Source organism: Martes martes (genome assembly GCF_963455335.1).
Source record: "Martes martes genome assembly, chromosome: X".
Lineage (NCBI taxonomy): Eukaryota > Metazoa > Chordata > Mammalia > Carnivora > Mustelidae > Martes > Martes martes.
In genome coordinates this window covers 12060458-12348815 of record NC_137897.1, presented here as the reverse complement: position 1 = coordinate 12348815, position 288358 = coordinate 12060458, and the positions used below count along the sequence as shown (strand labels likewise).

At 41.3% G+C, this 288358-nt stretch overlaps 1 protein-coding gene across 4 annotated transcripts; it reads right to left on the bottom strand.

The window, feature by feature from the left end:
* Positions 1 to 50881: 50881 nt before the first annotated feature.
* Positions 50882 to 272509, bottom strand: REPS2 (RALBP1 associated Eps domain containing 2; the record flags this gene model as incomplete). Of its 4 annotated transcripts, none has more annotated exons than XM_080794989.1 (18): positions 50882 to 51747; positions 69502 to 69607; positions 80004 to 80149; positions 81264 to 81347; positions 108124 to 108185; positions 137178 to 137314; positions 140475 to 140520; positions 145387 to 145461; positions 147385 to 147454; positions 153707 to 153801; positions 160331 to 160473; positions 163177 to 163240; positions 170679 to 170817; positions 192111 to 192208; positions 197665 to 197791; positions 200407 to 200555; positions 210781 to 210904; positions 272131 to 272509. In XM_080794989.1, the coding sequence occupies 18 exons, from the start codon at positions 272362 to 272364 to the stop codon at positions 51679 to 51681; spliced, it is 1968 nt and encodes a 655-aa protein (XP_080651115.1). In that variant the 3' UTR covers positions 50882 to 51678. The 4 variants fall into 4 exon arrangements, with proteins under 4 accessions (XP_080651115.1, XP_080651116.1, XP_080651117.1 ...); XM_080794990.1 differs by having other exon boundaries at positions 197665 to 197788; positions 272131 to 272364; XM_080794991.1 differs by lacking the exons at positions 137178 to 137314; positions 140475 to 140520 and having other exon boundaries at positions 272131 to 272508.
* Between the last annotated feature and the right edge of the window lie 15849 nt (positions 272510 to 288358).

The window sequence follows — 288358 nt, the reverse complement described above, 5'->3', positions numbered from 1 at the left end:
CAGATGTCTAGTGCCTGGTCTGGGAACACCCAAATGGCTGGGGGTTGAATAGCTGGGGCTCCTTAGGCCTCTCTCTCTCTGTGTGGTCTCTCCCTGTGGCTTCTCCAACATGGCAGCCACCAGGTAGCCAGACTTCTTAAACATGTGGGACTGGGAATGTTATGCCCATTTTTGGTAATATGCTCTGCCACCGATGGAAAGAGCATCAGTCAAAGCACGGCTTGTGCTGGCCAAGGAGATGATGTCCACAAGGAACAAAAAGCCATAGGTCCGGGACGCCTGGGTGGCTCAGTTGGTTAAGCGGCTGCCTTCGGCTCAGGTCATGATCCCAGCGTCCTGGGATCGAGTCCCACATCGGGCTCCTTGCTCGGCGGGGAGCCTGATTCTCCCTCTGCCTCTGCCTGCCACTCTGTCTGCCTGTGCTCGCTCGCTCGCTCTCTCTCTCTCTCTGACAAATAAATAAAAAATAAAAAATAAAAAATAAAAAAAGCCATAGGTCCACTTGAGCTGGCTAAATTTGTAGCTTTACCTGAACGGCCCTACCTGTATCAGGTTAAGAGAGAGAGCAATTATGGAGATAGGAGGGAGGTGAAGAAGGAGACTCATGTTTACTGAGCACCAATTATACCCTGAATGTTTCACACATTGCCAACGGTCAATCAGCAACCATTCAGCTCATGATTCTACGGGATAGCAATTTGAACTGCATTCAGCTAGCCAGGTTTCTTTTTGCTCTGTGCCAGCCTCAGCTGATTGCTGGGCTTGCTCGTGCATCATCAGCCAGCTGCCAGGTCAGCTGGAGGCTGGCCGATGTCAGGGGAGGCACCTTGGTTCTTCCCAACACGGTCCCTCACCCTCCAGGAGGCTAGCCCAGGCCTGTTCATACAGTGGAAAGAGCAGCAAGCCCCATTACACAGGCACTTTGAAAGTCTCTTCTATGTCACCATGTCCCATGGACCGAATCAAGTCACATGGCCAGACAAGATCCACAAATACTACAAGAGTGCAGACATAGGAAAGGGGAAAAGCGTGTGGCCATCTTAGCAAGTTACCACAGCATGAGATGTAAAAGTTTGTTCACCAGGGGAAATGGACATTGGGGAGGGTGTGGGCTATGATGAGTGCTGTGAAATGTGTAAACCTAGCGATTCACAGACCTGTACCCCTGGGGATAAAAATACATTATATGTTTATTAAAATAAAAAATTTTAAAAAAAAAGTTTGTTCACCAACTTCTTTACAACAATTTCTCACAGAAAAGAGTCCTAGTGACAGAAGCAACCTACCAGAGACTCCTTATGCTTCTCCCTAGGAGAGCAAGGGTGGACAAGGAGCAAAGAGTCTCCAGGACTTCTGGTCACACGAGAGCAGCCACATGAGGTCCGTGAGTAGGGACCACATCCAGGCTGGAATGAAGGCGGCATACTTGGAGACAAGCAAGAACTGAATGGGAGAAGAGGGAGAGGAAACCTCCTTCCAGAAGATAACAGTCTAGCACTGTTGCTCCCATTCGTCATGGCCCACCTATCCCTGAAGGGAGCTATTATTCAACCTCAATACATTCATATTATCATCAGCAAAAAAAGTAAGAAGCAACTCAGTTCTACTTTTTGTTCTATGTTTTTCTTCTTTTTACATTTTTGTTTTGACAGACTAGAGCAGAGGACTAGAAGAACAAAAGGTCAGCTGGGGCAGGAAAGCTACCTACCACATAAACGGACAAGGTTACCTGGTCAGAATGGTCAGACAAAGCCCCCAAGGTAAGTGTGCTTTTGTGTCAAGTGAGGTCATAAGTGCATCTTAGAATATTAAATTATTTTTTTAAATTGTCCTTGGGCCTTTGGCCTTCTTTATTTCTTCCACTTGCATGCCTCACTTATTTACCCAGAACAAAAACTATGGCCTTCCTCTGTGGCTACAACAATGGGAGGGGGCAGTTAGTATTTAACTAAGCAAGAAATAATTTATCTACAAGGAACAATCCCCATCCCTACCTTCCATCCTCCTACCCTGCCCCACCATACCCCCACAGCTTGGCAGTTAAGTGCTTAATGGAGTTCCAAAATGTCTGTTCTTCTTTCATTCAGGAGGACCAGGCCTGTAGAACTAAGACCAGACCCTGACAGCAGACGCATTCACGACCAAGCTCTTGGGCAACTTCTCCCTCATTCCTGATACCCTTTCAGAGTCATATGAGCTATAGGTAGGACACTACTTGATTCCAGGATGCTCGCTACTCGTTTCCTAAATTCAGACGCCTGATGGCACAGGAATAATGCCCCCCTCCCTCAGATGTTGCATTACTTTGCTAGGGCTGTGAAGGAGAATCTGTTCTGGGCCTCTTCTAGCTTCCTATGGTTTGCCAGCAATCTTTAGTGTTCCTTGGCTTGTAGATGCATCACCCAGTCTCTGCCTTTGTGCTTGCATGGGATTCTCTCTGTGGATGTCTCTGTGCCCAAATGTCTCCTTTTTTTAAAAAAAGATTTTATTTATTTATTTGACAGAGATCACAAGCAGGCAGAGAGGCAGGCGGGGGCAGGGGGAGCAGGCTCCCTGCTGAGCAGAGAGCCCGATGCAGGGCTCGATCCCAGGACCCTGGGATCATGACCTGAGCCGAAGGCAGAGGCTTTAACCCACTGAGCCACCCAGGTACCCCTAAATGTCTCCTTTTTTGCAAGGACATGGCCATATCAGATCAGTGCCCACCCTAAATTAAGACCTCATCTTAATTTGATCATCTGTGAAGACCCTATTTCCAAATCAGGTCAAATTCACAGGCACTGGAGGTTAAGACTTCAAAACCCTTTGGGGAGAACACATTTCAACCCACAACAGATGTCTACACACTCATCCCTAGAACCTGTCAATGTTTTACCTTACATGGAAAAAGGGAATTTGCAGATGTGATTCAGGTTACTCGAAGGAGAGATGGAGAGATTATCTTGGCTTATCCCAGTGAGCTCAACATAATCACGAGTCCTTAAAAGTGGAAAAGCTTCTCGCCCCATAAAGAAAGGCATTTGTGAGGATGAAAGAGTGGTCAGAGAGATGCAGTCCTGGGGAGGGTGTTAGGGGGCCACAAGCCAAGGAAGCCTCTAGAAGCTGCAAAGGGTAAGGAAATGGATTCTTTCTTAGAGCTTCCAGAAAAGAACATGGCCCTGCCAACACCTTGATTTCAGCCCAGGGAGACCCACATCAGACTTCTGCCTACAAAACTATAAGATACTAAAATTGTACTATTTAAGCCACCAAGTTTGTTGTAATTTTTCAAGCAGTGATAGAGAATGAATACAGCTGAGATTAGGCCACCAGAGCTGAGGCCACTCTGAGACGGCCCCAGAGGAGAAGAGGACTGCCCTGCTTCTCCACAGCAGGGAGGCAGCCCCCAAGTAGAACTGCGCTCGGGCCTGGGCCTCAGCTTGTGGGACCGAGTTGGTGTGCCAAGCCAAAGGTCTTCCTCCGTGCTGCACCCTCATACCTGGGTCCCCCAGCTCTTCCTGCTCCTCTACCCCCACTCCCACCCCCATCCGGGGCTTTGGACTTCTCGGGCTCATCAGTGCCTCTGTCCCCAGAGGGAGGGTATAGGAGAGGAAGCTGGCCTGTTCTGGTAGTGCTCAGGGAAGGCTTGGTGGAGAGAAGGGGAAGAGTCCTGCTGGGTCACCAGGAGGTGTGAAGACGCCTGGTGAGTTCTACTGGCGCACCTGAAGCCACACTGAACTCAGCATTCTCAGAACATGCGGGCTCTTTTCCGCATGACTGTGGCTTCATTTGCTTTTGCTCTCACCTCAGCTGCTTTTCTTCAAGGGCATGGTTGCTCCCTCAAGCCCCACTCGAATGGAACCTCCTCCAGGAAGAAATTTCTGACCACGCCAGGAAGACATGGCTCCTTCCGCCAGGCTACATGGCAGCCTTGCGGCCAATACAGGATTACTCTTGTAACCCTGGTGTGCTGGTGCCTCACCTGTTCAACTAAACTGCCCAAACTCGGAGGCTGCCTCAGTGTCGACCCTGTGCCCCAGGGCCTGGCACGCTGAAGACACTGAACATTCCTGCAGTCCTTTCGTCTCCTTTTTAGTCATGCCCTCTATTTGTCTTCTAGCTTCACGCCCTCGATTTGTCCCCCTGGCAAGCCTTCAGTTCTCCTGCAGGAGTCACTCGTGCAGCCAGTATTTCCGAAGCACCTGCCCTCGGCCCTGGCACGGAGCTGAAGCCTGGAGGTGGACAATGTAAGACATGGGCTCCGTCCTCAAGGAGCCGAGCTGCTGATCGAGACAGTCGTAGGAACAAATCATTGTTAAATAATGTGGCTCTGGCAACCAGAGAAGTGCGCGCAAGGCATCACCGGAGTGCTGAGGAGAGGCACTTGCGGGGCTTAGGTCCGAGAGGCCGATGGGTCTGCAGATGGGGCCGGGTGGAGAGGAGTGTCAGCCTAGACACCATCCACACGGACGACTGACACCCGCACACATGGATTCCTGCCCCCAGAGTGCCGGCCAAGCTGAATGCAGACTGTGACAGGTCAGATCTGAAATCACAGTCCTTTTCCCACAGTGAAAAGAACGGGCAATGAATTAGTTTCTAACGGCCTGGCTCCACACGCCAAGCCACCGTTCTCCCCTGCGTTCAGTTTCTATAGGGCGAGCCCTGGCCTAGAGAGAGGTGACTGGAAGCCCCGCACCTACAACACAGAGTCTCCCCTGCCCAGGCCATCCCTGGGAGTTACAGGGTCCAGACCAAACTCACTTTGAGCCACTGAGATGAAGTTGATATTAAGGGCTGATCCCAAAGAGGAAGGAAGCCTCCAGCTCGGCACCAAGTCAGGCACCATCCATAATCCACCCAGATCCCGTCGGAGCCATTCCCCATGGTGGCATGTGGTGTCCAGCGGGCTTTCCCGCCCGTCCACCAGCGCCCGCAGCTCGGTCAGTGGGCTGCTGGAGGCTGCCGGGGCCTGCTGTGTTGTTGGGAGGGAACAATGAGCTGTGCAGGGACGGTGCCTTGGGGACAGACCAGTAGGCACTGGGTGTAAACGAGCCTGGTAAAGAACATCCCTGCAAAGTAGAGTCAGTTATCTCTGTGGCCTTTGCTGCCTGCCTCACCCCTACTTTGCCTCCTTCCCTCCCCAGCCCACTTCCACTCCCGTCCTGCTCTTTAATATAGCACTGTCCCCAGAAGGCTCAGGCCGGAGTTTGCTTCCAGGGAACACAGCCTTAAGACTGGGGGGTGGGAGGGTCTGTGCTCCCCACGGGCTTGATTTGGGTAAGGAGCACGGTGGGGGTGAGCCTCAGGATCTTGGTTTACCACCTAGTGACAGGCACCTGGGCCAGCCCGACTCCTTCTCCAGGCTACAAGTCCCAGTGTGACCGGGCCTGTCTCACCTCAGTGCCTGCCCCATCTCCCCGCAATCTGGGTGAGGCACTGTGTGATCAGTGACACTTCTGGACCAAGGCCTTCTCTGCTAAAATGCTAAGAGGTCTCCTGTAAGCCCCTGAAAGTAGCTTCCGACGTTAACTTTGCTTGGCTTAGCCCTAGTGCTTCCGCCAAGTGTCATGAAAAAAGGCCCATAGGTTTGAGTCCTGACCACTCATCCGGGGCTTACACTGGGGAAAGGCGTGGGAGCACGTTCACGTGGAGAGGGGAGAGAACAAAAGAATTCTCAGTCGACATTGACTGAGCTTTTCCTTGCCAGCTTGCTCTGAAAGAAATTCTGTTCTAACTGTCCTTGACCACTGAAGATCATGAAAATACTAAGGGAACATTTTCAGGCTTAATGTAGCGCCTCTAAATCATGTATCTTGGCAGCACAGATCCTGCTGACTCGGGATGTCAGAATTGGCAGGTGTGAAAAATCCCTACCGTCCATCACCGTAAAACTCATCTTCTCCCTGGGGTCTGAAGCTAGCAGAGCTGAGGAAAAGGAAAACACATCGAGGAGGAGACGCTGCAGGAAAAACAGCCAGGGCTTTCAGACTCAGAGACAGGGACATTCATCATCATTAGCCAAATGAAGAGTTAAGCCAAAGGTCGGCAACCTCTCCATTATCGGCTCCCTCCTCTGAAGGGCTGGCAGAAGGCGGGCCAGATAGTTTCTGAGAGGCCCACGGTTTGCGGCACAGGTGTCACTTGGGCGTGAGGTGGCCTCATGAAGACCTTCAGCAAAGGCATGGCCAAGTACACCCTTGGTCTGTGTACTCTGGGCAGAAATCTGGTGGCAGGTGATTGTCACTCAGAGGACAGCTGACATGAAGGACAAGAGGAGGTTCTGGAGAGGGCATAAATAAGGTCAAGAGGGAGAGGCTTCGGGAATGAAGAGACTTCAGGGGCATCTCCAGCTGTGGCCAGGATTGCTATACATTCACGAAAATCCACTTCCTGTCTTCACGGGCACACAGCTACATACATTGCTCAGCCTTCTTCGTGTTAGGCATCGACGTGTGACTGTTCTGGGTAGTGGAACATGGACAGGAATGTGGTGTACCTGTCCTCACTATGGGCCATAGAACCTCCTACAAGATAGCCCCCACTCCCTTCTCGCCCCTGCCTTCCAGGGGCGGAGGATGGAGGGGGTGACACCAAAGCCCTAGAGGAGAGCAGAGGGGCTGGAGGAAGGCATCCGGGCCCCTGCATGCTTGCGGGGAGCAAAACCCCCAGCCGCACTGGTCAGCCAGACTTTGTGCGGGCAAGAAGTAAATGTGTGCTGTGCTAAGCCCCCGAGGTTCAGGGCTTAACCTGTGGGAGCAGCTAATATTACCTAAATTAATTCAGCAGGGAAGCAGAACCATGACAAAAGCAACCTGGGGTGTTTCACAGTTGAGCCAAGAATGGGCACTGCTGACAAGAATACTAATGAGAAACAAACCAACGAAATATGAGTTACCTGGGTCGAAAGTTTCCTTCCTCAGTCCGGGAAGCAGTGTCCAAAGAGCAAGTGTTGTGCAGGCTGACAGGCTTAGAAGTGAATTCTTCTTGTGGGACCTCACAATGACGCTTCTCCTCTAAGGCTCCATTGCCTCACCTTAGAAATAGAGACAGCCACGTCGCATTCCTGGGGTTGTCATAAGGCTCAGGTTCAATGAGATTACGTATCTAGTGTGAACATCATGTCTGACGCATAGTAGACCCACGTTAAATATGAGCTTTCCATTTTCTTCCTTGTCTTTTTCCAGAAACTTCTCCACCCTCGCATTTTTTCCCCATCGTCACTGGGTAGTGCCTGACCTCAGTGAAATGGCAGACACCTAGACGTCTCACAATTTATCAGATGCAGGAGAAAGACAGGGGCCGGCGCTGGCCTTCTCCGTCACGCTGGGACAACTTGACCAAGGCTTTCATTCCCCTGATTGATCATGTTCATTTTGAGCTGCATTTGGCTTGGAAAAATTCGTCCCCAGCCCTCACGGTGAGCTGGAAGGCTGGCCTGGCCCCAAAGATACCTCAGCAAATCTGCTACCCAGCTCCAGTGGCGGGCAGCCAGGTGTCTGGTCCCCCGGCCGCAGCCGTGCAGCTGTGACTGACAGGCAGCAGGGAGCTGAAGCTCTGATGGGAGGGGATCTGCGATGGCTTCTAGAAAACTAGCACGAGCGGCAGCAGGCTCCACTGGAAAGCAGCCCTGCCAGCACGGCTGACGCTGACAGCCCACCGCCCGGGGACCCACACCAGAGGGTAAAACAGCAGGTAATTGATGGCTTCCCAAACTAACTTAGCAGACCAAGTTGACTCGAGAGTTGAAGACAGAGGTTTGATTCCAGCCGGACCCTAGTGGGCCATTTCCTGACAGCTGGGAGCAGAGAGTCAGAACTGGATGTTGCTTCCTCAGCTCTATACAGAAACAGTCCTTGCAAGTGTGGGCAGCTCCAGCGGCTGAAAGACCCCCGATGCCCAGGCCGTGACCCAGACCCATCCTGTCAGAATTTCCGGGCCGGGACCAGGCATCTGGAGGTTTCCAAGCTTCCCCAGGTGATTCCGCCGCGGAGCTCAGGACGAGCTCAAGTACTCGCCCTGGCATTAGCTCCCTGGATGGAGGACTCCTGGCCCCATTTGACAGAGAAGACAATAAACTCAGACAGGAAAAATAAGTTACTTAAAGTCCCATGCTTGATAGGTCAAGGAGCTAAGATGTGGCCTCATTCTTTTGGTATTTAATTCAATAATCTTTCTCCTTAACCCTTCTGGCCTCTTCTTCCTCTTCTAGAAAATGAGCATCCCATTAACCTACCTCACAGGGCTGTTGTAAGGATGAAACTACTACTGTTTAATTTATTTTGCTCAATATCTACATATGGTCTTTCAGTTTGCCCAGCGTTCTTGAAGCACTTGACCAACATTAACCCAGCTTAGTTCTCTGAAATAGCCTCCTGCACCCTCCTACACCACTGAGGGGAATTACTCTGGGGAGTGATTTTAGCAACACAAGCAATTGCCTTTAAAATGTGTGAACTTTGTGACCCAGCAAAATCTTAAAAGCCATGAAAGGAAATAATTAAGGGTATATGAAAAAATTTAACCACAAGGGTGATCACTGCCGTTTTTATAATGGCAAAAAAATGGAAACACTAATTTTCAGATATAAAGGATTCATTAAATAAATTATAGCACAGCAAAAAGCCAAACTAGCATGGCTCGGTTTTAAATGGTGCATGGCACACCCTTCCATGTTATCTGCCTCTGATTCTGGGGGAGCTATTTTACCATTCTGCAAGCTATATCACTCATAGCAACGTAAAGTCGCTCCTGCTTAGAGACATGCAAATCTCACCCTGTCCTGTCCTGTAGAAGTTCAAGGGGCTGCCCTCCCTGCACTGTGGAAGAGTGGTTTTGCCTCCATTTGCAACCTCCTTGCGATATTCTGGATCTATGAATGTGTCCATTCTTTGGATTTTCTTTCTTTTTTTTTTTTTTTTTTTTAAGATTTACTTCTTTATTTTAGAGGCGGCAAGGGGCGGGGGGGGGGGGGAGAGAGAGAGAAAGAGAGAGTCCCAAGCAGGCTCCACGCCCAGCACAAGCCCCACTGGGGGCTCCATCTCACAAACCTGAGATCATGACCTGAGCTGAAATCAAGAGTCAGACGCTTAACCGACTGAGCCACCCTGGTGTCACTTTGGATTTTCTTTCGAGCCATCTGCCTGGTTCCCTCATATTTTTAATGAGTTAAATAAAACCTTTAACAAGTGTAAGATGAAATGAAATAAACATATGATATGTGGCAAACAGATGCCAAGGCAGTTATGTTCACACCAGGCGTGCAGGTGGGCCCTGCAGCTTGCTTCTAACAAACGGAATATGGCAACGGGGATGAGACGTCATTCCTCATTCCACTGGAATAAGATGTCATTGCAAACCACTCCTACATTATAATGTAGATATAAACAGGTATAGACAGATAGATACAGACATAGATACAATGCTTATCTTGCTCGCACACACTAGAGAGCCTCTCTGGCCGGCTTTGAATAACAACTGCCATATTGCGAGCTGCTAGGACCTAACCCTCTAGGACCTCAGGGCAGCCTCTAGCCAACAACCGGGAAGAAGCGGAGCCCTCAGACATGTAGCCTCAAGAGAATGAATTCTGCCAAGGACCAAAATGAGCTCAAATGTGGACTTTTCCCTAGTCGAGCCTCCAGATGAGAAAGCAGCTTGGCCTACCTCATGTTTGTAGCCTCACGACCTTGAGCTGAGGCTCAAGCTAAGCCAGGCCTGGACTCTTGACCGATGGAAACTGCAAGATAAAAAATGGTGTTGTTTTGGGGCGCCTGGGTGGCTCAGTAGGTTAAAGCTTCTGCCTTCGGCTCAGGTCACGCTCCCAGGGTCCTGGGATCGAGCTCCACGTCGGGCTCTCTGCTCAGCGGGGAGCCTGCTTCCCCCTCTCTCTCTGTCTGCCTCTCTGCCTACTTGTGATCTCTGTCTGTCAAATAAATAAATTTTTTTTTAAATGGTGGTGTTTTAAGCTCCTGGATGTGTGGTAATTTGTTACACTGAAATAGAAACTAATAGGGGTGTCATGAAAGACTATTCTTTTACATAAAAGACATCTACAAAATACTATTCAATGACAAGCTCAGATTATAAAGCAATATGATCCAACTTTCTCTCTCACACACACACATACAACACACAACACACACAGAATCTAGAAAGCTAATAATATAGTAGAACTTGGGATGGCTTGTATTTTTTTTTATTCTCTGTACCTTCTGAAATTAGTTGTGTTTTTAATATAATATTAGAAAACACTGAAAGTAAAAATACCAAATAGAATATTCAAGTGTTAACAGTGGTTCTGTCAGGATGGTGAAATCATGGTTGAATTTTATATTTCAGAATTCATAAAGTTATTTTAATTTTTCCACTTTGAAGAGCTGGCACTCACTGGTATAATTAAACAGAATAAATAAATAACTCCCAATTATTTTTTTCAGTTACTGAAGAAAAATCCCACCATCATTGTTCTCAGATATAATCAGGAGGGAAAAAACCATCCCTGTGCGGTCTGTCTGCCACACATAGAGACACAGGATAACACAGAGTTAAGAGCACGAACTCTAGAGCCTTATGACCTGGATTCCAAGTTTGGTTATTCAGTGGTATTTTCTGGGCAAATTATTTAGTCTCATCTATAAAATGGGAGAATAATAATATCTACCTTGTAGGGTAAGGATAGCATGGGGATTCACTAAGACAGTGTATATAATTTATTTTAAAATGACCCTGGTATATAATAGATGCTTAGTAAATATTGGTTAATGTTACCATCATCATCATCATTACTGTTATTATCAACCAACTTCTTGTTGCAGGAGCAGCCAATATTTCTGTCCTGATGTTATTCTTAGGTTCATTAAAATGAGAACAAATAAAAACATAAGAATTATAACTATGGAATATTAATTCAGATATTTAAAAGAATATCACATGCCTTGAAAGACCTCAAGTGGATGCTATGGGGTGCTGAAGACATATTTTGCCCACTTCAATGCTAGAAGGAGTTTCTTAGTATAATTTGCACTATGCTTCTGCTGGGGTGACATGCGGTGGTTGGAACTGGCCCTTTAAGAATTTGAGTCAAGCTGCTTTGAGGTTTACTGCATGCTATAATAAACTGGTTCGTTATGGTATGAGGTGAGCCAGGTCTGGGTCAAAACTCTCTAAGCATTCCAGGGACCTCTGGGCACTGGGTGGGAGATGGAAGCACTCCAAGGCCACCATGAAGCACAGCTGAAGAGTTACAGCTGCCCTTGGGACAGTGTCAAAATCTGGGCCTGGTTGGGGCAGGCCAGGCCAAGGAGACTTGACAAACAGGCTGGAGCAGGAGAGGGGCCAACATCAGGGGACCAGCAGGCTGGGTGTCTGGTGATGTGGCCACAGGCAATAGGCAAATGGCCAACCAGACAGGCAGATGGAGTCAGGGATGTTCTACAAACTTTTCATTGCCTGAGACAGACCTGGCCTTGGAAGTCTGGTAGGGAGTGGTTGGCAGAGACTAGGCCAAGCCACTGATGGCACAAGGGAGCCAAGCTACTGGTAGCAGTGCCACTGTTATAAGATGCTAAGGATGGCTTGTTGTCCCAAGGAGCAATTCTAAGGGATGAGCCTCTCTTAGAAGCATGTGGCTCCAAACACTTCCAGAGACAGACATGCAATTGCTCCCAAGATGAACAGGGTAAAAAATGAAATCCATCTAAATCTTCCCCAAGAAAACTCCAAAAGGAAACTCGTGTTTCCTCGGGAGGACCTGTCTCCACACTCACAAAGACCAAGCAGCAAAATAATCGCATCCATTTTGTTTAGATTAGGAGCACAGCAGTGCATGGTGAGGACAGAACGATGTATCCCCAGACTCAGAGAAGGAACAGTGCCTCACTGGTGGGACAGGCTTCACTATGATTAAGATTATGATTATGATTATAATTACCATCCTTTAAAAGAACCTTCAGACGTGTTTACTTTAAATAACTGGCCTTTTAAGATTCCATTCCTAAAATGTCAAGACCAGTTTCCTAACTCACAACTAAAAAGGTAGAGAGCAATTTAGACATAAAGATTTTCCTGCAATGCGGAATTGTCCACAATTTAACTAGTTTCCTCCCCTGGAAGGAAAAGATGTCTAACTTGAAAGGATTGACTACTTTGGTGCTTTCCTTTGTCTTCTCATGGCCAAATGATATCAGGGCATTGTCTCCTTAGACACAGAACAGTACAGGAGCCTTTTTACCCTGCAACCGTCTGCTAAAGCCAGCATATCCAAATCACTGCTTTGAGGGGTATAATACCCCACTCAAAAGCCTATGATGGTGCCTACATTTAGTCAGGATAAGTAATGCCAGAAGCTCTAACAAACAGCCTAAAAATCTCAATGACTTACCATGATAAATGTTTCATTCTTGTTCATGCACAAGTCCACTCTGCTGAATGTTTCTTCTGTAAGGGGAGACTCAGGAATCTCGTTTGTATCAGTCTTGAGGTTCTATCATCCTCTGTGTTCAAGGCTGAGCTTGTATCATCCAGCTACCATGTGGGGCAGAGGGAGAGCATGGAGGATCCTGTACTTACTACCTAGCCATCTTAGCCTGGAGTTTACACACACTCCTAGCACTCACATCCCATTGGAGGGAACAAGTCATGTGCAAGGAGAACTGGGGAAACAGTCTCTGGCTGGACAGCCAGCTCCCAGCAATAGCTCTAACTATAGAATGGGAAACCCAATATTTGGTGGTCAGCCAACCATCTATTCCAACAGAATCTCCTCACCCACTTTACTACTTCCAAACTTTTTAGGATGGTATTCAAAACCTACCCCAACTTACCCCAATCCAAGTCATGATGGTCATCTTCTAACCAACCAGGATAGTTCCCCCCCAACCCCAAACATATCAATCAGCTTTGGTTGCATAGCAAACTATTCTAAAACTTAGTGTCTTAAAACAATAACCATTTATTCAGTTCACCATTTTTCAGATTGGCAATTTGGGTTGAGCTCAATTTAGAGATTCTTCTGGTCCAGCTCTGCTCCCTCATGGTCAGCTGCCAGACTAGCTAGGGGCTTTGGGTCGAGAGGGTGCCTCAGCTGGGACAGCTTGCTTTTGCTTCATGTGGTCTCTCATCCTCCACGAGGGTACTCCTGGCTTGTAAACCCAGCAGCAGCAGGCTTATGAGAATGAGAGTGGAATTGTGCAGAGCCCCATGAGGCCCAAGCTCCGAACTCCCTCACTTCTGCAGCATTTTAATAAACAAAGCCAGTCACAAGTCCAGTTCAGATTCAAGGCGTGGAGAACAGATTCTACCTCTTGATAGAAGGAGGCCTGAAACTACTACTCCAGATATGTACTGTGCTCTTCATGCCTTCCTCCCACTGTGTCATCTACCCAAATCCTCTCCCTCCTCCTTGTCTTGGTCTGTGGACGACTCCAGTTCAAATGCCTCCTGTTCCACAGTGACCCTCCCGAAAACAGAGCCTGAGACAAAAACTTATATGGAGATACTCAGTGAAAAAGTAAAAAGAGTAAAGCAGAGATGGAAGAAAAGCCAAAATGGGGGGTACTTAACTGAGATCACTACTTGGGGGGGAGGGCAATGAGAGGTTGATTCCACAGGAGTCTCTAAGAAGCTATGGGATACCTCTCAGAAGTATCCAGGATTCAAAGAACTGGGGCCTGGAGCCTTTCTCTGCCAGCTCCTATCTTTTATTGGTTCAGGGTTACCGTGAAGAACAGTATCTTCCACAAACTTCTGGGCTGCTCTTGCACATGGACCAAGCCAACTCCTACAGGATCAGAGGACAGCCTTGAAGCAGAAAGACCCATGGGCAAGTTTGAAGTGGGATGCTGTCAGCATGACCCTGAGCTGCGCTGGAACTATCCTCTACAGCTGTGTCTGAAATCAGAGACCAGGGGATGTTTTTTGAGATACCAAAAATGTCAGATATAATTTCCCTGATGTCTTGCTGGAGAGGAATACTCCCTCTTCAGGGATCCTATGCTCTTAAGTCTCCATTATTCCTATGGCACCTATTACATACTGTTTTTAATTATAGACATTCATATATGTGTATAAGCTCCCTTCTGGGCTAGAAGCTACTGGAGGACAGTGGCCACATCAGATAGAACTTTTAGACCCCTAAGTTGGCCCCTAGCGCAAAGTCCTATCAGTTGTGCTGGCTGAGTAAGGACATCACATCGGTGTGCACACTGACATGGTAAGCTTTCACTCCAACACTGCAACAGATAACTGCAGGCATCCACAACGTGCGGCACGAGGGGGGTTGTAGGAAACAGACAGAAAGAAGCAGAAGACTCACACTCCCCAAACTCGGGAATTTGAAAATCTTTTGGGGTATATAACCCCCCCACACACACACACACACATCATAAAGTCTAATAGAGAACACACTGAAGGTTAGCGGAGGGGATGTGGGGATGTGGTGGGGGGATGGGTGAGATAGGTGATGGGGATGAAGGAAGGCACTTGTGATGAGCACCACGTGTTGTACGGAAGGTGTAATCACTATAGTACACACGGGGAACCCACAGTTAAACCCATAGTTAACACTGTATGTTAACTAACTGGAATTTAAATAAAAACTGTTTTTAAAAGTAAACATGTCTAAGGCAATGCCATGGAGTAATCTGGGGGGACAATGGTTATGCCGGGAAGACCAAAGGTGCTGTTGGATTAGTCTGGCTGCCATAGTGGAGACCTAGCTAAAGAAGGAGATAATGCAATAAGAACGAGGTTAGAAGGAGACATTTTTACGATGCCTTCCTGATCATAAATATGATACATGTGCATTATAGAAGAGTTGGAAGATGCCAAAAAGAACAGAGTTCATAATCCTACCACCCAAATGTAACCACTGAAAACACTTTGGCATAGTTCCTACTTTCCTCCTTCATATACATTTATGTTATGTGGTTGAAGTCATATTAGATATTGATTCCTAGTTTATTTAGCATGAGAGCTAGAAGAGACAGAGAAAATTGAGCCCAACTTCCTCATTATATAAATGAGAAATGGAAAGCCCAAAGAAATCAAGGGACATATGAAGCCCTAGAGCTAAGACCAGAATAGAGGTCTTCCGATCCCAATCCGGTGTTCTTTCTATGATATGATGCTGCCTCTATTTACCTCTTCTTCCTTCCCACATAATTATGAATACAGACAAGAAACTTACGTTTGTGGCTTGAGATTTCCCAAATCAGTATGTGCATTTAAAATTATTTGCCCACATAAACACACGTTGTTGTGGAAAGAGGTAATGTGACCAACAGAGCCACTCGGAGAGTTCGAGGAGACAACACACACGAGAAAGCACCCGAGCATGCAGCAGGGACTCCATAAGTGTGACTGGGGTGTTCGTGTGGCTGGGGCGTATGGAGAGATGCAGAGCAGAACTCAGCTCCATTTTTTCCACATGTCCTCAAGTATAAGCTCACAATGTTCTGTTGCCCATGCTGGAATATAAAATAAACTTCTCAGCCAGAAAGGTGGTTCTGCCAGGTCTCCTCTGTGTCTGGGTGGATTCGTTTTTCTATAAACGTTATGGTCCTCTGCAAAAAATGACTACAAGGGCTGCAGATGTTGCGGGCTCCTGCGAGCAGATGTTCATAACCGTAAAATCTCGGGGAAATTATACCTCAGCTTTTTCAGTCAATGAGCTAAAACCCAACATAACATTCTGGGCTCGTTTATTATTCCCCCCACCCTTAGAGCAGGCTGTGGATTAGTAGCCACAAAACAAATACATTTCCTGGGCAGTAACCCATGGTCACTGGAGTCAGAGATAAGCCCAAACCTCTCTGTGTCTTAGCCACGATGATTATCTTTCTTCTGGTCTTAACTGACAGCAAAACCCCTCTGGTTTCAGAGGAGAAATATATTCAGGGATTCTGTGGGTGGCAAAGAAAGCAACACCTCCCCCATACCACCAACCCCCCACCTCCGGAAGCGACTTCTGGCCCCTCCACTGCCACTGTCATCCATGCCAGGGGTGAGAGAATCAGAGCGTCAAAAGAGAGCTTTGCAGTGATTTAACCTTCCTCCCGTTCTGGAGCTCAGTACAGTCTTACAAAAAATCATGCACAATAATCAGGAAAGCTTAAAGGAATTTTTATAAATAGAGCATTAGAAGAAGTTACAGCTTGCTTGCTTGCTTTTAGTAAATGCAAGAACATCTCTTTTGTTCACATATACCTCAGTATCTAAGCACCTTTTTGTGGGGAGGGATCAGGTTCCCTCTGTGAAGCTATGCATCATTTCTGTTCAAGAATAAGGACAGGGCATAACATTCTCACCGCCATGAACAAACAAGCACACAGGCTGTTCTCTTTCTTCCTCTCCACCAACCCTCTCCTCCCTTCTTACTACCCCTTCTACCCAAGCATGGAAGTCAATGAGTGATGAATAGCAATTTCCCAAGCATGAGTGAACATTAGGCCAGAGCACTGCAGGAAGCAGACTCCAAGTAACTTTCAAAAGGAGAATCTGTTCAAAGACACGCTCTGTTCCTCCCCCAGACAACTAAACGGGGTACAGACTGGTTCACAACCGGAATCCCCGCAGATAGGAATATGGAGAGAGTGACAGAATTGAGGGGCAGATCACATGAAAATATTGCACTTACTTTAAATGGCCAAGGGGAGAACAAGATCTCTAGGGGCTGAGAACAATTTGCAATCAGCAAACAAATAGGTACTTCATTGCTGAGCCCCTGTCAACCAACACCGCTAGGGTTCCAATCAGGTTTAGCTGGTGGCAGTGGGCAGAAGTCCAGATTGCCTTCGTTTATCCAAACTGGTTTGTCCATTTCTTGCTTTAATGTGCAGAGTTTGTTTTTCAAAGTCATTGCCAACAGCTTTTCTCACAGTCTGACTGACTCACAAAATCTGTATCTGGTGGAGTAAACCAGGGCTATTTAGTAAGTCTGGTGTTAGAAGTTGTAGAAGTCCCCGTCTGATAATTTCTATTTTCTCTCTGCAAATGAAGACGGGTTTGTTTCCTATAAATTCTATGCAGGCAGTGTGTGAGAGTGGGTGTGTGTGTTTCTGTTGGCAGAGGGCGGTGCTGAAGAAAATGAGGAAGAGGAAAATGGGAGAAACAGAGCTAAGGGCATAGAGAACGATCGTGTAACAGTGTCAAGGCCTCAGCTAACTTGGACTAGCCATCTCTGTATGTGCCACCATCTGGTCTGTTTCCCATGAGCCTGGGTACAGATTGACCAAATCTGAGAGCTAGACTGACCCAGAGGTAGGGTTTTGTCCAGTGAGGGCAAATAAAGGCGAGGGAGGCCATGGAGTTAAGGATATTTTCAAGAATGTGAAGAGTACCTGGAAGGAAGATGACAGAGAAGAACACCCAGAGCTCATATGAGGCAGGATATAGTCCCTGTCCCCACCGACCAGCATGGAAAGCCTTGTAAGTCATGGGGGTTTGGGGGAGTACTCAGAAGTGTTTCACCTCAATCATAGGATACAATGAGCCCTAAACTAAACGTTGCTCTGGTCCTGCCTAGTAAGTCCCAGAAGCAAGACCCAAAAGAATCACACTGCTTTCTAAGTCATTAACCACATCCCTGGAAAAAGGGGAAAAATTTATTTAGAGGAGTGCAAAAATATCCAACAGCCAATAAGGTAAAATTCAAAATGTCTGGAATCCAAAAAAAATATACCAAGAAAGCCAAGAAGCAAGAAAATCAATCCACTGAAACTGACATAGAGGGACGCCTGAGTGGCTCAGCCGGTTGAGCCTCTGCCTTCAGCTCAGGTCATGATCCCAGGGTCCTGGGATCGAGTCCTGCATTGGGCTCCTTGCTCAGCAGGGAGCCCACTTCTCCCTCTGTCTCTGCCTATGTTCTCTCTCTCTGACAATAAATAAAGTCTTAAAAAAAAAGAAACTGACATAGAATGACAGAAATGATTGAATTAGTAAGCAAAGTCATTAAGACAGTTATTGTAACTATTCCATATGTTCTAGAAGCTATAGGAAAGAGCACAAGCTAACTAGAGAAAGAAACGGTAAAAATATGGTAAATTATAGCTCTTTAAAGCATGTGTGAAGGTTGAAAGCAAAATATAGAACACCATGTGATGGGGTTGATGTAAGACTACTACAGCATGAAGATGGGAGGGTAAAGAGATCTACATGGCAGTAAGATTTCTACATTTTCATCGAAGTAGGAAAATATTGACTCTAAATAGACTGTGAAAAGATAAGTTTGCATTTTGCAATCCCTAAAGCAACTACTAAAAGATAATCAGCTGGTTAAAACACACCACAAACTGGCCCAACAGGGAATCCTACTTCTGTTGCCATAAAAAAATTAATAAACGATCAGAAAACCATCACCTCCACAATTACTGCCTAGGACAGGGGGGTCAACAAACTATGGCCCATGGGCCAAATTTTTATAAATCAAGTTTTCTTGGAAAACAGTCATGTTCATTTATTTACACATCATATATGCCTGTTTTCATGCTACAATGGTAGAGCTGAGTACTTGCGATGCAGACGATATGGCCCGCAAAGCCAAAAATATGTACTATCTGGCCTTTTCCAGCAAGTTTGTGGACTCCTGCTCAAGTACGTTACAGCCTCAGCCCAGGCCATATCAACAAAAATGAAAGCCCTATGATCTGCTTCTCAATCCGCATTAACTTAAAGCTCCATACAGGGACCACTGTAACTGCTGCTAGAGAAACAAAACTCTGCAAATGTGAGTGCTATGAGAAGCATGGCATCCACCTCATTTCTACTTTGCAAATCTCTCAGGAAGGTATCTTCAGGGCAAAACCTGGGACACATATGGAATCCAAGCTGTAAGAGAAAACAGCAAATGAATTTAGCTTTCCAGTCCCCAGCATGCAGTAAGGCATGCTACAGAGGGCTGGAATGGAACTCAGTGGGCCAATGTGTACTACCTGCCAAACCATCCACCTTAACGGTCATTCCAAATAAGAAATCCATGATCGAACCAACAGGATGGAAACCAGGAAAAGGTTTAAGGAGGACAAAAGAAGGCACTTTACTTTTATTATTTAAATTTTGAGATACACTTCATATACCATAAAATTCACCATTTTAAAGTATATGATTTAGTGGTTTTTAGTATGTTCAAAAAGTTGTAACACCATCATTACTATCTAATTCCAGAACATCCACCATCCCAAAGACAGCCCACATCCATTAGCAGTCACTCCCTATTTACCCCTCCTCCCAGCCCCTGGCAACAGCTAATACGCTATCTGTCTCCATGGACTTGCCTGTTGAGTACCTTTCATATAAATAGATTCATGTGCAATTTTGTGCTTGACTTCTTTTACTTAGCACGATGTTGAAAGTTCCATCCATGTTGTAGCATGTGTCCACACTTCATTCCTTTTTTGGATATGTGTGGATACACCATATTTTGTTTTTCCATTCATTGGCTGATGGATATTTGGGATGGTTCCACTTTTGGCTGTTTTAAATAACGCTGCTATGAATATTTGTGTCCAAGTTTTTGTGTGGACATGTATTTTCAACTCTCTTGGCTAAACGGGTAGCAGTAGAATTGCTAGGTCACATAGTAACTCAATGTTTAACTTTTTCAGGAACTGCCAAATTGTTTTTCAAAGCAGCTGCACCATTTTACAATCTTAACAGCATTGTAGAAGAGTTCCAATCTCTCCACATCATGTTGTTATTTTCTGTTTCTTTAAATATTATCATCCTAATGTATATGAAGCAGTATCTTATGGTTTTGACTTATACTTCCCTAATGACTAATGGTGTGAGGAATTTTTTCATGTGTTTGTTGACCATTCGTATACCTTCTTTAGAGAAAAATATATTCAAAGACTTCACCAATTTGAAAATTTGGGTTATTTGATTTTTATTATTGAGTTGCAAGAGCTCTTTGCATATTCTGGATACCAATTATCAGATATACATCTGATTTGTAAATATTTTGTCTGATTCTGTGAGTTGTTTCATCTTTCTTTTTTAAAAATATTTTATTTACTTGAGAGAGAGAGAGAAAAACAGAGAGAGAGCACAAGCAGGGGCAGATGCAGAGGGAGAGGGATAAGCAGTCTCCCTGCCAAGCAGGGAGCCCAATGCAAGGCTCAATCCCAGGGCCTCGGGACCATGACCTGAGCCAAAGGCAGACGCTTAACTGACTGAGCCACCCAGGCACCCCTGTCTTTTCATTTTCTTGATATCATCCTTTGAAGCACCAACGTTTTTGGTTTGATGAAATCCAATTTATCTATTTTTTTCTTTCACCATTTGTGTTTTTGCTACCATGTTAAGTAACTATTGCCTAATTCAAGGATACAAAGATTTGTGTACTTTCTTCTGAGAGTTTTGTAGTTTTAGCTTTGCATCTAGGTCTTTGGTCCATTTTTTTTAAAAAGAGTCATGTATTTATTTGAGAGAGAGAGAGAATGTGGGGGTGGGGGTACAAGGGGTGGGGGAAGGAGAATAAGAGAGAGTCTTAAGCACACTCCATGCTGAGCATGGAGCATGATGCAGGGCTCCATTTCATGACCCTGAGATCATGATCTGAGCTGACACCAAGAGTCATACATTTAACTGACTACACCAGAGGCCCCCGGGTCTTTGATCCATTTTTTTTCAATTTTTAAATTTTTTTATTATGTTATGTTCATCACTATACAGTACATGATTAGTTTTTGATGTAGTGTTCCATGATTCATTGTTTGTGTATAACACCCAGTGCTCCTTGCAATACAGGCCCTCCTTAATACTCATCGCTGGGCTCACCCATCCCCCACCTCTCTCCCCTCTAAAACCCTCAGTTTGTTTCCCAGAGTCCACAGTCTCTCATGGTTTGTCTCCCACTCCAATTTCTCACCCTTCATTTTTCCCTTTCTTCTCCTAATGTCCTCCATGCTGTTTCTCATGTTCCACAAATAAGTGAAAATGTATGATAATTGACTCTGTTTGACTTTTTAATTTTTAATTTTTTTTTAAGATTTTATTTATTTATTTATTTGTCAGAGAGAGTGAGCACAGGCAGACAGAGTGGCAGGCAGAGGCAGAGGGAGAAGCAGGCTCCCTGCTGAGCAAGGAGCCCGATGCGGAACTCGATCCCAGGACGCTGGAATCAAGACCTGAGCCGAAGGCAGCCGCTTAACCAACTGAGCCACCCAGGCGTCCCTAATTTTTAATTTTTTGAGGAAACTTCACACGGTTTTCCAAAGTGGCTGCACCAACTTGCAATCCCACCAATAGTGTGAGAGGGTTCCCCTCTCTCCACAACTTCACCAACATTTGTTTTTTCTTGCCTTGTAGATTTTGGCCATTCTAACTGATGTAAGGTGGTACCTCAATGTGGTTTTGATTTGAATCTCCCTGATGGCTAATGATGATGAACACTTTTTCATGTGTCTGTTAGCCATTTGTATGTCTTCTTTGGAGAAGTGTTTGCTCATGTCGTCTGCCCATTTTTTGACTTAATTATTGTTTTTTGGGTGTTGAGTTTGAGAAGTTCTTTATAGATCTTGGATATTAGCCCTTTGTCTGCAGTGTCCTTTGCAAATATCTTCTCCCATTCTGTGGGTTGCCTCTTTGTTTTGTTGACAGTTTCCTTTGCTGTGCAGAAGCTTTTTATCTTGATGAAGTATCAAAAGTTCATTTTCGCTTTTGTTTCCCTTGCTTTTGAAGAGGTGTCTTGAAAGAAGTTGCTGTGGCCATTGTCGAGGAGGTTACTGCCTATTGTGTATGGTGTAAGAGAATGGTCAAGTGTCATTCTTCTGTATATAGCTGTCCAATTTTCCGAGCACCATTTATTGAAGAGACTTCTTTCCATTGCATATTTTTCCTGCTTTGTCAAAGATTAGTTGACCATAGAGTTGAGAGTCCATATCTGGGCTCTGTATTCTGTTCCACTGGTCTATGTGTCTGTTTTTGTGCCAGTACCATGTAGTATTGGTGATCACAGTTTTGTAATATAGCTTGAAATCAGGCAACATGATGCCCCCAGTTTTGTTTTTCTTTTTCAACATTTCCTTAGTGATTCAGGGTCTTTTCTGGTTCCATATAAATTTTAGGATTGTTTGTTCCAGCACTTTGAAAAATGCTGTTGGTATTTTGATTGGGATGGCACTGAAAGTATAGATTGCTCTGGGCAGCATAGACATTTTAACAATGTTTATTCTTCTGATCCATGAGCATGGAATGTTTTTCCATCTTTTTGTGTCTCCTTCAGTTTCTTTCATGAGTGTTTTGTAGTTCCTAGAATATAGATCCTTTACCTCTTTGGTTAGGTTTATTCCAAGGTATCTTATGGTTTTTGGTGCTATTGTGAATGGAATCACTTCTCTAATTTCTCTTTCCACACTTTTATTGTTAGTGTATAAGAAAGCAACTGATTTCTGTGCATTGATTTTGTATACTGCTACGTTACTGAATTGCTGTGCAAGTTCTAGTAACTTGGGAATGGAGTTTTTTGGGTTTTCCACATAGAGTGTCATGTCATTTGATCCATTTATTAAGGTAAATTTTGTATATGATATGAGGTAGTGGTCCAACTTCATTCTTTTGCATTTGGATATCTAGTTGTTCCAGCACCATGTACTGGAAAGAATATATTCATGCCATATTGAATTGTCCTGGTATCCTTGTAGAAAATAAAAGCGCCATAAATGTAAGGTTTTCTTTTTGGAATCTCAGTTCTAGTCTATTGATCTATATGTCTAGTCTTATGCCTGTACCACATTGTATTGATTACTATTACTTTGTGGTAAGTTTGGAATTGGAAAGTGTAAGTCTTCCAAATTTGTTTTTCTTTTTCAACATTGTTTTAGCTCTTCTCGGTTTTTTGAGTTTCCATTTGAATTTTAAGAAAAGCTTATCAATTTATACAAAAAAGGCTTTTGATAGGATTTTGATCGGGTTAGGATTTTGATAGAGATTACATGTGGGGAGTTTTGTCAATTTGACATTATTAAGTCTTTCCGTTCATGAATATGGGGTACCTTTCCATTTATTTAGGTCTTCTTTAATTCCTTTCAATGATGTTTTATAATTTTCAGGGTATAAGTCTTGAAGATCTTTTGTTCAATTTATTCCTAAGCATTTTATGCTTTATGTTTCTTTTGTAAATTGAATTGTAAATTAATTTCATTTTTAGAGTCTTCATTGCTATTGTATAGAAATACAATTGTTCTTTTAAAGATTTATTTATTTTTATTTATGTATTTGTCAGGGAGAGAAAGCGCAGAAGCATTGGTGAGGGGAGGCAGAGGGAGAAGCAGGCTCCTCACTGAGCAGGAAGCCCAATGTGGGGCTCCATCCCAGGACCCTGAGATCATGACCTGAACCAAAGGTAGCAGCTTAACCAACTGAGGCACCCAGGTGTTCCTAGAAATATAATTGATTTTTTTAAGATTTTATTTGAGAGAGAGAGAGAGAGAGAGAGCACACATGAGTGGGGAGGGGGCAGAGGGAGAGAGAGAAGCAGACTCCCCGCTGAGCAGGAAGCACGGACTACATGGGGCTCGATCCGAGGACCTTGAGATCATGACCTGAGCCAAAGGCAGACACCTAAGCTACTGAGCCACCCAGACACCCCTACAATTGATTTTTTAATATTGATCCTGTGTCCTACTACCTTGCTGAACTTGTTGGTTAGCTCTAATTTTCTCTCTTCCTCCCCCACCTCCTGTGTGTATATGTGTGTGTGTGTGTGTGTGTATTCTCTAGGATTTTCTATATACAAGATCATGTCATCTGCAAATAGAGGTCGTTTTTATTTCTTCCTTTCTAATCTGGATACATTTTATTTTATTTACTTGCCTAACTTGATCTAGCCCTGGCTAGATCATCCAGTTAAATGTTCAATAGAATTACCAAGAAAGGGACACCCTTATCTTGTTCTTGGGAGGAAAGTTTTCAGTGCTAAGTATGATGTTAGCTGTGGGTTTTTCACTGATGCCCTTTACAAAGTTAAGGAAGTTCCCTTCTATTCCTAGCTTGTTGAGTGTTTTCATCATGAAAAGATGCTGGATTTTGTCAAATGCTTTTTCTTTGTCTATTGAGGTAATCGTGGGGGTTTTATATTTTATTAATATGACGTATTTCATTGATTTTCACACACTGAAATAATCCCGCATACATTAAATAAATATCACTTGATGATAGTGTATAATCCTGTTTATATGTGCATTTGATTTGCCAGTGTTTTGGTAAGGATTTATGCATCTATAATCATAATGAATATTGGTCTGTAGTTTTCTTTTGTTGTAACATCTTTGTCTGGTTTTGGTGTCAGGGTAATGCTGGTTACATGGAGTGAGTTGAGAAGTAGTCCCTCCTCCCTATTTTTTGCAAGAGTTTCTGAAGGCTTGGTGTTAATTCTTCCTTAAACATTTGGTAGAATTCACCAGTGAAGTCATCTGGCCCTGAGATTTACTCTGTGAAAAGTTTTTTGATTACTGATTTAATCAGTGTCTTACCTTCAGATCTTCTGGTTCTGCTTGAGTCAGTTTCAGTACTTGTGTCTTTCTGGGAATTTGTCCTTATCATCTAGGCTATCCAATTTGTTGACATAAAATTGTTCAAATTATTCCCTTTTAATTACTGCCATTTCTATAAGGTCGGTAGGAATGTCCCCACATTCATTACTCACTTTATTAAAATGAGTATTCTTTTTCTTGTTCAGTCTACTTATAGGTTGGTCAATTTCATTGCTCCTTTCAGAGACCCAGCTATTGGTTTCACTGATACATCTTGGTTGTTTTTTCTATTTTCTATTTAATTAATTTCCACTCTAATCTTTGTCATTTCCTTCTTTCTGCTTGCCTTGAGTCTCCTTCCCTCTTTTTTTTTTCTGGATTCTTAAGGTAGAAAGTTATTGGTTGCAGATCTTTCCTTTTTTATATGTAGGCATTTACACCTATAAATTTCTCTATAAGGACTGCTTGAGCTGCATTCCATAATTTTTTTTTAATTTCTCCTTTCAGTTTTGTCAGTTTCTGTTTCATGTATTTTGGAACTCTATTGTTAGGTGTACATATGTTTATAATTGTTCTCTCTTGCTGATTAATTGACCCTTGATCATTATAAAGCATCCTTTTTTGTCTCTAGTAACAATTTTTTTCTTAAAGTCTAGTTTATCTGACATTAGCATAGGCACTCTAATTCTTTTGGTTACATTTGCATGATATCTCTTTCTATCCTTTTACTTTCAAGCCATTTGAGTCTTTGAATCTAAGATGTCCCTTGTAGGCAGCCCACTGTGGATCATTTTTAAAATATCCATTATGCCAATCTCTGCCTTTTGTCTATTTAACCCATTTATATTTAATAATATAGGGCCTACACCTACCATTTTGTTATTTGTTTTCTATATGAATTGTCTCTTTTATTCATATGTTCCTCCATTACTGCCTTCCTTTGTGTTTAATAGATGTATTTAGTGTAACATTTTAATTCTTTTTACTTCTTTTATTATATTTTTGAGTTATTTTCTTAGGAATTGCCCTGGGGATAATAATTAAAAATGTTAACTTATAACAATCTAGCTTGGATTAATACCAAATTAACTTCAACAGTTTATAAAAACTTTGCTTCTATATAGCTCCTTGGATTGCTGTAAGCTTTTGGCCAATTTTCAGAGTTCTGAAAAAATTGACTCTGACCATTTTCACTAGTATTCTTGTAGCTTTTATGGAGGAGCATATTTCTGGAGGCCTTTGCTGTGACATCTCCAGTGACATTACTCCCAAGCAGTTCACTTTTAAAGGGTGCCTACAATCTTGGGAAGGAGTGAAATGGAGTAGCTAAAGGTATAAAAGTACGGATGGCTGTTGTTGCTTCTCAGTAGGTGTATAGCTGTGGAGGATGGCATTGTTGTTTCCAACTATCTACCCGTCTCTCTATCCATGCCCTCTGTCTGCCCTGTGACTTTGCAGTGCTTCCATCTAGAGGTGGAATATATTTCTCCGATCCACTGATGATGTTGCTTAGCTATATAGCTTTCTTTGGCCAAGTGGAATGTGGACAGAAGTGAGGGTGCCAGTTCTGAGCTTAGATCATAAAGTAGCTGATGTTTCCACTCATCCTTTTTGTGCTGCTGCCATCACCATGAGAAGAACATGTGCAGCTAGTCTGCTGGTCCAAGAAAGAAAAGAGATACAGGAAGCCAACCTGGACTCAACCTAGAACTTGGAGCCAAGTTCAGCCAAGCTTGGCCTATATCATTGAAATGTTAGCCAACCCACAGGTGTGTGAACAAGAAGAAATGATTTAAGCCAGTGAGTTTTGAGCTGCTTTATTATACAGCCCTGTTGTGGCAAGAGCTGGCTGATACATGTTGTTTTGATCATACCCCTGTAAGACCTGGACCTCAAATATATCTACTAGTAATTTTCCTTCTCTCCCTCTTATCAAATGGAAGAGTTTGCTCTACCTTCTCTGGGCTAAGGAGCCATTTTAGATTTTTGTCAGTTATGAAATGAGTATCTGGTATGAAAGGCAACAACTACGTTAGATCAAGCACACCCAAGGCAGCCTGCGTCTCTCAAGGAAACAGCCAGAAAATCACTCCTCAGAGAGCAGAAACTCAAGGTCAAAAAGACAGGTCTTTTTTTCAAAAGAGAAATGATCAATTCTTCCCTAAGGGTAAGAGTCTGCAGTATGGAAAGCAGTAATGGAAACTCCAGTTTTCATTCCAAGGATTTTCTTCCAGAAAACTGGTTATTTTCTTCAGAGCAGTTGCGATCACACACTCTGACTAGATGACATCATTTGTGGGGGTGAGGAATGTCTCTGTCTCAGTATCTTTCTGGTGAAAATTTGTTTAACAGCCCATAGGCTCTTGGTCCTGAAAAAGGAACGTGAAGAATATATATGGGGAAATGGGTGTAAAGGTACTTGGTAAACTTTATAGGTGTTTTTAAAAAGTTGTTGGCAATTTTCTGTTGGCTACTATACATTGTTCATTTTAAATTTTTACTCTTTAACAGGTAAACTCTAGCTTGCTGGAAATGTTAATTATGTTAACATATGTAAATCATTATGTTAATGATGACCATTAGAATAATATTAAAGAATGAAGTAAGTATAGAAGAATTGGTTAATTCTTTTCTGCATATAGGAAAGTGTGTGTTCTGCAAGTTGGTAAATGAATGTACAATGTACATGTATGAAAGGTTAACCTAACAGTTCACTGATGTTTCTGCCCTTGATCTTTTTTTTTTTGAAAGATTTCATTTATTTATTTGACAGAGAGAGACACAGTGAGAGAGGGAACACAAGCAGGGGGAGTGGGAGAGGGAGAAGTTTTCCCTCCAAGCAGGGAGCCCAGTGCAGGGTTCCATCCCAGGACCCTGGGATCAAGACCTGAGCCAAAGGCAGACAGTTAACAACTGAGCCAGCCATGTGTCCCCTCTGCCCTCAATCTTAAGGACATGGTTTATTTATGTAACCCCCTTCAAGTGGAGCTTATGTACATCAAGGAGGTGTTGGGGTTGTTTTAATGAAAGAGAAACACATTTTCTGGAGAACCCAAGAGTAAACTAAGTACAACTGCTTGCTTGGGGACTGGCAATTTATGGCAGATTTACAATTGTCATGAGCCTGTGACAGCCACTGTAGTTTGCCTATCAGAGCTCTCATCATAGTCTTTTTAGTAATACAACCCCAATTTTATTTAATATAACCATGGTCTTGCTTAAAGATTACATTTCCCCAGCCTCTCTTGCAATTAGATAGAGCCAAGTGACTAAGTATCGGCCAGTGAAATGTAAAAGGATATATGTATGGCTTATAGGAACTATCTTTAAAAGAACTGCAATTCCCTTAATTACTTCTTTCTTGTTCCTACTGCCTGAATATGGGTGTAATGACTGGAGATCCATATTGGACCATAAATGACCTTAAAAAAGAAAGCCACATGCTAAGAATTATAAAACAGCATGATATTCACCAGGCTTCCTGTGACAACATGAAGCTACTATAGTAGCCCTGGTCTATTAACTCCTGGCCTACTATCTTCTTTTACCTGAGAGAAAAATAAAATTCATTTCTTTAAGGCCAGGTCTATTATATAATATGTAGTAAAATTCACTCTTTTTTTTTAAAATTCACTCTTTTTAAGTGCCAAGTTCAATGAGTGTTAACAAATTTATACAGTGGTGTTACCACCACCACATTCAAGATGTAGACCAGTTCCATCCCACCTAAAGAAGTTCCCTCATGTTCCTCTGTAACTCCTTCACCCATCTCCAGCCACTAGAGATCATTGATCTGATTTGTGTCCCAATAATTTACCTTAACCTGAATGTCATATAATTGGAACCATACAGTAAGCAGCAACTTATGTTTGGCTTTTCTTGCTTAGCATAATGCTTTTGAGATTCATCAATGCCACTGCACGTATCAGTAGTTTGTCCCTTTTTGTGGCTCAGGTACAACAATTTATTAATTCATTCACCACCTGAATGGGTATTTGGAGTGTGTCCAGTGTTGGTAATTATAAATATAACTACTATAACTATTTGTGTACAAGTTCTGTATGGACATAGTTCATTTCTCCTGAGTGGTACTGATGGGCGATATGACAAGTTTACATTTAATATTATAAGAATCTGCTAAGCCCATTTTTACCCAGCAGCAAAGTATAAGAGTTCCAATTGTTCTGCATCCTTGTCAGCATTTGATCGTGACAGAAATTTTCATTTTACCCATTCTAATAGGTGTGCAGTAGTATTACATTGTGGTTTTAATTTATGTTTCTCTAATGACTAATAACATTGAGCATCTTTTCCTGTCCTTATGTCATCTGTGTATCTCTTTTGTGAAGTGTATGTTCAAATCTTTTGCACATATTTTTAGTTGTCTTCTTAGTATTGAGTTGTATTTAAAATATAAGTCCTTTATGAGATATGTGCTTTCTAAATATTTTCTCCTAAAGTACAATTTGTCATTTTCTCAACGGTGTCTTTAAAAAAACAGTAGTGTTTACTTTTGATGAAGTTCAATTTAGCAAATTTTTCTTTTGTGGTTTGACCATTTTGTGTCCTATTTAAGAATATGTTGCCTGCCCCAAAGATTTTCTCTTATGTTTCCTTTTAGAATTTTTATGGTTTTAACACTTACATTTGGATTTATGATATATTTCCAATTTATTTTTATGTATGGTGCAAAGTAAAGGTTGAAGTTCACTTTTTTTGCCTCTGTTTTTTTTTTTCAGCACCATTTACTGAAAGACTATCCTCCTTCCACATTGAATTACTTTGGCACCACTGTTAAAAATTAATTGACCATATATACAGGATACTATTTCTGGACTCTATATTTTGTTCTGCTGATCTATGCATCTATTTTTATGCCAATGACATGCTGTCTTGATTACTGTAGCTGTATAATAAATCTTCTAATCAATAATAAGAGTCCTCACCTTGGACCTTTTTGTTTTCAAAACTGTTTTGGCTGTTTTATTTTCCATGTAAATTTTAGAGTTAGCTCGTCAGTTTCTACAAATAAGAATTGAAGGATTTTGACAGGGATTGCTTTGAATCTATAGATAATTTGAGAAGCATTGACAACCTAACAATTTTGATCCTCTGATCCATGAACATAGCATACCAAGAGAAAAATCTCATTTAAGACACTGTTACTTACAGTTTGTTCTTACATTCAGCCAAGCCTAATGCCAATCAATACAGAGGCACTCACAACTTGTTATGAATGCATCAGACCTCAATTAAAAGAAATAGAGGTGGGGCGCCTGGGTGGCTCAGTGGGTTAAGCCTCTGCCTTCGGCTCAGGTCATGATCTCAGGGTCCTGGGATCGAGCCCCACGTCCGGCTCTCTGCTTAGCGGGGAGCCTGCTTCCTCCTCTCTCTGCCTGCCTCTCTGTGTACTTCTGATCTCTCTTTCTCTCTCTCGCTCTCTCTGTCAAATAAATAAATAAAATCAAAAAAAAAAAAAAGAAAGAAATAGAGGTGCTAAAAAAGAAAAAAAGGATGTAAAAGGACACTGGAGTCAATCTGAAAGAGCTTCAAATAGCCAAAACCAAAACAATTTGAACCAAATAAATACTGATTGTACTGAACTATAACCCAAAGAAGAAAACAAATATCCATGAATTCATACTGATATAAATACATCATTGAATAAATGGGGAAGAAGAAACAAATATTCCTTCCATTAGAATTTCAACTAACATATATAGAAAGAATGAGAAAAACAGGAAATCCCCCTTAGCACACCACAGCAATAACTGGTGCAGGCAAGAGTCATTGATGAGTACACATTCATCGAATTCTTTAAACTTTATACTTTACATGCAGTTTGTTGTGTAACAATTTTACCTTAGTAATACTGGAAAATTAATCTCACTGTGTTTTATTCTCCAATGAAAAGTTAACAATGTGGTGCTTCATTCGAGTACAGGAGGAGAACTTTCTGTGGGCAGAAGAACTGCTCTAATACCAAAGTTCAGGTATCAGAGTATATTCAAGGAAATAAGGCCAGGTTCTGTGGGTAATCTGCTCTTACGCCCTCACCATTACGGTGTCAGGTGCTGGTCCAACTTCCAACAGCCAGTGCCCACATTTGCCTGCTGGACTGCTCTGGCTGCTGAAGCCTACTTTGCCTGCCCATCTGTCAGGCCGGAAGTGCCAGGGATGCCCCCAGAGGAACTGTCCTCAACCTGTGACTTCTGAGAATTGATTGGTGTATAAATGACCCAGCTTTCTCACCTCTTGGGGGTAGTAACTCTGAAACACATGTTCTATACTGTTCCCCAGAGGTCCAGAACAAGATTAAGCTCTCCTATTGCCTACAGAGCTAACTGGTTTGATAATGTACCCTGCCTTCCCATGCTTGTGTTATTTCCCCTATTTCTCTACTGGCATTTCCTTTACTTCCAAATAAACTACTTACTCTTGAATCTTTGTCTCAGGGCTGGCTTCTGGGGGAACCCAAACTTAAGACTAAGATGTAGTGGGCACCTTTAGTGAATACATGAGCATCTGCAAGAAAAATGGCTAAGAAACATACTCCCCTTGAATAGAAAAACTACCAAGAATTTCAGGAACCTAAAACTTTTTCAGCCTATGAATACTTTAGAATTACTGTCTACAAAAACCAGTACAATTAAAAATAAGCAATATTCTCTCCCTCTCAAAAGCATTAATTAATTAATTAATTAAGTAGGGGGGTCCTGGTGGCTCAGTTGGCTAAGCCTCTGACTCTTGACTTTGGCTCAGGTCATGACCTCAGGGTTGTGAGGTCGAGCTCCGTGTCAGGTTCTGGGCTGGGCATGGAGCCTGCTTAATATTCTCTCTCTCTCTCTGCCTCTGCCCCTCCCCCATCTCTTCCTCTCTAGGAAGGAAGGTAGGAAGGAAGGAAGGGAGGGAGGGAGGGAGGGAGGGAAGCAATAATATACACAACTAGCTTAGAGCTGATCTGCTTCTCACCATTTCTGATGGATAACTCAGCCATCACCCAGTTCTCAGTCTAACAGTATATATTTATTTGTCAAATGTTCAGCAACTCTTCACCACTAGGGTTTTTGTTTTTGATATCCCTTAGTTGTTTGTTCTCATAAGATATCTGAGAAGAAAAGAGGAGGGCAAGCTCATTAAACAAAGCTTCAGCTTTATAAAGCAATTACTTATCCTAATGAGAGGGGGTGCTGAGCTCAAGGCTTGAATACAATGGGTTGACAATGCACAATTTGCTTCATGTATTGACACGGCAGTTAAAAGCCATGAGAAATCTTATACTGGAAATGAAGTGGTTCTAGAAATAGCAACAGCTGACATAGTTATTTATCACCTCTTAGGAGTATTGGTAATTATGATAGATTGCAAAAATTGCCCCAATTCTTAACTTTTCCATGTACCTACAACACCCCTTTGCCATGTAACTTTGCAGTGCTCTTGTGCTGTATGTGGGGGTTCAGCTATGCAGCTTCCTTTTGGACAAATATAGGAGAATATGACACAAGTAGAGGTTTGAAAAGAGCCTCCATGACTGGACTGGCTCACTCTTGCCTTCTGTTATCACCATAAGAACATACTCGGGATCGCCTGCTGGTAGATAAGAGACACATGGTAGGCATGAGGAGCACAGCCAAGTCGCCTCACTCATTTTAGCTAAGGCCATCTCGGACCAGCTGACAGTTAGCTAATTGCCAGAAATGCAAGTAAACCTGGGCAAGACCAGATACATTTCCCAGTTGAGCCATCACCAACCCAGAGACACATTAACTTTGTACATAATATTTTGAGCCACTGAATTTTGTAGTGGCTTGTTACATAGCATTTGGATGGAGATAAATAATACAATAAGGCTGGGGATTGAGGAGTATAACCTTTCTTGGGGCAATGGGGCCCAAAACTCACATAAAAATGGATACATTCAGCAAGCCATCTGAATATCATAAATATCTAGGTAAGTGATGGCTTCTAAAACACCCATTCCAGAGATTGTAAACTGGTGGCCCACCATCCATATCTGGAGATGTGTTCCTATGGAATAGTGAAAGCATGATTTCTTGTCTTCTTTTCAGTCAGAAATAAGTGAATCCTATATATTAGAGAGCTTACCTCTATTGGCTTAAACTTCTTTCTCTACTACCAATTGGATATATAATCTAAAGGTAGACCTTGGGGTCAATAAAACTTGACTCTGTATCAAATAGGGTTCACTCAGAAAAACAGAACCATGAGAAATAATGTAGAATAAGAATTTGTCATGAACAGTCTCTTCAATAAATAGTGCTGGAAAAATTGGACAGCTATGTATAGAAGAATGAAACTCGACCATTCTCTTATACCATACACAAAGATAAACTCGAAATGGATGAAAGACCTCAACGTGAGACAGGAATCCATCAGAATCATAGAGGAGAACATAGGCAGTAACCTCTTTGACATTGGCCACAGCAACTTCTTTCAACATATGTCTCCAGGGTGCCTGGGTGGCTCAGTTGGTTAAGCGGCCGCCTTTGGCTCAGATCATGATTCTAGGGTTCTGGGATCAAGTCCCACATCGGCTCCTTGCTCAGTGGGGAGCCTGTTTCTCCCTCTGCCTGCCACTCTGCCTGCTTGTGTTCTCTCTCTCTCTCTCTCTGACAAATAAATAAATAAATAAAAATTTTAAAAGAGTACACTTATTAAAAAAAAAAAAAAAGACTTGTCTCCAAAGGCAAAGGAAACAAAAGCGAAAATGAACTTTTGGGACTTCATCAAGATCAAAAGCTTCTGCACAGCAAAGGAAACCATCAACAAAACAAAGAGGCAATCCACAGAATGGGAGAAGATATTTACAAATGACAGTACAGACAAAAGGCTGATATCCAGGATCTATAAAGAACTTCTCAACCTCAACACACACAAAACAGATAACCATGTCAAAAAATGGGCAGAGGACATGAAGAGACACTTCTCCAAAGAAGACATACAAATGGCTAACAGACCCATGAAAAAATGTTCATCATCATTAGCTATCAGGGAGATTCAAATCAAAACCACTTTGAGATACCACCTTACACCAGTTAGAATGGCCAAAATTAACAAGATAGTAAACAACATGTGTTGGAGAGGATGTGGAGAAAGGGGAACTCTCTTACACTGTTGGTGGGAATGCAAGTTGGTGCAGCCACTTTGGAAAACAGTGTGGAGATTCCTCAAAAAAATAAAAATAGAGCTACCCTATGACCCTGCCATTGCACTACTGGATATTTACCCCAAAGATACAGATGTAGTGAAAAGAAAGGCCATATGTACTCCAATGTTCATAGCAGCAATGGCCACAATCACCAAACTATGGAAAGAGCCAAGATGCCCTTCAACAGAAAAATGGATAAAGAAGATATGGTCCATATATACAATGGAAATTATGCAGCCATCAGAAAGGATGAATACCCAACTTTTGTATCAATATGGACAGGAGTGGAGATTATGCTGAGTGAAATAAGTCAAGAAGAGAAAGTCAATTATCATATGGCTTCACTTACCTGTGGATCATAAAGAATAACATGGAGGACATTAGGAGAAGGAAAGGAAAAGTGAATTGGGGGAAATCGGAGGGGAGATGAAACGTGAGAGACTGTGGACTCTGAGAAACAAACTGAGGGTTTTGGAGGGGGGGGGGATGGATGAGATTGGTGATGGTACTAAGGAGGGCACATACTGCATGGAGCACTGGGAGTGGTACATAAACAATGAATACTGGAACACTGAAAAAATAAAATTAAATTTTAAAAGAAGAGTAACATAAAAAAAGAATTTGTCATAGGAATTTGACCTTAAGCAATTATGGGAACTGGTAAATTGGTCTCCATTTGGTTGTTTCTTCTGCATGTGGTGCAGAGCCTGAAGTCAAGTAGGCATGAGGTAGGCAAGGACAGGGCAATTGAAACCTGTAAGGAAGAAGCTGGAACTTGCTCTGGCCCTTCCCCATCTCCAAGCCTCCAACCTTGCTACCTTAGGTAACCTGTAGAAGTTGGTGTTCTTGCCATGAAGCCACCCTGCCACCTGGCCTGGGGTTTGGAGGAGTTAAGGGAGAAGAGTCTACAATAACTACAAGTGCAAGGCCAGCTGTTGCCGCAGATACAAGGTGCCCCAGCAGACCCGTGAAAATGTGCTCAAGCTGTAACACGGCCTCACCCACGCTGACCTCCTGAGAACAAACACAGCCCCTGATTCCCTTCCACCTTCCAGAAAGCCTGCAGACTTCTGGCTAGCTCCAACTAGAAACATACAGGGAGGGGAACTCTAGGAACTGTGGTACCCACTTAGCCAGCTTGACACATTCTAAAGCCACAACATCTTGGCACTTATTTGAACAAGTGAAAACTTAAAGGGAAATCAAAAGGCCAGTTATTATATCCTAAGTTTTAAATTTCTGGATGAAAACTAGAGGGAGAAGAGGCATGCAGTTCATGCTGTGTCTCTCGGGAAGCTTCTGACTCTAAGTGAGTCAGACTGGTTTAAATGCAGGGAGATTTCTTGCCTCATATAGTAAGTTCAAAGCTAGTGTGGTTTAAGAGGAGGCTCATTAATGGCTCCATGACTCCATCTAAGATCCACATTCTTTCCATGTTTTTGCTCACCATCCTTAGCATGCTGGGTTTGTCCTCAGGCTTGTCTGTTCCCGGGCACAAGGTGGCTGAAGCAGTTCCAAACATCACATCCCCACATGCTAACATCCCAAAGTGTCTATTTTTGATGTGTGAGGAAGCTTTTCCCACTAGTCTCCTAAGCAGAACTCTCCTGACATCCCATCGGCCAGAACTGGTCCTATGTCTACTCTAGGCCAATCAATGGCAAAGAAAATATGATGACAAAAATTTGGGGTGCCTGGGTGGCTCAGTTGGTTAAGCGGCTGCCTTCGGCTCGGGTCATGATTCCAGGGTCCTGGGATGGAGCCCTGCATCGGGCTCCCTGCTTAGCAGAGAGCCTGCTTCTCTCTCTCCCTCTGCCTACTGCTCTGCTTACTTGTGCTCTCTGTCTCTCTTTCAAATAAATAAATAAAATCTTAAAAAAAAAAGATTACAAAAATTTCTCTTCCTAGGCTATGATTATGTCCATACAAATTTTTCTCTCATTTTGGTTATTTGCTTATGCCTTTTTCACCAAAGTACAATTGTGAAGTCTAAAGGCATACTACTACTTTATTTTTTTAATGTAAAGCTAAAGCAGCCCTGTTATAGACATCATTTTTTTCCTCCCTGAGTTCATCACTGGAGTGTATATACCGAGCCAAACGGTGTCTGGATAGTTCAGGCTCCATTACCTAGATCAAACTGGGTTTCTCTTAGCAAAGAATATTAGGAGAGATGGGTGGGCAGTGGCTTTGTGTCTCTTCATTCACTTGGCATTTACTTTATACCTGTAACCACATCAGGAGCATCAGATATGAAAGTTCCACCAGCAACACATAGGAAAAGAGAATTTCTCCATGGCTCAGAGAAATAAGGTATGACCATCTTGTAAGTTCTAGAGGGAAACTTAAAAATAGACACATGAAATGGCCAAGAAGCACATAAAAGGATGCTCTACATAATTAGTCATTAGGGAAATGCTAATCAAAACCACAATGAGATACAACATCATACCCACTGAGATTTTCCAAAAACTGGGGAAGTAAGTGTTGGTGAGGATGTGGAGAAACTGAAACCCTCAGACGCAGCTGGTAGGAATCTAAAATGGTACAGCACTAAAGAAAACTGTGTGGCAGGTCCTCAAAAGGTTAAACAGAATTATTGTGACCCGGCAATTCTACTTCTAATATCCATTCCCCGCAAAGATAAGCATTTACCCACACAAAAAAAGTTGTATGTGAATATTCATATCAGCATTATTCATAATAGTTCCAAACATGAAACCCAAGCATCCATGAATGAATAAATGGATAAAGAAGTTATGGTCTATCCACACAATGGACTAGCATTCAGCTATAAAAGGGAATGAAATACTGGTACACGCTACCATGTAGATGAACCTTGAAAACATTATGCGAAGTGAGAGAAATCGGACATACATTGTATGATTCTGTTACCTGAAATGTTCAGAACAGGCAAATTCATGGAGCGAGAAAGCAGATTACTGATTGCCTGGGACTGGAGGAGAGGGAATGGGCAATGCTTGCTCATTTAAATGCCATTTAACATATGGGGTTTCCTTTTGGGGGATGAAGATGTTCTGTAACTAGACAGAAGTGGGGATTGTACAACACTATGACTGTACCACCACAGAACTGGTCAGTTTAAAATGGTTAATTTCATGATATGTAAATTTTATTTCATTATTTCATTTCATTTTTTTAAAAAAAAGACACAAGAGAAAATAGCTTTTTCTACCTTATTGTTAAGAATAAAGTGGTTAGATGGGACGCCTGGGTGGCTCAGTCAGTTAAATGGCTGCCTTTGGCTCAGGTCATGATCCCAGTGTTCTGGGATCAAGCCCCACATCAGGCTCCTTGTTCGGCGGGGAGCCTGCTTCTCCCTCTGCCTCTGCCTGCCACTCTGCCTGCCTGTGCACTCACTCTCTTTCTCTCTCTCTCTCTCTCTCTGAAAAATAAATAAATGAAATCTTATTTTTTTAAAAAAAAGAATAAAGTGGTTAGAACTGCCCGAGCCACCCTTGGGCAGGCAACTCTGACAAATAAAAATCTTCCAAAGACGGCAGAGCAAAAAGATGGTAGGAACCCAGGTTTGGATGGGTTCTCAAGTTGTTTAATTGATCTGCCACAAACCACTCTTCCTTAAGACTTTTTATTTTGTGAGATAATTAATTCCCCTATTAAGAAGTCTTAGGAATGGGATGCTTGCCAAATGCTTTTATTTTCTCTTCTTTATTTATATTTGCTGTCTGGAAGCTGGCCGGCTTCTGGAAATTTCCCTAAATGATTCCAGATATTCCCATAATTCTTTTCAGACACTACAGCTTTTGAAAACTCTCCACTTTACTTACCTGTAGAAACCAGACAAGCACCATTCCTGCTGTATAAAAGCCAAGTGCTGTGAGCCTAACCACTTTTAGAACGTAACCATTCCAGACCTCCCAGAAACAGACTGGAGCAGGAGAGAACACAGGTACATTCTGTCCAGATCTTATGTGCAGTTCATGGGCACTTGAAATTCCATAATCCGAAGGAACCCGACTTTCAACAAAATGGATTTCTTTTTAGTCTCAATCTCACCTCAATTAATTTTAGTGTTTCTGTATATGCTAATGGGGCTTCTTCTCGTCCCCACTGCTAGATGGGCACATATATGCACACACTTCACAGCATGTTCCTGCAGAAATGTCTTTACTTTAAAAATTAGTCAGAAATAGGGGCACCTGGGTAGCGCAGTTGGTTGAGTGTCTGGCTCTTGATTTTGGCTCTGGTCATGATCTTGGGGTCATGGGATCAAGCCCCCTGTCACCCCTGAGGACTCTGTGGTCAGTGCAGGGTTTGCTTGTCCCTCTCCCTCTGCTCCTTCCCCTGCTCACATGCTCTAATAGGTGAATAAATGTAATCTTTTTTTAAAAATTACTCAGAAATCACAATGCCACAGATCCCTCAATGTAACTCTATCTTGTCCTACCCCCGCCCACGTCCCAAGAAAACCGCCTTACGTGGAAGCAAAACGAGGAGGTAGGAAGGCAGCTTGCCACTTCCTGCCCTTCCCTACATTGGAGCCACGAAGTGGGGCCATGAGGTGGAAATCCTCAGGGCTACCTGAGCTGTGCTTGTGGGGGTCCCACGTTGCCAGCCCCATCATTTGGTAGGAGCCAAAGCAGGGTTTCCTCTGTATTAGTCAAGATATTTCATATGAAGAACTCAAATGACATCTGTTGATTTAAGCTTTGTGTCAGGTATAACTTATCCCAACTACGACTCACGTAGCTGCAGAATGTTCCCACAGACATCACACTATTTAACTGGGGCTACAGTTCCTCAGAAGAGGTCATCTTCATGTCCCCGCTTTATGACAGGAAGTCAAGAAGTGAGGAGCCATGAATTGCACACAGAGCCAGCCTGCACATGGCCTCCAGCCCAGGCCTCCTGATTTTGGGTCTCATGCTCTTTCTCTCTGTGTTTGCTGTATTCTGGGGCTCAGCTGCCAGTCCTTGGCACTCAGGGTCCTCCTTGGAAGGACTTGGGAGTCTCCAGGGACTCCTCTAACTCAGACCCCAGAGCCCAGGCCGTCTGATGTTCCCTTTGCTGACTCTCGACTGTTGCAGCCGCTACCTGTAACTGAGCTGAGAAATGCTGCTTTCATGGCCAGGCTCACGAACTGGGAAGTAAATCGTAACCCAGCAGGACTGAAGGAGGTAAGGACAGAATTTCCTTTAGAAACCCACTAGAAGCACCCATCATACCTCTATGACCTTTTCCTCATTTTTCTTTTATTTTTTAAAGATTTTATTTATTTGATAGAGAGAGAGTGTGCACACAGGCACAAGCAGGGGGAGTGGGAGAAGGAGAAGCAGGCTCCTGCTGAGCAGGGAGACTGATGTGAGGCTCGATCCCAGGACCCCGAGATCATGACCCGAGCCAAAGGCAGATGCCCAACTGACTGAGCCACTCAGGTGCTCCCCCTTTTTTCATTTTTCAAAAGAAAGTTTTTCATTAAAAACATGAATGCTCATAGAGGTCAGAAAGAGCCTTCTATCTTTTGGTCTCTCCCCCATCCCTACTTACCCCATCCCCAGGAAATTGCTGGTAGACACCATAACGTTGGAAGTCAAAAAAGAAAGTTGTTGGCACAATTCAGTGCTTTGGGATGACAGCACTGAGGTCCTTGTTTCCTTGTTGTGTTCCTCATCACACCGCCCCTCCACCTGCAAGCCCTTCCCATGCTTCACAACTCTGCCTTCCTCTTTTGCTTTTAAAAGGACTTATGCGATCACATGAGGTCTATTAGAAAACCCAGAATAATTTTCCTGTTTTAAAGTCAGCTGATTAGCAAATGTAATTACATCTGCAAAATCCCCTTTGCCAGGTAACACAGCATGACCACGGGAATAACACTAGAACACCAGAGGGTGAAAATAGGGGGGCTCCAAATTCTGCTTAGCACATCCACCCTCTGGTGGCCCCCATGATCCCCATCCATTGCACATTGCCTTCAAGTTCAGTTTCCTACTAAGTCTCCCTATGGTATTTAAGCTTTCTTTATGGTGATTAGGATTTCTCTAGAATTGTCCTTAATCTTTCTGAGCCCTGACCAACAGTATTTAATACCCACATTTCTACGAACAGTCTATTTAAGACAATCTAGGCTTTTTTCTATCATGCTCCCACATCCTAGGCAAGTTACTTCACTTCTCAGGATTAAAAATTTCTTCATTTGCATGAATAATACTAGTTTTAAATTTTAGAGAATACTCCATGCAATGATCTTAATTATCTCCTGAATGACTTTGGATTTCAGCCATTACCAAGCTCCGCAAGAAGGATGTCATCAAAACTGGGGTGCTGGATCGATCAGTTGGTTAAGTGTCTGACTCTTGATTTCAGCTCAGGTCATGATCTCAGGGTCATGAGTTCGATCCCCACATCAGGTTCCATGACAGGCATGGAGCCTGCTTGAGAGTCTCTCTCTTTCCTTCTCCCTTTGCCCCTCCCCCTCTCCTTCTCGAAGAAGAGAAGAAGAAAAAGAAGAAGAAGAAGAAGAAGAAGGAGAAGAGGGAGGAAGGAGAAGAGGGAGGGGAGGGAGGAGGGAGGAAGAAGGAGGGAAGAGGGAGGAGGGAGAAGAAGAAGAAGAAAAGGAGGAGGAGGAGGAGGAGGAGGAATGTCATCAAACTATCTGCTGGTCCATTTTCGGCCAGCTCAAAAAAGGGGGTGCAGTCTGGTCAAGCTGTCTGCCTGTCCTGAGATCAGCCACAGGCTGGTGGTCTCTGAGATGATCTCTGAGATGATCCTGAGACAGAGGAACCTGTTTCTATTTCCCAATGCTGGACATAATGCCAAGGCCTGACAACAACAAATCATCAATTTTTAATTTAACGAACACATCTAGCATTTTGCTTACTAGGCACTGTTCTAAGTTCTTTACATTAACATACGGGCACTATCAATGGTAAGTTATGGATGAGGATGTGATGCACAGAGAAGGAAGAAACTTGCCGAAGACCACATAGCTATTAAGGGATGAGCGTCTGAATACAGGCAGTCAGACTCGCAATCTCATGTTTTAACCACTTTGCTATACGGCTGGAGTGCCATCCTCCAGGCCACCCCTTCTTACTCATCCCAACAGTGGGGTTAGAAGACCTGACAAGAGGAAATTATCCCCCCACCCCACTCTACTTCCTCCACTGGGCCATCAGAGAACTAAGGAAGAGAGGTGCTTGGGAGAAGAAAATGAGGTGACCAAAACCAGAGTTAGGGAAGGAGGTAGAAAGTACGCAAGTTGGACATAAATGGGCTCAAAATGTTCAAAGTTTAAGTCTGTCTGTGTCTCCATGTCTTCTGCTCGTGGCAGCTTAAAGCTGACTTCCAGAAATGCTGAGAAATTCTAGCCAGAGAGCAGAGTGAAAAGAGAATCAGCTATGGTCTTCAGAGAGCAGGCTGAATACACAGTGGGAGCCAATTAAGAAAAAAAACTGATTAAATTATATTTTAAACTATTTTAATTATTGTGTCTATCAGAGGGAGGAAAGTACTATTTAAAACCTAAAATCACTATAACCAGCCAGGCTGCCATCTGAGAGAAAAATCCTTATTATTAAGAAATATATGTCTACATTGTTTCTTCCCCTTACAGAGACTGGCAAGAAAAGAATGAGAAAATACAGAAATGTTAAAGCTTCTATCATTCTTCTAACGCTGTGAAAGGTGAGGTTGCACCCTGGCAATGCGTAGGCCCAAGCTGGCTCACAGACATGTTTTGTTTGGCCTGCATAATGTTAGCCTGCACAGTCGGTTTTCCTCCCTCGGTGTTTTAAATTGAAAATAGTTGCCAACATATAAAAAAAAAAAATAGGCAAGAACTCTTTGACAGATGTATTGCAAATAAGTTCTACCGTGCCGCAGCCTGCCAAAACTCTCTTCGTTGTGAATTCTGATAAACAGAAGTTTCTAATCTTAATGAAATCCAATTTATCAATCTTTTCCTTTATGGTTAGTTCTCTGTATGCCTTGTTTAAAAAAACTCTTTATGAAATTCATGAAGATATTACCCTATGCTTTATTCTAGAAGCCTTATTGTTTTTACCTTTCACATTTAGATCTGTGGCCCATATTGAATTAATTTTTGTGCATGGTACGGATTCAGGCTCATTTTCTTCTGCATGGATATATAATTGTTCCAGCATCATTTATTGAAAAGATCATCTTTTTCACCCACTGAATTATGGTAACATCGTTACTGCAAATCCAGGGATTATATATGTCTGAGTGTGTTTCTGGGATCTCTATTCTGCACTATTAATCTGTTTGCCGAACAGCTGCAACAATCCCATGCTCTTAATTACTGTGGCTTCATAGCTACTCTTGAAATCTAGTAATGTAAGTCCTCCAACTCTGTTCTTCTTCAACATTATCCTGACTATTCATTGGGATGAAGACTTAAAGTTGGTACATGTATGTTATATCTCAATTAAAAAGTAGGTAACACAAAACAGACGTCCTGGAGGGTAAGGGAGAGGAAATACTGAGCCTCTCTCAAGGAATCAGAAATTGAGCAACATAGGAGCCTGTATGGCAATAATCTAGACCTGCCCTCATAGGTGGGGTATGCAAGCTCTGATCCGTCGCAGTCCCCATCTATGGCTCCCTACCACTGTGATGGACGGGCCAGCGCCCCTTCTCATTTTACTCTGACTCACTTCACTAATTCACACTGCTGTTCTGACCCTGGGAGTATTTAAATTAATGGACTAACTTAGCAGAACCTGTTCATGTAGGTTCTGTTCTGTTCTGACCGTGTGAAGGGCTGTCCCTGGCAGGGACGGGAAGGCTACATTGCTCTGAATAATTCAGGGGACATGAAGCCTCAGGGGCTCCCCTAGAGCATGTTTCATAACACGGTCACTATTAACACGTGGGGCCAGATCATTTTCTGTGGTGGGGGTTATGTGGCACACCGTAGGACATTCAGCAGCATCCCTGTCTTCTACCCACCAGAAGCCCTCCCAAGGTGTGACAACCAAAAGCGTTTCTGGATATTGCCAAAGGTTCCCTGGGGGGCAGAGGCAGAAGTGCACCCAGTTGAGACCTACGGGCCCAGACCTAGCGGAGAAACAGGAAGGGGAGAAAAGATCTGTAGTGGGGGTCTGGGCACTGAGTTAGAACGGAAACACTGGCAGGACCTCCCCAGTTCCCACCTGCCACCTTCCCTCTGCCAGCAGAAGCAAAATGACACATCCATGAAGAGGGACAGGAACACTCAGGGAGTGCACCGTGCAGCTCAGAGCTGTGAGCGGGTCGGCTGCAGCACAACCGGCAAAGGGCACCTTTCACACAGAACTCAATGTGAACAACGTCCCCTGGATATGGACTATAGTCCATAAATTCTGCCCTTTGCCCACTCCACCCCATCTCCCATACACAGACACACAAACACCTCGTGTTAATGATATTCTGCAGGGAAAGAGATGGTGCACCTATCAAACTAATTCCTAGGAAACATATCTGAGCCAGAGGTGACAAGGATAAAAACATCAGTTCCTCTACCATTACCTCTGCCTCTCACAACCTCCAGAAGGACTGAGAAGCAGGCTCTCACCACACATGGGTTGAGGTTCAAGCCAATTTTATCTGCATTTCAAAGGTCCTACATCACAATTCTCTGTATCTGTATTTAATTTTCTTTGCTTTCCTTTATTTCATTCCCCAAACATTATCTTTCTTCCCCTTGGCTTTCCTTCAGCTTTGTTGCTTTGAGTAAGTCTAATCCAGGGGTGGAGGCATGCACTCTGTTCCACAGTGGTCTATCTAGGGCACGAGTGGTCCACCCCAAGTCCAAGAAACTGGGGTGCATTCTCTGTAAAAAGTTTAAAAAAAAACCCAAAACAGTAACAAAACTGACCACAAGTCAGTCTTTTATTTTCACCATGTGCTAGTGGTTCTAAATTTGTTTAGACACTGGCCAATGCTAAAATGCACCCTCCCAAATATTCTGTTGGCCTATGTTCAAAACAATTACTGTGGTTTTGTTTTAAATATATATATTTACTTATATAAATATTAAATATATATATTTATATATACATATTTACTCTATGATTGAAAGACAAATGCAGTAAGAAAATCACTTAGGCCTGCCAACACCAATGCCTGCATTTCCAAAACACCTATTTGAAAAACAATATGGCAGTACTCTTTGAAGTTGGAGTATGCCACAGATATATATATATATATATATATATATATATATATATATATATATATTTGAGAGCATTTCTCCCCCAAACTCAGGGATTTTCAGAATTATTAAATAAATTATTATTATTAAATAAATAAATTATTAAATAAATTATTATTATTAAATAAATAAATTCTAACGAGAACTCATGTTCCAAACAGATCGGTATTTCAGCTATCTCCAAAGTCTTCATTTCTGCACTTCGTTAAGCCTTCTTGCAAAAAAAAAAAAAAAAAAAGAAAGAAAGAAAGAAAGAAAAAAGGAACAGAAGATCCCTGCACCTCTTGGTCATCTGAGCACCCGTTATCTCCCCCAAAAAGAAAGAACTGTGGATGGAAAATGCCTCCCATCATCCAACAGAGCTCCTGCCGAGCAGGGTTTAGTCCCTTGTGTTCTGGGCTTTGGCCCTTTGTCCAAACACATGCCAGAAGATGGGTAACAAATCAAATTAACAGATTTGGTTCATGTCACAAACACTGGTTTACAGTCTTCCAGTGAAGCATTTCCTTTCGAGGGGGTAGATAAAAATCGAGAGAACACAAGTACCTCCTTGAATATTAGTGAAGTGACTTCATGCATTTGTGCTTAAATCTTGAAAGAGGCTAGAATTTCAGGAGGCTTTATGTCTTCTCATGACATGCCTTCCCATCCAGCCCCCCGTACCCACTCTTGCCACTTGCTCCCCTCCACGCTCCACTGGCTCCTCCTTCTAGAGAAGCTTTCGCAGTTGCCAGAATACACCATGTTCTTATACCGCCTTGCCTTAACGTACGCAGCTCCCTCTGCCCAGAACACCCTCTTTTTCTTAGTTAACACCTATCCCTTTTTTTATGACTCTTCCATGAAGCTCTCCTGAGCCCGCACAGTCCCAATCAGAAGTCCCACCCGCACAGCCTGCGTTCTCCAAGCACCCTGGCCCAGCACCTCCTGGTGGACAATGTGCTCACTACAACTTTTCCCGCCTGAGCAGACAGCTGGACCACATTTCCCAGTCTCCGTCACAGTCCCGTGTTGTCACTGAGCTCTGGGAATGAAGTATGCAAAGAAGTGATGTGCGGTATTTCTGTGAAGAGAAATTGTATCTTTCCCATAGTATCTTTTTTTTTCTCCACACATGGGCTAAAAAGAGAAAACTCTCTAGCCCTAGAGGAAGATGAAAGCACACATGAAAGGAGTCTGGATCCGCACATAACCACAAAGAAAATGGTGCAACTAAGAACATCCACTCTGTACTGTAGTGAGAAATACGTGTGCACTGGGTCAAACCACTCTACTCCTGGGGTTCTTTCTTACAGCAGTCAGCCTACCCTCATACATCTTAGTCACTGTCCCACACTGCACTGCAGTTCCCACGTAGGGGTCTGTGAGCAACTCGAGGGAAGGGATCCTGTATTGTGGGTCTCACCTCGAGCTCCTGACACAGTGCTTGACACACAGCAGAAGCACGGCAGGTATCTGTGGAGGGAGGCTCAGGAGAGGGAACGAACTCATGACTGGCCACTGGACAATGTCTGCCCTGGGAACCTTTTGATCCTTTGCTGTCAATTAACTGATCGCGACCTAGATGAGTCCATGTTGCCTCTCTGCACCACGGCTTCTTTGGCTGTAAAATGAAGTTAGATAGAGCAGTAGTTCAGTATTAGTGGACATCAGTATCCCGTGGAGGGGTTGTCATCCTGAACGCTGCCAGGCCCACTCCCAGAGTCCCGGATTCAATTGTTCTCCAGTGATAAGTTCCTCAATGATGCTGACACTGCTGGTCCAGGGTACCACTGGCCTAGAGGATCTCAGGTTTCTTGTATCTCCAAAGTGACGGGCACAGTGATCCTCACCAGTGCTTGGGAAAGATCAGGGCCAGGCGATCTCCAGAGCCCAAGCTTATGAGCCAGACCGCAGACGATTTTTTCCAGAGTTCACTTGGTATTCAGAACTACTAGGTCACTAGAAATATCCCATGTGTAGCCCACCATATGCATTCACCATACAGAATAAAACCCCCTTATGATAGGAGACTGGTGGACTCCTAAAAGTATTCAAATTTTAAAAGTAAGAAACTCCAGCTGACAGGTCAGATTACCTGGCTGGGCTCTCATGCCCACTCTTCCTGATCCCTCCCCCTTCATCCCTACACTCCAACTAAGGATATGATGATGGGAATGTTTTTGAACAAAAAGAATACTGACAAGATGAAGCAAATTACCTGGACCCCACATTAAGTCAAGTTTTCAATTCAGTGGATCTTTAAAATGCACTATGAGTTAGGCATGATCTCCCATGATCGCCCAGTGTTTACCACATACAGATGTTCAAGGGCCCACCTCAGATCACTAGGAGGTAAAAATAATCAAACCTCAGACTTTGATTTAATTGGGAAGACCTTCAACTCTTTTCCACGGCACCTCCACGAAATACACAAGGCCAAATGCAGGCCGCAGCATATCAACACCAAGACTCCAAACGAGCCACACTCATTATCATACATTTATTTTTAACATAGCACCCCAGTTTCACATCATGTACATTTCCCAAAGTAGGAGACTTTTAACCTATGTTCTTCATAGACTTTCCAACAAATGTGAAAAAGAGGCAGTAAAGGTTAGAGTCTACAAGTTAAATCCAAATACAGGTTACCCTATATTTATTTATGTTGAAGATCAATATACATAATGTTCCCAAGGCCTAGCAAATGAGTAAGACTCTAAGTAAACTATTAACACAACTTGTCAGCACATTATGAAAAGACAGAAGGCATCAAATATATACTTTGTTGTTATTCATTTTACTGTTCAATGTACCTGTAGTGAAAAAATATACACGTTTACTCTCAAGGTTAAACTAGGCCATCAGCTCATTCTCTCTTCTGGCCCACTGCAATAAAGACTATAATGGCCCTTCTTTTCTCTGGCTTTCTTGAACATCGTATTTGCACTGAAGACAAAAAGAATGGCAGTGCTAAAGAAAAAGGTACACCCGGTTCCCAAGATAGGTACAGGTGAAGTCCTCATACAAGTTGCCTTAAGACAAAACAAAAACAACAAATCTCAGCCGATTCAATTGCCGTATGATGGGGTGCTTGCATCAACTGCACCATTCTGAGGGGGAGCTTTGTGAAGGACATTTAGGACCCAGTCCTGTCGTCCAACAGTACTTACGTAGGTCAGAACTGGTCCCTGATTTTCCCTAGTGTAGCCCTCAAATTCCAATACAAGCCCCCTTGAAAGTCCCTTGTCCTCTGGTCTTCAGAGTCTCAAACCCATTTTCTCCAACTTCCCACAGCCATGAACTTAGCTTAGAGCAAGACAAGAGAACTCACAGAACACACAAAAAAATAAAGGTTTTCCCATTGTTAAGAATGGAGCAAGGCTTCTGTAACTAGGACGAGTCCTCTCAGTTGAAACCCTGACTTTATCGTCATGTAGGTTAGCAAATGTAGACAATTAACTACCTAAGCCTAAAAGCCATTGTGTACTTGGCATCTCTTGTTCACATCAACAGACTGGCTGTTTCAGGGAACACCTGTAAGGCAACCTCTGAACGCCTGTTGCTGAGGGAGACCGCAGCTCTTAGGCTCTGTGCTGCTTTTCAAGTCTGGTCCTCCATGCCTGGTCTTACAGTTCCTCTTGGGAGGGTCACAAAATCAGATGCACTTCTCATTGCAAACAAGCAAAGTGGGTGGCTCGCAGAGTAAGACTCACATGCCAGCTGCCATCAGTGACCGAGCTGTTGGCATTGGTGGGCAGTAGCCTTCGGCCCATGCCGAAAGAGGAGGTGCCCCCTCAGAACTCCAGAAACCCAAATCCCCACTTCTCCTAGTAATTTGAACCACACTAAGTCATGGATGCAAAAAAAGAACATAACAAAACACCCATCACTAAAGTGTAAATTCAAGAGATCCTTCGAAATCAAGAGTTTTCAAAGAATGCAACAGACTAAGCCAGTTGGAAAGAGAAACTGAAGTTGCTGGTGTTCTATTTACTTAATGAGAGGAGAAAAAGACCTTCCTTCTTCAAACTGATATTATATTTTGTTCAAAATGTTTAAACCATGAACTACTAAGTCTTAGTCAATAATACGGGAATATCTGGTTGCTATGATATTTATTATACTTTCAAAATTACATTCCTTTGGTGAGGTCTAGTTAGGAGGTGTGATTGTAGTTTGTGATGAACAAATTCTTTTAGCTGTAAGGTGTTATACTGTAACTGAGATCTTTCCAACTACTGCTTAGAAGAAGATATTTGCAAATGCCTGTCTTAATTGCAAGAAAAACATCCATTCCAGATGATTTTCTTATTGATCTTTCAAGTACACCTCTATTATTACCATGGTTGAGAGATCATTTAAGAAATAGACAAATTATCATTTATAAAGAGACTATAGAATCAAGTCACATATGAAGAGAAGAATGCTTTATGACAGTTCAGACACTGGTAGGAAATCAAAGAAAAATGCACGTTTTTTATTACTCCCCCTAAAATATGCTGAAATCGAACATTTGCAACCCACATAACTAAAGACATATCGAAGAAAACTGTAACTTACTACATATTGAGTTCATTTCCATCGCAGTAGTCTATTTTAAAAACAAACTCCCATAAGGAATACAGGAATGGAATCCATTCAAAGCAACAGCTGTCAAAAGTTCTGCCAAAAAACTCGGAGTAATTTATTGCATCATGAAAGGTGAGGTGTTTAGAAGAACAAACAGTTCAATCATATTCTTCCCTTCAGATTTTATTTTTTGCTTCAATCCAAGAGAAATATCTAGATCTAAAACTCACTGAAACATGTTTTCATACTTGAAGACTTACTAAGTAAATAAATTTCAACATGGTAAATAGAAGGAACCCTTCTTGTCTATTTTTAGTATTGCTAGAGGCTGGAGGATGGGACTTAGAATCTGTAGCATTAGCTGGCATTCCAACTCTGCCACTAGTTATCTTTCTACAGACTCCTGGGCTAGAAAATGTAGTGTCTGACGGCCTTGGTTTCCCCACAAGCAAACTGCAGAAGACAGGTACAAGTCCTCTCAGCTCTGACATCCTATTCTCCAAGGAGAGTAAAATGGGCCTAGCTTCCAGCTAAGATGTCTCCCCTCCCAATCAGGCCCAAAGCACTTCTCCAACATTCATGAAGTGGTTAGATCTTTCCAACTAAAGCAAGTCCAAGTATCTGCCTTGATTACAACACCTCCAATCCAAATATCTACCTCTTGGTTTTACTTCATGTCTGCTGGACAAGGAGAGGGCAAAAGCAATACACCACTTAAAAGAGACACTGAGGCACCCTATCAGCCCACTATCAATTCCTACTGTGCTTTCATCCTTGGGACGACAGGACCCCTCTGGAGGAAGACCACTGAACAACAAGCTTATTAAACCCCCACGGATGGGGGCAACATCGACATTGTGTCCATTGAATTCTGCCCAACAAGCAGATCTAATTTTGGAGAAGTTTTGTAGAAGAGGTATAATGGTGATTTCAATAACACAGCCTTCCTATACACCACAGCGAAGGCTCACAGAAACATTAACAGGAGTTATAATCCTAAATGAAAAGTGCACATTCTGAGAAAACAGAGACATGGAAGAAGCGCACTGGTCAGATAATAATAATAGTGTGCATTTGTTTGTTTGTTTTTAATCCACTTCTAAGCAACTAGTACACTGTGGTCACCGCTAAGTGCAGTCAGAAAGCTGGGTATAGACATTGATGTATGCTTTAATGCAATGCTCATCTTAAAATATTGGTGAGACTATGCAACTCACGGGACTTGAATTGTCCAATGTGAGTTTGTTCCTTTAGCAAAAACCAAGCCGGCTAAACAAAACCCCACCTCCTAATTTCTCTCACTCTGGCACTGATTTGATGGGGGAAAAACACAGCACTATTTTTTAAATGTATAGTTAAGACTAACATTCCTGAGTTCGTATGCCTCCTTACTGGACACACAGTGCTATCTTGAGGGAGCGCATAGGTAAGGAAAACGAGGAGATAGAGTGCACACGATCTTTCCCGAGTGGAATGTAACAAAAGCTAAGCATGCTATGGAATGTCTGCAGCAAGGACACTGTTGATAAAAATAGCTTTAGCCCCTAGATCTCAGGACACGGGAAAAGAGGTTACCTCGAAAGTCTGCACTGCCCATTCATAATCTTAGGAAGCATTTAAAATGACTCCAAACCCCTCCCAAGGGATAGAAAAAATAACCAAAAGGGGAGGAAAGGGGGACAAGAGAAACGGTTCAAACTCTGGGATTTTCAAAATCAAATCAATTCAAAATCTTTTCATATGCACAGAAGAGAACCAACAATTTGTTTTTCTTTGGGAAAACAACATCTGCTTGAGCCTTTCTCTTCTACCATTAAGCTATTGATAAAGCTTGCAAATAAAATAAGGGAGCATTAAATAAACACCTCCTTATTCTAAAAGCTGTCAACTCTATGGCAACCAAAGGCTTAATCCCTTATCCTAAACCACCTCAAAAAGGACCCCAGGCACACCCCACACCTCTACTCTGAGAATGGGTAAATTAGCAAAACGCACAAGAGAGAGCATTTCTTGTAATCAGTCTCTCAAAGTGATGTGAGAGTGGGCATGCCCTGATCCCTGTGGGGTCACTCACTTCCCACTTTCACCTTGGGCTTTCAGGAGGAGCGGATGACCAAAACTTCTACAGCATACTGGCTTCTGCAATTTGAGCTCACGGTCTTACATCACATACACTGGAGACAGCTGGGCTCCGCTAGTCGGTGCATAAACCAATCACTTCCCAAGGTACATTTCACAGAGAACAAACAGTTGTATATCCAGAGTGAAGATCAGTTTTCTTTCATTATTCCTTCATACTCAATACAATCACAATCTGCGTTAAAATAACAAAGACAAAAATAACTACCAGAGTTGTTGGATTGCTGGTAACCACAATTTCCCCTTCTTCTCCAGGGTGGGTACCTGGGTTCAAGCAACAAATATTGATGAGTCCAAACAGTCTCTTCAGCCTTTCACATCTGATGTGTGGTCTCCAAATTCATGCATTCACAGACATGGTATCCCATGCAGGATAAAAGTAGAGATCTGACAACTATTTATTTAATTTGATCAGGTGAGGCGGTTAAAGCAGACTGCTCTTGCCCAAAAATTGACATGAAAGGACTGAGTTCTATGAGTTGATGGCCTAGCTGGGCCAAGGTAAATAGATCTTTGACAAAACTTCCACTTTACAGAGGTGCAAAGACCCAATAAATCTCTGCCATTCAACAGAAAACAATAGTTATGTATTATTTATAGCTAGATACAATGTCAAAATGGCACTAGAGAAGCAATTTTTGGCATATGGTGGCAGAGGGCACAGTGCCTGTCTAAATCTGATGTTCTTGTTTTAGTTTTCACTTTTATTATCATCATGCCAAAGACTATCCAGTTGGAATCCCAATTATTCAGGAAACCAACCTACTGTATTTGATATACATACAAAAATAAAACAAGCATCCTGAAGGTACTAGGTATTGATGTTTTATACAAATCATAAATTCTTTAAATAAATAATGCTCTACTTGTTTTTAATTGCTAGAAGATTGGTTTTTGGTAAGGAGCAACATCTAACAACTTGAGGAAGTACTTAAGAATGGGAGATAAATTCCACTGAAATTACAGTTTCAAGTGTGATAATCAGTTGTATTTTTTCCACCAGAGTAAAACATATAAGTGAAGTACAAGAGAAAAGGAAATATGGATTATATTCCACGGCTTGCAGTTTTTCACACAGTCTTGGACATCTCTATGACAAGTAGTTGGGTTGAAATATTCAAAGGAAAGATCTTGGCAGAAAAAGTCACCCACTGTTACTTGAATCTTGGGGTTTACAACACAGTGACTGGACGAAGTTGTTCCAACTGATTTTCCAATGCAATCCGTTCTTGATGAACCTCCTGATTTGTACAAAACAGAGAGAAGAAAACAAAAAAGCAAAGGGGTCATTTCCTGGGTTCATCCCTAATTCATCAGATATTAAAAAGACACTTGTAGGTGGACCCACAAACACTGAAGTACTACATGACTCTAGGACAAGCTGACTAGAAGGCATCATATTTACAACTGGTGACTAGACAGAGGCGGCTTCACAATTTGTCATCTCGCAGCTCCTCTCTGAAGATGAGGAAATGAAACTCACTGACACCACCCCGGCCTCAATCTCACTGGCGGTTTTAACAGGATCACTGGCTGGCAGAAGCTGATGTAAAAAATCAAAAGACAGACACTGGGAGAGAGCAGAAAAGCAAAAGCAGAATGCTAATAGTGAGAGGTGAGCCAGCAGGGCTCAATTTCTAGCTGCGATCTCTCATTTCTAGTCCAGTACCTCACCCTGGCGGGTCTGAGGGATGAGCAAATGCACTGGCCATTCCTCCGCCAAAATACCACCTTGGCTCCTGCACAAAATACAGCCGAAGGTGTGACTGCATGGCTAAAGGCAGGGAGACAGAAAAACAGGATCAGCCATCTGCTCCTTGGGAATTCAAACTTTCGGCCCTGAAAGAAACTTACTGGCAGGAAGACAGGGGGACAGTTAAAGACATTCATAAGTAGAATCAGTTAAGATGGGAACGAACTCTAGGAAGGCTCGATTCTGAGATGCCCAGGAAGAATCAGCTTGCTAACCGTCCAAACAGAATTCAAAAGGCATTTATTCACCCTCCCCTCCTACCCAGCCGTCCAAGAGTCTTTGATTAACTGTCTGCTATGAGCCAGATTCTGCTCTAGGTGTGATGGTACCAGCAAAGAACAAGACCAATCAGACCAATGCCCTCATAGGCTTTATACTCAAATGGCTAGAGAAAGACAATAAAGAACAAGATACTTTCAAAAGGAAATCAATAAGATGAGGTAATAGAGGAATCTGGAAGACAGGTGGAGCAGCTAGTCAGGGAAGGCTTCTCAGAGGTGATGCTATCTGAGCAGAGATTTGAATGAATGGAGGGGTGAGCCATATGAAGACATGGGGGAAGGATATTCAGGGAGACAAAACGGCAACTACAAAAGCTCCAAGGGAGGGAACCAGCTTGGTGTGTTTGATACCAGAAAGGCCGGTGTCACCAGAGAAGGAGCCAGGAAGACACTGGTAGGAGCTGAAGTCTGAGTTAGGCAAGGACCTTATGGAAACAATCAGGAATGTGGACGCCATTCACAGTACAGGAGGAGAGCTTTGTGGATTTTGAATCAGGGAATATATGTGGCTTAATTTAGAATTCAAAATGTTTCACTCAGCATAATCTCCTCCAGTCCCGTCCATGTAGATGCAAAAGTTGGGTATCTATCCTTTCTGATGGAGGCATAATATTCCATTGTATATATGGGCCACATCTTCTTTATCCATGCATCTGTTGAAGGACATCTTGGCTCCTTCCACAGTTTGGCGACTGTGGCCATTGCTGCTATTCAATTATCATATGGTTTCACTTGTGGAACATAAGGAATAAAATGGAGGACATTAGGAAAAGTAAAGGAAAAGTGAATTGGGACAAATTGGAGGGGGGGACAAACCATGAGAGACTGCAGACTCTGAGAAACAGACTGAGGGTTTTAGAGGGGAGGAGGGTGGAGGGTTGGGTGAGCCCAGTGATGGGTATTAAGGAGGGCATGGATTGCATGGAGCACTGGGTGTTGTACATAAACAATGAATCTTGGAACACTGCATCAAAACCTAATGATGTATTTTATGGTGACTAACACAATAAAAAATTTTTTTAATTAAAAATGTTCACTCTGGCTACTGTGTAGACAGCCGATTGTAGAGCAGGGCAAGAGTGCAGGCAGGGAGGAGTTGCAGGGTTACTGCATGGACCCAGGTGAGAAATGAAAATGACTTTGATCAGGGTAGCAGCCATAAAGATGGAGAGAACTGGATGAATTCTGGATATATTTTGAATTTAGAACGGACAGGACCTGCTGACGAAGTTGATGTAGGAAAGAAAGAAGGAGATTTGGGATCCACACAAGTGGGTGGTTAGTAAGTGGTCCCTAGAACAAGAATAGATGAGAAATAGGCATTTCAAAGAGACAGTTGGGAATGAAATGTCTGAGGTGTGTATTAGATATATTAAGAGGAAATGGCAAGTAAGCAGTTATAATTGCATGTCCAAAGATCAGAGGTAAGAGAAGTAGGGTTTGAGACAGAAATTAAGGATCACCAGGCTATGGATGATCTTCTAAGCGCTGAGACTGTGTATCATCTAGCAAAAGAATATAGACAGAAGTTGCAGGTGAAAGCTAGAACTGAACACACACGGCATACTCAGTCCCTACTAGAACTCCACTAAAACAACAGAAAAAAAAAGTTTGTTGTTTTTTTTTTAAGTCACAAACACACAAGAATAAGACAAACACAAGGGAAGGAGTGATACCAATACAATTTGCAAGCAGGAAGGCAAACTGATGACTTAAGTAAATGACTCAGCAAATCCAAGCAAAATAAATGTGGGCATTCTACCAGTTGTTACAATGCTGCATGGTGGAGTCTGTCCATAAAGTGACCCAAATACTCCTTTGTTCAAGGGTCCTGCATCACTCGAGCTAGAACATTTTCACTCATACAGATCAAGTATAGAAAACTAAACCTCAGCTAAGCTTGGGGACAAAACAAGAACCCACCTGATTTTACAGAGAAGAGTCTCTGAAAGAGTCAAGCTGGCAGCGCCAGATACCTACGTAAGCGGAAGTGGAAGAGGGGAGGAGGATGGCTAGAGTGTGTTGGCTGAAAGTTAGCTTCAGAAGCAATTAGTTGCCCAGCTTCTTCCTGCTACTAGGGCAGAATACTGAAGAGTCATTCCTTGAAAAGGTAAAACACAGGGCCTCTTGATTAGCAGTACAGAGATATAGTTGAGGACAAGACACTGGACTGGAACTAAGGAGATTAAATAAATATTCTAGATACTGAGACCCACAGCCCTCTCTCTCCAATGAACCAGGTCTTTCCCTCCATGTAGGAGATCAAAAAAAATCTCTCTGGAAATTCTATCAGATTAAAAAGAAAGCACCAATGATACTGCCTTGGAAGGATCCCCAACTATACAGCCCAACCAGACTGTTGGAGGCCGAAGCTCAAGGCTGACAAGCCCCATAACACGCTATGCACGCCCAGTGAGCACCTGCATCCTTCTCCTAAACATAAGCAAAGGACCATCAGATATTGAAGGAAAGCATCTAATAAGAAATACATAACAGGAAAATAGAAAAGTTTTCAGGAAGAAGAAAAATACTACCAGTAATAAAAGATATTACAACAAAGAAATGAGAATAGGATACCTTGAAAAAGAAACAATCAGAGAAGAAAAAATGCACTCTTGGTTATTAAACAACAGTTTGAAAACTTAAAATTAACTAAGTCTTCAGAAATGGACAAAAAGACAAAAATAAAGAAGGACAGAAAACGGGAGAGAAAATATGAAAAAATTAGAGAACCAACAAGCTGAGAGTTTCAATGTCTGAAAAATATCAGCAAGCGAGAACATAGAAAATGGGCAGGGGAGTAGAGGTGGGTGGGTGAGGAAGAAACACGGAGAAAATACAACAATAATAAAAACCAAGAAAACCCTCAGAACTGAAGAATATGGGTTTCCAAATTAAAAGGGCTTACCAAAAAGAGAGAACAATATATGAAAATTATCTATACCAAAGGAAAGTAAGAGGGGAGAAAAACAAGAAATAAAACACAAAACAAAAACAAGTTCACCTACAAAGATTCATAAAACAGAATGAAGTTTGACATTTTAAAAAATCATCTTTTTATTATATGGTAAGACTGACTTGTTTAGTGTACAGTTCTATAAATGTCAACACATGTATGCATTTGTGTAACTGCCACCACAAAGAGGGGACATTACAGTTCCTACAACCAAAAAGCTCCCTGGTACAACTCACTGATCTACAAACCTTCACCTTCATGCACAACCTCTGGCAACTACCAGTCTGTTTCCCAGGACTATAGTTTTCTCTTTTTAAGAATGTCAAATAAAAGGGATCAAAAAGTATAAAACCATTCAACCCTGGCTTGCCTCACTCAGTGTAACATCTTTGAGTTTCATCCAAGTTATGTGTATCACTGCTTTTACTGCTGAGTGCTATTTCATTATGTGCATGTACCACACTTGACCTATTCATCCTTTGAAGTACATCTGGGCTGTTTCCAGGTTTTGGCCATCACATAAAACTGTTACGAACATTCATGTACGGATTTTTGACTGAATGCAAGGTTTCATTTCACTGATGGATACCCAGGAGTAGGACTACTGGGTCATATGGTCAGTGTATATACAACTTCCTAAGAAACTGCCTAATGATTTTTCAGAGTGGGGTACCATTTTGCAGTCCCATCAGTGCATGAGAGTCCCAGTTGCCAGCACTTGGTGTTGTCATTATTTTCTGTCTTAGCAATTCTAATGTGTGTGTAGTGGTACATGATCACAGTTTTAATTTGCATTTCCCTATGGCTAATGATGCTGAGTATCTTCTCACATGTTTATCTGCCATCCTTATATCCTCTTTGGTGAAGTGTCTGTTCAAGTCCCTTGCCCATTTTTAAGTTGAGTTTTTAGAGTTTTGAGAGTTCTTGAGTTTGGAGAGTTCTTTATATAACCTGGATACAAGTCCTTTGTGAAATATGTGAGTTGCAAATATTTTTTCCCATTCTGTAGCTTGTCTCTTAATTCTCCTGACAGTATTTAAGGCAGAGCAAAAATTTTTTAATTTTGATGAAGTACAATTTAATTTTTCTGTTCTAGGTTATGCTTCTGGCATCATTTCTAACACCAGGTCATGCACATTTCTTCCAATCTTTTCTTCCAAAAGTTTTATACCTTTATGTTTTATGTTTGCATCTTTGACCCACTTCAAGTTAATCTTTGTATAAGACTGAGGTTTTGATCAAGGTTCATTTTTTTTCACATATGGAAGACCCATTCTTAAAAAACAGTGGTTGAATGAATTGATGTTGCACCTTTATCAAAGACAGGATGGCTATACTCATGCACTCTCCTTCACAACCCTCTATCCTACTCCACTGATCTATACATCAATCCCTCCCCCCAAGCCCATACTGTTTTGATTACTGAAGCCTGATACTAAAGTGATTCCTCCAACTTGGTTCTTCTTTTCCAAATGTTTTAACTATCCAAATTCTTTGGCCCTTACACAAAAATTGTAAGATTAGCTGATCTATACCTACAAGTCCTGCTGGCACTGAGAAATTGGCATTGTAGTGAATCTATAGATCACTTTAGAGAAAAATAACACCACTACAATGTTAAATATTTCAATCCACAAAAACTGAATGTGTCTCTCCATTTATTTAGGTCTTGGATTTCTTTTAGCAGCACTTTATAGTTGTTTTCAATATGCACAACCTATGTGTTTGGATGAATTTATACCTAAGTACTTCATCTGGAGGAAGAGGGTGGCAAGATACTGAAATGGCAGTGTTTTTCATATTTCTGTTACCTATTGTTCATTACTTACATAAAGAATATGATTGGTTTTTATGTGTTGACCTTATATTCTGTAACCTTCACCAACTCAATGAGACAATGAAAATTTAAAAACCAATTCAATTTGCAATGGTGTCACGAAAAATTAGGAATAAATTTAGCAAGACACATGTAATACATGTATACTCGGACTAGTAAGAGAAATCTCACAAGATATAAATAATCAGAAAGATGTACTCTACTAGCAGACTGGGAGACGCAACATAGTTGAGATTTTCATCCTCCTTAATATGATCTGTAGATTCAAACAAATCCAATCATAATCCTAGCAGGCTATTTTGCAGCAAATGACACATTGATTCTAAAATTTATATGAAGCAAAGGCCCCAGAATATCCAAAGGAATCTTGAAAAAGAGCATGTTGAAAAATTTATACCACCTGATTTTCTTACTATAAAGTAACAGTAATCAAGATTGTGTGGTACTGGGGTAAGAATCAGCAAATAGATTAATGGAACAGAGTAAGAACCCAGGGGTGCTTGGGTGGCTCAGTCGGTTAAGCAACTGACTCTTTGTTTTCGGCTCAGGTCATGATTTTGGGATTGTAAGATTGAGCCCCATGTCCAGTTTCATGCTCATTGTGGAGTCTGCTTGAGATTCTCTCTCTTCTTCTTCCTCTGCCCCTCCCACCACTGGCGTGTTTGCTCTCTCTCAAAAAAACAAAAAAAAATCAGAAATAAATCTACACTTTTATGGTCATTAGACTTTTGACAAGGGGACCAAAGTAATCCAAGGAGGAAAAGAAACTCTTTTCAACAAATGGTGCTAGATTAGATATCGATGTAAGGAAAAAATAAGCCTTGACCCTAATCTCAAACCATACACAAAACTTAATTTGAGGTGGATCATAGACATTGGTGTAGCCATTATGGAAAACACTATGAAAGTTCATCAAAAAATGACAAAATTACCAGGAGTGACATCAGCATCTTGGCTGTATAAGACATCTCTTGTCCATGTCCCCCTGCCAACAACAATGTCAAAAAAAAAAAATCTGGCTTTCGTTCATGGGCAAAATGCCTTTGTGGGAACTGTGGGATACAGCACCATACATACACCAAGAGATCCAGGAGGAGTCTCACCCAGCCATGTATTGGGTAATAGGCACACAGATCTCAGTCCCAACTCTGGACCCTGCACTGCCCTCTCTGAACCAGCTCTAAGCCACTATCTGGGAGTCGATGGAAAACACTGTTTAAGACAATCACCCATGAATGACAGAGCCTTGGTGGAAATCTAAATTTCCACCAGAGAAGTTCTAGCACGATGCTAGAGAAAAAAAAATAGTAGTCTGGATGCACTGGAGGAGATAAGAGCAACTGTAACATTCTACTCACATCACATGTAGCACAGCTTAGGGCCAAGAGAGATCTTCTCAGCCCATGATTTCCCCCACAGGGGAAACAAGAGTGTGTGAGTACACACCCAGCTTCCCCAGCTGTATGGGACACTGCCAAGGAGGCTCAATTCTCTCTTGCTCCGTCCAGAGTACTGAATTACGAACTGCATGACCGAGAGACAGAAAGTAGCTAGGAGAGCAGCAGATAGGACCCTCAAAAGATATTAAAGGAAACATGGTTCCTACCAAATGTGTTACAGCACTCATCAAGAAGCCTGCTCACGAGCTTCTGGGGATCTTTCCACTGCCCACAGGGTACTTCCCAGCACACCTCTAGCCTTACTCACTTTCTCTCTCACACACACACACCCCGATCCTGTACCAGATACCTGTTCACACTCCCTAGGCAGCAAACTTTGGCAGGTGGTTGGTGAGGACATGCAGAAAGGCTGTGCTGGCTCTGATTGGTGGGTCATGAAGAGACAACAAAATTGAGCTTTAGTGCCACCTTGGTGAAAACAATAGAGAGGCTGCTAGCACTTAGCCTAGTGTTTTGCAGGATCAGGAGAAGGTGTATAAGCGTAATAATTCTGCCACAAGAGGGAGCAAGAAATGTCAAGCAGGTACATTCATAAAAGGTCTGAGAAAGCTTCAGAGTCCCTAGCAGGACTGATGAAACGTACTTGTCTCCTGAAGGCAGTTAATAAGACTGCAGAAAGTGGCCGCTATTTCAAATATGAAGACAGCAATGCAAAATCTCAAGGAACATGAAAAATTAAGGAAACATGACACCAACAAAATACTGCAGTAATGTCCAGTAAACAACCCCAAAGACATGGTGATCTGTGATATACCTGCTAAAGAATCTAAAATAGCTATTTTAAGAAAACTCACTGAGCTACAAGAGAACACAAAAAGACAAAATCAGGAAAACCACATTAACAAACAAAATGAGAGGTCTACCAAAGAGACAGAAGTCATAAAAAAGAACCAAAGAGAAATTCTGGAGCTGAAGAATGAATGAAAAAAAAAAATTACAGCAGAGAGCAAAACCATCAAAATGGTTCAAACAGAAGAAAGAATCTATGAGACAGAAGACAGAACTTTAAAATTATACAGTCAGAAGAGAACAACAACAAAAAAGAACCAAAAAGAGTGAAGGAAGGCTACATTATCTATGGGGTAATATTCAAAGAAATAATATGTGATTTGCTGGACTTCCAGAAGTTGAAAAGAGACAGGGGCAGAAAACTTATTTAAATAAATATTGGCTGAGAACTTCCCAAAACTGGGGAGAGATATAGATCCAAGTTCATAAGGCTCATAAGGATAACCAAACTCAAAGAGACCCTCTTCAAGATTCATTATAGTAAAACTGCCAAAAATCAAAGACAGATCATCTTAAAGCGTCAAGAGAAAAGAAGTCTGTAACTTACAAGTGAACCCCTAAAGGGCTCTCAGCAGATTTCTCAGCAAGCACCTTAGAGACAGGCCAGGATAGAGTGGGATAATATATTCAAAGTGCTAAAAGAAAAAAAAGTGCCAACCAAGAACACTCTATTTGGCAAAGCAGTCCTTCAGAAATGAAGAAGGATTAAACACTTTCCCAGAAAAACACAAGCTGAGTGGGTTCATCAACATTAGACCAGCCTTGCCAAGAAAGGTGGAAAGGAGTTCTTTAAGCTGAAATGAAAGGATGTTAATCAGCAACTTGAAAAAATAAAAAAATATAACATATTGGTAAATATAATTATGTAGTAAGATTCAGAATACTCTAATACTGTAATATGTTGGGGTGTTAATCACTTAACTCTATTAAAAGGTAAAAGGACAAGAGAATTAAAAATACCTATAGCTATCTGCAAATCAATCAATGTGATACATCACACATTATCAAGAGGAAGGATAAAAACCCTATGACTATCTCAAAAGATGCAAAAACCACATCTGACAAAGTACAACATTTATTCATAATAAAGACTCTCAACAAAGTGGGTTTAGAGGTAATATACCTCAACATAATAAAGGCCATCTAATGAAAAACCCACAGCTAACATCATACTGAATGGTGAAACACCAAAAGCATTACCTCTAAGATCAGGAATAAGTTGAGGATGTATACTCTTCTCTCACTACTTTTATTCAACGTAGTACTGGAAATCCTAGTGGCAGCAATCAGACAAGAAAAAGAAATAAAAGGCATCTAAACCAGTAAAAATAAAGTAAAACTACCACTATTTGCAGATGAGGGCACTAGACACAGAAGACCCTAAAGACGGCACCAACAAAACATTAGAATAAGTGAATTAAGTGAAGTTGCAGAATACAAACTTAATATACAGAAACCTCTTCCATTTCTAAATACTAATAATGAAGTAGCAGAAAGAATAATTAAGAAAACAATCCCACTGACATTTGCATTAGAAAGAATATGTAAGAATAAAATTAACCAAGGAGGTGAAAGACCTATACGCTAAACACCGTTAAGACACTGATGAAAGAAACTGAAGATGACAAAAACAAATGGAAAAATATTCCATGCTCATGGATTGGGGGAACAAACATTGTTAAAATGTCCATACTACCCAAAGCAATCTACAGATTCAAGGCAATCACTATCAAAACACCAACAGGATTTTTCATAGAACTAGAACAAATAATCCTAAATTTCACATGGAACCACAGAAGACCTCAAATAGCCAAAGCAAACTTGGGAAAGAAGAACAAAGCTGGAGGTATCACAATCCCAAATTTCAAGATACACTACAAAACTGTAGTAATCAAAACAGTATGATACTGGCACAAAAAGAGACACATAAATCAACAGAACAGAAGAGAGCCTAGAAATAAACCCACAGTTATAAGGTTAATTAATGGGGTGCCTGGGTGTCTCAGTGGGTTAAAGCCTCTGCCTTCAGCTCAGGTCATGATCCCATGGTCCTGGGATCGAGCCCCGCATCGGGCTCTCTGCTCAACGGGGAGACTGCTTCCTCTTCATTCTCTCTGCCTGCCTCTCTGCCTACTTGTGATCTCTGTCAGTCAAATAAATAAATAAAATCTTTTAAAAAAATAAGGTTAATTAATTTATGACAAAGGAGGCAAGACTATCCAATGGGAAAACGACAGTCTCCTCAATAAATGGTGTTGGGAAAATTGGACAGCTACATGCCAAAGAATGAAATTGGACTACTTTCTTACACTATACACAAAAATAAATTCAAAGTGGATTAAGACTAAATGTGAGACCTGAAACCATAAAACTTCTAAAAGAAAACAAAGGCAGTAATCTCTTAGATACTAGCCTTAGCAACATTTATGGATATGTCTCCTCAGGAAAGAGAAAAAATACAAGAATAAACTAATAGGACTATACCAAAATAAAAAGCTTTTGCACAGCAAAGAAAACCATCAACAAAAAGGCAACCTACTCAATAAGGGAAGATATTCACAAATGATTTATCTGATGAGGGATTAATATTCAAAATATATAAAGAACTTATACAACTCAACACCAAAACAAAACAAAACCCAATCAATTAAAAAATGGGCAGAGAACCTAAATAGGCATTTCAAGATTCATTATAATAATGAAGACATACGAAGAAGACATACAAATGATCACCAGACACATGAAAAGATGTTCAACATCACTAGTTATTGGAGTCAAAACCACAATGAGATATCACCTTACACCTGTCAAAACAGCTATTATCAAAAAGATAAGAAATAACAAGTGCTGGTGAGGATATGAAGAAAAGGAACCCTCACGCACTGTTAGTGGGAATGTAAACTGGTGCAGCCACTATAGAAAACAGTATAAAGGTTCCTCAAAAAAAGGAAAAAATAAAACCACCATATGATTCAGTAATTTTAATACTCAGTGTTTATCCAAAGAAAATAAAAAACACTAATTTGAAAAGATTTAGGCACCCCTATGTTTACTGCAGCATTATTTAAAACAGCCAAGATACAGAAGCAACCCATACAGAAGCAACCCAAGTTTCTATCAATAGATGAATGGGTAAAAAAATGTGATACACACACACACACACACACACACACACACACACACACACACACAAATAGGAATATTACTCAGCCATAAAAAAGAATGAAATCCTACCATTTGCAACAAAATGGATGGACCTAGAAGGCACGATGCTAAGTGAAATATGTTGATAGAGAATGACAAATACCATATGATTTCACTTATACGTGGAATTTGAAAAATAAAACAAATGAACAAACAAAAAAAACCAGACTCTTAAATACAAAGAACAAACTGGTGGATGCCAGAGAGGAGTTGAGAGGAAGGATGGGCAAAATAGGTGAAGTGGATTAAGAGGTACATATTTCCAGTTATAAAATAAGTAAGTCATGGAGATGAAAAGCACAGCATAGGGAATATAATTGATAATATTATAATAACACCGTATGGTGACAGATGATGACTACACTTGTGTTAGTGAGCACTGAGTAATCTATAGAATCACAGAATCACTATTTTATACACCTGAAACTAATATAACATTGTATGTCAACTATACTTCAATAAAAAATAAATAAATAAAAAGCAAATCAGTACCAGATGGGAAAGCAGAGTGCCAAAGGTGCTGGAGACTTGGTATTACTTCCCCTCTGCTCTGTCACATGGTAGCTAAGTGACCATGGGCCAGTCACACAGATTTCAAGGGCCTTGCTATGCCCGTCTGTTGAAGGAGGGTTTCTAAGTTCCCTTAAAGCTCTGAAATTTTATGACTTAGAATCCTAAAAACCAAGAACATAAAACATTAATAGGCACAACACTGGAGTGACTAGCATCCAGTTAATACCTTGAAGGAAAAAAGTGAGATAGTAACTTTTAAAGGATTATTAAATTGTATTAAAGGAATTAATACAATTAAGGCAATAAAATTATTTTACAAAAGCAGTTACAACTACAATAATTTGCTAATGGATACACAATATAAAAAGGTAAAATGTGACATCAAAAACAAAAATGGGGGGAGTAAAAGGGTAGGGTTATTATATGCAATCAAAGTTAAGTTACCAGCATAAAACAGACAGTTATAGCTATGTTTTATATAAACCTCACAATAACCACAAAGCAAAAACCTACAGTAAATTCACAAAAGATAAAGAGAAGACAATCAAAGCAAACCACTACAGAAAACTGATTCACAAAAGAAGGCAGTAAGTGAGGAAGAAAGGAACAAAGGAACTACAAAACAGCCAGAAAACAGTAAGATGGCCTTAGTAAGTCCTCACCTATCAATAATTACTTTAAATGTAACGAATTATATTCTCCAACCAAAAAGGCATAAAGTGGCTAAAAACAAGACACAACTATATGTTGTCTACAAGAGGCTCACTTCAGCTTCAGAGTCACACACATGGCTCAAAGTGAAGGGATGAAAAAGGGTAATTCATGCAAATGAAAACCAAGAGAGCAGGGTAGCTATATTTAACTCAGAAAAAACAGACATTCAGCCAGAAACTGTAACAAGAGGCAAAGAAGGTCATTATATAGTGTTAAAATAGTTAATTCATCAAGAAAATATAACAGCTGTAAATATGTATGTAACCAACATCAGAGCACCAAAATACATTAAGCAAATAACAGATCTGAAGGGAGAAATCAATGAATATATCATCCAGACAGAAAATCAATAAGGAAATGTTGAACTTGCGCTATACTTTAGACCAAATGGACCTAAGAGACAGAAAGAACATTCCATCCAACAGCAGCAGAATATATATTCTTGACTACACATGGAACACTCTCCAGGACATATCACAATAGGTCACAAAACAAGCCCTAAAAAACTTAAAAAGATTGAAATCATACCAAGTATCTTTTCCAAACATAGTGTTACGAAAGTAGAGATCAACTAATACGAAGAAAGCTGAAAAATTCACAAATACGTAGAAATTAACACACTCCTAAAGAACCAATAGGTCAAAGAAGAAATCAAAAACTATCTTGAAACAAATGAAAATGGAAACACAACATATGACCAACAGGTATGTAAAAAGATGCCCAATCTCCAAGGAAATGTAATCACCGAAATGTAAATCAAAACCACAATGAGGGGCACCTGGCTGGCTCAGGGGGGAGAGCATGCAACTTTTGATCTCAGGGCTGTGAGTTTAAGCCCCACATTGGGTGTGACGCCTACTTTAAAAAAAAAAAAAAAAGCTACGATGCGGTATCACTTCATACCTGGCTATTATCAAAAAGGTAAGAGGTAAGTGTTGCCAAAAATGTGGAGAAAAGGGAATCCTTGTGCGCTGTTGGTAGGAAGGGAAGTTGGTGCAGCTGCCATGGAAAATAGCATGGAGTAAAAAAAAAAACAAAACTACCAAATGATCCACCAATCCCACTTCTGGGTATCCAAATGAAATAAAAATCAGCATCTCAAAGGGATATCTGCACTTCCGCGTTCACTACAGCATTATTTACAACAGCCAAGCCAAGGCAACATTAGTATCTGTCTACAGATGAATGAATAAAGATGTAGTACATACATACAATGGTGTACTATTCAGCCATAAGGAAGAAGGAAATCAGAAATCCTGTCATTTGTGACATGGATAGACCTTGTGGGAACTATGCCAAGGGAAATAAGTCAGACAAAGAAAGGCAAATACTGCATGATATCACCTGTGTGTGGAAGTAAAAAAGCCAAATTCACAGAAACAGAAAGTAGAATGGAAGTTGCCAGGGGCTGGAGGGGAAATGGAGAGATATTAACCAAGGGTGCAAAGTTCCAGTTATAAGATGATTAACTTCCAGCGATCTAATGTACAACATGGTGACTATAGTTAGCAACACTGTATGACATACCTGAAAGTTGCCAAGAGAGTAAATCTTAAATGTTCTCACTACATAAAAGAATTGGTAATTATGTGAGGTGACAAGGTATTAACAATACTTTGACAATCATATTGCAATATGTAAATGTATCAAATCAACATGTTGTGTAACTATACACAGTGTTATATGTCAATTATATCTCAATAACACTGAAAAAAAATAGAACTACAAAATATGTTCCAGCTTCTGGGTATATCTCCAAAGGAATTAAAATCAGTATCTTAAAGAGATATCTGTACTCTCGTGTTCACTGTAGCATTATTCACAATAGCCAAGATATGGAAGGAACCTAAATGTCTACCAATAGACAAATTGATAAAGAAAATGTATTCCATACATACAATGGAATATTATTCAACCTTTAAAAAGAAAGAAATTCAGCCATTTGCAACAACAAAGATAAAACTTGGAGGACATAAATAAGCCAGACACAGAAGGACAAATGCTAAGCGACACCACTCATATGAGGAATCTACAATAGTCAAACTCATAGAAGGAGAGTATAGAATGGTGATTGTCAGGGGCTGGGGGAAATGCGGAAGTACTATTCAAACGGTACAAAGTTTCAGTTATACAGAATGAGTAAGGCCTAGAGATCTACTATACCGCATAGTTCCAATTAATTTTACTATAGTGTATAATTAAAAAGTTTCCAAGAGGGTGGATCTTATGTTAAGTGTTCTTGTCACATACACAAAAGAATAATAATGAAATAATAAGAATAAGAATAAGAATAAATAAAGAGAGGAAAGGAAACTTTTAGATGTGAATACTTTTATGGCATAACTTGTGGTGATGGGTCCATGGATATGTAATTATCTTCCAACTGTATGTATCACACTGCATACATTAAATATGCATTGGCTTTTGTGTGTCAGTTATACCTCAATGAAGTGGTTTAAAAAAGCAATTTAAGACCTAAATTCAAAAGCTAAAACAGTAACACCTTTGAAAGAAAACATAGGAGACTATCTTCATAATTTAGATGTAGGCAGTTTCCTTATATAGGAAGAAAATAGGAACCATAAGAGGAAAAATTCCCGATAAATTAGACTTTACAAAAATTTTTAAAAGTCTGTGCTTGAAAAGATATAGTTACGAAAATGAAAGACTGGAAGAAAACATTTATAAAACAGATCTCTGACAAAGGACTAGTAACCAAGATAATATAAAAAGCATCTACTTACAATGCCACAAAAAAAGACTAAAAAAAATTTTTAAATGGCCAGATATCTTGAATAGACACTTCATAAAATAAAATATATGAAAGGAAAATAATTGTAATAAAAAATGCTGACCAAAATTAAGCATCAAGTAGATGCAAAATAAAAAGTAAATTACCACAGGATCAACTAAAATTATAAAAGACCACCACCAAATGGAGGCCAGGATGTGGAACTACAGGAACTCTCACAGTCTAGTGGGAGGAGTACAAAATGCTACAACCACTTTGGGAAAAGCTCTAGCAATTTCCTTTCTTTTTTTTTTAAAAGATTTTATTTATTTATTTGATGGGGGGTGGGGAGAGAGAGTGAGAGAGAGAGAAAGCACATGCACAAATTGGGGGTGCAGCAGAGGGAGAAGGAAAAGCAGGCTCTCCGCTAAGCTCGATCCCAGGACCCTGGGGATCATGGCCTGAGCCAAAGGCAGTCGCTTAATCAACTGAGCCATCCAGGCACCCCAAGCTCTAGCAGTTTCTAACAAAACTAATCACATATGTTCACCACATTACCTACTAATCCGAACCTTGGATACTTCCCCAAGAGAAATGAGGACATATTTCCACACGAAGACTTATTCAAAAACGTGGTTTTCTTCAAAATAGCCAAAAACTGGCAATAGCTCCAGTGTGTATTAATGTGTATTAATAGAAGTGTGTATTAATAGAAGAACTGATCATGAAATTGTGACAAACTCACTCAATGGAATACTATCCAGCAGTAAAAAGGAATGGATTACTGACACATGCTGTATCAATGAATTTCAAAAATGTAATACTAAGTGAAATAAGCTTTACATAAAAGTTTATGTTACAGAACACCATTTATAGAGAGTTACAGAATAAATAAATCTATGGCATAACAAAGTAAGAACAGTGGTTGCCTCCGTGCATGTGGGGGCAGGAATTGACAAGCAAGGAGCATGAGGCAGCCTTGGAGGGTGGTGGTAGTGTTCTTTATCTCAATAATAGGGGTTTGGGTTCCATAAGTACATGCATTTGTAAAAACTCAGCAAATGGCACACTTAAGATCTGTGCATTCACTGTATGTAAAACATAACATCATTAGAAAAATCTGTAAATATACTGAACACTACTTAATGATCCACATGTTGCAACATCTAGGGGATGCATACAAACGTCTGCAATTTACTGAAAAACATGTTAAAAATAAGGTAGACTGATGAACAGAGGAGTAGATATGTGATAAAACAAGCATAGTAAAATGTTAAAAGAGGTGGCTATAAAAGTATTTACCGTAGGATTCTTTTACCTTTCTTGTATGCTTGAAAATGTTCCTAATAAAATATCAGGGCAAAGGGAGAATAATAAAAGAGAAATCGAAGAAGGAAGAAATAGCACTGAACTCGAAGGGAGAGGCACCAGGAAGGAAGGGAAGGAGGGAGAGAGGGAGGTAGTGAAAGGAATACAGAAAAAATATAGTCGTCCAAATCCAGTGAGAAAGGCCATTTCAGAGGAGGCAATGGCCAATTGTGTAGAATTCTCCTGAAAAGTCAAGTAACACCAAAATAGGCCCGTTGGATTTGGTTGCAGGAGGGGTGTGAACGGAGGAGAGTGAAGCCACACTAAAGTGGAGAGAGAGAAAGCTGTTGGTGAGGAAAGAGAGTACATGAAAGCTGCTAAGCAACCTAGCCATGAAAGAGAAAAGAGAGAGGGGGCTGCAGTTGAAGAAGGATGTGAGGTCAAGATCAGAGACAGTACTGGAGCACGTTTATGTGGATGGGAATGACGCAGGAGAGAATCAGTGGATGGTGGGAAGAACTGTGTCCCCCAATATGATACACTTAAGTCCTAACCCTCAGCACCTGTAAATATGACCTCATAGAGAAATAGGACCTTTGTGGATGTAATTAAAATGAGGTTACACTAAATTTGGGGAGGCCTTGATTCAATGACTGGTGTCCCTATAAGAAGAGGACACAATAAGAAAAGGAATTTGGACACAGACACAGAGAGACCCAGAGAGAACACCATGTGACAGTGGAGACAGATATTGGAATGACACATCTGGAAGCCGAGGAACGTCTGGGATTGCCAGCCACTACCAGAAGCTGGGAAGAAAAGAAGAAGGATTCTCCCCCTAGAACCTTCAGACAGAGCACATGGCTCTGCTGACACCTTGATTTTGGACTTCTAGTCTCCAGAGTTGTGAGAAGTGATTTCTGGTACTTTCAGCCACCAAGGCTGTAGTACTTCATTATGGCAGTCCTGGAAAACTAACACGGGGGAGAGAGATAGGGAAGAGAAAGAGGTGGTAGGAAGAGGGGTGATGTTCTTGCGAAGGTGACATGGAACCATTTGCCTGCAGGAGGGGGTGGGTCTTTGACAGTATCAGGGCTACCCTCTTCTACCTAAGTAAGTAGACCATCATTCAGAGAGGACCTAAACAATCAAAGGCTTATCCGGAAGCTTTTGGCAATGAAGAATGCTTCAGACAGCCTTTGTGACAGACTCTCTGTCCTAATCACTAATACACAATATGTAGGTGCACATTCAAGTTACTAGTCTTCCCCTAAACATACAAGAACCAATCCAAGAAACTGAAGTGTAGCAATTCTCTGCCTTCCAAAAGAGGTTTGCCAACCAAGACGCCAGTCTTACCAATAGGAATGGAACCAGGTGCTCGGCCAATGGTCCAAACAAAACCACCAGAAGAAAAGCCTGGTAATCCAATTTTGGGAAGCTCCTTACCTTGAGCTGCTGCTGGAGTTCACTGTTCAGCCGGGCCAGCACTGCATTTGCCTCTTTATTTTTGCGAATAGCAGTCTGAATCGCCTTCTTCTGTTTGGAAGACTGTCTATAAAAAAAGTACAAACAGTTCACCGAAATAGAACTCAGAGGTCTGGACCCTTGCGGGTCAGAACACCCCAACTCATGAGAAGTGCTCAATGAGGGACTAATGCCACAGGCTCCAAAAAGAAAATCGTATATTCACAGGCAGGCAGGCAGGCACACACCAAACGAAACACATTTGTCGGGATGAATTATTTACACCTGAAGTAGTTCCCATTTTATAACTTGAGAGAAAAGCTGTGAATTGGACCTTTTCAAACTTCGCATTCCATTTATTCCAAGACATTTTAATAAGTATTTCTTCCTGACAAACCACATTAACTAGAATGCCCTTTTCGTGTAAGCCTTAATGGCATTTAAAAGACCTGCAGGTGGCCCCTGTGGACAAGTCTGAAGGAAATGAATAGAAGAACATTCTCGTTAGGAAAAATCCTACAAAACTTGGCCGTCCTATATAACTCTCCTTCATTTCTTTATTATTAGGCATGACTGCTTGAGATGTGTGTGTGTGTGTGTCTGTGTGTGTGTGTGTGTGTGTGTGTACACGCTCATGCATGTGCATACACCAGCATACATCTGTGGCACCTGAGAAAATGTTTTAATAACATTATTCCCAAATTAAGTCAATAGTAAATTCACAGAACACGTATAACTAGGGTGACCGCCTGCTCCACTTTGCCCATTACAGTCTCTGCTTACACTGCCTGACTGGCCCGAATTATTCTTAGAACCCTCTTTCTCCCCCAAAGCTGTCTACAGTTGGGATGGTAAATCAACGTGACGGTATAACCTACAGTCTCATATCCCACAGCAAAAAAGACTGAATTTTCAGAGCAAAAGGGCAATTTAAGTTCCCCTAGGAAAACAGACATATGTGCAATCAGTGAGAGGTAGCTTCTACGGCAGGGCAACTTAACCGGAATGTCCAGTGACCACTGCGGAGATCCGATTAATATTCACTGAGCACGTACACGACGCTACCCAGCTACCCACTCTGCTAATCTACAGAAGGCATACTCCCTTCCCCAAGAAGTTGAGAGATTAATTTCTTCACCCATAAAGAGGCAGGGAATAGGCTTTAAAATCTACTTTTAGAAAGATAAGGATTGGATTTCCAGTCTCAGGACAATGTGAAGTAGACATACTTCTCTCTACCCCACCAAGTAAAGTTAAAATCCTGGACGTAATACATAAGACAAACATAACATTACTCCAAAAACTGGCGTGAGGAAGGCAAACCAGCCAGGGAACTCAGTACCCAGGGAAACAGACAGCAGTGAATTCTCTGGGTTTTCTTTTTTGCTTCATATATCCCAGACTGGACGGTGGAAAAGTCAGCAATCCATAAACATCAATAAGGGCAGACAATAAAAAGTCTCCCCCTAGCTAAATCCTGCTCTCTCTAGCCAAATGACTTGGAAAAGGGCAGCCGAGAAAGACATAAATTAGACATAATAACCCTCCGGGACACAGAGGCAAAATCTTTAACAAAATATTAGCAAATAGAATTTAGCAATGTATTAAAAACTTATACACCATGACCAAGAGAGCTTTATTCCAGAGATGCAAAGCTGATTCAATAATCAAAAGTCAATCAGTGTAATCTACCATCCTAACAGGTAAAAGAAAAAAAATCACATAACTATATCAACTGATATAGAAAAATCACCTGATGAAACTCAATACCCATTCATGATAAAAAGAAAAAAAATTCTCAGAAAACTATGAATAGAGGCCCACTTGTTCAACTTGATGAAGAACTTCTACAAAAAAAAAAAAAAAACTACAGCTGACATCATACATAATGAAAAACTGAATGCTTTCCCTCTGAGACGAGGAACAAAGCAAGGAATTCTACTTTCATTACTGTTTTCAACACAGTGCTAGAAGTCCTAGCCAACACAGTATTGCAAGAAAAGGAAATAAAAGGCACACATATTGAAAAGAACGAAACTGTCCCCATCTGCAGATGACATGATGGCCTACAAAGGAAACTCCAAGGAATCTATAAAAAAAATTCTCTGAACTAATAAATGATTTCAGCAAGAATAGGAAGGAGTTTGGAGGAGAGAAGATTAACGTACAAAAATGAAAAGAATGGGGGTGCCTAGGTGACTCAGTCAGTTAAGCATCTGACTCTTGATTTCAGCTCAGGTTATGATCTCTGGGTTGTGGGATCGAGCCCTGCGTCAGGCTCTGCACTCAGCGTAGAGTCTGCTTGTCCCTCTTCCTCTGCTCCTCTCTCTCAAATAAATTAAAAAAAAAATCAATACGGGCACCTGGGTGGCTCACTGGGTTAAAGCCTCTGCCTTCAGCTCAGGTCATGATCCCAGGGTCCTGGGATCGAGCCCTGTATCAGACTCCCTGCTCAGCAGGGAGCCTGCTTCCTCCTCCTCTCTCTCTCTGCCTGCCTCTCTGCCTACCTGTGATTTCTGTCTGTCAAATAAATAAATAAAATCTTCAAAAAAAAAAACAAGTATTTTTTAAAAATCAATAGAATTTTGATACACTAACATTGAATACTTGGGGGAAAAAATCAAAAATACAGTATCATTTACAAAGCTTCAAACTGAAGTTCTTAGATATATCAAAACATACACAAGATTTACATGCTGAAAACTATACAACAGTAATGAAAAAGAGTCAGAATAAATATTTATCATGTTCATGGATCGAATGACTCAACATAGTAAAGATGTCAACTCTCCTCAGATTGACATAAAGGTTTAACACAATTCTTTTTTTCTAATTTTTAAAGATTATTTATTTATTTGAGAGAGAAAGAGACATGCAAGAGAGTACAAGCCGGGGTGGGGTGCAGAGGGAGAGGGAGAAGCAGGCTCCCCACGGAGCAGGGAGCCGGATGCGGGACTCGTTCCCAGGACCCTGGCATCATGACCTGAGCTGAAAGCAGACGATTAACCGACTAAGCCACCCAGGTGCCCCAAAAGTTTAGCAAAACTTGTATCAATATCTCAGCAAGATTTTTTTGTAGATCAAGACAAAACTGTTCTAAAATTTATATGGAAAGTCAGAGGAATTAGAATATCTAAAACAATTCTGAAAAATCATAATAAAAGTGGGAGAGATAGAAGACCTTTTATTATATAGCTATAGTAATCAAGTAATTAAGTAATGAAGGCAGTAATCAAGACTGGGTGGTATTGGCAGAGGGAAAAACACATCAATCAGTGGAACAGAATAGAGAACCCAGAAACATACTCACACTAGTACAGACAACTCACTTTTGACAGAGGTGCAAAAGCAAGTCAATGGAGGAAGAATAGCTTTTTCTTTTAGATTTATTTATTTATTTTTAGAAAGACAGCATGCCTGACTGGGGGAGGGGCAGAGGGAGAGAATCTTTCAAGCAGCCCTAGCCCCACCGCTGAGCACAGAGTGGGGAGCCTGATGCAGGGCTCAATCCCACAGCTCATGAGATCATGATCTGAGCCAAAACCAAGAGTCGGACATCCAACCAAGCCACCCAGGTGCCCCAAGAATAACCTTTTCAAACAAAAGCACTGAAGCAATTCAATATCCATAGGCCAAGAACACTGATGCAAATCTATCTTACATAAAACGATACAAAATGAATCAAGCAACTTGAATATAAAATGCAAAATTATAAAACTTTTAGGAGAAAACATAAGAGAAAATCTTCAGGACCTAGGGCTTGTTCATGAAGAGTTTTTAGATGTAACAACAAAAGCACAATCCATAAAAGATTAAAAAAATCAGTAAGTTGGACTTCTTCAAAATTTTAAAAACTTTTGTATTGCAAACAAGTGTTAAGAGGATGAAATGACAGGCTCCAGACTAAGAAAATATTTGCAAACCACATTCCTGACAATTGATAGGCATTTAAAATATATAAAAAGAACTCTCAAATCTCAACAGCAAAAAACCAATTCAATTAGAAAATGGGCAAAGGACATGAAGAGACATGTTACCAAAGAGGAGACGTGATGGCAAATACACACACGAAAGGACACTCAACGTCATTAGCCATTAGGGAAATGCAAATTAAGACCACAAAAGGATAGAACTACCCACCTATTTGAACAGCTAAAATAAAAAAACCAGTGACAATACCAAATGCTGGTGGGATGTGGAGAAACTACACCTCTCACACATTGCTGGTGGAAATGTAAAATGGTGCAGCCATTTTGGAAAACAACTTGGCAGGGATTTTTTTTTTGGCATTTATTTTTAAACTAAACATACACTTGGGGCACTAGGTGGCTCGGTCAGTTGGGCGTCTGCCTTCGGCTAGGGTCATGATCCCAGGGTCGTGGGATCAAGCCCTACATGGGCTCCCTGGGCAGCGGGGAGTCTGCTTCTCCCTCTCCCTCTCCCACTACCCCTACCCCCAACTTACGTACTTGCTCATTCTCTCTCTCTTTCAATTAAATAAATAAAAATCTTAAAACAAAACCAAAAACTAAACATACACTCAGCACACAACTCAGCAATCATACCCTTGACCATTTTTTTTTCTACTTCTAAGGCTTTTATTAGAATGCCTTACAAACTTTACATTTTTACTAACATCACATCAAGTGAAAAAGATAATTTAATTAATACTGTATCTTTTTATTTTCTATAATTTGATTATAAGTAACACACAATGTTACATTAGTTTTAGGTGTACAGTATAGTGATTCAACATCTCTATAACTTGGCCATTTATACCAGAGAAATGAAAATTTGTGCACACACAAGAACCTACACACAAGATGCTCACAGTAACTTTGCTTATGATGCCCAGCAACTAGGCACAACCAAAATGTCTCTCAACAAGCGAATGGCTCAAGAGACTGCGGCACAACCATTCCACAGAACAGTGCTTAGCAGTGCTCACTGAGATACGTAACTTAGATGTCAAGAGACTGTGCCAAGTGAAAAAAGCTAAACTCAGAAGGGCACATGCTGTGTGATTTTATTTATATAACATTCTCAAAATGAAAAAATTCTAGAGATGGGAAACAGACCAGTGGAGGCCAGGAGTAAGGAATGGTGAGGAGGACAGGGTAGGTCTGATTTCTGTACCTTGAGTACAGTGGCAGTTACAAGACTCTACACATGTGATTAAATGGCAAGGAACTATGCATAAGCTGCCCCAATGTCAGTTTCCTGGTTTTGATATTGTTTGAGAGTTAGGTAAAATGTAATCATTAGGAGAAACTAGGTAAAAGAGCCACAGGACTGCTCTGTACTGTTTTTGTAATTTCCTGTGAATCTATAGTTGTACCAAAATAAAGAGTTTTTAAACAGATGTTGATCAGAACTTGATGCCCCTCCTTACGCTACTACCACACTATGTGTGTCCAGCTCCTAATGGTTTCCCCCTCCTTTGGGAACTGGCTCCATCTCCCTCCACCTCCTCCACAAGGAGGAGCCCCTGGCAGGCAGTTCTTTTTGTCTCGAGAAATCCTTGCCCTCAATTTTGACACTTGAATGGATGCTGCCCATGCTGAGCTGACCAGACTCTCCCTCCAAAGGACCTGAGTTATGGCTAATAGTTTAGTTCAGCCTGGGCCCACACAGTGAGAATGGGATCTCTGGAGCTGAAGGTGAGGAGTCTTTACAGATAAAAATGTCAAAAACACCTTAAGAAAACTGAGAGGCATCAAAATGAGCCCCAGAAGGTTTGCAATGTTCTCTTCTGACCCACTCCTGCCACTGATTTCCCTGAGTCACACCTATACCCTTATAATAAAGAGTATCTTTTGCTACCTCGAGTTGCCTTTTATTATTTGCTACCAAAGGAGCCCTAAATAACACAAAGATAGGATCAAGCCCTGAATACCTCTGAAGGGGTCAGCAGAGCATTTAACCTGCCTCACCCTCCTAACAGTTGCTTCCACAGTCTCTTCAGGTTCTCTTAATATTTTTACTCACTCTTCCAGGCTTCTCCGGAACTTCTCTGGTTTCCAGGGAGGAAAATGAAGGAGTAACACTTAAGCAGACATTTATTTTGTCTGGTTCTATTGTGTGTCACGCTATTTATCAATCCAGAACAGCAGCATCGTGAGGCACTGTCCACTCAAGGTTTTGTGGCAGATTATCCTCCAAAACCTATTCCTCTGCCTTCGTATCTGCAGTAGCCTATCATTCTCGGTTTGAGTGAGGCACATGGCCTTCCAACTAGAAACTACATTTCCCAGTCTCTCTTGTAGGTAGGTAAGGCCGAATGACTACGTTTGAGCCAATTGGGATCAGAGATGTCACTTCTGAGTCATACCCTTCAAAGTAGTCTGTTTTCTCTCCATTTGTTCCTTCCCCTTCTCTGGGGCCTGAAATGTGAACATGTTAGGCAGCCATCTTCAACCACAGGGATAAAGGCAACCCCCATGGGGATCTAGAATAAGAATATGGGGGGCACCTGGGTGGCTCAGTGGGTTAAGCCTCTGCCTTCGGCTCAGGTCATGATCTCAGGGTCCTGGGATCGAGCCCTACATCGGGCTCTCTGCTCGGCGGGGAGCCTGCCTCCCCCTCTCTCTCTGCCTGCTCTCTGACTACTTGTGATCTCTCTCTGTCAAATAAATAAATAAGATCTTAAAAAAAATAGAATAAGAATATGGGAAGGCAGCTGGGTTCCCGCACAGAGCTACTGTATGCTTCGGGACCACTCACCAACTCAGACATTTAGACAAGAAAGAAGTCAATTTCTATGTTATCTGAGTGCCTGTTAACTGGGTTTCATTCAAACAGCTAAACCAATATTTGAAAGAATATAAGCTGGGGTCTCTAGATGAGAAAAATCTTCTTAGCCTTCAAACTGAGCCCTGATTTCTCCCAAGGAATTATGAGCACAGCTTCTAAGAACTTGTATTGCCTTTTGTCTACTTGGAAATGGCAGGTTTTCATTAGGGATGCCACTCATCGACCCCATGGGCATGCCAGGACGGCCAACCATGAAGCAGAATCATGAGGGAAAACAGAATCCCAACCACACTGAGAATGTCATGCAGGCAAGAAGACACTGCCACACCAGCTGCTGCGCATGCCCTGGGGTGGTCCAGGACACTTCCAGAGGTTACAGAGAAGAGCAAAGCCATGGAGGCGGGCACAGTTTCACAGTACTGTTATACAATATCCTCTCTCTCCAAACTCTTCAAACCGTTTTATTTTCCTAAAGTCCATCTTTACTAGATGCACAAGATGTGAGAGAAAACCAAGTAAGCCAAATTATTTCTTTAAAAAAAAACCACTTTTGTCCTTACAAGCAGCTCAGTAATTTTGACACAATCCAAGAGTTGTTTATTAGTCATATCTGGACTCAGCAGCTCACTTGGAGAGACTATTTCATTTTTCCTTTGCCCTAAATGAAATAGACAATGATATTATCTGCAGGAGAATTTGCTTCTTACAACAGGTCAATTCTGACATTCATTTCCCAAAGAGGTGATGACCATTTTACAACTAGTTTATTTTTTTGGCCTTTCTTAACCAGTGTTCTGTTAGACAATTAAGAAAATTATTTGCGACTCTTTTCCCAATTTTCCCCAAAACCATACACAGTAAAGACCACTCTACATGCATAGGAGAGAGCTTAAGTTCCTACAGACAATGGATGTCTAAGGGCATCAGAGTTTCATTCTTTCCCAGAAGCCTGGTTGAGAAAGAACTATACAGACTAACCATCATGGGTCTGGCTGTTTCTCTATCCAGGGCTTTAAAAAAAGATGAATGTTAAGCTGCTTCTTACTACCCCAAAATAAACTAGTCTAGCAAAACAAGCTATACGGAATTCCCTGACCCAAAGCTTACATCCTTGACATTTACAGCACTGCCTGGGTTGCTGTGGTAGCTAGCCTCTCTCAGTCTGACACCATGTGCTCACCTAACCAGTGAGAGAGCATCACAATGAGGGACTGTCACTAGCCAGGCAGATCAAAGAAAGTATCTCCTTTCAACAAATGATGCAGGGACAAATGTATATCTATATGCAAAAGAATGAAGTTGGGCCCCTTCCTCACACTATACACAAACATGAACTCAAAATTAACCATGGGTTTCAATGTAAGAGCTAAAACTATAAAAACCTATAGAAGCAAATGCAGGAAAAAAGTCTTTAATATGCTGCGAATGACAGCATCAAGAAAGTTAAACAACAACATATAGAATGGGAGAAAATACTTGCAAATCATACATCTGGGAAGGGACTTGCATCCAGCATAGGTCAAGAACTCATAACTCAAAATAAAAAGATAAATAATCCAAGCAGAAAAGGGCAAAGGATCTGAGCAGACATTTCCCCAAAGAAGATAGACAAATGGCCAATAAGCACATGAAAAGATACTCAATATCATTAGCCATTAGGGAAATGCAAATCAAAAACACAGTGAAATACCACTTCACATCCGCTAGGATGGCTGTAATAATTTTTTTTTAAAGGTAACAAGTGTTGGGGAAAAAAAAAAAAACAGGAGAAATTGGAACTCTTGTATGTTACTGATAGGACAGTAAAATGCTGCAGCCACTGTGGAAAAAGAGTTTGGCAAGTCCTCAAAATATTAAATACAGAGTGACCATATGACCTAGCAATTCCACTCCTAGGTACATACTCAAGACAAATGAAAACACAAGTCCACACTAAAACTTGTCCACCCATAGTATATCAGCATTATTCTCTACAGCTTCAAAGTGGAACCAACCCAAATGTCCATCAAGTGATGAGCGGGTAAATAAAATGTGGTATAGCTACACAATAGGACATTATTTAGCAATAAAAAGAACCAAGTACTGATTTTAGCAAAAACATGGATAAACCTTGAACACATTATGTGAACTGAAAAAAAGTCAGCCACAGAAGACCGCATGTTGCATGGTTCCATCTACATAAAATGGCCGGAACAGGCAAACCTATAAAGACAGAAAGTAGATTAGTGGTTGCCTGGGACATGGGACAGGAAATGGAAAGTGACTCCTAATCAGCATGGAATTTCTTTGGGGGCAATAAAAAAGTTCTAAAATTAGTTTGTGGCAACAGTTTTACAACTTTGTAGATACACTAAAAACCACTGAACTGTACATGTAAAAAGGTGAAATGTATGCTATGTGAATTATATCTCAATAAAACTGTTTTTTAAAACCCCACAGACAAAGGAAAGAAACTGAAAAAGACCTCTGGGTGAGCTCCGCCAGCTGCCCTCCATTCAACGTGGGGGGTGCTGGAGCTGCCACGGACTGACCAGCAGTACTGTGAAGCAGGGATTACACTGCAAAGCCAGGGTGGCTCATGGAAACAAGTTTAGCCATCTTTGTCCCTGACAGGGATCCAGCCCCCAGGCTTGACAGTGGCTGAAAGATGGTCCAAGCTCTCAGGGGCCATTAAGGACAAAACCGATTTCCTTTATGCACTGATACCACCAGGGAACTGTCTATTTGGAAAAACAGACACAAACACCATCATCTGAAGAGTGCCGCACAGATTCCCCATGGGGTTTTGGCTTCTGAGGTGAGCTGCACCCACAGAATCTTGCTCTGGGATCGACAAGGCCCCAAGAGCAGTGTCAGGGCTTATCTTGAGCATGGACGTTAGGAACCAGTCGAGTTCACTTGTGAAGTGATGCACAGCAGCGGGTTTCTGCCCTCAACACCTAGCTCAATTTCACTACAGGGAAACTGAGGCAAGTGACAGCCTTTCTTAAAGCCAAAGCCTCTGGAGAAAAAACGGTCTGTCCAGAGCACTGTTCTCTCGGTTCCTGGCCTTGTCCACAGGTACCAGCACCCCCCCCCCCACCCACGCCACCTCCTCCAATGTCTGTTACAGCCAGTCAGACAGAGATTCTGGAAGCTCCACATGTGACCATTCTGTGCTGACATGATCAACAACAGAAAATTTTCATGGGGCATGAAAAGAAATCACAAGTCACATCTACTCAAAGTTGGGGCTGAGGGTCAGGAAGCTAGCCATTTGCCCTGGTGGGTGGGGGGGAGCATAAGACAGGCAAAGAGGGAGCTTTGCACGGTGGCAGTATCGTAGCCAATGAGATTTATCCGAGGTGCAATTACTGCTAATTGAAGACAGGCAAAGAGGGGAAACCACCACTTTTGTCACTGTCTTCTTCCTAGGAACATGTAGGCCGGCACAAGGAAGAGGGGTGGGAAGGAGAGGAAGAGGAGGAAGGAAGGGAAGGAAATCAAACCAAACCAAAACGCCGCAGCTTTGTGCTCACTTGCCCCTTGGCTCAGGTTAAGTCCTGTAGCTTAGAAGGTCTCTTTAGGTGACGGGGAGCCTGTAGTACCAGCAGAGACAGGAGTAAGACAAAACTGCAGCCATAAAATCACACCATTCCATGGCCATTAGAGTATATGTAAACAGATTTACATGTACACGCATACAAAGATTGAAAAGGTGGTTGCTGACCTCCCTGATCTGATGTACTTACTTCTGGACTGCTGTGTGGGGTTTCCCGGTCGCTGCGGACGCTGGCCCTCCAACGGTGCTAGAAGGCTCTTGGTTTTCTGTAGCTGAGTTTTCAGGTCGGAATTTCCTTCGGATGGGCTTTGATGGAGGCTGAGAATATGGTATGTCCTGAGGATTAAATACATAACAATAAAACCCAAAAGTTAAAGACTGAAACATTCTCCACCACGCCAATGTCCTCATGTTCCTCCTCGGCCTATTCCCAGGTCAGGCGCACACTCTGTTCAAACCCCACACCTGATGACAGAAGGTGGATTCAAGGCTTCACAAGAACGGGGTGGGGACACAGACATCAGATATTAGGGGCCTTTCTTTTTTTCCTTTTTTTTCTTTCCTTGCTTGCAGTCTATTACCACTTTTTGCACCTGAAAGGACACAGGAATGAGATTCCAGTGGCCCACCTGTCCACCCTCCCTTTTTTCAATGCTGTGTGCCTCTCACAGCATGAGGCCTTTACTGACTGCAGACAAAGCTCACTTTGTGAGCGTACTTGTCTCACTTTGGGGCTTGTGGGAATATGTTGTGAGTTTTGAAGTTTGTGAAGGTCTCCTCATTCCTCCATTCCAATTCATATACGAAGGCAAGCTCAAGGGCCACAGTATCTTCTGGAAGGAGACAGTCAGCCTGCTCTCTGGGAGGCCCCTCCTCACCCGTGCTCCCCAGCCCAGGGCCCATGCTCTGAGCAGAGGAGGGCCTTAGAAAAATGGAGAGCAGCAAGGAGAGGGTAACAAGGTGGAGAGAGAGCATGACAACTGAGTAGCGCCTCCCGAGTAAGTGACCTGGGACTCAGTGACACTGGGGGGTTAAGGTGAGGATGCCAGGATGCAAGGACGGACTATGGCACGCAGAGGAAGAAGGGCAGACTACCCCGCCCCCCACCACAGGCCCTCCTAGAGGCTCAGCAGTGCACAGAGTTTTGCTAAAGGCACTTGGCCCTCCCTACCGCACCTCCTGAACTTGTTAAAAACAAGGCCTCCATGTTTAGCTGGAGGCTGAAGAGGAAGTGCAAACTGTCAGTGACATCAAGGGCAGGCCCAAGAACCATCAGCACCCTAATGTTCACAAAGAACCCAAATTCTAGGAAAGCGGGATCATTAACATTCAGGTCAGGACACTGAAATCAAAGTAAAACAGATTTGCAAAGAGAGCCAAGAAGCCCGGGAAGGGGGGGGGGGCAGGGGCTTACAATGCTATCACAGAGGCACCTTCCCACAGGCCTTACCTTCTTTGTTGGACTACTGTCTGCAGCTTGAGAGGGGGCTCTGTTCAGCTGGGGGTGTATTTCGGCCTCAGACGCTTGTTCAGACTGTAGCAAAATATCATACAGAAGATAAAAATGCAAAAACATAACCACCTGAATATATAATGGAGAGCACCTAGGAAATGTCACTAAGTGGAAGCCAATTCAGACCACTTTGCTGCCAAGCATGGTCAAGTCTTTGGATCCTTGAGAAAACTGTCCCTAGACCCTGCTACTCCCTCTCATGCCCCTTCCATCATTGTTCAATCTTAGGAAAAGGGGTCACGGTAATGTTGTCCATAACTACACGTAGGTATTGCTAAAAATGAATGTTTTACAAGCTCAAACTAAAATAGACAAACAAATAAATAAGGCTTATCAGAAAAAAAAGGGGGCTGGGAAAGAAATGAATTAAAATTTTAACCCAAGCACTAACAAAAACAGTAACCATGACAACAACAAAAACATAACAATGAAACTTGAAAAAATATTAAATACCTAAGAAAAACACTCTAAGAGATAGGACTCTTCACCTTAAAAAATGTAGGGGGGCGGAGAGCATGATGGAAGGGGTAAGCAGAAGGGTTGAGGCTACCAAGTGGCATGGAATCAGTGAAAAAACGCACGAAGATTGGCGAGGACTGCCCCCAAAGCCCTTCAAGACGTAGCACGTGCCACAAAACCAAGCAGGAGAGCACCGGGACACCAGGCACCATGTGCTGCTCCCTGTCTCCAGGAGGCCTGCTACACTCAGCTGCTATTAGCCAGCAATGCAAAGTATTAACATGCAAAGAAAAAACCCTCCGTATGAACTAACGTGACTTCCTCATTATAGTAACATCAGACCTCTACCCACAAAGTACTACACATCTGCAGCACAACAATCATCCTTGGTGTGTTCATTCTGTCCCCAACCTGGCCTTCTCTAAGTCCTCACAGAGCCTGGCTTCGTCCTTCCTCTGCCTCTACTGAAACACACAAGGGCACTAATGCTCCCCCATCTACTGGATTCTTGCTGCCTCTTCTAGATTTCTCCCAAGACTTCTGCCCAGCACAGCACCCCTGACTATCTTTTTAAAACTCCTGTCCCTGGCATCTGATGCATTGCAGTCTCCTACTGGTAATCATTCTCTCTCTTTCCTGTTTTGACTCCTCTTATCCGTGAGAGGTAGGATTTCTCAAGGTTCTGTCTTTGGTTCTCCTGTTTCTCCTACCGCCATTCATCCTTTTCCAGAGTAATCCTATCTGCTCTTCCGCCTGCATTGCCCTAGCTAGAAACCTCGGTTCCCAACCACCTCTCCACCTCTCCAAACCCTTTATGCAGGCACTCCACGTGCCTGACTTCTCATTTGAAGTTTTGCTTATGGCTTCCTCCTTTCCACTGAGGATCACTGCACTGCTGCTGTTGTCAACAGCTATCTGAAACACCAAACACTGTGTCCTACAGTTCTCCAGGTGTTCTGCATGAATGAAAGCATTTCATCGTCACCACCCTAGGAAACAGTTATTACCCCCATCTTATTGGTGAAGAAACTGAGGATCAAGAAGCTGAGGAACTCCCCCAAGGTCACGCAAACAGCAGGGTCCAAACCCAGGCCTCAGGTTCCAACGGTGGGCTTGTGACCACTAAGCTACACAGCCTTAGGCACTCTTCTTGGGCCCAAGTGGTACTCGTTCAAGAAATATTTACTGACCAGCTACAGCAGGCAGGCGCCGTGTTAGAGCTGGTATTCAAGATAAATAATACTTAGACCTTTCTTACCAGAAGATTGAAGTCTAGTGGAAAAGGCAAAGAAATGACGGGGCAAACATGCTTTGGTAGAATTCAGACCTTGATGAGAAAGTATGGGGGCTCCAGGAACACCCAGGCCGTGCGGGTCAGCAAAGACTTGGGCGAAGGTGATGTCACAGCTAAGACCTCAGTGATAAGCAGAGAGCGGCCAGCGAGAGGGGCAGTGCATAAGGATGGTGAAAAAGGAAGCTCCAGTTAGGACACTACCCCCATGCAGAGGCCTAGCCCAAGACAGGAACCAGGAGAGAAGTAGATGTAAGGGGAGCTCACTTTCAGGCACACTGAGTTTTGAAACGCCCGGGCAATAGCCATGCAAAGCTATCTGGGAGCCATTCCTGGTCAAGAGTAAGAGGAATATAAGAGTTCAGGCACTTCTCCTGGGGGTTCTGACAAATGGGGTCATATTTCAAGACCACAGGCCCAGGTGCTCCTGAGGGGCACCGTCAGTTAAGTGCCCCACTCTTGATTTTGGCTCAGCTCATAATCCTAGGGTCCTGAGATCAAGCCCAGTGACCAGCTCCTCACTGGGCATGGCGCATGCCTGGGATTCTCTCTCTCTCCCCCTCAAAAAAAAAAAAAAAAAAGAAAGAAAGAAAGAAAGAAAAGGAAAAAGGAAAAAAAGATCCACAGGCCCAATGTCAGCTTTATTAATGGCTAACAACCTCCCAAATGCAGGGATTCCCCTGACCTGAGCAGAAGAACACAACTTGGACCTGATGCCCCTTCTTGCCTTCCATCCGCAAATCTGTTGCTTGGAACACCAGTGTTCTGGCCTCAAGTCTATACATGCAGGCCTCTGCAGGACCACAGGTATGCAATGACACATCCTGCCAGCCAGCCAGAGAGAAAAGGAGTGATGGATCAGTCTCCCCCCCTTTCACCTGTTCAGCTCCCCTCCATCATCAGGCAGAGAGATGTTTGCCCTCATGTTCCCTTTCCTGAGGAGATGAGCAGTCTCCCTCTTGTGGAAATACTGAGGGAAACAATAAATCAGACCCTTTTTTCAACAAAAATAAGGATTCTGAGCACAGCAAAAGTAGGACGTGGCCACTGTCATTGTCTCTGCTTTCTCTGACACAGCTCTAAAAACCCAAAGAACAATAGAGTGGGAGTTGGGAAGGATGAAAAAGCAGTTGTGAAAAATGTCTGACAATTTTTTTCCATTTATAGACCTACCTTCCTGAAATCACATCCAAAGGCCTAGGTTTTCTCGCTCTACCACCGAGAACAAACAGCTCCTTGGTTCTGCTAGGTGGAATCTAACCACCAACCGCACAGGGAGGAACATGAAGATCTCCCCTCCCCACCCCATGGCTGACTCTCAATGGGTCCATCTACTGACCATTCAGAGGAGTGAAATCTCCTGAGGCCTGGAGCACGGGAGTCTCGAAGATCCCAGAAAGGCAGAGCTTCACCAGAGCCAGACATTACCCCAGGAAAACAGATGAGGAAAGAAAACAACTTTGTGGTTAAAAAAAAAAAAAGCAACAACTAAAGATGAGATTTAGAGCTACAAAAGCCCCTCTTTGCAAGAAACTATTTCACTTTCCCTCAGGACAATAGTGTAAGGTTTAGCACTTGGAAAGCAGAACAAACCGGGGAGATTTCTTTGCTATTTCTGCAGACTTTTCTAAGGTAACAACTTGGACAGAATGATAACCCATGAAACAGGAGAGCCTCAGTAACTCTCTTTTCCCTCCATATATTCAAGCAGGGAACAACTCTATCAATATGGACAAGTCTTGTTTGAAAGTTCTGATTGTCTGAACTGAAATCCCATGCCTGAATCCCAGGGATTACAATTACTAGAACAAATGGCAGTCCTTCCATCATGGCTCACCATGTAACAGGTACCCAACCAGGATGTGGCAAGGCAAGAAAAATGTACTTTTAGCCAAGAGCTCACTGAAACTCCAGTAAGGTTCCTTTCAAAAATATATATCTCATATTTTAATATCAATAATCCCCTATCCACAAATAAGAAATATAGTTTCATCCTAATTTTGCAAGGAAAAAGCCTGTATGAGTTACATGGACTTAGAAGGTGTTGCCACTCCAAATGTAGAGATCTGATCTGGGATTCCGCCCATTCCCATGGCTGATGGGACAATATGGTCCCTGCCCAGCTAGCTCCCCCAGAAATGGACACAGGCCCCGGAAGGCTAAGCATCTGGATTCTGCACCAGAAAGAAGGGTTTGTTCAGTTATTCAATTATACAGATATTTATTTCGCATATCTCTTGTATCACTTTCCAAAAATCCTCATCTCATGTTCTGCTTCTGGGGAACCAGACCTGAGGCACCAGGCAAACTGCTCCCAGAACAAGGGAGTTAAAGCACTCTAGTAGTCTCCTCCTTGGTCTCTCTCTAGGATTACTTGCTCTGGAAAAAGCTGCCATCCTGTGAGGACACTCAATCAGTCCTAACAAGCGGCCCATGTAGCAAGGAATTAAGGCATCCCACCACCAGGCTTGTGGGGGAGCCATCTTAGAGGGGATCCTCCAGCTCCAATCAAGCCTTTAGACGACTGAAGCCCAATGAGAGACCCTGAGTGGAAACCACCAGATTAGTTTCTCCTAAATCGCTAAGCCAAAGAAACTATGAGACAGGAAATGTCAGTTGTTTAAGGCCTCTAAGAACACACACTCTAACAGGTCTGAAATTTGGGGTCTAGTAGGGCGGAATAAGGGTGAACAGTAGAGAAGAATAAGACAGCCAAAGCTGGAGAAAGGCAGTGGAGTGGATCCCACATGGTCCTAGAGATCACTGTCCCAGAGGGTCTATTCACCACTCAACACCATTCCCCATTTCCAGGCTCTTACCTATGTTGCAGGGGGTAAAAGCCTGGGAAGAACATTTATACAATCTCCTTTTAATAATGTTCCTTGTTGACTCTGAAAGTCACTGACATGAAACCAAGAAGGCGAGAGAAACAAGCTGTGATACTGCTGCTCGGGCAGTGATGGGAAGAAAAGCATGGAATTCAGCGGTCAGAAGATGTTAGAGTGGCCTCAGGCATTTCCCCACAAATCATTACTCAGATGCTGCAGGCAGCCTGATGTCCTCTAGCTGTTTCCTTTAGTACTTGCAATGTGTTAACATTCAGAAAATTGTGGCAAACCTGACTGGTGGCCTTCCCTCGTCTTTGCTCCCCTAGCACAGCTAATTCTTTAAGTACCTAATCCCTTAAATGAAATCTCTTCCAGTGTGAAATACCTAGAGTAGTTTCTGTTTTCCCAACCAGATCTCGGATGATTATGTCCATGTTGAGGATCTGGAGCTTATCCTGATAGCCACGAGGTGTGACGGGCACTGCAAGATTTTAGGTAGGGAAGTGAAAGGACGAGATTTGCATTTTAGAAAGACTATTCTGAACCCAATGAGTAAAATGTATTAGAAGCAACCCATAGTGGGTGAAGGCAATTCACTTAAAAGACTGAAAATAAACAAGACAAGAGGTGATGGTCACTTGAACCAGTCTGGTGGGAGTGGGGATAGGCAGATTTGAGAGCTACGTGGCTTGAGATTGGATACATCCTTGTGACTGATGATATGTGATAAATGAAAGGAAAGAACGATGACACACGGGAGCCAGATATTGACCTCCAACAATGGATAAATGGCTGAGAGGAAAGAGTTTAAAGCAAGAGGAAAAGAAATATGGCAGCATAAAAGCTGAACAAAATTAAGTACATTCATCACAAGCAGTGCTAGAACAACAACTATCTTCTTACAGCAGTATCTCTCAAATAGGGGTTCCAGGGAACACCAGTTCTATGAATTGCCTTGACAGGGATAGGTAAACTTTGCCTGTAAAGAGCCAGATAGTAAATATTTTTAGGTGTACAGGCCATTTGGACTCTGTGTCTCCAATGCAAACATGAAACTCTGCTACTGACTCTTAAAGCAGGCAAAGAAGACAACACTATGAATGGGCGTGACTGTGTTCCAATAAACTTTATTTGCGAAAACACGATGGTGGGACAGATTTGGCCTGTGGGCCATAGTTTGTCACCCCCTCACCTAGAGTAAAGAGAATCTCCAGATAAGCTTAGGGAACACAGCATAGTCTATCTCCCTCCTAGAAATTCACGGGGTAATAGCATGTCACACACACTCTGAAACCCTGTGAGGTGAAGGAAGCCACTGCCTTTGTTTAACCCAACAGTTCCCAAACTGATTTGGCTTCGACTTCTTATTCTCATGTAACTCCTATTAACATCCAGCAGAACTAATGTTCTGGGGAACACACTTTGGAGAACACTGACCTACAGACTGGGTTTTAAAGGAACAAAGGAAAAATATTCCATTGACTCGAATGCCAAATGGCCACATTCCACACCTAATCCTTGGAGAGGGGCATTCTGCAGAGTGGTTGGCAGATCCAGCTCCGGGGAACCTCTGCTAGACCCCCTTCCCCAAGAGTGCAGAGGCAGAGTAAGGAAGGATAGGGTTGCTGCCTGGCCAGAAAGGCCTCCCTTCGTTTCTCTCTTCCTCCCTCCTTCCTTGCAAGAGCAGTGGTTGCTGCTGCCAACACTTCTCTGCATGAATTTATTTACTGGGCTTCCTTTAAAAGCTCCTGGACCCAAACACAATAAAATCATTCATTATAATATTTAAGGCAAATGAACTCAACACTGACAAATTATGGATTTTTAAAAGCAGCTTAAAACAACGTGTCCCAAATTTCAGACCCACCCAGGCAGGCTAGCTTTGCAAAGGTCCCATCTAAGTCCATGTGCTCATTATACCTCCTACCTGGGCTACTGCAAAAGCTGCCAGGGGTCTTTTTCGAGCCTTCAGTTTTTTCCCCAGTCCAATCCACCCTGCACTGCACACATTGAGGAAATAATTTTGTAAAGCACCTTCTCTCATCACAACACTTTTCCCTCAAATCCCTTCAATTGGTCCCTAAGGCCTATGGCATAGCACCACAGGCCTTAGGGACACTCAGCCAGTTAAAGATCTTCTATCATCTGGCTCCAATTTGCCTCTGCTTCATAACTACATTAGTTTGCCCATATGGATCCCACTCCAGGCACATAAGTATTACCTGAATCTTCAAACAGACCAGAAATTCCTTCTCAAGTTAATTCTGTTTGTTCTAGACCTTCTAAGCCTAGTGGTTCCCAAATATAGCTGCACAGGAGAATTATCCAGGGAATTTTTATAAATTACAGACTTTTGGATACTATTCCAGACTTCTCTAATTAGAATCTCCTAGGGGTGGAGCATTAGAAACTTCTATTTTAACAAGTTCCCTGGGTAATTTTTACATAGCCAGTCCAGACCAACTGGGAACCATCGATGGCTCAGACTCTTCCTTTAAGAGATGAGAAAACCAAGTCTCCAAGGTCCTGCTCTGAAAAAGGCCACAGGTGCTGCACTAAAAACTAACTAGGCTTCTTAACTGTTTTCATGTCCATTTACCATGGAGGGAATAGGGGTGTCTGCCATATGGTTTTATAAAATTTTTGAAGCTGGGCAAAATCTTCAGAAGTAAGATTTTTTTTTAAAGAAATTTGCAGGGTGCCTGGCTGGCACAGGAGTGGGGCGTGCAACTCTTGATTTCAGGGTTGTAAGTTCAAGTCCCATATTTGGTGTAGAGATTACTTTAAAAAAAACAAAATCTTGGGGCACATGGGTGGCTCGGGTGGTTAAGCATCTGCCTTCGGCTCAGGTCACAATCCCAGGGTCCTGGAATTGAGCCCTGCATCAGGCTCCCTGCTCAGAGGGGAGCCTGTTTCTCCCTCTCCCTCTACTGCTCCCCCTGCCTGTGCTCTCTTGCTCTGTCAAATAAGTAAATAAAATCTTCTAAAAAAATAAAATCTTAAAAGTAAATAAATAAATAAACATCAAATGTGCAACAAAAAAAGAATCAGTGCAGAGGGGAAAATCGAGGAAGGTGGTCAAGACATACAAACTTCCATTTATAAGATAAATAAGTAGTAGAGACATAGCGCACAGCATGGCGACCATAGATAACCCTGGGGCATAATATAGAGGGAAGTTATTAAGAGAGTAAACCCTAAGAGTTCTCATGACAAAAAGAAAACTTTTTCTTCTTTTTTTTTTTTTTTGGAGAGGGAAGGGGAGGGGCAAAGGGAGATGGAGAGAGAGAATCCCAAGCAGGCTCCACACCCAGCCCAGAACCCAACATGGGGTTTGATCTCATGACCCTGAGGTCATGACCTGAGCGGAAATCAAGAGTCAAATGCTCAACTGACAGAGCCACCCAGGGGCCCCTGCTTCCTTTTTATTTTATCTATATGAGAAGATGGATGTTAGCGGAACCTATTGTGGTCATCTTTCACAATATACATAAATCAAACCATCATGCTCTGTACCTTAAACTTACAAAGAGAGGTATATTATTTCTCAATAAAACTGGGGAAAAAAGATCAAATCTCTTTTTTAAAGGCAGTCTAGGGGTGCCTGGGTGGCTCAATCAGTTAAGCATCCAACTCTTGATTTCCACTCAGATCATGATCTCAGGGTCATGGGGTCGAGCCCCATGTCAGGCTCTGCGCTCGGGAGGGAACCTACTTAAGATTCTCTCTCTCCCTCTTCTTCTCCGTCTGCCTCTGCCCCTCACCCCGCTCATGCACATTCCCCCCCTCAAATAAATAAATCTTTTTTTTTAAGTAAGTAGTCTAATTATAGAACTAATTGCTAAGATGTGGATAATTGGTGAATTTATTTTATAAACTTTTTAATACTCATGCTGACAGATTAGAAAAAGAAACTCAAGTTTCATTTATCACCCAAGAATTCAGGCAGATCCCAAGACTGGGAATCACAAAGGCAACAGTTAAATTCTAGGCAGATGAGCAGATGATTGTGCTATGGCCTCTAGGGAATCTCTAGCATCCCACTGGTATTCTTTTTTTTTTTTTCTAAAATTTTATTTTTTTATTTGACAGACAGAGATCACAAGTAGGTAGAGAGGCAGGCAGAGAGAGAGGAGGAAGCAGGCTCCCTGTCGAGCAGAGAGGCCGATGCGGGGCTCGATCCCAGGACCCTGGGATCATGACCTGAGCTGAAGGCAGAGGCTTTAACCCATTGAGCCACCCAGGCGCCCCCATCCCACTGGTATTCTAAACGTCATTTGGTGCCTACGTTTCACCCGGCCTCCAGCTCTGCTAGGTAAGGGCACATGAGAAAAAGCCGCATGGTCATATCCAGGCGCAGAAGATGCAGAACCAACGCCCTGAAGCACAATGGCCACAGCAAAGCCCATCATGCCACAATCAGTTTCAGAGACAGGGTCCAAAACACTGACTTTCTCTGCAAGAACAATTGCCAAAATCCATGACCCAAGTCACCTATGAGAGACAGAAATGGAGCTGATGTGTAAGCACTTGGAGGGCACGATCTGTGTTTTGCTTCACTGTCCTTTCCCCGGTGCCTAAGCTGAATGGCGGCACACAGCAAGTACTGGAATCAGTGTGTGGAATGAGCTAATAATGTACCTAACACTGTTTTGTCCCACTGGACAAGTCAGGAATTCATCCGACAGTTAACTGGAGCCACAGGGCGCATCAGTTACAGGGCAGAGGCTCTGGAATCTATCCAGGGTTTGTACTTGTTTGGTATACCACCAGGGCATGTGCTAACCTCTCTGGGACACAGTTTCTTCATCTGCACAAGGAGATAATTCACCTAAATCCTAGCATTTGTGAAGATTAAGCAAAACAGCTGTCCGCAGTGCTAAGCACAATAACACAGTAGCCACTCAATAATGGCAGCTACTATCATAATTAAGAGTAAATATACAGGGGCGCCTGGGTGGGGCAGTCAGGTAAGCATTCAACTCTTCGTTTTGGCTCAGGTCATGATCTCAGGGTGCTCAGATCAGGCCCCATGTCGGGCTCCAAGTTTCATGGGGAGTCTGCTTGAGAATTCTCTCTCCCCCTCTTCCTCTGCCCCTCCCCCCGCACACCCTCTCTCTGTCTCTAAAATAAATAAATAAATCTTTAAAGAAAAAAGAGTAAATATTCAATTGGCTTCCCAGGCATAGATTCTGCAACTGCAAAGAACAGCCAGTTCAACACGAAGGACTCTTTCTCTCTTGCTGAAAGATGAAAACCGAGACTGAGAAAGTGCTGACTCCAGTTCAGAGTACGCACAGATCCCAGAAAGCAGGCTATCCACAAACCGAACCTGCGCCACTGGATATTGCTGCTATCAATATTGGAGGGAAGAAGCTTTTAAAAATAAAAGCCCTTTCAGATTTCATGGCTGCCTCAGCACAGACATCTCAGGCAGCTTACACAAAATACCTCTGGTGGCCCCTTAGAGCTGGCCAGTCCAACTCCGGCGACACCCAGGGTAATGCTAACAGAGGAGCTCAGCGACAACTGCGACAGAAGCGGATAATCAGTAATCATAATGGGCAACTAGTCCCAGGATACAGAAGCCACATAGCATAATCTCTTGTGGATTTCTGGAAGCCACTGGATTATGGACAATATCCATGAAACAGACTTACTGTGACAATTAAGGACTATGGGTGCTTTGTTTTGGTCTAAAAGATAAATACTTTGACTATAACTGGGGTTTTGTTCTTCTATTTCCAATTTCTACTAATAGAACAGCAATCTGAGTCAAGTCTGAGCCCCACCCTCTATTCATCACACACCTAAAACCCACATGATAATGCTCTCTGCAGAGTCAACAAAGTAGACTTCATAGCTACGGTGATCTATGACAGGATTCTCCTGAGATTCATGTTTCCCACTGAATAAGGCCAAAGAAAGATGCCATATGCATGCCTCTTGTCATAGCAAACAGACGCTCCCTAAACAGGCAGCCACCACCATCATAATTCAAAGACATCTGGATATGAGGCCTTTAGAAATCTCTTTTGCTGGTCCCCCCGACCCTGACATATACAGGCCTGGTAATAATAGCAAAAGTATATAGAAATTTCAAAGTGCCTCAAAGTCCTAGCCCTAGCCTCACTCGGTATTTTACTACACTTACAATTTTCAGTTCTATTCCCAGTTCTGTTGTTCTATATTAATGATGGAAATATTTGAATAACATGTTTTCTAACTAGTGATAGCTGATAATTAGACTGTGATTAATGTCAGCTTTTGAGTTGACACAGCCCTTCCTGCTTGAGCTATGTCCATCACGAGAAGGTGGCTTCTAAAAATTTCCATTAGAAATAGGTGGCTACAGAGGGAACTACAAAAATTACTTAAGTTAGGAGCCAGTCACAAAACAAATCCAGTATTGATGAGGATTTAAGAACTGGAGCAGGAGGGCTGCCTGGGTGGCTCAGTGGGTAAAGGCCTCTGCCTTCAGCTCAGGTCATGATCCCAGGGTCCTGGGATCGAGCCCCGCATCGGGCTCTCTGCTCTGCAGAGAACCTGCTTCCTCCTCTCTCTCTGCCTGCCTCTCGGCCTACTTGTGATCTCTGTCTGTCAAATAAATAAATAAAATCTTAAAAAAAAAAAAAGAACTGGAGCAGGAGCACTGCTGAAAGACTATAAATCAGTACATACACTTTATAAAACTGTTTGGCAGTACCTACTGAGGCTGAACCAATGCCTATCCTATGACCCAACAATCCTACTGCAGGCATGCACCCAAGAGAAATGAAAACATCCATCCACTCAACAACTTGAACATGAGCATGCAGAGCAACAGGATTCATAATTGCCAAACTCCAAAAACTACCCAAATGTCCAATAGTGGAAAACAGTGATCTTTGTGCATACAATGGAATACTATACAGCAATGACCTACAATTATACACAATAATATGGATGAATCACACAATATCATGTAAGCAAAAGAAGCCAGACACAAGAGGATACACTGCATGGTTCCACTTAAATATAAGGTAGAAAACAGGTAAAACTGATCTACGCTGTTAGAAGTCAGAATAGTGGTAACCCTAAGAAGGGATAGGAACTGGAAAACAGCATAAGACGGACTTTCTGGGGGTGTTAGTAATATTTTGTTTCATTTTGAGTGCTGATTATACACGTGTTCAGCTTGTGAAAATTCATTCAGTTGCACACTCAATGTGCACTTTTCAATATGCATGTTACACTTCGATAAGAAGTTAAATAAATTCAGTAGAGCCGATTTCCTGTAACGTCCTTAAAGTGCCACCTAGTGGCACAAGTTAAATGTAAACAAGAGGGAAGTTTGATCTCTAGCGACTTATAAAAATACTGTCCCATTTCTAAGAGCACATTCTGGGACTGGGCTGCAACAGTGCCCTAGACCAAAAACACACAAACAAATCAAAAGTTCCCTTGTGCCACAGAGAAGCCCTGATAGAAGGATTCCGCAGCAAGGAAACTGTCTACTACAGAGCACACCAGCACCAACAAGCTGATGAAACACATCACCTCCCAAGCCCACCTGCCATCAGCCATCGTGGGGCTGCTTCACACAGACATCAGGGAAGGCTACAGAATGAGGCTTTTTCTTTTTCCAGAGGGAATGTTTACCAACACACCAGGAAGTGATACGTACAGAATTTGCTGAACAGAACAAGGCATTCAAGAGGAGTTGGGAAGAAAGAAATCCTTCACCCTATTTCTCCTGGATGGGTTTCTTTCCCTCTTTCTCACCTTAAAGGCAAGGCCTTAGTCTGGTTTCTTGTGATTTTGCCTAAGAAACACAAAGCTAGGAAGGCCTGCCCACAGCAAGCTTTTGAAGCTGTCAAATGAATAAAGAATATTCACTCAAGGTTTTGCTAGTGGACTGTGAAAGACAGAGCATCTTGATCAGATAAAGGTCCTCAATGCAAAGCTGAAACTATAAATAGAGGTATCATGATCCTTGAGTTAGGAGATGGTGGGTTAAAAGGCTGATGAGGAGGCTTACCCGTCTTTCCGTGGATTCTCCTCCTTCATGTTTGCATTATTTACACGAAAATGCAAAGAAGTGGATTTGGAGCTACAGGCTGGAGTTTGCTGACCCCTGACGTAGGCAGAGGCCTAGCCCATGTAAGGTCACAAAGTCGGGAAAGAATGCCATTCTACTACAAGTGGTTTAGTAAGCCAGTCCAGCACTCATTCTGGGCTTAGGACCGGCCACTAATTTCTGGTTATCCGGAGTCCGCTGCTCCACGTTTGCCAGCTAGAACCTGCTTCTGTTTTGCTGGGCCTGGAGTGATAATAATTCTAACAGCTACTTTGCACTGAGGCCTGACTATATGCAAGGCACCATTCTAAGTGCTTTATGGATACTAACTCATTTAATCATTATAACAACCCTATAAAAATAGACACTACCATTAACCCCACTTTATACGTGATGAAACTGAGACACAGAGGGAATAAATAACTTGGCCAAAGATACACACAGCCAGCAAGAGGAAGAGATAAAATTTGAACCCCGAGCTCATGTTCTTAACTATTCTGTCAAGGTGCCTCCCTGGGTCTGACTCCTAGCTGTCCTCCATTGTCCTTTCCCATGAACACCACAGCACATTTGGACACCCTTCCCGTCCTGCCCCACTTCCATACTTGCTCCTTCCCTGACACACAGGAGTACTTCTTGGTTTTTGTCACTGTGTGGTGAGGGGGACAGAGAAGAGAAATAAGGATTCCACTGTTTAGGAACCTAGGAATCAACCATAACTGACGGAGGTAAAGACGGAGGGCAAAGACGGAGGTAGCTGGTCAGTTATCGGAAACACGGCATCCAGATACTGCTTACCACCCTGGACAACATAGTATGAGAAAATGGATTAAAGTCAGATACGTATGCACACCAGGGGACACTATCAAATGGATGGTGTTAGGCAGGAGCATACCACAACCTCTGTGCCATCATAGTTCTTGGCAAAGTATGGACCAGCTGTAAGCATACGCCATCAACGGGATGAACTTATGGCAACTTCCAGAGGAATGATGCCAGCAAAGTCAGCTTTACACAATAATACCATGAACGTAGTACAGTAAGAGCGGGAAACTAGGAAAGGACACAAGTTACTAGTAGTGGAATAAAGCTAATTCATTAAGAGGTTTCATAACATAAAGTGTATCCTTGATAAAGACCATTGTCAACAACTGAGTTAACAACTCAACTGTGAACTCAGTTGTTAAGGAGAGAGAGGTTAAGGGGCACCTGGCTGGCCCAGTGAGAAGAGCATGCAGCTCTCGATTTCAGGATCATTGAGTTCAAGTTCATGCTGGGTGCAGAAATTACCAAAAGAAACTAATTCTGGGACATGGTTGGATCGCATAGCATAATAGAAGGAATTGGCACTCTGAGGCTAGATACCCAGGATTAGAATCGTGGCATTAATTCTTACTTGCTGTGGGTGACCTTGAGGAAATTCCTGAAGTTTCTGTGCCTTGGTTTACTTATCTGCAAAACGAGAATAATAATAGGACCTATCCTATATGGTCATTACGAAGATTAAGTGGTATTCATTAAGCACTTAAAAGACCATCTGACATATAAGCACTATATATAACTATTTATTATGCAAAATTTCTGCCTTTTTGTTTCCTTTTTGCTACACCAAATATGGTCCACTGACCAAAGTGTGAAGGCTATTTTTAGCCAAGATAAATGCAAGTCTGTACTGAGAAAAGCACTTCAGGGGGCGCCTGGGTGGCTCAGTGGGTTAAGCGTCTGCCTTCGGCTCGGGTCATGATCTCGGGGTCCTGGGATTGAGCCCCACATTGGGCTCTCTGCTCAGTGGGGAGCCTGCTTCCCCCTCTCCCTCTGCCTGCCTCTCCGCCTACTTGTGATCTTTCTCTCTCTTTGTCAAATAAATAAATAAATTCTTTAAAAAAAAAAACAAGAAAAGCACTTCAGCATTTTCGCTTAATGTGTGGAAACACCTTTTGTTTAGAAAATTATTGGTGGGCACAAAGACTGGGAAATTCTTGCTAACTTTTGCTTAGGAAATCTATAGTTTATTTTTGTGCTGTGCAATGAGTGATTCCTCTCTAAATGTTTATCATTAAATTTCTAGCACCTCCTCAGAAACCTTTCCCAGCTCTCCTCTTTACAAGAGCTAGCTAGCTCTGTCACTCATTAGCTGAGAGGCTCCAAGGAACTCACTTTCACTTTCCGAACCTCAACTTGACCCACTGTAAAATAATATGCAAGGACAGATGTGAGAGCATGAGCACAAAAAGTGTTAAAATTTAAAAAGATTCAGACACACTCAGAAGCCAGCTCAACATCCCTGCAGGGCCAAATCACAAAGTGGTTGGCCGGGCTGAGGGTTCAAAAGCAGGCAGAGAGGCAGCTGAGAGCACATACACCGCAGAGTAACACGTATTTAAATGCCCCAGATGAGGCAGGGGACCTGAAGCCAGAAGCTAAATGTGGTACTTCACTACCTGTAAAGCTGCAAAACCAGGAGCAAGCCTGGGAAGGTGCTCAGGATTGGCCACTTAGGGAAGGAAACCAAAGCAGATAGAGCACTGCAGCCGGGTCTTGGGTTAAGCCACCATCTGGTGTCATCTGCACCATCTCTGACATGGGCACCAGACAGAAGGGCCGAATGTCAAGTATAAGAACTAGCCCTACACAGGCAGCCCATGGGTGCAGGGCTACAGGGTGTGCTTGGCAGACACAGCATGAACTGCTGGACAGGGAGGAGCTCCAAGAACTGAGAATAAAATTTAAACTCCAATTCAAAATAAGACTGCTATACAAATTTCCAGAAGCATGAAGAAAAAACTCAATACTAACAAGAACACCAGAGAGAAAGAGAGAGAGAGAGAGAAGATGAATTTACTTCTGATAAAAAGGAAAATTGAAATTGACTTCAAAATAATTAAGTTTAAATCCTCTCCCAGTTGAAAGTAGAAAATGTATCCTTTAAAAAAAAAAGAGACAAGTATGAAACAGAAATTGGGAAAAGTGAAACAAGAACAGATTGATAGAAACAAGAATGGACTATAAAACCTGGAATCATACACAGCTACACAAAAGAATGATTAATTTGGAAGATGAAGGTTTCATCAGGGCTGGGAGAGATCACAGCATAAAAAGATTGAAAGAGCCATCACTAGAAATAAAAGGTGTATTGACAGACACAGAAACATAGCTAATTGGACTTTGAAAAGAAAACAGAGTAAGTAGAGAATCAAAACCTGCAGAGATATGACTAAGAATGTTCCAAATTAGAAGACATGGTTTTCCAGATGGAAAATGCACACCAAGCATCATCTGGAGTAAATAAATTTAAATCTATGCTTAGACACATCGCAATGAAATTAAAATAGAACATCAAAAATAACATTTTAAAAGCTACCCTAAAGAAAAAATAGTCGATCCAAAGGAACCAAAAAGAGAATTCTCAGCAACAACAATAAACACCAGAAGACAAGGAGATAGTACATTCACAACGCCAAAGGGAAATAACCTTCTATCTGGAATTCTGCACGATGCAAAATTACCATTTAGGAGAAAGGGCAGTAAGAGTTTACTATCCAGACAACATGGATGGAAAAAAAACTGGTAGATGGGGAAAAAAAGAGAAAAATCACTACACGACAGATTTCAGTAAACAGTGTATTTGAACCTCGTAATTGCCGTAGTTATCCTAACTATATGATTATGCGATCTGACATATAAGTTCTGAGAGCATGGTGTCTAAAAGTAGCTTCCTAAGAGTAAATTTATTCTGATGCAGCTTTGAGTGACTTTTTTTTTAAGATTTTATTTATTTATTTGACAGAGAGAGAGAGATCACAAGTAGGCAGAGAGGCAGGCAGAGAGAGAGGGGGGAAGCAGGCCCCCTGGTGAGCAGAGAGCCTGATGCGGGGCTCGATCCCAGGACCCCGGGATCACGACCTGAGCCGAAGGCAGAGGCCTTAACCCACTGAGCCACCCAGGTGCCCCATGAGTGACTTTTTAAAATTCTAACTGTCTTATCAGAGAGCATTTTTCCCCTTTTTCCTAAACGTTAATTGGAAAAGGAACTCTTTTAAAGGAAAAACTACATAATTTTTCCACCAAAAAGAGCTATCTAAACTATTACCAATTACTTAGCAGTTTACCTCCAAATGCCTGACAGCAGACACTTGACATTTTGGACTGAAATATTTGGAGACCTTTGCGGAGACCCCAAATCACATACATACCATTCATATAATCTCCCCGAAAGAGAGAATGTACTTATAACAAACAAGTTATAAGATAACATAGGTAAGTTATAAATGAATTAAGTGGCCCCTTGAGACCCCTAAAAAGAGTTAGTGGAAATTCACGGAGGAGTTAAAAACCTCAAAAGCCCACTGGAAAGGGAACACAGGCTAATAATGCTGAGAAAGGAATTCAAAATCCGACCACGGCAAAGGGGCCAATCACTGTGTTCCACAGACGTTCCAGATTACCCTGAGAAGGCAGAACACCTTACTGCCAAAGGTCTACTAAATATTTTTATGTGGTACAATCAGGAAACATTTCCGTATTCAGCTGTTATCCTTCTTTTCCACTACTTTCCATATCACCATTTTAATAGATGTCTGATACCCTATTAGGCAGATAGACAATACCCTTAACCAGGGGCACCTTCTTGGACATCTGTCTGTATTGATTTTATTTTTATTAATAATACTAAAATAATATGTCATCATAAAACTTTCCTTTCTTTTCAACAGTTCTTTGGACACATTCTACAGCATTTGCTGATAGCTGGCCAAACTACACATGCTCTTTGAAACAGCAGGGATTCATCCTTAAACTTCCCTCCACTATTACAATGCCAGTATTTCCTCACTATATCTCTGTCTTCTCCCTGAACTTACCACTACGGCACTTTTCTCTGCCTTTTTAATTTCTCATTCAATGCCAACTGTTTGAGAACAGCTTTCAAGTTCCTTTAATAAATCCTTATGTGAGAGGACTCAGAACTCTCAAGATTCAATCAGCAGAGGCTGGTCTAAACCATACCTGTCTTCATGTTACACAAACCTGGAGCTCGGAGGAGCAATGTGAGTCATCTATGAGCCAATCCTACACCTAGGGAATGCACAGGAAAAAGTACTGCCAAAACCAACACAGGGGGAAAAATCATATACAAAATAGACTTATTCTACTGCAATATCTGACCTTGATAAATGCAAAACAACATTATGTACAGGGAGAGAGAAATTTATCAGAATCTGATTTCAGTTTAAAATAGAGCCTTTTATTTTTAATCAGAGGATACAAAAACCAATTTTTAGTTTCAATGATTTTGCTATTGTTTTCCTACTCACTGTACTCATTCATCTCAAGGCACTTTCTAATTTCATTTGTAATTTCTTCTTTGACCCACTAGTTTTTAAAGAGTATGCTGCCTAATTTCCACATGTTAGTGAATCTTCCTGCGTTATATCCATTATGGATTTGTAGTGTCATTCCACTGTGGTCACTTTGTAGAATTTCAATCTTTTTAAACTTATTGAGACTTGTTTTGTGGCCTAACATGTGGTCTGACCTGTCAATGTTCCATGTGCACAAGAGAAGACTTGAGTGTTCTACGGATGTCGCCCAGGTCTAGGGGATTTAGAGTGTTCTATTCATTCACATCTTCTATTTCCTTACTGCTCTCCTGTCCAGTTGTTCGATCCATTACTAAAAGTGAGTTATTGTAGAACTGTCTGCTACTTCAATTCTATTGGTTTTTACTTCATACATCGTGAAGCTCTGTTGATAGGTGTGTATATTTTTATAAATTTTTACCATCTTAATGGAATAACCCTTTTATCAATATATAATGCCCTTCTTTGTCTTGTAACAACTTTTGTCTTTAAGTCTATTTAGTCTGATGTGACTAAAGCTACCCGGGCTCTCTTTTGGTTACTATTTGTGTGAAATATCTTTTTCCATGCTTCCATTTTCAACCTATTTTTAACACTGGAACAAAAGGGAGTCTCTTGTAGACAAGCATATAGTTGGATTATTTTTTAAATCCATCTGTTTCTGTCAGTTCATTGAAGATATTTATCCATTTAAAGTAATTACATATAAGGAAAGATTTACTTCTGCCATTTGCTCTTTGTTTTCTATGTCTTATACTTGTTCAGTTCCTCAGTCTTCCCATCACTTCTCTTTTTGATTAACAGATTTTTTTCTAGTATACCATTTTTGTTACCTTCTCATTTTCATATTCTTTATATTTTTTAGGTTTTTTTTCTTAGTAGTTACTCTAAGGATTGGTTAACATCTTAACTTTATAACAATCAAATTTGAATTAATACCAACTTAGTGTCAAGAGTATACAAAAACCCTACTCCTTTATAGCCCTGCTGCCCTTTATATTATTATTGTCACAAATTATATCCTCACATATGTGTGCTCATTAATATAGATTTGTGATTATTATAAGTATTTTCCTTTTAGGTCATATAGAAAAGAGAAGAGTCACAAATCAACACTATTGGCTTTGAGATTGACCAACGTGGCTACCTTCACCATTTTTCATGGCTTCAAGCTACTGCCTAGTGTCCCTTCATTTCAGTCTAGAGAACTCCCTTTAGTATTTGTTATGGGGCAGGTCTACCAGTGACAAACTCCTTGAGTATTTGCTTATTGGGAAATGTCTGTCTCCAGTGATACTGTCTGTCGGGGTATAAAGTGTATCCCCAGGCCACCTGTTGCCACCAGATCAGGGTTAGGAGAACCCTTTGGTCTCTGCTAAAACCACGTTTGCCAGCTAGGAAAGTGCCACCCCAGGCTGTCTGCTGCCACCAGGTGAGGGACAAGAGACCAACTCCCAGACTGCCCTCTGATGACACTAGAGGGAGAGACATCCGTAGTATTTGGCTGGGGTAGGACGGGTATTGTCAAAAAGGCTTCTGTCTAACTTGTCTACCCTTTTCCCAGTCCTCTGGCTAGAGAGTAGACTTTTGTCAAGGGCTTTTTTTTTGGTCTATATCTGTTGGCAGTTCCAGGTTGCAGGCTCCTCCAGCACTCAGTCCAGGATATATGGGAGTTTTGGGTTTTTTTTTTCCAACTCAAGGAATTCACTGCCATGCCATTACTCAAGTCCTAAGGACTTAGCCAGTCCACTTTCCTGTTTACATCTTTCAGAGTCCTCTTTCTGTTTATTACATCCAGGGCTTTTGGTTGTACTTAGCAGTGGGGGGAAACAGGGAGAAATTAGTCTAAATCATCTTGTCCTCAATTGTGTTTTATGATGTTTCAACTATATTTGCAAGAGAATTTTTCTTGGACAGAGGAATACAACACAGAATCAGAGACCTTAGGTAGTAGGAGGATCTATCTAATCTTGACATTTTATAGAAGAGGCAGTAGGCCCCTGGGGGTAAAAATACATTATATGTTTATTAAAATAAAAAAAATTAAAAAATTAAAAAAAAAGAAGAGGCAGTAGGTCTGTGAGACTAATCTCCTTACTTCCCACAAAGCTACAGAGTAGTAGAGCTAAGAACAAGAGCACAGACACTTTCATATCGTGCTCTGCAGCTTTCAGTAGTATGTTCTTTCATCATCACTGTTGAAGACAGATCCTGGGCCTGGATCTTCTTTCCTTAATTACAGAAATACTCATTAACATACTGTTATTTTCAGCTAATCTACAGCATGCGCTGTAAGACAGAACAGGGTAACACTCTGGAGGAAAGCGAAGGTGGCATCATAGGTGATAGGTTTGTAAATTCTCTTCAGAATAATTACAAAGTTTCAAATACACAGAAAAATACCTTTTGACATACATACTGATGAATGAAAATTAGGATGTTGTACATAGCTTTGAAAGTTCAAAAATATGCCTTATCTACACAGCCAATATATTAAGGTGATTCGATGACTAATGTACATGAGATCATCTGCATATATTATAGCAAAAGATCTCATAATATCTGATGTATGCCCACTGAGTTTTAATTTGATCAAGAGAAAAGCCATGAAATGTAAAAAGCGGTGACATTTCCATATTGTTTATACTTAAAGAATGTTTTCTTAGGGCGCCTGGGTGGCTCAGTGGGTTAAAGCCTCTGCCTTCGGCTCAGGTCATGATCCCAGGGTTCTGGGATCGAGCCCCACATCGGGCTCTCTGCTCAGCAGGGAGCCTGCTTCCCCCTCTCTCTCTGCCTGCCTCTCTGCCCATTTGTGATCTCTGTCTGTCAAATAAATAAATAAAATATTTTTTAAAAAAAAGAATGTTTTCTTATAGATATTTAAAGTTGCCAGTGAGATAGTTCTTCATTTTACTCTACTAAAATGATTTAATATGTGTTTAAAATGGATTGGGTATGCATGTTAAACTTTAATCAATTTACATTTTAAAAATCTATTAACCCTGTGAGAAACTTACACAATCACCAGTAATGGCCCCCCACAAAGACCAAGAGAAAAAGAACAAGTATGTATGAGCTCTAAACTCTTAATGTCTCCCAGGAGAATTTATGATTTTGTATCGCCAACTACACATTAACTTACCGAAAGAATACCTGAAATGACAGGATATTAATTTATAAGAACATTTTCTAGGAAAGCATAGTGTCAAGTATTTTATAAGTAGTTCAGGGCCTACAAACTGCCATTTGAGTTGAAGTGAGCCTGTCATCCCTTCCAAACGACAAGAGGGTAGGATCTTATTTAAAAAGCTGTGTCTAAGAAATTTGGCTTTGAAATGAACAGCAAGCCCAGGATGTTCCTACTGGGTTCAGTAGTGCCTCAGGAACCTCATTCTAGCCAGATAACAAAGTTAGATGAAAGACTCGCTGAGTTGCTGAAACAAGTAATACCTTATATATTAATTTGTTTAAAAAGGAAATTTAAAAATTTTAAATTTAAAATTTTAATTTAAAAAAGGATTAATTTTTTTAAAAAAGGAAAGAAAGACTTGCTCCATGGACTATGATATCCTCTCAAGGTCATCTTGGGTTCCTGGCTCATCCTTCAAAATAGTACATACAGGACTATGTATGTATGTACATACACTGTGTGTATGTACCACAGTGGCTAGTCCTTCCAGGAAGACCATCCCATCAAGCCCTCTAACCCTGCTGGAGCCAGCCATCCCAAGAAGACTGAGACTCCCAAGACCATTCATCAGGATTAGGGTTCTCGTCCCCACAGCATATGGGTATGTCCCCTCACCTGACTTTATGCCTCCCACCCTCACCGACTCAACAAAGACTTCTCTGCGCACTTAAAGAACTCAGGGCATGGGGCACCTGGGTGGATCAGTCGTTAAGCGCCTGCCTTCGGCTGAGGTCATGATCCCAGGGTCCTGGGATCAAGCCCTGCATTGGGCTCCCTGCTCAGTGGGGAGCCTGCTTCTCTCTCTTCCTCTGCCCCCTCCCCCTGCCTGTGTTCTGTCTCTCCCCTCTCCCTCTCAAATAAAAAAAATCTTAAAAAAAAAAAAAAACTCAGGGCATACCATTAACAAATCCCGTAGGTTCTCAACTTCATCTCTGAACTTTCCTTCTCTTGCCTTAATTCAGTGTTACTCAATCCCAGATACACTTCAGAATCATGTGGGGAGCTTCTTAAAACTCCCAATGTCTGGGCCTCCCACCACACCAAAATCTCTGGGGGTGGGACCCACACCTCAGTAGGTTTAAAGCTCCCCCCAGATGATTCCTGCAGGTACAACGTGAGTACCAATGGGCTAACTGACGCTCTGTGCTCTCCCGCCGGGGCCTGCTCCCCGGACAGAACTCTCCTATCAAGGGGCCCTTCCTCTCCCAAGGCTCTGGCACCACTGGGCCTCAAGGGGCCTCAAGCGGGCAGGCCACTGGCTCTTCACTGCCACATCCAAACACTAAATCCCTCTCCCCTAAAATCCATCTTTCTAAATTTCAGACAGTGCCTTGAACACATGGGGATCTCTTGCATGCCTGCCTCCTTGCATTTGCTTTTTCTCTACGGTAATGCTCTGAACCCCTCAGCCAACTGAAAAGAAAAATTCTCTTGTTTAAAACTCATTTCACTGGTCACCTTAGCCCTTCCATGAAGCCCTCTTGGTCTAAGCTTAAAAGTACTGATCAAATGCTTCCTCCACAGTACTTTCATCCTACAGTGCTATTTTAGTACACACTGCGCTGCCAGTGAGAAGCACTTGCTGTTATAAGGTAACCAATTAGTGGAATAAATAGGAAAATCCTGAGCACATTAGTCTACAGGGAGCCCCAATCATCAAATGTGGTGCTAATGTAAAACTGAAAAAATTATCCTTTGTACCAAAAAACTTTTTAAAATAAAGATTATCGCCATAAGAAATTTGGCATGAGATCAATGCTATTAAAGAGATTTAATTATTGGAGAAGCAAACAGGCCCTTAGAGAACTGACATACAGGACGAGCACCAGCTCTGCAGATGGCATTTTCCTCAGTTTATACGCATACCAACAGTGAGCTACTAGGTTAACTCTCATGTTAACACTGCTCCATATAAAACAGTTAACTCTAACTGTTTTTTAGTCATTTGTGTTATAAATTAGTCTTTTTTAAAAAATTAATAAATAAATGTGTCACTTCTCCGGAGCTGAGCCAAAATACCATGCCCTGGTCCCTAGCCTGTCCTCAGGAAAACAAGGAACATAAACCATTTGATTCTTTATATATTCACTTGGTCCCTCTTGATTTTCCCTACCGTATGAAAAATAAAAAGATCTGCTTCTTTGAATTTATTCCTTTTCCTAACTCCAGGGCCCCATCTGTATAATTTACTCCAGATGTTCGTAACATACTAGTGCTTAGTATTAAGGGCCAGCTAAACTGCATTTTATGCTGAACACCTATACTTCATCTCTCTCACTTGATAAAAGTAGAGATATACTTCCAGCGTATGTAGAAATGAGCTCTGTATACCTTTGTGGACACATCTGCAAATGTACAAGTGCTTTTCTCTTACATACTTAAAACCTCGAAGGACATTTTTTAAATAGTTGTTCCTTTTTAGGGAACAGAATGTTTTCTTGTTTATTATAATCTAGTCTTAACCATTTATCCATTTATCAAATTAAATAATATGAAAATTTTAAATCCAGGGGTACCTGGGTGGCTCAGTCAGTTAAGTGTCTGCCTTTGGCTCAGGTCATGATTCCCAGGATTCTGGGACTGAGATCTGCATCAGGCTCCCTGCTCAGTGGGGAGTCTGCCTTTCCCTCCATGCTTGAGCTCTCTCTCTCTCTCTCAAATAAATAAATAAAATATTTTTTTAAAAAAGGAAAATTTAAATCCAAAGCCTTTTTATCTTAATCTCTTCTCACAGCTACTGACAAATTTAAGATTTAAATTATACCAAGCTTCCTTGTTTCTCCCCTAGGTACTATAGTTTAAGCCTCATTTGGGTGTATATATTTTTTTCCAAAGGCAGATCGATTGCCCATATATAACAAGGAACTCTCAAGAAAATGTTTAACAGAGCAAAAGAAGAACTCAAAGTGCTTAAGTATGCTGTAATAAAGCTTGCTGTGTGAAGTTGTAAAAATGACCTCATGAGAGAGTAAGCCAGAAGGAAAAGAAAAGCAAATTAAAAAAAAAAAAAAAAGAAAACATGACAACTAGAAATCCGAAGCTAACGTGTGGTAAACTTCCTTTTTCAGTTTCAAGTCTTTTAGGGAAAACTACTGGCCTAAGATACAAAAATTTAACTTTAATCACATAAATAGAGAGGAGGTAACAGATGAAAGCAGTTTGGAAACGTTCTTACCAATATTTTAAAGCTGGTGAGAATAACATTCCCTAACCACCAAGCCCTCGGGGGATTGTTAAGTCTTGTATAAAGAAAGAAAGAGGTGAATGGTCATACACACAACGAAATTGCAAGCTTTACCAAAACTGACCAGGTTTCTTTACTGTAGGACTTCAAATCCTTTAATGAGCCCGTACACACTGTGACTCTCCACAAGCGGGTGCTGAGGTGGCAGCCTGCGAATTTGTCTTACCACAGAACCCTGTTCATATCTCCCAGAAGACTGCTTTATCACAAGCGGTTTGAGAAAGACTAGAATACACAGGTGCCCCGCCCACATGGTTAGGCGAGCCCCTCCCAGGGCCATCAGGAATTGGACATGGCACAACGACTAAATACAGTCACCTATTCAGCTCCCAGGATTTCCTCTGTTGAATGTGTGTGTCCCACTTACAGTGGAGGAAAAGAGAGTAAGGGAAGGGAAGTGACGAAGGGGTTTTCTGCTGCATTTCTTACACACCTGTTTCTGTAGTCTGAAATCTCCAAAGTTAGGCAGCTGAGGTGGAGGCTTGGGCTGAGCACTCCGCTCGCCGTTTACATTATGATGGGAAATCTGGCAGACGAAGAAGCAGTCTCATTCATTAACAGTGACTTGAGAATTCCCAGCCCCCCATCAGATCCTCGGTCACTAAGACCCCAAGCAGGCAGGAAGGCCACCTCAAGCAGGTCGGATGAGGACTGCTGATGGCAGCAAGGCATTTCACAAGCAGGAAGTCACTCCTGTTACTCGTACAGGAGAAGATAAGGAGGTTGATCACAAAAGCCCTTTCTGACGGGTCTTCATGCATTCATCCAGGTGGCTCCCAAGCCCCAGTTTAAAACCAGTAGCTAGTAGATGACTGCCTCCGGAATGCCCACAATTTTGTTGTGACAAAGCCCAGGTCTGCTGTTGGTGCCAATCGGGAGTTTGGTCTCATCTAGGTCCTCCACAGGCGGCACGTGGTGAAAGCCTCCGCTGCCAGAGCAGCAGAGCACTGTCTTACTGTGCGCACAGACACTGCAGCTCCAGGCACGGGGAGGGCCGCGACCTTTAGGAGACGGACCTCATCTGGGGAGCTGGCTCTACCTATTTACTAGCCATGTCACCTTGGCTGACTTGTTTAACCCCTGTATGCTTCAATTTCCTCACCTGTAAGAAAATAAAGGATATTAACACCTACTTCATAGGATTTTTGCGGAGATTAAATAATGCATTGAGAGCACTTAGCACAACACCTGGTCTACCGCAGATGTTCAAGAAACAGAGCTAGTAATGTCAATGAGCAGAAGTTATAACCGGGGAGAAGCTTAGGATGGAACTAAAGCTTGCCATTAGATAAACAGCAGGGACTCAATAAATACTTGTTGACGGATTAATCAACAACTTTTAAAGCCAATCCTGGAGTGTTAGAAGAGGGGCGTTCACTGGCTTACCCGTGAGTCAGGAAGAACGGGCTTTTCCTTGCCCCTCAGAGGACAAAAAGCAGTACTGAACCCACTGTCTCTGCGCCTCAAGGCCGAGTGAACGCTAAAGATGATCTAATTCTCTAAAAGAAGGACAAGCAAATGCCCAAAATGGTTTCAGTGACTCAGCAAGTCCTAAGATGTGCCAGATGGAAAAGTATGTTCTGAAGCATCGAGACCAATAAGGTAGAAACTAGGACTGTTAACAGAGAAATTTCCCAACATTTTCTGCTGAAAGTTAGAGGGCCTTTAAAGACAGAAAGTCTCTTCAACAGCAATTAATGAAAGGAAGGCTCTGTAGTGCCCTTTACCACACTCTGCAGATTTGCAGCTTGCTTCTCATTTCCAACTCTACAAGGAGTGTTGATGAATAAGACCATAGTAGCACATATAAATGAGGCAGAATTAATTCACAAGTGAAACAGATTTTGGTGACACATTCTCCCAAGTCCTGCTGTTTCAGCTTATTGTTCCAAAGAAAATACCATCCTAAAGATAAAGAAAGCACTGTAGGCCCAAACCACAGCACGAACACCATGGAGACGACCATTAATTATGGAGAATTAACACAGCTCCTAAAATAGTGATGACAATATACACACCCAAACTGTACATACTATATAGAAAAACCATGTCCCCCACCCCCCCAACTGAAGAGACACCCATTCTTCTTCTTTCTCTATCTGAAAACAACATGCAACCCTTGATGGCCAAAGGGGAACCGGTATGCGTTGGTTTGGTTGCTTATTGAAGAAACTTTCCCTTTTCCACGTGAGGTTTGGGGAATGGACAGATAAGAAGAAATTCAGCTACTCTCTATACTCTCTGTCCAGACATCATCTTGGGAATGTGACCGGCCAGTTCTGTGGCTATCAACCCTTGCAAAGGAAGCACAGTGGTAGGACAACTTTGCTATACCCAACAGTTCACAGAAATCAACTTCTGTTTCCTACCTGTGATGGACAAGGTCTTGGAGGGAGCGCAGGTGGTGGAGGTAACAATCCTGACTTAGTAGCTGAAAAGAAAAACACATACTGTTAAGAATTACCAAAAACACATTGGGTGCTGCACTCAGGGTGGAGTCTGCTTGAGATGGTCTCTCCCCCTCTCCCTTTACCCCTCCCCACCTCTCAAATAAGTAAATATTTTTTTAAAAAAAGAGAGCTACCAAGAACAAAACAAAATACCCTTTCCACTTTTTAACTAGGAATACCAATTGCCCTTAACATTTAACTAGGAATACCAATTGCAGTTAACATGTTTAGGTTATTAAAATCCATCTGAAGGCTTAATTTAAAAAAAAAAGGAGTACATGATATTTCTAATCACTTTTTCATTTTCATCCTACCTACCCCAAATCCAATTATTTATATAGGCTGTTTTGATTAAGACAGTAAAAAACAGTACGGAAAAGATACCCTCTGATCAAAGGACTGGAACCCAGCATGGGAAAGGCAGTCAATCCCTCATTATTCTGATGTTACTTGTTTAGTTTCAAATAATCTAGGCCCTTTGGTTTCTCTAATATGTCTCCCTCTCTCTTGGCCATTACACTACTCATTAGTTCAGCAAGTGGGCTACAGAAACGAAGGGAGCCAGAGTCCCCACAGTCAGCTCTGCTGCCCTGTAAGCTACTGGGTCTGACAACAGCAGGGAGGCTGAAAGAGATGGGACTAAATGATGTTGAAGAACACTTCAAAGATCTCAATTTCCTTTTCTCTCCCTGATCCTTATTAGCAGAAATAAAATCTGTTCCTATATTCATCTGGCCCCATTTAAAGGATATTTTGAACAAAAGTCTCAGTCTAATTTTTTTTAATTTTGTGAGATACAGAGAAAATTTGAATTAAGCCAAAAATGTCTGAGTTGTAACTAAATGAAAATAAACATCTGCTAGTGAATTATAAATAAAGCTCATGATCACGCACAAGAAATAAGTTTATTATCACACACTGGCAAGTTAAACCATATTCTTTACAAACTCCTTAAAAAGCACACCATGCTCTATATAACCATACCTAGTTTACCGGCAATTCTGTAATATGTGTGCTAATATTTGGACAATTTTCTGTGACTTAAAAGTAAGTCATAGCAATGTGCCAAGAACATGAAAGCTTTTGCAAATCACTTTTGAACTGACCTAGCTAGATCAGACGAGCCAGAAGATGGAGTCTGGGGCTTTCCACAAAGGTAACTGAAGAGTAATTTCATAGAGATTTGCATTCTGAGCCAGTGCATGGATCTGGTACAACCATGTGGGCCCATCAGTGATTTCTCTCAATCTGTCTTTCATTAAAATTTATGAAACACATCAGTGGGTCAAAACTCCAGAAGTGGTGAGACCTTAACAGCCTTCGATAACAAAGCATATAGCAGCAGAAAAACAAAAGCCTCAGAAATTATCCATTTCAGGGCCATTCTGTACTCCAAAGGTCCTCAGGATTGGGCCTTTAAATCACCGGTTTCTTTAAAAACAAAATTTTAAAAAAACTATGCATGCTTTTAAAGCAAAGGCCTTGCACCAGAACAAAGTGTGTTTTTAACAAAAGAGGACTTATTGAAAAAAGAGGACTAAGAATTGATAAGCCATTTAATTAACCAAACTTCTGCTTCTAGCAAGAGGGAATAACAAAGATGAGATTTACCCTCCTATTTGAAACAGCCGAAAACAAACACGGTTTTTATATGAAATCACAGTTTTTAGACATGAGACCAAAATGTATAAAACAACAGTTTTCAAGACTAGGAAATCTGGCAACAAAATACAGTGATCCCTGAGAGACAGGAAACCAACCAGTTGAGTCATATGTCTCACTCTCCCTGCCTAGTGTGCTCAGATAGAGGATCTGCCACCAGATGCATGTCTGATTCATTTCATTATTACTATTTTTTTAATTTAAAAAATGCCTTATTTTTGTACAAGATGATATGAGGGTATTTCTGAATATACTTTTGGATAAAATCCTATCACCTATGAATATTCACAGCCATTTGGTTTCTTCTTTTCAGTACCTTTATCTATTTTTGTTTTTTATCTTACTTACCTGGCTAGAAAATCTACTGTAAAGTTGACTTATAATAATCATATGGGCATTGTTATTGTCTCTTGATCTCAAAGGGAAGGCTCTCCTTATTTCAACATTAACAATGATATTTGCTATAGATTAGTATAGAAACCCTTTAAGGGATTATGAAAATTTCCACCTACTATTATTTTGAGATTTTTTTTTTTATAACCTGTTGAGGCATTTTAACCAAAACTGCATGTCCACCCACTGAGATGATAGTATTTGCCCCTTACAATTAGTTAAAATGATAAGTTAAATTATAAATTCTTAAGTATTAAAACACCCTTGCTAACCTAGGATAATTCCAACCTGGTCAGGTTTTTATACCTGCTAGATTTAGTTGGCTAATACCCTGTTTAGGATTTTTGCCAACTATATTCATAAGTGAGACTGATAAGTGGGTTTCCTTTCACATATGGTTATCTGGTAGGTTTGATTCGGCTGGAGAGTGTTCCCCATCTATACTCTGGAACAGGTGGCTGCTGTTGAATGTCAGGTAGAACTTGACAGCAGATGCATCTGGGCCTGGAGTTTTGCTTGAAACAAGATTTTAATGACTTCATTTCTTTAACTATTACAGGATTATTTAGACTTTCTAATTCTTAGGTCAGTTTTGATAAATGATATTTTTCTAGACATTTATTGTCTAAATGTTCATATTTATTGCCATAAAGACATTCCCATGCCCTCCTCTACTCATCTTAATCTCTGTGCACATAACTTTTGTTTTCTACTGCTAATGCTGTTTGTATCATCACTTTAGTTTCCCTTCATTGAGCTAACCTGACATTTTCCCATTTTATTACTCTTTTCAAAAAGCCAACTTTTCTGAGCCTCTGTATTGTCTGCTTGCTTTGTGTTTCATTAATGTCTGTTCATCTCCTTGTATTTTCTCTCTTTGGGCTTATCCTATTCTTTTTGTAGCTTAAATTACTTAACTGATTGCATTTCTTCTTTTCTAATATAAGCATTTAGTATTACAAATGGTCTTCCAAGTGTCACAGGTTTTGGTATGTTCTCATTCAGTTTTAAAGTCTTCCTAGTTTCCATTACAACCTCTTTTACTATCAATATTACCTTTTGTCTGAAGTTCATCTTTTAGAACTTCCTTCATGGATAGTCTGTTAGTACCAGCTTAGTCAGTTTGTGTGACTGAAAAGTCTTTATTTTACCCTCATTCTTCAAAGAGTATTTCACTGGGTATAGATTCTAGATGGACAGTTATTTTCTCACAGCACGTTAAAAATAATATTTTGCTGTCTTCTGGCTTCCATTATTGCTGGCAAGAAGTCATGTGTCTATAGAACCATTGTTTTCTCGTTAAGTAGTCTGTCTTCTTTCTGGTTGCTTTTGGAATCTCTTTGCAGTGTTCTGCGGTACTGAACTTGACACTGAATCTGCCTACTTCTTCATCCTCTTTTTCTTTTATAACCTACTGACCTTCACTAGAGTTTCTGAATCATGTGGCATCCTGTTCACCCTGGGAAATTCTGAGTGATTCTCCAAATATTGTCTTTCTGCCATTTTCTGTTACCTCTCCTTATGGGGTTCTTTGTCTCAACTGTGTTGTGTTCTGGATAATTTTCTAAGATCTACTGTTACATTAACCAATTCCCTCAACTGTGCTTAATGTCCTGTTAATCCAGTCCTCAAGTTTATTTTAATGACTGTTTCCTTTCTAGTTCTATTTGATCTGTTTTCAATTTTTTTTTCATTTTTATAATTTCTTGGCTACTCATTTTTTCTGTCTCCTTTTCTTTAATTTATTAAACATATTTATGTAATAGTCTGTGTCTGATAATCCTACAATCTAAGGGCTTCGTATTTACTACCCTTTTGTTGCTCCTGCTAGCTCTGTCCCCCCTTGTGTTCCGTTTCCTAGAGTGCTTGGCGACCTCTGACTCCAAATGCACATCCCTTGGAACTTCACCTGTAGGAACTGGGCCCTGTGTGCAAAGTGGGTTCCTCCTCTACTGTCTGCCAGAAACCCAAAGGTGCTTATCAACCTGGGATCACTTGAAACTAAAAGCTTCGCTTGATACGTATAGGATTCCCAGTTTCAGCTGTCCTGAATTTTATTAAAAGTCCTATAGCAAGACTTTTGAGTCTAGATAGTAGTTTGAATATTTGCAACTAAACTCACTCTTACCTCATTAACATAATAGTGAAAAAAACTGTTTAAAGTTTCTCGTTTAAATTTGGAACTGGGAAAATAGATGAGTGGCTGATAGCTAACCGAGCAGTAGAGAAAACAGACAATAACCAAGGTGTACCAAAGAAGCCCCCCAGTTCTCAAGAACTGAGGACATCAAAATCCTCTGCAAGTAAGGACGAAGAAAGCAATAAAATGTAGAAATGAAGAAAGCAATAAAATGAAGAAAGCAATAAGAAGTAAAGAAAATGAGCTAATCGTGAATCCTATTTCCTACCCTTCAGAAGGGCATACCTTGACAATACCCTTGAAGATCAGGTTCCAGCTACACCTCATGCAGGTTTGGGCTTCAGGATCCCTGCTCTTGCGGTCCCCTCTGCCTGCAGTATCCATGCCCTAACCCTACTCCACCTGGATAACTCAGAATATAGTAAGTATCCAACAAATATCTCTTTGAACTAACATAAGAACTACAGGACTATGATCCATCCCCATTTGGAAAAAAAAATTAACTGAAGCCCTTTAGGAGCAGTTAGATCCTAAGATTTTTCTCTCACATTCTACACATTTTCATTATGTTTCTCACTCCAGCAAAAGGCTAGAAGTATCCTTCTTCTCCAGGAAGGACACAAGGCCCAGATGAAGGCAAGGGGGCCATACTGAAAACAGGGGGATCTAGTATATGTATACATTCTGGATGGTGAGACTGCCATCCCTCTTCCTCTCTGCTCCCAGACTTTTGTATCCAGAGGTTAAAAGAAGTGCTCCAGGGAAATGGACCAGCCAAGAAGGAAGATATAGATACCAACATCAAGAGATCTCCAACAAAATGACCAAATCAGATCATTCCACTATGAAACCCACAGACGGCAAGTCCTATCCATTTATCCATACAATCCAATCAGTTTTTACACCCTTTCTTAAACAGAAACAGATGATGAAGTATTATCACATATCTACACAAAAATTTCTAAAATAGTACAATAGAAAAAAAAGGTTAATCTCAAAGATACAGATTAGATCCATAATAGGGGGAAATTCTTCAATGTATATTAATATCACAATGATCATTCTGTTTATATTCTAGAACTACTTAAACATTTACTATGTATCAAGGATTGTTTGAGGTACTGTGAAAATATCAGTGAAAAAAAACAACAGGAAAAAAAGCTCTACCCTCATGAAGCTTTATTTTACTTACTAAGAAGATAGCTAATGGGGTGGGAGTAAGGAGTGAAATTTCTCAAAGTTATCAGGGAAATCCTCAGTAAGAGATAAGAGATGTTATTTGCAAACATGAAATACTCAAGATGTTGCTGAAAAAAAAAAAAGAATAGTCAAATAATTAAAAAGAGAACCTGAAAATTAAAAACATGATAGCAGAGGGGTGCCCAGGTGGCTCAGTGGGTTAAGCCACTGTCTTTGGCTCACGGCATGGTTTCAGGGTCGGGATCGAGCCCTGCCACACATTGGGCTCTCTGCTCAGCGGGGAACCTGCTTCCCCCTCTCTCTCTGCCTGCCTCTCTGCCTACTTGTGATCTCTCTCTGTGTCAAATAAATAAAGAAATGAATCTTTAAAAAAAAAACCATGATAGTAGAAAGGGAAAGCTTAATAGAAAGATTCAAAGATAATCTAAGGAGATCTTTTTTAAAGGATTTATTTACTTATCTAGGAGGAAGGGGAGGGGAGAGAGAGAGAGAGAGCATGCACATGTGAGCGCAGAGGGGAGAGGCAGAGGGAGAAGGAGAGTGAGTCCTAAGCAGATGCCATGCTGAGCATAGAGCCCAACGTGGGGCTCAGTCCCACAACCCTGAGATCATGACCTGAGCCAAACCAAGAGTATGCCACCCAGGCACCCAACCTAAGGAGATCTTTAAAAGAGCAGGATAATATCCAAATAAAATTCCACAAAAAGAGAGAAAATAGCAGGAAAAAAAATCACATAGTCTAAGAAAACTACCCAGAAATGAAGACTAGGGCTTTCTAAACTAGAAGAGCCCACTGAGTACCCAGAACAATGGAAGAAAACAGACCCATGGCAAAGCACATATGAAATTTCAAAATACAGGAGTTAGAAGACTCTACAAATTTCCAGCAGGGGATGGAAGAGGAGGGCAGGCCACATCCAAAGGATCAAGAGTCCGGACAGTTTTAAAAACTTTTAATATACCACTGAAAGCTAGAATTCATTGGAGCAATGTCATGAAAATTCTGAAAAAAACTGATTTCCAACCGATGGTTTAATACCCAAATGAGCAGCCAGCTTCACGGTTCAATTAAAGGCATTCTTAGACATTCAGGGGCTTATATTGAGCTCTATGTACCCTCTCCAAAAAAGCTACTCAAAGATGTGTTCTACCAAAGCAAGTGAGTAAACCAAGAAAGAGCAAGGCACAGGATAAAGGAGTTCCAACGTGGAAGAAGAAAAGAATCATTGGATGACAGAGAAGGGAGATGCCATGATGAAAACTATGTATCAGGCATGGAAGACAATCACTCTAAATTTCTTCAAACAGATGAAACCAATACCTGTGTCAGAATTTCAAGAGGAACTTTAGAAAATTGAGGCAGTCTACAGTTGCTTCAGGGGCAAGTACATTGAAAAGAAACAAGCTGATGATGCACTCCGGGGCCAACAAAAATCTGTGCAAGTAGGAAAAGTAAATAATTTACTATATGGCTTACATAGCCATAAGAATAATATAAACACTAAATACTGATCTAACCCAAATTCTACGAACTGTGCTGAGGGGGTGAAGGAGGAGAAAAGGCGCTAGAAGGGGAAGACAGCAGATGATGACTAAAACTGAAAAGTCAACAAGAGGTTATATAAATATGTTATTTTAAAATGTGAGATACCAAAAGGATACAAACAATTCTGTAGCAGAGCGTATTCTCACAAGTCTTGAGCAGTATCAGTGGTCTCGGAGGCACTCCCCAAACTCCAGTTTGTTTCCGCAGTTCAGCATAGAGGCCTGGGCCTTTCCTCTCCACCATATCAGGGCATTAGCTGTGATTAGTCACTTTTCCAGCTCTTTCCCCTCTCTTTCCAGTCAAGAGAAGGCAAAACTAAGAGTACCCACCCACTTCACTTCACTCGAGATTTGGAGTTTCAGAAAGAAATCTCAGTATTTGCCTACGCACACACATGGCTTCTAGAAGGAGGCAGGCAGAGTCAAGCCTCGGGTTTTCCCTTAGCTGCTACTCTCTCAAAAAAGAAAAAAAAAATGGCACTAGCTCACACATCTTTCCTTATTTGGTTTCTGCTGAAAAATCTCTTCTATGTGTTCTTGACTCTTCCTTTAACAGTAGGTGATACTAATCTATCTTCATTCTACCAATTTTATGTCTGATTCATATTTTTACCTCCCAGAGCATCTAAACACACTGCCTTGGGTGTATTAAGTATTCACATGGTGAATTTAGTAAAATATCTCCTCTTATAATAGTTCCAGTCCATTCATGATTTTATTTTAATTTTTTTCCATTCATGATTTTAAAGTGGAATCAAATATTCAAATATTTTATCCAGCATGCTCTAATCAATTTAAAAAAGAGAAAGGGGCGCTGGGTGGCTCAGTCAGTTAAGCATTTGTCTTCAGCTCAGGTCATGATCCCAGGGTCCTGGGAAGGAGCCCGCATCCAGCCCGCATCAGGCTCCCTGCTCAGTGGGGAGTCTGCTTCTCCCTCTCCCTCTGCCTGCTGCTCCTCCTACTTGTACTTACTTTCTGTCAAAGAAATAAATAAAATCTTTAAAAAATAAAAATTAAAAAGAGAGAAAAAGTATACCTTCATGCAAAGCGAAACTGAAAAACCACTTTGGCTGAGTAATCTAGTGTACACATGCAAAAGATGAAAACATACCTACAACCATAACACCTGCTTTCCTAAAAGGAAAGAGAAGGAAAGAAGAGGGGAGGAAAACACCTTTGATGCATACATTGAAAGATTTACCATACATGTGAAGCAATCGCAGATTTATTCCTAAGTCTCACGTTAATAAGGTAGAATACCAGATATCAGCAAAGTTTTGTGAAATCAGAAAATTTTGTAAATGTAATCAGGGAAAAAATAATAGATACCGAAATCCTGAAAATCAGATGTAAAAGTTCATGAAAGAAACTGCCATTTAATCCTAAACTCAGAAAATATAGTAACAGTAATAGAAAATACAGAAACAGGTGTTTATTAAATTTACTGAAAGATGTGCATTTTCTAGCACTGATCTGCTGATTCTCAGGCTCCTGGTATCTTCATCTAAAACTTCAACCTCTTAGATTTTTTATCTTTTTATTTTATTATGCTTAGAAATTTCCAGACAAAATATTATCCATATATGTTACTGTCTATACTAATTTCCCTCAGATCTTTACAAAGCCCAAAATCAATGATTTAATGAAAATATATTCCAAATTACTAAGTAGAAATAAAGCAGCCAATGTGGCAACTGAAAGCTGCAAGGAACAGAAAGCCAATTCTTTGGGGGAGAGAACCTTGAAATAACTTCAGCTGTAAAAAGGCCTCCCATCCCCCCAAACTATGAATATTTTATGAAGAAAATAAAAGCATTCAAATGCCAAAGGAAAAACACTTAAAGGATGGAAAATGTTGAAGGGAGCCTGCCAGTGGGACCTGCACTTTTAAGTATCAATCAAATAGAGAGTTAGCCATATGCAAAGCTTCAAGGATTTCGTCAGTGAGGACCATTCTTCTTCTTGGCAAGTTCATTAAAATGGTGATTTCTTTGTAATAGAAAATGTACTTTCTTTCCTTACTACTCACAACAGGATGTGTGAGCCTATGCCTATCCCCTAATCACCCAGTTACACACAGTGATGGGTTCATATGTCATATACACCTACAAATATGATAAAATGTTCGCCAGGAGTAGTTTTCCAAAAAGAGCTGCTTTGATCCCCTGATAATGCCCCACTTCCCCCCGCCAAACACACAACCTCATTAAATTCTCTGCTAAACACAACAATTATTTTTTACCAGTTAAAAGACAGGAATTTACACACGACTTGGATTGTTCACCAGGGAAAATATTAATGACTGAGTTTAGAAAAGTAATGAGATCAAATTCAATTCTTCCACTTCGCAGATGAGAAAATTAAGGCCTGGGGAAGTAAAATGACATCACCAAAGCTACTATGAGGCAGCAATCAGTATCACATTTTGAACCTACAGGACAGGTAATGGTAAAGAGCAAAAAAGGGCACTGAGATAGGGGATAAAGAGCTGGACAGTTGTTATTGTATGTCCAGGGAATAAGCATGTGAGAAGGCTGAAAGTAAGAAAAGTATTGCAACTTCAAGGAACTAAAATGATGCTTTTGAATATGCTACACGCCACATATTCAAATAAATAAGATGCTAGACACTATCTTAAAATGTGCCACTGTAGCAAATATTTAGCCTTCTAAGTCACATGATTATCTCTTCACAAGACTACATATGACTGCCTTGCTTTAAAAAATATTCAGTGTAGTACTACCATAAGGACATAGAGATCAACAAACAGAACAGAGAGTCCAGAAAGAAACCCTTAAATTTGCAGTCAAGTGATTTTCAACAAAGGTGCCACGGCAACTCAATAGGAGTTTTTTTCAACATGCAGGGCTGAAACAACTGGATATCCACATATAAAGAAATGAACTTAGACCCTCAGCTCACACTACAAACAAAATTTAAATAAAAATGGATTCGAGATCTGAATATAAGAGCTAACACTGTAGTATTTTTAGAAATAAATAACAGAAAAGCTTCAAGACATTAGGTTAGGCAAAGATTTCTTAGATATGACACCAAAAGAACATTCTAAACAGGAAAGAATTGATAAACTGTACTTCATTGAAATGCAAAACTTTTTTGCTTCAAAATACACCACTAAGAAAATGGAAAGACAAGCCACAGAACAGGAAGAACTCCCCAATATACACTCAACAATAAAAAGGTAAACACCATCCGGAGGAGTCAAGATGGCGGAGAAGTAGCAGGCTGAGATGACATCAGGTAGCAAGAGATCAGCTAGATAGTTTATCAAACCATTGCGAACACCTAAAAGTCCAACAGGAGATCGAAGAGAAGAAGAACAGCAACTCCAGAAACAGAAAATCGACCACTTTCTGAAAGGTAGGACCTGCGGAGAAGTGAATCCAAAGCGATGGGAAGACAGACCGCAGGGGGAGGGGCCGGCTCCCAGCAAGCGGCAGAGCAACGGAGCACAAAATCGGGACTTTTAAAAGTCTGCTCCACGGAGGGACATCGCTCTGGAGGCTAAACCGGGGGGAAGCCCACGCGGGGTGAGCATAATCCCAGGTCCCACGGGGTCACAGAAGGACCGGGGGTGTCTGAGTGTCACAGACCTCGCAGGTATTAGAGCAGGGAAGCTGGCTACAGAGACAGAGCCGAGGAGTGAGCTCCCAGCCCGGGGTTACCTTGAACCGGTCACAGGCTGGGTGGGCTTGGAGCGCGGCCGGAGGCCACGGAGACAGAAGCGACCCTGGGCTTTTCTCCAAGTGCAAGCGATTGAGCGCTTTCCTCCAAGCGTGACCAGAGGCCAGGGAGACGGGGGCAGTTGGGTGCCTTTCTCTGAGGGTGCACTGAGGAGCAGAACCCAAGCTCTCGGCTCCTCTGGGCCAAGAGACTGGGAGGCCGCCATCTTCATTCCCGTCCTCCGGACTCTACGGAAAGGAAAGCGCTCAGGGAACAAAAGCTCCCGAAAGCAAACCCGAGCGGATTACTTAGCCCGGCCCCTGGCAAGGGCTGTGCATTCCGCCTGGGGCAAAGACACTTGAGAATCACTACAACAGGCCCCTCCCCCAGAAGATCAACAAGAAACCCAGCCAAGACCAACGTCACTCACCAAGAACAGCGGAATTCCAGAGGAGGAGAAAACAAATCTTATCTGGACAAAATGACAAGGCAGAAAAACTCACCACAAAAAAAAAGAACAAGAGGCAATACCGAAGGCTAGGGACCTAATCATTACAGACATTGGTAATATGTCAGATCTAGAGTTCAGAATGACGATTCTCAAGGTTCTAGCTGGGCTCAAAAAAGGCATAGAAGATATTAGAGAAACCCTCTCTCCAGAGATAAAAGCCCTTTCTGGAGAAATAAAAGAACCAAAATCTAACCAAGTTGAAATCAAAAAAGCTATTAATGAGGTGCAATCAAAAATGGAAGCTCTTACTGCTAGGATAAATGAGGCAGAAGAAAGAATTAGTGACACAGAAGACCAAATGACAGAGAATAAAGAAGCTGAGCAAAAGAGAGACAAACAAATACTGGACCACGAGGAGAGAATTCGAGAGATAAGTGACACCATAAGATGACACAACATTAGAATATTTGGGATTCCAGAAGAAGAAGAAAGAGAGAGGGGAGCAGAAGGTATATTGGAGGCAATTATTGGAGAGAATTTCCCTAATATGGCAAAGGGAACAAACACCAAAATCCAGGAGATGCTAAGAACGCCCCTCAAAATCAATAAAAATAGGTCCACATAGGTTTCACCTGATAGTAAAATTTACAAGTCTTAGCGACAAAGAGAAAATCCTGAAAGCAGCCCGGGAAAAGAAGTCTGTAACATACAAGGGTAAAAACATTAGATTGGCAGTGGACCTATCCACAGAGACCTGGCAGGCCAGAAAGAACTGGCATGATATATTCAGAGCACTAAATGAGAAAAACATGCAGCCAAGAATACTATATCCGGCTAGGCTATCATTGAAAATAGAAGGAGAGATAAAGAGCTTCCAGGACAAACAAAAGCTGAAAGAATTTGCAAACACCAAACCAGCTCTACAGGAAATATTGAAAGGGGTCCTCTAAGCAAAGAGAGACCCTAAAAGTAGTAGATCAGAAAGAAACAGAGACAATATACAGTAACAGTTACCTTACAGGCAATACAATGGCACTAAATTCATATCTCTCAATAGTTACCCTGAATGTTAATGGGCTAAATGCCCCAATCAAAAGACACAGGGTATCAGAATGGATAAAAAAACAAAACCCATCAATATGCTGCCTACAAGAAACTCATTTTAGACCTAAAGACACCTCCAGATTTAAAGTGAGGGGTTGGAAAACAATGTACCATGCTAATGGACATCAGAAGAAAGCTGGGGTGGCAATCCTTATATCAGATCAATTAGGTTTTAAGCCAAAGACTATAATAAGAGATGAGGAAGGACACTATATCATACTCAAAGGGTCTGTCCAACAAGAAGACCTAACAATCTTAAATATCTATGCCCCTAACATGGGAGCAGCCAACTATATAAACCAATTAATAACAAAATCAAAGAAATACATCGACAGTAATACAATAATAGTAGGGGACTTTAACACTCCCCTCACTGAAATGGACAGATCATCTAAGCAAAAGATCAACAAGGAAATAAAGGCCTTAAATGACACACTGGACCACATGGACATCACAGATATATTCAGAACATTCCATCCCAAAGCAACAGAATATACATTTTTCTCTAGTGCACATGGAACATTCTCCAGAATAGACCACATCCTGGGTCATAAATCAGGTCTCAACCAGTATCAAAAGATTGGGATCATTCCCTGCATATTTACAGACCACAATGCTCTGAAGCTAGAACTCAATCATAAGAGGAAATTTGGAAAGAACCCAAATACATGGAGACTAAACAGCATCCTTCTAAAAAATGAATGGGTCAACCAGGAAATTAAAGAAGAATTGAAAAAATTCATGGAAACAAATGATAATGAAAACACAACGGTTCAAAATCTGTGGGACACAACAAAGGCAGTCCAGAGAGGAAAATATATAGCAGTACAAGCCTTTCTCAAAAAACAAGAAAGGTCTCAAATACACAACCTAACCCTACACCTAAAGGAGTTGGAGAAAGAACAACAAAGAAAGCCTAAACCCAGCAGGAGAAGAGAAATCATAAAGATCAGAGCAGAAATCAATGAAATAGAAACTAATAAAACAATAGAACAAATCAACAAAACTAGGAGCTGGTTCTTTGAAAGAATTAGTAAGATTGACAAACCCCTGGCCAGACTTATCAAAGAGAAAAGAGAAAGGATGCAAATAAATAAAATCATGAATGAAAGAGGAGAGATCACAACCAACACCAAAGAAATACAAACAATTATAAGAACATACTATGAGCAACTCTACATCAACAAATTCGACAATCTGGAAGAAATGGATACATTTCTAGAGACATATAAACTACCACAACTGAACCAGGAAGAAATAGAAAACCTGAACAGACCCATAACCAGTAAGGAGATTGAAACAGTCATCAAAAATCTCCAAACAAACAAAAGTCCAGGGCCAGACGGCTTCCCAGGGGAATTCTACCAAACATTTAAAGAAGAATTAATTCTTATTCTCCTGAAACTGTTCCAAAAAATAGAAATGGAAGGAAAACTTCCAAACTCATTTTATGAGGCCAGCATCACCTTGATCCCAAAACCAGAAAAGGATCCCATCAGAAAAGAGAATTACGAATATCCTTGATGAACACAGATGCGAAAATTCTCACTAAAATACTGGCCAATAGGATCCAACAGTACATTAAAAGGATTATTCACCACGACCAAGTGGGATTTATTCCAGGACTGCAAGGTTGGTTCAACATCTGCAAATCAATCAATGTGATGCAATACATTAACAAAAGAAAGAATAAGAACCATATGATACTCTCAATAGATGCTGAAAAAGCATTTGACAAAGTGCTGCATCCCTTCCTGATTAAAACTCTTCAAAGTGTAGGGATAGAGAGCACATACCTCAATATTATCAAAGCCATCTATGAAAAACCCACTGCAAATATCATTCTCAATGGAGAAAAACTGAAAGCTTTTCCGCTAAGGTCAGGAACACGGCAAGGATGTCCGTTATCACCACTGCTGTTCAACATAGTACTAGAAGTCCTAGCCTCAGCAATCAGACAACAAAAAGAAATTAAAGGCATCCAAATTGGCAAAGAAGAAGTCAAACTATCACTCTTTGCAGATGATATGATGCTATATGTGGAAAACCCAAAAGGCTCCACTCCAAAACTGCTAGAACTTGTACAGGAATTCAGTAAAGTGTCAGGATATAAAGTCAATGCACAGAAATCAGTTGCATTTCTTTACACTAACAACAAGACAGAAGAAAGAGAAATTGAGGAGTCAGTCCCATTTACAATTGCACCCAAAACCATAAGATACCTAGGAATAAACCTAACCAAAGAAGCAAAGAATCTATACTCAGAAAACTATAAAGTACTCATGAAAGAAATTGAGGACGACACAAAGAAATGGAAAATTGTTCCATGCTCATGGATTGGAAGAACAAATATTGTGAAAATGTCTATTCTACCTAAAGCAATCTACACATTTAATGCAATCCCTATCAAAATCCTATCCATTTATTTCAAAGAAATAGAACAAATAATCCTAAAATTTATATGGAACCAGAAAAGACCTCGAATAGCGAAAGGAATATTGAAAAAGAAAGCCAAAGTCGGTGGCATCACAATTCCGGACTTCAAACTCTATTACAAAGCTGTCATCATCAAGACAGTATGGTACTGGCACAAAAACAGACACATAGATCAATGGAACAGAATAGAGAGCCCAGAAATAGACCCTCAACTAATCTTCAACAAAGCAGGAAGGAATGTCCAATGGAAAAAAGACAGCCTCTTCAACAAATGGTGCTGGGAAAATTGGACAGCCACATGCAGAAAAATGAAATTGGACTATTTCCTTACACCACACACGAAAATAGACTCAAAATGGATGAAGGACCTCAATGTGAGAAAGGAATCCATCAAAATCCTTGAGGAGAACGCAGGCAGCAACCTCTTTGACCTCAACCGCAGCAACTTCTTCCTAGGAACATCGCCAAAGGCAACAGAAGCAAGGGCAAAAATGAACTATTGGGATTTCATCAAGATCAAAAGCTTTTGCACAGCAAAGGAAACAGTTAACAAAACCAAAAGACAACTGACAGAATGGGAGAAGATATTTGCAAACGACGTATCAGATAAAGGGCTAGTATCCAAAATCTATAAAGAGCTCAGCAAACTCAACACCCAAAGAACAAATAATCCAATCAAGAAATGGGCAGAGGACATGAACAGACATTTCTGCAAAGAAGACATCCAGATAGCCAGCAGACACATGAAAAAATGCTCCACATCACTCGGCATCAGGGAAATACAAATCAAAACCACAATGAGATACCACCTCACACCAGTCAGAATGGCTAAAATTAACAAGTCAAGAAATGACAGATGCTGGCGAGGATGCAGAGAGAGGGGAACCCTCCTACACTGTTGGTGGGAATGCAAACTGGTGCAACCACTCTGGAAAACAGTGTGGCGGTTCCTCAAAAAACTGAAAATAGAGCTACCCTATGACCCAGTGATTGCACTACTGGGTATATATCCTAAAGATACAAACGTGGTACTCTGAAGGGGCACGTGCACTTGAATGTTTATAGCAGCAATGTCCACAATAGCCAAACTATGGAAAGAACCTAGATGTCCATCAACAGATGAATGGATAAAGAAGATGTGTTATATATACACAATGGAATACTATGCAGCCATCAAAAGACATGAAATCTTGCCATTTGCGACGACGTGGATGGAACTAGAGGGTATTGTGCTTAGCGAAATAAGTCAATCAGAGAAAGACAACTATCATATGATCTCCCTGATATGAGGAAGTGGAGATGCGATGTGGGGGGGTCGGGGGGTAGGAAAAGAAAAAATGAAAGAAGATGGGATCGGGAGGGAGACAAACCATAAAAGACTCAATCTCAAAAAACAGACTGAGGGTTGCTGGGGGGAGGGGGGACGGGAGAGGGTGGTGGGGATATGGACATTGGGGAGGGTATGTGCTATGATGAGTGCTGTGAAATGTGTAAACCTGGTGATTCACAGACCTATACCCCTGGGGATAAAAATACATTATATGTTTATTAAAATAAATAAATTAATTTTTAAAAAAAAGGTAAACACCATCCCCCCACAAAAAGAAGACAAACACCCAATTTAAAAGTGGGCAAATGATTTCAGTAGACATTTCATCAAAGAAGACATAGAAATCATTAATAAGCACATGAAAAGATGCTCAACATCATTAGTCATCAGGGAAACAAATCAAAACCACAACAAAAAACCACTTCACACCCAGCAGGATAGCTATAATTTTAAAAAAAATAGTAACCATTGGTAAAAATGGGAAGAAACAGTAACCCTTGCACACTGCTGGTGAAAATGTAAAATAGTATGGACACTTTAGAAAACAGTTCAGCAGTTTCTTAAAGTTACCATACACCCAGTAATTCCACTCCTAGGTCCTATGCCAAGAGAAATGAAAACATATGTCCCACAAAGACCTGTATATAAGTGTTCATGGTATCATTATTCCTAACAGGCAAAAAGTATAAACAACTCAGGTGTCCATGAAACTGAAGACTGAAGAGACAACATGTGGTACGTACATACAATGGAACAGTAGTCCACAATTAAAAAATGAAATACTGAAAAAAAAAAAGAAATACTAATACATGCTACAACTTAGATGAACCTCGAAAACATCACATAAAGTTTAACAAGCCAGACACAAAGACCCCATATTTATGATTTCATTTATATGACATATCCAGAAACGCAAATCTATAGAAACAGGAGGTAGATGACTGGTTGTCGGGAGCTAGGCATGGGGATTGACTGTAAACAGGCATGGGGCATACTCCTGGGGTGCTGAAAATGTTCTGAAACTGGCTTACGGTGACAGCACAATTTGATAAATTTACTGTCAGTCACTGAGTTGTACACTTAAAATGGATGAACTTTATGGTCTGAAAATTATACCTCAATAGTTTTTTTTCAAGCTAAGGGTGGGGGAAAAAGTATAATTAATCATATGGGAGAGGGAACACAGATGAAACAAAATGGGCCATAGTTGATCCCTGTTGAGGCCAGGGATTCAGTATATGATTCCTTTCCTTTTTTGTAGATATTTAACACAACAATTTGAATAACAATTTATATTCATAATAACAATTTTTGATCATCAAAAAAAATAAATTCCTAAGACCTCCCAGTATTTACGAAGGCAAAACTTTCTTTCCTGTCTCTCTAAAGAACCTCAGGGAAATTGGTCCAACACTGTAAATCACATAAAAGAAAACACAGAAAAACAATATTAGTTTCTTGCATATTGGGCCCCATATCTATTCTTTAATATATCTTTTAACTTCAGATGAATGACTGCCTGTAGAAAAATAGTAAGGTGTGCCCCCCAAGTTAAATTAATATAGATAGCTTTCTCTGATACTAAATCTGTTGTAACAAAAACTTGAACAAAGAGGATTCCAATGGAGAACAAAGCAATTGCATTTTCTGGATCTCAGTCTCATCTCCTGTAATATGTGAGAGGTGGCCAAGATGTCATGTACATTGTCTTTTAGCACTGACACTCTATGATTTTAGAATTTATTTGCCAGTTTTTTCTAGTAACTCCTTCTTCTTGCACCACAGGATATGTGATACAGGTTAACGAGGTCCCAGACAGAGACCTAGGCAGAGTTAAGCAACAAAAATGCATGAGAATTGACTTTGGTTAAGGTCACATTTCATCTCTCTTATTACTTTTACATGAATGTGTTACTCCTAATCATTTTACTATGAAACTCCGTAGGTTGGTTAAAAATGTTTATGTGTGTGTGTCTTCAATGGAAGGCAAGCAGGCAACTTGGAAAAAGATTCTATTATCTTGGTAGGGTCTCTTTTCTACCACAAATTTGAAAAATATGACATATAGTCAAACCAACATCTAAGTCTGAAACACTGCAAAGTGAGTTTGTGATGGACAACTACTCCAAACCAGTGTCTCAGTCACTCCACCTTTTACAATCTGGATTAACCCTACCACTCCAATGAACTGTTCTAACGCTTCCCAGGAACATAGTTTGTGAACTCCTTCTCCCCTAACCTCCATTCTTTTTGGTCAGTTGGCAAACCTTAGACTTCTGGTCTTCACTTATTCCTGAAATGCACTCCTCCCTGAGCATTCCAGGCCATGGTGCTTGTCCCTTACTGAATTCATGTGTTCTCATGGTTTTACATCTAGCTGTTAAGACAAAGGAATTTGGTGTTTACATAGAAAGACCTGAAAAGTTTTAAATAGGGAAGTGACATCATAGCTGAGCTTAAGAAAATTAATCCTGCTGCTCTATGAAGGAAAGAACAAAGCAAGCAAATCAGACAGGAGATTACTATAGCAGTCTTCAAGGCAAATGGTAGTAAGAAGTGAACCAAGGCAGATATCAAAGAAAAATCAACAGAATTTGGCTCCAAAAATTATATCCATCCTTCAAGGCTAGCTCAACAGCCTGTACGACCACTCCAACATATCTACAGATCATCCTAGTTAGAAACCACCCAGACACAGCACTGTTCTCACATATAACACTGATTAGCAGAAAGTGAGGCCATATCCATATTCTTCTTACAATTCTCCACAGTACCTAGTACACAGTAAGTGTTCAATAAATATTGGTTAAATGATAAGACACTTTTGCTGGCCACCATTACTGAAGTCTATTTCAGTTTTCATTAAATTCTCTAAACTCAAATGCATATACTGAGAACACTATTGCCTTTTTGTTGTTTTTCTTTTTAGAGAGAAGGAGAGAGAGCGCGCATGCATGAGAGTGGCGTGAGGGCAGAGGGAGAAGGAGAGACAGAATCTTAAGCTGGGTGTGGAGCCCAACACGAGGCTTGATCTCATAACCCTGAGATCATGACCTGACACAAAATCAAGAGTCAGATGCTTAACCAACTGAGCCACCCAGGCACCCCAAGAATTGTGTCATTTTATGGTATTCTTCAGCTCACAAGTTTTGTAACAATTATAAGCAAAATGTCTAACAATAGATAAATGGGCAAATAAACTAAGGCCCAAATTAATAAAGGTAAAAGAAATGGGAGTATCACCATTTTGTAACTACCAATGAAATAATGGACCTAAGCACCAGTTTGCTGAAAACAGCTTATACCAGCTTATGAGAGCCAACTGTACACATATGTTCCAACCCCTCGTTTAGTGACACATTAGTAAGAATAAAAGTGGCTGTGGCAGGAATGTTTATACCATAAAAATCAGTAAATAGCCAGTTAAACACTTACCAACACAGCACTGGATGCTGGCAATGAGGATCATTACCTGATAAAATGATTATCTGAGCAGCTGCTGGGGATCTCTATCATAATGGATAAATCAGGCTAATATTTCGTGAACTCACTGATAAATTGAACATCACAAAAATGGAGCCATTAGATATCGGAGACCTCCTAATGTGATGCAGTAGAAAATACACAGTATCACTAGGAACTACTCTTGCTAAAAATAGAGTGTGAGTCTAAGCAAGCCTAGATCTAACCAGCCAGTTTGTAAGAAATACAAAAGATGGAAGAATAGATATGATTTAGGTTTAGAAAATTTTTAAAAGATTTTATTTATTTATTTGACAGAGATAGAGAGAGAGAGAGATCACAAGTAGGCAAAGGGGCAGGCAGAGAGAGAGGGGGAAGCAGGCTCCCTACTGAGCAGAGAGCCCAATGCGGGGCTCAATCCCAGGACCCTGGGATCATGACCTGAGCCAAAGGCAGAGGCTTAACCCACTGAGCCACCCAGGAGCCCTGATTAAGTTTTTGTAAAAAGACCTTACCAATTAGAGATACATATAAAGTATGTATGAAATTATATAATATCTGGCACTTGATCTGGGGGTGGAGATTTTCTACTTTTACATAAATCTGAAGTTTTCCATAATACAGTTTTTAACAAGGTAGCCAGTATATAGAATGTATATAAAAGGATGACAAAATTATCAGCACTGACATGGATAGATCTCCAAGAAATAACAAATTCTGGAAAAGCACAGGGAAAACATGTACAATGTGATGTCAATTATTTTAAAGACAAAAACCATGAAATTGATGTTATAAATGGACTAGAAAATATCAGGATACCTTCCCTGGGGAGGATACCAGGCTTGGTGGAAATGAACTTAAGGGACAGATTTGTAATGTTTGAATTTTATACAGAAGAAAGTATTTGTCACTCAAATGAGTTTTTTTTTTTAAATTTGAGAGAGAGAGCAAAGAGAGAGAGAACTTGTGTGGGGCAGGGAGAGGGGAAGAAAGGGAGAGAAACTCAAACAGACCCCATGCTTAGCATGGAGCCCAATGCAGGGCTTGGTCTCATGACCTTGAGATCATGACCTAAACTGAAACCAAGAGTCAGATGCATAACCAACTGTGCTACCCAGGCGACCCTACTCCAATTAGAATTGTAAGCCAACTGCCCAGGTGTGGAGCTGAATCTCAGTTCTCAGCTGGCTAGTGAAGGAGGATGAGGGCTACAACCAACAGGAGCAATAGTACTGTGCCTTCTGTCCCTTCTTAAGAATTCAACATCCAGGAGCACCTGGGTGGCTCAGTCAGTTAAGCATCTGACTCTTTATCTCAAACTCAGGTCTTGATCTCAGAGTTGTGAGTTCAAGCCATACGTTGGGCTCCATGCTGAGTGTTGAGCCTTCTTAGTTAAGGAAAAAAAAAAAAAAGAATTCAACGTCCAGCATAGGCAGCTGAACAGAGACATGACTACCAAATATCTGGCCAAATGGAAAAGTTGGGAGATGCAAGTGGGGTAGAGAGAAGAGAAATACTTGCCCCTTCTTAAGGCAGAGGAGTGTAGGCCCTAGCATTGGGCGACGCGAGCTTAAAGCCCAGCACCACCATCTACAAGCTCCGTGACCTTAGCCAAATTAACTTTTGCTCCTCAGTTTCTGTTTCTCTAAAGCGGGGATACAACAGCACCTACCTCATTAGGGTTATTGTAAGGATAAGAGACAATGCATGGAAAGTGCTTTAAATGTGTACCCTGTACCAAGTAAGCCTCAAATTCACTATGTATCTAATGCTAGGTGTTCATAAAGAGCCTAAAAACAACTTTAACAAATAGGGAAATTTGGCTTGGAACAGAGTGGACACTATACTGACAGGTAAAGAATATACTACTCAGGCTACCTGGGCGGCTCAGTCAGTTAAGCAACTGTCTTCGGCTCAGGTCATGATCTCCAGGTTCTGGGACTGAGCCCCGCATCAGGCTCTCTGCTCAGCGGGGAGTTTGCTTCTTATCCTCTCTCTCCCCCTCCCCATGGCTCGCTCTCTCTTTCTCTCAAATAAATAAAATCTTTAGGAAAAAGAAAGAATATACTACTGATAAAGTAACTAGATCAACTGGTTTCACATATGAGAGAAAAAGTACAGCTGAATGCAAGCAGTCAGTAATGATTCTTTAAATGCTTTCCAAACACTAAAAGGGATTCCCTCCATGATTTGTAATAGCTGCATGATTAGTTAAGCAGTTAGAAGTCCAATAGTATGCTGCCAAACTCATTATCTAAGTTAAGGATAAAGATGTGTCCAGACAACTAACACACAAATTCAACAAGGTTACAAAATAGATCAATAAATAAAAACCAATTATATTTCTTTTTTTTAATTTTTTTAACTATTTTATTTATTTATTTGACAGAGTGAGATCACAAGTAGGCAGAGAGAGAGATGAGGAAGCAGGCTCCCTGCCGAGCAGAGAGCCCGATGTGGGGCTCGATCCCAGGACCACTGAGATCATGACCTGAGCCGAAGGCAGAGGCTTAACCTACTGAGCCACCCAGGCAACCCAAACCAATTATATTTCTATACACCAGCAATGAAGACTGCAAAAAATGAAACTAAGAAAACAATTCCCTTTAGGCTAACATCAAAATAAACAAAACACTTAAGAATAAATTTTTACAAGTACAAAACTTATTTGTGAAAACTACAAAATATTGTTGAAAGACATTAAAGACTTAAATAATGAAAATATATCCTGTGTTCATGGATTAGAAGACTTAATATTGTTGGGGCGCCTGGGTAGCTCAGTGGGTTAAAGCCTCTGCCTTCGGCTCAAGTCATGGTCTCAGGGTCCTGGGATCAAGCCCTGCATCGGGCTCTCTGCTTGGTAGGGAGCCTTGCTTCCCCCTCTCTCTCCCTCTGCCTGCCTCTCTGCCTACTTGTGATCTCTGTCAAATAAATAAATAAAATCGAAAAAAAAAGAAGACAAAGACTTAATATTGTTAAGATGGAAAACATTACATTGTATGCCATAAATATGTACAATTTTTATTTGTCCATTAGCCTCATTATAAAGTTGGGGAAAAAATACTGTTGAGATAGCAATACTAACCAAACTGATCTACAGAGTCAGCGCAATCCCTACCAAACTCCCAGTTGCCTTTAAAAAAAGAACAAAAAACAGAAATTGACAACCTGATCCTAAATTTCATAAGGAAATGCAAAGGACCCAGAAAAAGCAAAACAATCTTGAAAAAGAAGAGAGGCACCTGGGTGGCTCAGTCGGTTAAGCTTCTGACCCTTGATGTCGGCTCAGGTCATGATCTCAGGGTCTTGAGATCAAGTCATACATCGGGCTCCATGCTCACCAGGTAGTCTGCCTGAGATTCCTTCTGTCCCTCTCCCTCTAACCCTCCCCACTCCGTGCACTTGTTCGCACTCACTCTCTCTCAAATAAATAAATCTTTTTTAAAGAAAAAGAAAAAGAAGAAGAGGAAGAAGAAAGTGGGCACAGACACACATCCCAACTGCAAAACGTATTACAATTCTGCAACAATCACAACAGTATGGTGCTAGCACAAGGATAGATATATTAATATCAATGGAATAGAATTGAGAATCCAGAAATAAGCCTTTATGTTAAATGGTCAGCTGATTTTTAACAAGGGTGCCAGGAAAATTAAACAGAGAATAATAGTTTTTTCAACAAATGGTACTAGGACAACTGGATAGTCACATGCAAAAACAAACAAAAAAACAAACAACAACAAAAACCCAGAATTTGAACCCTTACCTCACACCACATACAAAAAAAGCAACTCAAAGTGGATCACAGACTTAAATGTAAGAGCTAAAAATATAAAAATCTTAGAAGAGGAGTACGTGTTTGCGGCCCTGAGTTAGGCAATGATTTCTTAGCTATGACACCAAAAGCACAAATGATAAAAGAAAAATAAATAAACTGGACTTCATCAAAATTAAAAGCTTCTGCACTTCAAAGGATACCATTAAAAATGTTGAAAAGATGGGGCGCCTGGGTGGCTCAGTGGGTTAAAGCCTCTGCCTTCAGCTCAGATCATGATCCCAGGGTCCTAGGATCGAGCCCCGCATCGGGCTCTTTATTCCGCGGGGAGCCGGGGAGCCTGCTTCCCCCTCTCTCTCTGCCCGCCTCTCTGCCTACTTGTGATCTCTGTCTGTCAAATAAATAAATAAAATCTTTAAAAGAAAAAAAAAGTTGAAAGGACAACCCACAAAATGAGAGAAAATATTTTTAAATTATGTATGTGAAAAGGGATTTGCATCCAGAATATACAAAGAACCCTTACAACTCAACAGTAAGAGACAAATAGCCCAATTTAAAAATGGGCTAAGATTTTGAACAGTTCTCCAAAAATGACATAAATACGGCCAATAAGCACACAAAAAGGTGTTCAACATCATTAGTCACTAGAAAATGCCAATCAAGGGGCACCTGGCTAGCTCAGTTGGCACAGCAGCCAACTCTTGATCTCAGAGTAGTGGGTTTGAGCCCCACATTGGCTACAGAGATTATTTTAAAATAATAATTTGAAAAAAGAAAATGCAAATCAAAACCATGATAAGATACCATTTCATACCAGCTAGGTTGACTAAAATAAAAAGGATGGGCAATAATAAGTGCTTCAAGAGTGAGAAACTGCAGTCCTCATACAATGCTAGTGAGATAGTAAACTGTGCAGCCACTTTGGTAGTTCCTCAAGATGTACAACTTAGACTTACCATATGACCCAGAAATTCCACTCCTATGCCTATCCATGAACTGATAAATGGATAAATAAAATGTGTCATATTCCTACAATGTAATATTATTCATCCATAAAAGGAATGAAGTACTCCTACATGTTACAACATGGATACACCTTGCAAACATTATACCAAGTGAAAGAAGCCAGTTACAAAAGACCATATGTTGCGTGATGCCATTAATACAGAATGTCCAGAACAGGCTAATTCATGGAAACAGAAAGTAGACTAGAGGCTGCCAACAGCTGTGGGGAGAGGATAGGGGAATGAAGAAGGACTACTAATGAGTATGGGGTTTCTTTTTGGGGTGAGGAAAATGTTCTAAAATTGGATAATGCTAGTGGTTGCCCAACAGTATAAATATGTTACAAACCACTGAATTATATACTTTAAAAGGGCGAATTTTATAGTGTGTGGATTTTACCCCAATAAAGTTTTCATTTAAAAAAAAAAAAACCTGTCCAGACTGCCAAACTGAACCCTTAGATGGCTGTGTAACGTGGACCCAAAAGTTTGGGAGTAGAGCAGGAATACCATAATCCTACTAGATTTTAAAAGAGAACAAGTAGCACTCACAAGAATGATACAATAAGGAAATCCATAAGGTTGAAGCTGTTTGAGTGAGCAAATTCATCCTTTAGAGAACTTGAAAGGTTAAATTAGGTAAGAAATGTTCTATCTCTTATTCCCAAAGGGTTTACATATTTCTCAAGTTGCAGAAAGAAATATCAATTTGTAGAGAAACCTGGACAGACTCATCTCAGCTGGCCAACTAAAAAATACAACCCCCTTCCAAGTTAAGACAGAGCCCTTATCACACTTTGCCCACCTGTCCATCTCACAATGGAGGCCAAGGGGAGTCCTCCAAAACTATTTCTCAATATTGGAAGGGCACTGAGGAGGAATCTGAAGGACATATCAGAGCCTTAAGGAATGTTCTGGAATGCTTCTGTCATTTTAGCTGCATTCTACAAAGTGGCAGGAGGCTGGTCATAAAAATACCCTGGACAGAGTACGGTAGGTAAATTTGAGGCAGGTAAACTCAGCCAGGAAGGACATTTCTGGTACTCTCAGGTACTATCTGGTCACTGTGGCTACTGAATGAAAAGCAAAATTTCTATACTATCTGTACTTGAGGCAAAATTTAAAAGATAGAAGTGTGTATTCAGTGAAAAGTAAGTTTCTCTCTCACTCCTGTCCCCAGTCATCCTAATCTCTTCTATTACCAATTTCCTAAGTAATCTTTCAAAAACTGCCTATACACTTAAGAACATACATATTCTGCACCGTGCCTCTTTCATTTAATTTATGTCAGATAGCTCTCCACTTAGTACACATACCTAATTCTTTTTAACTGCTTCCTAAGTTTTCATAATATGGATGTACCATAATTTCTTAACCCTGGAATGAACTATTATTATCAGTAATGTCTAAAGCAGAAATAAAACATTAGCGATCCATGGGTAGATGCTACCCATGGATATGTTTTTTTCAGCCATCACAATGGCTTTAACATGTGAATCTGAATATATTTGGCCACATGCAATGTGGGAGAAAGAGCTGCCCACCAACATCCACTCTCCTCTTTCACAGTAAGAGGGGTGTCAATGGGAAATGGCTATTCCGCCAGGAACTACCTTTCCCAGCTGCCCAGCAGCTAGCTATATCTAAGGGACTAGGTTTCCCCAGTTAGAGCTGAGTGGAAGTGATGAAGGTTTCTGGTCTGCAGCTTTAAAGGGATGGCTATTTTTCCTCCACATAACCTCTGCCCCTTCTGCCAGGTAGATGCTCAATGACTGGCACAGGGCTATCTGTGGCAGAGGCAGCACTGAAGGGGTTGGCCATCACCGTGGCAACCACCAGCTGCAAGCTTTAGGCATGGCTCTGGAAGGGGCAGGTCACCGTTGAGAGTAGAAGGAGGGGAGTTCCCACCCCACGGGCTGGAACAAACGAAATCCGTTATGAAAAAATTTACTTTATGAAAACAACTGTTTCAATGAGGGAAAGGAAGTTAGAATCTAAAAAGTACTGCCTTCACAGTGTGATTTTTCTTACAGGAATTTTAGTAATATAATATGTTTTATAAAACAAAGTACTAATAAAATAAAATATGTTTCATGGCTCTAAGCATAGAGCAATAAAATCCAGACATTCCGGGTCTGATTGCATCTAGATTTTGTACACTTGCATCATCACTAACTGAGACTTTCTTGCACATTTTTATTTTCTCTCAAATGCAGCAGCTGTTTGGGCCTTGAAAGGATGGCCCCCTGACACAGACCAGCTATTACAAAGGTAATAGCTTTGGGGCGCCTGGGTGGCTCAGTTGGTTAAGCATCTGCCTGCAGCTCAGGTTATGATTCTGGGGTCCTGGAAGCAAGTCCCTATTGGGCTCTCTGCTTCCCCCTCTCCCGCTCCCCCTGCTTGTGCTCTCTCTCAAATAAATAAATAAAATCTTTTGAAAAAAAAACAACAACAAAGGTGATCTCCCTTTTACACACAGCAATTGTGTCATACCAACTTCTCCCTCTGAAAACATACACTTTAGGTATAATACCAGGACCCACCTACCTAGAGCCCTGGGATAATCTAGACTCCCATAAACTTAAATTCATACTGGTACAGATATCAAAGGTAAAGCCAATTGTCCCATACTGCCAAAGTGGCTTGTTCACTTTTATAGATTTACATTTGAAATTAGCCCTTTGATATTCTTCCCCATATCATGTTACCGATCTTCCTAAATTAGAAGACATTAATGCCAGCCTCTTCTAAGTTCTTCCCTTAAATGCCATCCAAATCTTTCACCGAGTCTGTGGAAGAGTTCTCTGTGGGCTCTCCTCCCCTTGGTCACTACAGTCTTCTATTCTGTTTTCTTCTCCTCCCTTTATATAAACATCATCACTCCTATGTAACAACCACCTCATCATTTTCTTCACTTCCCTCTTTCATTCTTGCTTCTTTGCATCTTCTCTCCATTGTATTTCTTCTCCACACGGTCAGTCCACCAAAGGCCACTCTGACTCAGCAACCTAGCCTCACTTACTCTGTTTTTCACAGTCCTTTGCTCATAATACAGCAGGCAACTGGGGCTCGGCCCCTCTGTGAGCCCACTGAGGAACTGCAGGGAGAGGATCACAGACTTGAACCACTGGAGATCAAGGGGGGACAAGGGACCTTAACCTCAGACTCCCTTTCCTCAATGATTTCTAGCTAAATGAGTACCTAGATGTCAAACATGTTGCTATTAGGATTATGTTTATTATCTCACCAAAACCCTACAGCTCCATGGACTGCTGGCCCTCTTTTAGAGATTAAAAATCCGAAATGCAGAAAGATTAAGTCACTTGCTGAAAATCGAACAGTTAATAAGCAGCAGAGCTGAACTCCAAACCCAGTCTTGTCTCTTCCACCATACGACACAATGTCATAAAAGCCACAGCACCACCATTCCCGCACAGCTGGCACTCTTCGCGGGCTTGCACAGCCAGAGACATGCTTGCACGTCTCCAGCTTCTCCTTGCAAGGAAAACGTATTAAGATAGCTGCCCAGATTGTTTTAATCTTCTTGCATGTATAGAAAAATCTTCTGGGTCATAATCCACCAGCCACGTGAAATTTTTATAGCATCATCATCCGTGGCTACTCCCACCTCAAATACCAGTTACTATGAAATTATGCCAGAATTTGGATCAAAGTATGGGGGGGAATGCAAGGCAAATTTTTATCTGATGAACTCATGGCAGAGAATCAAATTTCATAGAGAGTTCCAGACTCTAGTATATTAAAAAACAATCTGTAACTTTACTGTTAGGAGACTACTTTATTAGAACAACTAAAACATGCTGAGCTCTGCTGGGACACAGAGGTCATGCTAATGTGTGAGCCAAGGAGAGTCTTTTCTTGCTTTAGTAGAAAAGATAATAATCTGCAAATCACTAGCATCTGAGGCTGGCTTGATTTAAAATGCACACAGATAGAGAAAAAGTTCCAGGAAATCACCGTATTTATAGTTCGCCTACATTAGTCAGTGGAAAGGCCCTTGCTGCTCTCAAAATAACACTTGGGAAGGCACTGCATCCTAGCACCTTTGCTAAGCAAAGGCATGCATGGTTCTCATCTGCTGTTCTGTAGGTTCCCTAGGAGGAAATCGCCCACTTCACAGGGAGCCAGGGAAGCAGACAGGGCCCTCCAACCTCCCCCATCTCCAACCCCAGCTGTACAGCAGCTGGCTCAAGGAAGTGGCACCCCCAGAAACCCCTCAGCAAGCCACCTGGAGGAGCTCTTGCCCTAGCTCCCTGCCCCCAACCACCGAACCATTGGTCAGATTTAGAAAGCAGAGCCCCCTTAGCATTAAACCCTCCAAGACACAGGATCTTCACCACAAGGATAAGACACAGGAGAAGCTTCTGGCCAGTGTCAATCCCCAAGATCTTTCAGAGAAGAACTACGTAAGCATCTCAGGAAATGACAGACAGCAATCTTATATACAAATTACCACAATACAGAGAAGGAGACCCCAGCCATGCACTCAGTGGGCTGTCTGGGGTTAAAGTATTTTAATCCTCTTAGCACAGAATTTCATAATTCTTGGTCCATACAAGTGTGGGCAAGGCTCCAGACTCGTGGGATATCTATCTGCTTAGAACTGCTTTCCCTCCCAAGAATACCATAGCAACTCGAAGACCTTCCTGGGGCAGGAAATGGTCAGATCTGCTCATTCTGCGGACTCACAAAGTCCTCTGTGGCGGACACACATCCAGTGACTCCAACAGGGAAAGGAAAGACTGGGGTGCAGAGGGGCACTTCACCTGGCACAGTGGGCTGGAAGACTTTATTCAGATCCAAGGAGGAAGCTCTGGAATGGGTTTTCTGTGGCCGCGGTGGCGGGGTGGGAGGGTCCTCGCCCCTTTTCATGGCCTCTTCTATGGAGGTGCTAGAGTAAGATCTGCAGCAAAATAAGGGAAGGTCAGAAGGGAGACAGCAAAGCTTTAGTCTCTGAAGTAAGGTTGAAATGGAAATACCCACAAAAGTCAAAGTCACTTTTCCAAAAGACTGACCAAGGCCCATCTCAAAGCAACCACGAATTCAACTGTCCCTTGGGTACCACTACCGGCAATAACTATCCAAACCCAGCCATGAATCAGAACCTTTTTAACACCTGTGTTCATATTATATCTTAGATCTAAATTTACACAAAGGAAAAGCTTCCTGTAAATTCAGATCTGTTTCTATGGGTATTGTTAATAAGAATAACACGTAAGCCTTCTGCTTAGGCACGTCCATGTTGGAACAGAAGGGCTTCAGGGTCTTAACAGACTGTAGCACTTTTCTCCTGTTCCCATGCAAATGCGACGATAGGCACCTATGGAAGTGGGGCAGATAAGCTGAGAGTGAAGAATCAGCAGCTCAAGGGACTATGCCACAAATGCATTTCAGGAAAGGGAAACACACATGTATCAGATGGAGGGGTCTAGGCTGTCTTACCATGAGAAATACCAGTTTGGGGAAATTTTCCAAGCAAAAGCCTCCTCTAAACCTTGTCCTTCATTCTATAACAAGGCAGTAGCTAACTAGACAACTTCTGAGATTGTAACTCTAATAATTACATTCAAAGGAACAGGAAATAAATAACCTGCCAAAGGTCACATAGTTAGAAAGTTATATTGGTTCAATTCAAACTCCAATCTGTTTCTAAATTCCATTTTTAAAATATTCTGATACTGCCTATGAGCCAGGAAAGAAATCTTTTGGCAGTAGCAGCTAAACTACTTGTTAGAGACTTAATTATTTTCTAAATTTATTCAACTCAGTACATTAGTCTATTGCTTAGAAACAGGTTTGTGGGTGAGTTTCCAATATGATTTTCTAAGAAGTGGATGTGTACATCCGTTCTATTCAGCCTCTCGGCTAAGCTTATGTCAAAGAATAAAATGACCTCTGAGTCAGAGATGTGTTCTAGAGGCAAATTAACCTCAGAAAACTATTATTAGTATTTAGCTATTAGAGTGCCATTTATGAAATCAGAACCTGTCAATCACTATTAAGCAACTTCAGTTCTTGATAAAGCTGGTTTTGACATAGCAAGTTTTTACTTTCCCGAATCATTCCCTCAAGGTTTCTTTGTGGTAGTTGAAGAGTTTTGTCTGTCATGCAAGGTTGCAATCTTTCATAAAGCTGCCATAATGGCACGGAACGTGCTCTGCGGTGGGCTCTGTAAAACAACTGGCCAGACAGGCAAGGCGAAGGCATGCGGGAACTGGCGGCAAGAACGGTCTCATACTTTCAATTAGAGCGAAAGGAAATTGATAGGAAAGGACAAAAAAGCTTCCAATTGGGAACTCTTGATTTAAAACGGAAATCAGAGACTCTAGCTAGAAATTAAAAGAACTTTTATGCCAGACAGAGCTTTAGTGACATTTTTCAGTCAAGAAAGAATATATGGTGTGTGTGTGTGTGTGTGTGTGTGTGTGTGTATCAACACACATGCAGAGAGTTAGGCATACTATCCCATACCACATAGCTCATTCCATTCTATCTCCATATATAACCTGTGTACTCGTATTTTCATATGGAAAGCTAACTGAATATTAAACAAGTGATACTGTAAAACTGTGAATACAACCAATTTAAATACAAATGCGCAGCAAATCAGCAAAATAATGAATATAAGTTGTGTTAGAACAGTGATTTTTCCCTCTTTCCCTCATATTTCTACAAAGTTTTACTATTCTAAAAAGGAAAATAAAAGTAATTTGATTCTCTCTGTCTCAGCAAAGACCCAGTTGGGGAGTAGTGAAAATAAAAACATCCAAATTAGACCAGGAGACCAATCCCTAAGAGAATAACATATAAAAGTTGGCCAGAGACATTAATAATAGAACATGTAACTATGAAACTTTATACTTTCATTCACTTTGAGAAAGCGAGGAATTCAACAGAAGAAAACTGTGAGGTTTAATTTACAGTTAACACAGCACACATAAACAGATCTCTGTAATTCAAAGGTTTTTCAAACTATGAGGGCAGACAAATGTTACTATTCTTATATCCGAAAGCCACTACTTTAAGCCAGTACAGTAAAAGATCCATTCATCCTTAAAAAAAAAAAAAAAGATGAGTAAATGTGGTAGCCACAGACAGAAACAGGGACTATACCTTTTTTTCTGCCAATAAAATTACTGGATCTATTATTTCAGAAACTATAAATATAGATATCTGTATCTTCTATAAACAAGGAAACAGAATTCCAGTTTAGAAAATCCAGACATAAAAGATAAACTAAGGGATAACTCTCAGATTTACAAAAAGATGACGTTTCCTTAATTATCACTATATTTCAAGCATATAAAATATGATCAGATTTAAATCACTTTTTCAGGAATGTGTCTCATAGCCAAAGGAAGAAAAAGTCACCAAGAGCCAAAGCAAACACATATGTACTATCCTGTACACATATGTACTTCACCACTGAAGAGTGGTCCCAATACCATTTCCCCTCTCTGATGTTCTATTACTGTTTCTGTATTTCTCCTCCATCCTCCACTCTGATGTCTGATGTCAACCGCAGCTCTGCCTTACTTGCTCTCCCTCTTCTACTAGCTTCTATGGATCTAAAAACTGTGAAGCCAAAAAGCTGCTCTAAGACAGGATAAAACAGACCATGAACACTGCTTACCTAAAGCCTCAAGCCTCATCAAAATCACTGTGAGCATTTTCTTTTCCTACTCTAGTTTTCATCCCTCAGGAGTCTCACTTTCTGGTGTCCACCTTGTCCTCATAGTAAATTTCAGTGTTTCCTTTGAACCACATTTCCTTCTCTCCAAAGCTACTGCCCTCTATTCCTTATCATCCTGCAACAACTGGGCCACAGGCACACAAAACACTTCTTGTCAGGCGACCAGCCAGCAGCAGCCACCATCTTCCGGCACTAATAAATACAGAAACTGAGTGTCTCCCAGCAGTATCACATGCTCCAAGCAAGCCCTTCATGACAAGTGAATTCACCCCTATTTTAAGCTTCAAATCTGATGGGTTGGGCTGGGATTTTACTTCTAGTTGGGGACAGGATAGAAAGGGCATTAAAGCAGAAATTAAACAAACACTACCTGGATCTTGGTCTTGCTTTGAGACTGTTGGAATCCTTAGAAGTGGCTGAAACAAAGATTAGTTGTTGTTTACTTGGCTTTCATTTCTGCAGTAGAACAGGTTTAAAAGCAATATCCGGGCTAGTGCAGAACAAACATTATCAGCAGGTAAACGTGAGGTACAGGTGTCCCTGTGGAGAACTCGACTGTCTCCACATTTTCATTATTTTTTTACTTTATTTCTTAAGCTAAAGGCACAATTCAAAGGAGGGAGAGACCAACACTTTTTTTCCTTTTGTTAGAACACTAAGGAGCTACTTTCAAATCTACGTTGACGAATAAAGAAATTCCAGTCTAAAAAGACAACCCTCTCAAGAGGTTATCTGCTTATATAACAGTGGGTTCAGACCTGTGGTTTTCTTGGTGTATCGTGATAGCCTAGTAATTGATTTTGAACCAGCTTCCCCTGAAGGCTAGGAAGAAATCTATCGAGTTACATATTTCAAGGTTTTCTTAAAATATACTACCAGAGCAGCATGACCACAAGAAATCACAGCTCCCACAAGTTAAGTTGAAATGAGCTACACAGATTTTTCTGTAAGAAAATATTCTTGTGTCCTATGTTTCTGTGACCAAATCATACAGAGGATATTACAGAGTGAAATCATTAAAATATTTTATCAACCATACGACTTTTCCTTATCAAATTTAAATCATGAACTAACTTGCTCAGCATCAACACCCATGGAGCCTACTTTGCCATCACAAGTTGCTGGAGTAATTATAAACACTTACAAAAAGATTAATCCTTTTTTATGTTTTCAATACCCTACAGAAGACAACTTTAGAAACCATTAGTTATGTTAAGGTTTTGCAACCACTGCAAATTTTTCATCATAAAATGTTCATTAAAAATCCATAGAAAAAGTGCTACTAACTAGGAACAAGAATATAGTTTGTATACTGTTTGTGCAAATTCTTCCAAACATTTTCTTATGTCTCAATGAATTATCCCACCCTTTTTTATATTGCTCTAAAGATAAAAACCCTCCTTGGGATGAAGCAGCCTGGATTGATGATGGTCATTAAAATCCATGGGTTAGATAAGCAGCAGAGAAAGGGGAGCTAAAAATGCTAACAAGGCACAAAGCAAACTAGCAATATATATTCCCTCAGATATGGTCAGCTGCAGAAAAGATGCACTTCTCCCCCAAAATAAGCATTTGGCTTGGTGTAGTGAGAACACAGGCATCTTTCGACTTCAATCCCTCAAAATGCTACCAAAGCCCTGAAAAGCAAGGGAGGCCTAAGAAGTTTGAGCCCTGTCCTACCCATTAGCATGCACCCACACCTGCAGGTACATGCAGCTCCCCCCGCCACCCCTGACCCCACAAACCCCAGGCAGCAAAGGAAGGGGGCCTAAGGGGAGCCCATCCTGCAGTCAAGCAGGCTGCCGTGGGGCTGACTGAACAGTGTAAACAGACTCACCACAAAGCTGGGGGCCACCCTCTTGGCAGGCTCCCCACAGATGGCTCTGAACCCCTCTTCTCCTTCAGGCCACTCTGCTTTCCAGAAATATGTGGGTCGGGAAAGTTTCAGTCATGTTCAAATAGAAGTCTGGTTCCCCAAACCAGATCATGGGGGGTGACCATTAAGTCCTTTGTCAGTTGCCATTATCTCTTTTTGTTGGGATAAGAATGGGTGTGGAAGGAGGGGTAAACCCTGCCCGTGAGAGATAGACACACAGACAGATGGGGTGTGGGGTATGGATAAGCAATGGAGACCCAGACAGGAGTCCTGAGGCCTACATATCCCTCCAGGCTACAACCCTAACTATTATATTTCTGAGCCTCAGTTTCCTCATGTACAGAATGAAGATAATAAAAATGTGGCCCCTTTCTCATGGGGAGAGAGAAAAGGTGAAGGTATTTTGAAAACTAACTGTATTTTAAAATTGCAAAATATTACTGTTGGAGAATGCTCCTAATTTTTCAAGCTAAGAAACCTGGATTATTTTTTTTTTTAGGAACTTTCTCATAGTCTTTTTTTTATTATGTTCAATTAGCCAACATATAATACATCATTGGTTTTTTTATTAACATATAATGTATTACTTGTTTCGGGGTACAGGTCTGTGAATCATCCGGCTTACACAATTCACAGCACTCACCATAGCACACATCCTCCTCAATGTCCATCACCCAGCACCCCCATCCCTCCCACCCGCCCTCCCCTCCAGCAACCCTCAGTTTGTTTCCTGAGATTAAGGGTCTCTTGTGGTTTGTCTCCCTCTCTGGTTTCCTCTTGCTTCATTTTTCACTCCCTTCCCCTGTGATCCTCTGTCTTGAGAAACCTGGATTCTAAATTTAGTTCTCATTAGGACAGCAAAGGAGGCACAGGTGGGAGCAGGTAATGGAAGGAGAAAACTGATCTACCCTGGAAGACCATGGGGTAGCAGCGGAGGGAGCCGCCAGAATCCCCAGCGGCGCCTGACGAGTACAGTGTGAGGATCAACAGGCCTAATCCCCTCAGCGTGACCTAGAGACGTCAAGAAAAAGATCACCATTGTACAGTGTGCCCTGTTGAATTAGGCTGGAATACGATGTTAGCTAAGGAATCTATTAGGCTCCACTAATATATACACTTGCAGCAATTAAAAGGGTAAGGCATATTAAAAAATATGTGACAAGGAATTACCCCCATTCCCTGACAACGGTCCTACCACCACCACATCGTCCTCATCACCACTACTATTACCATTATCATCATCATTATTACCAGCCACTGTGGAAGAGCACGGCAGGGTGACTCTTCTCCTGCCATCTGCAAAAATATACTCCAGCCAGATCTTGGTAAGTTCCCACAGGTGTCGGATCACGAGAAGCTAGAGAACACTATTCTAGTTAAGTCTCCCTCTGAGAGCCTCTAAGCCTCTGAAAGTCAGACTCGGCATTTGGGGCATGTGAATATCAGCAAAAATGGCCAGGGCACGTTTGTGTTGGGATCCAGGCAGAAGCCAGTGGGGAGATCACAGCTTCTCATTTAACTGGGAAGAGGGGAGAAGAATGACAACTTCCTAGAACACCCTGGGAAGGTCAACTTTGCAACAAACTAAAAAAAGATTAAAAGGCAAGCTTAAAGTTTAATTCCCTAAAAGGCAGCACTCAACTGAGGTGAAATGTCCGTGTGGCACGGACAGACATTCAGAGTTAAAAACCACCACCTTGAAACTCTATAGTGTCTCGCACTAGAAATCCAAACCTGCCCCAGGAAAGGGGGTTTTAAATGGGTTTTCAGATGAGGGATTCCCTCGTATCTACTCCAGAAAGGGGCAGCAGTAGAAAAAATGAATCAGAAACCACATAGCATGTTCCCAGGCAGAATGTGAAACAAATTCAAATGTACCTCACGCACCATGGCACACCCTGATAGCATTTGTCTGGCAACTCCATGCCCCAGTCAATGAAGGAATCTTAAAAATGACATCTGACGCTCATGCTCCAGAGAACACATGATGCTCATGGGAAAAAAATAGGAAGTTATTAGCCTAAAAGGCTGTTGGAAAAGCACCAATTTAACTCTCCAAGTTCAACTAGCTTTTACTATATAGTTAACATGAAGTTTACAAAAACAGAGGTGCATCCAGTTTAGCTCCAGAAATTAGAGGTGGAAAGAACCCACCTCAGGCATTTGTCCTGAAATGGGAAAAGAGAGCAAGCCCGAAGTTTAATTCTCTAACAGGCCAGCATTCCATTTGTCGTCACATAAACTGAGCATTTCTCCCTATGATGAAGGAACCCAAATCAGTTTCAAAAACCTAAACGAGGTTTGAGAATTCCTACCACTTTTGGAGTCGTGATTGATCTACAATCTCAATTTTCTATTTCTCAACATCAACTCCTCGAGGCAGAGGCTCCCAAAATAGGCTACACATTAGAATCTCCTGGGGGGCTGACTAAAAACACAGAATCTTAAACCTCATCACTGAAATCAATCATATAGTCTCATTCATATTCATGCTCGCTCTCTCTTTCTCTCTCTCCCCCCCTCCTCCTTTTATCTTCCCCCACCCCTCTCTCTCTTTTAAACCTTGAATGAACTTAGTGTTTGGGAAATACGGTACTATAGCATAAGACTCAATGTTACACTGATTCCTTTGTTCCAACTTTAAACAAATAAGGCCGGGATGATAGCCAGCTAACCAAAACAAACATGATTTACTTACTAAATATTATGAAAGACAACAATGAGAGAATGCAGCAACTTCTTTCACATCCTCATAACTGGAGCTCCAAAGAGCAATGCCCTCCCTAGCCTTTGTTTTTAACTAGGTTCAGCTTGGTTCAGTGATGGTTCCCATCAAGAGAGCTGAGGACACAGGCCTGGCCATCTCCACAGTTCACAGACACAGTTTCAAGTCCCTAAGAACATGGGCAAACACAACTTTTCTTTTTTCCTTGGAATCCACTCCAAGTATAAGCACATTTACTTGCCTTCCTGGTGGTGAAGTTTAATGAAAATATTTGAGATTTTTGCTTTGGAAATGGAAAAGTTCAGCTGTGGGCCTCCAGTTGATCTACCCATCCATCAGCTCCCTACTCTACACACAAACCACAACGGCTCACTGAAATCTCAACTCCAAGCCTTCCCAACCTCAGAGTAAAAGTAACAATGAGACTCAACGTCAAACGGCGTGATCCTATCAGTGAAACCTAAATTCAGAACTTAAAAAAGAAAACAAAACCTACCCTCTTCCCAAACCTGAAAAGAGGGAAGTGGTAAAAAGCAACCAAAAGGTTACCTTAGAATAAAACACAAGGCAAATATTTAGAGAGAAACCTACACTTCCACCAATTTTCTACTCACTGAAACTACTGGGTTTTTTAAATTAGAAATAATTACATAAAAACATATTAAAATGGTTTTCTCCTACCTGGATCCTCAGACATATCCTTTGGTAAGGCTTCATCCACAGTACTTTTCAAAGCTAGACGTGCTTTGTTTTGTTCTTAAACAACAAGAGAAAGAAAGGAGAAAAAGAAAAACCTGTAAAATTTCATGTCTGAGGCACATTATATTAAAACAAAGAATTCCTATGAAAATGGTGTTTTAAACCTCTATAGGTTGGTATAGCACTTAGTAAAACAATAAAAACACCCTAACATATGGAAATAGGTTCTCATCCCACAGGGAACAAAGCAGTATTTCCAACTTTCAACAGAGAACACCTCTAGTGGCTATGAGGAATATTACCAGAAAATATGAGAAATTTCCCCCTTTCATTCCTGACACCCAGACCAATGACATCAGAATCTCTCTGGGAGGGGTGCGGGGGGGGGCTCAGGTGGTTAAGCATCTGCCTTCAGCTGGGGGTCATGATCACGGAGTCCTGGGATGGAGTGTCACATCGGGCTCCCTGCTTAGTGGAAGCCTGCTTCTCTCTCTCCTCCCTACTTGTACTCTCTCTTGCTATCTCTGTCACTGTCCATCTCTCAAATAAATAAAATCCTTAAAAAAAAAAAAAAAAGAATCTCTCTGGGAGTGAGATGCAGCCTTCGGTATTTTCAGACCTCACCCGGCTATTCCAAAGTGCAATCAAGGCTTAGACCCACTAGTAAAGACAGTGATGAGAGTACACACTGTTGCAAAAAATGTCTAGTTCTGCCTGCCTCTCCTGAACAAATATTTAAATAGAGAGCAAGCAATTATTGTTTCCTAATGGAAAACTTATTTTTCATGTTTAACTCCCGTACAAAGCAGCAACAATGGCAAGTCTCAGCAATAAAACCCGAAATAGCTTCACTGCTTTTTAGTCCCTTCAGATAAGCCTCTCATTCATGGGTAGTAAATCAGTATCAAATAATAAAAAGAATACTGGCTTGAGACTTAGAAAATCTTTGTTCTTATCTCCATTCTTTTTATTAAGCAATTGATACATACTGACTGTACTTCGGTTTACTCATCTCTGCGTTTTAGGTGATAAAACGTATTAGCCTCCATCCAATTTTGTGAGAAGTGAGTAAGACAATGAAAGAAGAAGGACCTGGTAGATTATAAAGGATTATATGGAGTGGTGGTGCGAGCTGGGGGTGGGGGTTTGACCTCCAAATGTTCTTCTGAACATTCCCAGGCCAACTCATCTATGTACTTCATGGCAGCTCTAACATGGAAAACTGTGCTGTACTGCTTCTCACTTGCCCGTCGCCCAGTAAGACAGACAAAGGGTTGCTGGCTCCACAACATAGCCTTGCATCCACAAAGTCACAAAATACATCCAAGAGACAGAAACTCTCTCTAGAAGATAACTTCCTCAAGGATTAGACCTATTCACAAATATGCATTTATACTGATGTTCTGGGATCACATCTGTCAACCCAAGATGTTCAGCTCTCAATTCTTCCAGCTTCCAGTCACTTCCTAATTAGTACAACCAAATCCCAATGTAAAGTGTCAGAGTAGTCTGAGGGTCAGAAGTGAGTAAGGGGCCAATGAGTTAGCAGGCTTTGGAAGTTCCTGTTACCACTTTAGAAACTACAGTTTTCTGGGGCGCCTGGGTGGCTCAGTGGGTTAAAGCCTCTGCCTTCGGCTCAGGTCATGATCCCAGGGTCCTGAGATCGAGCCCCACATCAAGCCTTACATCGAGCCCCACATCGAGCCCCGTATCGGGCTCTCTGCTCCACAGGGAGGCTGCTTCCTCCTCTCTCTCCGCCTGCCTCTCTGCCTACTTGTGATCTCTGTCTTTCAAATAAATAAATAAAATCTTTAAAAAAAACTACAGTTTTCTGACAATTTGAACTACTTAATCCATCCAAATGTGTTCATATACTGAGCACTGCCCTTATATGCTCCAGAAACCAGCCATTCCAAGAGAAGTAGATGAAGAAACACAGGTAGAATGTCCCTTAAGGAAGAAAACTCATTCTTTTCATACCTTGTTTGTCATCACTAGTCACATCTTGGGCTGGGACAGGAAAGTCAGCCATGTCTTTAATAGATAGCTTCTTGGAAAAGAAAAGTAAATAAATTATACAGGTTGAAGTATAAATTAAGTTACATGTATGATGAAAATGCTTTCAAAACTACATAGCTTGCTAATACTTCTGTCTCCAGTAAACTCTGACATTCAATACTACTTTATTTTTTTAGATTCCTAGTGAGGTATAAGTTAATTTGTGTTGAAAATTTACATGTGGGGCACCTGGTTGGCTCAGTCAGTAGAGTGCATGACTCTTATCTCAGGGTCCTGAGTTCGAGTCCCATATTGGGTGTAGAGAATACTTTAAAAACTTTATAATTTTTTTTAAAAAAATAAAATTTAGGGACGCCTGGGTGGCTCAGTTGGTTAAGCGGCTGCCTTCGGCTCAGGTCATGATCCCAGCGTCCTGGGATCGAGTCCCACATCGGGCTCCTTGCTCAGCAGGGAGCCTGCTTCTCCCTCTGCCTCTGCCTGCCATTCTGCTTATGCTCACTCTCGCTCCTCTCTCTCTGACAAATAAATAAATAAAATCTTTAAAAAAAATAAAATAAAATTTACATGTGCAGAGGAAAAAAAATGACGATTCAGATTCAGGCATATGTATAAGACTGCACATTAAATCTGAACCTGGTGTGGGATTCAGCCAGAGAATTGTGTGACATTTGCCCATTCTGCCAAAAACAAACCTGCACTTTATATACTTTTTCACAAGCAGAGAGGGGTTCTGACAAGTGGCTCCATAACGTAGGTAATTTGCCAAAATCTGTTATGCAGAGAGTGTTCAACCCTGATTCAAACAGCTTCCTTGTCAAGGAATGAGAAAAATGAGCAGAACAAAATTTTCTCCTAACTCTATTAGGGGAAGTCCTCACTAATATTAAAAAGAAAGAATACTCAAATGATCACATATTGATCAGTTTAAAATTCTATTTAAAACCCACTTACTATAAATTTGTATTTCTTATAAAATCTCAACTAATATGCATTCTAAGACCTCTGATAAAAGAATAATATATATTAATATTTACTATATCTATATCTATATCTATCTATATATATATATAAACAAATTCTGGGAAGATACTTAAAAATTGAAGGGGATTGGGTAGATGGTAGAAAGGATGGGAGGAGGACTTGTCACTATATGCCTTCTGATAGTCTTTTAATTTTAAACATACTCAGAAAATCAAATAAACCTTAAAGGAAGTAGGGTAAATCCTGGAGCCATCTAGTGCTCCAGAAGATTAACTGATTTGCCTCTCAATCTGAACAACCCCAGAGACATAAGCAATACTTCTGTTTTTCAACTGTTTCAAAGAATGGAATTCAGTACTGCTTAGTGGTAACCTGATCTAGGATTTAACAGTCCTCAGACAGGTGATTCTTGGGATTACCATGAAGCCTTCAGATATAATTACCTATTCGAGGTCTACTATCTCCAATAGAATAGAGAATGTATCTTAACAGTGCCTTTCTTTCACTTGTTTCTCCCACCTGGACTATAAACTAGAACACTAGTAAAAGAAAATGATTTAGAAGTAGAAAATTAAATAAAAAGTCATCCCCAAAAAGTACCTTTGAAAGAAATTTTTTTAAAAAACCTAAATAAATGGAAAGGCATCCCGTGTTCATGGGTCAGAAGACTCAATATTGTTAAGATGGCAATACTCCCCAAATTCATCTACAGATTCAGTGCACTCCTTCCTCACTTTTTTGCAGAATTTGAACAGCTTGTACTAAATTTCATAAAGAAATGCAAGGGACCCAGAATAGTGAAAATATTCTTTAAAAAGAACAACAAAAAACCAAGTTGAAGGACTCAGACTTCCCAATTTCATAACTCACCACAAAGTTACAGTCATCAAGACAGGGTGGTACTAGCATTATGACAGATCAATGGAATAGAATTGAGAATCCATAAATAGGCCCTTATATTTACAGTCAACTGATTTTCAAAAAAGGTGCAAGACAATTCAGTGGGAGAAAATTGTCTTTTCAATAAATGATTCTGAGATAACTAGATATCCATATACAAAAGGATGAAGGTGGGGGCATCTGGGAGGCACAATCTGTTAAGCATCCAGCTCTTGGTTTCCATTCATTTCATGATCTCAGGGTTATGAGATGAAGCCCTCCATCAGGCTCCACACTCAACACAGAGTCTGCCTAAGACTCACTCTCTCTCTCCCTCTGCCCCCCCCACCACTCTCTTTCTCTCTCTCTAAAATAAATAAATCTTTGACATAAAGAAAAGAATGAAGGTGGACCTCTTCCTCATGACATACACAATAATTTACTCAAACTGGATCACAGACCTAAACGTGATCTAAAACTATACAACTCTTAGAAAACCACATAGGAGTAAATCTTCATGATATTCTGTTAGACAATGGTTTCTTAGATATGACACCAAACGCACAAGCAACAAAAGAAAAAAATAGATGAGCTGGACCTTATTAAAATAAAAGATATTTGTGTTACAGAGGCCAGTATCAAGAAAGACAAAAGAGGGGTGCCTGAGTGGCTCAGTTGGTTGGGCACCTGTCATTAGCTCACATCATGATCCCAGAGTCCTGGGATCAAGCCCCACAACTGGGGTGGGGGTTGGGGGGGGGTCCCTGCTCAGCAGGGAGTCTGCTTCTCTCTCTTCTTCTGTTGCTTCCCTGCTTATGTGCTCTCTCTCCATCAAATAAATAATTTTTTTTTTAAAAAGGAAAAAGAAAAAACAAAGAAAATACTTGCAAATTATATATTGAATCAAGGACTAATATTCAGAATATATAAAGAACATTCACAACTCAATAGTAACTCAATTTATAAAAGGACAAAGGATTTGGATATCTCACCAAAGCAGATATACAAATAGCGAATAAGCACAAGAAAAGATGCTCATCAGTAGTCATTCGGAAATTTAAATTAAAACCACAGTGAGATACCAACCACTTCACTCTCACTAGGATGGCTAAAATAAAAAACACAGACAATAACAACTGTTTAAAGGATTTTATTTATTTATTTTAGAGAGAAAGCAGGGGGTGGGAGGAGAGGGACAAGCAGACTTGCACTGAGCAGAGAGCCCCATGCAGGTCTCGATCCCAGGACCCTGAGATCAAGGTCTGAGCTGAAACCAAGAGTCAGGTGCTTAACCGAATGAGCCACCCAGGTGCCACAATAACAAGTGTTAACAAGGATATGGAACAACTGGACCCCTCATACATTACTGGCAGAGGAATGTAAAATACCGCAGGTGCTTAGGAAAGCAGTTTGGTAGTACGTCTAAAAGTTAAACACAAGTTACAATATGACACACAATTCCACTCCTAGGTAAACACTCAAGAGAACTGAAAATATTATGTTTTCACACAAAAACTGCTACATTATTGTTCATAGCAGCATTTTTCCCACACACAACCCCAAAGTGGGAACAAGCCAAATGTCCATCAACTGAAGAACAGACAAACAAAATGTGGCAGACCCACAAAATGGAATACTACTCAGCAATAAAAAGGAATGAAGTACTGATACATGCTAGAACATGAATAAACTCTGAAACATTATACTAGGGGCACCTAAGTGAGTGGCTCAGTCAGTTAAGCATCTGCCTTCATTTCAGGTCATCTGGATCAAGCCCCACATCAGGTTCCCTATTCGGGGAACAGGAACCTTCACCCTGCTTGTGCACGCGCTCTCTCGCTCTCTCTTTCTCTCAAATAAATTTTTTTTAAAAATGAAACATTATACTAAATGAAAGAAAGCAGTCACCAAAAAAAAAACCCTATATATTGTATGATTCTGTATGAAATGTCCACAATAGGCAAATTTGGAAACAGAAAATAGATTACTGATCAGCAGAGGCTGGAGGGAAGGGGGTATAGTCAATGAGTGCTAATGAGTACAGGCTTTCTTTTCTGGAGTGATGAAAAATGTTCTAAAGACTATAGTGATGGTTGCACAATTCTGCTAATATGCTAAAAACCACTGGATCGTATATGTTACATGAGTATAGTAGGTGAATTATATTTTAGTAAAGCTGTTTCCAAAAGAAAGAAATCTAGTAATGTAAGAAGCACTGCTAAAGAGGACTTTACCTGAAATCATAATCTTTAATTCTTGAAGGAAACAAGTACATGGTTATAGCTCTGCTGTCTAGCGATCTGATCTGTACTGCTGATCAAAGCTCTCGTGACCTGAATCGGCTACAGCCTCATTCACAGCACAAACACCTTCATGGAGTCATTCTTCACAGGACTAGTATCAAGATCTATTTAAATCCCATGGATGCATTCACGAGAGATTAAAAGATTGGTAGAAAGAACAATGAATAAAATAGAAGAAAATGAAATATTTAATCATTAGCTGCTAAAATTTGACCTATACTTCTTGAATGGCCAAAGTATCAACTGACCTCAATACTTCCTCCTTGAATTCTGTACATTACATGATTATCTAAAAGCACCCCACCCTAGAATATAACAATTTTGTGGAGAAAGAGTTGTTGTTGTTGTTTTGCTGTCTTGTTTGGACAGGGCAAAACAAAGACTTTAAACCACCACCAACCCCCACCAAAAGAGCCAGTTTAAAGTATACAAATGTATCTAACACAAAACTGGCTGCACATCACGTCCATAAAGGTGAGTATCTATAACGTCATCAAGGACATCAGAGCGTGCATGTGTGTTTAAAGTATACAAACGTATCTAAACAAAACTGGCTGCACATCACGTCCATAAAGGTGAGTATCTATAACGTCATCAAGGACATCAGAGCGTGCGTGTGTGTTTAAAAGTATCGCCATTTACAGACTTCACAGCTGACTGTAGATCTGCTCCTTTCCTTTTAGACAGATGATAAATGACTACATGGGGGAAAGCAACACAAGCCAGTAATTAATTTCTCTAAAACACAGCCAGTATTTGTTTCTGTTGGAAGGGCAAAGACCACCTGATACCATGGCAAGTTGAAACCTAACACTTACCGAGAAAGAGTAAGAATTTATGACATTTTTAAATAAATCACCTAACAGTCTCATAATTTTACATAAGCAAGGGGACCCCTAGCAAGCAAGCAAACAAACAAAAACAGGGCAACTGCATAAGTCTCCAGACACTGCCAGCAGCCCCAGAGTACACAGAGGTTCAGGAAAAGTGGCTAATTATTGTTATCTTCTCTGCCACACATGTTCTTCAAAAAAAAAAAATTTAAAACCTAAAACTCTTCCGATGCACATCTGTCACGCTTCCTGATGTCACTTTATACCTACTTCCCGACAGTAGAAATCTACTCATGAAAAGAAAGAGAGGCTCTGACTCAAAGAGAGAGTAGGAGAGAGGCCAAGAGAGGTGTTACCAGAGGGAACACTGCAAAAGCAGGCTGATTCCATCACAGAGGATGTCACTGCCACACAGACTATATGCATGAGAGCCCCGTGGAAAAAAAGATAAATAATTACACCCAGTGGCAAGAAGTGAAAGAAATGACCCTGTATCCTGCGTCTGACTTCCATCATCTTGCAACAGTTTTAACCGGGGTCAGAGGACTATAATAGCAACCTATGAACAATCCTCCATTTATTACACATTTCCAGACTCTTTTTTTTAGGATGGGAACAGCAGATATCATAAGGTGTCTTCATAGCAACCATAACAGTGATGACGATGATGAAGAGCGTGCTGATATTAAGAATAACCATAATGACTCCTATTCATTGGTGCATACCTAATGACCACTAGGCATGTGGCTAGACCCTTACATCAATGGCCCAACACTGTAGGAATTCTACAGATTTCTCTTGGGAATAATCCAAATCAGTCTTCATTTGGTCCCAACACTAAAAACCCCAAGGAAGAAGGCAACTTTGATTGTATTCTGGGATTCTCTTACATAGTTCTCAAACTTCCTCTTAAAACTATTCCGGGTCCATTAGACCTAGCTCATACTCAGCTACTAAAAATACTTTCCTACACTTACTTCAAAATTAAAGCTTCGTTAAACAATTTGCCTAGCATTTTTCTGGCTTACTTTGTCTACACCTACCTTTCACCCCTAGAAGGTCAAGATACTACTTTGCTCATTTCACTAAATCTAGTTCTAGGAAGAAAAGGGAAAAAAGTAATAGACATATCTGATGTCTAGATTTGAAAGGCTGAGCTTCAACCTAAGTACTCAGCATGAAGAGAAATGCTATAAAAGTGGATTTTCTAGAGCTTGTAAAGAACACAGGCTAATGGATTTTAATTCCACACACATTCTTATTTATTAACATATGAAGATCTTTTACCTCCATCCGATTCAAGTCACGGGGTTGTTGGTTCGCAGGCATTGACTCAGAATAAGAATCAAATAGTGTGCACTCCCGCTTGGGCTTAGGAAAGGCTAAGAAGAAACAAGAAGAATACATAAGAATATATACTATATTCACAGCAGGCATTGTTTCCTATCAGCTCTTCTGTGCTTAGGAAATATAACAACAAAACCTGCTAGCACCGATACACTACACACTACTTATGGCAGTAATCAGGCCAAGGTAGTATTTTAAGTTCTTCTCATATACAACCTATTATTTCTATCATCCCCATTTTACATGTGATGAAACCTTGAAGCAGGGAAGTTAAGCAACCTACTCAAGGTCATATAGCTGGTAAATGCAAGAAGAGGGACTTGAACTGTCAGCATTTACACTGTAACATAGCAGTAACCTTCGCTATCACAATACTTTATATTTTAATATGCTACTAGCATAATTCTTAAATAGCAGTAACTGGTGATAGTTTTAATGCTACAAACATTCACTAAGGAAATACTTCATTTTAGCTATTACTATTGGAAATAGACATGATCTTAAATGATAGGTGACCAAGAAAACTTTATAAAATTCTTTTGGTTAGGGGCGCCTGGGTGGCTCAGTGGGTTAAAGCCTCTGTCTTCAGCTCAGGTCATGATCCCAGGGTCCTGGGATCAAGCCCCACATCGGGCTCTCTGCTCAGTGGGGAGCCTGCTTCCTCCCCTCTCTCTCTGCCCGCCTCTCTGCCTACTTGTGATCTCTGTCAAATAAAAAAAAATTTTTTTTAATTCTTTTGGTTAGCAGAAATAACAAAAATAAGAGTACAAGTTCTTGCTGATTTACAAGCAAAGAAGAATCGCATTTTGGGTTTCTTCTAACATAGAACAGTGACAGAAGCTGCTGTTAGCTGGGTAGCCGAGTGGATTATGCTACTCGGTAAACTAATACTCACCACACCATTTCTGAGAAGCAGATTCTATTTCACCTCTTTGTCACAAAGTAATTAAGAAAGAAATGTCTCAATAACCAGGAAATTGGTCAATATCCCAAGGTTGACAATAACCAGAAGCTACAAATTTATCAAGACCAACTATTACAAAATCAAAATTTTAATGCCATGTTTAAACACTTTTTTGAATCAAATGTTAAAAATGGATTGGCATTATTTTTTTTTTAAATATGGAACACTTCACGAATTTGCGCATCATCCTTGCACAGGGGCCACGCTCATCTTCTCTCTGTCATTCCAATTTAGTATATGTGCTGCCAAAGTGAGTACGCATTGGCATTATTTTTAATCCTTTCTCACCCTCCCACCCCCACCAGAGTTTGAAATGCCACCTTCCCTCTGCAGTAAAGTACTGGCCCCTGACTAACAGCTACAACATGCAGTTGAGTACAAGCATCTTAAATTGTTCATTTGCTTACTTTGGTCTGAACTTCACTGATATTGAGTAAGGAGAGGGTTAAGGTACAGGCAGGGAGAGAAGGGGGGCCCATGACTAGGCTCTGAAAGAGTGAACAAGAGATGAGGGAGGAGACCAGGCCACCTGGTCCCGGGTGTGAGGGAGTATTTGCCTTTGGCAGCTACAGTGTGATTGCAGAAATGGACCAAACCTCACAGAAGTCAAGTCATTAAGGGTGTTTTCTGTTGTCCCTGCTCAGACCAAGATGGCCCAGGAGTCTCAAGGCCACAAGCTCCCTGGTCAAGTTTTCAATAAAAGACCGACCTAAAACCCCCCAGCAGCAACCCATTGGGGACCCCTCTCCCCTCAGAGAGCTTTTTCTTTCCGTTCGGCTCTCACCTTCACTTCATAAACTTTCACTTCACTCCACCCCTTTGTGTCTGAGAGGGTCACTGTTTGACTCTGTGAGACGAGAACCCTGCGATCCTATAACAACATCAAGGAGGGCAAACCGCGGGCCCTGGTGATTTTTCTGACTATACCATGTAGTCTCATTTCCTTAGTAAAAACTCAGCAAAACACCTTTCCAAGTACCATTCCACAATTCGACCACACCAGCAGGTTTAAACGAGATAAGGTTTTTGCTTCTAGTTGACCAATCAGTGATTTGACTAGAATTGCCATGACTTAAGCTTTATCACGAGAGGGTCTTGCTACAAACAAAGCTAACACTTTCCAAACCTACAAACACCATCATTAACGGCTAAATTTCTCTCTAGCCCGTCCCCATGTCTCCAACTCCACTGTCACCTCCCTAGTGCCAGCCCCCTGTGGATCTAACTGGACTGCTGCCATAACCTGGTCTTCGAGTTTGCACCCTTGTTCCTCAAAATCTGCTCTCCAATCAGCAACCAGCCTCAGCAATCAGCAACCAACAGCAACTCAGATTGTGACACTTCCCTGCTTAAAACCCATCGACGTCATTGCCCATGACTTGTTCCGCACCTTCCTCCTCAGCCTCATCCCCAGCCCCTCCAGCTCTGGCTTCTAGCGCTCCAGCCACTGTGGCCTGCACTTTCCATGCCTCCCGTGTTCCAAGTCCCCTCTGGGGCCCTCTGCAGCATACCTGCTGCCTCCTCTGCCCAGAGCCTACCCTTCCCCCTTCTTCACCTACATAGTCCTTAGCTCATCCTTCACATCTCAGCGCAAATATTTTTAAGGAAGTCTTCCCTAAGGTCATGCGCCCTCCTGCCGCAGCTGTGTTTTTCCTTCACAGCACCTATCACTGCCTCCAATTACGAGTACATGAGTTTACTGAACATCAATTCTCAAACTGCCAGCAAGTTCCATAGCAGTAGGAATGCTCTTCTATACAGCATTCTGACCCATGAGAGTAACACGGTGCTCACACAACTATTTTTTCAAAACTTGACAGTAAAAATCTATACCATAATCTACCCAGTCACCTAGACAGGAAAATATCAAAGCACCATGGGTAAGCTACCAAATAATCCAACTTTTCCTTCCAACTGTGTCCTTTAATTTCCACTATTAGGGAAAAAATCAGATACAACAATTTGTTTCATTATTTTATTGAAAACAAGCTTGTATAATTATAAATGCATGAAGGTATCAACCGAATTTATACCCTTCACCAATCTTATTGAAAACTAGGTTAAATTTTTTTTTAAAGACCGAACGTAGATCAGAAAAAAAGTTGCAACAAGAAGCTAAGCTTTTATTTTTTTTATGTTATGTTAGTCACCATACAGTACATCATTAGTTTCTGATGCAGTGTTCCATGAGTCATTGTTTATGGATAACACCCAGTGCTCCATGCAATCCATGCCCTCCTTAATATCCATCACCAGCCTCACCCATCTTCCACCCCCTCCCCTCTGAAACCTTCGGCTTGTTTCCCAGAGTCCATACTCTCTCATGGTTCGTCTCCCCCTCTGATTCCACCTCCCCTGCATTTTTCCCTTCCTTCTCTTAATGCCCTCCAAGCTATTCCTCATGTTCCACACATAAGTGAAACCATATAATTGACTTTCTCTGCTTGACTTATTTCACTGAGCATAATCCCCTCCAGTTCTATCCATGTCAAATGCAAATGTTGGGAATTCATCCTTTCTGATGGCTGAGTAATATTCCATTTTGTATATGAACCACATCTTCTTTATCCATTTGTCTGTTGAAGGGCATCTCAGCTATTTCCACAGTTTGGCTATTGTGGCCATTGAGCTATGAACATTGGGGTACATGTGCCCCTTCTTATACATCTGCATCTTTGGGGTAAATACCCAGTAGTACAATTGCTGGGTCATAGGGTAGCCCTATTTTTAACTTTTTGAGGAACCTCCACACTGTTTTCCAAAGTGGCTATAAGGAAGCTAAGTTTTTTTAAAAAGCCAAGTGGGATACCATAAAAATGAACCCCCAAGGGGTGCCTGGGTGGCTCAGAGGGTTAAAGCCTCTGTCTTTGGCTCTGGTCATGATCCCAAGGTCCTGGGATTGAGCCCTGCATCGGGCTCTCTGCTCAGCGAGGAGCCTGCTTCCTCCTCTCTCGCCTCTCTGCCTACTTGTGATCTCTGTCTGTCAAATAAATAAATAAATAATCTTTAAAAAAATGAACCCCCAAAATGAACAGAATCACACATATACGCAAAGTCTAAAAGCACAGAGAAAACTTAGATAGTTCTGGCCATTTTCTTGAGCTACATACAAAAATAAACATGAGTGATAAAGCATTAAAAAGGTAACTGTTGGGACACCTGGGTAGCTCAGTGGGTTAAGCAGCTGCCTTCGGCTCAGGTCATGATCCCAGTGTCCTGGGATCAATTCTGCATCAGGTTCCCTGCTCATCAGAGAGCATGCTTCTCCCTCTCCCTCTGCCTGCCTCTCTGTCTACTTGTGCTCTCTCTATATACAGCTCTCTGTCAAATAAATAAATAAAAATCTTTTTTAAAAAAAAGAGTTAACTGTTAAACCCTTAGGGTTTGCCTAAAATATACCATCACTGAGTTTGATGGGGTTTTATGAGGTCTCTCATGGTTTTTATTAGAACTGTATAATTATTATTTAAAATTAATCCCATAAGCTCTGGAAATGATGTGCAGTTTTTGTTTAATTAAAGGGTACACGATGGATTCTTCAGTTGTTTTGTATAAATGCACACTGACAGCCTCCACAAATGATCAGGAACAAACAAGGGTCTTCACTCCAACTGAAAGGAAGCTGCCTCTTGACTGGCACTCTGTTTCACAGACCACCCCCCCACAACTGCATAACCAAGGCAAAAGCAGCCATTTGCAGCAGTGAAAGAATCAAAAGAGGCTACTTGTCTTCTGTTAACATAATTTTTGCACAGGGCTTACAGATTTTTTAAAAATTCTATCAGCGGCTTTTGGGGCGCCTGGGTGGCTCAGTGGGTTAAAGCCTCTGCCTTCAGCTCAGGTCATGGTCTCAGGGTCCTGGGATCAGGCCCCGCGTCTGGCTCTCTGCTCAGCAGGGAGCCTGCGTCCTCCTCTCTCTCTGCCTACTTGTGACCTCTCTCTGTCAAAATAAATAAATAAAATCTTTTTTTAAAAAATTTTATCAGTGGCTTTTGAAACAACCCATGAACCCAGGGCTCACAGTAGGAGACAGTGACAGTATTAAATATAACTAACTAGCCCTGGAGCAGACCTTGGCCCTCTGGTCAGCTGTCCATCCTCATGAGAGAGAAACAAAGCCTCATGTGGCCTTGCTCCCAGGAAAAGGGGCTCCTGGATGACCTGATACTGACTTGGTTATGAAAGCTACACCCTTGCCAAGATAGCCCCAAGAATGTTAGCTCTTCTTTGCCTCAATCCAGGAGGAACAGAGAGGGAGAAAAAAAGATGGTGAGATAGACACCAAAGTGGAAATAGAGCTGTTTGTCATGCTGCCCAACTGCAAACTGGTTCTTGGGGACCCCTGAGGGTCTCCCCCAGCCTGGAAGGAAGGGTAGCAGGCTGGAATAGTCAGAAAGTAGCTGCTATCACCAAAGCCTAAGCTCTGAAATGAGTAGTAGACTCTACTGCCTGAACCTTCCCCTGCATACATTTTATGGAGGCATTTGGGGAAGATCCCAAAGTGGGTCACTCTTCCCCAACATGTTTACCTGCCAGTGGCACAGGCCACACACTTGGTCTCCTCCCTTTGGTTGAGCTTTGGCCCCCCACTACCAAATACAGAGAATGAAAGACTTTTTATTTAAGAGTCAGAGACCCCAAGACTGACTTAGATAAGTCACTGGCCACTTTGAATCTAGTGTTGTTATGAGGCGACAAGACATGAAAAACTGGGGCCTTTTTCAGATCTAAACACAAAATGTGTACTCTGTAAAGACTATTCGCAATTTCTTTAGACATTGCTTCTCCTCACCAATAATCATCCATGGCTAGATGTCTCATGTTTTTAAGAGGCCTTCCCTAATATGTGAGAAAGCTTACTGACAGCACCAGCTGTTTCTGGAACCTTCACAATGGAAGCTATACTTCCTGAGTAACAGAAATCGTATCAGTGCCCACTGCCTTTGAAAAGGGCAAGAGATATTTAATTTTCCAGTCTTCCAAAAGAACTGATACAAATGTTAGACTCACCATGACTCTTCTTATTGAAAAGGTTTGGGGGTAATAGCTCTATTAAGGAGAAAGACAAAGAGTTCCAGTCCAACCTTGTGGTGTGCTGAATGTTCCATATCTCTGATTGCAGTTACATAGATGTATACAGATGTAAACATTTATCAAGAGTACGTTAAGATCACAGCACTTTGCACATTTCCTGGCATGTAGTTTTTTAACTTCTTCCATTCCATTGCCCCAGGCCACTTGGGAACATTAGGACGTACCTAAAGATGCCAAGTCAGCACTCGACTCTACAGGAAGATCTTCTTCTTCATTTTATATCAGCTAGGAGGTTCAGCACTTGCCTACTGCACAATTTTAATGAAAGGGTAAGTGACTGGCTCAAATTCATCCAGAGAATAATAGAATGGGAATAACAAATGACTCACACTTAACCACACCATTCCAAATTCTTATATCATAAGATGTGACAATCTAATAGCACTTAAAGGACTTTAGACGCAGAAGACTCTGCAAAGTGCCCGGATACCACCTTAAGGCACAAAAAGTTCTTATGAGGCCTGGATGGAAAATGTCAAAGGTTTAGGACTTTGAGGACGCCTTACCTGCTTGCAGGTACTCTGGCTGCAGAGTCGGAGGCAGGCCCTCAGGCAGTGGGTAGCCGTTTTTCCGAGCCACGATGAGATGAAACGCGGCACAGAACTCAGGCAGGGTCAGGGCTCCATCACAGTCAGCATCACTAAGTTCCCTAAATATAACATGTCACAAGCACATAACACAGGGCTTAGAGGAAAAGTTACTCAGCCTCAAATATGCAAACATGGGGCACCTGGGTGGCGCAGTCCATTAAGCATCTGACTCTTGATTTTGGCTCAGGTCCTGATCACGGAGTCCTAGGATCGAGCACCTTGTCGGGCTCTGCACTCAGTATGGAGTCTGCTTAAGACTCTCTCTCCCTCTCCGCCTGCCCTCCCCCACCTGACTTGCACAGGCACATGCACACGTCTCTCTCTCCACCCCTCCCCCCACCATAAATAAATAAATAAATAAATAAATAAATAAACAAATCTTTTTTTTTTAAAAAATATGCAAACACAACTCCCAGGCTCTCTGGTGGTGGCCCTGCGAAGTCTCCACACTCCTATGAAATCTCAGGGGGCACCTAGAAGACGAATGCCGATCAATAGCACCAGTACCACCAGCACTTTATAAACAAAACTTGACACACTTCAGGTTCTCTGGCAGGTCTGTTTTACAACATTTGAGTACAAAAGACAAGAAACTACAGCACAAAAAGGAAAATAAGGCTCAGAATTCGTTAGCTGACAGTCATTCAGTAAATGCATGGTGGTGTGAAGAGCTCCAGATCTGGCACTCACAATCGTCAGAGGAAGGGCAGGCCTCAACCTTTCTACAGCTGTCCTAGCCATTATACCATTGACTGAGCTCAGAAATGAGCACTTCATTTTTCAGCTTTTAGGAAGAACCTTGAACTTTTCAAGTCACAAAAATGTTGTATCAAAAATTTGCTTGATAATACCATATTTATATTTAACCTGTATCTACTATTTAATTGTGGGATGATCACCTGTGTGGGGATGGGGATATATGGGAAATCTCTCTACCTTCTGCTCAGTTTAGCTGTGAACCTAAAACTGCTCTAAAAATTAAAGTCTATTAAAAATACAAAACAAAACAAAATTTGCCTGAGAATTAATTCCCTCCTGGGAAAATACAAGTGAGTTCAACAAACACTGGCTGAATTATGTTTTCAGATAAAACCAGCAACTTGGGAAGGCTGGAACCAGGTAAGACAGAAAGGAAGAGTCTTGAAAAGGCTTATCTTTGCTTCAGTCAGTGTTTCCCACTGAAAGGCACAGACCTGTTTACTCAGCACAAAAGAAACCTATTTGCCAAAGTAAGACACCATAAGCTTAACCAGTCTCTTAGGTGTACAGAGACAATATACTTGTGCTGGGACAAGTAAAGAGATGGGACATAAAACTGTGCTGGAAAGGTATCTCTACATCAAAGAAGAAATAGAGAAGGTAAGCTCCCTAACTTTCCTCTGGACCATTCACATCCTTCTCCCGCCAATATTTAGAACACACCAGCCCTGAAGGAGCAGGTCCGCAGGGTAAAGAGTCAGGGAACAGTTTCAAACGCTGACTGGAGAGAATACCATTCACCTTTCATGGATACGTCTCAACAAAAAAATAGGAATCCTCATGCCAATAACATTAAGACTGGGAATTCTGCCAAAAGAGACTGTCTTCTTTTCAAAACAATAGTCTATTTTTTCCCCAGCTTTAAAATCATATAAGGCTTGTTGTAAAAAAAAAAAAAAAAAAAAAGAATTATGCTAGACTATATTGCTGAAGAACCTCAACCCAGCTCAGAAATCTCAGGTACATTGGCATGTGCAAGTGTTACTGGAATAGTTTTCCAATAAAATGCACAAAACATGACAAGCAATTTTAAATCCTACCACAATTTTTGTAAATCCTCGTGCAAGAAAGTCTTACACAAATATTCCAGTGTTTTAATTATATATTTATAGCAGCGTCATCTCCGACCCAGGCTTGAGGAAGAAGGGCCCACACACAGCCGGGAGTTTACAGAGGCACCGAGCGTTCTCATAAACGCAAATCAGCCATCTGGACCAGCTCGGGACAGGCCTTCTGGAGCCCGGGCTGCAGCCAGCACGGCGGCAAGGTGCAGTGCGCACCACAGCTGCAAGTCGGAACTAGGGCCCAGCTGATAAACACCAGCCACATTTATAAAGCTCAGAGGCTGCTAGAATAGTCAAATTTGACTTAATTCCAAAACATTTGTGGACCTTCTGTTCACCTGGCCTCATAAAATATTTTAAAGAAGAGCTTTTCAAGATCCTCTGGTAACTTGCATCACATCAAGTAGAAATATCTGAAAATAAAACTCACAAGATGGGAATGCTCATATGCCCACACAATTGTTTAGACAGGAAAGGGATCTAGAGGAGAATAATAATAGGGAAATTAATTTTTAAGTAACAGCTAACAGTTACAGTGCACCAGACACTGAACGTTGTGCTTTTCATATAATAACTTATTTAATCTTCACAGCAACAAAAATCTTAAGTTCTATTCACTCTTTTATCTGTCAAAGAAAAAATTCAAGGGGCCCCCAGCTGACACAGCCAGTTAAGTGTCTGACTCTTGATTTCAGTACAGATTATGATCTCAGAGTCATGAGATCAAGCCCCAAGTCAGGCTCCACACCCAGCAAGGAGTCTGCTTGAGATTCTTTCCCTCTCCATCTGCCCCTCCCCTTGCTTGTGCTCTCTAAAATAAATACACAAATCTTTAAAAAAAAAAATTCAAAGGATAAGACTTTCAAAACGCAAAAGTAGGCGCTAAGGTATGGGTATGTAATGACACTATGATACTAATATGGCATTAATCATACTTACCATATGTAGGAGAGTTCTGGAATGGAAAGCTTTGATTTGGTGAAGAAGTTCTTGGCCACAGAACCTGCCAAGAGAGTCACTGTTTAAATAAATCATTAATTACTTATCTAGAGCAGCTTTCCATATTTATATGTAAATGAATTGTCATTTTTTCATTCAGAATCCCTACCATGTAATATTTATTCATCAAAGCAACTATAAATCATATGGCTAAAAACAACATATGAACAGCTTTTATTTTTTTAAACTTTATTTTATTTTTTCAGTGTTAAGAACAGCTTTTAAAAGAATGTATAAACTACAATTGGGCAAAAGAAACAATATCATAATACTTATTATACATATAAATTCCTTCTCGATTTTTCCAAAGATCTGCGTTCATTCAAAACTCAGAAGACAAATTTCAAAATTATTAAAGTAAAAATCTGTCAAGCACTTTCAATGAAAGGGTGAGAAAGTAATATACTATCACGGCAGAAAACAGAGCAAAAAGAAAATTGACACCATTCATCTTATCACACAAGACAAAACAGACATCTTGGTAAAGAGTCTGGTGAAACATAAGATCTCTTGGTGGCTCTTTGAGAAATTTATCCAGGAACCTCTTGCTACTTTCTTCATCCATCACAAATTTACCAGTATCAACCGAAATCAGGTAATCATTCCATTTTACCTGTTATAAAACTCCAAGTCCCAACTGCAATTAAAATGTTAGACCAATCCTTAATGAGATTGAAATTTTTATGGTTTCAGCTCTAAGACCAATTGCAAAATTCAAAGGCCTCGATTCTAACATGAAGAACAGTCAAATAAAGCCTCAAGCTCTAAACTGATTAAGTCAAAAGTCTTTCCTTGGCAATCATAAGTCTTCTAGCTGGCCTTAAAACAAGGTATTATAATGCACCCTAAAGCAGATCTATTTTCCTTTGATAGATCATTAAGAATCAAAGGCAAAGTGCCCTATTAACCAATGAGCTTTCTCCGAAAAGCATCCTGAGAAATAATGCTGTCACAGGACTACCAGCCATCAGTGCAGCCCCCTTGTCAAACATTTATCAGAAATGTCTTAAGAGCCTATTTATCAGCTCTTTTATAGATATAAAGACATTCACCCCTTAACTCATTCTTCTTTTTCCCCCTTGATATCCTTTCTTCAAATCACACTAGGCCTAAACCCAAGCCAGAGACCCAGCCTGGCCTTCAGGCAGTAAAGAGGGACTGTTCTGCCATGGTGTCCCAAAGAGATCAGGTAGGGCTCATCCGGAAGCCAACAGCTAGCAAGTTCAATTGTGCCCTGGCTGTCACCTGCCAGAGAAGGAAGCTGACGAGAAAGCCCAAGTGCTCCCTCCTTTGGTGCTGACAGATGTTGAATCAGTGAGCTGGAATCCTCCTCCCGGCCCTACTCCCAGCCAACCTAGAAACCCCAAGCCAGCCTCCTTTCCTTGTTCTCTCCAGCCATTTTCAGACCTGCTGGGAAGCTTTATATGGGGCAAAAGAGGGAGAGATGAGGCTTTAAAAAGTTGTCAGCAATCAAACATCAAAATGTAGATTCAGACTTTTTATTACAAGGAGTGTCTTAGCCCAGTAAAAAACAGCTATACATAGCATTGATAAACAGTGATAAATGTTAACATAATGAATAGATAAAAATCTTAAAAATAAAGACCAATAACACTATACAAAAACAGGTAGAGCTATGACAGTTCACAGAAATAGATGCAACCACACACACCCCCCTTTTTTTTAAAGACTTTATTTATTTATTTGACAGAGATCACAAGTAGGCAGAGAAGCAGGCAGAGAGAGAGGGGGAAGCAGGCTCCCCGCTGAGCAGAGAGCCCGATGCGGGGCTCGATCCCAGGACCCTGGGATCATGACCCGAGCCGAAGGCAGAGGCTTTAACCCACTGAGCCACCCAGGCGCCCCAACACCCCCCCCTTTTTTTAAAGTAATCTGTCCCCAACATGAGGCTTGAACTCATGACCCCAAGATCAAGAGTCGCATGCTCTTATCGCCTATGCCAGCCAGATGCCCAACTGACTCTTAATCATATTGAGAAAAAAAAAAAACACCTCAATCTTCTTCATAAAAGATCCATAAAATAGAACCATGCAAAGACACGATTTCTTGCCTATCAAGTGAGAGAAAAATACAAAAGTCAGTGAACATGTAGTGATAGTAAGACTGTGGGAAAATGGGCATCTTCTACAATGCTGCTGAAATGACAGCCCGGCACAAACCCCACAGAAGGAGTGTCTTGCAGTGTCTAGCAAAATCATATTATCCAAAGATACACTGACAAAAATATAAAAAGACAGGTAGAGGGCTATTCACAACAAAAATACGCGTAAGAGCAAAAGACTAAAAAGAATTCCAAAAGCAGATTAGCTAAATAAATGACTGTATGTCACACAATCTAGTAGTACACAACCATAAAAGCGAATGGGAAACATCTCTCCATGCAATATGGAGTAATCACCAGGACATAATGTTAACCAGAACAAGCAAGTGGAGAGAAGTAGAAATAGTATGCTACCATTTATCTCACGGAAGATGGGAGATAAGAATATACACACACACATAAACATATTCACACACAGAAAAATTTGCTTTTACTTTTAAAAAGAGATAAACCATAAAAAAGGGGGCAAGGAAGAAAAGGGTAGATGGGATAGAAACAGAAATAGAAGCTAGACTTTGTAAATTGTTTAGTAAATTATTTTACAGACTCAAATTCAGAATTGTGAAAATATTTTATATATGTATAAAACTAAATTTCAAAAACCACAATCCCTAAAAATTGAAATCAAAACAATTAGCACTGACAAGAACAAAGCTGGATAACTCCCACTTCCTAACTTCAAAACCTACTACATTACTCAAGACAGTGTGGTATTGGCATTAGACTAGACAGTGAAAATCAGTGGAAAAAAAATTAACATCCAGAAATAAGCCCTAACATTCATAGTAAACTGAATTTTGACAGGGATGCTAAAACAATTAAATCACAGAATCTTTTTTTTTCCAAAAAAAAATGGTGCTGGGACAACTGGAGATCCACATGTGAAAGAAGCAATTTGAACACCTACCTGATATCATACACAAAAATTAACGCAAAATGGATAAAAGACCCAAATATAACTGTAATATATATACCTTCTTAGAGGAAAAAAAGGACATAAATTTTCATGACCTTGGATTAGGCAATGATCTGTTAGTTATGGCACCAAAAGCACAATCAACAACAAAGAAAACATAATCTAGACACCATCAAAACTAAAAACTTATGTGCTCCAAAAGATACCTTAGGAAAATTGAAAAAAACAAGCCACCAATTGAGACAAAATACTTACAAATTCAATATGTGATAAAAACATGTATCTAGGGGCACCTGGGTGGCTCAGTGGGTTAAAGCCTCTGCCTTCGGCTCAGGTCATGATCCCGGGGTCCTGGGATCGAGTCCCGCATCGGGCTCTCTGCTCAGCGGGCAGCCTGCTTCCTCCTCTCTCTCTGCCTGCCTCTCTGCCTACTTGTGATCTCTCTCTGCCAAATAAATAAATAAAATCTAAAGAAAAAAAAAAAGAACATGTATCTAGAATACAGGTATACATCATTTTATTATGCTTCACGTTACTGCACTTGGCACATATTGCATTTTTTTTAACAAATTGAAGGTCTGTGGCATCCTTGTGTTGAGCAAGTCTATTGGTACCATTTTTCCGAAAGCATTTGCTCACTTCGTGTCTCTGTAACACATTTTGGTCATTCCTGCAATATTTCAAACTTTTTCATTATTATTATATTTATTACAGTGATCTGTGATCAGGGATTACAACTCACTGAAAGCTCACATGATGGTTAGCATATTTTAGCAATAAATTATTTTTTAACTAAAATATATACAATGCTGGGGCGCCTAGGTGGCTCAGTGGGTTAAAGCCTCTGTCTTCAGCTCAGGTCATGATCCCGGGGTCCTGGGATCGAGCCCCGCATCGGGCCTTCTGCTCAGCAGGGAGCCTGCTTCCCCTTCTCTCTCTGCCTACCTCTCTGCCTGTGATCTCTGTCTGTCAAATAGGTAAATAGATAAATCTTAAAAAAAAAAAATACATATATATATACACACACACACACACATACACTGGGTTTTTTTTACATCTAATACAATTGCACACTTAACAGATTACAATATAGTGTAAATATAATTTTATATGCACTGGGAAATCAAAATATTTTACATTCTTTATTGCAATATCTACTTCATTGCTGTCATGTGGAACCAAATCTTCAATCTCCCCAAGTTATGTCTGTACATAAGGACCTCTTACATTAAGTATTTATTTAAAATGGCAAAGGATTTGAATAGACATTTCTCCAAAGAAGATATATAATAAGAACATGACAGGATGTTCAATTTCATTTTTCATCTGGGAAAAGCTAATCATAACCATAAATGATACTACTTCACACTCACTAGTGAGGTAGGAGGGAAGGGAGACTCAGGAGCCAAGGTGACCAAAGTAATGCCATTCAGGTTTGAGACTGACCCTTAACCTAAAAGTGAGCAGGTAGCAGACAGAGTCACAAGAGCCAACCACGGAAGACCACAAGACCCCACTCCCTCCAGCAGTAAAAGCCACAAAGGCCGGACATTCTTAAAACTGCTCTAATTTCACAACCCTAAGACAACGGAGAAACTAAGCACCCAATGTAAATGATAAACCCAAAGTTAAGGAGTAAGCCCCTCCCTATACAGTTAGCTAATTTTTAAAACTTAGAAAACTCTTTCTTAGAGGCAAAGGAGGGTCCTCTTCCTCACCTGGGAGAAGAGACCACTATTTTATCTGTGAAGTAGCTCCCTTCTCACTTCCATACTCAATAAATTTTTGTTTCTTTTTCTGAACAGCTTGCTCTTGAATTCTTTCTCACACAAAGCCAAGGACGCTCATGACAAGGGACCTGAGGCCCTCCCTCTTGGGGCCTTAGCCCATCTGGCATCACTAGGATGGCTATAAGCAAAAGACAGTAGGTGCCGGTGAGGATGTGCAGTAACCGGAACCTTCATATGCTGCTGGAGGCAATGTTAAACGATGCCGCCGCCATGCAAAACAGTCTGGTCCTCAAATGATTGAACACAGAGTTACCATGTGACCCAGCAATTCCACTCCAAGGTATATATTTAAGAGAAATTAAAACATACATTCATACAAAAATGTGCATGCATATGTTCAGAGCAGCATTATTCTTTTTTTTAAGATTTTTTATTTATTTGAGAGAGAGAGTGAGAGAGGATGAGAGTGGGGCCAGGAACAGAGGGAGAAGCAGGCTCCCCACTGAGCAGGAAGCCCAATGTGGGGCTCAATCCCAGGACCTGGGATCATGACCTGAGTAGAAGGCAGCCACTCAAGTGACTGAGTCACCCAGGCACCCGCAAGCAGCATTATTCTTAATAGCCAGAAAGTAGAAACAACACAAATCAAGTGCCATCAACTGACGAATAAATAAAACGTAGTATATATCTATACAACAGAAATTACTCAGCCATAAAAAAGCAATCCAGCTCTAGTACGCAGTACAACCTGGGTAAACCTTAAAAATATTATGCTAAGTCAAAGAAGTCAGACACAAAAAAAGACCACACATTATATGATTTCATTTATAGGAAAAGCCTAAAATAGGCAAATCTTTAGAGAGAAAAAGTAGTTTAGTCATTATGTACTGCTGGGAGGTGGGGAGAGCAGGAATGGGGAATAATTGCTAATAAGTAGGTGGTTTGTTGTGGGGTAATGAAAGTGTTCTAAATTCAGATTGTGAATACATTCTGTAAATACACAAAAACCAATGAACTGTACACTTTACAGGGGTGAATTTTATGGTATGTTAATATCTCAGAAAAGATTTTGTTTTTAAAAGAGACATCACCTAATTGCAATAGATGAACTCCTCTTGACCTTCAACAAACTGAACTGTTTTTAAAAGGCATTTGTGAGACAATCAGGGAAATCTGAACAAAGACTTGATGATATTAAGGAAATGTGTTTCATATTTTTTTTCACATGTGCCAGTGAATTGCGGTTACGTTTTTAAAAGAAGTCCTTCTTATCATTTGAGATATGAACTGAAATATTTTCAAATGAAATGATCTGATAACTGCTTCAAAATCATCTGGGCTGAGAGAGGATACAGGCTGAACAAAATCACTGTGCTGTGTAATAGGTACACAGGGGTTTGTTGTACTAGTCACTCTAGTAATATCGCATTTGAAATTCTGCAAAATAAGGAAGTTAAAATAAAAACACTCCTAACAACTACCCATTTGTATTTGTTTAATTATACACATACATTATGAAGAAACTCACTTAAGGGGCACCTGGGTGGCTCAGTGGGTTAAGCCTCTACCTTCGACTCAGGTCATGATCCCAGGATCCTGGGATTGAGCCCCATGTGGAGAACCGTGTCTCCCTCTCCCTCCGTACCGCCGCCCGGCTCGTGCTCTCTCTCTCTCTCTCTCTCTCTCTCTCTCTCTCTCTTTCAAATAAATAAATAAAATCTTTAAAAAAAATTTAAAAGTCACTTAAGCAGTGGGTAAGGTTAGTAAATGGTCAGTCTGGGTTTCTGCTTATTTTAAGTCCTGTTGTCAACACTGAATTTGTTGTATCTACAATATTTGGCTTTCAATAAAACTACTACCACCAATCAGAAAAATGATGTCTGAATTTATACAAGTATATTTCAATTATACACCTTACTTCTCAAGAGAAAATTAGTCCACATTCAATATGTCAGGTTACAATTATTGAGGAAATATTGTTATTCTTCAAAATTGAAGTACAAAAAGAAAGTTTTATGAATTTTTCTTCCAGACTCTGCTATTTCACTGTTTAGTCTTCAGCCCAGGAAAACGTAGGCATACAGGAGTTAAATCAGTTTGTCTCAATTTGAATTTTGCATGAGAATTCAACAGGAATACGTATTTAGAAGACAACCCAGAAGAACAGACATGTGGACATAAAACTGCTGGTCTATTTTCCTCCCATATTTTAATTTCTCTCAGAAAATCCAGAGCAGAAGGACTTAAGCCAAAGAAAACGAGCACGAATTTGGACTTCTAAAGCATACATAACATTAAGAGACTTGTGACACGAAATCTTTAGAAGGCTACACTACATCTTCGCTCGAATATGAATAAGCAATTAAAGAGGTCATTCTGGTGCCACAGTCTACCATCTCAAGAACTGCTCCGCTAATAAGGTACAGGTCTAGACCAGGCTCCCCCAAATTCCCACTTAAACCTTTGAAACTGAAACATTATTCTCCAAATGCCATTGCCAAGTATTTTTCTGCATGGTTTATAGTTGATAAGAAATTCAGTCGTAGAGGAAAACAAATCAAAATCACAGAAGGATGTCACATTCATTTTGTGTGAACTGATTCTCAAGATGTGTACTGTTATCGATGTGAGACAATGATCTGGGACCCATGTCTTCACCCATCAGCTTAGTTACCTGAAATGAAGGAACTCGGGTCGGGCTGAAGGGATCGGAACTGATTGATGTAGTACTCGCGCTGTTCTTCTGTTATCCTCCAGGGCTCCTCCGGGTAATTACTGCTGTTATCATGTGGTTCTCTCTCCACGGAAAAGGACTTAAAAAATAAATAAGCAAATGCTCAGAGGTAAAAACAGAAAACATCAGCAAAAGTCATCATGTATTATACTTACTTTTTTTCCTTAAGAGAATATTTAAACACCCTATAACTAGGACGTAATTAGAACATAAACTTCTGCAGGGCAGACATCATGCTTCGTAAATTTTTGGATACCTCAAAGTTGTTAACAGGACTGAGCATGAAATACTGAACACTTGGTGAGTGAAGAAAGTTTTTCCAATGTGCTGAAGAAAGAGTAAAAAGGATAATCATTCTTTTTAAACATTATTTATTCATTTATTTAGAGAAAGAGCGAGTGCAGGGTCGGGAGTGATGGAGGTAGAGGGAGCAAGAGAATCTTAAGCAGGCTCCATACCCAGCATGGAGCCAGAGTCGGGGCTCAATCTCACAACCCTGAGATCAGGACCTGAGTGAAATCAAGAGTCAGACGCTTAACTGGCTGAACCACCCAGGTGCCCCGAAAGGGCGATCATTCTTATCTTTAAATACTGACCACATTTTTATGCTTTCAGGTTAGCTGAGTAGGCAGCAAAATAATCTAGCTTTCTTTTTTTTTTTTTTTTTAAAGATTTTATTTATTTATTTGACAGAGATCACAAGTAGGCAGAGAGGCAGGCAGAGAGAGAGGAGGAAGCAGACTCCCTGCTGAGCAGAGAGCCCGACGCGGGGCTCGATCCCAGGACCCTGAGATCATGACCTGAGCCGAAAGCAGAGGCTTTAACCCACTGAGCCACCCAGGCGCCCCAATCTAGCTTTCTTTTAAACCATTTTTTAAAAATCTACGAAAGCTATAACCATGTCATCTTTTTTCTGAGGCATTTCCATTGTATAATTCTGGGAATCAAAAGTTCTGATTCCAATTCCACCACCCCACGTCCTACTCGATTGGCAAGTCAGGATCCCAGAACCTGTCGTTCTGCATTTGTGAACTGTGGGTAACACTTGGTAGTAGAACTGGGTCTGGAGAACAACTGCTCGTGGGACCACAGCAAACTGGGCAACGTAACATGGGGTGCATCAGACCTGCCACTAGGGGGCATGCAAGGCAAATGCGAGGATTTAAGGATAAGGAGAACCAGAAACGAACTTCAGAAGAAAAGACTACTAGGCCATGAGTAAAGAAGCAAAACCGGTGATTCTGGAAGGAGTAGCCTAGGTCTTTGTTCCATTCCTCCCATCTACCCCAAGGCTAAGGTGAACACAAGGAGTGTGATCCTTTAGGACAAAAGGAGACTAGGAAAGAAAAGGAGAGATATTACTGCTAAATAACTCATCGAGTTGCCTGCTTCTGCACACACTATCAAGAAATTAATCATTAGGAGGGCATTCTACTCACTATCCCTAGAAAAGACAGCCGACCATCTCTGCACCCTTCCTCCCACCCCCACACACCCCATTCCAGCAAGTAATTCTCAGGAACACCCAGCTCTCTCCTCTGTGACTTTCAGAGATGAAATAAGACTATAAAATGTTGAGCTGTGATATAACTTTGAGATGTCATCTTTAAAGTTTTCGTACCAGGTGAGTTTCCATTAAATGTATATCAGACATTTTAAAATGCCCCAGAAGCCACTAATCATTAGTTAATACCTTAAATTCATAGAATGCTTTCAAATTTACAAAGCACTACACATACCTATCTCACCTGAGCATCTCAAAACCTTTGAAAGGTAGACATAGCAGGTATTATTATCCTGTTCTCAGATGAAGAAATGAAGGCCCATACAACTTAAGAGATGAGTCCATATCCTTCATTATTTGCAATCTGCATTATTGCAGTCAGCAAGTAATTACCCCTGTTTTATCTGTTGTTCAAAAAAGTCAGCCTACTCTTTAGAAGGCCTTTTTTAAATTGAGTTGCATCAGGGATCTTGAGAACTAATGCTAAGTGAAGTAAGTCCAACATAGAAAGACAAATACTGTATGATATCATTTATATGTGGAACCAAGAAAAAAATCAAACTCATAGATACAGAGAGATTGGTGGCTGTCAGGCGTGGGGGGGGTGGGCAAAATGGGTAAAAGGGTCAAAAGGTACAAATTTTTGGTTATAAGTAAGTCCTAGAGATGTAATACAAAGCATGGTGACTATAGTTAATGATACTGCACTATATGTTTTTAAAAGTTGCTAAGAGACCTTGTAAGTTATCATCACAAGAAAAAAATCTGTAACTATGTATGATGATGGATGTTAACTAGTGTAGTAATCATTTTGCATTATATACATATATCAAATAATTACATTGTACACCTAAAACTAATACAATGTTATACACCATTTTATCTCAATTTTTAAAAATAAATTAAATTTTAAAAATTGAGTTGCATCCAAGTTGTTTTCAGAAACTCCTATCGTTCTGATAATAAACAATATCAATAAAGCAGGAAAGGCCACAATTCAGTCTAAGCACCCAATGGACCACACAACTTTCTGAAACACTCCCACCAAATCCCAGAGCCAAATTCAAATGTCCCACACTAGCACTTTCTGAACAAGGCCAGATGTCTGACCAGGTTGCAGGGGCAAAACCCAGGGTAGAGGGAATTGGTATGCAATGGATTGGGTTCCTGGCCAAATTATAATGTGTAGGACTCCCAGGAACACTGTCCTTCTGGTTGGCACTGAAGGAAACAGCTGGAGTAAATGTATCTAAAAAGCTGGGTATGGGCTGGACACAAGAATGGATGTTTACAACTGAACAATCAAGCAGATGGTTCACAAACCTGGCAGAACACTGGTGAAAAGCCCTGTCCCACTGCCACCCTGCAAATGAAGGCATGAAAATGTCTGTGCTGGGTGTTGGCTGCTACATTCCTGGGTCTGATACAGAAGCTACCGTTCCCCTAGAATACACTACTTTCCGCCTGGAATTGGAGCTGCCATATCTGGCTGCTGTTGTTATGACAGCCCATGTTTGTTCTTTCTTCAATCCCATGACCACCTGCTCACTCTATTTCCTCTCCCACATTATCTCATTGACGATGCGCATCAGTGGCCTCTTGGCAGGTCTCAAGGCTATTCTAACAGCAGGTCTTAAAAGCCTACAGAAATGACCTGTCGCCTAATAAAAAACATCCACCTCCCCCATGTGGCCTTTAGGGACCGTATAACCCAACCTCCGCCCCTGCTCACTCTTAGCAGGCTGATCACCCACTTGCTGGCTCTTCATGGGTCAGATCTCCATCTTCTTCCCAGACCATCCCTCCTCTGATCCCAGCCTGCTCAAATCCTATTACTTGAGTCCCACTGCCCCAAAGGGCTCTCCAGTGTACCTGCCAGGACCACAGCCACTGGAGAAGGCAATTCCCATCCCCCAGCTCTGATACAAAGGTGGGCTTGGCAGCCACATGTGCACCACAAGACCCACCTCACACCTGGTCTCATCCAGCTGAGTCCAAGTAAGGAAGAGAGGGCACACAGTTTCTGGCCTCTGGGACCCTCTTGCAGAGAAAACTCTACCCTAGCAAGAAAAACTTCAGTCAGATGCTCATTACTGGGGCTGTGGGTAAGAAACATGAAGATCAAAAGCACAGAAAACAGACCCTGAACGGACGCAATGAGGCCACGATACAGAGTGAGGGCCCAGTGGGGCTTGAAGCCATGAAGAAGCCAGAGCCAGCCTAAGCAGAACCTGTGAGGCAGAGAAATACTAAAAAGAATAGGGGGTGAGGATGGCTGTTGGCAGCCAGCAGATAACCAGAGAGTGAAGCAAACCCAAGGCAACTAGGGCAAGCACGAATAACTAAGAACTCCCACTCCTTAGGACCAATGGGCCGCTCCTTGTCTCTCATTTCTTGGATTCCCACGAGAACTCCAACCCCACCTCCTTTCCAAGAAGACTTAAGCTGGCAAGGAGAGTTCCTGCTCCCTAAAACCAAAAAGGCCTTGCAACAAAGAGGGAGAAAGCATAAGAACATTGCATAACCTGTACATAACATAGCATGGCCCTTTTACAGGCTTGCTCTAAATGTGTTAACCTACCCCCATTCTCCTTTCCAGAACTTGCTTCTCACTGCATGCTTTTAACTGATTTAATAAACAAGTAACTAGGCATCTTAAAAAATATGAATTCTTATGATTAGTATCACACATACTTGAACATTTCAAGTGCTCTTGAAATACCATCACTCAGGTTTCAACCTAGGGGACCAGAACCATATCATGTATCCCTTTACTCTGCATATAGTCCCTAGCAGGCACATCACAGATTCTAAAAAGTAGTGTGAGATCCATTTATTGATAGGCTCTAGTAAGTTCAGATGTTTGCCTTATACTAAAAGAGGTGCAGAAGGCGCCTGGGTGGCTCAGTAGGTTGGGCCTCTCCCTTCGGCTCAGGTCATGATCTCGGGGTTCTGGGATGGAGTCCCACATCGGGCTCTCTGTGCAGTGGGGGGCCTGCTTCCCTCTCTCTCTCTGCCTGACTCTCTGCCTTCTTGTGATCTCTGTCTGTCGAATAAATAAAGAAAAATCTTCTAAAAAAATAAAAAATAAAAGAGGTGCAGAAACACTACTCTGTGTTGTGCTAAATGAAAGTAAACCTGTGAGTCCATTTCACATAAAGTTTCAGATCTATCAAAAGAAATCCATGTCTATCTTCCTATAGTTCAACCATGGTCTCTGATCTCTGTGGGGATTTCTCAAGTTCCATAGCCATTAAGTGAGTATTTCAGTGTCAGGTGAGGGCATACAGAAGAAGTAGATCACATTCCACACATTCTTAGGCTGAAACAGTCTAAAAGAAAGCTCATCACAAGAAGCAAAATGATTTGAACTTTGCTGCATGAACAGTAACCCACTCATTCATTCATTCATTCAACAGACACTTACTGAACACCAAGAATATCCCAGGCACCAGTGACACAGCTATACTGATGGGTAAACTGATTCTTTTTCCCAGGAAACCTAGGGTCTCATGAGAGAGAAAGACAAACGGGCAATCCCAAAATAATGAAGCAAGTGCTACAACAAGACAGGCTACTCTATCTAGAGCTTTGCTACTCCAAGTACAGTCCCCAGACCACCCAAATCAGCATCACCTGGAGACTCGTTAGAAACACGAAACATCAGGCTCTACCCTACATCTGGGGAATCAAAGTCTGGAAGTGGGACCCAGGAATCTCTGGTTTAACAAGTCCTCTAGATTACCTGAAGCACACCCAAGTTCGAGAAGCAATGCCACAAAACACGTAGAGCAACACCAACAAAACAGAATTTATAACCACCCCCCAAAATGACAGAAAATGGTCATCTTCTGAAAGACTACATGTAGACAGAATAGGCTGCTAGTACAACGTGGATGTTAGCATAGCTGCCTGAAGATAGTCCAGACAGCAAGCAAGGCCCAGATCATGAAGGCCCAGGTGGACCAGGTTAAGAGATACAGACTGTATCCAGAAGACAATAGGGAGCCACAGGTAAGTATTAAATAGAACAATGAAATTATCAGATGTCAGTTACAGAAAGATCACTTCAGTGACGAGAATGGAAGAGGAAAGACTAAAGGTAGGAGGACAAGTTAAGACTACATGAGCAACCCTGGCCAGAGGTCAAGATGGCCCAGAGTTAGGGAGGGATGAGAGGTGACAGAACGAAAAAAGCCATATGGCCAGGACCAGAGGAAGGCCCATTCCAGCAGTGGGATGGTAGCTAAGGACCTCTCTGTCAGCAGCTAGAGGGCCATCTTGCTGCAGGACCCAGATGCATGGAACATCTTCTCCAAATGAACCCCAAAGTCAATTGAAACAACTGGCTTCACTTTACAGACAAAGATGTGAAAATTCAGCCACCGGAGAGAGACTAAGAAATGTGGGGGAGATGAACTATGGGGCCCTGGGCTTCCAAGGAGAAGCCAGAGCCAGGAAAAGCCCCACATGTGCCAGCACCCTAAGAGGACTCGTCCCCTTCAACTCTAGCTCCAGTGGTTTTGCCGGCTGGGTAGAGCTATTTGCTAGTTGCTGCCAATTTTAAGTTCTGCCAGCGTTTTTAAGAAAAAATAAAATGAGAGAGAAACTTTCCACATCTGTCTGCTTAAGCCACATACATATGGTTCATTATGCAGTTTCTCTAGACACAGGAGAATTAGATTTGCTTATATTTCAAACATTCAAACCCTTAGTTTCAAGTGAAATGCAAATATTTGGCACTACAAGTTATTATCTCAAGGGAAAACTGGCTGTTTATAATAAAAGCGACTTCAAAAGACTCATTAAAAAGTAATACTATTAATAAAATCCCAAAAGGTGACATTTACCCCTGAAGTATCTTAAAAATCAAGCACAGATGAATAATATGATTTGCAAGGAGGCATCGTCAGGGAGAATTTACAAAGGGTGTGTCTATTGTTTCAGCCACAGAACGTTTCTGTTGAGAATCTAATCCCACCCTGGAGGCAGCCTATAAAGGCTGCCCAAGAGTCCAGCCATTTCACCTGAGGATGCAGTGATCTTACACCGGTGTCCTTCCGGTGCCTTAGTAAACAAACCATCTGGAGTAGCAAAAGCTGATAGAAAGCCCACAGAGAGTATGTGAGAACACTTCACCTGCCAACAATATTTTGGAAATAAGACGGCCTCAGTGCAACCACTGATCAAAACATGATTTCATGAGCAAAGGTGTGAGAAGACTCAATCTCCCCTACTGAGAAAGAAGGACTAATAGGCTGGTGAGACCAGACTAGAGCCCAAGGGAATATGAATCTGCCTCAGGAAAGATCATGCTCACTGATCAGCCATGGGGCTGAGAAGAAAGAAGAGTCATAGAGGCAAACGACAGCCGTGCTGATATGTGGGATTATGGCAGCTGTGCTCTGGTCATTTACAGCACATAAGGCCTAGTACAGAAGTATCACTGCGTGGCTGTGGCTGCCCACCCAACAATGACATGTTCCCTGCAATTGGTTGCAGCCACGTGACTGAGCTCTGGCCAAGGCCATGTGAGCACAAGTGACCGGCACTACTTCCAGTAGTAGAGCTAGCACCCTGCAGTCCTCTATGCTCGTCCCCGAGGCCACTGAATGGAGGATGGCACAGCCACAGGACAGAAGAACCACTGGTGCCTGAATCACCATGTGGAGGACGGCTGCCTACCAACCTGTTAGATGAGTGAGACATATACCAATGCGATGAAGTCATTAAAACGTGGGGCATGGACGCCTGGAGGGCTCAGTCGGTTAAGTGGCTGCCTTCGGTTCAGGTCATGATTCTAGGGTCCTTGGATTAAGTCCCACATTGGGCTCCCTGCTCAGTGGGGAGCCTGCTTCTTGCTCTCCCTCTGACTGCTGCTCCCCCCTTGCTTATGCTTGTTCTCTCTCTATAAACAAATGAAATCTTTAAAAGAAAAAAAAAACCATGTGGCATATCTGTCACAGCAGCTATGAGTCTAACTATCCTTCAGGCAAGGGCCAAAGGAAAAGCAGGCCTGCCCAGGACGGCATAGCCATTCCTGCACTCAACACAGAAGCATGCGGCTTTGTTTTGTAATTTGACCACCTAATAACATGAGACAACTCTGAGCCTACTCCATTTTATAATTTGTCCACGCAGGCAATCTATAGGGACAGCAGGCGTGGGGACACATCTTTACAGCCATCTTTCTATGTCTGGTTAATAGGAGTTTATCTTTCATGGGTTTGAAGGAGACTTGAAGAGAAGATGTACCGAGTAAAAAGAAGAGAGGGCCCGGGCAAAACTGGGGAAACTATTAAATGAGGAAAGAAGAAAACAAGATGGAGCTCAGTACTTTAGTTTTGAACTTCCAACTGGTTACTCGGTGTAATACTTTATAATCTTGTGTATTTATCCTCAGTCTCACATCCCACTCTCACTATAATAAAAGGTCCATGAGGGCAGCAAAACCAGTCTGATCATTGCTGTAGCCCCAGCACCTAGACAAGTGCCTATGCTCAATACATGTTTTTTTCAGTGACTGAACGAATAATTGGACAAATAGACAATTCCCATCCAGAGACAGAAAGGTTAACCTGAGCTCTCATATGATGACTAGAACTGAACTTTATATACATTTATCAAACAATGTCACCTAACTGTAAAGGCTGGGTGCCTTCCTTTACCAAGGAAATTAAAAGAAAAAATGCTGGGTTTTTTTTCTTTTTATTTTGAAATAATTATAGATTCACAGGAAGTTGCAATAAATGACTTCTGGTTTTGCCTGTAGAGAAGTTAGTTAAAATTAAATCCTAACAGAGCAATTTAACCTTATCAGTTTCTTCATGGAAATGCATCCATAAAGATGCCAAACTTGCTCAGGGATCTAATTTCAACAGCTTAGGAGGTTGATTGCAAAGTGTAGGAATCTGAATCTAATGAGTAACATGGAGTTGCTGCTTGTCAAGACAAACTAAATTTTAAAAGCAATCACCACAGACATATGAGAATGTGCGGGAACACATATTCATTACTTTGTTCAGTGCCAGGCACCGCAAGCACCCAATACACATGACCTATTTTCACCTTCACAAGAACCCTGAGAAGTAGGTCCCATTATTTCCAGTTTGCAGAACAAGAAACTGAGCGTTAAGGAAGGAACGTGACTTACCAAGATCACACACCTACTAAAATGGTAGAGCAGAGTCCAGAGTATACATTCTTTTTTAATCAGCAGGCCCGAGGCCTCTCCCTCCCTTTCTGATCCAACCATCCTGTAATAATATACCATTCCCTTTTAAGAAACACCCTCACTACTCTGAAAACTATAAAACACTGATGAAACAAATTCAAGATGACACCAAGAAATGGAAAAATATTCCATGCTCATGGACTGGAAGAACAAATACTGTTAAAATGTCTATACTACCCAAAGCAATCTACACATTTAACGCAATCCCTACCAAAATACCAACAGCATTTTTCACAGAGCTAGAACAAATGATCCTAAAATTTGTACGGAAACACAAAAGCAACCCTGAAAAGAAAAAGAAAAACAAAACTGCAAGCATCACAATTCCAGACTTCAAATTATGTTATAAAGTAGCAGTAATTAAAACAGTATGGTACTAGCATTAAAACAGATTCATAGAACAATGGAAGACAATAGAAAATCCAGAAATAAACCCACAAGTAGATGGTCAATTAATCTTTGACAAAGGAGAAATGAATATGCAATGGGAAAAAGTCTCTTCAAAAATGGTGCTAGGAAAACTGGACAGCTACATGCAAAAGAATGAAACTGACCATTTTCTTTCACCATACACAAAAATAGACTCAGAATGTATTAAAGACCTAAATGAGACCTACAGCCACAAAAGTCCTAGAAGATAACACAGGCAGTAATTTCTCTGACATCGGCCCTAGCAACATTTTTCTAGGTATGTCTCCTGAGGCAAGGGGAAACAAAAGCAAAAATAAACTATAGGGATGATCACATTAAAAAAAAAACCAAGAAAACAAAAGAACAACAACAAAAAAAAACCTTCTGCACAGCAAAGCAAACAATCAACAAAACTAAAAGGCAACCTATGAAATGAGAGAAGATATCTGCAAGTGATATATCCAAGAAAGAGTTAGTATCCAAAATATATTTAAAAAAAAAAAAACTTCTACAACTCAACACCCCAAAAATAAATAACTCAATTAAAAAATGGGCAGAAGACATGAACAGACATCTCTCCAAAGAAGACATCCAGATGGCCAACAGACACATGAAAAGATGCTCAACATCACTCACCAGCAGGGAAATGCAAATCAAAACCACAATGAGATACCACTTCACACCTATCGGAATGGCTAAAATCAAGACAAGAAACAACAAGTGTTGGTGAGGATGTGGAGAAAAAGAAACCCTCTTACACTGTTGGTGGGATGCAAACTGGTGGAGTCACTGTGGAAAACAGTATGGAGGTTCCCCAAAAAATTAGAAATAGAACTACCCTAGGATCCAGTAATCACACCACCGAGTATTTACCCAAAACACCGTAAGATACATACATCTCTATGTTTATTGCACCATTATTTACAATAGCCATTTTGGAAGCAGCCCAGGTGTCCATGAAAAAATGAATGGGTAACGATGTGGGATGCAAGCAAGTATGTGTGTACACACACACACACACCCCCCACAGAATTATTACTCAGCCACAAAAAGGAATGAAATCTTGCCTTGTACGATGACATGGATAGAGCCAGAGAGTATAATGCTAAGGGAAATAAGTCAGTCCGAGAAAGACAAATACCATATGATTTCACTCATACATGGAATTTAAGAAACAAAACAAGAAAAGGAAAACAAAAAGAGAGACAAACCAAGAAACAGACTCTTAACTATAAAGAACAAACTGATGGTTACCGGCGGGGGTGGGGGGGTGGTGAAATAGGTGATGGGGATTAAAGAGTGAACTCACCATGATGAAAAGAAAATAGGAATACCGTCACTTCAATGCCAAAATCAATGCAGCTATTTTGCAGACTGCAGATATGCATACAGGATATGAAAAACCTATACTTATACATCCCTCCCATTATCTAGTTTAGTCGTAGACTTTGGCCAATAAACTACTAAATTATACAGAGCACCATCTGATTTCTCACACACCTATAAACATCTGGCATGTTCTCACATCAGAAAGAATCCTGTAGACAGCCATACAATACAGGTATTCAATCATTTCACTGCTATTTTAGTATGTGGCACTAACACTATTTTGATTAACTTAAGAAATGCCTATGAAAAATCACTATCTCCAACTCTTCCATCGGGAGCCAAGATCTGCTACTCCAGAGGGCACTTTCCCTTGCGATTCTGCTATCTGCTTGGAGAAGTCCAGGAGAAAGTGAGAAGTCAGCAGTAGGAGAGATTTCGATGAGGCTGCGGACTTCCAGTACCACTGCACTAACATGCCCACCCCAATCCTTGCCAGTTAGGTCAAGGTGCCCTTAACCTCCTTCACTATGCCCTCCCCTTAACACTCAAGATCTGGGGCTGAATTCGAGTAATGCTTTAGACAATGAGGCTACAGACTGGAGGTGCAAAAAGAATGCAGATTCTGGAGGCGGAGAGATCTGGGCTCAGGTCTGGGATGGTTGCCTGGGCCACCTAACTTCTGAGCTATCAGTTCCCCACCTAAAGGCAGTGCCATGGCCCACAGGGCTCTGTCTACCTCTCCAGCTTCGTCTCCCGCCCACTCTGGGCTCTGGCCACACTGGCCTTCTTTCAGGTCTTGGACTGTGTCTCCTCTGTGTGCGCCACACATGGTGTACTGGCTCACCCAGTACCCACACCAGTGCCTCCTAGCATCACTCTGCACTGCAGACGCTGGCTAAGTAAAAGCACCTTATCCAAATACCTCTGCTGCTAGAATTCCACATGGAACTTAGGTTCCCCTAAACATGCCCACGAAAGGCTGGTTCAAAACAAGTCACGTGGTAAAAGAGGCAGGGAACAAAACATTCACTTGGCAGGCCTGGGTCATATAGAGTGTGGAGCGGCCGCTGAAAGCGATGGTGACAGCAGCCCAGCTCTGTAGCTACCTGACTGCGGCAAAGGCAAAGCTCCCTCAGCCCTCCAGCCGTCCAGCCCTGCTGTGTGGTTTGGGGAACTGTTCCCGCAAGCCCAGAAGACAGTCACAATCTTCAGCCCTTCCGAAGACCTGGTAGACCTGCCACCCCCTTATCAGAAATCCCTATTTGGGTAGCTAGCCGGAGTAGATTCTGCCATCCACAGTAAAGCCCTGGCCAATGCACACCCTTAGTCTAGACTCTTCCCGCTCAGCCAGACACCCCTCTCCTCACCTCCCAGCATCATCCTCCCTTTGCCCGGTTACCTCCTACTCATCCTGTGCAGCTCAGCTCAAGCAGCATCTCTTCAGGGAAGCCTTCCCTCACTTTCTAGCCCTAGGTGGGATTTCTCTGTCACATGCCATGGAAATCCTCTCTTGTCATTAGGGCAACTGTCAGTTTTCCATTATACACGCAGAGGTGGGACCTTCTGATCACATCCATCTGCCCACTTGACAGCAAGTTCCCTGAGAGCAGGGACCATGTCTGTAGTCCTCAGGGTACTTCTGGCATGGTGCCAGACCCCCAGAAGCCCCTTAGGACTCCAGAGTGAACGAGTACGGGACATAATCTTGCAAGAAGTCTACCTTCCAAGACTGTTGGGAGAATTGAAAGGACACCCACAAGTTAAGGGACAAGCACAGCACCAGGATCAAATAAGCACTCACTTGGCAGAGACTCTCACTGGGATAGGCAACTAAAGGCATGACACCTGTTCACCTGAGACCAGGGGGCATACCACCAATGGGCCCAGGAGCTGAAATGGTGCTGCTATAAAGGAACCTTCCATATTTACACCCAAATATATATACCAACGAACTGAGACTAAGGGGTCCTGGAGAATACGCCAGAAACAAACACACACTCTCTTTTTCCAGCTTTAAATAGTACTATTTGGGACCAGGAGTTCAACTGGGTGTTTACAATTGAGAGAATAAATCAGAGGGGCTCCTATCTACCATATCAATGTGGGCCCTAGCTACTATCAAGAAAAGCTCTGGACACCATAATGCCCACAACTGTGGGTAAAAGCAGAGCTGACCCCACAAATAAAATGAGCTCATTTGCTTTCATCAGTAGTCTAATGACCTATGAAGAACTACAGGGAAGCTAGACTTCTCATGTGTACCAGATCCACCATTTTTACCCTCCCTTCACCCTACTGTCTCCAAGCACGGATTCGATAAGGCCTTAAGGCAGCACCCCAATGAATCCTAATATTACTGAATTTTCCTTTTCCCATAAAAATCCTTCAGTTTCAACGCCAGGTGCCCTGTTCTTATATCCTGGAATCACATCTCTCAACGATCCAGTATCTCTTTACTATTCTCATCCTGTAACACGAAACATTTTTCATTGTAGAAATGCCTCCCAACAAAGAAACCAAGCAACTACCACCACATTAATTGCTAAGAAGCATAAGTACATGGTAAGCACCTGAAGAAGATAATAAGAGACCAATCTTAAAAAAATTAGGCTACAAAAAAAGTTAATTTCAGTATCAATTGAAATAAAATGTTTCAAAAATAAGGGGAAAAGAAGTAGGTGAAGGAAGTAAGTAGGAAAGAGGCTTAATGTGATGAAAAACAGGACCTCTTTTGTGGTAATAGTGACTCATCGGGTATCTGTGAGTCCTAGGTCGTACACTCAGTGAAGTAGAACATATCAACCTTTTTTACTCCTTAAAGAGATGGTAAAACTCCAGCTAAGGTTTGAAATCAAACGCGCGGAGTCAATCTGGTAAAACAAGATGTCAAGAACAAGGCATATGCATTCCTATAAAATTGATCAAATCAGCTCTTCCTGTTACACACAAAGACAAACGCACATATACTCCTTCCCGCCCTCTTCCTTCTCCTCCTCCTCCTTCCCGCACCCCCTTCTATTTCAGTCAGAGGAAGAGAATTTAGCAATGCCAAGAGGTCAACACACACACTGTATATTAACATTCACTATCCCTAACAACAGAAGATTTTCCTAGCCCTAATCTCTACCCATAAACTAAGTAATTCAACTTTCTGCCCTAAAAGTATAAATAAGAATTTCCTGTTGCCAGAGGGCCTAGGGCGCTCCAGAACCAAGAGAGGCTGGGGTCCCTAACCTCCTACAAGGGCCCTAGGTGCTCAGGACCTCCTCTCAAGCACACAAGGAGCAATTTTCTATATACAGCCTCTCGCTCCTCCAAGGGAAAAGAGACACCAGCTTCTGGTTTCACACTGGCAGGAATGACAAGCCAGTTAAAAAAAAAAAAAAAAAAAACACTGATAACTCTTAAAAGGGGCATAGGCTATACTACACTTCACTGATAAAGAGAAATGTTGGGGCACCTGGGTGGCTCAGTCTGTTGGGCTCAAGACATGATCCCAGAGTCCTGGGACTGAGCCCCATGTCAGGCTCCCTGCTCAGCGGGGGGGCCTGCTTCTCCCTCTCCCTCTGCCCCTGCTCTCTCTCAAATAAATAAATAAAATCTTTTAAAAACTTAAAAATTAAAAATAAAGAGAAATGTTAAGTAAAACTACACTTAGATAGGGGCACCTGGATGGCTCAGTTGGTTAAATGTCTGCCTTCAGCTCAGGTGCTGATCCCTGGGTTCTGGGATGGAGCCCCGCATCAGGCTCGTTGCTCAGCGGGGAGCCTGCTTCTCCTTCTCCCTCTGCCCGCCACTCTCCCTGCTTGTACCCTCTATCTCTCTCTCTCTCTCTATGTCAAATAAATAAATAAATAATCTTAAAAAAAAAAAAAACTACACTGAGATAACATTTTTCACCTATCAGATTGGCAAAGATGTGCAAGTTTTTTAGCACATTGTGTTAGCTCAGGTATGGGAAAATAAACACTTCCATACATCGTTGGTGAATGTGTGAATTGGTAGTCTCCAATTTGAAGATCTCTATCAAAAAAAAAAAATGTGTAGGAGCGCCTGGGTGCCTCAGTCGGTTAAGTGTCTGCCTTCAGCTCACATCATGATTCCAGGGTCCTGGGATCAAGCCCCACATAAGGCTCCCTTCTCAGTGGGGAGCCTACTTCTCCCTCTCCTCCCTGCTCATGCTCTCTCTCGCTATCTGTCTCTCGCAAATAAGTAAATAAAATTAAAAAAAAATAAAACAAAACAAAAATATGTAGACATTTCATCCAATTATTCCATTTCTAAGAACTGGTGCATGCGCTGTGTGTGTGTATGTACACACACACACACATATGCAAGCAACGCTCTGATTCCAAGTTTCCAGATGCTGATCAGAAGGAGCTGAGCCATAAATGATTTATGGAAGATGCACACAACAAAATGCCACGCATTTGAAAAAAGCCAAAAGATGAGGACTGCTATAGAATGCGGTTAAAGTTTATTGCTACCTAAAATATGCAAGTGCATAACAGATGTACATAGTATGCTACCATATGTATAAAAATGTGGAACTATGTTTTGCACCTATTATATATAATTACATATAAGAATACCTATATTCACTTGTATATGCATAAAATAGTCCTAGAATGATACAAAAGAAATGTGTCATATTAGCTGTCTCTAGGATGCGGAACTGGATGGCCAGCGGTGGGGACAGCAGGGATACTTTTCATTCTGCATCCTTTTGTATCTTTTTAATTTCTGACATATTTTTTAAATTTTTAATTGCTCTCAAGAACAAGAGTATTTCAAAGTTCACAACCCATGATCCAAAAGAAAAAAACCCCAAAACGAAAAAACAGCAGTGTGGCATTTACTGTATAATCTGCAACAAGCCAGCAGCACCTCAGCGCACTCTCTCGGCGACCAAGGAGAGAGGGTGAGCATGGATTAGGTGGTTGCAGAGCTCCAGCCCCTCAGGAGAACATCCCCGACGGTTTCTTCAGTGGCTCATTAGCCCACTGGTTTGACTGCAAGATGTGGAGTAAAAAAAGGGGGGGGGGGGTGCAGAACTGAATGTGGAGTGACGTCATGCTGAGGTACGCCCAGGAGCACTTCGCAGAGGGCAAGGTCACAGCTCTCAGATAAGGAGAGAGCAGGAAAGATACCAAAATAATCAAGGAAAAAAATGCCTGAGGCTCCACTCAAAGAAAACAAAACAACCACAAAAACAGCCCCCACCCAGGCCAAATGACCATGAAAGAGCCCCCCTTGGGCCCGACCTGCCAACAGGCCATTCCTCGGGGCTGAGGACCAGGTAAGAGAAGCAGAGTGGCTTAGACAGTACTGAGTAGGCCCCACTTGGTGACCTGCTTCTTTCTTCTCCACACTCAGAGCACGGATTTGCTCACAACTCACCTCTAAGCCACCTCATTCAATCCCACCCCAGTCTTCCAGCCACAGCTTCTACTGTCTGCTGCCCTTACCCCACAACATGATAGTCCCATCCATTCATAAGATACCTTTCACACCATAAAAAGTCTTCCCAACGCAGCGGCAGCCTCCCAGAAAGTCTGGTTCTTCCTGTTCTCATCAAAACGCCTACAATGAACAACTTACTCACAGTGACTATCCATTCCCTTCTGACTTACGCCAACAGCACTCTGACAGAACCTTGGGATATTTGTCTTTTACCAACCTTTACACACTTCTTTCCTATTTAGAAAGTTCCAAAGGGAGGCAAGGAGAGAGAGAATCTGCTTCTGGCCATGAGTACCTACAATTAAGTCCAGGGTGGGATTGGGAGGCATGGTAAAAAATTGAACTTGAGCAAGAATGGGGGGGAGGAGACAACTAATTTAAATAAATGTTTTTCAAGTCACAGACTTTTATATTAATATAGTGACTAGACAGCAATGTCTAACAATGTCTGCCTAGTCAGTAGAAAACTGCCGCCACAAATATAGGCAACACCCCCAAGTAAAATGGCAGAGTGATGAAGTTCTCTAAATTCTGTTTATCAGTTTTTTGTCTTTGAAGTAATAAAGACAAGCGAGTATTGAGAATTTACCCCAGAAGGCTGTTAAGTTCACCCCTCCAGAAAGAGAAGAAAATATCACAACATGTATATTTAGAGTGCAAAAAGTGAGTATGTTTTGATTTCAAATAAAAGATAATTTTTTTCCTACTGAGATCTGCCTGGAAGGATATTGCATTTGCCCAAGCCTGTCTTCCTCAAGTTATGTAAAAATATATTGCATACATTTTTATATGTGTGTGTGTATACATATATGTATACACAAATATATATGAATACCTGTATTTGTTTATATGTGCACAATATACTCCTGGAATGGTATAAAATAAACAGACAACACCAGATGCCTCTGGAATGTGAAACCAATAAAGACTGAATGCCCATCCTCTAGCTGAGCTTACAGATAAATGAGAGAAGTTACCAACCATTTTTTAAGAATGATAAAATGGGGGCGCCTGGGTGGCTCAGTGGGTTAAGCCTCTGCCTTCGGCTCAGGTCATGATCTCAGGGTCCTGGGATCAAGTCCTGCATTGGGCTCTCTGCTCGGCAGGGAGCCTGCTTCCTCCTCCCTCTCTGCCTGCCTCTCTGCCTACTTGTGATCTCTGTCTGTCAAATAAATAAATAAAACCTTTAAAAAAAAAAAGAATGATAAAATGGAAACTTCACATATACAAGAAGTACAAGAAGTTTAAGTTCTCAAACTTAATGTTATCAATAGAAAACAAAAGCATACATGAATTAAGACAAAGGAGAAAACAAGGAAGGCAAAATCCAGGATGGAGAATAAGGATCCCACACAGAGAACACTGACCATCGGAGAAACAACAGTAGCTCTGTGTGGCCAAGAGTATTGAGGGAGAGAAGTGTACTACTGTGGCTGAAAAGGCATTAAGCAGGGGCGAACACCAGGGCCCTGAGAGCCCTGTTCAGGAACACAGGTGATACAAAGGTAACAGTAGGCAGGGAGTGACAGGTCTCAGTCAAGGGAATAACGTGATTAAATATGTACTTTTAAGATTTGAAGAGGGCAAGAGGGGAAGCAAGGAAAAAGAGTTAGAGGCAAATAGAATAGATTCAGTCACAGAACAGGATGGTCTGAACCAAAGAAATACAGAATAACGGACAGGTAAGAGAGGCATTTAGAAAGTAAAATGGCAAGGACCTGGCAACTAAGTGGGCAGAAGAGCCAAGAGACGAGCCAAATATAGAGACCAGCATTCTGGCCCATGCGGATAGGTGGATGCAGCCAGGAATGGAAGGGCGAAAGCTGGCTTTGTGGGAAAGACATGTCAGTTTAAACTCACAGTGGGACATCTGAGTGAGGATGTCTGGCAGATGGAGATATGTGGTCATAAGCTTCCGTACAGCTAAAGAGGAACAGAGTAAGAAGCAGACCAGGCATCACCAGCACGTGAGGTGCTGATCGAAGAAGGAGAATGGAAAAAGAAGATAAGGAAGAGGCAGTCACAGAAGCAAGAAGAAAAGCAGGAGAGGATGGCATCATGGACACCAAACAATGAGAGCATGTCAAGAAGGTGGTCAGTGGCAAAAGGGGTCAATAAAACAAGGGCTTAACCCAAGGTAGTTTCTGGCAGCCACCGCAAAAGCAGAGGCAGTGGAGTAGAGTGGGAACAAAAGGGACAATTCTAAATCCCACATGAGCAAATCACAAATGTCGATGGTTAAGATAATTTGTGAAAAGTAAACCACAAAATGACCTATAAACACATGATAAAAAGATGAATCAGGAAAGAAGACTTAGTATTTCTAACACACACACACACACACACACACACACATTCATTCATTTGAACATTTTGAGAGAGAAAGAGAGCATGAGCAGGGGGGAGGAGCAGAGGGAGAAGGAGTGGCAGAGGGAGAGGGAGAAGCAGGCACCCCACTGAGCAGGAAGCTGGATTTGGGGTTCAATCCCAAGACCCTGAGATCATGACCCGAGGTGAAGGCAGACACTTAACCAACTAAGCCACCCAGGCGCCCTGAAGACTTAGTATTTCTTTACAAATCACTGTCAACCATCCACTGATATAAGATATGCTCAGCATCTGAAATTTCAAGGGAAAAAACTTCCAACCCTGAACAACAACAAAAAACCCTGAAATTCCTAAAATGTTAGGCAAAAAAAATTATTCATGCCAATATCTGGGTGCTGAATCTGGCATAAGCATCTCCAAAATGTCAAGTTCATGAGCTGCAACAGCACTGGCCCAGCGTCCTGAATAACCGCCCCAAGTACTCAGAGGCCACCTCCCTTTTAATCATGAGGAACAACTTGAATACAAGGCCACAGAGGAAGCTAGAAGAGAGCAAGGTTGCCAACAGCACGTTAACGTGGCAATGCGAGAAGAATGAGTTACCCCAGCCTAGCCTACCACCAGGCCCAATCCATATTGATCCCCTAGCACAAAAAACCTTTTCTTTAGATCCCATCATCTACATGACTAATTCAGGTTGGCATTTTCCTTTCTGGGAAATGGGAGTTCAAGCAAACCAAGTCGATAGGCATAGGAAGGAAACCTAGAAACAAAAGCAAGAAAAACTCATCAGCCATGAAAACCATGAACTGCTGTCCCAACGAAGGCCCCTTGTTCTCATCTTCAACAGAAGGCAATTCTCCAATCAGGAGAGGGCAGGGGCAGGGCTTTCACTGACCTCAAGCAAACATTAAGGGAGTCAGACTACTGCAGATTATTCTAATAGACTGTTAAGTCCATTCCAAGTCATTCATGTTACAGAAAAGAGAAGAAACTTGCCAAAGGTCACACAGTTTGTTCAGATGTGGGCAAGAACCCATCTGTTTTTTTCTGCACTATACCATAAGTCCTTCTAATGGCCACCAACTGCCAAATACTGATGTCCAGCTCTGGCTCTCCCCAAAGCTCCAGAGCCATATTCCCCACCATCTCTTTGACACTTCCTCTTGGCTATCCCAAAAGCTCAAATCCCAACATCCAACACTGAACTCATGATCTTTCCCTCATACTCTCAATGCCAATTTTTCATCTAGGGCTTCTTAGCTTACCAGATGATATCACCATCTATCTGGTTCCTGAGCCAGACTAAGAAAACATGTCCTGTGTTTGAACTCCAGCCCTATCTCTTCCTAGCTGTGACTCTGGGCAAATTAAATAAGGTCTTTAAACCTCAGGTTTTGTCATCTAATAAATGGGATAACACAGCAGACTCCCAGGACTCCAAGATGGCTTCATCCATACCAATGAAGCAGAAGCAGCTCATGGCAAACTGGAAGAGCTGCCAAGCCAGATACTGATGTGGGATTTCACCCCTAAAGGTGCTGCTGGAGCATTTCAAAGGGGTTACTACCAGCCAGTATTATAAACAAGTATGTCAATGTGAAGAAAGGGGGGCATCGCTGGGACTTCTATGGTGCTGGTAGCTTATGTGCATTTCAACTACTGTCATTATTACAAGGACCAGTTCTGCCATTTATTAGTTATGAATAAAACTTTGACCCATTACCTAACCTCTCTTGGCCACAGTTAACTCATATACACTAGTGGATAAAAGAGTTCCTAGATCTTACAGTTGTAGGAAGCATTAAATATAAATATACAGCGTATGGCTACATTATTATCCTTAAGAAAGTTCTTTGTACACAGACTACCACCTTAGAAGATAAAGTTCTTTCCATAACATGGTTATGGGCCTTACAGATTGCCCTATTCCCAGAGGGTAGTCAGCGAACACGATCGTCCTTAGCCTTTGTCTATTCTGTTTGAGACTAGCAAGCCAATTCTTTTTTTAATTAATTATTTTTATTAACATATAATGTATTATTTGCCCCAGGGGTACAGGTCTGTGAATCATCAGGCTTACACATTTCACAGCACTCACCATAGCATACACCCTCCCCAGTGTCCATAACCCAACCACCCTCTGCCTACCCTTGCCATCCCCTAGCAACCCTCGGTTTAGCAAACCAATTCTTTAGGGGAATATCTGACACTACCCTTCTATTCTGAGTAGAACTGCCTGTGCACAAGTGATCCTTCTTCCCAAGTTGGATAACCGAAATGTCACACAGACTACCCAACTTCCTCTTGCCTTTAGGGTCAAACAGTACACCCAGTTTTTTTCATAATTCCTCTCATGCAAACACATACACACCAGCAAGCACACACCCTTTTTTGAGACTATGACGTCCCCAGCACAGGACTCAAGAGATACTACACAAGAAAACAGTTGCAGACATGAAAATAATAAGAGTTCTTTATCCAAAAGAAAACACTGGAGAAAGGGGAGCTGACATCTTATAAACTAGGAGAAATGGAGACATCTCGTGTTCTTCTGTCATAATATTCCTTTTATATCTATTCCATATAAGAAACAGCAGTTGCTGCCACATGTAAAATAATCATTCTCCAAACAGCATAGACTAGGCACTAAAACAGAATGCGGAAGAACTACCTCTGCCTTCCAAAATCTTCCAATGTAACTGGAGGCACCAAACAAAGGGCAACAGTTAAGTATCCACTGAATGAATAATAATAAAGAGTAAGACAGAAATAACATAGGCTGTTTTGGGAAAAAATAAAGCACTCCTCCTGAAAAAGGAGACTAATGATGTAAGTGGAAAGGCATTTTAGACTAAAGACCAAAAACCAGCTTGGATTAGTCTAGAGACACTGAGAAAGGGTAGAAACACATCTTACAAAAAAGATGTAGGAGAACAGGGGCATCTGGCTGGCTCAGTCAGAGGGTCATGAGACTCTTGATCTTAGGGTCATGAGTTTAAGCCCCATATTGGGGGTAGAACTTTAAAAAAAGAGGGCCCGACAGAAAGTCGTGTCCTGTCCCACAAGTCTCCCACTAGCATAACCCCAAAACGTCACTTACCCGAATAAGGGAAGCCTGATGCCGAGGGGGCTTGGCTCCAGGGGCCCCCGACGAGGGTCCTTCAGGCTGGACAAGGGGCTGTCTAGCTTCATAAGGAGCTGAAAAAACAGGAGGAAAAGTCAGCACAGTACAAGAAGATTCCACCCAAAAATTATGACTTCACACTCAAACTGAGAGTGTCTGTTCTTCAGGGAAGAATCAGCAAAGGAATTAGAGTTTATGTACATAGGGCCACCTTGTACAAACCAAGCTTGGTGCCCCTGGGTACAATTTAGGGAAGCAATCTAAAGACATTCAACTGATTCATGAAAAGACAGGAAAATATTTACATCAAGTTGAGATTAGGAATAAATTAGAAGAGCGGAACGTTTGAGAACCTAAATTGCAATAGGAAGCAGTAACAATAGTCAGGAAAGTGCCATGTTATAAATGCTCAAATTCTAACTATGACGTAAATTCTATATACACCCGCTGGTTTAAAAGTCTTGCATTCATCATCCACCTTCCAAAGCAGCAAGAAAATAAATACGCATTTTGAACACTAAGAATCAACATTACTGTTCATTTTTCAAAAATAAATGGCACAGTCTTCTTTTCCTTATTGGAAAGAATGTAAAACCAAGTAAAGTACAAAAAGGAATAAATGCATTTTATATTTATTATTTTATCTTTCAGTAACCAAATGAAAAATAATTTTGCTGACTTTGAGAAAAGCTCTTATGCCACAAAAACAAATGCATTTTTTTATTCCTTTTATTTCCAGAACACTTCATAATGATCTTGCCAAAATGGCAGGAAAACAGTTAAATATAACCAAGTAGTATTCAACTCTAACAGAAAGGAGAAATTATCAGCCATGATGAAACCATTTTTGATTAACATTTCTGGTTATCAATTCAAGTTTTTGGAAATATATCAAGAAGTAAAATGCTGGGGCACCTGGGTGACTGAGTAGGTTAAGCCTCTGACTTTGGCTCAGGTCATGACCTCAGGGTCCTGGGATCGAGCCCCACATCAGGTTTCCCACTCAGTGTGGAGTCTGTTTGTCCCTCTCCCCCTTCTCCATTCCCGGCTTGTGCTCTCGCTCTCTCTCTCTAATAATTAAATAAAATCGTTTTAAAAAAAGAACTAAAATGCTTTCTTCCTATAGTTTCCTCATGAATAAAATTAGGTAAAGAGAGCAGAGCAGCCTGTTACGGCATCGCCCTTAGTATAGTTTGACCCCTGGAAAATAAAGGAGGTGTAAGAACGGCACGTGAAGAACAGCAAACCACTCTTGGACTCACATCTGCTTTTTGTATTTCCTCCAAGGACTGGAACACAACATTATAACACCTTTAAAATATATTAAAACATCAAAAATCATTACCTGGCAAAGCATTAAGTAGATTTTCAGACCCTGCTAAGAATAAACAAACATATATAAACTGCAAAAGACACAAAACCAAGAACGTGTAATCCAAATCTTAGAAGATAAGTCTCAGCTGGTAGACAGGTGTTGTCCTCCGAAGGATTTTTATTTATTTATTTATTATTTATTTATTATTTAAATGCAATTAGTTAACATATAGTGTATTATTAGCTTCAGAGGTAGAGTTCAGTCGAAGAAGGATTAAGATTGTTCTATTTTGATGGAATACCCAATGCCAGAATTAAACTCTCAATGTCAGAAGTTTTGAACCATAGTAAACTGTACCATGATTGGGATACTAGTGGTCACAAGCTTTCCCTGGGGAGCTGATCCCCGGTACTTTGGGTTCCCCTCAGAGGGAGGGAGCTTCTATTGCAAAGGAGGACACATATGCAAGGAAGCCATGTGGCCCATGGCTCCAGTCCCTTATCTACAAGGGTCTTCCCTTGGGAGAAATAGACCTATCTCATCAGTAAGGCTTGAACAAAGACTCAGCTGCGTAAGGGATCATTTTTGGAAAGGGCTGGCCTCAATGGCAGATTTTCTCTTCCTACTCCTATGGGAAGCCTGGGTTGGCCACACCAGCCTGCGACTGGAAAGGTGAGTGTATGAAGCCCATCTGGTCACAAATCTAAAACATGCACTCCGATCAGCTCTGTCAGTACCAGAGCTGATAACTGGACCATCATCAGTCTGACTCCTGTCTCATTCCCCAGCTGGATCTCAACTCAGAAAGCAAAAAGGCACTACTTATTGTCTCTACTCTCCTTCCTCTAAATAAAACCTGGAACGTTCAATTCAACACAAAGGAAAGAATTCTTAGATCCCCTTATGAGAGATTTAATAAGGAACTATAAGTATCATCTTTCTCCAAAGGGAGGAGTATAATATGAAGCATAAAGATGTCATCACTCTGAGATTCAGTGTCCAATTAGAACAGGAACCACTAGTAACTGCACAGTAAAGACTCTACGTCTGCAGTCAACCTAATGAATGATATCCAGAAGGTGACTTTCAAGAATACTGAAGAACTTCAAAAATAAACAGGTACCAGGGGCACCTGGGTGGCTCAGTGGGTTAAGCCTCTGCCTTCTGCTCAGGTCATGATCTCAGGGTCCTGGGATCGAGACCCGCATAAGGCTCTCTGCTTCACAGGAAGCCTGCTTCCCTTTCTCTCTCTGCCTGCCTCTCTGCCTACTTGTGATCTCTCTCTCTCTCTCTCTCTCTGTCAAATAAATAAATGAAATCTTTTTTAAAATAATTAAATAAATAAATAAATAAATAAATAAATAAAAGAGGTACCAGATTCTAAAAACACAAAATACTAGGCAACACAAGAGCACCTATAATATGCCAGGAACTGTGCTATGAACAGAGGTTTATATAACATTCCTTCTTTGATCCACAGAGCAAACCTCTGAAACAGATGTTATTCCATTTTACAGATAAGAGAAACTGAAGCTCAGAAAAGTGCCATACCCATAGTCACACAGGCCAGAAACGCAGGCTCATCAAGTCTACCTTTAGGCCCAGGAGACTGACATCACAGCCCATGCTCTTAAGAGAGTGTGTTCCTAGAATTGATACGTCAGAATAAGATGCATAAGAAAAAACAGAACAGGTATCTTGATATGGAGATAAGACCTTAGATACCAGAAGAAACAGATAAGATTTGAAAGTAGTTGCCTCTGGAGATCAGAAATAGGTTGAATTGGAAGGAGAACAGTTGTTTCCACTACAGGTATTTAAATATTACTTAACTATATGGATGTATTACTGTGATTTAACATTTTTTAAACATTGGTAGCAGTGTCTGCCTCTGACGGTTGTGCTAAGAAGCAAATAACGCACATGAAGATCTGTGCACGATGCCTGGCACACAAGTCTCAGCCACTGAACATTAGCTACAGCTACATCCAGCAGGTTAGACTAGCAGGAGCCAGGAGAGAAGTTGAAAAGGGGTTGTAAATCAGATTGGTCTGGAGACAGTCTGATTTAAAACATACTCACAGGGACACCTAGGTGGCTCAGTCGGTTAAGCAGCTGCCTTCGGCTCAGGTTATGATCCCAGTGTCCTGGGATCGAGTCCCACATTGGGCTCCTTGCTCAGTGGGGAGCCTGCTTCTCCCTCTGCCTGCCTGTGCTCGCTCTCTCGCTCTCTCTCTTCTGACAAATAAATAAATAAAATCTTAAAAAAAAAAAAACCATACTCACATATATTCCCCACTAGCCAGGAACCATGGCAGAATCTTGGACAGGGAAATGGCGCCAGAAAAATGTATTCCTAGAAAAATATTCCAGCAGTGAGACTGCCCTCTGAAAAGGCATAAATTACAAAAAACTCTAGGGGATGCCTGGATGGCTCAGTTGGTTAAGCGACTGCCTTTGGCTCAGGTCATGATCCCAGGGTCCAGGCACTGAGCCCAGACTCAGGGTCCCTGCTCAGCGGGGAGTCTGCCCCTCCCCCACACTCATGCACTTGCTCCTGTGTGCATTCTGTCTGTCTCAAATTTAAAAATTAAATTTAAAAAATTAAATTTAATTTTAAAAAAAATTAAATTAAAAAATTAAATTTAATTTAAAAAAAAAGAATAACTCTACAGTGCTCTAAGAGATAAGAAAGACAGAGAGAAACGGGTTGCCTCCCTGCCAACCGTAGAATGGAAGCCCAACGTGAATGGAATAAGGAAAGAATGGGGCAAGGAGTAGAGAGTGTGAATGCAGACAAATTGCTAAAGGAAAAAAAGATAAGGTAGAACTCAGTAACAGGCTGAGTCAGGAGAACAAAAAATGACTCGCCTGTGAATAAAAAACCAAAAAACAGGCACCAGGGCTGGGGATAAAACTCCAATGTCCAAGCCCAAATAACATTAGGAATCAAAAAGAACTCCTTTTCTAAAACTAGGGAAGTCAGGCAGGAGAGAGAGATTCTAAGAGGAAAATGAAGAATTCTCATTTCATTTCAGACCCTAATGGGACATCCAAGTTTCAGGAGAGACTTTTTTTTGTTACTAACCCATAATAACATCATCTTGCATTTCACAGGACTGAATTTCCAATCAGACTTTATACTTGTGTTCTCACTAATCCTCACAACACCCCTATAGAATACTGTTACCCCATTTTAAAAGAGGAAAGGAAATCGTGGTTCAGAGCAGTTCAATGGCTTGCCCAAGGTCATGTTAGTCACGTCAAACCCACGCCTTCTGATTCCAATCAAAAGATTTTTCCATTATGCCACACCTGCTCCTCTCTACAAGATTCCAACCTCTAGCCTAGCACACATTTTTATCTGCGTCCCTCTAGAACTCCCCACTATTTTCAATGCAGCAAAACCCTGCAGAAACTAGGTCATTTTCAAACACACCCCACAAAATACAAAAGGAGGGTTACGGATAACCAATTCTAGAATACCTTTAATTAGTCCTAGCTTAAACTATGAGCCTGAGCCCCAGGAGGACAAGATGCTGCAGTGAATTTACAGAGCTTTAGGCACTGCAGGCGAGGCGGCCAACTCTGCAAGTCATCCTCGGAACCGACTAACGTATTTTACCACAAACGTGGCCAGCACAGCACCAATGTGAGAAAGCAGGCAACCCCACAACTAGGCATTTTACACAATTTCTCAGCAAAACGCTTCCCCTAGCATTTATTTCCCTTATTCTTATTCCCAAACACAGGAGCTAAATAGTTTCATTTCTGTGTGATTGGTCTTTAAAGATCGAATCAACTCTTTTGCTTTTGCAGAGTTATATTTTTAAGTAGTTTCATAAAAGCAGTTGTTATACAAATATGTTTGGAATGTTTGCCGAAAGGAACAACAATTCCAAGGCAATACCATCCTTCACATGCTATGTTCCTGTGTAATGAAATCTGTATATGAAGGATTAAATCATCTAAATCATTTACAAGTCTAAAGATAAACTAGTTTGTAGGATAGGAGACAAGGCATTATTACTAAGATAGATTTCATTTCATATTTTTAAAAAAACCTTGCTTGAGAGTATAAAATTAAATTGAGCCATGTTTCCAAGGACAGAGGTAATTAAGTCAGGAGATTCAGCAGCTGGTGGCGTTGCTGGCTGATAGATTAAGGAGTCTCTAAGACACTGCCTGGGACAGCTGGACAAGATCGCCTCTTACCTGGATGCATCTGCTCCGTGCTGCTCCGCAGTTTGCTGTAGCCATGGCTCAAGGGCACCCTCTGGTAATGAGGCGGGGAAGAAGGAGGGGAGGCGAGGGGTGACATCGTGGGAGACTGTGTTTCCTGCTTCAAAAGAACCAGAGCAGAGTTCAGGGGCAATCACTCGAGAAGCCTGGCGCTCTGAGCTGCAGTTACGAAGTATAATGCAACTCTATTGCTGGCGAGACGGTTGATTTAACAAATGGAGGGAATGTTTTCTCAAAAACACAGTTCGGTTAAAATGCAGTGTCTGAGGATTCACATCTCCCAGAGAACAAAGTCTCACCAGTTCTTAGTTGTCTAAATTACTAAAACAAGCCTGAAATGCTTTTAGTTATTCTGCTAAAATTTTCCTTTGGAAAATGGAAGACAATGATCACATGAAAGAGCATTCATACTCCCCAGATCGGATCTCTTTGTGGATAAATTCAACTTTCAATTCGTTGATAAAGGCTCCTATTTCCTGGATTTACACTTACCAAGTTTTCTAGCAAATGTGGATATTAAAAATACACATTTAAAATGCTTAATGCAAAATGTTCCTGGAGCTTACTATGCCAAAGTAAAATGCCAGCTTTTTCACACTGGGGGATTACTAAACAGTTCATTATGGGTAAACCACTTCTAAACACTAAGATGGAGGTTTAACAAGCTACAGTTCAAACCTCAGTTGAAAGGTGAATTCTATGTAGAACTCTGGCAAGGTAAACCATGTTACTCTGCTACTGGGTTTCCGCCTTTTTTTTTTTTTAAGTATTTATTTATTTGACACAGAGAGAAAGAACACAAGTAGGCAGAGAGGCAGGCAGAGAGAGAGGGGGGAAGCAGGCTCCCCACTGAGCAGAGAGCCCTACCCGGGGCCGGATCCCAGGACCCTGAGACCATGACCTGAGCCGAAAGCAGAGGCTTAACCCACTGAGCCACCCAGGCACCCCTCTGCCTCTTTTTTTAATGCTACCAATAAACTGGTAACTTCGGAGCACCCAAGTAACAAGGAAACAGTACCTCCAATCGACATGCAGACCATATGGGTGCTCTTAGTCTAAAAAAAAAAAAAATGCAATCTGAGATACTGATCATACACTCTTTTTCAAGAAAAAGAAAGTGTGAGTTCACATCAACAGATTGGGTGGGCCTATCATAAACCCAACCTGAAGTGAAAGGATGTGTCCTCAATCATGCAACCAGAGGTTGGGCCTAGAAAGTCCCTGGGGTATCAACCATCCTAGGATAGTGAACCCTCATTCCTCTCCAAACACTACTCGGAAAATGCGCCAGAGCACTGACTGAAGAGATGGGGATATATATATATATAGATAGATAGATATATCTCCATCCCTGAAGAACCTGTTTAAAATGTATCAGAATTACAAAAGCAACAGCACATGGAGTTATTTAACAGGACATGCTATATATACCCGTCACTTGACTATAAATATAAAAATTCTGTAGCAACCTTATATATACAGCATTATCATGGTGAGCAATGTAAATTAGTTTTTTTACTTAATCCTTTAATATTCATTGCATTTAAAAAACATTTTGATTCGTCCTCCTAAAATATGAATATCTTTGTCTTATAGAAGATACTATATTGAATATAATTTGACTTTTCTGCATGATTCAGTACCTTTATTAGAAGTATGAGCTGTACCTTCATGCCATCAGGGTTTACTAATGCGTAAGACTATTTACCTCTTTCTTAATAGGCTCACTCCTCTGAGATTTTATACTTCTGTCTCTATCAATCACCACCTGACTATTGCAATTAGTGCTCTAATTTTAAAAGGCCATCCTCCCTATCCTTGTCCCTAACCTGCTAAATGTGTAATGGCAACATTTCCCAAGATGGAATTCCAAACATGCTCTGCAAGAAAAGATTTCCTGGTGAGAGAAGTCTAGTAAACACAAATCTCTAGGTTTCCTTACAGCAGGACTTCTCAGGGCCTTGAATGTGCTAATGTGCACTATTACTCCCCAAGACTGAGGATATAGTCTTTCCCCCAAGAAAAGAATATGAAGCAGCATTCTCCAAACATATTTAACCACAGAAATCTTTTCTCCAAACTTTTTGTAAGGAGAGAATCTATTAAAAACTCCTAGGTGGGCGCCTGGGTGGCTCAGTGATTAAGCCTCTGCCTTCGGCTCCGGTCATGGTCTCGGGGTCCTGGGATCGAGCCCCACGTCGGGCTCTCTGCTCAGCGGGGAGCCTGCTTCTCCCTCTCTCTCTGCCTGCCTCTCTACCTACTTGTGATCTCTCTCTGTCAAGTAAATAAAACCTTAAAAAAATTTAAAAAAAAAAAACTGGGGATTCCTGGCTGGCTCAATCAGTTGAGCTTGCAACTCTTGATCATGGAGTCCTGAGTTAAAGCCCAACGTTGGGTGTAGCATTCACTTTAAAAAAAAATCCTGTAAGTTACATTTCAAAGAACCCATCTGGAAATGCTGATTAGAGAAATCAAGTAAGTGTGTTAAATAAGTAGCCTACTTTGGACACATTCAAGTAGGCTCTTAAGGACCCAGGGGTAGCTATATGTCAGCTGCTTTTTCTTGCTACAAGGAAACTTTACTGGCTCACTTCCAAGTCTATAATTATATCCCAGATGGCGAGGTTTGCTAGAAGCTTGACAGCGGATATGAGGCACTGCTACATGAGATTTTATGATCAGAATAAAATGGACATGCCCGATTAGGCTGTTTACCTGCTTATCCTCATCGTCCATTCTCTTGAAGGTGTTTTTTTCTGTGACTGAATACGGAATCTGAGCCTTGGGCCCATGAAGCTCAGCCGGGTTCCCAAATCGTATCTCAGCGTCGGTCTTCGACATCATAAAGCGAGGCAGTGGCAGTTCTTTAGGACCAGAACAAAGAAGCTCAAGTGAGACTTTATTTTAAAACTGTGAAAAGCAGGACTCAATGGCCAAAAGATGAATCACTGTTGAGGAAAAATTCCAGAGCACTAAGTATAGATTCAATTTTTATTTGGACACAATGAAAACTCCTATAATAATGTCACGAGAGAAAAATGCTTCAGTTCTACCAAGGCATGCTGGCTTCACATTTTTAAATGCTGTCAAGTCACTGCAGAGGATACCCAGGTTTTGGACTGATCTCCCACCTCAGCCTTTAGTCCAGCACCAGCAAGAAGGATGTGCTACTGTATAAACACTGTAAGGGGCAAATGAAGGAGGCAAAATCTATACAACACATATTCTATGCCAGACACTATATCGAGGTCTGTAAATGTTACATCATTTAACCCTCACAACAACTCAGTAAGGTAAGACTACCATCAGCCTTCTTTTACAGATGTGGAAACAGACTCAAAGGAGCTAAGCGACACCCCCAAGATCCCACAGCTTGCCATCTATGGTAGAGCTGTCAGTCCCCAGAACTGCTGCCCTACAGAAAGGCCCCTCATTCCTAGGGCAAACTTACTGGGTAAAACAGTTTTTCAGCCTACATCATTCCTTAAGGAATTTTCACACTTGATCTCCAATTGTCTTTTCAGAATGGAATAAGGAAAATGGTATCAAGTTAGAGCAATCAATCCAACATTCAGCCAGATTCTACTGTCAAAACCATTAGCCACACTCACAATGCTACAAAGAGCAGAAATGCAACAGTCTGGAATATTTACTTATCTTTCAAATATCTGATAAAACTATTCTCAAACAGAAATGATGCTTTGGCACACTTCTAGTTCTCGGCACAGCAAATCACACACAATCACACAACACAAAGAACTCCAAAAATGGGGATAATGTTATGGATTATGTTAATGATTTGCATCTGTATCCATTGTTCAGGAGAATACTCATCACCGTGCCTCTGCACTTCCATCAGCGCTCTATTCCAAACACAGCTGCACTTCCACTGATTGATGCTATGCTAAAGCCAGAAAACATCTTAGCAACAACCACCAAGTATCCCAGCTCCCCAGGCAAAGAAGGCCCCTGGTTCTCTGATATCCACATCATGTTTATTTCTAGTTGCTATGTTCACATTTGATTCAAAGAAGTAGGCAATATGATGATTCCCTGCATGATCAATCAGCCAAAGGCCCAAGAGACACAAATAGAATAAGCAACCTGGAAAATTAAACCAGGACTCTCCTCTAAAGAGAAAATGGCCACCATTTTGAACACTGTAATGTTCCCCAACTTGGGCAGCTCTCCACTTACTCAAGGCAGGAATGGACTTCAAAAGAAAGAGGGCAGAAGAAAAGAAAACCCAGATACTGTGTAAATCAAATATAAGCTCATCCTATGGTTATTTTCTCAGAAAGGTATTCGTTTCTGTTCAGTCTGCAAAAGGTATCTAAAAAGGTGGAACAAGATCACATAAAATAATCTGAGAGGATGACCACTTCCAAACACTACTTGAGGGAGAAGAGAAGTAAATATTCACATTTGTAAACTCCCTGACCAGTGTTTTACTTGGTGTTCAACACGTAATTTTGGGAACAACAGAATACAAACATGAGAAGATGAATATCAACTATTAATATACTAGGACTCCCAGGTATCTGTTAGGACACTGTCGCTTCACACAGTCTCCTCCTTCCCTGGCTATGGCATTTCTCCAGAACTAGTCACCTGGCAAAAAACCTCTCTCCTCCAGATGGCCACCAAACAGCGAAACGCCAAATATAAGCTGAATTCCTCTTGTACTTTCTCTGCTTATGTGGTCTTAAACAACTCCCACATAACAGAATTGTAACCATAAATAATAATAATCCTATCAGTGAAAATGTTCATGAAGGGGCTATCTACCCTGGAGCTTAAACTGCTGGTTAGAATCTTTTCTACCAAACTGAATTAAGTTAGCACAAGGAAATAAACAGAGTTCAAACTAAAGGTTTATGGGGGCCACAGAGACAATGAGTACAGCCATCCAAGGCGGTAATTTGTTTCATAATGTTATCTTAGGTTGTAGTCTTTGAACATAGAAACACTTTGTATATTAAATTATAAATGACTATTTTTCCCTTCCACAAAGAAAACTATGCTTCTAAACAACTGACCCTCTAAAAAGTAAGGGAAAAATCCTTTCATTTTCCATGGCATTTCCATGGTTTGATGGCAACATGAATATAAGAAATACTTCCATTTCCTCAATTAGAAAAAATGTAAACATGAAACAGAAATGGAATAACAAACAATAAAAGACAATGGGGAGAGGTGGGGCTGAGCAGAGAGAGCCCAGTTCCATCTAAAATGGCAGCTGCTGTTCACTGTCATTCAATACTGTCCACCAGAAATTGAAAGTGAGCCGCATACATAATTGTAAATTGTATAGTAACTACAATATTTTTTAAGTGAAGAAGAGAGTCACAAAAAGACAGATACTGTTATGATTTCACTTATACGAAGGGTCAATAGTCAAACGTATAGAGACTGAAAGCAGAGTCACAAAAAGACAAATACTGTATGATTTCACTTATACGAAGGATCAATAGTCAAATGTATAGGGACAGAAAGTAGAATGGTGGTTGCCTGTGACTAGGGTAAGGGGAAATGCAGAGCTGTTTAGTGGCTTTAGAGTTTCACATATTTAAGATGAAAAGAGTTCTGGAGATGGACGGTGGACATGGTTGCACAATACGAATGTACTAAAGGGTACAATTTAAAAATGGTTAAGGTGGGGCACCTGGCTGGCCCCATGGGTGGAACATGCAACTCTTGATCTCAGGGTCGTGAGTTCGAGCCGCACATTTGGTGTGGAGATTACTTTAAACAAACACGGTTTAGATAAATTTTATGGTAAATTTTATGTTATGTACATTTTGTCACAATTTTTCAAAACTCTTTCAAATAAAAAAGGAAACAGGTGAAATTAATTTTAATAATTCTTTCAACTCAATATTACCATTATAAGATACAATTGAGATAAAAATTATTAATGAAATAGTTCACTTTTTTTTTTTCAGACTTGTTTTTCAACTCCCAGGTGTATTTTACCTGCACTACACACCTTGATTCAGACGTCCCACATTTCTGGTACTCAACAGCCACATTAGTATGGCTACTGGCTACCCTACTAGCACAGCACAGTTTCAGTTGCTGGTTGACATGAGGGAATGTGGACCACTGTGGCCAGAAATCTGGATTTTACTAAGAGATATTATAACATTAAATGTTAACAACTAAATGATTTCTTTTTAAATTATGTAAGAAGTATTTTGTATGGAGGGATAATTTACATAAATCTTAAGTATACCATCTGAAGAATTTTGACAAATGTATGTATATATAAGCACATACACCCAAATTAAGATATGACATTTCCATCCTATAGAATTTTCCTTCACATCCATTTCTAGTCAATCCCCTCTCCTTGTCCCACTCAGCAAACCCCATTCTGATCTCTAAATCCAGACTACCTTTCCCATTATAGAACTTCACATGATGGAATCATTCGGTATTTATACTTGAAACTAGCTTCCTTCACAATATTTTGTCTGTGAGAATCAACCAGTGTACTGTATGTAGACACAGTTTATTCCTTTTCATTGCTATGGAATAATCCATTTTAATGAATATATTGAGATTTTTTTTTAAATCCATTCTCCTATGAGAAACATCTGGGCTGTTTCCAGTTCGAGGCCGTTATGAATATATTTGTTACAAACATTGTTATAAGTGGTTTCTGATGGACATGAATTAATTTATTTTGGGCATAAACCTGTGAAGGAAGTCCAGCCCACTGCCTATTTCTGTATACTCTGTGAGTTAAGAATGGGTATTACATTTTTCAATGTCTGAAAAACATCAAAAGAAAAATAGTTGTGATATGAAAACTGTATGAAATTCAAATTTCAGTGTCCATAAATAAAGATTTTTTTGGAACATGGCCACTCTCCTTTGTTTATATATCATTCATATCCGCTTTCATGGTTCAAGGGCAGAGTTAAGTAGTTGCAGCAAAGGCCATATAGTTCACAAAGCCTAAAATATCCACCACCTAGCCCCTTACAGGAAAAGTTTGCTGATCCCAGTCTTACACAATCTAATGGTTAAAGTAAAACATAGTCTTACTAAAACAATAAAGGTGCATTTAATGGAAAAATATTTTACACTGCTTGAGTATATTTTTATTCAAATTTTAAATAATTTACATTAAAAATTCGATTCCTCAATCAACAATAACCATATGTGGCTAGTAAGTACTACATTAGATGGCACAGTTTAGACGTTTTTCCAGATTTTTGACATTACCTGATTTTATGCTCACAACAACCCTGTAAGACAGGTACTATTGGTATATCCCTTCTCCAGGTGAGCCATTTAAAGCTCAAAAAGGTTAGGAAACTTGTCTGAGGGCACACAAGAAGTGATGGTGCAAACAATTCAAAATCAGGCAACCTATTACTGGGGCCCACACGCAGCCACAAGGCTATACTGTCATCCAGAAAATTAAAATATTCTTTCTATTGCAGGTTTGAACACTCAGCAAGAAACTGGCATTTCAGGGCTGGAAAACAGCCTAGAGAAAACCTGCTTGGAATAGCCGCATGTTACGGGTGAAAAACTAAGCCCAGGAAGGGGAGGGTGGGCCTTGTCTTAGTCGTGCAGCAATTTGGTGACAGAACCATGACCACAACATTCCTGCCTGTGGGGGGCTCCCTTTTGTAATTTTTTGGAGGGGTAATGGCAAATAAATTACATTTACTCATCAATTTCATAAAAGGGCATTTAATTTAAAAAAACACCTTAGAATTGAATGTATTTCATTTTGTAAATAACTTACTCTTTTGTCCTAATTCTTTCTCCTTTCACTACAGACTGTGCCAGCCTGCCGCTAGATCAATAACCAGTTTGGTGAGCCCAGCCCCAGAGGCTATGTGAACCACATTATTGCATTATTAGGATTCAGAGACTCCCAGAGGGACTGTGGAAAGAAATCATGGGGTCAGTCATCTCGGTGAAGAAAAAACATTATGTCTTTATTCTCCCTACCCTAGCTGCAAGTTAGCATTTCCTTCTATTATGAATGTAGGCAACGAAACGCTGTAGTATCATCAGCAGCACCTGTAACTCTGTCACCCACCGAGATCAGATATTTATATATCACACTACACTTGTTGTAGACATCTTGAAGTATTGTTTATGCCCCTCACTGCTTTGAAAGTATGCTAGTTATTTACGTCACTGTTAGGTCTCTTATTTCATGCATTAATGAAGTATGTATATTGCCATATAACACTTTTTTAAAAGCTTTAGTTTTAATTTCAAAACAATTGGTTTTCCTTCGACTCCTATGTCTTTGTACACACTTAAAACATTATTCCAAGAAGTATCAGACTGCCAAAGGAGCCCACCTCAGCCCTACCTATCTCCCTCAGTCCTCTCACCCTGTTAGGACCAGTCTTCACAAAGGAAGGGACAACAGCTCCTGAGGCAAATATCCACCATGCACTTTCCTCATCAGAATTCTCCACTGGCCCTCAATTTCACCCCTTCCTTCTGTCCTCCTATATCATTGTAAGGTTTATACCATCCATTTAACAAGCCAAATAGGGTGAGGCTAGAGAGAGACTTAGTGCCAACATTTAAAGAGATGGTTACTCTCAGGGACCTGATTATGTAAATGCAGAATCAGCACTTGTACAGTCCTAAGAATGAGTTCCCCCTTAAAGTTATGTACTCTGGGCACCTCTGGCCTCACCCCAGCTCAGGCCCTGCTATAACTGAATATATACTCATAGTTTAAACAAAGCTCTTGAAAATGCTCCACTCAGCTTTCATTAGAATGTGGTCTCAACCCTGGCTCCACATAAGAATCACCTGGGACGCTCTTAAAAATCCTTATGTTCAGACTGCAGCCCAGACTAATTAAATGAGAATTTCTGGAGGTGGCCCCTAGCACCTATATTTTTTTATTTTGCATTTAAAGCTCTCCAGCAGATTCTCAAGTGCAAACAAGGCTGAGAACCACAGCCTTAGAAAGACTTCTTTAGAAACCCGTTAGGAGTTCTGGATGAATCTGAAATCCAACTGTTTGAGCTTAAAAAGTGACAGATAATTAAGACTCAGGCCCCACGAAGAAGCACTCATCTCTTCACTCACTCAACAAACACGCCCCAAGTGTCCACAGTGCTCCATAGCACAGATCTCCTCTCTTCCCTTCAGGTAAGCTTGCAGACTACTGAGGAAGACAGAAATTAGTCAAACTTGTAAAGGAGTATTTACAAACTGATAAAAGTGCTATAAAGGAGCCCATGGGAGCAGAGAGTAAAGTAGGGAGGGGACTGCCACCCAGAAGCATTATCTAACAGGATTAACCCATCCAAGGATTACCTAACTCCCTAGGGATCTGAACTTTTGCTTTGACTTACTATTTACTCTTCATTACACATTCTACAACTTCACTGGTAGAAAAGTGGTAGCTAACTAATCTTGTCTAATAGCAATGCAAGTGAATTTCATCTTAGAAGAGAGTATAATAATAAAAAAAAGAGAGAGAGAGAGTATAATAACCAAGTTACAGTTTTACTGCTCTACAGGGTATTCATCGATTTTATATGTAATTTAGCAATCTTACTCCAGCATTCTTTCCTTCCATGACTATAAATATTTCTGACTCTCCTACACTTTCTTTTTTTTTAAAGCTAATTCTTTTTTTTTTAAAGACTTTGTTTATTTATTTGACAGAGATCACAGGTAGGCAGAGAGGCAGGCAGAGAGAGAGAGAGAGGAGGAAGCAGACTCCCCGCTGAGCAGAGAGCCCGATGTGGGGCTCGATCCCAGGACCCCGGGACCATGACCTGAGCCGAAGGCAGAGGCTTTAACCCACTGAGCCACCCAGGTGCCCCTCTCCTACACTTTCTTGAACCAGCTTTACTCTATGCTGGTTCCTTCATTAATGAATTAATTTGACAAAACCTACTTTACACAGAATGGTGGGGCAGTCCACAAATCCTGAAGGATGAGCAGGAAGAGCCAGCCACTGGAAAAAGGTGGGGGGAAACAGACTGTAGGGAACCCAAGACCTTGAGATAACATGGTCTTTCCTGCACCAGAAATGGCTAGGCCAGTGAGGTCCGGCTACAGACTGTGAACACAAGAGGAGGAGGCAAGTTTAAGATAAGGATGGAGAAGAAGAGACTAGATTACTTAGGGCCTTAAAGATGAGTGTAATGACTTTGATTCTAGTCTGATGTACAACAAGCCAACCAGGAGAGGATTTCGAGGAGGTGGATGAAAAGATCATTCCTACTGCCACATGGGAAAAGAAACTGGAAGAGAGAAGAGAGCAGGCCAAGAAATCAATGACAAAACCACTGTGTTATCCGAGTGAGTGGCTGAAGGTGGCCTGGTCTAGTGGGTACAGACAGATGGAGGGAGCAGGCAATGAGACTAGAGCCACAGGGCCAGGACTGTTGAGGATTACCCTTTGGAGTGAGAGAAAGGGCAGAATCAAGGATGACTTCTAGGTTCTTGGATTGAACAACTATAGATGGTGGTGGTTGGCCAAAATGGGCAAGGCTAGGGGTTAGAGGTTAACACAAACATATACAGAGACGCGGGTAATTCGAAGTAAGAATGGATTCAACTCCATGAGCATGATGAGGCTACTACCTTTCAGATTAAGTTCTCACAGAGCATTCTCTTTGGCCTTCAAGGTCTGTGTCATCAAACACTGAACTAATGGATTTCAAGCAATAAACTGGAAAATTCTAAGTGGCAGCTCAAAGTGTGGCCCAATCTTGCTCTCATTCTTAGTTAACATGTGCTGACTGCAAATAATTTTTATTTAACAAATCTGTAAATGAAGGAAGATAATTCAAAATTAACTGTGGATATACTTAAACTGTCAAAGATAAAAGGCAACATCAGGATTTATAAAATACAACTGAGAAAGCCTTATACTTGTGAAAAACTGTTAATCCTTTACCCATGTAATAATTTAGACAACTCCTCCTTATCCCCCCTCCACTCCCAGGAAATTAAGCTGTAGATGTGGGCACAAATTGGGTAAAAGACCATTCTAACTTAAAACAAGCAACAAAAGTTTTAAAAATGTATTCTTGTATACAACAAAGCAGCTTTAACTTTTTCAGAAGATAAAACTGGAAGATACAACAACAAAGCTTAATGATCATTTACAGTGGAATGGAAACCGGAAATTTTCTGTCTACCCCAAGTCCAAGTACAATGTGATGTGACTTTAAACTAATCACAGCAAGTGACTTATAGCAGTGATCACTCTGCCTTATAGTGGTAAATACCAAACCTGCCACTGAAATAATGCTCCATTAAAAATTATTTTAAGGAACCAAAGTATGTAATACCAAGGCATGCCTTTTGGATCAGATTTTTTTTTCCATTCAGAAAATACTCCGTGATTTCAGATTATAATCAACACCTTACTAAAGAGAATAATCAAGAAGAGGCTACTATGCATGAAGACGGAGGGAAGCGAAGGCTGAGCTTCTGGCTCCAAACTCTACTAACATTATGTCTTTAGGCAAATTACTCAAAGCCCCCTAAACTTCAATTTCCACATCTGTAAGAAAAGGATAACAACAGCACCACAGGAGAGACTTCCAGTGTTTATCCCCAGCCAGTTTTCTCCTTGCAGGCGCAGGAGAGAATTACACCACCCCCAGTGAGCCATGTAGTTCAGTGGATCCATGTGACAAGTTCTGGCCGGTAAGCAGGAGTAATAAGAGTCACATCCAGGACCAAGTATTTAACTGCTAGGGTGAGAAACAATTTCTCTGTTGCAGCAATTATAGGAACAGGTGCTTGCTGGGGGAGGGGGGAGTGCCTCAAGAGAAAGGAGCTGGGATCATGAAGCCACCACATGGAGAGCAGCTGCCCTAGAGGGTCACTGTGACCCACTGCAAAGCAGGAAGCAAACCTGCATTTTGTTAAGGCACTGAGATTTCAGTGGAATTTGTTTCACACTTCATCCTAGGCAATGCAAACTAACACAAACACCTAATGTAGTAGGCTGTCAGGAGGACTAAATGAGATGGTTTCTGGCAGACATTAAGCCTTTAATAAAGATTAGCAGGATGATTGTGGCTTCCTGATGGTTAGCGCAAAAGGACTTTATTTCCCATAGTCAAGCTATCAGACTCTTCTCAGCTATTCAAGAGTTGTCCTACAAGTTTCCTGAACCCACTCTGAGGTTTACCAAGGACTTTACAGGACAGGCATGGACAGCTGAGTGGTTTTAATCTCAAAATGAGGAAAAGGAAGAAGCTCCTGCATGGCTGTGTGAATTTATGAGAGTAACTTAGATCCGAGTAAATGGACAGAGGACTTGAGCACGTCCCAGGAATAATCTACCTTCTTCATAAAGATTTGTAAGCCCAATACTGAGGCAGTATAAATGATGCTAAGTTTGGGGCTTTGCTTTTTCTTTAAGTTGTGCAAAGTGTTCAAACAGTCACTCGGTTGGGGACAGGGATGGCAAGATAAGAAAACATTAAATCGAAACTTTGAGAAGCTAAGTTCATTATGCCAAAATTTTGGTAGCTCCATAGTACTTACTGATCATTAAAAGAGTGCTTCAGGCATTGGGGGACTGAAGGACAATCATGTATGATATGACTCGCAGGGACAGGAGAGGAAGTAGAAAGAGGTTCCACTCAAACTGTCCCATGTATTTGTCTCCTTGTCCCTAACAGAACTCCAAATGGCATTATATATTCCTCAAGAGGAAAATAAAACTAAATGTTATTATTTTGCCACAGGCTCTAGAATTCCTGTCCTGATCTCCTGCTAAAGAACAAAATCTATTTTAACTTCAAGTCCATTAAAAGGCATGAATGTAAAAAAACAAACAAACAAAAAACACTATAAAAAATTCTAAAATTAAAAAAAAAATTTAAAAAGGCATGAATCTCAGGTCACTCTCTGAATTTTTTTCCCATTTCAGAAAGAAAAAAAAAAAAGAAAAAGTAAGATACCTGCTAAGTTTTCTTAATTTTACAACAGTTGGAAGAAGCAAGGAGAAATTCCACAAATGCTTACAGAACAGGCCTTAAGCCCACTAAAAACAGTTCTCATAAAAAAGACACTGGTCATGGACAATAAAATGTATAAATGGGAGACACTTACCACATTTAATACTCTCTATCCGCACAGGGAGGCCAGACTGTGCTGCAGCAATCAGTTTTAAGGCAATGTAAAACTGTGTTGGACCAAAATAACCAACTCGCTTTGCACCACACAGTTCTGTGATCTGAAAAGAGACAAGAAAAGCCAGGCTGTAAACCTCATTTCATAACAGGAAAATGAGACAAGATATATTATGAAATCTGAAGGATTTCACAGTGTAGCTAACCAAAAACTCCCTGGAGAACCTATGTGTACATACTGGTTGGGTTTTTTTTTCCTCCAGTTGATAGGAAGATTTTCAATTCAGATAATTAAATTATACCTACTCATGATGTTTCAGGACTGATTATTCCTCCTCTTTCAAAGATAAAAATAAATGTGACAGAGGATGGCTATTACTGTTCTTACAAAAGACAGTGACTTGTTCGGGGGGGTGGATACTAATGTACAAAGTCTAGAAGATCACTGAAGTGAAAAGGGAACAAGTTAGTCATTACCGCTACTTGTGGATTACCCCAGCTGATCAAAACTAAAAGTGAATTAATTATTTTTAAAGTTTTCAGGCAACAGGATTTCCTAAGCATTGAAACTACATCACAAGTGCTCACTTCAGAGAAGCAAAAGGGGGGCTAGACTATGAACACAAATGTCTTTCAGATCTTTCGATCTTTAATTTGCAGACCTAAACTAACACATATCCTATTGGTAGTTTAAAACTAACAAATATTCAATGACTTTTTAAAGTTATTTCAAAGTAATACTCAAAAGTTCAAATAATAGTAAATGGGGTGAAGATCTAAAAAGCAGCCTCCACTTCCTATGGCCCATAGGAAAACATTATATTCTTTTTTTGTATTCCTTTAGAAATGTTCTACACACACACACACATATATATATAGCACACACCTGTGTTTTTCCTCTTGTTTATTCAATACTTTACACAAATAGAATACCACATACTATTTTGCAACTTGTTTTCATTTAGCATTATTCCTTGAAGAAAAATCTTCTCTATAAGCACAGTTTAAATTACATCTTTCTTTTAACAACTACACAATACTCTGCTATAAAGATACACCGTGGTTTCTTTTTTTAGTTGATCCTTATGGATGGGCTTTTAGATTTCCAAACTATAAAGAGCCACTAATTAATCTTAAGAAAAAATCCTACAAAAATTCAACTAGGATGTCAGCAAAAAGCGGCCTCCAAAAATTCTCTCCTCCACCAAAGCAATGAGAAAACCGAATACACAAATGGACAGAACTCTGGAAATTAACCAAAGGCTCGCAGCAATCCAGGGAGCATATATTCAAGGAAAGTTGCTAAATCTCAGGAAGAACACTGAGCTTTGTGTTATTTAACAGGCCGTACACCCAAGTCCCCACCCCAACTGCAGGCATCACTGTGGTTGCAGGCGTCCCCAGCCTGCTTCACAGAAATAGCCTGGCAGCCGTAGGAGGCAGGAGGACAGGGCTGGGCTTCTTGAATGTACAGATTAGTGTCTGTCTGTCTGTCTCTCTCTCTCTCTCTCACCTTCCCTCTCCCTCCCTCCCTCCCTCCTCTCCCTCTCTCCCTCTCTCTCTGTCTCACCTTCCCTCCCTCCCTTCCTTCTGATACTTACAGTATTTCTCATAGCAGGTGGTCTAACTCCTAGCCCTAGACTACAGCTGGGGTTGGGGGACAGCAAGTTCTGTCTTCTTGGTTGCATCCATCAGGAACAGAGCTTTCCTCATATGGAACTGGTGGAGGACAAGTGGGGAGCAGGTCGTGGTTCAAATACTGCAGACTGAGATTTAGGAGGTGTTCTTGAATGCTTCTCCATTTGCTCTACGTCCTCAGGTCAATTTCCAATGACTTTAATTATTTTTCATATTTTCTTATTACCACTTAAAAGGTTGTTTCATTGAAGAGGGTCTGCTGAGTTTCTCAGACCGCTGTTCCAAAAGTCTCAGTCCTCCCCAGATTCATTCTTGACTGGAGAAGCAGTAGGATGTTATAGCAAAGAGAACAGCCCTTGGAGTAAAAGACTTGGTTGTGAATCCTGGCCTGGGCACTAATTAACTGTTTGCATAACCTAAGGCAAACTACTTAACTCTTGTGCCTCAGTCTCCCCATAAGTGTAAGGAGAGATAACGGTAATTACCTCATGAGAGCTAATTAGCAGTGCTGACAACAGCATCCATTCAATAAATGCACTACCTCAATTACCATCCAAATGATCACCAAATCCCTCTTTCCAAAAGTAACATCTCAGAGCTTCAGGCGCTTTTCCAAAACCCTAATGCAGATACCCAACCCCATCTTAGAAAATAACATAACTAAGCCCCTCCCCATGTATCCTGGCACCTGCTAATTAATCTTGCTGATGTCAACTGTTCCATATCTTAAATCAGAAACTTACTGTCAATGGTAACCGTATCCAGTCAACCACTGACCCATGTCCCAAACCAAGCCTATCTTCCCCTCTGTCATGGCCTTAACCCTTCCTAGTACCTCACCTGGCTATCATAACAAATTTTCTAAATAGAATTCACATGCTTAACCATACAGGAACAGATTTAACTTTTTTCTAACTTTATTTCATTAGTTGGCGATGTTCTCACAACAAAACAAGCAGGCACTAATACAGAGAGAGACGAAGAACCCGAGTGTGACTTTCAGATAATAGTGAGTTTTCCTCAAGTGAACTAGTAAACATCAATACTAATTATCAGAATTTGTTTCTAGAAGAAATACAATATTCATATGGAAAAGCATAATATAGATACAGAAAAGCATACAAATCCTAAGTGTATGGTGTATAGGGACATAAGTTTTCACAAATGGAACACAACTATCTAACAAGCGGCCAGAATCAAGAAATAAGACATTACAAGCCTTCTAGAAGCACCCCCCCCCCCGTAGCTCCTTTCAACCGCTACCCATATGCTGTTTTCCTAACTTCTAATATCATAGATTAGTCTTGCCTTTTTCTGAACTTTATATAGTCAAAGACCATGTACCCACATGTCTGGCTTCTTTGTTCAATGTTGTTTCTGACATACTTTCAAGTTGTTGAGTGAAGTAACATTCAGTCATTTTAGTTGTTATTCAAATATTTGTATGGATATATCACAGATTATCTATCCTTCTGCCACTGGACATTTGGATGGTTTCCACTTTGGTTCTGTTCTGAATCGTGCAGCTATAATATTCTTGCTCATGTCTTGTCAAGACATGCAGAGCAGAACACATTGACCTGAAATACATTTCTCGTTAGGTTTTTATCTAAGAGTGGCAATTGCTGGCTTACCAGATATGTATATGTTTAGAGTTAGTAGATATGGCCACGCTGCCACCAACGGTGTTTGGGAATTCAGTTTGCTTTCCGTCCTTGCCAACACCTGGTATTCTTGGGCTTTTCCGTTTTCACCGTTCTGATGGGACTGTGGTGGTGTCTCCCTGCAGCTTTACTTTGCATTTTTCTGAGAACTAGAAAGTTTATCACCTTTTCATAGGATCATAGGTATTATGGTCCTGAAACCAATCCCAGAATGTGAAGGGGGAGGTATCCCACACAGCACCAAGTAATTCTCCAGACAACATCTGGGTGTCCTGCCATTCAACTCTGCTCTGACAGGATTATGTAGAGACAGCATCAGACTCTTGGCTGGGTCCATCAGGAACGGAGCTTTCCTCATATGGAACTGGTGGAGGACAGGTGGGGAGAAGGTCGTGGTTCAAATACTGCAGAGTCACTGCTCTTCCCAAGATATAGGAGGTTTTCTTGAATGATTAAGGGCTTGGTCCTCTGCCCCCTGGGTCCCCCCACACACACACCCTTTCACAACCCCAGCTTGTTACCAATCGGCTATAAATCAGAAGTTCCCATGACCCCACCTCAGGTTTGGTTAATTTGCTACAACAGCTCACAGAACTCAAAGAAACATTTTATTCAGTGGATTAAGTTTATTATAAGAAGGATATAACCCAGATACAGCCAAATGAAAGAAATTAATAGGTCAAGGTATGGGGGGAGCGTGCAGAGTTTCTATAGCCTTTTGGAGCACCACTCCACTCTCCCCAGATACCTGGAGCTCACCAACCCAGAAGCTCTCTGAAAGCTGTCCTTTGGGGGTTTTATGGGTGCTTCATTACATAAGCATGATTGATTAAATCACTGACTATATTGGTGACTGATTCAACCTCCAGCACCCTCCCTGCCTGGAGGTTTGTGAAGGGAGGGTATCTGAAGTTCCAAATCTCTGAATCACAAGGTTGGTTCCCTTGGCAACCAGCCTGCATCTCAAGTTAGCTGAGGGCTTACCCCAAGTCACCTTATTAACGTAACAAAAGACACAGTTACTGCTCTGATCACAGGAAATTCCAAGGATTTTAGGGGCTCTGTGCTTTAGGAACTGGGTTGAAGACCAAATATATATTTCTTATTATAAATCACATTACAACAGGCCATTTGCATGTGACTAATTCTCTACTAATCTCCATGAAATAGGGAGATGTGCTTGTTGTTCATCAGGTCGTTCTCTGCCATATTGTCTATGCTTCATAAATACTGGTTGAATAAATAATCTTTCTGACCCATACTCACCTGAGCTCATCTTCCAGTTCCAGTGCGTCTCCATATATCATGCATATTCTTCCTTTTGAGAAGTTGACAATACTGCTCTCATGCTTTAAGACTCTCAGCCTGGGGGCACCTGGGTGGCTCAGTGGGTTAAAGCCTCTGCCTTTAGCTCAGGTCATGATCCCGGGGTCCTGGGATCAAGCCCCACATCAGACTCTGCTCAGCGGGGAGCCTGCTTCCCTTCCTCTCTCTGCCTGCCTCTCTGCCTACTTGTGATCTCTCTCTGTCAAATAAATAAATAAAATCTTAAAAAAAAAAAAAAAAGACCTCTCAGCCTGGAACTCCACCAACCTCAGGACAATATTCTATCTCTTTAGTATGGCATTAAAGTCCCTTCACAACCTGGCCCAGAGCAGCTTCTCTAGTTTCATATCCAAACACGGACAAACACACAGACACATGAACACACACACGCACGTGTCCACACACAGGCACGCACACACGCACATCCTGTAGCTGCACTCAACATCTCCCACTTTCACAGACACATCTTGTACTTTCACTTCTTTGTATCTATGCACCTGGTGCAAAAGACGGCAAACTAAATAGCCTTTAAGTCAAGGCTGGTTTGCAACGCGGAAAACTAATTAGTTTTATAACTTCGGGCAAATTTATTTAAATCTGCCTGAAACCTAATTTCCTCATTTGTAAAACAGAGATAGTGCCTCCCTCATAGGACTATTGTGAAGAAAAAAATGAACTAGTGTACTAAATGAACCTAATACAACGCATAGGGATATTCAGTAATCCTTGGGTCCCATCCCTTTCACCTGAAACTGGAACTTAACTCCCTCCATTCTTGAATGCTACTTCTCCGTAGCTCCTTCCTTCCCAACTCCCCAGGTATAGTTTATTTTCCCTGTGTACTCTCTGACTCTTCAAATATCTACAAATGCCCACCCTATGATATATTGTCTTGGATTTGCTTCCAAACAAAAGGGTGGAGGGGAGTAAGTAGAGCAGAGCGTAGGGCTGCAAGAAGCATGCCCCTAAGATGAGAACTGTTTGAGTGATGGTGTTCATGAGGGTTCATTCATTCTCCTACTCTGTACCTACGTGTATGTGTATGTTTGACATTCTCCACATTCAAGCTTTTTCATGTCTATTTCAGCACTTATCCCATATTACAACGATCTGTTTCTCTCTGCCTCCCATTAAGATGTCTTCTCTCCAAGGGCAAGGGGTAACTTCCATTCACCTCCCAGCACAAGGACAGACATCCAGGATGTAATGCACAGGATTGAAAAAAATTCTCAATCAAGCCAATGAACCCACCCTCCCAAACAAAAAGTCACTGAGTTGTATAATACATCCCTTGCTGGGAATATAGAAGTCATACATCTTCAGGTACAGGCTTGCCCACACATGGGAAAAAACACCAACATCATCAATGTGGTCCCAGCATCAATATAGTTGTGTTGCAGAATCATCCCTAAAAAACTGTAATACTTGACATGCAAATAATTTAACTGTTTCAGTGTTAATTCAGCATCAAGTTAACCTTCGTTTATTCCATTGCCGTAAGTAATACACAGAACTGAAAAGCTCTTAACTAAAGGTAAATGAAATTGCTATTAAACTTCCACATGGTACTTTGAGACCAACACTCAAATCTGACATTAGTAAACTGCTTCATTTACCTTGGAAAGTGTCCATCGGTCCCATACACCACTAGGGTCACTGCTTTATAGCAAACATGGAACATACACACATAGGTAAGGTAAGCCCATAGGTCACTTTTCTTGCTTTTTGGTATACTAACCCTCCAAGAAATATCCCAAGAACTTTCCAAAATATTCAAGCCATAAGGAAGACAAAGTAATTATAAGCCTTTGGAACTTATGTATGGACCCTTGTAAGACCGAAATGTCTCAACTCAAAAAAGAGGTTAATTTTCTAAGTTTTGTTTCTCAAGGTTCAGGATGTTCTAAGGCTAAATTAAATTCTCCATGGAAAAGCTCTAAATTGTGGATAGAAATATTTTAACACAAACTGAAGACAATAAGGTGGTGCTTTCTCCCCAAATACTCAATTAGCAGGAGATATTTTACATAACTGCTCCTTCAAACAGTCCAAGTTGCCAAGCATTGCTCAAAATAAAGAAAAAATACAAAGATTCCACTCCTCTTTTTTAAACTCCAAAACTGTAACACTCTCAGCTGGACCCATCTCAGATTACACATTGTGCAAATTCTGACACAGAACAAGAACCTATGGACTCGTATTTGTTTTCTCAGGTGGAAGGCCAGAGATGGGGTGGGGGGGGAGGAATGGATGAAATCAACTTCCTTACAGCTTACAGATGTACACTAAACTGTGGGGGTGCTGGATACAAATCAGAAAAATTCACCAACCATTTGGGAGGAACCTGGACAAAGTTCTGGAAGAAGACTGAAGGCCACTAAAATAGCTTCCCTCCTACCTAATTCTGAAAGATTAAGTGGCTGTGCTGAGTAATCAGTCCACACATGTTCCAGTTTGCCTGAAATAATACTTTCTTTCCTAGCTGAAATGTAATAAATTTTCAGAACGTTCAAAGGTCGGAATAAGCTTCTCTTCTTCAAGTATTTTTTAAAGACTTCCTTAGAAAGATTTAAAATTATAAAAAGTTGTGTTAGGAGGGGTTGAAAGAATTCTGCAAGAGCACCAGTGGACCCTTATTTTCTATTCTTTCTCTGCTGCAGCTGCCAAATTCCGATTCCTAACTCACACATCAACTACTTCAAGCCCTGCCCCTAGACTCGTGCAATTTCACCACACCATCCTCCACACTCCCTCCACGAGATCTTACTGAAACAAGATCACCTCCCAATTCAAAGGGACTTCCAGCGCTCCTCGTTCCCCTTCCTGTAAAACCCAGACTCCTGAGCATGGCTTTTGAGGCCCTCCCATCCGGCCTAAACTACCTTTCCAACAACCCCACGTCTGTCTCCTCTCCGCCAAGCATCTAAAGCTTCAGCCACTCCAGATGCCAACCAGTCTCAATACGTAAGAGTCATTCAAGCCTATGGGCACGTGGTATATCCCCTGTCTGGAAGCTGGAGGTCTCCCCGCTTCATTACCCGCAAGACTCATTCTCCAGATCACCTCAAGACCAACCTTATGTTTGCAACCTTAACTCCATATGGCATGTTTTCTGCATTCCAATAACCCTCCTCGCTAGCTTTCTGTCACATCACTAGCCTTGTAATATTGCCAAGTCTGTATTTTTGTCACTGTCTCCACTATACCCCAACTCCTTCCCCTATCCCCCACGTGCCCAGCCCAAGGCAAGAGTATATCTTTATCATGTGTACCCCAGGACTCATATTTTACAATGCTTGCTATTTTTCAATTGCTCAATTAATGTTTGCTGAATTAATTCATTTTCACAGCCTGTAGTAACAGAATCGCTCTTCTTTCTCTCATCTTATAATTACTTTTACAAGTGGCTGCTAAATTGGCTTTAGTCATCTCACACCATATAGCCATAAGAGTTCCTGCAGGAATATAAGAGATTATTAACTTGTCTGTTCCATGCCTGCTCAACTAGGAAGGACTGCTTAGGACCAAAGCACAAGGAAGGGGCGCCTGGGTGGCTCGGCGGGTTAAAGCCTCTGCCTTCGGCTTGGGTCATGATCTCAGGGTCCTGGGATCGAGCCCCACATCGGGCTCTCTGCTCAGCAGGGAGCCTGCTTCCCCCTCTCTCTGCCTGCCTCTCTGCCTACTTGTGATCTCTCTCTCTGTCAAATAAATAAATAAAATCTTAAAAAAAAAAAAAAAAGCACAAGGAAAGGCCTCATCATGCTTTATTTTGCCCTCTGCCTCAGAGCCCAGAAGATCTCAGTGATGCTCCAGCAGCTTGGTGCTCCGGAGACACACATGGCAGGCATCTTCCTCCAAGCCTCCTTCTACTTGGCATACCCCCAGGGGATGTCAGCCCCCAAGCAGGCACCCTCAGCAACAGAAATATAGAGGAATATTTGAAGGACATGCTGACAAGTTGTACCAGCTGAAGAGTTGGGTCAACCAACCTGAGTTTTCCTTTCCTATTCATTTACACATTCTAAAAATTCAGAGGGATTTTCAGCCCAGAGGTACCTGGGTGAGCTGCCCAAGAAAATATGAACCTCCATATCCAAATAATCAACATGAAGTACCACAGTATATGCCTAAGCCAAACCAGCACACTGTTGAAGAGAAGACAGACATTCAGTGCTTAGGCATAATTTCAGACAGAAAAGCACACTAACCAACACCAAAGAAATACAAACAATTATAAGAACATACTATGAGCAACTCTACGCCAACAAATTTGACAATCTGGAAGAAATGGATACATTTCTAGAGACATATAAACTACCACAACTGAACCAGGAAGAAATAGAAAACCTGAACAGACCCATAACCAGTAAGGAGATTGAAACAGTCATCAAAAATCTCCAAACAAACAAAAGTCCAGGGCCAGACAGCTTCCCAGGGGAATTCTACCAAACATTTAAAGAAGAATTAATTCCTATTCTCCTGAAACTGTTCCAAAAAATAGAAATGGAAGGAAAACTTCCAAACTCATTTTATGAGGCCAGCATCACCTTGATCCCAAAACCAGACAAGGATCCCATCAAAAAAGAGAATTACAGACCAATATCCTTGATGAACACAGATGCAAAAATTCTCACCAAAATCCTGGCCAATAGGATCCAACAGTACATTATAAGGATTATTCACCACGACCAAGTAGGATTTATTCCAGGGCTGCAAGGTTGGTTCAACATCCGCAAATCCATCAATGTGATACAATACATTAAAAAAAGAAAGAGTAAGAACCATATGATACTCTCAATAGATGCTGAAAAAGCATTTGACAAAGTGCAGCAACCCTTCCTGATTAAAACTCTTCAAAGTGTAGGTATAGAGGGCACAAACCTCAATATTATCAAAGCCATCTATGAAAACCCACTGCAAATATCATTCTCAATGGAGAAAAACTGAAAGCTTTTCCGCTAAGGTCAGGAACACGGCAAGGATGTCCGTTATCACCACTGCTGTTCAACATTGTACTAGAAGTCCTAGCCTCAGCAATCAGACAACAAAAAGAAATTAAAGGCATCCAAACTGGCAAAGAAGAAGTCAAACTATCACTCTTTGCAGATGGTATGATACTATATGTGGAAAACCCAAAAGACTCCACTCCAAAACTGCTAGAACTTGTACAGAAATTCAGCAGTGTCAGGATATAAAGTCAATGCACAGAAATCAGCCGCATTTCTTTACACTAACAACAAGACAGAAGAAAGAGAAATTGAGGAGTCAGTCCCATTTACAATTGCACCCAAAACCATAAGATACCTAGGAATAAACCTAACCAAAGAGGCAAAGAATCTATACTCAGAAAACTATAAAGTACTCATGAAAGAAATTGAGGAAGACACAAAGAAATGGAAAAATATTCCATGCTCATGGATTGGAAGAACAAATATTGTGAAAATGTCTATTCTACCTAAAGCAATCTACACATTTAATGCAATCCCTATCAAAATCCTATCCATTTATTTCAAAGAAATAGAACAAATAATCCTAAAACTTATATGGAACCAGAAAAGACCTCGAATAGCCAGAGGAATATTGAAAAAGAAAGCCAAAGTCGGTGGCATCACAATTCCGGACTTCAAACTCTATTACAAAGCTGTCATCATCAAGACAGTACGGTACTGGCACAAAAACAGACACATAGATCAATGGAACAGAATAGAGAGCCCAGAAATAGACCCTCAACTCTATGGTCAACCAATCTTCAACAAAGCAGGAAGGAATGTCCAATGGAAAAAAGACAGCCTCTTCAACAAATGGTGCTGGGAAAATTGGACAGCCACATGCAGAAAAATGAAATTGGACTATTTCCTTACACCACACACGAAAATAGACTCAAAATGGATGAAGGACCTCAATGTGAGAAAGGAATCCATCAAAATCCTTGAGGAGAACGCAGGCAGCAACCTCTTTGACCTCAACCGCAGCAACTTCTTCCTAGGAACATCGCCAAAGGCAACAGAAGCAAGGGCAAAAATGAACTATTGGGATTTCATCAAGATCAAAAGCTTTTGCACAGCAAAGGAAACAGTTAACAAAACCAAAAGACAACTGACAGAATGGGAGAAGATATTTGCAAACGACGTATCAGATAAAGGGCTAGTATCCAAAATCTATAAAGAGCTCAGCAAACTCAACACCCAAAGAACAAATAATCCAATCAAGAAATGGGCAGAGGACATGAACAGACATTTCTGCAAAGAAGACATCCAGATAGCCAGCAGACACATGAAAAAATGCTCCACATCACTCGGCATCAGGGAAATACAAATCAAAACCACAATGAGATACCACCTCACACCAGTCAGAATGGCTAAAATTAACAAGTCAGGAAATGACAGATGCTGGCGAGGATGCAGGGAGAGGGGAACCCTCCCACACCGCTGGTGGGAATGCAAGCTGGTGCAACCACTCTGGAAAACAGTGTGGAGGTTCCTCAAAAAACTGAAAATAGAGCTACCCTATGACCCAGCAATTGCACTACTGGGTATATATCCTAAAGATACAAACGTGGTGCTCCGAAGGGGCATGTGCACTCGAATGTTTATAGCAGCAATGTCCACAATAGCCAAACTATGGAAAGAACCTAGATGTCCATCAACAGATGAATGGATAAAGAAGATGTGGTATATATACACAATGGAATACTATGCAGCCATCAAAAGACATGAAATCTTGCCATTTGTGACGACGTGGATGGAACTAGAGGGTATCATGCTCAGCGAAATAAGTCAATCGGAGAAAGACAACTATCATATGATCTCTTTGATATGAGGAAGTGGAGATGCAATGTGGGGAGGTTGGGGGCAGGTAGGAAAAGAAAAAATGAAAGAAGATGGGATTGGGAGGGAGACAACATAAAAGACTCAATCTCAAAAAACAGACTGAGGGTTGTTGAGGGGAGGGGGGACAGGCGAGGGTGGTGGGGATATGGACATTGGGGAGGGTATGTGCTATGATGAGTGCTATGAAATGTGTAAACCTGGCGATTCACAGACCTGTACCCCTGGGGATAAAAATACATTATATGTTTATTAAAATAAATAAATAAATTTAAATTTAAAAAAAAAGAAAAGAAAAGCCCACTAATACTTAGACATACTTAACACTTTAAAATGTATTAGGTACCTCCCCATGAAAAGCACTGTGTTTGGGCCATGCTACAAAGTGAGCAGCACTGAACAAAACAACTTTTCTTTTCTTTCTCTCATTCTCTCACTCTCTCACTCCCTCTCTCCCCCACCCTTAAATACTTTATTATTCATCTCCCCAAAACAGAGATATCCTCCTACACCATTCCACCATCGTCACACCTCAGGAAATCAACATTAATATTATCATACAACATATTGTCCCTACTCACATTCCCTCAATTGTCCTATAAATGGCCTACAGAACTCTTTCATATCCAAGATTTAATTAATGCTTATGCATTACATTTTTATCTTGCCTCCCCTTAATCTTCCCCTAATCTAGCACCATCTCACTTGGTTATTCATGACACTGAATCCTTTCAAGAGTGTACAATGTTCCTGAAGAATGTTCCATATTTTAGATTTGTCTGTTTCCTTATGGTAACACTCATGTCAAACATTTCTGGCAGGAACACCACATAGGTGATACTGTGATATAGTAAGAGGTACATATCAGTGAGGGGCACATAATGTCAGAACACCTCACCATTGGTTACCAAGCTTGGCCATTTGGTTAAGGTGGTGACAGCCAGATCTCTCCACTGCAAAAACATGTTTTCACATAGAACTTTGAGACCATTCTATCCCCTGACAAACTGCCTCTTCAATCTGTTAAATACTAATTCTAAGTAAGTCTAGCTAAATTACATCAACATCTATAGAACTGGAATCCTAATTCAAAATCACAACAATCACAACAAAGATGGGGAAGATATTTATTCCACGTGGTATGTGATTACCTCCAGTTTATACACAAATAAACACCACAACTTAGTTAAGTGAGATGTTCAAGGTCACAAGTTCAGAGCCAATACTCAAACCTACACATGCATGCGTCCAAAGCTCATGGTCTTCCCATTACAACAGGGGTTGGAAAATTAATAATGTTCATGGGCCAAATCTGGATCATTGCCTGGTTTTGTACGGCCTGTGAGCTGAGAACAGTTTTCACAAATGAACATTTGCAATCAATTTGATGATCGGGGAACTCTAGCTTTGAATCCCATTGGGTAAAATGTTATCCGAAAAACAAGAATCCCATGTTTCTTACTAGCAGACCTGTATTACCAAAAAAAAAAAAAAAAAAGTACTGGATTGTTGTATTTTGAATTTTGTCAATAAAAAGCTTGTGGAAAGTCGTTTTGTCTCTTGTTATATAAGTACCTATATAATGTCCTCAATTCTGCCTCTTGGCCTACAAAGCCTTAAAATATTTACTACCAGGCCCTTACACAAAGGGTTACCAACCCCTGCACAACATCACACTGCCTCCCTGAGCTATCCTTTATATCCTTGAAGATACTCTCAATAGCCACGCAGAAAGGGTATTTTCTTGAAATAATCAGCTATACTAAGTAAATGCCAGCTTAAAGAGCGAACACTTCCATTAGGGAAGAACACAGGGCCTGGGTGGCTCAGTCAGTTAAGCGTCTGCCTTAGACTCAAGTCACGATCTCCAGGTCCTGGGACTGAGCCTACACATAGTTGGGCTCCCTGCTCGTGCTTCTTCCTCTCCTCTAACCTTCCCCCTGCTCATGTGCTCACTGAAGCTCTCTCTCTCTCCCTCTCAAATAAAATAAAATCTTCTTAAAAAATCACACACATGTATTTACCCACCCCCCCATTTTCTACCCATTTATATAAATTTGTTTAAAATTTTCAGAAGCTTTTGAACAAGGGCTTCCCATACTACTACATATTTTCAACTGGGGCAACTGGATGCCAGATTTCAGTAAGAAGCAAAATTTATACAATAATCTAACACCCTAAAAATAAGATTCTGCCCTTTTTTCCAGCTTTAAGGTGTAACTGACAAATAAAATTGTCATATAAAGTGTATATTGTGATTATTCTATATACATACACATTATGAAAGGATTGCCCCCAGAGTTAATTAATACATTCGTCACCTCACCTATTTCGTGTGTGTTAGAACACTTAACTCTTAGCTTATTTCAGTTATACCATACAGTGTTACAAACTATAGTCACCATGTTTCACATTAGATCCTCAGACCTTATACAACTTATAAAGTGAAAATCTGTACCCTTTTGCCATCCTCTCCCCCTTTCCTCCACCCCTTACCCACCCCAGCCCCTGACAACCACCACTCTATTCTGTTTCCATGAATTTGACTTTTTTTTTTCCCTCCCAAGATTCCACACTGAAGTGATGCCATGTAGTATTTGTCTCTGTCTGGCTTATTTCACTTATTTGCTTTTTATTTTTAAAGGGGAAAAGGTATTACAAATCTTCATAACCATTCTTTGAAAATGTCCTTACGCATTTGTGAAAACATAGTGATCCAAGTCCTCTCAACATGTAAGCTCCTCCCAAGTTGTAAATCCATTTTGGAAGCTACATTATCTTTCAGATGCCCCAAGATGCCATTTAATTTAAGGCTAGAGAATCTATAATAAAATTATAGGCTGAATCCAGCCCAGAAGCTAAAAACAGACTGTCCTGGCAGAGGTTACAACCCAGACCTGGTGTGCCAGGATTCTTGGCCTAAGGCCCCAAATTTACCCCATTAGTGGGGAAGACCCAGCCTGCCACTCTGGCTCCGATGAAACCTGAACAGGGAAAAGACTCTCGGCAAAAAATCAGGAGCTTGTACACGGCTAGTGGAAACACAGATTGGTATAACATCCAGAGACCATTTGGCAATATCCCTAAGAATTATAATCAACTCTTTGATCTAGGAATTCTACTTCTATGAATTTATATTCCATTTTACACAAGTAAAATGGCATAGGTACAAGGTCACTCAATACATATTATCTAAGATACAGATTGAAAAACACGTAGAGGTCCCTCATCTAACATATTAGTTTAATCAACTGTGATTCATCCACACAACAGAATTCTAGGCAGCTCTAGTAGACATGTGTCATATCTGTGATTATCCATCGTCTTTTGAAAGCTTTTCTCTATTTGGAGAAATTTCTCATATTACAAGTCTCGCCGCCCAACTTGAAAGCTGAGAATCAAATTCCTAGGCTTCTTTGCAGCTAAACTACAAACATGTGACCATGGCTCCACTGATCAAACATATGTACACATGACTTCACTCTGGAAGTGAGAAATATAAGGGAAGGGAAGCTTGCTCAGAGCATCGGCTTCCGCAGGCGGGAAGCTGCAGTAGCTGCAAAGCCACCTCCCTGGCTCAGGGCGACAATGGAAGCACCTGCAGTGCAGGCAAGCCCTGCTCTCCGCTGCACAGTGCGAGCAGGAGCACAGGTGGCTTCCACTTACTACTAGGGCTATGCAGGGCTCGGAAAATTAGATGCTGGCCTCTTCTCCAGCTTCCAAACAATTCTACCAGTTACCCAAAATCCCAATCCCTCTTTGGCTTGACTTCATCTAGAGTGGATTCAGCTGTCTGCCACAAAAAACAAAAGCCACCACCTACACAAGAATGAGGAAGCTCCTTGTATCATGAATGACACGGAAAGGTCAACAGGTTAAACTGCTGAAACAGAAAAAGTAAGGTGCACAATATGGGTAGAGGAGGTTATGTTTTTAAGGGGGTTGACTGTAGACACATTTACTTATATATCCATACGCTATCTCTGGAAGTTGAAGCTAACAAACTTGGCTGCCAGCTGCCCTCCAGGGAAGGGAAGGGGAGGGAGGGAGGGACGGGAACAGGTTGGCCAAGGCACAAGGGTAGGGAAGAGTTTGCTGTATTTCATATTATACCTTTTGAATTCTGAATCTTATACATGTATTATCTAATTAAAATGAATTCAAAAAAATTGTAAGAGACAAAGCCAAACCCCACACCAGCAGAAAATATTACAGACATACCCAAAAACCATTCTCCTCCCACTTGCTCTAGGTGCAATTTCAAAACAAAGTGCCCAGCTGGACAAAGCTGCAACGATCCTCACTCACCCAGCCCAGATTTAACACGCAAACACAGTGCTCTTTCCTTAAAGTTGCCAACACAGATCAAGGCAGCACCTCGCTTTATAAAAATGAGTTATCTTTGTCAAAGGTAGCTCTGCCAGACTGGGTGACCAAGGGGAAGGCAGCTGACCTCCCTTGGTCTCAAGTCTCATCTAATGGAACGAAGCACTCGGACTAGACTGGATGCAGGCTTTTTCTAGATCCATAAATTCTATAAAAATGAATTCTACAGTAAAAGCTAAAACTATAGTTTGAGCCTCTCCCTCTGCCACTTACCACTTCTACTTTGTATTATGATTCTCAGGATACCTGCTACATCCCCCTACAAGGCCACAAGTCTCTTGATGGCAAGTCCAGACTTTTTAAAATCATCCTTGCATTCTCCACAGCACCCATCCCATTGATTTCCCACTAAGAAGGCTTATGGACGACTTTAAATATGCTCTACTGTGTTTTAACTCTGAACCCCTATGAATGCTGTTTTGTACCATTGAATTGGGCTTTATGTGACTACATCAACGTATTCAAAAAAACTTTTTCAGATTTAAAGGATCAAAGACACCACCTGATTCCAGGATAGCAAGCACCTCAGGTGAGTTCAGGTAAGTCCTTTTGTAACCATCTGATTCCAAGCAAACAAAGTCCAAGAGAAATGCAACATATCCCCCCAGAACTTTTGAATTTACTCAGTTTTTTTGTTTGTTTGTTTTTGCAGGAGGGAGATCACTTTTGAATTGAGACAATGAAGTATGTTAAGGAGTTGAACGTAAAACTAATACGGTTCCCAAAGACGAGAATTCAAAGAAATTCTACACTCAGGTTAGCTGCTTTGGTGTTTGCACAGTGGATTGGCATTTATCAGGTGGACAGAGTGATTCTACAGATTTTGTCATACACCTATACTGTCATTTGGAATGAGGAAAGATTACAGGTAGTGATGACATTTGATGACAATGATTTATTATGACTTTTATAAACCAGGTCTTCTTTGGAAAGCCAACACCACAGCTTTTCAACCTGTCCAAATGGCTGCACATGTGCCTGCCTGGGGACAAACCGGGATCTAACACTTCCAAGTGAGCTGAGGGGAAGAGTGCAATGAGAGTGAACCACGGAACAAAGGAAGCATCCTGCCCACCCCAGGAAGACAGTCACTGTGATGTAGAACAGTATAGGGGAAAAGAGCACAGAATCAACAGTAAGAACATTTACTGAGGGCTGACCGTGTGCCAGATACTGACTCAAATGCCAGGAATCAATGAGATGAAGGAACACACACGCACACAGACAGTCTTGACACAAGAACTGAATTAAAATGCAACGGTTGCTCAGATTCATTTTAGGATGCTGGCCCTGGTTTCTAGGCTCTGCCACATCACAGAATTTTGTACAGCTGGAGACAGGAAAATCTCAGGTGACCACACATGACAAAGGATTCACTTTTCAGGCAATTTGTTTATTGGCATTTTTAGTGCTTTTCAAAAATAAAATTACAGGTTGGGGTTATTTGGTATTTTTTTAAGTTTGTTCATTTCAGTCCCTTCTATGTATCTTTTAAGTTATACACAGTTGTGCATGCACAGACACACATGCACTCACTCATACACACATTCCCATTTCAAACCAGTGCCTTAGTGAGAGAAACAGAGTATGAGAAGGCACCTCAAGGCAGTGGAGCTCCCATGTATCATATACAAGTCCTTGAAATGCTTTGGGAGGGGATGAACGAATGGAAGTTGAGTCTCGATCACATTAGAGTTCTCACTCTCCAACTTAAACCCAGACAGATCAGAACCCTCCAGCACAGAGTTAAACTCATCCCAGAAATAGCACTTTTTGATGGGGTAAGCAATCTGACTTCATTAATTGGGTTTCTTTGTCGAATTCTTAGTGAAGACTCTTTCAACTGTTAAAATAACAAATGCTCCTCTCCCCTCCCTGTCGTTCTGGCAGCCTCCTGGCAAGAAAGCTGGCCCCCTCGAAGCAGACTATCTATACTACAGGACACCTAAACTGTTCATGACTGTTCTCCCCACAGCAGGGCCCAACACATTAAGTCCCCCAGCATCGTCATAGCAAATGCAAATGGATTCTTCAGCCCAACTAGCCAGAACCCAGCTCCAAGTCCACTCTGCTATTAGTCCTACTGTGACCTAATGGGCCACGTTATATATTAAGGAGACTAACCTCTTTCCAGGACCAAATCCCCTTTCTCTGCCCCATCAATAAACATCCATCCTTTCCCCCACTCTAGCTTAACAGACCATCTAGCTTAACCCACCATTTAAGGCCTGGCCCTGCTCTCAACTATCTGTCCTTGTCCTGCACCTCACCCCAGGTACATACTGACACTTCCCTGGTACCCAAATCCCCAAACTTTCCCTGCTCTTAGGTCTCCTGTTACTGAGTTACGCTTGCCAGGAGAGACATCCCTAGGATCCAGGTGGATCTCCTATGTTCTACCTTGAATCACCTGTAGACACTATTCCATCGGTATAGACTTTGCATTGCCTGATCTGAGACAATCCACCCATCCCCCCAACACACATAGTGGATGACCTGAGGTCTAGGTCCTGATTTCTCCCAAGACAATCTACCCCAAGAACAATCCATTCTCACAAGCCATGCCTAGAGATTTGACAACTTAGACATATTTGACAGAGAAAGAATAGTCCCTACCCTCCAAGAGTTTATAATCTGTTATGGACTAAATGTTTGTGCCCCCTCCCAATTCATATGTGAAAACCCTACCCCTCAATGTGATGGTATTAAGAGATGGAGCCTTTGGGAGCTGATCAGGATTAGATGAGAACATGAAGGTAGAGACCCCATGAATGGAATATGTACCCTTATAGAGTCACAAGATAGTCAGCTTCCCTCTTTCTGCCATGTCAGGACACAGCAAGAACCCGGCTGTCTGCAACCCAAAAGAGGGCCCTCGCCAGACCCTGACCACGCTGTCACCCTGACCTTGGACTTCCAGCCTTTAGAAATGTCCAAAATAAATTTCTGTTGTTCATAAGCCACTCAGTTTATTGTATTTTGTTATAGCAGCCTGAGATAAGATGGGATCTGATTGGGGTATGTGTATGCAAGTTTGAAAAAAGGATCAACATTTCTCAAGCACCTACTACACACTCTCCAAGCATTATGCTTTTCTATGTATTATTTCTAATATTTAAATTAATCCTACATAAGTGATTTTGCAGATGGGCACTTCAGGATTCAGAATGGTTATCAAAGAAATTCTGGAAAATGAGAAATGGCCTGAATTTAAAGATCTTGCCACCCAGCGATTCATATTATAAATGCCACATGAACCAAATTCACTGCACAAATAGGCAACCCCTTATGTTCACTAAGATACCATTCATTCATTCATTCATTCACTCTCTTAGGTAGGGCATTGTGGCAGTGAATGGAGTCTCTTTGGGCCTACCAACTGAAAGACACATACTGTTTGTACCTTGGCAACCAGAGATACATGCATATTAGGGCCCACATATTTTTTGGACTTCCAAATGGCCATGGGCATGTATCTGTGAGAAAGGGAGCAGGTGTAAAGGGTACAGGCTCAGACTACTTTCTCTCCATAGAACTAAGGAATGAAAGCCGGTTTCATAAGTGTGCTGAAACTGAGTTAACCACAGTACAAAACAGAAACTAATGAACATTTTGTGATTTTTCTTTTGGCTGCCCAGCATCACAACACCTTGCCCATGTTTATGAAATTTTCTACCTGCCTTAGCCTTCAGCTAAGTAACTTAAAAATGTCAGATACTCTACTTCCTAATTTCGGCTCAATCAGGGTATGGGCACAGGCCCTCAGCTTGGTCAGACACCCCACAGGCCACCTGAATCACTAACGACTGGGCAAATCAGCAAGAACAGTAGATCACTGTTTTCTGAAAACAGCAGCAACATCAGTTCCCAGGGGCCACAGAGGTGCCGAGCCATACACCTGAGGTCCAGTGCAGGCGAAGAGTGGTGTACCGAGAGGCGTCCGGTATTCAGTAGCTACAGGACTAGCATCTTCACCAAACCAAATCTGTGTCATGATACAGCTGCAGTTCTGGCAGTGCTGCCCCTTGTGCACTTTTCAAGCCTTTTCCCAGCTTTCTTAGCAAAAGACTGAGCTACCCAATAAACTCCTTTTCTACTCAAATTACCCACAGGTAATTCCTGTTAGTAACATGATGGTGTTACTCTCCTGGGTGTTATCGAGAACAGGTCAAAAGTAGCCTTAATTGGCCCAGAGCATCCAAACTCAGCTCTATCAATTATCTGTTGCTGCATAACCAACCACCCAAAACTTTAGTCCTTAAAACATTTATTTAGTGCATAACTTGGGGGTCAGCAATTTGGGCTAAGCTCAGCTAGGCAATTTTACTGATGTGGCCCAGACTCTGCCAATGTCGGGTGGGGCTCACTTAAGCTTCCACAGTCAGCTACGGGGTGACTGGGGACCTCCATTTCCCTCCACACTGCCTCTCATCCTCCAGCAGGTGAGCCTGGGCTTCTTCACTTGGTGGCAGAGCTCCCAAAGTAGCAAGAACTGAAGGTGAAATGTTTCTTCCGACCAAGGCGCAAAACTTGCACAAGGTCACCTCTACTATAGTCTATGATTAAAGCAAGTCACGAGATGAGACAACACTCTAAGGATGGAGACACAGACTTCACATCTTGATTTAAAAATTTAAAAAAGCAGCAGCAGAAGAAGCAGAAGCAGGACTGCCTGGGTGGCTCAGTCAGTCAGGTGTCTGACTCTTGATTTTGGCTTCAGTCATGATCTCAGGGTCGTGAGAGTGAGCCCCACGTTGGGCACCACACTCAGCATGGAGTCTGCTTGAGATTCTTTCCCCCTCTTTTCCCTCCCCTTCTGTTCCTCCCCCAGCTCACACTCCCTCTCTCTAAAATAAATAAAATCTTAAAAAAAAAAAAAAAGAAGATGCACCGTATTGGGGGAATTCTGCAATCTACCATAGCTGACTGTTTGATAAACAGCACAATGAGGAAGCTGTCACAATAGCAACAAACCTAGGGATTCCCATTTATTACAGTTGCGTATATCCAGAATCTGTGCTCTCACCACCATTTCCATTAAACAGCCATCACCCTCAGCCACTGAACCTACAACAGCTAACTAAAAGCAATAAACACACAGTACTGAGACTGCCAACTCCACAGCCTGTAAACAGTTACATACAGGACAGGCCTCTTGTATCTCTCATACCGCAGGGCGTGCTAAAGGTCATGAACAGAAGTCATGCGGCATTGGACCCCAGTTCTCTGCCTATGCGCCTTTCTTTCTACAAACCTCAGCTTTCCTCCCCCACAGCTCACAATCAGCATTTTCTGCATATGAACAAATAGGTAGTTTAATCATTTCAAGCAGAAAACTAGTTAATACCTCTCAATTACAGAAAAACTTACTACAACTTCAAGAGAATCTAAAAAGAGCTCTGCTCTGAATTTATTAGGATCTTGAAGAGGTTTAACCATGTCCTCTTAAATTGGCAAGAGCCACTTAAATTGGCAGACCCCACAAACTGAAACTCGATGTTTCCCTGACAACTGTTGAACTGAGACAGGAAAGGCTCCTGTGAGAAGTCTCCATGGAAACCACCCAGTCCTTGCATCTACCATTTACCTTATTCTTTGGCTGGCATTCAAGCACATCAAATTAGCAATAAAAACCTAAGGAAGTTGGAAGGGCTTTGGAGCAATGAAGATTGTTCTATGTTTGGTACAGTGAGATTTTCCAGGAAAAAGAAAGCATACTCAGTCCAAACGCCTCAGGACTCAGATTAAGAAGCCTCTGCACGACGAACCCATTTTTAAAAACACTCTAGGAAGTTCTGAAACATAGTGTACTGGTTTCCCTAGGGCTGCTGTGACCAAGTACCACAAGCTGGACAGCTTAAAACAACAGAAATTCATTGTCTCTCATTTTGGGAGGCTGGAAGTCCAAAATCAAGGTATCAACAGGGTTGGTACCTTTTTAAAAAAAATGTATTTGTTTCAGATAGAGAGCTCTTAAGCGAGCATGAGTGGGGTGGGGTAGGGTTGGGGGACAGAGAGAGAAGTAGGCTCCAGCCTGAGCAGGGAGCTCAACATGGGGCTCGATCTCAGGACCCTGGGACCATGACTGGAGCTGAAGGCAGTCGCTTAACTGACTGAGCCACCCAGGCACCCTGGGTTGGTGCCTTCTGAGACCTCTAAGGGAAATTCTGATCCATACCTCTCTCCAAACACCTCGTAGCCCCAAGAGTTCCTTGGCTTGTAAATACATCACCTCAGTCTTCATCTGTACATGGCATTCTCGTTATGCGGATTAGGAGCCTACCCTACTCCAGCATGACCTCATCTTAACTTGCTTACATCTACAAAGACCTACTTCCAAATAAGGCCACATTTCAAGGTACTGGGGGTTAGGACTTCAATGTATCTTTTTGCAGGGACACAGTTTAACCCATAACATATAGCTTTTATATAAAGTATTTGATTTTACCTCGTCACTAAGTGTTTGTTAAAGCAAATGGATAGTTCCATTTAATTTATGGCTTAATCAAAATAGAAGGTTCATACTTGTTCAAATTGCTGCACTTAGCTCCTGAAATCTGAGCAAATGCAGACTTTACTCTAAAAAGTCATGCGCCCGACTCAAAACTGGAGTTTCTACTACAAAAGAGAAGGGAATGAGTATCAGCGAACAAACAGAAATCTCTACCACATAGACAAAGAAAAAAAATCACTCGGGAAAAACAAGTCTAGTGTCCAGATACTCTGGCCCTTAGGTAAGAACACACCACAAAAAAATGAGATCATAAAAGTTAACGGTGCTTGGAAATGACCTTGAAACTGAAATGAAGAAACTAGTATGTGTCTAGCAGAAAACCAGAAACAAAAGGCACACAAAGGGCATACAGAAAATAGCTTCCTAATTTAGAAGCACTTGAGGAAAAAGTCAATCATACACCTACATACAGGGACTCACATGGACCCATTTCAGAACAAAACTGGGCCAGAACCCTGGAACACCACCAGATATAAAAGTGCTACATTATTTATTATTTCTGATTCTTCTGAGTCTGCTCTTTGTAGATCCTGCTGTATTTTTTCCTTCTTAATTGCTTTTTTAAAAATTAAACTATTTCGAGATAATTGTAGATTCACATGCAGTTCTAAGAAATGACAGGGGAAGGATTCTGTGAATCCTTTACCCAATTTCCCCTGAATAATATCTTGTAAAACTACAGTACAAGAACACAACCAGCATGCTGACATTGATACAGGCAAGAGAGAACAGAAAATTTCCTTCACCACAAGGATGTCTCATACTGTCCTTTTATAGCCAATCATTTTACTCCTGCCGGTGACCCTGAGGCCCTGAGAACCACTAATCTGTTCCCCATTTCTATAACTTTGTCCTTTAAAAGACATTATATAAATAGAACTACATGGTATGTGACAATTTGGGATTGGCTTTTTTTCACCCACCAGAATTCTCTAGAGATCCATCCAGGTTGTTATATCCATAGTTCATTCTCTTTTATTGCTGAGTAGTATTCCATGGTATGAATGTACCAGTATGTTTAACCAGTTCCCCACTGAAGGACATCTGTGTCATTTCCAGTTAAGGGCTATTAAGAATCAAGCTGCTATAAACATTTGCGCACAGGTTTTTGGGTAAAGATCAATCTTTTTTTCTCTGGGATAAATGCCCAGGAATGCAATTGCTGGGTCTTATGGTATATTTAGTGTTTTTAAAAAAAAAAAACTGCCAAACTGTTTTCCAGAGGGGCTACATCACTGTACCTTCTCCTCAGCAAGATATGAATGATCTCATTTCTCAGCAGCCTCATCAGCACTTGGTGATGTCACTATTTTTTATTTTAGCCATCCTGCTAGGTATGTAGTAATCTCTCGCTGTGGCTTTAATTTGCATTTCCCTAATGGATAATGATGTTGAACATCTTTTCATGTGCTCATTTGTCATCTGTCTATATATCCTTTTCACAGAAATATCTCTTCATGTCTTTTGCCCATTTTCTAACTGGACTACTGTTTCCTTACTGTTGAGTCTGGACAGTTCTTTATATATTATAGTCTTTTGTCAGATATGTGATGTGCAAGTATTTTCTCCACTCTGTAGCTTGTCTCTTAAAAGTCTTTCTCAGAGTAAAAATTGTTAATTCTGAAGGAATCTAATTTATCATTTTTTCCTTTTATGGATCATACCTTTGGTGTCAAGTCTAAAAAGTCTTTGCCTAGCCCTAGGTCCTAAAGTCTTCCTATTTTTGTAATTTATAGTTTTATGTTTTATATTTAAGTTTGTGATCTACTTTGTGTTTCTAGAATCTAAATATATATATGTATAAAATACACATATGTATGTATATATGCACACACTACATACACACACACACACACACACACACACAAATAACATAAAGTTGAGAGAAGGGATAAGTGTACTTAAAGGTCCTTCCATTGTCCAGGAGAAAAATAAAGATAAAACTTAATGGTAATAATTTTTTACCAAAGCATCCCCTAAACACCTCCTCTTAGGTTCAGAGAGTGGAAAAACCTCCATCTCCCCTCATTTCATTGCTTTTCAGTTGAAATCAAAGTAAAATCATTCACCTATGAGCATCACTGGGTGGGACAAGATGCTACATCTCTAATAAATCCCTCGTTAAAATATCTGTGAGTACTCACCAGTGCCAAACCATTCATCTCCATGCTTTTCATGGCCAGGATGACCAACCACCCCAGTTTACCGAGGGCTGAGGGGGTTCCCAGGATGTGGGTCTTCCTGTGCCAAAACTGAGAAAGTCCAAGTTGGTCACCCTACTTCCAGCTCCAACAGCTCATACTCATGAAATGGATTGAGTGGGGTATGAGTAGCTCCTCTCTTTTCCACTCACTACTAGTGAGCAGGCCACCAAGTGGAACTCATTAAAGCACACAGGCTCACCTACAAATGCCACTTTTTAAATACTCCCCAAATGATGTTTTTGAAAGCACATAAACTCCTTGGCTCCTCAAAGGTATAGTGTGCCAACAAGTTAGCTGACACAGAACCCATAGATATTTTATCAAGATCTGTTTTCTCACTTTCTAGATCCCAGTGTCCTACTAAAGAATACCAGTATGCAGCAGAGAAACAAAATCTATTTTAATCTAAGAGAATTGGGAAACTTCCAAAGAGCACTGACCTAAAAAATCTTGACACAGCAGAGGAAATCAATTTTCTACCAAAGCCATGGAGAGGATTAGACTCAGATTTAGGCCAATAAAAGATTTACATTCCATCCAAGTCCCAATATAACATGATGCACAGATGAAAACATGCTTGTGAGATGACATAGCTGACACACATCACAAAGTCCAAAGAAGTCAGCTCTTAAGAACGCATGTCCCAAAGGTAAAAACACACAATATGTAAGTTGTACAAAATCTTCTGATGAATCATAAGATAATCAATCTTCCAAATGTATTTTTTTATTGTGTTATTTTAGTCACCATAAAATGCATCATTAGTTTTTGATGCAGTGTTCCAAGATTCATTGTTTATGTACAATATCCAGCGCTCCAGGCAATACATGGCCTCCTTAATACCCACCACCAGGCTCACCCGTCCCCCTACCCCCTTCCCTCGAAAACCCTCAGTTTGTTTCTCAGAGTCCACAGTCGCTCGTGGTTCGTCTCCCCCTCCGATTTCCCCCAATTCACTTTTCCTTTCCTTCTCCTAATGTCCTCCATGTTATTCCTTATGTTTCATAAGTAAGTAAAACCATATGATTATTGACTTTCTCTGCTTGACTTATTTCACTCAGCATAATGTCCTCCAGTCCCATCCATGCTGATGCAAATGTTGGGTATTCATCCTTTTTGAGTAACATTCCATTGTATATATGGACCACATCTTATCCATTTGTCTGTTGAAGGGCATCTTGGGCTCTTTCCAATTTGGCTATTGTGGACATTGCTGCTATGAACATTGGGGTACATATGTTTCTTTTCACTACATGTGTATCTTTGGGGTAAATACCCAGTAGTGCAATTGCTGCGTCATAGGGTAGCTCTATTTTTAACTTTTTGAGGAATCTCCACACTGTTTTCCAAAGTGGTCAAGTGTATTTTTATAATTAGTTTTTATTCTCATCTTGGCCCCTTTCCAAAATGACTGCCCACAAAACTTCAGGATCAGAAAATAACATCAGTCATGCATTTACAATAATCAAAAAATTCTTAAAATTGATAATACATATCTTTAAAAAAAAAAAAACCTCCAGCTTCCCACCTTTCAAATATTAGATAACTGGAGTGCCTGGGTGGCTCAGTCGGTTGGGCACCTGCCTTCAGCTCAGGTCATGATCCCGAGGTCCTGGGATTGAGCCCCGTGGTGGGCTCTCTGCTCAGCGGGGAGTCTGCTTCTCCCTTTTCCTCTACCCCCCCACCCCACTTGTGCTGTGTCTATTGCATGTGCTCTCTCTCTCAAATAAATAAATCTTTAAAAAAATATATTAGACAACTACTGCACCCACATGCCACACACATGCAGATAATTTGACCCTAGACTTCATTTTTATTATAACCTCTATTAAAAATGGTATAATCCTCTGTATAAAGCTACACTTAGAACCAAAAGTAGTACTGGTAACCAGCTTGATCTTGACTGACCTGAGCACCTATAGTGGGCAGTGTGCAATGAGAAGGCAGTTCTGCCCATCAGGTGGCCGCCTATTCTGGCTACAGAGAAAACTAAAATTAAAGCTGCCTTTCATAGTGCTCTTCATTTTTGCAAATTTTCCTCAAATCCTTAATTTTTTTCAATCTTCCTATGTCTAAGAAAGAAAATATGATGCATAGGATGTCAAGTCAATAGATAAAGTCAAGGAAAGCTATCACTGTGTAAATGAAGCATAACATTGGGACAGGAGGAGTCAAGATGGAAAGTGAGTGAGCCAGCCTCCGTGTAGAACTGGTCACATCCAACTGAACACAATTTTGAAAGGAAAAGGAAAATACTTAAAGGCAGCAAAAAGCTCTAAGCCAATGCAATCAACAGTGGTTAAAAGTGATGGGCTGATTCCTGAGGTGGAAACATTTTTGATTTCATGGTTGCATGATTAGACACAGTAAATCCATATACCTCTGTTTCCAGTCAAGGCCTATCTTCTATTCCCCAAAGCTCAAACCAAGTTGAAATAAACAAAAGTACAGTTAAACTACTTCAGGAAGAGGACCCATTAACATCTTCAAGTTTCAGGAAAACCTAATTCAACTTCAGAGATACATGGAAAAACTCAATTCTGAATTCGTGTCAACAAATCCCCTTTCCAAAAGCCACTAGATTGATGGGCACCACACATTAACTGGAAGGGGTGCTTCCCAGAAATAGATGAATAAAGAAAGGCTCCTGCAAGAAGTCTCCATGGAAACCACCCAGGCCTTGCATCTACCATCTATCTTCTATTTTGGCTGTCATTCAAGCACACCAAATCAGCAATAAAAAAAAAAAACATAAAGAAGTTGGAAAGTCTTTGGAATTAAAGAATTCAGTTTTTGGTACACGGAGATTTTCCAGGAAAAAAAGGAAGCACCAGCAGTCTGAACTTCTCAGGACTCAAGAGTTCAGCCCATTAAAAAACAAATCCCCCAAAGGAGTGTGCTTGTCATGATGAGCACCAGGTGATTTATGGAATTGTTGAATCACTCTATATTATACACCTGAAACTAATATTATGCTGTATATTAACTGGAATTTAAGTGAAAACCTAAAAAAAATTCCCCAAATGAAGTGTTTGCAACACAGCTTTTATAGTATGCATTTGATTTTGCCCATTCATTAGATATTTATAAAAATAAATTTATATTTACATTTATGTTGTGAATGGTTTGGGTTAGAATTTCTGATTTGGAATTTTAAAATATGAAAAGAAAATACAACTTACAATTTTGCAACTATGAAAAATAAGGATCCTATACATGTAGTAACTGGTGTCCCAGATGGCCCCCCCAGTGATGTTCACGTCTTAGTATTCATGATGCCCTTGTGTGCCCTTTCCCACATTGTTTCAGGGGTGTCTGTGTAACCAACTGAACTGAATATGGTAGAAGTGATGAGGTGAGGACATAAAAGATACCGTGGATTTTTTTTTCTTTAAAGATTTTTATTTATTAGAGAGAGAGAGAAAAAACACAAGCATGGAGGAGGGGCAAAGGGCAAGGGAGAAGCAGACCGCCCCCCAGCTGAGCAGGGAGCCCAATGTGGGGCTTGATCCCAAGACTGTGGGATCATGACCTGAGCCAAAGGCAGACACTTAACCGACTAAGTCAGCCAGGCGCTCCAATACTGTGGCTTCTTAAAAAAGGGTCGGGGACACCTGGATGGCTCAGTCAGCAGAGCATGCGACTCCTGATCTCAGGGTTGTGTGTTCAAGCCCCAGGTTGGTCACAGAACTTACTTTAGAAAAAAAAAAAGTATACACACACACACACTGTTACTTCTAGCTTGCTGTCTCTCTCAGATGCCACATCCCACACTCTGGGGGAGGCCTTCTTTTATGTCATGAAGACATTCGAGCAGCCCTAAGGAGATGCCTCCTGCCAACAGCCATGTGAGTGAGCCTTCACAAAAGCAGATCCTCCATCTCCAATTGGGCCTTCCAATGACTGAGGTCTGGAGCCAACTTGACTGCAACCCCAGGAGTGACCATGAGGCCAGAACCACCAGCTTAACTTCTGGATTCCTGAGTCTCAGAAACTATATGACATAATAAACGTTTGTTGTTTTAAAGTGCTAAATTTTGAGGAAGTTTGCTATGTAGCAAATAGAAAGCTAATACAACAGAAACTGTTACCACTCAAGTATTGCCTGCCTTTCTTTAGGTTGAAACCAATACTAAATAGGTAGTATAGAACTGTATAAAAGGACAGAGTTAAGCAGGCAAATGTATCCGGGTCAAATCCCAGGGATTTAACAGCAACACCCACCCATCATAGACCGGAAAGCCTTTTCTTCTTAAACTTTTGTCATGGTAAAATCTTATCCTCTGAAGGCAAATTCTCAAATGAAAGTCAAAGTTGCCTGCAAAGTACTTTCCAGGGCCCACAGAAGAGCCAACAGAAAATAATTTCCTTTTGAACTTTAATTTAAAAAAAAATTTTTTTTTTATGAAAGGCACTTAACTAGGAAACTGCTTTCTTAAACTGTGGTCAGAATATTAAGATATGATAACTCTTATACTCTGCACTCTATTAGGAAAGAGGTTCTTCATTTTTTATGCCATGGACTCTGTGCCAGTCTGGTAAAGCCTTATGGATCCGTTTTAGGAATGATATTTTTAAATGCAAAAAATAAGCATAGCACTGCAAGGGAAGCCAGTTATTGAAATGGTTATTAAAATATTGTACTAATTTGTGATTTAGCATTAAGTATGCTATTTTATTATGGTATTAAGTATCAAGAACAAATGGAAGCTCTAATAACTGCCAAAATTTTGAAGTAGTCATTAGCATAAATGATAGTGCAAGATATCTGCAACAGCTGTAATGCATTATGAAGCTGACTGACGACACAGTCACAGGTGGGGCTAATAGCTTTGTGATTTGTTGCCCGCATTTACTGATTGATGAAAATGCTAAATATCCATTATTAGTCAAAATAAAGATGTACTTTTTTTCTTCATTCAAGGTCAAGGTCCCCTTAAATTCTATCCACAGATCCCTTGGAGATCCAAAAGCCCAGGAAAAGAATCCGTGTTTAAAAATGAGTAATAACCTAAGATGTGAGTCTTTCCCAGAGGGATGTAAATTTTAAGATCTACGCAGACACCATTTAGGTTTTCTTTATAAACAACATAGATACAAAGGGCTGTGATTTTTGTGACTGTTTTACACTACCAATGCCTTGTACCCAGCACAGAAAAAAGAGAATGTGAATGAATAAATAACATCTACACCTGGAATAAAAGTAACCCATGTTCGCTTTTGTTCTGGACATTCTCTTGACAGAAATCCTGTTGTTAGACTTGGCTGATGGCCTAGAATTTTATTTGGACTAGCCCTTCACCATGGGACAAAAAGCAAATTTTATACTACCCTCAGAATTTATCCTCCGCCTACCTCCTACACTTCTTGAGATTGTTCTCAGATTTCTTAATCAATATTGAAGCAAGTAAAATCTCCTGTGGCTATGAATTTTGGAACTCTTAATGGTATCCATGGAAACGTCCTAATTGAAAACATTCAGTTCCCATTGGATCATCTTATCCCACGAAGCATTTAAGAGAATTTGTTTAAATCCTCCCACATTTTGACACCCCATAAAGAGTCTTGCAGTGCTAGGTAATACGTGTATGGAGGGGGGAAACCTGTAATCTGGGCACTCAAAATAATTCTAAGGACTTGCATATGGGTACTCAAAGCTCTGACTAGGATGTGTTTGTATTAGTAAATTTCATGTTTTGTCTGTAATATAAACAGTATTCTTTTTTTTTAAAGATTTTTACTTATTTATTTGACAGATAGAGATCACAAGTAAGCAGAGAGGCAGGCAGAGAGAGAGGAGGAAGCAGGTCCCCGGCCGAGCAGAGAGCCCGATGACGTGGGGCTCTATCCCAGGACCCTGGGATCATGACCTGAGCCGAAGGCAGAGGCTTTAACCCACTGAGCCACCCAGGCGCCCCTATAAACAGTATTCTTAAGTTCAGCAAAACGTATCAGAAATTTCCTTTTTTAGGGGTGTCTGTGTGGCTCAGCTGGTTAAGGATGCAACTCTTGATTTCAGCTCATGACATGATCTGAGGGTTGTGAGACAGAGCCCCACACTGGGCTCTGCTCTAGGTGTGGAGCCTGCTTTAGATTCTCCCCTCCTGTTTGCCCCTTGCCCCCTCTCTCCCTCTCTCAATAAATAAATGAATGAATAAAATTTCCTTCTCTTTTTGCATTAAAAATTGACTATTTAGGGGGTGCCAGGCTGGCACGGTCAGTATAGCATCCAACTCTTGGTCTCAGGGTGGTAAGTTCAACCCCCACATTGGTTGTAGAGACTACATTTAAAAAATTGACGTTGTATTAACTTGGGCAAGAGAAGAGAAGATGGTGAAAGCTAGAAGCCACTTGGTTTATCACCTGTCCTCATAATTCTGCCTCACATGTTATTAAATGGCCCACAACTTCTAGTTAGAATCAACATTGCTTTTCCTACGTTAAGGATCCAGGGCTACAGGGGCACCCGGGTGGCTCAGTCAGTTAAGCGGCTATCTTCAGTTCAGGTCATGATCCCAGAGTCCCACATAGGGAGCCTCCTTCAGCCTCTCCCTCTGCCTGACGCTCCTCCTGCTTGTGCACAGGCATAAGCGTGGTCTCTCTTTCTCTCTCTGTCAAATAAATAAAGAAAATCTCAAAAAAAAAAAAAAACCAGATCCAGTGCTACAAATAAATAAGTACAGGATCATAAAAAGATCCAGCTTTACTATTCTCCTGCCCAAAGCACATCTGTTTTGTGTTATCAATCAGTACTAGGGTGAAGAGGATAGAGAATCAGATGCTGCCATTAAGAAAAGCTACTTTATCTTTTTATACCTCTTCTTCCTTATGCATAAAAGGGAGGTGAGGTTGTCATGCCCCTCCTGTGCCAAAAACTTAGGATTACTGCAATTGAACCCCAGCTTTACCTTCCCCAATTCCACATCCCAATGCCACTGCTCCTCCTAATGCTGTAGTGCTCACTCAGCATGAGTGGCCCAAGAAAAAAAAAACACAAGGGCACAGAGAGGGCATGGATACCAGCCAAGGCTTACAGAGTTTCAATAACCTGGGATTAGAAAAGCTGCACAAATATATTTATTATCAAGATGTTTCAACTTGTTATTATTATCAGCTTACTTTTATGGAGTAAAAGGTCTTCTGTGCTCACTCCAGATGGCCAGGAGAGCATTAGGAAATCATTTCTAAAGGATGTGCTCAGTAATCCAAAACAAGCCAAAAGTTGAACCTCCTGCTATTTGGACAACCCAACATCCACACAAAGAGCAGAGGAAATAAAGCGCTCCTTCTTTCCTTTAAGATTCTACCTTGATTAGGTTATAAATACGACAAAATAAAATAATATCACAGTCCCAATATCAAATATGTCTGCCAATATCTAATTGAATTTAAAAGAGAAACTTTCATTCCATCACCACCCTGTGAGAAGTGCAACTCCCGAGGGACCACCATGATGTGAGAAGGCTGAGCCATGTGGAGAGGGCCTGGAGGTTGAGCTACCACATGGAGAGAGGCCACAGACAGAGGAGACTTTCCTAAGAGTGAAGAGAAATTCTTGGAAGTGGAACCTGCACTACCAGCCACCCAGTCAATGCCATCTAGAGCCCAGATGAGACCTTCTGAAATCCCTGACCAACAAAACTGTGAGAATGGTTACTATAAGCCACCAAGTTCTGGAGTGGGTTTTCAGGCAGCAATATAGAACCAAAACAGTCAGTCATCGCCTCTTGGAATGACCTTTGGTACCACCACAGAAGTAAAAATGATGTGACCTGATCATTCTTCAGACAGGAGGAAGAAATGAACAAGGGTCCTTCCAGCAGGCTTAGACCTCAAAGGCACTCATCCTTAATCCTCAGGCGGAAGGTATGTACAGCAAGAAAGGGACTGCCTGACTTCTTCCTGACTCATCCCCCTAGGAATCATTAAGATCATAGGAACTCCAATGGCGAGGGGGCCACCTCATTCAATTTAAAATCTCCCATAAGTAGGAAGCTAAGGCAGGACCCTAAAGACTACTGACTCTTCAGAAAAACTGACCTCTTGCCTCAAGGAATCCTCCCCAACTGTGTGAACCACAGAGAAATCCTGTAAACTGTTTGCAGGTACCTAACTAATAATGGATTATGCCATCTAGCAATACACTAATCTCTCAAGAGCAAGACACAGGCTAGTCCTAGGGTCTCTCTTACATCTACAGCTCACGTGAACCAAGGAATCTGTCCACAGTCTCAAGGCCTTGTTAAATTCGTCAAGGAAATGAAACAGACACCCGGCACTATAGAGTAAAGGAATAGGTGGGTCATCCGAGCAATATGATATGAGAATTTTTAAATCTACAGCTGTTTCTGCAGTTCCAGCAAACTAGGACAAGTGGCCACACAATCTGTATTCTACAGTGCTATTAAAATTAGTTCTAATAAATATTCCCAACACAGAATAATGATTGTGAGTGAAGCCCCAAAGAACACTGAGAATGTTACTAAGAATAAGGAGCCTCCTTTATTCTGCAAAGTATTTTATAGTTTTGTCCCAAAGCAGCCTTTGCAGGGAACTTGGTTTTGTTATGTTCACTTCGCAGACCAGGGAATAGGGACACACAAAGACTGCAGTGAAAAGAAGTGCCTTTATGAACACTGAGCCTCTAACGCTGCTAGAATTTATCCCAATTTCTACATATTTATACCTATCAAGCCATGTACAAAAGCATGGGTGATCTGAATGCCTATACCCAACTGGTAGGTGGCCAAGATGGAAAGCATAAGAGGCAATTTATTTTTTTTTTTTTAGAACAGGCAATTTAAACTCTGGTCTTCTTCCCTACAGGAATAATTTCTCCTCTCCTTGCCCTTATCTATCCCATCCAAAATACCCCAACCCTGGACGTAAAAATTACAAACCAATAATTATTTGTCAACTTTCAGAATAAAATTGCTCCCCGTACCAGGATTTGGAGTTACTATATATTAATCCATGCCAAAATGCAGAAATTGGAATAACATTTTTATTATAGTCTTGATATGGAAGCAAAAGTTGAGTGACCTTATCCCAGATATAACAGAAAGCTGCTATTTATACTAAAATATTGTGACAAGGGGAAATGGATAATTATTGTTTAGTAGGTACAGAGTTTCTGTTTTGGATGATGAAAATATTCTGGAAAAGGATAGTAATGATGGTTGTACAACACTGCAAATGTACTTAATACCGAGGAATTGTACACTTAAAAATGGTTACAATGATAAATTTTATGTATTTTACTACAGCAAAAAAAATTTTTTTTAGGAAAAATTGCATGCAGGAAGAAATAACAGTCATGAATGGATAAATCCTGCATTAACATTTCAATGATAGATGACTCAGGAAAAAAAAAGTTTAAAACTTGGTTTCGTGTTAAATATATGTCAAGCTGAATGCTTCTGAAAGTCTTTTCGATCATAATTTCTCAATCTAAACACTGCTGTAAGAGGATTCCTGGTATTGATCACTTCGATATTTCTTATCTAAAAACACTACAGACATAGGCAATAATTTAACCAAATGATAAAAATTGAAATCACCAATGAGACACAAGGAGATATCATGTGCCTCTTAATGCATTCATTACCTGAGAAGGACACATTGCTTATGCAGTATCCAGACAAAAACACATAATCTTAATCTAAACATGAGTTGGTTGGTGGCTACCAACCAAACCCAAATTTGGTACATTCTACAAAATAATGTCATGAGATGTCATTGTTCAAAATGGCGATGTCACAAAAGACAAAGGTTTGCAGGAACAATTCCAGATCAAAGGGGACTAAAAAGCCATGACAAATAAATTCAATATGTGTTCCTGGATGGGATGTGGTATCAGGAAAAAAGGGAAAGACTCCCATGAAGAATATTTTGGGGACAACTGGGGGAACTGGAATAGTGACTGCAGACAAAGTGCTGTATTGATATTACACTTCCTGAATTTGAGGGGTGCCAGGGTAAGCGTCTGCCTTCAGCTCGGGTCATGATCTCAGGGTTATGGGATCGAGCCCCTCATTGGGCGGCGCTCTCTCTCTAATGAATAAATAAAATCTTGAAAAAAACTTCCTGAATTTGAATAACTTTATGTGCTATGTACAGTTTTCAAATTTAATATGTCAGTGGAAAACTGTTGAAAACAGTTATCATGACTAGATACTGTAAATCTAAAGAAAAGAGAACTGTTTATAAATGCTGAAGTCTAGTTAGTGAAAGTGTGTTTCACACCGGTATGAGGTAGCAATTCTGCAACTACTTTACATGTATACTAGAATTAAACAAATAGATAAATATTGAAGTTTAAACTATTAAGGCATATAAGAGCATGATGTGTGCAACTTAATCTCAGATGGTTTAGTACCGGCAGATGATAAATAAATAGAGGGATGGATAAATACAAATACATACACATACATGGAGAGAGAGAGAAAAAATAAGGTAAAATGTGGCAAATGTCAAGTAAATCTAGGTAAAGCGTACACAGTATTTCTTGGTACTATTCTCACAACCTTTCTGTCAGTTTAAAATTACTTCAAAATAAAAAGTTAAACCTGGGTCCTTGAAATATTGTATGGCAGGAAACCACCTACACAACCAAAAATACATTGGGAAGGAAAGCTTCTGTTTTGTTAAGCCTCTAAAAGTTGGGGTACACAGTTGCTAGTGTTACACTAACCAATACGATAGGACTTTAATGTAATTGATCTTGGCTTCTTGGAGGGCAGAGCTCTATTTTACTCAATCGAATATTTTTCACAAATACTCTAGGAAATAATATGAAATGAAATGGATATGGATCGCTAAAAATTAACAAGCAAAATAGAATAGTCATATAGTCTCAAAGCACCTCTCCCCAAGATACTTTAACTACGGGAGATACCCTGCAGACACCAACTTAAGGGATCAAGGTAAATAACACCAACTATCAACATTATGAATTCCATGATAGAGCGCAACAGAAAGTATACATCATTGTTTCTCTAGTAATCTTGCCAAAAAATGCACTTTATTCAAATCATAAGAAAACATGAAACAAACCCAAATTCAGGAACTTTCTACAAAATAACTGATGAGTATTCTTCCAAAGTGTCATGAAAGAAAAAATAAAAAAACTGTTACAGATTAGACGGGACTAAGGAGAAGTAACTAAATGCAATATGGGATCCTGAATAGTATCCTAGAACAGAAACAGACCACCAGTGGGCAAGTGATGAAATGAGAATAAGGTCTGTAGTGTACTTAATAATATTGTAGTGATGCTAATTTCCTGTTCTTGATGACTATACTGATTATGTAAGGTACTAACATTAAGGCAGCAAGGTGAGGAATATAACTTTTCTAAAAGTCATTTTTTGTAAGCTAATCTCCTGAGTGATCGAATATTCCTACTGGATTGAACATACATGTTAACCTCCACTCCTACTCAAAACTCCACTAGAATGGTAATATAGGGTTGTTATTTGTTTTAAGTCTTAAAACTACAAGAACAAGGGGTACCTCGGGTGGCTCAGTGGGTTGGGCCTCTGCCTTTGGCTTGGTTCATGGTCCCGGGGTCCTGGGATCGAGCCCCGCATTGGGCTCTCTGCTCGGCCGGGAGCCTGCTTCCCTTCCTCTCTCTCCGCCTGTCTCTCTGCCTGCTTGTGATCTCTCTCTGTCAAATAAATAAATAAAATCTTAAAGATCACACTGCCAAAGGCAGTGCCAAAGGCAGAGGCCCAACCCACTGAGCCACACAGGCACCCCAATAAATAAAATCTTTTAAAAAAAACTACAAGAACAAGAGCAAGAGGAAAAACAAAATTATGGTGCCTAGAAAACAAATGGACATACAGTGAAGGGCAGGAAGTGGAAACCAAGGACATTAATTCACACAACAGACTCTAGGAAAGGACCCAACTCCCTCTGAAACTTTAACAGAGCTGGAGGCAGGAAGGTAACAGCATTTCAAACCTAAGACACCATTATTTAGGTAGCACTAAGAAAACATGCCAAATAAGATATGACACAATAGTATTACCACTTAGTATTTATCTTAGACTTGTTAAAGGAGCTTTTTCGTACTTATATCTTTCATTTATCACTCCTATATACATAGAAAGGAAAATAAGCAAACTTAGTTGTTCAAGGTTTTCCTAAAACTTCACATTCAAAATTGAACTTTTGTCAGTCTTTTTAACTAAGAGTGGTCAAGGTCCACGTTTTCCATAGTGTTGTCCTCTGTGCTACCAACACCACTCGGTGATGCAGCATTTCTTTAAAAAGAAAAATCCATAAAAAGAAACTGGAACTATTAGTACTCAGCTTTGAAATTTTGTAAAGCTAGGCTACTTTTGACTACTGCTTTGAGTTTGCTGCTAAACACTGAGGGAGCATCCAATTTACCACCTCTTCACTACCCCCGACTCCCATCTATTTGGATCCCAAGAGTCAACAATGCTCCACTCTAGACTTTAGGATCATTTTCCAAGCCACTAACACCCAGTAGGCCAGTTTTGATGCAATGGAAGATACCATTAATTATGAGGTGTCCTAATTTTAAGTGAGGGAGGGGGAAATATGTGCCTCAAAAATAAATAAAACAAATCAAGACAATGTTGTACTGGTATAATGACAAGAATATAGAGCAATGGAATAGAATGAATAGTCCAAATATAAACCCTTATATTTATGGTCAATTGATTTTGGACTAGGGTTCCAAAACCATTCAGGGGGGAAAAATTATGCTAGGACAACTTTGCAACAAATGGTATAAAGACAACTGGATATCCACATACACAAGAATGGAGCTGAACCCCTACCTCACACCACATACAAACATTAACTCAAAACAGATCAAAGACCTAAATGTAAGAGCTAAAACTATACAACTTTTAAAAGAAAATACAGGTGTAGACCTTCACGATCTTGGATTAGGCAATGGTTTCTTAAACATGACACCAAAATCACAAATGATGAAAGCAAAAAGTAAATAGATTAACCTCATTAAAATTAAAAAAAAAAAACCTGTATGCTTCAGGGTGCCTTGGTGGCTCAGTCAGTTAAGCATCTGCCTCAAGCTCAGGTCATGATCCCAGAGTCCTGGGATTAAGCCCCAGGTTGTCTGCTCAGCAGGGAGTGGCCTCCCCACCCCCTGCCAGCTCCTCCCCTGCCATGCACTCTCTCTCTCTCAAATAAATAAATAAAGTCTTTAAAAAACATTGTATGCGTCAAAGGACACTATCAAGGAAGTGAAAAGACAACCCACAGAATGAGAAAATTTCTGCAAGTCATTTACCTGATAGGGGACTTAAAACACAGAAAGAACTTCTACAACTCAAGATTTTGTAAAGACAAACAACCTAATTTAAAAATGGGCAATGGATCTAAATAGACATTTCCCTAAGAAGATATATAAATGGCAAGTAAGCACACAATACATCGTTAGTCACTAGGAGAATACAAACTAAAACCACCATAAGATACCATTTCTTACCCACTAGGATGGCTATAAAAGACAGACAATAACCAATGTTGGTGAGGATGAGGGGAAATTGGAATCCTCATATATTGTTGGTGGGAAATGTAAAATAATGTAGCAGCTTTCAAAGAGTCTGGCAGTTCCTCAAAAAACTGAACATAAAGGGGCACCTGGGTGGCTGAGATGATGGAGCATCCAGCTCTTGATTTCAGCACAGGGCATGATCCTGGGGTCCTGGGATGGGCCCCCCCCCTCTTCAACAAAAATAAATAAATCTTTAAAAAAAAATTGAACACAGAGTTACCATATGTAACCTAGCAATTCCACTCCTAGGTTATTAACCAAGAGAAATGAAAACATACATACACATAAAACCTTACACACAAATGTTCATAACAGCATTATTCATAACAGCCAAAATGTAGAAACAACCCATATCTACAAACTGATGAATGGATAAATAAAATATGGTATATACATATAATCAAATATTATTGGGCCATAAAACATACTGGTACATCGGGGTGCCTGGGTGGCTCAGTGGGTTAAAGCCGCTGCCTTCGGCTCAGGTCATGATCCCAGGGTCCTGGGATGGAGCCTCGCATCGGGCTCTCTGCTTGGCAGGGAGCCTGCTTCTTCCTCTCTCTCTGCCTACTTGTGATCTGTCTGTCAAATAAATAAAATCTTTAAAAAAAAAAAAAGTACTGGTACATGCTACAATATGGATGAACACTGAAAACATGATGCTAAAAACAAAAGCTAGTCACAAATGGCCACATATCATACAACTCCATTTAGAAGAAATGTTCAATATAGGCAAATTCATAAATGTAGAAAGCAGAGTTGTGGTTGCCTAGGGACAGTAGGACTAGGTACTATTGGGTACCCTGCCTAGGTTTCTTTTTTTGTGGTGATGAAAATATTCTAGAAATATATAGTGAATATACTAAAAACTGAATTGTATGCTTTAAATGAGTAAGTTGTACAGTATATGAAATATATCTCAATAAAGCCATTAATTTAAAAAGTGAAATGAGACAAAAAAGAAAACAAATTAAAAAAAATAACTGCATGAATGTTCCAAAGCTGATCATGTTAAGTATATTAAACCCAATAGGATGAATATAAATAATATAATGAATATAAAAAAATAAATGAATATAAAAAATATAATCTTTATCTAATATAGGATTTATTAAATTAAAATAGCACAGTCAGTTCAGGTGGCTTAGTTAGGATTATTAAAGTATCAATGTTTATACGGTGACTAAAAAGCCCAAAAGCAGAAAGCAATATAGTTGGAAATAAATAGAACTGGGGAGATTATAATTACTGATCTAGCAAAGAAAACATTAATAAAGTGATAAAATTCATTACCCTCATTTAGGAAAGGTTAGGAGTATTTGTTATGATTAAAAAAATATGGAAACATCACCAAAGGCAAGGGAAGCAAGGGCAAAATGAACTATTGGGACTTCATCAAGATCAAAAGCTTTCGCACAGCAAAGGAAACAATCAACAAAACCAAAAGACAACCGACAGAATGGGAGAAGATATTTGCAAATGACGTATCAGATAAAGGGCTAGTATCCAAAATCTATAAAGAACTTATCAAACTCAACACCCAAAGAACAAATAATCCAATCAAGGAATGTGCAGAAGACATGAACAGACATTTCTGCAAAGACGACATCCAGATGGCAAATAGACACATGAAAAAGTGCTCAACATCACTTGGCATCAGGGAAATACAAATCAAACCACAATGAGATACCACCTCACACCAGTTAGAATGGCTAAAATTAACAAGTGTTAATTGCCAACAGGTGTTGGCAAGGATGTAAGAAAGGGGAACCTTCCTACACTGTTCGTGGGAAAGTAAGCTGGTACAGCCACTTTGGAAGAAAGTATGGAAGTTCCTCAAAAAGTTGAAAATAGGGTCGCCTGGGTGGCTCAGTGGGTTAACCCTCTGCCTTCAGCTCAGGTCATGATCTCAGGGTCCTGGGATGGAGCCCCGCATCGGGCTCTCTGCTTAGCAGGGGGCCTGCTTCCTGCTGCCCCTCTGCCTGCTTCTCTGCCTGCTTATGCTCTCTCTCTCTCTGTCAAATAAATAAATAAAAATCCTAAAAAAAAAAGTTGAAAATAGAGCTACCCTACAACCCAGCAAATGCACTATTGGGTATTTACCATAAAGATACAAATGTAGGGATCCAAAGGGGCATATGCACCCCAACGTTTATAGCGACAATGTCCACAATAGCCAAACTATGAAAAGAGCCTAGATGTCCATCAACAGATGAATGGATAAAGATGTGGTTTATATCTACAATGGAATATTACACAGCCATCAAAAAATGAAATCATGCCATTAGCAACAATGTGAATGGAACTAGAGGGTATTATGCTAAGCGAAATAGGTCAATCAGAGAAAAACAATTATCATATGATCTCTCTGATATGAGGAATTTGTGAGACAAGACAAAGGATCAAAGGGAAAGGGAGGGAAAAACAAAACAAGATGAAACCAGAGAGGGAGATAAACCATAGAAGACTCTTGAACTCAGGAAACAAACTGAGGGTTGCTGGAGGGGAGGAGGGTGGGAGGGATGGGAGGGATGGATGATGGAGAGGGTATGTGCTATGGTGAGTGCTGTGACTTGTGTAAGACTGATGAATCACAGACCTGTACCCCTGAAACAAATAATACATTATATGTTCATAAAAACATGGATATAGAAAGTTGAAATCAAGTATATCTGAAATATGCCATAGTATGTGACACCAGGCTTGTGAAAGTAGTAACATTTAGTGGAAGAGAGGAAAATATAATACCCAAAGAGAATCCAAATACATATGAACCTGTACATAAATCTAACTTGCTTTTATTATTCAGTATGATCTCCCATTTGAGATGTAGAATAATATAGAATAGGGGTTGGCAAACTTTGTAAACATTTTAAGTTCTGAGGGTCCATGGGCTATAAACAGTCTCTGTTAACAGCTCTTCACCTCGGCCACTCTAGTGCAAAAGCAGCCATCCACTATGCAGAAATGTTTAAGTGTATCTATGTGCCAAGAAAAACTTTGTTTATGAAAGTTTATGAAAGCTGAAATCTGAATTTCATATAATTTTCATATATCATGAAATATTTTTATTTTTGTCCCAACCATTAAAAAAATGTAAAACCCATTCTTAGCTCATTGGCCATACCAAAACAAACAAACAAAAAAATAGATGACAGAATGGATTTGGCCCACAGACTGTACCTTGCCATCACCTGATAGAAGAATGCTTTTCAGTATTAGAAACACTACAACATCCTGATAAACAAAAGGGAACAACCAAGTCTTGCACTGCACAGCAACTTACACAGGCTCAGAAATGAAAAGGCATATTAATAACAATGCCTCATCTGAAAAACAGTGACAAAACCCATTAAGAATATTTAGGAGAATTATGGGGTGCCTGGCTGGCTCAGTTGGTTAAACATATGACTTCAGCTCAAGGTCATGATCTCAGGGTCTTGGGATGGAGCTCCACATGGGGAATCCATGCTCAGCAGGGAGTCTGCTTGTCCCTCTCCCTCTGCGCCTCTCCTAACTCATGAGCGTGTACTGTTTGCATTCTCTCTCTCAAATAAATAAAATCTTTTTTTAAAAAAAGAATATTTATGGGAATTAAGTGAGTTAATTACACACAAAAATTTCTAAGAACAGTAATGGATGCCCAGCAAGTACTCAAAAACTATTTCCAATATTATACTCGCAGAGAAAAGACAAAAGGTAATGATTCCATTTCCGCAGTAGTACAATAAAAATCAGAATTAAGAGTGATTACTTTGAGGGTACCAGCGTGGCTCAGTTGGTAAAACATCTGACTCTCGATTTTGGCTCAGGTCATGATCTCAGGGTTCTAGGATCAAGCCCCACATCAGGCTATGCACTGGGCGTGAGCCTGCTTGAGATTTTCTCTCTCCCTTTCCCTCTGCCCCTCTCCCTGCTTTCACACACTCTGTTTAAAAAAAAAAAAAAAAAAGAGTGATTACTTTTTGGTCTAAAATTCCCTGCCATGGTATTTTCTCAAAAATGTCTAAAACTGGGGCGCCTGGGTGGCTCAGTGGGTTAAAGCCTCTGCCTTCGGCTCAGGTCATGATCTCAGGGTCCTGGGATCAAGCCCCGAATCGGGCTCTCTGCTCGGCAGGGAGCCTGCTTCCTCCTCTCTCTCTCTGCCTACTTGTGATCTCTGTCTCTGTCAAATAAATAATAAAATCTTAAAAAAAAAAAAAAAAGAAAGTCTAAAATTCTCAAGAGTAGAGTAAATTTTATTTCAGCACCAAGAAGCTATTATTTACATATAAGACAAGTTTCTAGAAGAAAGGTGAAAGAACAACAAAATATTTGAGACTTAAGGTTCTAAAAAATTACCCAAAGGATTTCTCAAAGGAAAAATTAAGATGAGGGTCAAGATTCCAACCTTGGCTACACATGTGAGGCCAATGCTAAAACTAGCACCGTGAACTGACCTTTACCAAGGATCTGTTCCATTTAAGAACCCACAAGAAGTCAGTATTTGATAAACAGCTCACAGCTCATCTATTCCACCCAACCACTTGCTGCTACTTCTCAGTTTATAAGTACAAGGCACTTAAGCAGAACCATTTGCTCAAGAACAAGAATTATACCACTTGGCCCCAGCCCAGTGTTGTGTTGCACACCCTGTAGCACCAACAGAAAGAGTAGAGAAGCCATTTACTTATCACCATGAGGTGCCACCATATTCACATGACCTGGAAAGGGAGGCTTAAAATTCAAAATTAAACAGAGCACCGCTACCTGCCTTTTCCAGATAAAACTCCATTTTGAGGAAAAAAAGCAAATCAATACTCATTTTTATTTCACAACCTTAAACAATGGAATGCTGACAAGGCACCCTGCTATACATTCACCCAGCTACCTGTCACCGACATCACCCTCAAACACAAAGGGCTATTTTTATGTAGTACACTACAGAGATAGATAATATCCCATTGCCATGGCAACAAGTTTTCCAGAAGATATGCTAGCCCATGAAGAATGTAAAAGAGAACAAAGCTCTTTCTTGCTTTTACTTTGCAGTATATGAGGAAGATTCTTTTTTAAGTCCTCAGTTTGCTCAATAGGGCGCTAGTAAGTTTGAGCAAGGTACAGAGAAATTCTGAGTGGACACATATACATATACAGCTACTTTGGGGTGAGGACAAATCCTTCGTATCCTTCAGGGGAAAAAAATCCTTCTTATCCTTCAGGGAAAAAAAAATGCCAAACTAATGCTAGGTCATACCCCCAAATGTTGTAATATACTTTCTACTCCCCTGAATTCATCTCTGGTCCCCCAGGCAACCTTTCCCACCATGTGCAACTACTCTTGGCAGAATCTCAAGAGGGCTACTCTATTCCTGTTTTTTCCCAGTGCCCTGAACAAGAACCCAGCAACCCATGGAAATGTCCCACTCTGGTCAAAAAGCACACACGTGCACACATCCCACATCCAAATGCAGAGCCAACCCCACACTTCCCTGAAGAAGTGGGAAGCAGCAGCTCAGATGGACCAGTCACTCCTGTCCAGTCCTCTCTTTCCCTCATGGAAGTCTGCATACCCAAGCCCGGCTTGGCACAAATGGACTTCCCTTGCCCCCTCCACCCGCTACGCCCCATTCTCTGTAGGATCCAGGGCGGTGGTTCCCAGTTCACCTTACAGCCTGTGCTGGCTTTTCCTCCATATGTCTGCCAGAACCACAACCCTTCTTCATCCACTCTGCCCAGGAGACTGGTCTCTATAGCTCCAGCACCCAGGCTTTCCAGCCTCTGGCTTCCAGCTGGGCACTGTAGCTAATCAGACAATAGGAGACAGAGTTGGTTATTTGTCCCTCAGCTCACCAGCCCCTCCCTGGCCACAGTTCTGGCAATGACTGCATTCCTCTAGACCACTGTTCCTCCAGCAACAGCACTGCTTTCCTAGGCCAGATCTAGGGACAGCAACGGCTTCGTGCTGCTACTAATCTCTCCGTGCCTCCACGATGTTTTCAGTAATACCCTCGGAGTGTGCCATTTCCTTCGGGGCCCTGAACAATACACAGCCTTACCCCAATTTCTTTTTTTTACTGGTTTATACTCAATTTAATATCTATTTTTATACAATAATAATCACATGTGAGTTAAGTCTTACCCCCTTTATAAAAAATAATAAAATAAATTCTTTTTTTTAAAAGATTTTATTTATTTGACAGAGAGAGAGATCACAAGTAGGCAGAGAGGCAGGCAGAGAGAGAGGGAAACAGGCTCCCCGCTGAGCAGAGAGCCCGATGCGGGGCTGGATCCCAGGACCCTGAGATCACGACCTGAGCCGAAGGCAGAGGCTTAACCCACTGAGCCACTCAGGCGTCCCAATAAATTCTTTTTTTTAAAAGATTTTATTTATTTATTTGACAGAGAGAGCGATCACAAGCAGGCAGAGAGTCAGGCAGAGAGAGAGGGGGAAGCAGGCTCCCTGCTGGGCAGAGAGCCTGATGCAGGGCTAGATCCCAGGACCCTGAGATCATGACCTGAGCCGAAGGCAGAGGCTTTAACCCACTGAGCCACTCAGGTGCCCCTGAAGAGAGAGAACCTTAAGCAGGCTCCAGACCCAGCTTGGAGCTTCACTTGAAGCTGGATCTCACAGCCCTGAGATCATACCCTGAACCAAAATCAAGAGTTAGACACCCAACCAACTGAGCCACCCGGGCACCCCTAGATTCTTTTATTCTTTGTTCTCTATCAGGTTTTCTTTACCTTCGCACTATTGACACTTTGGGCCAGATCATTCTTTGCTGTGAGGGCTGTCCTATGTGTTATAGAATGTCTAGCAGCACCCCTGGTCTCTATCCAGTAGATGCCAGTATCTGCCCTTCCCTGAGTTGTTACAAACAAAAATGTCTCCAGATAATTGTCCCTTGGGGCAAAATCTACCCTGGTTGTAGATATGTGATAAAAATCATGGTAGGTACTACCACTTATTTACTGATTACCACGTAATTGGCCTTGTCCTATAACTTGCAGACTGCTCATCTCATTTAATTTTCACAAGCAAACCACAAAGTAGGTATTATTGCTCCCACTTTGAAGAAGATAAAGTGGAGGTACAGAGATTCAGTAACTTGCCCATGGTCACATAAATAAGTGATTTCTGGTAATATTTTTCATAGTTATTTGGGTTGAAATTCAGTCTTTGTTGAAGAGACAAACTAAAAAAGGGTGGGTTTCCTGATGATGTCTCAGTGGAAAGGCTATGGCTTTCAGAGCAACTCTGTGTAAATGCTGGAATTCTTGCTTAAAGGAGTGAATCTGTCTATGGGTCTGTGTAGGGGATTTGGACCTACTTCTAAGGAGGTTCAGTATGGTAAAGCAGAATGTGAAACAGTCTAGGGTCAAAGCTGATTAAACTTCAAAGCCAAGGAAGCCATCAGAAATTGGGATAAGGCTCAGGTACCCCTTAATAATTTATTTTATTCTACCTAATATATCTAAAATACTATCATTTCAGGGACGCCTGGTTGGCTTAGTTGGTGGAGTATGTGACTCTTGATCTAGGATTTGTGAGTTTGAGCCCCATCTTCAGTGTAGTGATTACTTAAGAATAAAATGCTTAGAGATGTCCTTCAACAGAAGAATGGATAAAGAAGATGTGGTCCATATACGCAATGGAATATTACTCAGCCATCAGAAAGGATGAATACCCAACTTTTGCATCAACATGGATGGAACTGGAGGGGATTATGCTGAGCGAAATAAGTCAAGCAGAGAGAGTCAATTATCATATAGTTTCGTTTATATGCAGAACATAAGGAATAGCATGGAGGACATTAGGAGAAGGAAGGGGAAAACAAAGGCGGGAGGAATCGGAGGGGGAGCCGAACCATGAGAGACTATGGACTCCAAGAAACAAACTGAGGGTTTTAGAGGGAGGGGGTTGGGGGAATAGGTTGGCCCAGTGATGGGTATTAAGGAGGACATGTATTACATGGAGCATTGGGTCTTATATATAAACAATGAATCTTGGAACACTGCATCAAAAACTAATGATGTACTGTATGGTGACTAACATAACATAATAAAAAGTAAGTAAAAATAAAATGCTTAAAAAATTTTTAAGCTAGAGATTTGGAAAATGTCAAGACAAGGTTTATATGACAAGAAGAAAAATTAATACATTGATTGGTGGGAAAATCAAGGTTTAGTAGAATTTTTGCTTAGTTTGAATTTTAGAAAGCATTTTCAAGATTTTATTTTGATACTAAATATTTATGTTAATGGGGGCTCAGTGGTCTTGTTCTGGAAATAAACTTGTCTTTTTAAATATTTCTATGTCAATTCTCCCAAACATAATTTAATGATTCAAGCAGGAAAAAGGAAAGAAATGAGCGAAATCTTGCCAGTTGCAACAACATGGGTGGATCTAAAGGGTATAATGCTAAGTGAAATAAGTCACTCAGAGAAAGAAAAATATGATATGATTTCACTCATGTGGATTTTAAGAAACAAAACAAAGGGAAAAAATAAACAACAACAAAAAAAACCAGACTCTTAACTCTAGAGAACAAACTGACTGTTATCAGAGGGGAGGTTGGTGAGGGTAGAATGGATGAGCTAGGTGAAGGGGATTCAGAGTACACTTATCATGATGAACACTGAGTAACATAGAGCATTGCTGAATCACGTATTGTACACCTGAGACTAATAAAATACTCTAGGTTAACTGTACTGGAATATGAAGGCTGGTGCTTACGTGGTGGTTTTGGAGGTAAAAGTTACATGTAGATCATGGCAGAACAGCAGTATTTGTATATAGGGAGAGAGCCTGGGTCCCATATCTTTATAAAGCTGCCTTATTAGTCCAAGACCATCCAATTTTATACTAGTTTTACATGAAAGAGAAATAAATTTCCATCTTATTTTTTAATTTATGTATTTTTTAAAAGATCTTATTTAGTTACTTGAGAGAAAGAGCTGGAGCAGGGGAGAGGGGCAGAGAGAGAAGCAGACTCCCCGCTGAGCAGGGAGACTGATGTGGGGCTGGATCCTAGGACCCCAGGATCATGACCTGTGCCGAAGTCAGAGGCTTAAACGACTGAGCCACCCAGGTGCCCTTCCATCTAATTTTTTTTTTTAAATCTGTATTTATCGAATTTTTTCAATTATACAAAATTTACGAAGGTATTTACAACTTGTAAGCTAACTTTAAAATATTTACTAATCTGTCATATCAGCTGATTTTAAATTCCACATTTGACATGTTCTCTTATTGTTTGAAGTTTTAAGTATTTGTTTCATGGAATTTATTTTAGGGGCACCTGGGCGGTCTGTGGATTAAGCCGCTGCCTTTGGCTCAGGTCATGATCTCAGGGTCCTGGGATCGAGCCCTGCATCAGGCTCTCTGCTCCGCAGGGAGCCTTCTTCCCCCTCTCTCTCTGCCTGCCTCTCCGCCTGCTTGTGATCTCTCTCTCTGTCAAATAAATAAATAAAATCTTTTTAAAAAAATGATTCTCTCTCTCTCTCCAACAGTGCCTGGGTGGCTCAGTCGTTAAGCCTCTGCCTTCTGCTGGAGTCATGATCCCAGGGTCCTGGAGCTGAACCCCACATAGGGCTCCCTGCTCAGCAGGGGAGTCTGCTTCTCCCTCTGCCTCTCCTACTTCCCCTGCTTGTGCTCTCTCTCTCGCACCCGCTCTCTCTGTCAAATAAATAAAATCTTTTTTAAAAGGGAGGTATTTTTTTTATTTTTTTTTAATTTATTTATTTGTTAGAGAGAGAGCGAGCGAGCACAGGCAGACAGAGTGGTAGGCAGAGGCAGAGGGAGAAGCAGGCTCCCCGCCGAGCAAGGAGCCCAATGTGGGACTCGATCCCAGGACGCTGAGATCATGACCTGAGCCGAAGGCAGCTGCTTAACCAACTGAGCCACCCAGGCGTCCCTAAAAGGGAGGTATTTTTAAAAAATGATCCTCTCCCCTCTGCCCCTCTCTCCCCAGCTTGCACTCTCCTTCTCTCTGTCTCTTAAAAAAAAAGAGAGAGAGAGAATTTTAAGACATCCGCATGGTGGGGAGCCTGGGTGGCTCAGTGGGTTAAGCCTCTGCCTTTGGCTCAGCTCATGATCCCAGGGTCCTGGGATCGAGGCACATCAGGCTCTCTGCTCAGCGGGGAGCCTGCTCCCCCCACCCCCGCCGGCCGACTTGTGATCTCTGTCAAACAAATAAAAAAAAAAAAAAAGACATCCGCATGGTAAATTTCACACATTTTGCTTCCAGTGCCATCTCTCAGTAATAGGACTCAAATTTACCAGAATGTATGCAAGGGAGAGGAATTAAAACATTTTAAAACAATTTCAAAAGAATCCTAAAGGAAAAAAAAAAAAAACTCCAAAAGCAAGCAACACCAAACATCTCCAGGGCCAAAAACCCATTCATGTAAAATCATCTGTTTTTCACAAGACCGACCCTGAACTAAGGGATCAACAAAGAGAATACTGCATTAAATATGTTCTTTTGAAGGCATCAGGACAAACATTACACATTTAAGAAAGCCTGTTTTAAAAAAAGCAAAAACAACTCTTAATTACTGGCATTTATGGGATTCACTTCAATTAGTCAGGAAATTAACACAGGTGAAACATTTAATTACCCCCAGGAGGCTGAACAAAGCTATTTTTCTGTAAACCAATGGCAAAGTGTTACAAATGAATTAAGTCAAAGCAAATGTTTACTACTAACCTAATATTAAATAGCCTCTCCTGGTCCTGAATTAAATTATGAGGAGAGCCGAGTTTCTCCGGTCTGTTAAAAATCACTTTTCCTTTCAGGTTCATGTTCTAGCCAGTCTCTGAAGTACAAAGAATAGTGGTAAATAAAACAGGCCCAAAGGCCAGCTGGCATGTGCTCCGCAGGGGTTCTCTGGAATGAGGCAGAGTAGAGAGGGCCAGACAGAAAGGTCAGGAGCAGGGAGAGTTGAGCAGAGAGAGGGACTGCAGGGTGAAGTCCTGGTGGAAGCAGCTGAGCACTCATTCTCTCCGGCCTTCCTTGCCCCCCTGGAAGGGCTGGCTGGAGGGGCTGGGACCACCGCAGCCTTATGGAATCTCATTCCTGACCCAGGCTTGCCAGCAGTGCTGGCTGCTGCCATTCTGACTTTGGAAACAATCAACCATGAAGAACTGAAATTCCTAGTCCAGACACCTCACAACTCTTCAGAACAAGGCTTATTCGTTGTTTTTGTGCTATGTCCCCTGCCCTTTGGTAGTGGGTATGGACCTCTTTTCAGAATACTGTTTTTAAATGTATAACATGAAACACTTAAAATAGGATTATAAAAGAAACATACTGAAATATAGCTATCAAAATATTAAAAAGCAAGTGTGTGGTAGTAATGCATGTGTTTGATTATGATTCTAAAAAATCCTATTTCTACAAGTGATAAAATCATAGGTACTACTACTAATACTGTGGTTTGTTTGCCTATATACACAATAGAAGGAAATGCTTGATTTCAGTTAAAGATTGGTATAAATACAAATGTATCTCTTTCCACAACTAAATTCACAGACCCCCAAAATGGACCCAGGCCTGCTTTAGAGTGTTCCGGGCAGGAGTGGACTGCTTTTCCACTTCTTTTCCTGCCTCCTACTAGTTAAGAGGAAAAACGAATTGCCTAAAGACTAAAATTGAAAATAATACATAAGAAGATAACAGAGTTGCCAGTTCTACATGGCATAAGAAAATGAATTATGCATAAAAGTATATTCTAAAAAGATAAAGAAATTTTAAATAAGCGGTTGAGCAAAAACATCTATACTATCTGGCCCCAAAAAGCTAAACAGTAATTTTCTGCTTCAGAAAACTCTGGAAGGCAAGTGTGGTACAAAGTTCCTAAGGTGACACATACCACCAATAATTCTCACTTCCTGGTGTCTTTGCTTTTGAATAATCCTCTCCCCTTCAGCGCAAAACAAAACCTGTGACTTGCTTCTATGGCTATGGCTGGATACGGCAGAGGCAATGGGGTGTCTATCCTCCGAGCAAACTGGAGTGAGAATATCTCCTGAAAGAAGCCAACAGCCATATTATGAACTGCCTATGGAAAGAGCCATGTGGCACGGAACTGCAGGTGGTCTCTAGTAGCTGAAAGTTTCAGTCCTAAACTCACAAGAAACTGAATTCTACTAACAATGACATGAGCTTGGAAGAGGTCCCCGAGCTCCACAAAGGAACGTCACCCAGCCAATGCCTTGATTTCGGCCTTGTGAAACCCTGACCTGAGGACCCAAGTTAAGCCATGTCAGGATTCCTGACCCAAAGGAACAACAAGATAATAAATGTGTTGTTTTAAGCTGCAATTTAAATTTATGCAAAGTCACTACAGAGCAATAGATAATTAATGTGGTAACCATTAGAGGGAGTGACCAACCATCCCAATTTGCCTGCAACTGTCCTGCTTTGAAAACTCAGTCTCCTGCCCCAGGAAACCCCACTGGCCTGAGCAACTCAGGCTGGTTAGTTACTGCTATGCTCTGCAAGTGTGTCCCCCGCAAAACACACATGTTGAGATTCTAGTGCCCAATGTGATGGTATTAGGAGGCAAGGCCTTTGGAAGGTCCTTAGGTCATGAGGATAGAGCTCTCATGAATGGGATTTAATGCCTTATAAAGAGGCTATAGAGAGATCCCTAGCCCTTTCCACTATTTAAGAACATAGCAAGAAGGGGCCAGCTATAAACCAGGAAAGGGGCCCCTCACCAGAAGGCAAACAGGCTGGCACCATGATCTTGAGCTACCAGCCTCTAGAACTGTGGGCAGTAAATTTCCATGGTTTACAAACAACCCAGACTGTAGTATTTTGTTCTAGCGGCCCAAACAGACTTATGCTCACCAGAAGACACGTACTAAAGTAGAGAATGATATAAATACAAAATCCTAGATACTTGCCTTTACAAAACAAAGATAAAATCTGAAAAAAAAAAAAAACCTGGAAAGGAACCAAACCCTCTTTAAAAACTTACTGATAATTACTGAAACATCTCAAGATTTCCTCACAACCAATTTTCCATACCCTTAAAGTAGGACAGTCCCCAGCTATGCATGTGAAACTAGGCCAATATTCAAAACCATCTTGCATTTTTTTAAAGTAATCTCTAACCCAACTCAGGGCTTGAACTCAGACCTCAAGATCTAGAGTCACATGTCCACCAACTGAACTAGCCAGGTGCCCCCATCTTGTATTTCTAGTCTTCACTTTTGTTACCTTTTCAGTCTCCCTATTGGTTTACCTAATCTTTCTAAATCAGTCTCAAATATCCTTATCTTAAAGACTGCAAATAGCTCAATCACATGCAACCATCCTTCAGTCTTGCCATTTGACCAAAGGCCACAGATAACCTTTTCCGCCGGTATTAAACCCCTCCATGTTTCCAGCTCCTCTGACCACTCCCAGGTTCCTTCTTTAAAGATAAACCCTATGAATCATGTGATGTATGAGATTTGCTTTAGGATAACAGAGCAGGTAGGGTACAAAACTGAGAACACAGAAGGAACAGAACTGATCACCTGTTCACTGATGGTTGTTGACCATGGATGGTAAGGACAGAGGAGTTTAATGTATTATTCTATCCACTTGTTTGAGATTTTCCCTTTAAAAAAAGATGAGAGGGTGGGTGATGGGCATTAAGGAGGGCACACAATGTGATGAGCACTGGGTGTTATACACAACTGATGAATTGTTGAACACTACATCTGAAACTAATGATGTACTATGTGTTGGCTAATTGAATTTAAATTTTAAAAATGTAACAAAATAAATGTCAAGATGGTGACGTTCATTCACAGGATGCACCAGAAATTTTAAAAAAAAGATGAGAAAAAAGCAAGCCTATGAAAGCCCAATCAATTAACTCTAAGGTCCTCTAACACTTCAAGAATATCAGTGTGCGTTTTGCTAACTATAATGGAGTTTTTAATATTTATACATGTTTAGCACAGTCCCCCAGTCATGTGACATTCTATACAAATAAAAATGCCACTTCCCTCAGGCATAAAGGCCTCTACAACACCATAATGATGAGTCACTGTAAGACTAAGTAATGAAGATTCTTAAAAAGGAAACATGAATGAACTAGAGCTACATGTGTCAACAAAGACGAATCTCAAAAACATAATGAGAGGAAGAGCAAGCTGCAGGTTACAGAATACAATACTTCTAATTTTAAGTTGAAAAGTCATTCAGGGGCACCTGGGTGGCTCAGTCAGTTAAGCATCTGCCTTCAGTTCTGGTCATAATCCCAGGGTCCTGGGATGGAGCCCGGTGTTGGGCTCTCTGCTCAGTGGGGAGCCCGTTTCTCCTTCTGCTGCTCCACCTACTTGTGCTCCCTCACTCTTTCTCTCTCTCTCTCTGTGTCAAATAAATAAATAAATTTTTTTTAAAGATTTTATTTATTTATTTGACAGACAGAGATCACAAGTAGGCAGAGAGGCAGGCAGAGAGAGAGGAGGAAGCAGGCCCCTTGCTGAGCAGAGAGCCAGATGCGGGGTTCAATCCCAGGACCCTGGGATCATTACCTGAGCCGGAGGCAGAGGCTTTAACCCACTGAGACACCCAGGCGCCCCCAATAAAATCTTTTTTTAAAAAAGCTGAAAAGCCATACAAAACAATATATTGTTTTAGTGACATATAGATATACACACATGCTATACAGATACATGATATCTACACATGTAATAAAAGTACTAACATTTTATTTTTGTTTTTTAAAGATTTTTTTTTAATTTTTCAGAGAAAGAGAGAGTGCACGCACAAGCAGGGGAACCAGCAGGCAGAGGGAGAAGCAGGCTCCCCGCTGAACAAGAAGCCAGATGTTGGGACTTAATCCCAGGACCTTGGGATCCCGGGATCCCGAAGGCAGCTGCTTAACCGGCTGAGCCACCCAGGCGTCCCGTTTTTTTCAGTTCATGCACACCAAATTCAGGACAGCAGTAACCTCTGAGGTTGCAGGGAAGAGAATGGGACCAGAGAAGGAGGTTACAGGAAACCTTCATACTGAATGTGAACTGTTTTAATTATTTGGTAATCCTCTAAGTTTTACACACCTGAAGTATTTTTGTTATAAAAGTGGCAACAAGCAACTATTCTGCAAATGTCCCTCCTTTAACCACACAATGGTTTGGCTCAGGGACTTCCCATATCTGCTGGCATTGTTGGTTTTTTTTAACAATAAAAGAACACTATCTCAAACAGCATACATTCTTACTTACTGTTTTAGTGTTCCAGCCTCTACCTCCTTAAAGGCTATGTTCAAAGGGACATGATAAAAAGATGCAAAAATAGAGAACTGTCTTATTTGCATTTTTAAAAAATAGTTCTGGCTAGTAATCTAACAGTGGGGAAAGTTCACAAGAATTTTGACTTTTACCTATAGTTTTCTTTAATGATTAAACAGTTGCTTCGATGAATTAAAGAAAACCTTTAAATAGGACTTCTTCCCAAAGATGAGTCCATGCATGGGGCACCTGGGAGGCTCAGTCAGCTAAGCCATGGACCCCCCCCTTTTTTTTAAGATTTATTTATTGGGGCACCTGGGTAGCTTAGTCGGTTGAGTGGCTGCCTTCAGCTCAAGTCATGATCTCAGGGTCCTGGCATCCAGCCCCACATCAGACACTCCTCTCAGTCAGCAGTGAGTCTGCTTCTCCCTCTCCCTCTGGGATCTCTCTCTCAAAGAAATAAATAAAATCTTTTTTTAAAAAGTGAAGATTTTATTTATTTGAGAAAGAGAGAGCCCGCACAAGCAGAAGAGGCAGAAGGAGAGGGAGAGAGACTCTCAATCAGACTCCGCGCTGAGTGGGGAGCCCAACACAGGGCTCAGTCTCACAACAGTGAAATCAGGACCTGAGCCAAAAACCAAGAGTCAGACACTTAACTGACTGCACCACCCAGATGCCCTGAGCAACCAACTCTTTTTTATTTTTTAAGATTTATTTATTTATTTTAGAGAGACAGCAGAAGCATGGGGAGGGGTGGAGGGAGAGGGAGGGATAAACTTCAGCAGACTCCTCACTGAATTCAGAGCAACCACTTGGGGCCAATCTCATGACCCCTGAGATCATGACTTGTGCCAAAACCAAGAGTTGAACACCCAACCAACTGCACCACCCAGCCCCCCACCCTCCCACCCCCACCCCCTCGCTTCCGACTCCTGATTTCTAATACAATGGTGATCTCAGGGTCATAGGATTGAAACCCCCACATTCTCGGCACTCAGCAGACAGTCCGCTTGAGATTCTCTCTGCCTTCCCCCCACCCCTTAAGCTCTCTCTAAAATAAATACATCTTTAAAAAAACGAAAACGTGATTCCATGCCCAGGAATTTTTAAAATATCCCCTGCTTCTAGCAGCCATGTTTTACTTCTTTAACTCAATCAAAGCTGCTTAAACAATCAGACATTTATTAGCTTTTTTCCAATTCAGTGATATCCCGATATTACAGAATCAGCAGTATCTTACAGCTACTCCCCTTAATGTCTAAGAGTTAACCATCAAGAAAAAGAAACACTGTATGATCTCATTTACATGTGGAATCTAAAAACAAAAAACTTGGGGCACCTGGGTGGCTCAATGGGTTGAGCTGCTGCCTTCGGCTCAGGTCGTGATCCCGGGGTCCTGGGATTGAGTCCCACATCAGGCTCTCTGCTTCGGCAGGAAGCCTGCTTCCCCCCTCCCCAATCTCTCTCTGCCTGCCTCTCTGCCTACTAGCGCTCTCTGTCAAATAAATTTTTAAAAAAACTTTAAAACAAACAAAAAACTTGAGCTCATAAATACAGAGGACAGATAGGTGGGGGAGGGATGGGTGAAAGTGATCAAAAGTTACAAACTTCCAGTTATAAAATAAATTAGTCATGGGGATTTAATAGCATGGTGACTACAGTTAATAATATCATACTATACATTTGAAAGTTGCTAAGAGAGTCTATCATAAAAGTTCTGAACACACGAAAAAAATGTATAGTGACAGATGTAGACTTAGTGTGGTGATCATTTCACAAAATTTGCAAATTCCAAATCATTATATTGTATACCTGAAACTAATATAATGTTATATGTTAATTGTATCTCAATTACAAAACAGACTACTTCAAAATAAAAAGACTATCATAAAAAATAAAACAAATTATGACTACTTCAAATATGCACAGAATTCCCAGGGATTAACACACCATCCTAAAAGATAAATATTATAAATAAGTCTATATAGTTTAATTCATTACACCAAATACACAACTTGCTAGTTTAAGGTAGATAATTTATTTCTAGAGGCTATATTCCTCTTTTTTTTTAAAGCAAGCTCTACACCCATCACGGGGCTTAAACTCAAAACAGCTTTATCAAGAGTCACGTGCTCTACTAACTGAACCAGCCAGGTGCCCCTCTGGGGGTCATACTTCAAATTGTTTCTTACTCAAATAAACTGAAGAATAAAAAAAAATTTGCATTGGAATGTAAACTCCATGAAGACAGGGATTTGTGTTTGGTTCATTGTTGTAAGCCCAGCACTAGAACTGTCCATGATGAGCAAAAGAAACTCAAACACAGGTCAAACCCAAACCTGAATCCTACCACACCATCCTATGGCTTCTAGTAAAATGCTGGTCTTTGAACACTAATGAAATATTTCACAACCTGGGAAACCAATCACTCTAACATTTTTAGTTCTTTGTCTTAAAACAAAAACTATGTTCCTCAGACATTTATACTTTCTTTTTCTAATTTAAAGGGTTTTGTTCTAGGGCACCTGGGTGGCTCAGCCAGTTAAGGGTCTGCCTTCAGATTAGACCACACTCCCAGAGTCCTCGGGAGCATGTCCAGCTCCTGCCCAGCAGGGAGCCTACTTCTCCCTCTCCTCCCTGCTGGGGCTCTCTCTATCTCTGTTTCTCTCTCAAATAAATAAATAAAATGCTTTTAAAAAAATAAGAAATATGGGGTGCCTGGGTGGTTCAGTGGGATAAGCCTCTGCCTTCAGCTCAGGTCATGGTCTCAGGATCCTGGGATCGAGCCCTGCATCCCCACATCAGTCTCTCTGCTCCGCAGGGAGCCTGCTTCCCCCTCCCTCTCTGCCTGCCTCTCTGCCTACTTGTGATCTCTCTCTCTCTGTCAAATAAATAAAATCTTTAAAAAAATAAAAAATAAAGGGTTTTGTTCTACCATTTTTCACCTAGTCCTGGAATCTGGCTTTTAAAATAAATCAGCAAATGAAGATAAATACTTTAAAAATAGGACCAAAAGACCTTTTTCAAATAGGCTATTATGATGCCTTAAAATATAATTCAAGATGGCAAATAAACATATGACATGATGTCCAACATCATGTCATTAGGGAATTGCAAATTAAAACAAGATATCACTACGTTCCCATGGTCAAAATAAAAAACACTGATATCACTAAATGCTGGTGAGAATATGGAGCAACATGAACTCTCGTGCATTGCTGAGGGGACTATAAAATGGTACAACCACTTTGGAAGACAGTTTGGCAGTTTTCTACAAAACTAAAGATAGTCTTACAATATGATCTAGCAATCACACTCCTTGGTATTTACACAAAGGAAATGAAAACTTAAGTCCACACAAAAACCTGCACACAGATGTTTATAGCAACTTGATCTCTAACTGCCAAAACTTGAAAGAAACCAAGATGTCCTCCAGTTCCTGAATGGATAAATAAACTGTGGCACCGGCAGATAATGGAGTATTATTCAGCACTAAAAAGAAATGAGCCATCAACCTATCAAAAGACATGGAGGAATCTTAAATGTGTATTATTAGTGAAAGAGGCCAATCTGAAAAGATTACATACTGTGTTTTTCTAACTACACGACATCCTAAAAAAGGCAAAACTATGGAGACAGTAAAAAGATCAGTGGTTTCCTGGGGTTGGGAGTAAGTGGAAGGGATGACTATACAGTTCACAGAGGATTTTTAGGTCAGTGAAACTATTCTGTATGATATTTTAATGGTAAATACATGTCACTATACATTTGTCCAAATCCACACAATGTTCAACACCAAGAGTGAACCATAATGTAAACTATGGACTTGGGGTAATTATGATTTGTCAATGTAAGTTCACCAATTGTAAAAAATGTACCACTCTGGAAGGGAGTATTCCTAATGGGGGAGGCTGTGTATGTGTGTGGCAAGGGGGTTTTTGGGAACACTATGCACCTCTCCCTCAATTTTGCTATTAACCTAAAACTGCAATAAAAAAAAATTAAGTCTTGGGCACCTGGGTGGTTCAGTTGGTTAAGTGACTGCCTTCAGCTCAGGTCATGATCCTGGAGTCCCAGGATGGAGTCCCAATTCTCCCTCTGACCCTACCCCTTCTCATGCTCTCTCTTTCTCTCTCTCTCAAATAAATAAAAATTGTTTTAATAAATATATTTTTTTAAAAAGCATATAATGGGGACACCTAGGTGGCTGAGTCATTAAGCATCTGTCTTTGGCTCAGGTCATGATCCCAGGGTCCTGGGATTGAGCCCTGCATCGGGGTCCCTGCTCAGCAGGAAGCTTGCTTCTCCCTCTTCCACTTCTGCTTGTGTTCCCTCCCTTGCTATGTCTCTTTCTCAAATGAAATAAAAATATTAAATAAATAAATATTAAAAACATAGAATGTACAACACCAAGAGTGAACCCTAATGCAAACTATGGACTTTGGGAAATAATGATATGTCAATGTCAACTATAACAAAAGAATCAATCTGGTGGGGGATATTGATCATGGGGAAGGCTGGCATGTGTGTTGGTAGGGGAGGTATGGGATTTTTCTGTACCTTCCCCATAATTTTTCTGTAAACATAAAACTGCTCTGAAAAAAATTAAATCTATTTAAAAATATACATTTTTTTCAACACAAAAAATATCCTTAACATAACTCACTTTCATAACAAAGTAATAGGTATAGCAGTTTATTTTTTACTGCAAGGAGGAGACAAAATTAAGTATTTTTGTAAAACATTTATTCCAGGTAAGATTTTCACCCTGCCTGAAATGTTATGGTAATCTTAATTACATGCTTATTAAGAAAAAAAATATCTGGCTGTTACCATAGAAATTACCAGGAATGGTTAGTGCCTCCATGATTTGGGCAGTTATACCTGTTGGGCCACTTAATTCTGAACTTACAGGTTCCTGTTTAACAGGGAAAGGCTAAAAATGTCTCCATTTGTTTTAAAGAATGGCTAATACACTCATGGGGAAATGCAAACTGAGGTAAATGGAGCATGCACACACACATCAAGATACGCCACACCACACCACACCACACCATATCACACCACAGCACACACCACTAAAATGGCTGGTAAAAATTAGGTGGCTGCTGACTGCTAGCTTTGTTTCACTCCCTTCTGATTATATTTCCCTGTCCAGAATCCTCTGATGTTCATTTTTACCTGTATGAAGAATACTGGATTATTGCAATTATATTGGGTTAATGGGGAAGTATGTATTTTATTTTGCTGGGCTGAGTAAGAAAGCTTACAGCTGAGACTGACTACAAGCAATCTTCTAGGCATGTCTCCCTTTGCCAACATCTGAAGCAGTCTTCTACAAGCAGGTTTCAACTGGACATCAAGAATATAAACTCGGGGCGCCTGGGTGGCTCAGTGGGTTAAAGCCCTTGCCTTTGACTCAGGTCATGACCCCAGGGTCCTAGGATCGAGCCCCACATCAGGCTCTCTGCTCTGCAGGGAGCCTGCCTCCCCTCCCCCTGCCTGCTCTCTCTCTGCCTGCCTCTCTGCCTACTTGTGATCTCTGTCAGATAAATTAAAAATCTAAAAAAAAAAAAAGAATATAACTTATTCATGCAAATACACTGTGCCTTGGGTTCTTTCTAAATCATATACACTTCAAGAGAGCGTGATTCTAACACCAGGACCATCCCCTCCCCAATTCCTTAGGAATGGTGAACCAACATATTCACATTTAATATGCCCACTTTCTCTTATCACATACCATGTATTACTGACTACGAAATAAGCCTTAGCAGGTGCCCAGCTGTCACTTACTTGCTGTGCGGCCTCAGTCACTTATTTCTTTTTCAGTTGAGAAGTTGTAACAGCATTTAATAAATTTATATACTTGGGAATATTCTGAGGGCTTCAAGTAATGGCCACGATTTGTGTTTTAAGACACTGACATTTTGTCTACCTAGTTCAGCTCAACCACAGAACAGCAACTGCAGAACTTTCTACATACAAAGGACTTAAGGGCTAAACAGTCATGCTAAGTTCTATGAATACTAATCACATTTTCAGAAATCCTTTTTAGAAGGTGAAAGATTACAGAGTGGCTAAAGTTATGCCCACAAACATATAGGCATATGCATACTCCAGCAGTATAAAGCCCAGTCTTACGTGGTAAGAGAAAAAAAAAAAGAACCTACAAACCCAGTGATATTGCAAATGAGCCATAAAGCCCTCACTAATCCTCTAGAACTAGATTTTAAACTACCACTCCCCACTCTAAATATTCAACTGACGTTAACTTTCATACTAACTATTGCTTTTAGGAAAAGCTTCATGGGTGCCTGGGTGGCTCAGTTGGTTGGGCGTCCTGGAGTCCCAGGATTGAGTCTCCCATCAGGCTCCCAGATCCATGGGGAGTCTGCTTCTCCCTCTGACCTTCTCCCATCTCATGCTCTCTCTCGTTCTCTCTTTCTCTCTCTCTCTCTCAAATGGATAAATAAAATCTTTTTTAAAAAGCTTCATTTCCATGCACCCCTATGTTTATAGTTTATAGCAGCATTCTTTACAACAGCCAAGATACAGAAAAAGACCAAGTGTTTTATATATTTGCTATATATTATATACTTAAAGAAATATTATTCAACCATCAAAAAGAATGAAATCTTCCCATTTGCAATGATATGGATGGAGCTAGAGTATAATGCTTAGCAAAATAAGTCAGTAAGAGAAAGACAAATATATGATTTCATGCATATGTGGAATTTAAGAAACGAAACAAGCAAAGGGAAAAGAAAGAGAGACAAATCAAGAAACAGAGTCTTAATTACTGAGAACAAACTGATGGTTACCAGATGGGAGGAGGTGGGGGGGAAGGGTGAAATAGGTGATAGGGATTAAAGAGTGCACTTGTCCTGAGGAGCACAGAATGATGTATGGCAGTATTGAATTACTATATTGTACACCCGAAACTAATGTAACACTGTGTGTTAACTGGAATTAAAATTAAAACTTAAAAAATCAATTTTAAAAAGCTTCATTCCATGTTTTGGGCCTGATACTGAGAATCTTATCAACATGAAAGTCTGATGACATCAAAAGATGATGCTTATCAAGTAGTCTTTCTCCAAGCTCCAGGGAAAGCAAAAAACAAAAACAGAGTGTGCTGTGGATCACTCTCCCTCCTCCTTTTCCAGGTATGGAGCAGCTAAAAGGAGGTAGCTATGACATACACTACTTTCCAGTTCTATTTCAAGTCCAGGTAATAAGATGGAAAACTACAAGCTGTCTCCTATGGTGGATGTCTGGGGTCTATCTCTAACCCGAAACACTAAGCTTGACTTTGCTTTGACAGACATCCTCTTGCAGCCCTTTGTCCCTGCTCTGCAACTTACTAAGGCTTTCCAATTTAACACCAATATTCAGAAATATGTTAGTGAGCAAACACATATAGTAGATACATATATCTATATTGATACATAAATATATTACACGTATATATGGCAGACAACATTCAATTTTGGGCCCCTGGCTCGGCCGCACTCTCTCTCTATATAGACATACATACATACATACATACACACACACACACACACACACACACACGCACGCACTTCAAGTTCAAATTCAGCAAGGCACCCTGAGCGCCTACCTCTTTCCACCCACCCAGGACAGGTAAACGCAGGAGCAGAGGTTAAACCAGACACCAGCCAAAACAAACACCACTTCCAGAACAAGGCAAACTTTGGGTCTGGGCGGCTGCAGAGCCCCAGCAATGGCCGGGGGAGGGGAAGGAGTGTCAGTCTGTCTCGGGGGAGGAAGACGGGTAGCGCACCCAGCACTCCTGAGCTGCAGAGGAGGCTGGTGTTCCCCGGGGGACAAGGGCGTCGCCGCCATCCCCGACTTCGACCTGGCCGAGGCCTTCAGGTCCTTGGGCAGCCCTATAGCCCCACCCCGCCCCCTTATCCCCACAGAAATGGTCCCCACAGACCCGCTGTGGCATAGGGGCGCGGGGACTTACCTGGTGCAACGTCTCGGCGGGCAGCTGCGACGCCCGGAAGAGGTCGGCCACGGTGCCCGCGGCTGCGGTGACCGCGCCAGGGACGGCCCTGCCGGCCTCAGGGGGCCCGGACACGGGGCCCCCGCCTGCGGCGCCGGCGCAACGCGCGAAGAGCTCGGAGTAACACTGCTGCTCGCCCTCGCTCAGCAGCAGCGGCGGCCCGGAGCCGCAGCCCCCGCCCGCCGCCGCCTCCATGGGGCCCAGAACGGGGTCCGACGGAGCACCGTCACGGGGTAGGGAGCCGCCGCCTTCGCCTCAGCCTCCGCCGCCTCGGTCTCGGCCTCGGCCGCCGCCGCCACCGCCCCCACGCCCCGCAGCTGCCGCGCCACCGCTTCCTCCCGGCGCGCGCCGGCCCCGCCCCCGGACTTGAATGTTGTGCCTCCGCCGCGCGGCACATGGAGACAGGCGCGGGGCGAACCAATCGCAGCCTGGGATCGCACCCCGGCCCCGCCCCCGCCGTCCCACCTCGCCCCACCTCGCCCCGCCTCGCCCCGCCCCTTGCCGCGCCAGGTAACTCCGCGGGCCGCCCAACCCGCGGCGGGTCACCTGTCCCGCCTTCCCTCCCGAGACCCGGAGGGCGGGGGCCAGCGCTTGGTGCACCCACCCAGCCCGGGAGGGGTGCCTTTGGCTCTCCTGCCTTGTTGGGAAGGGAGGCAACTAGACCCACCTGGAGTATGGCGCTTTTCAGGGGGCGGAGAAAGCTGTGGTGATTTCTCCCTAGAACGCTGAAGCAGGTGCGGTGCTCTTAGCAGAAAAGGGAGGAGGCATGAGAAATTAAGCTTCCGTTTTTTCATACCAGTAGCGCTTCTGTCCTGAACAGCTGGAGGACAGAGATCTCCATACGAACTGGGTCCCAATGACTGCCCATAGCGTTTATCTGAGCGATTTAGGCCAGTTTCTCAGGTCTAGCTCAAACCTGGAGTTGAATCTTAAAAAGGAATAGCATCAGTTAGTGTTTAATACTAGATTAATAACAGTAAAAGGGGCCCTGAGAAGAAGAATTGCATATATATATCACCAACACAAAGAGAAAGTAAGTCCAGGATTAAGCACTAATAAAAAATACGTTTTAGAATTTAATAAAGAGACATATAAATTTTTCACCCCAAATAATTTTATTTTAATTAAAAACAAAAACTATCTCAAGAAATAGCACCGATGGTAACAAATATACTTTGGTATTTGGGGCAACTAAAATAAGGAGGAAGGACAGGAAGACCGGGGGAAAAAATCAACAGGTAGTAAAGGAGGGAGGGAATACATAAGAAGAAAAATTATGAGGGCACCTGACTAGTTGAATAGGTAGAGCATATGACCCTTGATCTTGAGGTCGTGAGTTCAAGCCCCTCGTTGGGGATAGAGTTTATTTAAAATAAATAAAAGGTTGAAGAAGAAGGAGAAGGTGGAGGAGGAGGAGGAGGAGGAGGAGAAGAAGAAAAATTATATCAATTCACGGCCAGAGTAAGATTTTCCTTTTGGAATCTAAAGACATGAAATAGAGAAGAGGATCCACTCCAAAAGCAGGAAGTTCTCAACTCTTCGCTAAGATTTCCTTTTACCACATTTTGCTTTAGACCTGACCAGGAGAGAATTAAGACAGTCATAAGCTTGCACACAAAAGTACAGAAAGGATAGTTAAGTAAGGGACAGCAAAGACTATCTTAGCTGGGGAATTTCCATTTCAAAATCCAACCACCTGCTGTATTTGCCACAACCATAAAAATTTCTCAGGAAAACTGAAAGCCAAGAGATCATGTTTACTCTCTTCCTACCTTTTTACTCATACTCAGGATTCCCTAAAAATGACCCACCATTCTAACAGAGGTTAGAAAGGGACCCACTCTTTGTGATAAAAGCCAAACCCTACTTTTCCCTGTAACACTTAGGGAAAGAAATGTGAGGTATACTAATCCCTGACATTCATACAGTTCAAAGCTACATTATCTCCTTTAAGTTTCCCGTAACTCTCTGAGGTAGGCTGGGAAAATATTTTCATCTTCATTTTGCAGATGAGAAAATGGATACAGAGATGGTGTGATTTACTCAACTGAATACTAGATCCCGAGCTGCTCTTCATTACTCAACTCAGTTTAATAAATTTGACAGATATTCATCAGCACCACAGATAATGCAGAAATGCGTACAAAGCCTTACATCTGTGCCTATCCATCACGTCACACTGATTGGTAGAACAGGAAGTATTAACTGTGTCCCTGCCGGAGTACTGTGAGAGCTTTAAAAAAAATACAAGATGTGTTCTTTCAAGAACTCTGTAGCTTCACTGGAAAAGACAAAACTAACACAACAAATAGAAACAAACAATAAAAGACAATATATAATTAAGTGTTAAATCGTGTACCCCGGGCTAAGTGTCGTGGGAGTTTAGAGAAGAGAGAAAATCCATGAACCAGAGCCCAACCGGGAAAGTTTAACAGAGACGGCCGGGGCGGGGGGGTGGGGGGGAGCCCCAGACACTTTGTACCAAGGAAGGGTTAAGTGTGGGACAGTGGGTTGGGGTGGGAGGGAAGGCGGTAGTCTCTCTGGAGCTCTGGGATGCCAGAGGGAAGCTGCTCAATGGGGGACAAGAGGCAGAAGTGACCCCACCAACAGTAACAATTAAACACGGGATGCAGGAGGAAAAAGGCATTTTTAAAATGTTTTAATATCTAAGGAATGCCAAGTACTGTTCTTTACTTCTAGAACAGTTTTTTGAATAAAAGAAATGGTTATCAAACTTCAGAGTAAACACAGGTAAGAATGTAATAACTAGAAACACTCATATCCCTTAAGGATGACAGTAAACAAGAGTGTTTTAGAAGAGAATTTCTTTTTACTTTTTACAGTTCTAAACTTCCACACTTGTTTGTGTGCTCCATCATGGCTAGAGAGGCCAGAATGATAATACAGTTGGCCTTTAAACAAGGCAGGGGGTAGGGGCACCAACCCCCATGCACTAGAAAACACATGTCTGTCTAACTTTTGAGTCTTCAGCAGCATAACTAGAAGCCTTATAGAGAGCAACCCCGGTTGATTAACATACATTTTGTACATGTATTATATACTATATTCTTACAATAAACTAAGCTAGAAAAAAGTGTTATTAAGAAAATCATAAGAGGGGGCACCTGGGTGGCTCAGTCCTTAAGCGTCTGCCTTTGTCTCAGATCATGATCCCAGAATCCTAGGATCAAGCCCCACATCAGGCTTGGGTGGGGGGCTGCTTCTCCCTCTCTCACTCCCTTTGCTTGTGTTCCCTCTCTGGCTGTGTCTCTCTCTTTCAAATAAACAAAATCTTAAAAAAAGAAAACCATAAGAGAAAAAAGATTTAAGTACTACACTGTATTTATGGGGGAAAAAAATCCACGTATAAGTGGACCGGCACAGTTCAAACATGTGTTGTTTAAGAGTCAACTGTATATTCAGGAACAGCCAAGACAGAGTATTTTTTTTAAATCAATAATATGTTTTGTTTTGCTTTTTTGTTTTTTTGTTTTAAAGATTATTTATTTGGGGGCGCCTGGGTGGCTCAGTGGGTTAAGCCTCTGCCTTCAGCTCAGGTCATGATCTCGGGGTCCTGGGATCAAGCCCCGTATCAGGCTCTCTGCTCAGCTGCTCAGCAGGGAGCCTGCTGCTCTCTCTCTCTCTCTCTCTCTGCCAGCCTCTCTGCCTACTTGTGATTTCTCTCTCTGTGTCTAATAAATAAATAAATAAATTTAAAAAAAAGAAAAAAGAAAAAAAAATATTATTTATTTGACAGAGAGAGAGATCACAAGTAGGCAGAGAGGCAGGCAGAGAGAGAGGGGGAAGCAGGCTCCCCGCGGAGCAGAGAGCCTGATGCGGGGCTCAATCCCAGGACCCTGAGATCATGACCTGAGCTGAAGGCAGAGGCTTAACCCACTGAGCCACCCAGGCGCCTCAGCCAAGACAGAGTCTTTAAGTTTTGCTTTTTCCTTTTAGATCCAGCCTCAGTGCCCTGCATAAAGACAACTGAACAAACTCAGAACAAGGTGCTAGTTACCTGCGGGGAAGAGTTTCTTTCCTAAAGCAGGGGTTGGAAAACTAGCACCAGTTGTCTGGTTTTATTTGTCTTTTATTTTATTTTTGGAGAGAAAGAGAGTGTGGAGAGGGATGGGGAGAGAGAGAGAGAATCCCAAACAGGCTCCACGCTCAGCACAGAGCACCATGCGGGCCTTGATCCCACAGCCCTGAGATCATGACCTGAGCTGAAATCAAGAGTCAGAAATTTAACCAACTGAGCTACCCAGGTGCCTCGGTTATCTGGTTTTGTATGGCTCACGAGCTAAGAATGGGTTGTACTTTTTTTTTTTTTTAGTAGACTCCACACCACACGTGGGGTTTGAACTCACGACCCCATGATCAAGAGTCATGTGTTCTACTGACAGAGACAGCCAGGTGCCCAGGTTGTACTTTGTTTTTTTTTTTTAAGTAGGGTCCTCGCTCAGCACAGAGCCTAGCTCAGGACTTGAACTCACTAATCTGAGATCAAAGCCTGACCTGAAATCAAGAGTCAGACACTTGGGGTTCCTGGGTGGCTCAGTAGGTTCACCAACTCACTCTTGATTTCAGCTCAGGTCATGATCTCAGGGGCCTGAGATCGCTCTCCAGCTGAGGCTCTGCACTTAGCAGGGAGTCTACTTGAGATTTTCTCTACCCCTCCCCAAAATAAATAAATAAACCTTTAGGAAAAAAAAGAGTCAGAGGCTTAACTGCCTGAGCCACTCCGGCGCCTCTTGGGTTGTACATTTTTTAATGGTTGAAAAATATGGCTTTCTATAGACTGAATAATATTTCAGGACATATGAAAATTATATGAAATTCATATCTCAGTATTCATAAGACGAGTTTTACTGGAACACATCCAGGCCCCTTCACTTATGCGTTGCCTATGGCTGTTTTCGGACTAGAAAGGCAGAGTTGAGTCATTGCTTAAGGTCTCTGGACATTTACAGGAAAAATTTACTGATTCCTGTTTTATAGTACGGAAACCTAATCTTTTCTTTTCTTTTCTTTTTTGAGACCTAATATTTTCTTATACCTACAGCCAATTCATAGATTACCTAGGCAGGGGATATACACAGAATTCTATCCAACTTCTCTGAGCTTCAGAATTTTCATGAGTGATATTGAGATCCTTGAGATCATATTTCAAAGATTGTGAACTTTAAAAATTACTTGGTGAGGGACTAACCAATGTAAACACTAAATAATCACCTATTTGACTGATTTTCTTTTTCTGGAAGTGAAGAAAGATCTTTGACAGTGTGAGAGGGAATCCTATTCCCTTGGCCACATTTTTTCTTGAGAAATTTCCTCTCTACTCCCCAGGAGGGAGTATGATGAAGTAACATTGGCACTTCTCCCGGCTCCTCTCATTTTCTCTTCTCTATGGAAGAAGTGATGGAAGGGAGAAGAAACTGATCATTCCTGATTTTTAACAATTTCTGTTTCTATCCTTCTCTGTCTCTTTCTGTCTCTCTCTATCTCTGTTTCTTTCTGTTTTTCCTGACCCCATGCCTCTCTCTCTCTTTCAACCTCTCTCCCCACCACCAACACCCTGTGTGTTGCCCTCAGACAGGACTCGACTCTACCCGATTTCACATAGAAAGCACGCCAAGTTTGGGACCACTCTCCGTTCCCACTTGTGGGATTTGATGGGTGTAAGACAGCAGTGTCCTTGGAGGTTGCCAGGTAAAGGTCTGCTTTCTAGACTCTCTCTGAGCTGGAGAAGGAAGTGGGTATGGAAAGTAAGAAGACTGCTTGTGGCCCCAAACCAATCTGAATTTCCAATTCAACTCCAGGAAAAGGAAAGCTGATGTGGACCACAGGGACCCAACCAGTTCACTGGAGTACTTGGCCCCCTGGATGCTCTGTAAACCACTAATGACAATGAAATCCTACAAGTTATTGTGTCCCATAAGCCAGGTTTTTTTAAAAAGATTTTTATTTATTTATTTGACAGAGACAGCGAGAGAGAGAACACAGGGGGAGTAAGAGAGGGAGAAGCAGGCTCCCTGCTGAGCAAGGAGTCAGATGTGGGGCTCGATCCCAGGACCCTGAGACCATGACCTGAGCCTAAGGCAGATGCTTAACCGACTGAGCCACCCAGGCGCCCCCCATAAGCCAGTTTCGAACATTGATGAATTTATATACTACGTCAACCCTAGTGTGTGTGTGTGTGTGTGTGTGTGTGTGTGTGCGAAAGAGAGAGAGAGACAGAATGTGCCCTCTTCCTTCCTGTAGCAACTCCATCTTCTGAAGCAAAAGCTTGACAAATTGAGAAGGTGCTTGTTCCCAAACAACAAATAGTTTGTTCTCAGTAGCCCTGCTGGCCTCTTAGGTAATCAGGTAGCTCACCTCTCTCCATGGTAGCCCTGGGAACAGCTGAACGGAAACATTAAAGAGCTTTCTATGCACTAGGCAAGTCCAGTAGTTATATCAGACAGATCTTAGCCAACAGTTGTCACCACTTGTTGACAATAGCAAGCTGTCTAACCTTGAGAAAGCAGCTCCTTGCTTGGTTTCTCTGAACAGGATTTTGGATAAGAATGATCCTAACCATATATTTTCATGGCCCATTTAAAATTCACCCATAATACTGGAGCATACTGTCAGAGCTTTCTTCCAGGTCTGAAGGAATAAGAAAAAAAATCTAATTTCAGGTCTTCAGCCCTTTGGTCACCACAGATTTGAGCAAGGATTATTATCAATGAAATGGATAAGAATTTTCAGAAGCTATTCAGGTTTCTGAAAAATAGAGCGTTCACTAAATGAGTCATGGTAGGCTAACTACTAAAACAAATAACTTGAAAAATCTCAGCGGGTTAACATAATAATGATTTATTTCTTGCTCCAGTCACCATCCAACAAGGGTCTGTGCAAAGGGTGGTTCTCTTTGTGTTCATTCAAGGAACTAGCTAGTAGGTCCTCCATCACATGGGACCTCACAGTCTTCCACTAGATGGTCTACATCTGGCTGTTATAAAAAGAAAGAGAGAGCTCAACAGAACCAGAAAGAGAGAGAGAGCATGGAAGATGGCTTACACATGGGGTTTTATGGGCGGGGGCCAGAGGTGGCCCATATCACTTCTCCCTGCTTTCCATTGGTTATAACTGAGTCATGGGGCTGCAGCAAACTGCAAAGGAGTCTGGGAAATATAGTCGACATATATAGCCAGGAAGAAGAAATGGGTTGGGGAACATCTTCCTCGATTCTGACATAATGACCATATAAAAATTTCAAACCTGTTGTAGACACTGTTGGCTCATTGCCAAGATTCCTGTCACGTGGGAGCAATGCACCCATCAGGGAGTGTTGTCGGTTAATGGCTCATAGCTGTTCCCTTCTTTGGAGACTTCCCCTCAGCCAAGCTGGAGCCACCTCAAGGAGGTTATACCTCTATACCCAACCCCCCACAGACCAGCCCAGAGCCAACGGCTGACTGAAATAGGGTATAAAAGGCCAGCCCTTTGCCTGAAGGTGAGACTACCTCTGTGGTACAAATCGTGCTCTGTAGTGCCTGTGGGATCAGACTGAAACAAGTCCTCGGCTGAGATGGATTCCTTGCTTACCCCCTTCTCCAGTCCCCCCCTGCTTCCTTCACTTCCCTTCTCCTGAGAGCATTCCCTCAATGAGGCACTTACATAAGAATCCCCATCTCAGTTTCTGCACCCAGAGATCCCAACCTGAGCCAGGATTTTACATCAGAGAGTAATACGACCCATGTCTCATGGAAAAAGCATGCACAGTGCAAGTCAATCTGTAAATATTTAAGTGCTCTCAGTAGAGTATGTATAGTCTTATTCTCCATAAACAAAGACCACTTTTCCTGCCCTGCAAATGGAATCCTTTTATGGCGAATATGGATTATGGCCTCATTCTTCATTTTTCTTTCCTGCCCTTTCTACTTTGACTAAGTTGATGTGACATCTCAGACCTGAGTTTCGGCCTTGCAAGGCCAGAAATGTGTTTATCGCTTTGTTGGAGGTATGGCAACCCATAGGAGACAGCAGGTACACAAATCAAAATTCCTATTAACCAATTTAAGTCCACAGCGATATCTGTTCTGTGAAACATAACTCCCCTCCTCTCTGGAGATAAATTTTAAATAAGAAAACTCTTTCTCAAATATAGAACCACAGAAGCAAAGGAACTAGAGAAAGACAATGAGCCTAAAACAACACGGTTCACAGTCAAAAATGTTTCCAAGTAGCATTTCAAGGACAAAGAGCACATCTGAATCATCTGGTGCTCAGTAAGTAATTGATTTTTTTTTCTTTATTTTAGAGAGAGAAACAGCATGAGTGGGAGGGGCAAAGGAAGAGGGAGAGAGGGAGAAAGTCTCAAGTAGACTCCATGCTCAGTACTGAGTCCAACATGGAGCTTCATCCCAGGACCCTGAGATCATGACCTGAGTCAAAACCAAGAGTCAGACACTTAACAGACTGTGCCACCCAGGTACCCCTTGATTTATATTTTTTAAGATTGTATTTATTTGAGAGAGAGAGAAAGAGAGAGCACATGAGCTGGGGGAGGGGCAGAGAGAGGAGGAGGCTTCCCCACCCCTCGACCTGGGCTCAGAGCCTGACTCGGGGCTCCATTCCGTGACCCTGAGATAATGACCTGAGCCAAAACAAAGAGTCAGGTACTTAACCGACTGAACCACCCAGGCTCCCAATAATTGATTTAGATCAAGGGAGAAATCAGAACCACCCGGAAAGTACTAGAAATACAATGGAAAAGTATCCTTCTAAAATTTCCTCTCATGAGAGGTTTATGTTTCCTTTGCCTCTTCTAGTGGCAAATCTCCTCCTAGTTTAAAAACCTACTTTCGTAACATGATTTTATTCTCAACTTCATGTCTTATTTACATTCTAACTCATGTCTTAAATTCTCTTCCTAGGAGTTCCAATCAGTCAGTAAAAGCTTACATTTTAGTTTAGTTATTTCCTCATGACTCCTGAGTAAGTACCATAATCTCAATAGTAGTTTTCAAAATAATAATGTACATTTGGTACATTTGGTTATGTCTTGGAAATGTTCCTTTCTACATCTACTCTCATTTACAGATTATATCAGACTCTGGTGGAAAAGATCAGTTTTATATGTAAGCCGCTGTCCAGGCAGCATGATTTCAAGGTGCTTAAGATATGGAATTGTAACGGCACCTGGGTGGTTCAGTCGGTTGAGCATCTGACTCTCGATTTTCGCTCAGGTCATGATCTCAGGACTGTGGGATCGAGCCCTGCATCCAGATCCATGCTCAGCGGTGACTCTGTTTGGGATTCTCTCTCTCCCTCTCCCTCTCCCTCTGCCCCTCCCCTGCCCTCTCTCTGTCAAATAAACGAATAAATCTCTTTTAAAAAGATACGGAATTGTATCAGCCATCTATCGCTGCGTAACAGCAGCCTGACCAACAGACATTTATTATCTCACTGTTTCTGCGAATCAGGAATGCAGGAGTGACTTAGCTGAATGGTTCTGGCTCACAGTCTCTCAGGAGGTTGAAGCCAAGATGTTGGCCAGGGCTGCTGTTATCCGAAGGCTGGACTGGAGCTGGAGAATTCACTTCCAAGATGGCACATTCACATGTTTGTTGACAGGAGGCCTCAGTTGCACCTACATGGGTGTCTCCACAAGGCTGCCTGAGTAGTTTAGGACACGGAAGCTGGCTTCTTCCAGAGCTAGGGATCTAAGACAGACTACTTATGCAAGCACAGTGTTTTTTATGACCTGGTCTTAGAAAGTGATGTACCACTTCTACCTTCTACTTATTAGAAGCAAGTCACTAAGTCCAACTGACACTCAAAAAGAGGGGACTTGACCTCCAGCTCTTGAAAGGATTGTCAAAGAACTTAATGGACACATTTTAAACCACTACACAACTCTTCTCAGAACTGGTTTTAAACTACTCTCTTGTTCTTCACACAGTCCCTCTCAAATTTGCAAAGTACGTTTTAATATGGTTTTGAGTTCAAATTGAAATCAACCTATTTATAATCTTACAATGAGAACAGACAGGATTTTTAAATTCATATGCATTATTTTAGTTTATTAACTTTTTCCAGCAATTTCAGATTCATAGAAAATTGCAAAAATGGAACAAAGAATTCCTATATATATCTCACTCAAATCCCCCAAATATTTCCATATTTGGTTTATCATTTCTTTCTCCATATGTATATTTTCTTAATAATTTGAGAATTCTTTGCAGATATAATTTCCCTTTACCCTTGAATAATTTAGTGTACGTTTCATAAAAATAAGGATATTCTCTTTATAACCACTGTACAATTATCAAAATCAGAAAAGTAGCTATCAGCTAATCAACAAACTTTACTCAATTGTCACCACTAATTTACTCAATTGTCTCACTAATGGCCATTACGGTAAAAGGGGAAAAAAATTGTTTTTTCTCACCCAGGATCCAGTCCAGGATCACAAGTTGCATTTAACTGTCATGTCTCCTTGGTCTCCTTTCTTCTGGAGCAATTTCTCAATCTTTGTCTTTCATGACCTTGACATTTTAGAAGACTTCCTCTTATTATCCCAGTTTGGGATCAGATAGTATTCAATTTCCTTACATACCTGCATTTTCATTCCTATGTAAGCTCTGTAAATCACTCTAAGAAGCACAGAAAAATAAGCACCCCTAAATATTTTTAATCTATCAATGGCTTCTGAACCAACTGATAATTTTGAGAATTAATAAATAAAGGGAGAGAATCAAATATTGATCTTGCCTTCCCTACCGAGCTGTACTACTAAGGAACCAAACAGTGGATGAGGTAGAATTACAGAAGAAATGACAAAATAAAAATATCAGTATTTTGCAACCCCTAATTAATAAATAAATTTTAAAAACCCATCATCAACAACTTGTAACATCACAAGAAGAGTGTGACATTATGTGCTTCTAGCTAGACATATGCAACATAACCTATGACATACATCTTGCCAAAAAAGCAAAACTGAATTTCATCAAGTCTAATGCAGCACCATCCAATAGAAATAATAATTCAAGCCACTATGTATTTAAAATCTTCCAGTTGCCACATAAAAAGCAACTAAAAAGTGGCTAACTGAATTTAAACTTTTAAAAAATTACATAGCTAAAGGAAAATACAGCTTAATGTAAACATTGACGTTCAAAATAAGTCATTCAATGGAAATATGTCCATGATACGTCCTGTGAATGAGGCAGACGGCAAAACAGTATGTATTATTTGATTCCCATTTCTGAAAGAAGAAAACTCTGTGTATTTCAATAGTAATTCTGGTGAGCAATTAATCCTGAGGAGTAAAAGAAATGAAGAACTTGAAAAAAAAAAAACCTTAAGTAGACATATCAGGAACATATCAGGAACACGGCAGGGATGTCCACTATCACCACTGCTATTCAACATAGTACTAGAAGCCCTAAAAAAACAAAAAGAAAGAAAAGCATCCGAATCAGCAAAGAAGTCAAACTCTCACTCTTTGCAGATGATATGATTCTTTATGTGGAAAACCCAAAAGTCTCCACCCGAAAACTGCTAGAACTCATACAGGAATTCAGTAAAGTGTCAGGATATAAAATCACAGCACAGAAATCAGTTGCATTCCTATACACCCACAAACGAGACAGAAGAAAGAGAAATTAAGGAGTCGATTCCATTTACAATTGCACCCAAGATTAATAAGATTTTATTTTAATAAGATTTTTATTTTTTATTAATAAGTTTAGTAAAAATAAATCTAACCAGAGGCAAATTCCAACCAGAGGCAAAGAATCTGTACTCATAAAACTATAGAATACTCATCAAAGAAATTGAGGAAGACACAAAGAAATGGAAAAATGTTCCATGCTTATGGATTGGAAGAACAAATATTGTAAAAATGTCTATGCCATCAACTTTTTCCACAGAAATGGAACAAATAATCCTAAAATTTGTATGGAACCAGAAAAGACCCTGAATAGTCAGAGGAATGTTGAAAAAGAAAAAGCGAAGCTGGGTGCATCACAACTCCAGACTTCAAGCTCTATTACAAAGCTGTTATCATCAAGATAGTATGGTACTGGAACAAAAACAGACACGTAGATCAATGGAACAGAATAGAGAGCCCAGAAATGGACCTTCATCTCTATGGTCCACTAATCTTTGACAAAGCAGGAAAGAATGTCCAATGGAAAAAAGAAAGTCTCTTCAACAAATGGTGTTGGGAAAATTGGACAGCCACATGCAGAAGAATGAAACTGGACCATTTCCTTACACCACACTCAAAAATACGCTCAAAATGGATGAAAGACCTAAATGTGAGACAGGAATCCATCCAAATCCTTGAGGAGAACACAGGCAACAACCTCTTTGACCTCACCCACAGCAACGTCTTCCTAGGAACATTGCGAAAGGCAAGGGAAGCAAGGGCAAAAATGAACTTTTGGGACTTCATCAAGATCAAAAGCTTTTGCACAGCAAAGGAAACAGCCAACAAAACCAAAGACAACTGACAGAATGGGAGAAGATATTCTCAAATGGCATATCAGATAAAGGGCTAGTATCCAAAATCTATAAAGAACTTATCAAACTCCATACCCAAAGAACAAATAATCCAATCAAGAAATGGGCAGAAGACATGAACAGACATTTCTACAAAGAAGAAATCAAAATGGCCAACAGACACACGAAAAAGTGCTCAACATCACTCGGCATCAGGGAAATACAAATCAAAACCACTATGAGATACCACCTCACACCAGTCAGAATGGTTAAAATTAACAAGTCAGGTAACAACAGACGTCAGCAAGGGTACAGAGAAAGGAGAACCATCCTACACTGTTGGTGGGAATGCAAGCTGGTACAACCACTTTGGAAGACAGCACGGAGGTTCCTCAAAAAGTTGAAAATAGAGCTACCCTATGACCCAGCAATTGCACTACTGGGTTTTTACCCCAAAGATACAAAAATGTAGTGATCCAAAGGGGCACGTGCACCCAAATGTTTATACCAGCAATGTCCACAATAGCCAAACTATGGAAAAAGCCTAGATGTCCATTAATAGATGAGTGGATAAAGAAGATGTTATACACACACACACACACACACACACACACACACACACACACAGGAATATTATGAAGCCATCAAAAAATGAAACCTTGGGGCGCCTGGGTGGCTCAGGGGTTAAGCCTCTGCCTTCGGCTCAGGTCATGATCTCAGGGTCCTGGGATCGAGCCCCACATGGGGCTCTCTGCTCAGCGGGGAGCCTGCTTCTCCCTCTCCCTGCCTGCCTCTCTGCCTACTTGTGATCTCTCTCTCTGTCAAATAAATAAATAAAATCTTAAAAAAAAAAGATGAAACCTTGCCCTTTTTGCAACAATGTGAATGGAAATGCAGAATATTATGCTAAGTGAAATAAGTCAATCAGAGAAAGACAATTATCATACGATCTCACTGCTATGTGGAATTTGAGAAACAAGGCAGAGGATCATAAAGGAAGAGAGGAAAAAATGAAACTGGATTAAACCAGAGAGGGAGACAAACCATAAGAGACTCAAACTCAAGAAACAAACTGAGGGTTGCTGGAGTGGAAGGAGGTGGGAGGGAGAGGTGACTGGGTGATGGACATTGGGGAGGGTATGTGCTATGGTGAGTGCTGTGAATTGTGTAAGACTGTTGAATCACAAACCTGTACCCCTGAAACAAATAATATATTTTATGTTAATAAAAAATAATTTTAAAATGTCTTAAAAATTTTAAAAACCATTATGTAGACATATCACTAAATTTGATTATTTTCTATTATTACTCAATTTAAAGTTTTTTCCTCAAATTGTTTATGATTTAGATAATGCTACATTAAACATATTTTTCCATATTAAAAAATAATAATAAATAAATAATAATAAAAGAACTAGAAAGAAATAAGTGAAATTAAGTTTACTAACATATTTAATCCAATGTAGTCAAAACATTATGTCAACATGAAATCAATATAAAAATTATTAAAGAGATAGTTTACATTTCTTTTTTACATTAAATCTTTGAAATCTTGTATGTAATTTACACTTACCACACATCCCAGTTTGGGTTAGTGTTAAAGAAAACAATTACTCAGACACTTGTTAGAGATATTAAAGCAAATCTTCCTTAAGAGGGGCTACTACAATGGGGTTTTGTAGTAGGAGAGAGAGATTGGGCTCAAGTCCAAATCCAAGAAGGACAAAGAGATTTATAGCCAAGAAGCAGAGTAGGGGTCAGTAGATGGAAAATTACAAACAGGAAATATCAAGGCTAGGGGGAGTCTTCCAAGGTGGACGAATTCAACAAGTTTCTTGCTGAAGGTGGGCCAGGATGATAAGATTTTGAGGGTAGGGGATGAGGAATTTGATCATATATCAAGAGTGGGAGATCTTTTTAAATAAATAAATAATAAAATGTAAAAAGGTGGGGGGGACGCTTGGGTGGCTCAGTCAATTAAGCATCTCCCTTCGCCTCAGGTCATGATCTTAGGGTCCTGGGATCAAGCCCCATGTCAGGGTCCTTGCTCAGCGGACAGTCTCCTTCTCCCTCTCGCTCTATCCCTCCCTCCACCCCTCCCCCTGCCCTTGTTCTCTCTTGCTGTCTCTCTCAAATAAATACATATAACCTTCAAAAAAATTTTTAAAAAGAGTGGGAGATATTCATGAAACTCACCCACCTAGATTCCTGCTAAAAACAGGAGTAAGCAGGCCTCGGACAAAGCCCAAAGCTGGAACCCAGTCAGGAAGAGGATTCAGAGGAGTCGGACTCAAGTTAGCTCGAGCAAAGTCCTTGTCACTAGTTACAGCTCAAGCGCTCCATAATTGCACGTGGCCAGTAGCTGCCATAGTGGACAGTGCTGCCCTAGACAGAGCTACCAATGTGGAGGAAACTCCGAGGACAGAGGAGCACATTAGACACCACCACCGAGAAGCAAGCAGCCAATGCAAGACAGTGGGATTCTCTACAAGGCAGTTCAAGGTCTTCAGCAAACAAATTGCAAGGGTGGGGAGAAGATGGAGAAGGAATCTCTCTACCTGAAAAGAGATTTAAGATACATGTATAGATCCTGATTCAGACAAACTAAAACAAACATATAGCACTTACGACGCAAATGGAAATTTGACCACAGACTGGATATTTTGTGATAGTAATTACTGTTTAATTTTTTCCAGATGTGGTAATAGTCTTGTGGTTATGCTTAAAGAAAAAGAGTCCTTACCTTTGAAAGATACACACTGAACTCTTTCTTTTTAAGATTTTTATTTATTTATTTGACAGACGGAGATCACAAGCAGGCAGAGAGGCAGGCAGAGAGAGAGAGAGAGAGAGGAGGAGGAGGAAGCAGGCTCCCTGCTGAGCAGAGAGCCCAATGCGGGGCTTGATCCCAGGACCCTGGGATCATGACCTGAGCTGAAGGCAGAGGCTTTAACCCACTGAGTCACCCAGGTGTCCCCACACTGAACTCTTTATGGATGAAAATTATGTGGGGTTTCAGATTCACTTCAAAGTTATAAGGGGCATCCATTTAATATGAAATATCCAAAATAGGCATATTAGGCATATCTTTAGAGGCTGAAAGCAGATTAGTGTTTCCCAGGACTGGGAAGATAGGGGAATGAGGAGTGACTGCTTAATGGGTATGGGGTTTCCTTATTGGGGGGAATAAGGTAGTGGTAACCGTCACACAAAATTATGAATTACTACACATCACTTAACTATACAGTTTAAAATGGTGGAAATGGGGGCGTCTGGGTGGCTCAGTGGGTTAAAGCCTCTGCCTTTGGCTCAGGTCATGATCCCAGGGTCCTGGGATCAAACCCCGCATCGGGTTCTCTGCTCAGCAGGGAGCCTGCTTCCCCCTCTCTCTCTGCCTGCCTCTCTGCCTACTTGTGATCACTGTCTGTCAAATAAATAAATAAAATCTTTTAAAAAATAAAATAAAATGGTGGAAATGATCAATTTTATGTGAGATGAATGTTACCACATAAAAGAAAGAAAATATTGGAAAGAAAAATAAAACTATGGGGAGGGAAGTATGTGGCATCATAGATGAAACAATGAGTTAAAGTTGACAATTGTTGAAAGTGGGTGATAGGTACATGAGGGTCATTTTATTATTCTCTTTATGCTTGCTTATGTCTAAAATTTCCCATAATAAAAAAATGTA